General features: G+C 45.0%; 3 protein-coding genes across 14 annotated transcripts in view; 1 reads left to right on the top strand and 2 right to left on the bottom strand.

Annotated features, from left to right (window-relative positions):
- Positions 1-6,581: 6,581 nt before the first annotated feature.
- Positions 6,582-142,756, bottom strand: CLSTN1 (calsyntenin 1). Of its 4 annotated transcripts, XM_030222495.1 has the most exons (19): positions 142,349-142,756; positions 130,640-130,762; positions 119,809-119,838; positions 117,995-118,190; positions 108,316-108,524; positions 79,897-80,046; positions 79,594-79,779; positions 55,153-55,401; positions 44,540-44,661; positions 25,849-26,011; positions 21,575-21,625; positions 18,979-19,136; positions 17,652-17,800; positions 16,162-16,388; positions 15,137-15,307; positions 14,794-14,939; positions 13,385-13,520; positions 12,360-12,544; positions 6,582-8,699 (listed from the first exon to the last, which is right to left on the bottom strand). In XM_030222495.1, exons 1-19 carry the CDS (start codon positions 142,440-142,442, stop codon positions 8,499-8,501), a joined length of 2,946 nt encoding a protein of 981 aa, XP_030078355.1. In that variant the 5' UTR covers positions 142,443-142,756; the 3' UTR covers positions 6,582-8,498. The 4 variants fall into 4 exon arrangements, with proteins under 4 accessions (XP_030078355.1, XP_030078357.1, XP_030078356.1 ...); XM_030222497.1 differs by lacking the exon at positions 21,575-21,625; XM_030222496.1 differs by lacking the exon at positions 119,809-119,838.
- Positions 142,757-142,892: 136 nt separating this feature from the next.
- Positions 142,893-175,592, top strand: CTNNBIP1 (catenin beta interacting protein 1). 9 transcript variants are annotated; one of them, XM_030222275.1, is made up of 7 exons: positions 142,893-143,036; positions 146,196-146,294; positions 149,214-149,395; positions 161,720-161,816; positions 161,910-162,029; positions 162,712-162,802; positions 175,221-175,592. In XM_030222275.1, the coding sequence occupies exons 5-7, from the start codon at positions 161,934-161,936 to the stop codon at positions 175,277-175,279; spliced, it is 246 nt and encodes an 81-aa protein (XP_030078135.1). In that variant the 5' UTR covers positions 142,893-143,036; positions 146,196-146,294; positions 149,214-149,395; positions 161,720-161,816; positions 161,910-161,933; the 3' UTR covers positions 175,280-175,592. The 9 variants fall into 9 exon arrangements, with proteins under 9 accessions (XP_030078135.1, XP_030078130.1, XP_030078136.1 ...); XM_030222270.1 differs by lacking the exon at positions 161,720-161,816 and having other exon boundaries at positions 149,339-149,395; XM_030222276.1 differs by lacking the exon at positions 161,720-161,816 and having other exon boundaries at positions 149,214-149,294.
- A 32,802-nt stretch (positions 175,593-208,394) lies between these two features.
- The window catches only part of LZIC (leucine zipper and CTNNBIP1 domain containing), a 4,362-nt gene continuing 929 nt past the window's right edge, over positions 208,395-211,827 (bottom strand). The window contains 7 exon segments of the mRNA XM_030186222.1: positions 208,395-208,910; positions 209,398-209,479; positions 209,845-209,868; positions 209,870-209,941; positions 210,078-210,176; positions 210,277-210,387; positions 210,390-210,414. Coding sequence (XP_030042082.1) covers positions 208,831-208,910; positions 209,398-209,479; positions 209,845-209,868; positions 209,870-209,941; positions 210,078-210,176; positions 210,277-210,387; positions 210,390-210,414 — 493 coding nt within the window. The 3' untranslated portion in view covers positions 208,395-208,830.

The raw sequence follows: 211,827 nt of genomic DNA, 5'->3' as shown, positions 1-211,827 counted from the left end.
TGCCAGTCCATTTGCTTTGCTCCATTAGTGAATACTGTTTAATTCTCCCTTGATCCAGAAGTGCTCAGCTTGAGTCCATAAGACACTGTGCTTTTTTCTTTGCATCATCATTTTGAAACTCCCGCCCACTCTCACGCTGAATTGTCATTTGAAATTTCAAGCAGGCTTTTTTTTTCCCCAAATCAGGGCTGTTACCACTAGTGTTTATACCACAGGTTGTTCCTTTTCCTCTTATTCTTTCCCTGTATTTTTCTATTCTCCTTTTGCTATTTTTCTTAGTTTTGTGTGTTACTGAATGATAGTTGATTATTTATCAATTATGTTGTAGTTCTTTTTCTGTTAAAATTACTGTTTTAGACTGTAAACCACCTGGATCTACTAGTTAGTGAAGGCGGTATAGCAAATCTTAAACTATAAACTATCCAGCCAGGACAGACCCTCCAAAGGATGCTCCAGCTCCTGATCCACCAACAGTGGGCCACGGTCCCCTTCCTTGAAGAGACTCAGAATCCATAAAATCTTCAGGAGCATCAGAAGGAATCTTCTCCTCCTCCCAAGAAACCCTCTGTCTCTTGGAAGCAGTAGTTTCCCAGGGAGTACTTGGTGCTATTTCCTGCTGTAGCTCTACAAGGCTAAAATAAAGCCGGGGGGGGGGGGAACTGCACCCCAACAGAACTCTCCTTGACCTGCGGGAGCTCAAGCCGCAGAAGGCTGGAGGGCTGCAGATGATGTAGGTTCCAAAATGATGGTGGTTCCCACTTTAATCAGGACCATTGGCATCAGAACTGGCTCTTTGATCACACTGACCAACTCCTCAGGATCCAGTGGCTGTGAAGAGTTCTGCTCCAAAGGGACAGTAAAGCTGGCTGCCTTTGAACCCCCACAAAATTTACAGCTGCTGGTAATACTGAGGCCCTGCTACTCACATGCAGAGCACCTCCAAAGCTGAATGCTGTTCATGGCTCCCTGTAAGTGCAAAAAACTGACACCCCAGAAAAAAAACAAGGCTCCCCACTGATGCCTGAAAGTGTAGATCTGCAAGGAGCCAGCCGGAGAGGGCAACTAGGCTAGTCAAGTCCGTCTTGTCTTTGGTTTCACTTTTTGTTTTTTTGGCCCAGTGGCTGTTCCCCACAACACCAGAGGCTGCCCTCCCATGAGGGAGCCAAGGCAGAGAGCAGAAACTCAACTTCCTACTGGAGAAAGAGCGGTGGATGGGGGGACTTGGCAACTCGACTATAGAACTACTGGGGCACCAGAGAACCCACTCGGACCTCAGCCACAGCAAAAAAATGGTAAAAGTAGCATATAAACCTTGATCTTTTAAAAATAAACTAACTAGAAGAGCAATATCTGAAGTCTACCAGAAAGAAGGATCCAACACCCCCCTCCCCCAATTGAGAGTGAAAGGTTCACCATGACCACCATTTGCTGGCAACTGAGAAATACTGATTTTGACAATGTACAGGATATTTATTGGCTCACACAAGAATCAGGTCAGTCTCCACTTGCTGGTAGGTGTGTAAACAATCCATCAGTCTTCTCTGGGCTGATCTGGAGGGACATTAAGGAAAATGCAGTTAGTTACAAATACTGGACATTTTCTGTGACCATGGCACTAATGAAAGTTGATAGCCTAACTTGTTGTATGATCTTGTACATAATATTTGTTATAGATATGGTTTTATATTATGCAAAGAAAAAAACTTGTTCCATAGTGATGTTTTATGTCTTGGCACGTTAGGGTAGTCTGAACAGTACAGTACTTATTGCCCAGACCAGGAATACCTGAGGTGGCTTGCAGTAGTACAAGATATTACTTGGTGTCTGCTACCCATCCTCCTGGACTGTCATTGGCACAGCTGTGGATTTTAGTGATATTCACTAAATCCTACCCATTGGGATAACTGTTTCTAGTGTCTAGCAGCAGTGTACATACTATTACTTATTTGCCAAATCCACGATCAATTGGTGCCTGTTTATGAACATATGGCTCTTTTACTGACTGCACTAATATACAAGGTGACTGCTTCCTGTAAAACCTGCTCCTGCCAACATGTCCTACATAGTTTTAGCCTGCTTTCTGAAGGGAAGAAAAAGCTTATGAAGTGTCCATGTCTGTGTACAGCAATGTTCTTAGCCACATAAAATGTCTAGGATACATCAGGGGCTCAAGATGATCTTGGCAAGGTGGGGGGGCTCTTTTTTTTTTTTTTTTTTTAGAGAGGCATATATGCAAGTTTTTCAGAAAACAGTCTGCCTTAAGTTTTGTGTATGACTTCTTGTTTCCCCTGTGTGTTTAATAAGTATAATGAACAGAAGCAGTTTGTTAAGCAGAGAAGTTTTAATTATGATAAACAGTACTGCACTGTGTAGTAAAGGGAACAGGAGCTGTACAGCCTTGGTTTTGTAGCTGCACTTCTGAATTAAGAGAACAAGGACACTTTCTGGTTTACAGTAGGAACTCAGGATTATTTATACTGTTTAAAATGCCTTTGATAGTTTATAATTTTGGAAATGTTTACAGAATGTTGTATACAACAAATTAGGTGACAACCTTGTCTGCAGCGAGAGAAGAAATTAGGTCTTACCTGATAATTTTCTTTCCATTAGTTCTTCACACTATTCCAGGACAGGTGGGTAGTTATGTCCATCAAGCAATAGGTGGAGATAGAAAATCCAGAACTGAGCACTACTACCTAGCCATGTGCTAGCCGCCCAGTTCCTCAGTATTGTACATAAGCCAGCAGAAAACCAACCTAAATGCATGAAAAGCAACCAACCAACAAACAAGGCAAAAAAACCCAAAAACCAATGACAGAATCCAGAACAGTGAGCAGGGGCTGTCAGAAACAAAATAGGCCAAAAACACCGGGAGGGCTCCTGGAATAGTGTGAAGAACTAATGGAAAGAAAATGATCAGGTAAGACCTAATTTCTCCTTCCATTACGTTCTATCCCACTATTCCAGGACAAGTGGGATGTTCAAAAGCAATCCCTGCGAGGGAGGGCCATCGGTCCTGCTGCTCTTAAGACTGCCGCCCCAAAGGACACATCTGCCCGTGCAGCAACATCCACCCTATAATGCTTGCTGAAAGAATGCAACGACAACCACGTCGGCGTCCTGCAAATGTCTACCGACAAAGACGTCTCTGCCCATGTTGTCGCCACACGCCTAGTTGAGTGGGCCTTTAAACCCTAAGGCGAAGCCTTCCCTGCCAGGAGGGTAGGCGGCCAACACCACCTCCTTCAACCAGCGGGCAATGGACGCTTTGGAGACCATTAGGCCCAACTTCTGTTTACCGAACAAAACAATTTATCCGAGCGACAAAACTCATCAGTCGTCTCCAGATATCGGATAAGAACTCTTCGAACATCCAGAAGCCGCAAGGACGCATACCGGCTCCCCACGTCCTGCCGACGAAAGGGCAGCTCTACCGACTGATTAAGATGAAATTCCGAGACCACCATGGGCAGAAAAGATGGCACTGTTCGTAGAGACACCCCCCCTCCAAAAAACGGAGAAAGGGGTCCCTGCAAGAGAGCACCTGGAGCTCAGAAACGCGATGAGCCGAAGCGATAGCCACCAAAAATACCGCCTTCAGAGTAATCCTTCAGGGAAGCCTGACGAAGAGGCTCAAAGAGAGGACGCTGAAGTGCTCCAAGCACCAGATTGAGATCCCCAGTCAAGGCAGGGAGCCCGGAAGGGCAGTTGAAGACGACCCGCTCCTTTCAGAAAATGGACCACATCCAGTGAGCCACCAGCGAAGAATTGCGCAAGCACCCTCGGAAGCAGGCCAAGACCACCACCTGGACCTTCAAGGACCCCAGTGCTAAGCCCTTGTGCACCCCCTGCTGCAGAAAATCAAGGATGCTGCCCACCAAAGCGCTAAAGGGATCCAAACCCCTTTCTGCGCACCAATCTTCAAATATATGCCAGACGCAGGCATAGGCCGAAGAAGTAGACCACTTGCGAGCCTGAAGCAGGATAGTAATAAAGACTCTGAAATCAACACACCCAATTCATCTTTTTGAAAAAGTCGGAGCACCCGAGGGACATCCCTGTCTCCCGAGGGGTGCTCCCCCTCCTCTAAAGGCTCCAAGACCAAAGGGCCCCCCGATAAAGCGGACTCTGCGTCTGACCCCGGAGAAATGGGTGAACAACCCTGCAAAGGGTCGTCCAACAGGATAGGACGAAGTCTCTTGGAAGGAGGAGGGGCTGAGTCCGACTCCACACCCCTTGGGACCCCCAGAGTAGGCAGAGAAGCGCCCTCCTGCTTCAATAAAAATGCCTGGTGCATTAACAAGACAAATTCAGGGGAAAAAGGTAAGCCCCCTGCGGCGACTGCCCCTTTGCCACCGGCAGAGCATTTTCCCTGACCGCAGAGGACAAAATGGCCGAAGTTCCCGCCTCCGCCAGAGAGGAGTCGCCAACAGATCCCCCTGGGGACCCAGAGCGCTGATCCAGGCCCGTTATCCCCAGAGAAAGGCCACCAGGATCTCCTCCTCCACTCGGGGACACCGGTCTGCACACCATGCAGTGGCCTGAGGAGCGTCTACCCCCTAATGAGCAGCGCTTCACCACCTCAGCAGGGACCGACATGCCGCCGTGCCAAAAAACACCAATTCAGAGGCCCGACTCACAAGAGCGCACTGCAAGCCCGCTAACTTGCTTCCTTCTTCTTATTTATTTTTTTCACTTTTACTTTTGGTGCTAGTGTTTAATAGAAAAAAGGCTAACTGCGGGAACCGCACAACCGTTATCACAGCTCGCTAACAGATCCCCAAGTCGCCACCTGGATCCTGAAACAGGGTGTGCACCCCCCCCCCCCACCCCGAACTCTCCAACCTCTGCACCTCCCCAGCCAGAACCCATACCGCCGGACTGGAGCCATTCTGATACGGCCAGAAGAATCGTGGCTCTTTTTATTTGTTGTTGGTTGCTGCACAGACACTGTCACAAGAAAGGCTCAGGAGGGAAATAAAGGGAAGAAAGCCTCCAGGCGGGAGCAAGACAGGGACCCAGCACCACCAGGAATGTCTAAATTTCCTCAGGTGTGACTTAACTGGGAACCAGTCACCAACCGGACCAGGAGAAACCAACTGGAACACAGAGAGAAACGAAGTATGTTCATCCACCTGCTGGATAGAAGATACACTGAGGAACTGGGTGGTTAGCACATGGCTAGGTAGTACTACTCAGTTCTGGATTTTCTATCTCCACCTGCTGGTCGATGGACATAACTACCCACTTGTCCTGGAATAGTGGGATAGAATGTAATGGAAATTTATATTTTTTTTCCTGGGATTGTTCTTTTAATTGTGAAACAGAAATCAAGGTGGTGAGATTATTCGTGAAGCATTTTCTTACAGAATGAAAAAGCTTACATTTTTAGCTGTTTAAGATAAAATTACTGCTGTTGCCCATGTTAATAATCATTTAATCCACCACCACCTTAAAACGTGACAATAGTCCATCCCTGTATAGTGAAAGGGTGTTGGGATGGGATTTGATGCACTGCCTTTATGTGGTTACAATCACAACGGTTTTACATATTATATAAAGGTACTTATTTGTACCTGGGCAATGGAAGGTGAAGTGACTTGCCCAAGGTCACAAAGAGCTGCAGTGGAAGTCGAACACAGATCCCCTGGTTCTCAGGCCACTGCACTAACCATTAGGCTACTGTTCTACTGTGCAGGCCTATGTACATATAGATCCCCTTCCATTCCCAAGCTTTTAGTGACTGTTTTAATTCACTGCTCAGGTTGGTTAGGGTGTAAATAGTGTGGTGCTAAGGTCCTGTAAAATGGCTGAAGAACTCATTCAGGAGCTGATTTAACAGCTGCTATTATAAATGAAGACACAGTCAATTCCTTTTTTAGTATGTTTTAAATTATTTTGTAAATTACAGTTTTTTTGCAAAAATCTTTTGTACTTTGAGTTTTTTAAAGCAGGTTTCTAACAAAAGACAGTAGGTTAATTTTACATCCACAGAAGAGTTTGTTGTTTGTATATATCTATCTAGTCAATACCATCATGTGTGTCATATGAAAGTGTCTATTACATTTAATCTGTAAAGCCCAGTTCAGTATTAGATTAAGTTTTTCAACTTGAATGCTGTCTTTCTGTAGATCAATGGTTAAATAGAACTGAAAACAGCACTGTAGATGGCCATGTAACTTCTTTCAATGAACTGCTGCACTTTACCTTAGTTTTATTGAACTTATTGTACTAGATACTTTTATAGTTTATTATTTTGGCAGTAAAATTCATTCACATGGCTGTTGGATCTTTATCTCATTGGTTGCATACATAATCTGTGAGCTATAATTCCTAACTCTGAAAGCCTACTGGGATCATAATATATACTGCATATGATGCATCCATTGTATGTACAGAGCTGTGGGTATAGTATTTTCCTTCCCGAGTCTTGAAGCAAAATCTGGTTTTCCTAACTATACCTGGTGACACGACCAGCAGCTATTAGGTATGATGAAGGTGTAAGGTATAAGACATTCCAAGGTCTTTATTTCAGAGAGTCTGGGTAAGTAGCACATTTACCTCCAGAAATAATCTCACAGTTACAGAATCAGAATTTTATTGTAGTTTGTAAGATTATGCAACTGACCTATCACCAATATACAAATCTGAAACGCATTACCCACAGTGGCTACACAGCCATCAAACTTCACAATCTCTCAGGAAGAGTGTTTTAATGTGATCAGTTTTAATCTAAACATAGCAGCTAGTGAAAGTTAATGAAGGATTAACCTTCTACACACTGACAGCAACAGAGGACAACCATCACGGATAAGTTATATACTCCTAGTTTACGTAAAACTAGCAGTTATATTACCACATAAAGGTAGTTAAAATTTATTAAGAAATCTAAAATTTTACATTAAAATAACTAAGCAGAGTGTACACGTGTTTCTCTCCCCTCCCCCAATCTTTCAGGTATATGATCTACCTAGAAAGATAGCCTCCTACTCATTCCTATCCTGCTTCACCCATCAGGTGAGAGCCAGGAACACAGTGTACATACCCCATATTGCAGTATGGAACATTTCAAGCTCCAATAGCTTGTATCTAGATTATGGAAAGTCTAATTTATTTCATCCATCTAGGAAGAGTGTCAGCCACTGACTTGCTCCTGGATTCTTTATTAATTTTTTCAAGGTCACCTTTTTAACCACTTTCTGGCCCACAATTAGACATGTAAAATCTAAACTAGGAAGTGCCCAAACTCACCACACATTAACTAATACACAGCAGTCAGTCACCACTGTGGGGTATAATTCACTTTCCTTACTATCTAGAAAACCCTTTAATAATCAATCTCCCAGCTGGAAAGGGTTTCTTTCTTAATCCACTGGCCTAAAGCCAAGCATTCCTGGAACACATTATCAACTTGATTCACAAGATTCTTAATTTTATACAATTTACAACTATAATTTCACAGGCAGAAAAATAATATTACTAAAAATGTAACCAAACCATCTAATACACCAATAGCCCAGGGTAATGTACAAGGAACTAAAAAGATCATGCTGGAGTGTTTGCTACCAGCTAGGAATCCCAAAAGGTGATCATCATCCCCCACCCCCCAAATGCTCATTTACTGAGAGTAGTAGGGAGCTGAAGACAGGTTATGTCGTCTCAGTTTTGATTCTGACACAAAATATTAACCAGCATACAGCCCTAGCTTTGCATACTATGAAATAACTGGCAGTTCAAGCTATGGCAGATCGGCACCCCACACCATCCTACCCAACCCCAGGAAAATGACTGCCCTGCTACTCACCCTCCAAATGAAACATGAACCAAAGGCTAAGAGTAGCTAACTCTGGCTCCAGCAACAAAAGAAAAGCCTTCCCACCAAAGTAAGGGCATCTACTTCCTCTGCAATGGGGAAGGGGAGTACAGACCACTGTGTAAGCAAAAAGTGGCCACTCCACTTAGCTTAACTATTCCTGTGCCACACCAACCCAAAAGCTTGATTTCACTAGCACAAATGACATAATTACAAGGATTCTAACATATTTACAAATTTGTAAAAAGTATTCCATATATTGACCTCATTTCTGCCACTTGTCACATGCACTAACCTGGAGAAAGGAAAACAAAGCCGGAACTAACTTTAGTCAGGGTCTCCAAATGCCAACAGTGATAAGGAAAGGGGAATGAAACCAAACATTCACTGGCAAAGAAAAGGTCCAGAGATGTGTGTGCAAACTTTATCCATTGGAAGAGTCCCTTATGTGAGAAGATGATGAAAAAGTGCAGAGAGGGGCTGAGGGCAAAAAACACAGTCCTGGTCCCAGGGAATGCTACAGGCAAAAAAAAAAAAAAAAAAAAAGTCAACTACACAGAGTAGTAGGAACTAGCCAATACAACACAAATGTTTGTGTAAAGTGACTCAGATGCATTCCCGGGAAGAATGTAGTGTGGAACAGTGAAGTCTTCTAGAGACAATGGAATGGAGTGAGGTCTTGGAATCAATAGCTGAGGGTTGAGTCATCCCACTCCAGCTGCTGCTGTCTGTTAACATTCTGCTGGTCTTCTTCCTGTTCGCCTTCCTCCTCTTCACTGCTTTCTGACTCTGCACTGGTGATGTCATCTTCTTCTTCTTCTCCCTCCTCACTTTCCTCTTCTTCTTCTTCCTCTTCCTCCTCACTGCTGTGCTGATCTTCATAGGTCTGTGGAATATTCAAACAGATATTAACCTCCAATTACTAATCTCCCTTCCACCATCATTATGGTGGTATACGCAACCATAATTTATAGAGCAATCCCGATTTCCCTATTTCTAATACATTTGATACAGAACTCGAGAAACAGAAGAAGTTGACAATGAATATAAAAAGAAAGCCACAAAACATTACAGATAGGCCAGACCTATAGCTCATCAGATTTGTACTGGCCGGGTCTAGATGTGCAACACAAGTGACCAAGGAAGGGAGGGAAGAAGGCTGTCAGGAGAGAGCAATGCCAAGTATACACTTTTTCTAAAGTGCTCTGCTGCTGACTAGGAAGTGTTACCTCCTGCTATTAACACATTCTACAAGGATAGGTCATCACAGACAAGGCTCAAAAGCAGTCCAGAAGAGCAACAGGCTCTTCTGTATGGCTGCTTTCTGGCTCCTGCAATCTGTCAACTCAATCTTGTGGGGTTTTCCTACTGGAAAATATATTGGGCTTGTATTTGCACCCCTCCAGGTATGGCAAGCCATGAGTGCTTTGCTAACACATTTTGCAGAACTTGATTTGGGTCCACCACTGACCCAATACCCCGGAAAGTGAACCTGGAAACCATCTCCATCATGATTTTCTGGATTATAAAGAGAAGTATGTGCTGTATGTAGCTGATAAGAGGGATCTTGTTCAACTCAAATCAACTCAGCTGAATGGCTGAGTTTGCCAATAGATACATTTTAGAAGCCTTACATGGCACTTACATACATGTGTAAATGGCAGTCTCAGAATGGCACTATTTACATGTGTAGATAGCCCAAGGTGCCCAGATTCATGTCTTAGGTATGGTTTGGGTGGCCCAACAAGTTCAATTAACTTTTATTTATCTCTTGGTTATCCAAAACCTCTAAGCGAGTAAACAATAAAACAAAATTATACTTGCAAAACAATATTATATACATTTAAAATTATACATTAAAACTGTCCAAGGCACGTACTCCCCATGGACAGCAATGTCACTAATATGCAGCAGAGTCAATTCTAGCCTCCCAGAGCTCAGAAAACTCTAGAAAAAAAAGCTGAGACTGTGCTGGCATTCCTGTATTCCACTGCATGACAATTCCCTTCAGTCATTTTTAATCATAGTCCATTAAGTTGTCTTGAGCGAATTTCCTCTGAAAACTGAGTAAAATGTAACCAATTTGATTTTCCAAATACCAGAAACTAAGCTACAGTTTAAATGCTGCTCAAAATACTAAAAGCTTTTGCCCTGACTCTCATAACAAGAGATAAGGAGTTGTAAAAAAATTGCCAGAGAAATACTTATTCCTGAGCCAGTAGAAAAGGCAGCTCTGAATCCTCTGTTCCTCTCTGGTACTGATAATACTGTCCTTAGAATGACATCAACTTCAAAGGTAGAGGTGGAGGGATTCCCTGACACTAACTCATTGCACTGATGTCACTTCCCCCTCTAGCTGGGAATGGTGCTGTTATGGGAAAAGTGCCTATAACATGTCTAGCTCTTTTTCCAAAGCTATGCTTTTTACCCAGAGGTGATATAAAAGAAAGAAAACCATTCTCTGAAAATTAAGAACTTTTATTCAGGCATCAATCAGAAAGAAATCACAATGTAAAATTACTGTTACAAGAATAAAGATATGCAATATTGCAGGAAGCACGTCTGGATCAATAAAAATCACGAATTCTTTAGCAGAGCTTACAGAACACACTAATCGTTGTCAGTCACTCCTAGCCAAACTAAAGAGAACATCAGTTTCTCCATCAAACTGATTGTTTACTTAGCTAACCCATACACTCACCAAGCCTCTTACTCTGAGATAATGACAAAGTTCAGGCTAGCAGCACAGGACAAACACTTCTCTGGATGCCTGGACATAGGGAAATCAGTCAGTGAGACTTTCTTCCCTCATCTACTCACCCACATAGAAAGCTCTCAGTAAACCCCCCCCCCCCCCAAAAAAAAAAAAAAACCAACAACAAAAAAACCCTCAAACTCTTTCCAGTTCTCACCTTTTATAATAAACTTAGATTACAGACCTCAATGGGAAGCTCCACCCCTGCTCTATATGTCCTAGAGCCTCTGATGATGTAGCAAGTAAACAGTCCAAGGAAAGTTCCAGGGAAAGTCCAGGGAGGAAAGTTTATTATGACATTTTGTCAATTTCCCATTGGTCACTTCCAATGGTTTCACTCTGCAGCCCCCTTTTCAGACCCTTCCTTTGGTCTATTTCATTACTATCATTACCTTATCTGGGGTGACATGATCTCCCTTCAAGGAGAATGTCAGCTTACCAGAACATCTCTAAACATGTCTGCTGAAATGCAAATATTGCTTACATAAATGTAAACGTGGCCCTGTTTTTTCTTGAACTGGTGAGCCTTCAGGGCTCCAACTCAAATAACATGACTTAAAAATAACATCCAAAGATGAATTAATAGGGAATCAGCCAAACCCTCTATCCTACGGCCTATTACTGTATAATCATCTCAGAGTAAAATGGTTCCCCTGTCTTCCATTTTAAAAATCCTATCATAGCATAAGTATCCCCAGTTATCCCATGAAATCTTTAATAAATTTTGTTCCTAACACTGCAGTGCATGGAGAGCATCAGACAAGTTTCCATGGGCAGACAGCCCCTCCCTTTCTTCATTGAAATAGTCTAGGTTTGAAAGGAGTCCATCAGTGCTATGGCAAAGACAGTGTGACACGAGTCTGAGCACCACAGTAAAAACGACTACAGAAGCCCTAGGAAGCAACATTAAATGGGTCATTCTACCAATTCAAACATTAAAGGAAAGTCAGGGATAGTCAGCTCTATTCCTCTTCCACTAACAGGTCATTCCAGAAAAAGAATATAAGGGGTAATAATATTCAGTCAGTGGTGGTCAGCATTTTTTAAATGCTGGCCATCGCTGGCTGAATTGTGCCTAGAATGGATGGACAGTCCTCACACAAACAGCAGCAATACACAGTACAGTCTCTCTCAGCACCAGCACACAAGCCTCACTCAAACAGCTGCAACACAAAGCACAGTGACAAACGGAGTGGACAAACAGAGGAACAAAGAGACAGAAGACAATCAGGTAGGGGGTTTGAATGGTAGGTGTGAGGGTTTGGGGGAAGTGAGGCTTTGGAGGGGGAAGGGGGGCAAGGATACAGAGCAAGGAATGTGTGTGGCTGCAGGGCTGGCAGATGTGGGAAAGGATTTGTGGAGGTGAGACACAGAGGTAGGAAATGTGAAGGTCCAAAGGTTCAGATAGGGGCAAAGCAACAAAGGTTACAGACAACTCAGCAACTCTCCACTTTTTTGACTAACAATTCCACCTCTCCGCTCTCCAACTCAGCAAAATCACAAATGGGTCCAAAGACAAGTTTGGTCTTGAGCTAGTCGCTTTTAAAGCAGGACTAATTCATGACATTTTCCTTTCCAGCACAAGGAAATTGTTTTCCTATCTGTTATTGCAAAACAAAAAGGAACATCACGTAACAAAGTCCATAGCACACCCCCAAAACGTTTTTCTTTCAGCAAATATCGAACTTTCTTTGATTATATGGTTTAAACATTTTTGTGTTAGAAACACGGACATCTGCCCCTTGTGCCACTTTTTGCACATTCTTTTCTTTTGAAAATGAGCCCCTTTACCTCCATTGGATTGACAGTGATAGTCAGGGCAGAGTCATCCCAGTCCATCTCATTTTCTTTTCCACTATCTTGGTCTCGCATAGTCCTCTGGTGTGCAGCTCGGATACGAAATACTCCCAGGATAATCATGAAAACCAGAAAACTGACACAAACCACGATAACAATGGTGGCAGCACTGGGAACAACTGGAGAAAAACCAAGAAGAAACAAGAAAACAGATAATGACAGATCCTCCCACAAATCAGTGCCAGATTACTGGTAGTACAATATGCCACTGGTTCAGGACATTTATATTCAAAGCACTCTAGATTTACACTAAAGGGAGAGGATTTTCCAACCATAAGTCTTTTTGGTTTTTTTTAATATAAGAGGAAGTATGTAATGGAATTTAGACTGTTGATGTCCTAAAGAGCAGGACATCCCTTGGAACACAGCCCGGGCATTTGAAGAAGTACTCATGCTATTGAACTCTAGCCGTTAGTGATAGGGTTGGGCCTTACCATGCTTGGATGCAAGACTGCACAGGCAAACAAGGGGGTGGGAATGACCAGTGTCATGAGCCAAGGAAAAGGGCACAAGTCTTTTATTGTATATAACCACAGCGTTTGCTTGAAGACAACACATCAATAGAAACATGAGTTCGCTGAAAGAGGGACTCAACACGGTCCCATGTCTTGGTCTATGGCTTCGGAAGTCCTTACAAAAATAAACTGTCACATACAAGAATATATCCCACCCCTTTGTTTGCCTACACTGACTTTTGTGGGACTGTTTGGTTTTCTCCTTTTTGCTGGATGCAAGACTGCGTACAGAATCAAAGCCTCACCTGATACCCTGGCCTGTGTACCCCTCCCCCCATACCCGTTCCAGTCCTAAATAATGTGGAAAATAAAGGGAAGGAAGTGAAAATATTTAAGAAAAGGAAGCATGAAAAAGGCAAAACATAGTAAGATACACAAATTATTCCTACATCATTTGACACAAACAAGAATGAAATAAAAATAGTCACAGCTAACCGCCTTTACCTGAGGATGGCTGGGGGTTAGCCAGGTTGTGTCCAGAGAGATCCACAAAGCTGCGGTGCATTGGATGTACAAACTGAGGCTGGGCAACAATGTGATTTGGATGCTCTGCCGGGCTGGCACTATGGATAATATTCACCTAAATAAAAAGAACATTATTAAGTTAGAGGTTGGTGAAGACCTCCCCAATTAGCTACTTCTGACATCACGTATAGTTCAAGGAAACCAATCAGAAGTTAGACACTGGATGCAGTAAATGTTTCACAATTTAATTCCTATCTACTAAGAGACTAGTACTATCCTTATTCTTGATTTGGGACTGACTGCAGCTAGAAAACCAAACTCCCTCAAATTACTGCATGTATCATGTTGTTTTTTTCTTACATTTATGAAATGCATTTCCAAACAAAAATACTTTCCCAGATGCTGCACCAGAAAGCTGTCCTGGGACAGTATGTGGTTTTAACATAACTCCTGCAATAAGAGTGTGTGGTAGCAGCACCTAAGAAAGCAAATAGAATGTTAGGTATTATAAGGAAAGGAAAACAAAAACGAGGATGTTATAATGCCTTTGTATCGCTCCATGGTACAACTGCACCTCAAATACTGTGTGCAATTCTGGTCACCGCATCTCAAGAAAGAAATAGTGGAATTAGAAAAGGTACAGAGAAGGGCAATGAAAATGATAAAGGGGATGGGACAACTTTCCTATGAGTAAAGGCTAAAGTGGCTTGGGCTCTTCAGCTTGCAGAAAAGACAGCTGAGGGGAGATATGATAGAGGTTTATAAAATAATGAGTGGAGTGGAACGGGTAGACATGAATCGCTTGTTTACTCTTTCCAAAATTACTAGGACTAGGGGGCATGCAATGAAGCTACAAAGTAATAAATTTAAAACAAATCGGAGAAAATATTTCTTCACTCAAAGTGTAATTAAACTCTGGAATTTGTTGCCAGAGAATGTGGTAAAAGCAGTTAACTTAGTGGGGTTTAAAAAACAACAGCTTCCTAAAAGAAAGGTCCATAAGCCAATATTAAGATAGACTTGGGGAAAATCCACTGCTCATTTCTAGCATAAGCAGCATAAAATGTTGCACTGTTCTGGGATCTTGCCAGGTCTTGTAACCTTGATAGGCCACTGTTGGACACAGGATGCTGGGTTTGATGGACCTTCAGTCTGTCCCAGTATAGCAACACTTATGTACTTATGTAAGAGTAATGTTGCTCAGTTTAGGACTAGAGCTGTCCTTTATCGCCACATGAAATGATCCTGGGGAACACTGTGCCATTAATCATTGCAACTCTTCTGTGCCTTCTTCCCAGCTTCTTTTACTGTTGGTTATATACTTGCTGAAACATATCATGGAATGCTTTTAGCAAATAATCCTGGATGGCAAAGTTTGGCAGTCTTACCTCCACCTTAAACTCATTACTGACATAGCGTCCATTCAGCTCTGAGCAGACTACTTTGAACTTTCTGTCAAACAGGGAGACTGTGTGCCAATTTCTGTATCGGATTAAGTGCAGAACCTCCTCATAGCTAGTCATGGTACCAACACCTGTGAAAAGGTTAAAGTCAGGAACAGCAGTAAAAAGGGGGCCTTACATTTATTTAAGAACAGCTCCTCTTTTCCTTGTCTTCACACTTCAATCTAACCCTCCCTACAAATGCATTCTGCTATGGTGAGGAGATGAAAGCTGGGGAGGTTATTTGAATACAAGGAAAGCTGATGTATGTGTGCTGAGACTTGCTTACCTGTAATGATCATGCCAAGGCTGGAGCTGCTCATCTCAATGCCTTTCTGCTGTAGCTGGGACATATCCACTTCCAGGCTCTCCTGCTCCTGGTTCAGCTCCTTTCCCACCACCTTGATTTCACACATGTCTAGATTATGCATAATTTCTTCAGACACCAGCGACTCTTGAACTGAATGAGGCAAAAAAAAAAAGTCAACTATTACACACGGCTGAAGGCAAAAAGCTCCTCACTCATCAACATTGGCAGAGCATCTAAGGCAGCATGGATTTGTATATCCTTTTTATTTTCATTTCTTAATGAATAAGGATCTGCATATTTGTCACATCCCATTTTAGTAAGTAAGTTGCAGGTCAAGGGAACGGGGATGGGATTTGACATACAACATTTCTGTGGTTACAATCAAAGCAGTTTACATATTATAAACAGGTACTTATTTTGTATATGGGGCAATGGAGGGTTAAGTGACTTGCTCAGAGTCACAATATACTTAAAGAATTTAAAACCCTCAAAATGCATTGCTTGAGTAATCTAGACACCAGCTATTATACATGCCTGTCACAGAAAAATAATACATGAAAATGTCTTGTGCAATTTTCTAATAGGAAGTGCCATGTTCTCTAAGGATTTTCTTCCACTCCTCACACAGGCAGTGCTATAAGGTTCATCTATTATAGGGGTGGGCAACCTTTATACACAGAGGGCTGCATGAATGTCAGTACTATCCCAGGCCGCAATATTACTTAATGTCAGAACCAGAAATGCAGAGAGTTCCACAGACCGTCCATAATAAATCAATAAATATGTAAATGATGGTAAACTGCTAGAGTGGCTATTCTGAAAATATTTGTGAAATGCACTGTTTAAAATTGTCAAAACTCTGGATATCAACACTTTCTGTGTACACTTTCCATGGTCTAGCAGGCCACATAAAATTCAATGGTGGGTCGCAGGTTGTCCACCTCTGATCTAGTGGGTTCAGACTCACTACAAATACCAGGCACAGGACAGAACAGCATATTTACCAGTTGGATCTTCTTCACCATCACCCTCTGATGCCACTTCTCGTGTGATGGTGCTTATAACATGGAGCTCAGGAAACAGAGTAACCCCTTCAGCACTTTCAAATTCTGAAGCAGCCCGAGCAAAATGGTCTATACCACTCAGACTGATCTTGGGTTCCTCTGGTTGTAAAACCATCACATAACCATCTACATCTGGAACAGTGAGGCAAGTTTCCTCATTGAAACATCTAGAGATATAACAAAACACAAAATCTATATTAATACAAGCATAAAGACTCACATCCCACAACTGCAATAATAGCAAATCATTTGGACCCCCCCCCCCCCCCCAAAAAAAAAAATCTATTCAATATTAACCATCTATTTAACAATACTCCACCACATTCGAGCAAACTTGTTTTGTTTTTCCTTTAAAAAAAAGAAAACACAAAAGACAATAGTAGGCTGCATTAAAGACTCTTGCTTGCACTGAGGGCTGGGGGAAAGGGTGCTGCTCAGAACTCCAGCTAAGGAGCAAGGAGTCCTCCGTTTGGAGCACTGAAAGCTATCCACCAAACCTTCTGAAACCACTATCTACATTCTCTATCTCATCCCTTTCTCTCTCCATACATTCCTAACAACAAGCCCCTTGAAAGCTCTCCTCACATTATTCCTGGCTGCCCTCTGGATGCAAATACCAGTAGCCCTTTTTTTTGTTTGTTTGTTTTTGATGGGCCTATAGATGGGGCGGTATTAGGGTCAGATGAGCCCAGTGTTTACTTTCACTATGTAACCCAATCAGCTATTCTGGATCAAAGTGAAAACAGGTAGGAACACAATGGGGTAGGGGTGGGGGTCAATAAAAGGTAGAGTGATGACATTTCCAGCTATCCCTATGCGCCTCCTTCCTCTTAGCTGTGAGCAGGTAAAACTGTATTTTTTAAAATTATTATTTACATCAACATGGGCCCCAATTTCCAATCTGTAGCAATATAAAAAAAAAAATCAGTTGTTTACAGAACAGCTGATCATGGTCAGAAGGAGGCATAAAATATGGTTGACATGGAGAATGAACACAGTCCAAAACATGTGGGGCCAAAAGAAAGATTCCCTGGGAGTTGGTTAGCTCACCATTGAGCTATACAATTGAAGTACTTAACTACAGGTAAATAAGATACCTCCATAACCATTAGCCCACATTCCACAGTAAGAAAAGTTGGATTTAAAAATCATGTTCTTCACGAAATGATATATATATATATATATATATATATTGTAAATAAAGAGCTAGTAACCTTTCCTCAAAATATAATACTGGCGCCTTAATACCCTTCATTTAAAGTTTGCCAAGATAAGAAAAACTATCATCATACCCTAGATCTAAAAAAAGGAACATCCATGAATTGTTAGTGGATCTACAATGAATGTTCAGGGTTAAAGTTACATTACACAACTGGAAGAGCAGTCATATTTTCCCCCTCCCCAAACACACACACAGACGCCTGGCATACTTGACAGTTGTGGTTATCTTAAGCTTCCTGATGCCCGGTGTTGGGAACTGGCGTGAGTTGAGGTACGAAATGTGCTGCACAGCCTTCTCAAATTGGTCAATGTCATTTCCTTCTAAGGCCAGCTGAGACTGGCTGGGATTGAAGTGTATCTGAAATGGTTCCAAAGACAGAAATCAGTCAAATGAGAGCCGTTTTTCTGCAAAAAAAAAAAAAAAAAAACTACCCACAACTAGAGGCACTGCTCCTGCTGTAAGGTTTGCTTTGACAACTCACTTTACTATGCACAGTCACTTAGAAGCAAGATGAATTAAACAGTTTAAATGTTTCCATTTTGTATTCTGAACAATACTGAACTTGAGTATGCAAAAAGTAAAATTTGGACAGATCACAAGGATGCGCACCACTCTCAGGTAACCAAATTCAAGGCTTCTTCTAGTGCAGTCAGAGAATTCAAAAGTTACATACCTGTAGCAAGTGTTCTCTGATAATGGTAGGACTTAAACTCCAAGCACAGTACCACACGCTATCTGCAAATTTAATGTGGCACGTATAAGGGTAAATGCTGGGAACACTCCTCAATGGTTGCCGTGTTAAATCGCATGGTCAAGTCCCCTGTTAAGCTGCGGTAACTGCAAATTTTACTACAGCTTAGTAAAAGGCCCCTAGGTGCCTGTGTGTCTTTATAAAATATCTGTAGCATCGAAGCTGCTGACATTGCAGCTAAAATGCAGCTATATATATTTATACCTGCGCATAGGTGTAGATTTTGTAATCTATTTCGTGACTCTACTGTGCTGTGTCCAAATGTCTTTCCCAAACACATCTACACATGGGTTATATAAAAAGTATGTGCTGTCTTGTGAGGTAACTTTAAAAAGCCAATCTGCACACAAATTACCCCCAGAAAAGACATTTCATAGCACTTACGCAGTTTTATCTAACGTTGTATACAAGATTACAATAAATAGCACACAGCAAAATGAGGCAGGAAGACAGCTAAAGCACAAGCAGGGAGAAAGATCCATGCCAACTATTTTTAACATGTGTCCATAAACTAGCAGGGAATGGTGGGAAAATATTTGGTAGTACCTGTCCTTAGAAGCCAACAAGAAAATATCCTGGAATGGCATAAGTTGCATGGTGGCTCCGAGCTCTAGGAATCCAATGTTTAGTATTGGCCCTTGTACTGTAGATGTAGTGTCAGGTCATGAATTTGGTAATATATTCACAACTAAAATCTTGAATACTATTCTACTGGTAGTAGGCAGCTAGGGAGAAAGAATGTGTAAAGTCTCTAAAGGGGATACCAGAGGCCTATGACTTTTACCTTCATGCCCTTGCCAATGCCATCAGCCATCTGTAAGTCAAGCCCCTCCTTGCAGGTATAGAGACAGTCTATCACCTTTTTGTTGTCCAATTTACCAGAACGAATCATCAATCCAGCAAGACTGCCTCTGAAATACTGGACCATACGGAGTTCGCCTCCTTTGAAAAAAACATGAAAACAAAAGACTCATCAGTATATCTATAGATTTTCTCTCTGCTAAGTGTGTTTGATTCCTGGAAGTTATAACTTACATGCAAGTTAGTGTTTATCCAGCCCTGGCATTAGCTATGCAGTTATATCCAGGCATGATGGAGCAATGAAATTATTACCATTATCATGCAGATGGCCTGCTGAGCAGCTGATCTCTGACCATCCTGAGCTGTGTAGGTGGGATGAAAGGTAACTTGCACATGCACTGAAAGACTCATTACAGGATTTTTGTTTTTTTAAGAACAGCTGTTGCTTAAATCAATCAATTAGGACCACTATCAGATAAACTCTCATATGTACTTTGAATATGTTAATATCTGGCTGAGCAGCTTTGTGGTACGTCTGCAATTTTAATCTTTTAAATAAATATAGATCTCATGTTATTGTGTAACTCACTAAATATCTCTTGACCATTTATCATTAATTATTTCATATATTATCCTTAATGCAGGCTCAACAGTTCATTATGTTAACTAATAATCATCAAGTCTCTACTTACATATTTTTAACTTTTAGATTCTATGTAGCAGAGTGCACTGCCTGTACTGAAATTAAACACGGTAGGTCAGCTACTTATAGTGATGTGTTGGGAAAGAGGGGAAATTTATTTCAGCCAGTACTATGGAGCTGGTGTGAGCCCCTTTATAAAGGAGCAACAGCATATCTCTAGTTTATTTGGGGGGGGGGGGGGGGTTAATTATGAAATATATTTATAATTCATACACTCTCAAAAGTGTTTGTCAGGACACTTACCAGGAAATAAAGACAAAACAGTAATCAGATTAGTGTGTATTGTTGCTATAGTTAATACACTCATTCCTTCAGATCACCTAACATACTAATATAGAACAATTATGTTCTTACCCAATAATTTTATTTCCTTTAGTCATACCAAACTAGTTCAGACAAATGGGCTAAATAAAAGTAGCTTCAAGCAATTCTACCCTAAGGGTATCATGCAGCCAGGAATGTTCAGTGTTTTGAATAGCCAAGCAATGGTGTGCAGAAGGTGTCCACTGAAGAACAGTGAAAACTGAAAAGACTAGGAGACTGCCAGGTCTGAGCCTTAATACGTAGAGAGGCAGATGCTCAACTGACACACAGATAATTCACAGATGAGCAAACGCAGGCGCTAGAGGCTGTTAGCGCCATACTAGTGCCTGCATTTGCTACCACCCCAATATCAGAGCCCCCGAGTGCGTGAAACAACATGCTCGCGGGCTCTGAATGCAACTAGCATGCAAATGCATGTTAAACCTATTCATCCCCAATGATCAGCGACCAGTGCTCCAAACATTGGCTTGCTGGCTGCAGCAAACCCTACGCCAGCTCGGGACTGGCGTTAGGGTTCGCAGACCATTGGAGAGGAATGGTGAGCCCTGTCCAGCATGCACTTGCATGCTAGCTAGCCCCCATTCCCCCCCAATGCAGCAGCCCCGGCAGGAACCCAGACCCAACCCACCAGCGACAGGAGGCTGGAGCACAGGCGGACCTCCAGTCCCCCCAACACAGGTTCAGGGGGGCTGGAGATCCAGTGGGTCTCCAGACCCCCCTAACCCCCCCCCCCCCCAGCATCCCACCAATATCCCTGGTGGCCCAGTGGGCCGTGGGTAAATTCCCCCCCCCCAACTGGTAGTCTAGCGGCCCTTCCCCACACCCCCCACCTGCAGTTGGGGAAGGGAGGTTGCCTCCCTCCTCTTTCATCGGTGCCGCTTGCAAAATGGCAACGCGCAGCTCAGCGCGGGTGGGGCTTCACACCATATAAGGGAGCACCTCGTAGTATAAAAGAGCTAATGCAGCCAGAACCCCTGCTCTACCAACACCAATAGAAAACTGGGTCAGGGCTGCTAGACAAGCACCAAGGAGGAACTGCACAATCTGACTACCATCCGCTTGGAGATCGAGTTGAACATTCCTGGCTGCATGATACCCTTAAGGGGCCAATTGCTCTGAACTACTTTTATTCTCAGTTTCCATCAGCTGTTAAATGGAAATATAACCCATTCTTCTGGCCTAGTCTGAAATGGATGAAAAGGAAGTAATTGTTTCACTATGTAACTGAACTCCTGCTCTTGCTGTTCAGGTCTGGAGCGTGAAGCGACAGCATTAGAGCAGAAAAACAGAAGCAAAATAGTGCTCATGTATTAAACACACGACTCCCATTTCTTCCTTTAATCTTACTACGGTCTAACATGGGAGTGTGTATGTACATGTGTCCAGGTTCAAAGAAAATACAAACAAGAGGTGAATGACACAGGCCCAGGAAGCAAAGACTATGGCATCACAGGTGAACAGAACACAAGGCTGCATTTCATGCAAAAATGTAGGATGAATGCCTTTAGCAATCTCAAAATAAAAAAAGAAAAGTAGGGAAAACCCGTGCAACCTGTAGAGGTCTCGGTCACAAGATCAGTGTCATTCTCATTTCCTGTATACTCTGTGGAAAAGCAAGAGGGAACAAACATGGAGAGGGGCCCAGTAATTAAGTAAGTATCATTGTACAAATATCAACAAAACAAATCAGGCGCAGAAGAAAGCAGTACATTCAGACTTCATTGATTACTCTTGCTCTATTGTAATGAAGTCTGCAACCATCAAAAACCAACACGTATCTTTTATTTACTGTCTATGTGTTGAACTGAACCCTTGTGGCAAGTGACCAAGCAAACAAACAAGGAGCAAAAGATGAACCAACTGGGCATAAAGAGGCCTGCACAATTTAGGTAAGATGGTGAACCTTGGTATCTTGCTCCCAGCTCTATTACTGTGAGGGTCTGGAAAACAGAAGTGCCATCTTTTTGGAATACTACAGGAGCAAAGTGAGACCACAGCTCTACAGGGAAAGGCTTTACATGTCTTTGCAACTCCATAACAGGAATAAGAACATTAATCAGAAGATTTGGTATACAAGTATAACAGACTAAGCACAAGTGCAATCTATTTATTTGCTGCATTTGTACCCCACATTTTCCCACTTATTTGCAGGCTCAATGTGGCTTACACTATGCTGCAAAAGGTATAATCATAAACAGAGTAAGAGGTATGGTCTAATTTAACATATTACTGGGTAAGAAATTAGATAGATAGGTCAGTCCTAACACAAAATAAAACAGGTAAGATATAATGACCAATAGTGATAATGTGATTAACATAATCAAATTAGAAGGGATCAATATTAGTTGGTTTAGATGTAGAATGGAATCAAATCATTAAGGAGGATTTTTATTGTAAGTCTCTTCGAACAGCTGTGTCTTCAATAACTTCCGGAAGGTTGTCAAGTCATGCATTGTTTTTATAGCATTCGGTAGCTTATTCCATGATTTTGTGCAGAGGTATGTGAAGGTAGATGCGTGTAGTGATTTGTATTTGAGTCCTCTACAATTGGGGTAGTAGAGGTTTAAGAAGGTATGTGATGAACTTTTGATGTTTCGTGCAGGTAAGTCAATTAGGTCTGACATGTATGATGGAGCTTCTCCATGGATGATTTTATGGGTTAAGGTGCAAACCTTGAATGCAATTCGATCTTTTGGTGAAAGCCAATGTAATTTTTCTCTGAGGGGTTTGGCGCTCTTATACTTCACCTTTTCAAATATGAGTCTAGCTGCGGTATTTTGGGCAGTCTGGAGTTTCTTAATGTTTTTTTTATTTGCATCCTGCGAAAATGGAGTTACAGGAATCCAGGTGGCTCAGTACTAGCGATTGCACTAGTTTGCGGAATACTTCCCTTGGGGAAAAAAGGTTTCACTCTTTTCAGCTTCCACATAGCAACAAACATTTTCTTTGTCACATTCTTCGCATGGCAATCAAGGGTGAGATTTCGATCAATAGTAACACCCAGAAGTTTTAAGTTATTCACAATAGGGAGAGTGTGGCATGGTTTAATAATATTGGCATAATTAGTCTTGTTAAACTGTGATGATAAGATAAGACATTGAGTCTTTTCTGCATTGAGTTTAAGTAGGAAAGCATCAGCCCATGAGTTAATGATTTGGAAGATGGTATTAATTTTACCTGTAATTTCTGATACGTTGCTCTTGAATGGAATGTATATTGTGATGTCGTTGGCGTAAATATATGGGTTTAGGTCTTGATTGGATAGTGATTTGGCTAGTGGTAACATCATTAAATTAAAGAGAATTGGTGAAAGCGGCGAGCCCTGAGGCACTCCACATCCAAGTCTCCATGGTGAGGAAATGGTCGACTTAGATATCACTTGATAAGATCTTACAGTTAGGAATGTGTAGAACCAGTTCAATACGTTTCCACCCAGTCCAAAGTATTCAAGGATGTTTAATAGAACACCATGGTTAACCATGTCAAACGCACTAGACATGTCGAATTGGAGGAGTAGAACATTATTGCCAGCTGCGATAATTTGTTTGAATTTAGTTAGGAGTGTTATAAGAACTGTTTCAGTGCTGTGATTAGCACGAAATCCAGAAATCCGGATTGGGACTCACGTAATACTGAGAATTTACTCAAGTAATCATTAAGTTGTTTAGTTACTAAGCTTTCCATTAATTTGACTACAAGAGGGATGGATGCAACTGGGTGATAGTTAGTTATGTCATTTAATTTTTTCTTCTGGTCTTTGGGGATTGGAGTAAGTAATATATTACTTTTGTCAGCAGGAAAGGATCCAAGTTGGAACATATGGTTTAAATAGGAGGTGAGATCGATTAAAAAACATTGACGAGCAGATTTTATTAAATGACTAGGGCAAGCATCTAGTTTACAATGGGATTTGGTAAATCTATTGATCATTTGGGTGACTGTATCCTCAGTTAGGGAGCTGAAATTTGTCCATATTCAGTCAGCTGGATATTCGTCAGTAATTGGGTCTAAGTAATCAATAAATGTTTCGTAATTAGGAGAGTTAGTTGATAAGGTGGATCTTAATTTGATGATTTTTTGATTAAAATAAGTGGCTAGATCATTTGCTGATGGAGTATCAGAATTAGTTGAGGTGACCGGTGTAACATCTAGTAGGTTATGAACAGATTGGAATAACTTGTGTAAATCTTTGTAATGTGGTCCAATTTTGGATTTATAGAATGACCTTTTAGTCTGTCTGATGGTGTATTTGTATTTCCTTAACATTAGTTTCCACACAGTGAACGTTTGTTCATTTTTCATTTTATTCCATGCACGTTCGAGTCTTCTTGTTTGAGTTTTTAATTTTTTCAGCTCATCGTTGAACCAAGGAAGTGAGTTATGTCTTTGTGATGTTTTTATTTGTAATGGTGCTATTGCTTCAAGTATGTATTTGCATCTGTTATCCCAATGTAGAAGGTATTGGTTGGAATCAGTTTGAGTAGTCCAGTCATTTGCATAGAACTTCTGCCAAAAAAATATCGGATCGATTTGACCCCTTGTGGTGAAAGTTTGTCGCTCCTGCTTCTGGATCAGATTTTTTATCCGCCAATGCATAGATATATTTAATTTAAAGTGATCTGACCATGGTACTTCACACTAATTTGTATCTGTTATTGTAAAGGCCTTTAACATGGGTTGCTTGAGTATTAGTCCAATTGAATTCCCATACTTTGAAGAATTCCCTGCAATCCACAGAATCCACAGCTTTACAGTGATTGTATCACACTTTGTTTCATATTCTTCCACGAGGCAACAGCAAACATATGCAAAATGAAGTAACCACATCCTGCTAAACTCTGTTAACAGTGGTCTGTAAGTGGTCGTCAGCCATTGAGGTTCCAGTGTTTTCCAAATGTTAAGGAAGTCAATAAAATTAACACCTTACCTCTTTTCCGCCAAAATAAATAATCCTAATCAAAAAGCTTAAAAAACAAAAATCCCCTAAAAAACATCACAGAAACACTATAAAAATTTTATCAGGACATGAAGACCTTTGAAAAATTCTCCCTTCCCACAGATCAACCTTGACAATGCCCCTCTTGGTCAGTCCCACAGAGAACCAGTGATCTTCTCAACCTTAGGCTCTCTTTAAGCCAAGTACTGTAATCCAACATAACCTTAAAACATTGCCAAGGGAAACAGTTGGATTAATAACATTTCATGGGCTACCACATTAGAATTACTAGTAGCAGTTGTTGTAATGTTTATATTAGTTTCATATAATCAATAAAACATACTGAACTTAAAAAAAAAACATTACCAGTACCTGATAAACTATTTATTTATGAGTTATGTCCAAGAACAATGAACAGTAGGATCCACATAAAGTAATCAGAGAGTAAGCAACTTAAGACTATAAATACTGGGAAGACAGGTCCTGAATTCCAATCTGTGTTTTACTTGGAACTAACCAATGAAATCACAATGCAATTTTCTAACAATATATTTTAAACTATTGCTTTAATTGACTGGTAAGACACTTAAGTGTCAGCATTCTGGAACCAAGTCAGATAGCTCTACATGCCATGGATGCTTCTATTCTTTTCTTTGCATATTACACTAAACAAATTTCAGACCATCACAAATTCTAGAGACTATGGCACCATCAACCATCATCACAATGCTAAAGAGATGTACACCAGAAACATATCACTAGAGCTATTATAAGCAATGATGGAGACAACAGAAATAAAAATTCCATGTGTACTACAGTAACTAGAGTATTTCAGTCACTCAGTGCCCAAGGAGGGAAAGTGTGTAAGATGAGTGATAACAGCTGCTTACCTTGCCAACAAGCTCCAACTACGAGCTGAGTCTCAATCTGTGTTAGATGCAGTGGGTAATCCTCTGTTACAGTGGAGGGATCATAAGAAACACCATCCACGTAGAGAGCCACTGTGGGAAACTCAACATTCAACACATAATGATGCCATTCTTTGTCACATACCTAAAAAACAAACAACAAAAAAAAATCAAAATTTTTAAAGTTCTCAGCTTTTCCTTATTTCCAAGTTTCATTTAAGCCACACAACAAATAAGACATATTTAAAAGCCAAACATAAATAAACCTTAAGAGATTTCTTGGAGATTTTACTGACTGCAGTCAACAGTCATATATACAACTATCACCAGGACCGGTCCAAGAGCTACCAGACACCTTAGGAGAACCTTCAGTCATGTGTCACCCTCCTCTGGGCAGCTCAAGGCCCCCTTCCTTCCCAGGATCTCCCCTTCCATTTCTTAATTTCTCCATAGTTCAGCGAATCACTTTGCCTTCTTACCCTACCCCCACTGTGGCCTTGGAAGCTTCTACTTTAGAAGTCCAAGACATCAGACATAGGTTCTCCCTCTTGTAACAGAAGAAAGTGCAACTTCCAGGACATGTGCTGAACAAATCTTAGGAAGGAAATATCCTCATAAGGAGATTAATTTTGAGCAAAATGGTAGGAAAAAATCCCTGTAGAGAATCTGTCATCCTTTGATGATGGACTGCCCTAAAATATAACGAGCATCTGGAAATTCCTCCAAGTCGTTTTGAGAATTCTTTCACTTTGAGAAGGAGGAAGTAATGATCTACCTGTCATGTAATGGTTACGTGGAGGGGCATAATCGAACGGGGGGCCCAAGTTTTCCTGAGGACGTCCTTGCAGGATGTCCCAGCGAAGGGGCAGGGAAACCCGTATTATCAAAACAAGATGGGCAGCCATCTTTCGTTTCGATAGTACGGTCGGGGACGCCCAAATCTCAACATTTAGAGATGGTCGTCCTTAGAAATGGTTGTCCCCGTTTTCGGCGATAATGGAAAGCGAGGACGCCCATCTCAGAAACGACCAAATCCAAGCCCTTTGGTCGTGGAAGGAGCCAGCATTCATAGTGCACTGGTCCCCCTGACGTGCCAGGACACCAACCAGACACCCACTGCAGTGGATTTCATAAATTGCTCCCAGGTGCATAGCTCCATTACCTTGGGTGCTGAGCCCCCCAAAACCCACTCCCCACAACTGTACAACACTACCATAGCCCTAAGAGGTGAAGGGGGGCAACTACATGTGGTTACAGTGGGTTTTGAAGGGCTTACACATTTACCACCACAAGTGTAACAGGTAGGGGGGGATGGGCCTGGGTCTGCCTACCTAAAGTGCACTGCACCCACTAAAACTGCTCCAGGGACCTGCATACTGCTGTCAGGGAGCTGGGTATGACATTTGAGGCTGGCAAAAAATATTTTTAAAGTTCTCTTTTTTAGGGTGGGAGGGTACTAAACCACTAAACTAAACCACTGGGGGAGTAACGGGAGGTCATCCCCAATTTCCTCCAGTGGTCATCTGGTCAGTTCGGGCACCTTTTTGAGGCTTGGTTGCAAGAAAAAATGGACCAAATAAAGTTGGCCAAGTGCTCGTCAGGGACGCCCTTCTTTTTTCCATTATCGGCCAAGGACGCCCATGTGTTAAGCACGCTCCAGTCCCGCCTTCGCTATGCTTCCGACACGCCCCCGCGACGGAAAGCAGTTGAGGGCGCCCAAAATCGGCTTTCGATTATGCCAATTTGGGCGACCCTGGGAGAAGGACGCCCATCTCCCGATATGTGTCGAAAGATGGGCACCCTTCTCTTTCAAAAATTAGCCCAATTGGCAACTAAGGAAATCCTTTCAGACTCACAGGTACATTCTTTCACAGTACTTGCATTCTGCCTAATTATGGTGGTTTTTTTTTTCTTTTAGCCCATGTAGCTATCTTTTCTATGGTAGCCCTCGGATGAGAAGGAGGTAGCAGAAATTCTTCATTGGTTATGACAACTTCCACTAGTAGAAATTCCAGAAGCAGCTAATGGGATGTTTTGAGTGTGTGGGATGGAGACTGTATTGCTCTAGGTATCTCTGGGGGCTTTGTAAGAGGTTCTACAGTCAGTTTGTGAATTGATATTATGACAAAACAGGGGACTTATTTCTGACTTCTTATGTGAATGTATAACATATTTGTTTCCTAGTGCATTTCCCTTGTTTGGCCAGCAGATAGGAAGTGTCTTTTTTTTTGTAAAGCTGTTACAGAAGTGACCGTTTTTTCCTGTCTGAGCTGTGAGGTAATTTTTAGTCTCAGTATGGCAGCACAGAGGTAAATATCTATCTCCTGAGACCCTGTTCAAAGCTTGTAAGCAGTTAATTTCCTGAAACTTCCCAGGCGCTATCCAGGTAATGACAAAGTGTTTACATAGTTTTAATATTGATCCTTATTCAGTTACCTGTTATTTTTCCATCTGTTTTATATGGTTCACTGTTCCAATTCTGTGACAATTAACTTTGTTAGTTTATTGGCTCTGTTGTCCTGGACTAAGAATCCTGGTGGCTTGTGTGTTGGGTCTGTGGGTGCTTTCTAGGAACTGTGGGACCCTGAGAGTGTGACCCCCAGTAACCTAGAAATCATTGGGGAATAACGAGAGTGGGAGACTTACCCAGAAGCAAGAAGGACCCCGTCAATGGCGTGGAGGGTGCTACAGCACATAACCAGATGCAGGTGGGCCTGAGCAGTGCTGATGGCAGACCCTCCAGGTGGACAGAGGGTTAACCCCAGGCAGATGCTAGGTGTTTCATGACAGGTACCAACTACTAAGACTCAGTATGATTAAATTATACCAAGTGATATTAATTTACATGTGGAGAACACAGGATATTTTGCTGACCTTAGGGGACTGTGCTGTAACTCAATAAGTGAACCAGCACATGTGAGGAGGGGAGGGGACACACAATTGATTTATTTTTGGCACAGATTTAATGTTTCAAGAGCAGAGATTAAGGGTACTATGCAGCTCTGTGCAATTTAGACTTCAGATGGAAACTGAAAGAGGAGCAACATGCAGATAAAAAGTACTATTATCCTTCTGCCAGGCTTGGGGGGGCGGGGGGAATCAGTAGTTTCCTTTCGGTCCTTGGAGATTGTTCAGTTCATTTGGAACTGGTTCCCTTCCCCCCCCCCTTTCCATGGAAATTCACCCTAATTCTTAGTCTCACTATTTCACCTATACAATATATGATTAATAGTCTTTCATCAGATTTCATCTACTATTTTGAAAGACTTTCAGTAATATAAAATCAGATTGGTGAAAACCTTTTTACAAAGTTGAAAACTAGTAATTATTTTGTGAAGTGAGACAGGCTCCAGATGTGCTGCTGACAAGTTGATCTAGTCCTGAGTTTGCCCCATTGCATGCATGGACTTGCATTTAGGATTTCTCCATTATAACCTTTGCTTCTCTTAGGGATTACAAATCCAGTCATGCAGTGGGATAAACTCAGGACTGGATTAAGTTGTCAGGCATATTTGAAGCCAGTTGGCAACTTTAGTGCAGTTTGCTTTGTTAAAAAGAACTTTCAAGCTAGCTGTGATTATCTCCACAAAACATGCAGGGGCAGGGTTTGATTGGGTTCAAGGATTGCGGAGACAGGGACAAATTGTTTCCCCATGTCATTCTCTATTGTTGTTGAATAATCATTTATCTGCCCTGATCAGGCTCCTGTGTAGGATGTCTCAAGGGTCACATTTGCCTCCATTAAGGTTTAAGGCATTTCTGTATGCAAGTGACATACAAATGTAAATGCAAGCAACATACAAATGCAAGAATCAGCCAGTTTAAATGAGGGTTTTTTGGCACTGGCAGGCAAATATTTTTTTAAAAATTGAAACTATGGATTGTAGTGAGGGGAGAGTTGGATGACATAGGTACCTGAGTGGTCCTACAATGGGGATGGTTTCCTGTGGCGACTAAAGTGAGAGATTTGGGCTGTTGGCTGAAGATGGTCAGGAGAAAAGCAGGTATCACATATGATATATGTTCAATGTATCGGAAATCGAAGATTACGAGGAAGTTATGGCTGCTGTTGGAGAGAGAGATGTTTTGTGTAGTGGTTCAGATCTCAATGCTTCCAGTTTTAGACTACTGCAATGGTATGTATATAGGCTCCCTCCCCCATGCATCTGGTTTGACGCTTGCCAAGTGGCTCAAAATGCGGAAACTCCAGCCATCTGTCTGAAACCTCATCAGATGTAGGATAAACCATTAAGAGTTGATCTGGCTGGGAAAAATAGTGCAAACTATTATAAAGAAAAAAAATGACGGAACACATAGACAAACATGGTTTAATGGGACAGAGTCAGCAAGGCTTTAGCCAAGGGAAATCTTGCCTCACCAGTTAGCTTCATTTCTTTGAAGGTGTGAATAAACATGTGGATAAAGGTGAGCTGGTTGATGTAGTGTAGCTAGACTTTCAGAAATCTTTTGATAAAGTTCCTCATGAGAGACTCCTGAGAAAATTAAAGAGTCATGGGATAGGAGGCAATGTTCTGGTGTGGATTAGGAACTGGTTATTGGACAGAAAACAGAAGGTAAAGTTAAATGGTCATTTCTCTCAATGGAGGAGGGTCAATAATGGAGTGTCGCAGGGATCTGTACTGGGACTGGTGTTATTTAACATTTATAAATGATATAGAAATCGGAACGAGTAAGGTGATTAAATTCAAGGTTGTTAAAACACATGCGGACTGTGAAATATTGCAGGAAGTCCTTAGGAAAGACTGGGCATCCAAATAGCAGATTTAATTTAATGTGGACAAATGCAATGTGCACATTGGAAAGAATAATCTGAATCATAGTTACTTGATGCTAGGGTCCACCCTAGAGTCAGCAACCAAGAAAAAGATCTAGGTGCCGTAGATAATACGCTAAAATCTTCTGCTCAATGTGTGATGGCAGCCAAAAAAGCAAACAGGATGCTAAGAATTATTAGGAAAGGGATGGTAAATAAGACTGAAAATACCATAATGCCTCTATCGCTCCATGGTGTGACCTCACCTTAAGTACTGCGTTCAGTGTTAGTCGTCATATCTCAAAAAAAGATATAGCAGAATTAGAAAGGGTCAAAGAGCAACCAAAATGATAAAGGGGATGAAACTCCTCTAGTATGAGGAAAGGCTAAAGAGGGTAGGGCTCTTCAGCTTGGAAAAGAGACGGATGAAGGGAGATACGATCGAGGTCTACAAAATTCTGAGTGGAGTGGTGTAAAACGAGTAGAAGTAAATCGATTTGAAACGAGTAAAAAATCGATTTACTTCTACTCATTTTACAAAGACAAGGGGACACTCAAGGAAGTTACATGGAAATACTTTTAAAACAAATAGGAGGAAATATTTTTTTCACTCAACGAATAGTTAAGCTCTGGAACTCTTTGCAGGAGGATGTGGTAACTGCAGTTAGCTTATCTGGGTTTTAAAAAGGTTTGGACAAGTTCCTGGAGGAAAAGTCTATAGTCTGCTATTGAGACAGACATGGAGAAGTAACTGCTTGTCCTGGGATTGGTAGCATGGAGTGTTGCCATGATTTGGGTTCCAGTCAAGTACAAGTTACATGGCTTGGCCACTGCTGGAAACAGGATACTGGGCTAGATGGACCACTGGTCTGACCCCGTATAGCTACTCTTTTCAAAAAGTACAAAGACCAGGGGACACTTGATGAAAATGCATAGAAATACTTTTAAAACAAATAGGAATAAATATTTTTTCACTCAAGGGTCCTTTTACTAAGCCGTGGTAAAAAGTAGCTTGTGGTAGGGTAGGTGCATGTTTCTGGCGCACGCTGGGCTTCTATTTTTTATTTTACTTCGGCTAGAGAAAAAAGGCATTTTTTAATGGGGCAGTAAATGGCTATGCACTAAAATTAGAAGTAGCACGCGGCTATTTACTGCCTGAGTCCTTAACGCCACCCATTGACCTAGCAGTAAGGGCTCACGCGCTACTTGTGCTGTAATCAGGCAGCACATGCCAATATGGTCATGCTGTTGATTACCACTGGGAACGCCAGGACGTGGTAAAAAATAGAAAATTATTTTCTACCATGGAAAACAGCATGCGCTAATTTCGAAACTACTGCAGGGCGCCCACACTACCCTTGCGGTAGTGCCGATTTGGTGCATGCTACCACTGCTTAGTAAAAGGGTCCCTCAAAGAACAGTTAAGTTCTGGAACTTGTTGCTGGAGGATGTGGTAATGGCAGTTAGCGTTATCTGGGTTTAAAAAAAGGTTTCTCAAGTTCCTGGAGGAAAAGTCCATAGTCTGTTATTGAGATGGACATGGGGGAAGCCACTGCTTGCCCTGGGACTGGTAGCATGGAATGGTACTACTAACTGGGTTTCTGCCAGTTACTTGTGACCTGGATTTGCCACTGCTGGAAGCAGGATACTGAGCTAAATGGACCACTGGTCTGATCCAGTATAACTATTCTTATGTTCTTATGTGAATGAGATCTACTCAGCGACAGCACATGGACACCGACAGAGTTCTGAGTCAAATAATTTCCCAATTAGAATCATAAAGGTTTTTCTGTAGGACCCTACTGCACTGTCTAATTAACTACTGTAGTAATAATGTGGATATGGTAGCATCAACTGGCTACGTTCTGGACCTAGCTCAAAAACAGCTTACTGGGTAAGACTGGCAATAGTGCCGGCATCTTTCTCCCAAGTGGCAAAGTGCATCCCGAATCTGAAAATAAAGGCCCTCCAACTCGGCCTCCAAACAAAATTCATAAGACAGGGAACTAAAATCTTTAAACTGGTCCCCATACATCAATTGCCAAACTGTTCTCATTCTCCCATTGCAGGTGCAAAAAAATGCTGTAGGACAAGTTTGGGTTTTTGTCCAAAGGGGAATCAGGAGACAAAATCTTTTCCAGAATATCCTACACACTTGGTGTCATACTTTCACTGAATGCACTATGGCAGGGGGTTCTCAACCCAGTCTTCGGGACACACATAGCCAGTCAGGTTTTCAGGATATCCACAATGAATATGAATGACAGATTTGCATACAATGGGGGCAGTGCATGCCAATTTCTCATGCATATTCATTATGGACATCCTGAAAATCTGACTGGCTGGGTTTGTCCTGAGAACCCCTGAGCTACAGTAAAGTGAAGATACTTACCTGTAGCAGGTATTCTCAAGAGGACAGCAGGCTTCAATATTCTCACAAGTGGGTAGACGATCTGCGTCGCCTGGGGTTCGGCACATTAGGCAGCATAGAAAAAAATTTGAGAGCCTTCTAGGGCGTGTGCCGCATCTCACTGCGCATGCACGAAGCGCCTTCCCGCCCAAAGCGCATCTGCGTCTCCTAAATTTAATACAATAGCATAAGTGTGAAACAAAATACGAAGAAACAACTCCAAGGGAAGGTGGGCGGGATTGTGAAAATGTGAAGCCTGCTGTCCTTGGAGAATACCAGCTAAAGGTAAGTATCTTCGCTTTCTCCAAGGACAAGCAGGCTTACATTCTCACAAGTGGGGAATCCCTAGCATCCAGGCTCACCCAAAACAACAAACAGTGGCCAATTGGGCCTCACAACAGCGAGGACTGAACGCAGATTAACCTGAAACTATACACAAACTAGCTGAGAGTGCAGCCTGGAACAGAATAAAATGGGCCTAGGAGGTTGAAATTTGATTCTAGACCCCAAACAGATTCTGCAACACTGACTGCCCAAACTGACTGTCGGATCAGGTATCCTGCTCAAGGAAGTAATGAGATGTGAATGTGTGGACTGAAGACCATGTTGCAGCTTTGCAAATCTCTTCAATGGAGGCTGACTTTAAGTGGGCCACTGATGCAGCTATGGCTCTAATATTATGAGCCTTTAAAGTCAGCCCAGCTTGGGCATAAGTGAAGGAAATGCAATCTGCTAGCCAACTGCAAATAGTGCATTTACCGATGGCAACTCCAATCCTGTAGGATCAAAAGAAACAAACAGCTGGGCGGACTGTCTGAAGGGCTTTGTCTGCTCCATGTAAACGGCCAATGCTCTCGCCAGGGTGGGCATGAGGACGGGGAAAGAATGTTGGCAAGACATTCGACTGGTTTAGATGGAACTCTGACACCACTTTTAGCAGGAACTTAGGGTGCGTGCGGAGGACTACTCTGTTGTGGTGAAACTTAGTATAAGGTGCATCCACTACTAAGGCCTGAAGCTCACTGACCCTACGAACTGAATTAACAGCCACCAAGAAAACGACCTTCCAGGTCAAGTACTTCAGATGGCAGGAACTCAGTGGCTCAAAAGGAGCTTTCATCAGTTGGGTAAGAACAACGTTGAGATCCCATGACACAGGTGGAGGTTTGACAGGGGGGCTTTGACAAAAGCAAACCTCATGAAGCGAACAACTAAAGGCTGTCCAGAGATAGGCTTACCTTCTACATCCTGATGATAGGCACTAATTGCACTAAGGTGAACCCTTACGGAGTTGGTCTTGACACCAGACTCAGATAAGTGTAGAAGGTATTCAAGAAAAATCTATGTAGGACAAGAAAGGGGATCTATGGCCTTGCTGTCACACCAGATGGCAAACCTCCTCCATTTAAAAGAATAACACCTCTTAGTGGAGTCTTTCCTGGAAGCAAGCAATACCCAGGAGACACCCTCCGAAAGACCCAAGGAAACGAATTCTAGGCTCTCAACATCCAGACCATGAGAGGCAGAGACTGGAGGTTGGGATGTAGAAGCGACCCCTCGATCTGAATGATGATGGTCGGAAAATACTCCAATCTCCATGGCTCTTCAGAGGACCATTCCAGAAGAAGACGGAACCAAATCTGGTGCAGCCAGTAGGGCGCAATCAGAATCATGGTTCCATAGTCTTGCTTGAGTTTCAATTAAGCCTTTCCCACTAGAGGTATGGGAGGATAGACATATAGAAGGCCTGTCCCTCAATGAAAAAGGAAGGCATTAGTCTATCAAGGGCCTGAAGTCTGGAACAGAACTGAGGGACCTTGAGATTGGATTGTCAAAAAGATCCACTGAGGAGGTGCCATATGCTCGGAAGATCTTTTCGGCTACGCCCATGTTGACAAACCACTCATGAGGTTGCATTATCATGCTCAGTCTGTTAGCCAGGTCGTTGTTTACGCCTGCCAGATAAGCAACTTGGAGGAGCATGCCGTGACGGCGCGCCCAAAGCCACATCTGAACAGCTTCCCGACACAGAGGTCGAGATCCGGTGCCCCTGATTGACTGCTTGAATTAGGATAATTTGATGGAACAGTTGATCTTTGAAAGCCCTTAGTGTTCCAGATCGCTCGGAGCTCCAGGAGATTGATCTGAAGATTCACTTCCTGGAGGGACCAAGCTCCTTAGGTGTGAAGCCCATCTACATGAGCTCCCCACCCCAGGAGGGATGTACCCTTCTCAGCACTTTTTGCAGCCAAGGAATTTGGAATGGTAGTCCCAAGATCAGATTGGACCTAATCATCCACCACTGAAGAGAGCATACAAGCTCCGGGGACACTCGGATGACACCATCCAAACTCCCCGTGGCTTGATACCATTGAGAAGCTAGGGTCCATTGAGCAGATCGCATGTGAAGACGCGCCATAGGTATAACATATACTGTGGAAGCCATGTGGGCCAACAATCTCAACATCTGCCAAGCTGTGACCTGCTGCAATGCCCTTGGACGCAAAGGAGAGAAGGTTGTCCACACGCATCTCCGGGAGGTAGGATCGGACATTCTTTGTATTGAGCAAGACTCCTATGAATTCCAATTGTTGAATTGGATGGAGATGGGACTTGGGGTAGTTTATCACGAACCCTAGTAGTTCCAGCACTCGAATAGTCATCTGCATTGACTCCCGAGCACCTTCCTCCAAGGTGCTCTTCACCAGCCAATTGTTGAGAAAAGGGAACACATGCACCCAGTTTGAGTAGCAATACTGTAACTACCGCTAGACATTTTGTAAAAACCCTGGGAGCCGATGCAAGGCCAAAAGGAACACACGGTACTGAAAATTGAAGATACTTCCTGTAAGCTGTAAGTATCGGGATGTGTGTAGATCCATCCTTCAAGTCCAGAGAGCATAGCCAATTGTTTTCCTGAATCATGGGAAGAAGGGTGCCTAGGGAAATCATCCTGAATTTTTCCTTAACCAGGAATTTGTTCAGGGCCCTTAGGTCTAGGATGGGACGCATCCCCCATTTCTTTTTGTGCACAAGGAAGTACCTGGAATAGAATCCCTGCTTTCTTCCCCTGATGGAACGGGTTCAACCACACGGGCCTTTAGAAGGGCGGAAAGTTTTTCTACAAGTACCTGCGTACGCTGAGAGCTGAATGAATGAGCTCTCAGTGGGCAATTTTGAGTTTTGGATAACAAACTGAGGGTGTATCCTAGCCGGACTATTTGAAGAACCCACTGGTCAGAGGTTAAGAGAGGCCACCTTTGGTGAAAAAATTGCAACCTCCCTCCAACCGGCAAGTTGTCCGGCATGGACACTTTGATAGCTAGAGCCAGTCAAAAGCTCATCCCTTGCTTTTGCTGGGGAGCAGCAGAGGCCTTGGGCGCATACTGTTGACGAGAACAAGCGCACTAGGGCTGAGCCTGCGCAAGCTATTAAGCAGCAGGACCGTACCTATGCTTAGAGTAGGAATAGAGAGAACTCCACGACCTACCAAAATACCTCCTGGATTAGGAGGTGGCTGCAGAAGACATCCAGTGGGAGAGAGAAGACATAGCCTCAGTGTGCTTTTTGATCTGGTGAGTGACCTCTTTTTACCGTCTCTCTGAAAAGGCTATCCCTCCAGCAAGAGAGACTTTGAAAAAAAGATTGCGTTGGAGGCAAAAACACATAGTAAAAATTATTTTTAAGTATATTAAAACCAAGAAGCCGGCAAAAGAATTGATTGGACCGCTAGATGACAGAGGGGTAAGAGGAACGATCAGGGAAGACAAAGCCATAGCAGAGAGATTAAATGAATCCTTTGCTTCGGTCTTCACCAAGAAAGATTTCAGAGAGATACGGTGCCAGAAATGGTATTCAAAGTTGACGGGTTGAAAAAAACTGAATGAAATCTCTATAAACCTGGTGGATGTAATGGGGCAATTTGACAAATTGAAGAGTAGCAAGCATTTCTTGGACCGGATGGTATCCATCCCAGAGTACTGATAGAATTGAAAAATGAACTTGTGAAACTATTGTTAGTAATATGTAATTTATCTTTAAAATCGAGCATGGTACCGGAAGATTACAGGGTGGCCAATGTAACGCTGATTTTTAAAAAAGGTACTAGAGGAGTTCCGGGAAATTATAGACCGGTGAGCCTGACGTTGGTGCCAGGCAAAATCGTAGAGACTATTATAAAGAACAAAATTACAGAGTATATTCAAAAACATGGATTAATGAGACAAAGTCAACATGCATTTAGTGAAGGGATATTCTGCCTCATCAATCTATTACATTTCTTTGAACAAACATGTAGATAAAGGTGAGCTGGTTGGCATTGTGTATCTGGACTTTCAAAAGGCATTTGACAAAGTACTTCATGAAAGACTCCAGAGGAAACTGGAGAATCATGGGATAGGAGGTAGTGTCCTATTGTGGATTAAAAACTGGTTAAAAGATAGAAAACAGAGAGTAGGGTTAAACGGTCAATATTCTCAATGGAGAAGAGTAGTTAGTGGGGTTCCCCAGGGGTCTGTGCTGGGACCACTACTTTTTAACATACTTATAAATGACCCAGAGATGGGAGTAACTACTGAGGTAATTAAATTTGCTGATGACACAAAGTTATTCAAAGTTGTTAAATAAGGAGAGGATTCTGAAAAATTACAAGAGGACCTTACAAGACTGGGCGTCTAAATGGCAGATGACGTTTAATCTGAGCAAATGCATCTTGCAAAGTGATGCACGTGGGAAAGAGGAACCCGAATTATAGCTACATAATGCAAGGTTCCATGTTAGGAGTCACCAGTGCGTTTTTTCTAGCAAAAAAGATGCCGGTACTCAAATGCTAGGTCACCCTTCAGGGGTGGGGTGATCACTGAAGGACCCACTCCACAATAGGCAGGCCTTCTGCAACCAGTCACAGAATCTATGACAAGGCAGAATTGGCATGCAGGGCCTAAGCTCTTTCATTAAAACTTGGGGTCCATGGGTCAATTTTAGCAGACAATGAAAAAGGTGCCGGTACTCAGTACCCCCAAGTACCCCCTCAAAAAAAGCCCTGGGAATCACCGACCAAGAAAAGGATCTAGGTGTAGTTGTTGATGATATGTTGAAACCTTCTGCTCAGTGTGCTACGACGGCTAAGAAAGCAAATAGAAAGTTAGGTATTATTAGGAAAGGAATGGAAAACAAAAATGAGGACGTTATAATGCCTTTGTATCGCTCCATGATGCGACCGCACCTCAAATATTGTGTTCAATTCTGGTCACTGCATCTTAAAAAAGATATAGTGAAGTTAGAAAAGGTGCAGAGAAGGGGACGAAAAAGATAAAGGAGATGGGATTGCTTCCCTATGAGGAAAGGCTAAAGCAGCTAGGGCTCTTCAGCTTGGAGGAAAGACGGCTGAAAGGAGATATGATAAAGGTCTATAAAATAATGAGTGGAGATGGGAAGGGTAGACATGAAGCATCTGTTTACACTTTCCAGAAATACTAGGACTAGGGGGCATTCGATGAAGCTACAAAGTAATAAATTTAAAATGAATCTGAGAAACTTTGTCTTCACTCAATGTGTAATTAAACTCTGGAATTCGTTGCCAGAGAATGTGGTAAAGGCGGTTAGCTTAGTGGGGTTTAAAAAATGTTTGGACGACTTCCTAAAGGAAAAGTCCATAGGCTATTATTAAAATGGACTTGGGGAAACTCCACTGCTTATTTCTGGGATAAGCAGCATAAAATATTTTGTACTTTTTTGGGATCTTGCCAGGTATTTGTGACCTGGATTGGCCACTTTTGGAAACAGGACGCTGGGCGTGGTGGACTTTTGGTCTGTCCCAGTAAGGCAATACTTATGTACTTATGTAGGTCAGAAACACATTGCTATACCCTGAGCAGAGATTCTGGATGCTATGTCAAAAGTGTTGTAAGTGCCCCTGGCCAAGAACCTACGACACGCCTTCTGCTGCTTGACCAGCTGGTGAAAAGGCTCAGCCTGCTCCAGAGGGAGTGTGTCAACCAAGTCAGACAGCTGCCTCACTGAGTTCCGCAAGTAGATGCTCGTGAAGAGCTGGTAAGACTGAGTACGGGCGATGAGCATAGCGGACTGATACATCTTTCTCCCAAAAAAGAGTGCAGGGTACTAGCTTCTCTACTTGGAGGAGTCGAGACATAATCCCTAGAACTCCTGGCCTTTTTGAGAGCAGCATCCACCACCATGGAGTCGTGGGGTAACTGAGACCTCACCAATCCAGGCTCCCTGTGGATCTGAAATTGGGTATCAATTTTCTTAGGGACCACAGGGACAGACAGAGAGGACGCCCAGTTCCGTACGAGAACTTCCTTGAGAACCTTATGGAGAGGAGCTGTCACTGCCTCCTTAAGTGGAAAGGTGTAGTCCAGGACCTCGAGCATCTTGGCCCTGGGCTCATCCTCCACTTCTACAGGGAATGGAATGGTCTCTGCCATTTCCCATACAAAAGAGGTGAAGGAGAGATTCTCAGGTGGAGGGGAAGGCTCAGAAGGGATCCCACAGGACTCACCGCAGGAAAATTAACTGGGATCCTCCTCTAATTCCCACGAACGCTTCTCCTCGGTATCGAACAGCACTTCCCTCAGGGATGTCCGAGACCGGGCCCGCCTTGAAGTGGAGGACCCACGTCTTCGAGAACGGTGTTGAGGAGCTGGCTCCTACCTCGATTCCGGCGAGGCTTCCTCCACTGACATCGAAGGATAACTGGCCTGGGTGGCAATCGACACCGGAGCCTGCACCACGGACTGGGGGGCCATGTGAGGCGTATCGCTGCATCAATCCCTCCAAAAGCTCTGGGAGCAAGGCCTGGATACATTCATTGAGAGTCGCCATCTGTAAAGACTGAGGGGCTGGTGTGGGCTCAGGTTGCCGAATTGTCTGGGGTGTGGGAGCAGGATCTCGGCAGTTGGGAGAAAGACGCATCTCTTGAATGGAGGGGGAGCGGGCCTCCCAGCGTCAACACTTCTCAGGTGCAGAGTCCCTCGGCGTCCTGGAGCTCTCGGCACCGTGCGTCAAAGGAGATCGGTGTCAGTGCTTCTTGGCCTTCGCCCGATGCACTTCATCTAAACTCCTCGGTGCTGATGAGGAGGACATCGAATCCTCACGGTGCCTCATTGTCGGGCCCGACAATGGCCGGTCCCGGGGGTCCTGCATAGAAGGAGGCCTCGAGGCAGGTGGAGACCTGCTCGACGCTTTGCTGCTCCCAGTGTCTCGGGGTCTCCCAGCAGCCATCCCTACCTCGACTCCTGATGCCAATGCTTCCTTTGATATTGACACCGACCAAGCTCCAAAAAATTTTTCATGTTGAGCTTCTTGGGAAATTTGTGTCCTTTTCTTCATACGAAGGCAAAGGGCACAATTTGCCAGGCTATGGTCGCAACACTTGAAGCCACCGGGAGTCTTCGATGACAAGGAAGAAATATCCAGTGTACCTGAATGTAACTCACCTTGAGCTACTACTGAAAAAGGTGTGAGCAAAAATCTAAATAAATAAATAAATGGAAGGGAAAATGGCTCTGGTAAAATCAAAGGTTGTGATTGTGCTTGGAAAAGAGGGAAAAGCACAAAAATAGTATTATCGCCTGAGCAGGCCTAAAAGTGGGCATGCAACAAAAAAAAAAAAAAAAGAAAACAAACAGGAACAAAAAAACTAAGAAAATAAGGAAAAGTCTCTTTAAAAAAAAAAAAAAAAACAGCACAGTAAAGGTTCTTTCCGGGCGTGTGAGGAGCAACATACCAGACAGTTGCTTCCTCTCACGGAAAAGAAGAAACTGAGGCGATGCAGATGCGCTGCAGGTGGGAAGGCGCTCCGCACATGCGCAGTGGGACGAGGCACGCGCCCCAAAAGGCTCTCAAATTTTTTCTATTCTGGCTAACGTGCTGAATCCCAGGCGATGCAGATCATCTACCCACTTGTGAGAATGTAAGCCTGTTTGTCCTCTGAGAAAAGTATTCTTCAAAATATTTCAACTCCCAATGTTCCCTGAGGGGGTCTCTAATAGCAAAGGCAGGGAGTATGCCTCCACCTGTGCCTCCTCAATTTATAACCAGCTTCTTGCTGAGTCCCCACAATTCCACTGAACTACACTGATAAGTCTAGGGGCCAAACAGTAAAATTCTAAATTGGACAGGCTCATATCTCCATCATCTTTGGATCAATATAGGGCTCCTGCAACACCATATAAAACTAGACAACTTACCATTCAACATTCTAAAAACTGACCGCAGGATTGCACAAGGGAGATACTGAAGCATCTAAAGCAACTTAGGCAAGATATTCATCTTCACCACCAACTAATTTCCACCTCCCCTCCCGGTGCCCCTGCCCAGTAAATGAAATCCTGTGCTGGCAGGGATCCCCAAGCCTTGCTAGCCAAAGACCTGCTCCCCTCCAAATGAGCTTACTTCTTGGGCGGCAGCCAGCACTGTCCCTAAGCCGCTGCTGTCAACCGCAGGCCCCTCCACTGTGTGCTCATCTGGCAGGGAGCAGGTCTTCAACTGGAAGGGCTTGGGGTCGACCTCAAAAACAGAAGAACACCGCAACCTGCACCTTCAGGGAAGCAAGAGCCAAGCCTTAATCAAAACTGAGCTGCAGAAAATCCAAAATCTCTGCCAGCGACGCATGAAAGGGAGAAACGTCACGGTCTGAACACCACGCCTCGAAAATTCGCCAATATCTGACATAGTTCAGCAATGTAGACCAACACCTCAACCTAACCATAGTAGAAATCACCTAAAAAGAGTAACGTCTCTTCATCAAACGAGCTTGTTCAAGAGCCAGGTCGTAATACAAAGTCGAGCCGGGTCTGGATGAGGAATCAGACCCAGTACCAGAAGGTCGCCCCGAACCGGAAGACAAAGAGGAGGAGCGGACAGAAGACGCTTGAGGTCCGCGAAACACGATCTGCGAGGCCAATCCAGAGCCACGAGAATCACTGGACCCCCGTGCATTTTGATCTTCTGAATGGGGCGCACCGAGAGGCCATGGAGGAAATGAATAGAGAAGACTGGGAGGCCACTCCTGAATAAGAGCATCAATCCCTTTTTTCCGCCTTAGGATCTCTCCTGCGACTGAAGAAGCAAGGAACTTTTGTGTTGTGGCTTGTGGCGAAGAGATCCATTATGGAAAGCCCTCATTGGTCCACGATCAGCTAAACACCTGAGGACTAAGTGACTATTCCCCCTGGGTCAAGGGTGTGATGGCTGAGAAAATCCGCCTGTACGTTCTCCGCTCCTGCCACATGGGATGCTGAAATGGCGGCCAGATGAGTTTCCACCCACGCCATGAGCTTCGCCACTTCCAGCTGCAACAGGTGACGTCTCGCTCCCCTACTGGAGATTGACATGAGCCACAGCCGTGGCGCTGTCTGACAGGACGCGAACTGCTGTGCCTACCAACAGGGGGCAAAACACCTCCAAAGCCAGCCGAATCGTTCTGCTTGCCAACAAGTTGATCAACAGGGACTGTTCCCAAGAAGACCAAAGGACCTGAGCAAACCTCCCCAAGCAGTGGGCTCCCCAGCCTTTGAGGCTGGCATCCGTTACCAGCACTATCCACTGGGGAGTATCCAGCGGCATCCCCTTGGTGAGACTGCCTGCCCGCAGCCACCAAATGAGACTGCTGCACTCCCGGGACAGCAGCGGCAACCTCACCAGAAGGGAGTCTGTCTGGGGAGACAACCTGGACAGGAGAGAAAGCTGGAGAGGCCTCATGTGCACCCTGGCCCATGGCACTACCTCTATCATCACAGCCATGGAGCCCAGCACTTGCAGAGTGCAGGGGACGTGCTTGCGCAACGGCACATGGCACTACCTCTATAATCGCAGCCATGGAGCCCAGCACTTGCAGATAGTCTCGAGTGCACCGCCAAAGAAGAGATGTTGAAACTGCTCTTGAGGAGAGCGTCCAACCAGCGATCCTGGACATCTCGGAAAGCCGTGTCGCCATCTACTGGCACCGTCGCTTGATGACCTCAGAGACAACCGCATCAACTACTGGCACTTTGAGCAGGGACCTGTCAGCATCTGGGACTGGGTAAAGGTGGACCGTGGATCTGGTTGGGTGAAAGGGAGAGTCAGGCACATCCCACTGAGCCTGAATGATATCTCAAATGTCCTAATGCAAAGGGAAGGTCCTCCCAGAGGATCTACCTTTAACCAGTAGGTCCACCTTATGGACCTCTGGCACCAAGGGCTGTTCATCTTCAAAGGGCTGTTCATCTTCTATTCTTTAAAAGATATGTTTACCTCTTTGGAGTTATTTCTTCATATTCCATATAGCTTGTAAAATTCCCTTTTAAATTCTCATAACTTATGTGGTTATTTTGATAAAAACTTTATTTACCACAGAATGAAATATATATCCTATTTTCACCCTGAAATTAGCATACATGTTTTGGGTTTCATGTTCAGTTCAATTAGGATATATACTATATTTTTAATGTGATATGTATGATTCATATTTTAATTCATATTATAAATAATAGAAGTTATTTTATATTTGATGTTTTATATGTTCATTATTTATATTTCTAGATCTCGAGATTCCTGAGGAAGGCTTTAATAGCCGAAACACAGATCTGTGTTAAGTTGATCTACAGACTTATGGTCTCTTTTACTAAACTGCTCTAGTGATTCCCGAAGCGGCAAATGTGCCGCAGCCAATTCATTTTGAATGGACTACCTTGCACTTGCTGCACAGGAATCATTAGCATGGTTTAGTAAGAGGCCCTTAGTTTTATGTTATACATACTTGTTTTTATGGTATATTAAACGTCTGGACCTATTAACTTACTAGTTCATTGTCATCGATTTTATACTGCATTAAATTTTTAAGTTGGAATTGAATTGATGGTCTTCCCTTTCTTCCGTGTGATGTATTTTTACTCGTAAGGGAACGTTTGCTCCTTTTTCCTATATACCTCTGAAGTACACCAAGTCATGCCAGTAAAAAACCAAGTTACTTCACTTCCCAATAAGCTCTCACTCACTTCACAAGGTAAGTCTCTAATGTCCTATTCCACCCCCCCCCCCAAGAAAAAAATGTACTAATTTAGCTTGACAACTTCCAATTGTACTTAATTGCATTACGTTCTCTATACAAAGCTCAGATTAAGTCCCTTTCAAAGTTGCTGTGTTTAAAGTAGAGAAAATATCTAAATCTGAGAATGTACTGTCAGTACTTCATTATGCCACCTTCCTTTAAATAAGGGGCATGGAATGTTGTTACAGGATCTTCTCAGCCCACAGCTTAACTCATACAAGAAACAGGAAAAAAATTACTATTTTTTTTTTTGAAGTAGGATAAGAACAAGAAAACAAATTAAAACAAAGGAAAATTTATTTGGCAACAGGGTTTCCTTTCCCTAGCTCCACTTTTGTTTTCCTCATCTCTCTCTCTCATCTTGGCGCACAAAATCTGTAAGAATAGAGAAGGAAGCTCTGATAATATGCATAATTGCCCAGAAGATCCCACTTACCTGGTCTAATTTCCAGTGGAATTCAGCTGGCTTATATATTCTTTCTTCCGAAGGATCTTGGCGGAAGAGGAAAATCAGTCGGCAGTTGTGTATATAGAGAGAATAATGGTGACGGTTCATATCTGCAAACAATCCAGAATTGTTAACACCTTACAGGAATCTCTCTGCAGAACAGAGGATTAACTGGAAAAAAAAATGAAACTATGTAGCACAGATGGGCTAGCTAGGGTAAATTTTGCTGAGTGATGAAAACCCTTCAGAAATGTTGAAAAGCAAAGCTGCTTACCTGTAATAAGTGCTTTCCATAGACAGCAGTTTTAATCAGCACACAAGTGGGTGATGTCACTGCACATGTGCTAGAACAGAACAGCTCTCTCAAGAGTTCATCTTATGAACACCAGAAAGCAGCTCTTTGGCACAATGCAAGTACTACAACAAGTGTTAGCAATAAATCTGAGAGTCTGAGATCATACTCCACATACCCTGGCTTATGATTAAGGTTCATTCCTGTTATGGTATGCACAAAACTAACTCATTTGGAGAAATTCTGAGCATGAGTATATCTTCCCAGAAGCAGCAGCCTATTCAGTGAGTTCCGCAGTTCAACTCTCACAGATGTAGGCGGAATTGTGTGTTTGATTAATACTACTGTCTATAAAAAAATACCTGTTACAGGTAAGCAACTTTACTTTCTCCATTAATAAGCAGGACTGAATCAGGTTTGGGTGACTGCCAAGCTCAGGGTTTCTCTAGTTTGTAGTAAAGTCTTTCACCAGTGAGTAGCAACCTTGTCAGATAAAGGCATGAATGCTGAATCAATTAAAAGCACAAACTGATCAGTACCTCTTGATTGAAAGGACTGTCTCTGATTGAAGACAGGTCCAGACAGGAGTGTCACAAGAAGGTATTAAGTGATGATTAAGTAGCTGCTCTACATATGCTTTTGAATGAAGCAGATTTTAAGAACATTATAGTAGCAGCAGTAATTCTGATGAAGCTTGATTATACTGATTAGAGGGATACCAGTCTGCTCATAATGGAAACGCATACAGTTTGCTAGCCAATTACCTAGTGTATGTTTTGAAGCGAGTGAACCAATCTATTAGGGTCAAAAGGATACATGTATAGGCTTTCTAATAGATTCTATTCTTTAAAAGATATGCTAGAGTCCATTTGCAGTCCCAAAAGTGTGGAACATACTATTTCCTCATTCACATGAAAATGTGTGACCACTTTAGGCACAAATTTATGGTGATAATGAAACCAAGTATATGGTTAACACATGACTAATGCTTGAAGTTCACTGATTCTTCTAGCTGAAGTAACCACTGCCAGGTTAGATTTTGAGAGAGGAAAATTTCATCAGCTCAAATTTTATAAGAGATTTGAGAACATTCAGGTCCCATGGAAAAGGATGCTTCTGCATTTGAGACGACATGAAGGAGCCTTTTCATGGATCTGAAAACAACAGGATACCAGAGATCTGTCAAGCCACGATAAGCAAGAAACACACTGAAGTGTACTAGAGAACAAGGAGCCTGCTGCCTTTGGAGTACACCTGCGTCAAGTATCTGCGCTTTCTCCAAGGACAAGCAGGCTTATAATTCTGACGTGGGGAATCCCTAACATCCAAGCTCACCAAAAACAACAAACACTGGTCAACTGAGCCTCGCAATGGCAAGGACATAACACAGATTAGCCTGAAACTATATACAATCTAAATAAGAATGCAGCCTGGAACAGAATAAATGGGCCTAGGAGGGTGTTGAATTCTAGACTCCAAACAGATTCTGCAACACTGTCTGCCCAAACCTCAGGTATCCTGCTCTAGACAAATTTCTTCAATAGATACTGACCGCAAGTGGGCTACCGACACAGCCATGGCTTTGTCACTGTGAGCCACGACATGACCCTTTAGGGCCAGCCCAGCCTGGGCATAAATGAAGGAAATGTAATCTGCCAGCCAGTTGGATATGGGGCGTTTCCCAATGGAGACTCTCATCCTGTTGGGATCAAAAGAAACAAAAAAGGCACAAAAACGCTCTCTAGGACCGAGCAATGTGAAGAGACAGTTAAAAAAAAAAAAAAACGTCATCTCCTCACCGTGGTAGAAAAAGAACTGGGGAGACCACGTTCTCGTGTCGGGCGGGAAGACACTTGTGCATGAGCGGTGGAGTGTGTTTCGCACTCCACAAAACTCTCATTAGACTTTTGTAAATTCTGGACAGGGCGACGCGGGTCAGCGTCACCCACTTTTGAGAATTATAAGCCTGCTTGTTCTCAAAGAATTGGGCATATGCGGCTGGCTATGTGCAATATCCAGCACATAACTGCATAAAGTGAACCACACAAAGATAGGACTGTGTTTTATGTGGTATTTTTTATGCAGTTAAGCATTGAACAACCCCCCACCCCTGGATCACCCACAAATAGGCGCTAACTGTGGATATTAAGTGTCATTAACTGGTTAAGTGCTGCTGAATATACCCATGGTTAGCCATGGATGAGCGATTTAAACAGCCAAGAGCCTCTCCTGGCCATTTATACCGCCTTGAAAAACAACCCTTTACTGTTTTAAATATTAGAGCCCTGTTTACAAAGGCATACTAGTGTTTTTAGCATGCACTAACCATGTGGATGCCCATAGGGATATTATGGGCATCTACACAGTTAGTGCATACTAATTTTTAGCTTGCGCATTAAAAACACTAGTGCACCTTTGAAAACAGGGCTGTTTAATTTAATTATAAACAGCTGGTTTATAATTAAACCAGCTCTTAAGGTAAAATTATGTATAATCATACCTGATAATTTTCTTTCCATTAATCATAGCTGATCAATCCATAGACTGGTGGGTTGTGTCCATCTACCAGCAGGTGGAGATAGAGAGCAAACTTTTGCCTCCCTATATGTGGTCATGTGCTGCCGGAAACTCCTCAGTATGTCGATATCAAAGCTCCATCCGCAGGACTCAGCACTTAGAGAATTACACCCACGAAGGGACACTCTGCCCAGCTCACCACCGCCGAAACGGGGGAGGGGAATTAACCCAGCTCATCCCCACACAAGTGGGGGAGGGGAATCCGTCCAGCTCATCCCCGCGGAGCGGGGGAGGGACACCACACCCGCCGATGCGGGGGGATCTGGCTTATCCTGCAACCGCAACCGCGGGAGGAGCTGACTGACCCTAACACCGCCGAAGCGGGAGGGGTACAAAGCTGCCCTACAGCCGCACGAAGCGGGAGGGAGTGCCGGCAGAATTTATGTCTCAATCCAGCCCCGTAAAACGGAGGGGAGAGGAATGCAGCAGCTCACTGTAACACAAACTCGTCTCAACTCTTGAAGAATCCAAGTGAAAGAAGAACTTGAACACGAAGTCCTCCTGAAGTAACTGAAGGCTAAACTTGAACCTAAAATTCAACCAGAATATAAACAGTACAGATATCTGGGAGGGGCTATGGATTGATCAGCTATGATTAATGGAAAGAAAATTATCAGGTATGATTATACATAATTTTACCTTCCATATCATCAAGCTGATCAATCCATAGACTGGTGGGATGTACCGAAGCAGTACTCACCCAGGGCGGGACATAGAAATCCCTGACCTCAACACTGAAGCTCCAAACCGGGCCTCCGCCCGTGCAGCCACAGTCAAACGGTAATGCTTGGAGAATGTATGAGCCGAAGCCCCGTTGCCGCCTTGCATATCTCTTCCAAGGAGACGGATCCGGCCTCTGCCATCGAGGCCGCCTGAGCTCTCGTGGAGTGAGCCTTCAGCTGGATAGGCGGCACCTTCCCCGCGGCCACATAAGCCGCTGCAATGGCTTCCTTGACCCATCTTGCCACTGTAGGCTTAGCAGCCTGCAGACCCTTACGAGGACCTGCAAACAGGACAAACAGATGATCCGATTTCTGGAAATCATTGGTCACTTCCAAGTATCTGATGATGACTCGTCTCACATCCAGATATTCAAGAGCGGAGTACTCCTCTGGGTAGTCCTCCCTACGAAAGGAAGGGAGACAGAGCTGCTGATTCACATGGAAGCGAGAAACAATCTTGGGCAGGAAGGAAGGCACTGTGCGAATAGTCACTCCTGCCTCAGTGCAGAAAAGGCTCTCGACATGAGAGCGCCTGGAGCTCGGAAACTCTTCTGGCTGAAGTGATAGCCACCAAAAAGACTGCTTTCAACGTCAGGTCTTTCAGAGATGCCCTCGACAAGGGTTCAAAAGGCGGCTTCTGCAATGCTCTTATCACCAGGTTGAGATTCCACGCAGGCACCACTGAGTGCAGAGGAGGGCGCAGGTGATTAACTCCCTTGAGAAAGCGCACCACATCTGGCTGCGAAGCCAGGGAAGCACCCTTCAGGCGGCCCCTGAAGCAAGCCAGAGCCGCTACCTGGACTTTAAGGGAACTGAGCGACAGGCCTTTCTCCAGACCTTCTTGCAGGAACGCCAACACTGAAGAAATTGGAGCAGTGAAGGGAGAAAGTGAGCCTGCTTCACACCATGCTGCAAAGATACGCCAAACCCTGGCGTAAGCAGTAGAAGTAGAGCGCTTCCTCGCTCTCAGCATAGTGGCGATGACCTTGTCTGAGAAGCCCTTCTTCCTCAGACGCTGCCGCTCAATAGCCAGGCCGTAAGACCAAAGGGAGAGGGATCCTCCATCACCACGGGACCCTGATGTAACAGGCCCTGCTCCACTGACAGCCGCAGAGGATCGTCGACTGAGAGCCTGATCAAGTCCGCATACCAGGGACGTCTGGGCCAATCCGGACCCACCAGGATTACCCTGCCGGGATGCTTTGCCACCCGGTCTAGCACCCTGCCCAACATGGGCCAGGGCGGGAACACATAGAGGAGCTCTTGTGTCGGCCACTGTTGGAGAAGAGCATCTACTCCCAGGGATCGAGGGTCCCGTCCTCTGCTGAAAAAGCGCGGCCCTTGGCAATTGGCCGATGACGCCATCAGATCTAGGCTCGGCTGGCCCCAGCGCTTCGTGATGTCCAAGAACGCCTGAGCAGATAGTTGCCACTCTCCGGGCTCCAAGGTATGGCGACTGAGAAAGTCCGCCTTGACATTCATGACTCCGGCAATGTGGGCCGCTGAAAGCTGCTCCAGGTTCGCTTCCGCCCACTGGCAAAGACTCATAGCCTCCTTGGCTAGAGGGGCGCTCTTGGTACCTCCCTGGCGGTTGATATAGGCCACAGCCGTGGCATTGTCCGACAGGACCCGTACAGGCTACAACACCAGTACCGGGATGAACTCCAATAACACCAACCGAATGGCTCTGAGTTCCAGGAGGTTGATAGACCACTTGCCTCTGCAGGAGACTAGAGCCCCTGCGCTGTCCTTCCCAAGCAGTGGGCTCCCCAGCCCATCAAAGAGGCGTCTGTCGTGACGACAATCCACTCCGGGGTCACCAGAGGCAATCCTGCAGACAACTTGACTGTCTGCGTCCACCAGCTCAGCGCCTTGCGCACTGCTGGGTCCACGGAAAGGCGCACAGCATAATCCTCCGACATCGGAGTCCAGCGCAGCAGCTTAGATAGCTGTAGTGGTCTCATATGAGCCCTGGCCCAGGGCACTACTTCCATCGTGGCCGTCATAGAGCCCAACAGCTGCACGTAGTCCCAAGCCCGAATAGGAGAGGCTACTAGGAACTAGTCCACCTGAGCCTGAAGCTTGACAATCCGATTGTCTGGCAGGAACACTCTGCCCACTTGGGTGTCGAATCGAACTCCCAGATACTCCAGGGACTGAGTCGGGCGCAGCTGGCTCTTCTTCCAGTTGATGATCCATCCCAGGGAGCTCACCAGAGCAACCACCCGGTCCATAGCTTTGCCGCACTCTGCATAAGAGGGGGCTCGGATCAACCAGTCGTCCAGATAAGGATGGACTTGTACTCCTTCCTTTAGCAGGAAGGCCGCTATGACCCCCATTACTTTGGAAAAGGTCCGCGGAGCAGTAGCCAACCCGAAAGGGAGGGCTCTGAACTGGAAGTGTCGTCTCAGGACTGTAAAACGCAGAAAGCGTTGGAGAGGAGGCCAGATGGGAATATGCAGGTACGCTTCCTTGATGTCCAAGGAAGCCAAGAACTCTCCTGCCTTCACTGCCGCTATAACAGAGCGGAGAGTCTCCATGCGAAAGTGCCTCACTTTCCAGGCCCGATTGACCCCTTTGAGGTCGAGGATAGGCCGACAGAACCTCCTTTCTTTGGAACCACAAAGTAAATGGAGTAACGTCCCTTGCCAATCTGATTTTTTTGGCACCGGAACGACCGCACCCAGGCGGATCAGGTTGTCCAAGGTCTGCTGCACTGCCACAGCTTGACCGGAGACTTGCAGGGAGAGAGTACAAACCCGTCTCTTAAGGGTTGGCAGAACTCTAACTTGTAGCCGTCTCTGATGACTTCCAGCACCCACGCGTCTGAAGTTATAGTGGTCCACTCGCCCAGAAACGAGGACAGCCGTCCTCCAATCTGCACTGGGGCGTGGACCAAGGCCCCGTCATTGGGTACGAAACCCTGGGGGAGGACCGGAGGGAGCACCTCCGGGACGGCGGTCTCTGCGAAAGGAATGCTGCTTGGGGGAGAAATTCCTCTTGAAGGAAGAGGGGGCAGAGGAACCCGACTTGCCCGGGCGGTACCGACGGGCTTCCAGCAACCGTCCTCTGGAGGTACCGGGACGAGTACTAGTCCGAGCCCTGACCTCTGGTAATTTCTTGCCCTTAGACGTGCCGAGATCGGTCACGATTTTGTCCAGCTCGACCCCAAAGAGCAGCTTGCCTTTAAAAGGCAATCTAGCCAGGCGGGATTTAGAGGCGTGGTCAGCAGACCAATGTTTCAGCCAAAGCCACCGCCGCGCAGAGACTGTCTGAGCCATGCCCTTAGCTGAGGCTCTCAAGACATCATACAGCAAGTCTGCCAAATAGGCTAAGCCCGATTCCAGGGCCGGCCAATCAGCCCTCAAGGAAAGATCCGAGGGGGAAGCCCGCTGCACCATAGTCAGGCACGCCCTGGCCACATAGGAGCCGCAAACTGAGGCCTGCAAACTTAACGCAGCTGTCTCAAAGGACGACCTTAAGGCCGCCTCCAATCTTCTGTCTTGGGCGTCCTTTAGGGCCGTGCCACCTTCCACCGGCAACGCCGTTTTCTTAGTCACCGCAGTGATTAAAGAATCCACGGTAGGCCACAGATAGGCCTCACGTTCACTCACAGCCAAAGGATATAGGCGGGACATAGCCCTAGCCACTTTAAGGCTCGTTTCCGGGACATCCCATTGAGCCGCAATTAAGGTGTGCATGGCATCATGCACGTGGAAGGATCTAGGCGGGCGCTACGTCCCCAGCATAATGGCAGAGCCAACAGGGGCTGAGGGAGAGACGTCCTCCGGAGAGGAAATCTACAAAGTGTCCATGGCCTGTAACAACAGGTTGGGCAAATCCTCTGGGCTAAAAAGCCGCGCTGCAGAGGGGTCATCCGCTCCATCCGAGTGGGGATCTATCTCCTCCAAGGAATCCGCAAAGGACCGTTGGGAGACCTCAGACACGCTGCCCTCATCTACATCGGAGGAGACAAAGTCCTCCAAGGCCTGGAAATCAACCCGAGGGCGTTTACCTCTGGGAACCTCAACCTCTTTATCAGAAGAGGGAGCAGGGGCAGCGTTTTGCATGAGGAAAGCCTGATGCAGCAGCAAAACAAACTCGGGGGAGAAACCCCCCAGACAGTGCACTTCCGCAGCCTGGGCAACAGCCCTAGACGCACTCTCAACCGGCGCTCGCAATAGCGGGGGAGAGACATGCTGCGCATCCAAAATGGCGTCCGGTGCGAAACTCCGCGAAGGAGCCGCGCGGGAAGAACGGCGCTTAACTTTAGCCGCTTTGTGCCGTCGCCCAAATTAAGGGCGTTCATGGCATTAATGTCTCCAACCTCAAGGGCGGCCCACGAAGAAGCCGTCCGAGCCGCGTGGCCGGCCAAGATGGCGGAGGCGAGGAGCAGGGGATGGGCGTTTATGGCGGGAAAAAACCGCCACGCCGGAGGAACGACCGGGACATTCATCGGTCACTAAACTGTCACCCATCAAGGGCGAATCAGGTTGTAAAACCCCCGCATCCCCTCTAGAAGCGCTCCAGCGATCCGGGGAGCGACCCTTTGCGCCCTCGCCCTCCGACGCCATATGCCACGAGGAGAAGAATCGGGGAACCCCCTGCCCGCTATAAAAAGGTAAAATTACCTGCTTGCCGCTCCGAGCTGTAACGAACTGGTGTCCCAGTGAGTAGCTGCAATGAACGTTTAAAGAAACGTCGAATTAAACGCCTTTAAAGACGTTTAAAAAATTTTTTTTTTTTTTTAAACGGAGCCAGCGGGAGGGGGGAGAAAAGGAGGGACCTGGCACCACCAGGTTTGCACTTGCTCAAAAGAGCCCTCAACCCCAGGCCTCAACAAAACCTAAGGATTAGGCTTGGAGGCCTAGCCAGAGCTGCTGCTGTGTGTGACCACCACCTGCTGAGATAGAGAACATACTGGGGAGTTTCCGGCAGCACATGACCACATATAGGGAGGCAAAAGTTTGCTCTCTATCTCCACCTGCTGGTAGATGGACACAACCCACCAGTCTATGGATTGATCAGCTTGATGATATGGAAATGCATGTTAATATTTTCTATCTTGAGCTTTTATTTCTATGTTATTCGTTTTGAAAGATCATCCTACTCAGCTGCTTCCATTAGTAGAGAAAATAAGATTATAGTGAACAACAGTTTGTATTTCTCAGCCAAAAAATAGTAAGAGAAAGAGCCGAAGTTATATGGGAAGATGTAGGTAAAAAAATAAAATAAAATAAAGGGAGGGGGAAGAAGGAAGAAAGAGAGGATGCAAACAAAGGATCAAAGTATCAAAACCTTACAGGGGCCCAGAGAAGCAACAGGGAAAAAAAATGTTTGGCTCAACTGCTTATTTCAAGAAAATTCTAATTTGGTTAGATTCTGACACAAGTATTTTCTAGATTTGTTTAACCACAATATTACATCCCAATGAAATTCTGAAGTGATTTTAATTTCTTCTGTACCACCATAAACAATTACTCAGCGACAGCCTACCTAAGAAAACCTTTTCGGTAAGAAAAGTTTTGAAAATTGGGAACTCTGTGCCTTTGTTTAATGCATTGTTTGAGGGATTACCATTGTTTTTCCTATTATCCGACAATGGGTTGGTCCACTTTAGGTGAGATAATCGAGACTACTGTAACCTCCAATTTTTCTACCCTCTAGCAGCACTCTGCTATCCCTCAGCCTTCACTGCCATCCATGTGCTCTACTACTACGCTCTCCCCCTAACTCCCAGCAAACCCCCTGTTCTGTCTATCCCCAAGGTCTCTTCCCCCCTCCCAAGCAAACCCCCATCTTACTTTTCTCTGACCCAATCCCCATGAACACACACTCCATCCACGTTTTGCCAGCCCTCCTCCCTTCCCTTGGTGCACACAGCCCTCCATCCAACTATTTCTAGCCCTCCATCCCATGACACATACAACCCCAACCACTTTTCTCCAGCTCACCCCCACACCCCAGCACTGAGAACCCCATGCACCTTTCTGCACCCTCTACCCCCTTCCCATGGCACACACACACTTCATCCACCATCACTCTGTCCACCTTTTAACCAAATCCCCCCCACACACACACGCACACACTAGTGTGCTCCTCTGCTGTAATGGATCCAGCTGTTCCTTTGAGCCACCCAGGCCTCCATACATGGCTTAAAGGAACCAATGGGGTTCAAGGCTGCAGAGAAGATAGAAATAGACCAAATTGCGGCTGTGCAGCTCCTCCTCTTGCTGTGATGGAGTGGGGTGTGTGAAGGGAGGCAGCTGGAAACAGAGCATCTGTACCATGCAGCAGTACAACAGGAGACTGCGCAGAAATCTGCAGGGAAAGGCAATCTGCAGGAGGTTGGAAATCCTGCAAATTCTGCATAGACACAGAATTGACCCAGGAGTAATACACCTGTGCTGCACAAGCCATGCAAAGAACCTTAGTTTGATTCTTCAGCTAGACTTTTGCTCCCTGGGGTCCTGCAGAGGCAACCTTCACAGCCCTTGCAGGGAGAGTCATGGATTCTTACCCCAGTCACTGTACAGTGGTATCACCTACAGATCAGCCTTGGAACCCAGAATTGCATAGTTCTGAAAGCAGCATTGGTGTCTGGTGCCTGGCCACAGGCCAAAGACTGTCAGCACAATGACCAGACCAAGTGACTTGAAAAGACTATAAAAATAGGAGAAAGAGTAGGGAGGAGGGGGGGGGGGGGAAGTATAACAATTGATGCTGGTCTGTTTAATACTTATATGTGATGTTCCATTGTACTGTAGTTTTATATTTTATGGTATCTGTTATACCATGTTTATCTCCTCATCAATAAAAATGTTGAAACATAAAAAATAGGGGAAATAACTTAGATAGTTGTAAACGAAGGCTCTTGGTTCCACAGACCAACAGAGGCTGGTTCTGACTGAGTTGGAGGTCAAATGGGGGCAGAAGAAAACTTATAAAAACCCAAATATGAAAACAAAAGGAATAAAAGACCTCGGTTAGTAAAAATCAGACTGACATACTTGTTTTATCTGCATTGCAGAAGATTGTCTCTTTATCCTTGCTGCCAGGGCCGTGCCGCACCCACACAGAAACGACAAATGGTTTCTCCAAATTAGTCATCACCACACCACCTGGAATTTTCACGGCCTGAGTGCCGTTGAACTCAAAAACCTGGTCACCGTCATGGCCATTATCAGTAGGAAGACCAGAAGTCCAATTAGCAGTGGTACTTGGAAGGGGAAGCAGATCCACGGTATCTAAGGAAGCACCTACAACACAATGGAAGCACAGAGAAAAAAAAAGAAACAAAACATGAAATCAAAATGTCATAACCTTCAACCGTAACATGATTTTTGAAAAGATCATTTTTTAAAATCTTCAGTTTCAAGCTATTGCTTAAGTTCACTGCACTTTAAAATGTTCTTACAAGAAATCACAAACATTTATCCATCTCCTATGATATTTTGTTATCTTAACAAGATAATATATCTTTCCTCATTCTATATTACTGGTAATGAGAAATACCTTCTTTCAAGCCAGTGTTTCTAAATTGGGACTCCTTTAGTGCATACCTCTCGTCAGCCGTATGCTGGGTGCAATATCAGTCTCTCAGATTTAACTTACATTTCATCAAAGATCTTTCTGGAGCTCATATGGTGTAATATACATGTTTAAAATAACTTTCAAAATGTGTTGCACAAGACACATAACACCATAGAAACATAGAAAAATGTAGGCAGATAAAGACCATATGGTCTATCCAGTCTGACTATCCATGCCATCTACTCTATCATTCCCTCAGAGATCCTAAGTACTTGTCCCAAGTTCTCTTGAATTCAGATACTGTTTTCGTCTCCACCACTTCCACTGGAAGGCTGTTCCACGAATTCACCATTCTTTCCATGAAGTATTTCCTCAGGTTACTTCTGAGTTCATCTCCTTTCACAAGACTTGCCTCCTGCGCATTTATGCCATGTAAGTATTTAAACACCTCTATCATATCTCCCCTCTCCTGCCTTTCTTCTAAAGTAGATAGAGAATCCACAAAGCGTGGAGAACTCAAAGAAGACCCACGGATACTTTGTAAAACAAACAGAAAAGTGGGCACAAAACCAGGAGTCCCAGACACTGGATCACAGTAAAGCTAAAACCAAATTTTATTAATTAGTATATTTGACTCGACACAACCGTTGTGTTTCGGCCAAAAGGCCTGCATCAGGAGTCTACAAATAAAAACAGTAAAAATAGACATTTAACATAACATAAAAATGAATTGATATATAAATCTGAATAAGACATGTATATAAAACAACATAAAAACATTATAATAATATGTAGAATATTAATAAAAATGCAAATACAAATGCAAAATATATATCAAATGATCAGAACAACAGCAAAATCATAATAATAATAATACATGTGTAACAATTAAGAATGTTGATATGTATGAGAGAATAAATAAAACGAATAAACCAAATAAAACAAAACAAAATGAAAAATATGTCAGTGGGGAAATAATTCTTAAAACATTATGCAACAGTATAAAACAGAAGAAAAAGGAAAAAACAAAAAAGAAGAAAAAAAAGGAAAAAATGAATAAATAGGAAAAAAATAAGGAAAAAAGGAAAACCGTGCTGGTTTTGTTTCTTTACTGCAAGTGTGCTGTTAATTACTATCAGCTGTTTCCTTGAAACATTTACCATCATATACCAATCACCATCCGCTATCAATTACCATCAGTTGTTCCCTTGGACCATTGCGATTACACGTCATCGATTACGTATCTCAACCGTTTTTCCCGCTATTTTCTCCTCTCCTTTGCAGGGATATGCTAATAGAAAAGTCGCTCCCAACTTCTTAGTCTCCTCTCTCATAATTAAGAATGCCTTCCGTCTCTCTTGAGTAGATTTTGTTACATATGGATATAACCAAACTCGTTTACCACAAAATTGAGAAGAGGAATTTCTAAAGTATAGTCTCATTATCGAGTTCAGGTGCTGCTCAAAGACAAAGTATATAATAAGAGTAGCTCATTCTTGAATATCCATAAAGGAACTCTCCAAAATAACAGAAATATTATGTAAATTATTTCCTTCCATCTGAAATTGAACTTGGGATTTAGATGAAAATTGATCTTCCAAAGTCTGATTTTCCAAGGCTGACCAACCACTGCCTTTCTTGGGGCATCCGGCAAATAAAGCAAAAATACCTACCTCCAGTAGGTATTCTCCGAAGATAGCACGCCTTATATTCTCACAAGTGGGTAATTAAGCACCGTGTTGTCCAGTCCGGGCTTTATAACAAGCCTTAAGAGATTTGTGGAGCATGAGACACGCTCTACTGCTCATGTGCGGGTGCCTTCCTGCCCACCACAAGGTTGCAGTTATCCCAGTTAAATACTACAGCAATAAAAATTAGACAACTCCTAGGGGAGGTGGGAGGGTTTGTGAGAATATAAGGTCTTTTGTCCTTGGAGAACACATGCTACAGATAAGTATCTTCGCTTTCTCTGAGGACAAACAGGTCATTAATACTCACAAGTATGGTTTCCCTAACACTCAGGCTCACCAAAAACAACAAACTTTGGTCAACTGGGCCTCACAACGGCTAGGACATAACTCAGATTAGCCTGAAACTATATACAACTGAATGAGAGTGCAGCCTAGAACAGAATTTATTTTATTTTTTTTATTGCATTTGTATCCCACATTTTCCCACCTCTTTGCGGGCTCAGTGTGGCTTACAATATATTGTGAATGATGGAAATACAATTTGTTACAGTACTGTTATGGTTACATAGTGAGGAGTTATGTGAAGACAAAGTCAAAATCAAAATATCATTTGGGAAAATAGAACAGTGGAATGTATCAATGGGGAAATGATAGGGTGATAGAATGTAATTTTGGAAATAGAACAGTGGAATGTATCAATGGACAAAATATCATTTGTGGATAGAACAATGCAGTGTATCGATGGGGAAATGATAGGGCGATAGAACAATAGCAAGAGAGCATTAGGGTATAGCAATTTTATCTGAGGGTAGAGTTTTAAGTGTGGTGAAAGTACGGGGAAGAGAATTCAGAAGAGAGTGTATTAATGCATTTCTATTAGTATGTATGGAATTCATGTGTTCTGATCCTTGCAATAGATTTTTTTCGAAGAGATGAGTCTTCAGTAGTTTGCGGAAGTCGGTTAGTTCGTAGGTCGTTTTCAGGTTGCGTGGTAGTGCATTCCAGAAGTGCGTGCTCATATAAGGGAAGGTTGATGCATGCAGTGCTTTGTATTTTATGCCTTTGCACTTCGGGAAGTGGAGATTGAGGAAAGTTCGGGATGATCTTTTAGCGTTTCTGGGTGGTAGGTCTATTAAGTCAGACATGTATGCTGGGGCTTCACAGTGAATGATTTTGTGAACCAAGGTGCATACTTTAAAGGTGATGCGTTCCTTGAGTGGGAGCCAGTGTAGTTTCTCACGTAAGGGTTTTGCACTTTCGTATTTTGGCTTTCCGAAGATGAGTCTGGCTGCTGTGTTCTGGGCAGTCTGAAGTTTCCTCAGAATAAAATGGGGCGGGGGGAGTTTGATTCTAGACCCTAAACAGATTCTGCAACACTGTCTGCCCAAACCGACTATCTCGTTCAGTATCCTGCTCAAGGCAGTAATGGGATGTGAATATGTGGACTAAAGACCACTCAGCTGCAAATTTCTTCAATGGAGGCTGACCGCAAGTAGGCTACCAGTGCAGCCATGGCTCTGTCACTGTGAGCCTTGACATGACCCTCCAGTGTCAGCTCAGCCTGGGCATAAGTGAAAGAAATGCAATCTGCCAGCCAATTAGAGATTGTGCATTTCCCAATGGCGGCACCCATCCTGTTGGGATCAAAAGAAACAAAAGGTTGGACGGACTGTCTGTGGGGCCTTGTCCACTCCATGAAGTAGGCCAATGCTTGCTTGCAGTCCAAGGTGTGTAGGGTGCTCTCGCCAGGATGGGCATGAGGTCGGGGAAAGAATGTTGGCAAAACAATCGACTGGTTAAAATGGATCTCCGACACAACCTTTGGCAGAAACTTAAGGTCCATGTAGAGGATTACTCTGTTGTAATGAAACTTAGTATCAGGTGCATCCACTACTAGAGCTTGGAGCTCACTGACCCTACAAGCTGAAGTAACAGCCACCAAGAAATGACCTTCCAAGGTCAAGTATTTCAGATGGCAGGAATTCAGTGGCTCAAAAGGAGCTCTCATCAGCTGGGTGAAAATGACACAGGAGGTCCCATGACATAGGCAGAGGTCTGACAAAAGTAAACCTCTCATGAAGCGAGTAACTAGAGGCTGTCCAGAGACGGGCTTACCCTCTACAAGTTGATGATAAGCACTACCCTGTTTTCCCGAAAATAAGACAGTGTCTTATATTAATTTTTGCTCCCAAAGATGCGCTAGGTCTTATTTTCAGGGGATGTCTTATTTTCGGGGAAACACGGTAACATGATTGGATTATTGCAGTTCTTTATTCCAAGGCTTACCTCAATATCAGCTGCAGAGGTTACAAGCTGTTCAAAAAACCGTACTACAGTAAAACTGCAGCTTCTTAGAGAAAATGGCCACTGCAACTTTTAGCAGTAGCTTCCTAGAATTTCAGCAGCAGGAACAAGAAGTCAGCATTAAGTAAATTAAGGGGAAGCCTTGATACAGCTTGGTGAAACATGAGTCGGCACAACAATCCCCCTACAACGAAAAAGAAGGAGACTGAGCAATACAGTGCACAGAATCTCCATTTACCTACTGTAAGATAAGTACAGCTTTCTAAATAAGCTTAGTCCTTAGGGTTCCTAAAACCCCCTTCTCCCCATGTACCTTCTGTTGGGACACTCACCCAGTTTTAAAGATGTCAGGAGGCTGCCGAACGTCTGTGGGGAAGGGCAGCGGCGGCTTGACTTCAGCCTTTCCCTTCAATGTCCCGCCCTAGCGGAAACAGGAAATACCTCATCAGAGGAAGGCGGGACACTGACGGGAGAGACTGGACTCGAGCTGCCGCAGCGACTTAAAATAACAGCTGAGCTTTAAACGCAGGGCGGCGTGTCCGGAACGGAAGGTAATATGTCGGGGAGTTGAGGGCGGGCTCAGCGGGGGGGGGGGGGGGGGGGGGGGGGGGGCGGGAGGCGGAAGATACAATTTGGAGCTAGGTCTTACTTTCGGGGGAGGCCTTATATTTAGCAATTCAGCAAAACCTCTACTAGGTCTTATTTTCAGGGAAACAGGGTAATTGAACTGAAGTGAACCCTTACGGAGTTAGTCTTAAAACCAGACTTGGAAAGATGCAGAAGGTATTCAAGCAGGGACATTGTAGGACAGTAAACAGGATCTAGGGCCTTGCCCAGACATCAACAGCAAACCTCCTCCATTTGAAGAACAACATCTCTTAGTGGAAACTTTCCTGGAAGCCAGCAAGACCCGGAAGACACCCTCTAACCGACTGAGAGAAGCAAATTCTAGGCTCTCAACATCCAGGCCATGAGGGCCAGAGACTGAAGGTTGGGATGTAGAAGAGATACCTCGTTCTGGGTGATGAGGGTCAGAAAACACTGCAATATCCACCGTTCTTCGGAGGATAACTCCAGAAGAAGAGGCCAGAAAGGCGCAATTAAGATCATGGTCCTGTGGTCTTGCTTGAGTTTCAGAAAAGTCTTCCCCACAAAAGGAATGAGAGGATACGAGTACAGCAGATCTGTACCCAATACAGGAGGAAGACATCTGATGCTAGTCTGCCGTAGGCCTGAAGACTGGAGCAGATCTGAGGGACTCTGTGATTTAGCTGAGTGGCAGATCCACCGAGGGAGTGTCCATACTCAGAAGATCTCGTGGGCAATGCCCATATTGAGAGACAACTCGTGTGGTTGCATGACCCTGCTCAGTCTGTCAGCCAGATTGCTGTTTTTGTCCACCAGATAAGTGGCCCGAAGGAACATGCTGTGTTGGCGAGCCCAGCACCACATCCGGATGGCCTCCTGACACAGAGGAAGTGATCCGGTGCCCCCCTGCTTGTTGGTGTAATACACCACAACCTGGCTGTCTGTTTGAATGAGCACAATTTGGCTGGACAGCCGAACTCTGAAAGCCTTTAGAGCGTTCCAGATCGCCCAGAGCGCCAGAAGATTGACCTGAAGACCTGTTTTCTGGAGGGACCATGCTCCTTGAGTGTGCAGCTCATCCACACGAGCTCCCCAACTGAGGAGAGATGCATACACCATCAGCACTTTTTGAGGCTGAGGAATTTGGAACGGAAGTCCCAGGGTCAAATTGGATTGAACAGTCCGCCAAAGCAGAGAGTGAACAAGGTCTGAGAAACTCAGATGACATCCTCCAGCTCTTCCATAGCCTGGTACCACTGGGAGGCTAGGGTCTATTGGGCTGATCTCATGTGAAGGCGTGTTACAGGCGTCACAAACTGTGGCGGCCATATGGCCTAACAACCTCAACATCTGCAAAGCCGTGACCAGCTGAGAGGTTCAAACCTGAGAGGCCAGAGCGACTAGAGTGTCCGCCCTTGGATCTGGGAGGAAAACTCAAACCTTCTGTGTATTGAGCAGGGCTCCAATGAATTCCAATTGCTATGCAGGGTGAAGATGGGACTTGGGATAGTTTATAACAAACCCTAGGAGCTCCAGCACCCAAGTAGTCTTCCACATGGACTCCCGAACATTGTCCTCTAATGTGCTCTTTACCAGTCAATCGTCGAAGTAAGGGAACACATGGACTCTCAGTCTGTATAGTGACCCTGTGATTACCGCTAGACATTTGATAAAGACCCTGGGAGCTGACGAAAGGCCAAAAGGTAACACGCGGTACTGGTAGTAACGTGTTCCCAGCCGAAATCGAAGATACTTCCGGTGGGCTGGAAGTTATCAGGATATGAGTATATGCATCCTTCAAATCCAGAGAACATAGCCAATCGTTTTCCTGAATCATGGGAAGAAGGATGCCCAGGGAAAACATCCTGAACTTTTTTTTTGACCAGGAATTTGTTAGGTCTAGAATTGGACACATCACCCCTGTCTTCTTTTGTACGAGAAGTACCTGGAATAGAATCCCTGCCCTTCTTTCCCTGGTGGAACTGATTCGACCGCATGTGCCTGTAGAAGGGCAGAGAGTTCCTCTGCAAGTACCTGCTTGTGCTGAGCGCTGAAGTAATGAGATCTCGGTGGGCAATTTTGAGGTTTTCGAAGGTAATTTATATTTCAACGGTTTTTATTGATGACAAGTCAAGAAATACAAAGTCACCTAAACATAGTGATGTAAGTACAATAATGCAGCATTCACAATAGTAACACAACAGATATACATTACTGCTTATAGTCATCAAACTTTTAACATTTTTACCCCCCCCCCCCCCCCTTCCTACTGTGCTTTATATTAGGTTCAATACTTTTTCTTTGATGAAACCACAGTTACCACACAACCTTTAACTTCAAGGTTTGGGGTCCTTTAAAGGGCAACTGATTGTCTACAGCACTGGGCTGTTATTTCAAGTCGATTGCTTTTTTGAGTCTTTTGGTACATCTTTCTTACATGTACAGTCATATTCCTAATGTAATGACAACAATGTTCAGGTAAGGACAATCTACCCCCATTTTGTGTACATTGTTTTATTTTATTCCTTTTTTTATTAATTCTTCTTTCTTTGTATTATTACTAAAATACTTAAATAGAAGAAGGCTGTCTATAGCATTGACATTTGTAATAGACCAATGTTCACATTTAAGGCCAATGATGGGTTCATATTGTTTCATAACTATGCTTTCATTATAATGCTCCTTTTGGCAGCCCATCGCAATCTCTCCCCCCCCCCCCCATCATACCCCTTGAGCATTACCCCCCCCCCCCTTCCCCTCCATTCATTCCACATTCATCCCAACTCATTCAATACATGGCTTCTAACTTTAGGAGCTATAACATTTAAATATGCTTTCCATGTTTTAATAAACCTTTGCCTCCGTTTTGGCGTATATCGAGCACCTTTTGCCTCCCAGAGCATAAGCGCGTGTAGTTTATTCCTCCAATACCAGTATGAGGGCGGTATGTCCATCAGCCAATGATTCAATATGCATTTTTTCCCCAGAATGCAGGATTTACTTAGGAATATCTTCTCTTCCCTCGTCCCTGTTGCCCACACCAATACTGAGCTAAACATTATCCGTTCAAATGTGAGTTGTACCCTATATCCCAAAGTCCCTGAAACAAACCGAGCGAGAGCCGCCCAGAACCTCCAAATGGGTCGGCACTGCCACATCCCATGTGCCAAGGAGGGCATGCCCTCTCCGCACTTTTGGCATCTATCTGCCCCCTCCACCCCTGCATGCCATGCTTGCTTGCCCGAGAAATATGCCCTATGTATTGATCGAAAGTGGCACTCCTGTAACTCCGCACTATGTACTACCCCTGTTAACCCTTTAAGCGCAGCCACCACCTTCCCTTCTGCTATTGTGCCCCCCATCTCTTGCTCCCATCTCCTCACTACTTCACCTATATTCCTTTTAGGTTTGAATTCTCCCAGTGCTTTATGAAACCAAGATATGGAAGTTTGCCCCACTGCATCCCCTCTTAGGAATTCCCGAACTTTCCCCCCAAACTCCAATGCGAGTGCAGACCGGGGCAATCCCCTATGATAATGTGCCAACTGTAAGTATGCCAGCCTGGTCATCGGACCTCCCGCACATTCCTTTCGAATTCTTCATAAGACAGCAATGATCCATCCGTCTGAAGAAAATTCTCTAACAGTGTCACCCCCTGTCTCTCCAGGTCCCTAAATACTCGGTTTTCTCTTCCCGCTGGGAACTCTGCGTTGCCAGTTATGGATAATAGCACACTAGTCTCCGGATCTTGTCCCCAGTGGCCCAGCAACACCCTCCAAATTTGTCTCAAAGGCCGCAGCAACACACTATTTTTCACCAGTGGTGGCAGCCCCTTCCCCCCCAAGTGTAACAAACAGTTCAGGGACCATGGTCTAAAATATGCTTGCTCCCACTTCAAATCGGTATATGTGGATGTGCCCAAGACCCAGTCTTTCACATGCCTTATCAAACAAGCATGATTATAGTCCTTCATATCAGGCATGCCCAACCCGCCTCCAACCTGTGTCCCATATACATGTCGCCACCTCATTTTTGGTTTTTTCCCCGCCCAGCAAAATCGTGCTACGTGCCTCTGCAAAATCCTCAGATCTTTAGTCAACAGTTTAATTGGCAAAATCTGTATCATATATAGCCATTTTGGGAATATAATCATTCAATACAGATGTATCCTGCCCATCAACGACAGCGGTAAAGACATCCATTTTTCCAGTTGTGTCTTGGTTTCTCTAATCAAGCCTGGGACATTGGCTTTATATAGTTGTGTTGGGTCCATTGGCATACTGATCCCCAAATATTTGAATGCCGTGTTTGCCTGGCGTAACTTTGTCTGATTCCATATCTCTTGTCCTATTCCCTCAGGTGCTAAGGCCTCCGACTTCTCTAGGTTCAACTTGAACCCCGAGAAGTCTCCATATTCCTGAAGGCTCTCCATCAACCTTTCCAGTGATCTCCGGGGCTCCGCAAGCAACACCAGTAAATCATCTGCAAAGGCTGCAGTTTTGAATTCCTGATCTTGAATTCGTACTCCTTTGATATCTACATTGTTTCCTATCTCTCGTAGTAGTGGGTCCAGAGTCAACACGAATAGAAGTGGCGAAAGCGGGCAGCCCTGCCTTGTTCCCCTACCTATATTAAACCATTCTGAACACAGCCCATTCACATTGACTCTCGCCCGGGGATCTTTATATAACGTCTCTATTGCCTGCACAAAGAACCCCTTTATGCCATAAGCCTCTAACGTCGTAAACATGAAGCCCCAGTCCACTCTGTCAAAGGCCTTTTCGGCATCGAAGCTAATTAACATGGCCTGCGTGCCCTCACTCTTCACTCTCTCCAATGTCCCAATTATCCTTCTCAGATTTTTAACTACTTTCCGGCCTTTCACAAAGCCCACTTGTGATTCCTCCAGCATATCCGGCAAAAACCGAGCCAGTCGATTCGCCAATATCTTTGCTATAAATTTTGTTTCTGCGTTCAGCAGGGATATAGGCCTGTATGACTCTGGTAGGTGTGCTTGTTTGCCCGGTTTCAAAATGACTGTTATATTAGCCTGATTCAAGTGGTTGGGCGTTTGTCTACGCGCAATCACCAAATTAAATACCTCTGAAATTATTTGTCCAATTTCCGGTCGGAGTATTTTGTAAAATTCATTACAGAGCCCATCAGGGCCCGGTGCCTTACCAAGTGGGCTTTGCTTTAAAACCCAATCTACTTCATCTTCTGTTATTGCATCATTCAAAATCTTTAGATCTTCAGCATGCACCTTTGGCACATCAATACTCCCAAGATATGCTGCACTGGGTTTCACTATCTCGGCTTGTGGTTTATATAACTCTTCATAAAATTGCTTAAAAGATCTCTGCTATTTCGTTATCTTTATGTTTCAATTCTTTTTGCCTATTTACCAAAGAGATCACTTTCCTGGAGCCCACTTGCTTATTTATTAAGTTTGCCAAGAATTTCCCCCCCTTATTAGCAAATTTATACAGTTGATATTTATAATATATTGCTGATTTCTGGGCCTGTTGTTGCAATAACTCATTAAGGGTCTGCTGCGCCTCTAACAACCGGGCCCGCATTTCTATCGTCTGAGTATGTCCATATTGTCTCCTCAGTGACACCACCTTTTGTTCCCATCTTAGCACCTCCCGCCTTCGCGCCCTCTTCCGGAAGCTGTTATAGGCTATTATTTCCCCTCGGAGGACCGCTTTAGCGGCCTCCCAGAAGAGGACTGGATCTTCCCTATGTACTTCATTCTCTTTCTGATATTGTTCCCACCTTTGCAGTAGTTGCGATTGAAATTTACTATCCTTGTACAGGTAAGCAGGAAATCGCCATGAGAAGGTTCCCTGTGATTCTCTTTCCAGCCTCAAGTCTACTGAGACCCAAGCATGGTCAGAAACCACTATTGGCCCAATCCTAGTCCCCATAACTTGTGTTAACAGCTCCCGCGCGATCATTATGTAGTCAATGCGTGACAGCGTGGAGTGAGCCCTGGACAAGTGTGTGTAATCTCGTTCTAACGGATTTAGGGTTCTCCATACATCCACTATCTCCAGGGCCTCCTCCAGCATCCCCAAGCCCCTCTGGCTCCTTGACAGCTCTCGTCCAGTCGGATTAGATCTGTCTAATCTTGGCTCTCGCACCTCGTTAAAATCTCCCCCCATTATGATAGGACCCTCTCCCATGTCCTGCACTCTACGCAACAGCTGCCTGTAAAATGATTTCTCAAAGTTATTAGGCGCGTATATGTTACATAGCAATAATGGCTGTCTCTCTATTTCTAGAGCCACCAGGACATACCGCCCTCTCTCGTCCTTGACTAGTTTCTTAACTTTCACATGTAATCCCTTGCGTATCAGGATTATCACTCCACCTTTCCCATCTACTGCTGGGGCCTCCATGATTTCACCCACCCACCAACGCTTCAATTTTTCATGCTCTTCCCGCGTTAAGTGTGTTTCTTGTAAGAAGGCTATTGTTGTTTTCTGGTCATTTAAAACTTTTAAGATTTTTTGTCTCTTTATTGGGGAATGTATACCCCCAACATTCCATGTTACCACCCTTATTTCTGACACCTCTCAGTAATAGTTTGACCTTTCACTTTCCGCTTCCAACTTTTAATCACTCGAGAGATGTCCCAGCCTCCACCTCCCGAGCTTTCCTCCCAGTATTCCTTCTCATTCTCTCCATTCCTGCCACTCCTCATCCGTCCCCAACATTCATGCATCCCATTCATCCACACTCGTCCCATCCTTCTTCCCCCCCCTTGTCCATTCTCCTTGTACCTACCCAACCCTCCCTCCCCCTCTCCTCCCACCCCCACCCCTTCTTTAACCCCTCTTACATACTTTACCCCAAACATGCCTTTAGGCATTACTACTTCCGTGTCCCCAGGATTAGGACACTCTCCTACTGTGCTAAGGGCTCCGGCCCTTTGAATGTCCTTATCACATATTCAAATGTTTCATTAACTGAAAACTCATATGAATCTCAACTTCAAACCAGCACCAACATGTGCGATATCTATCTTGTAACCTTCTTCAGCCTTCTCTTAGTGTGAGTTCAACACCAGCTCCGTCTGGCTTTGTTGGATCTAATTCTCTCAGCCATTGCTGTCTCCTTGTTCTCCTCTCCCTGCTCTTATTGTCTGGTCAACATATTCTTCAGCCTCCCGCACTTTGTCAAAGTACACCACTTGTCCATTGTTTATCAGCTTCAGTCGTGCTGGGTACAGGAGGCTAAATCTGTATTTGAGACCAAACAGCTTAGTACAGATGGGCCCGAACTCTCTTCTTGCTGAAGAAACCTTCATTGAGTAGTCCTGGAAACAAAGCACTTTCTTGCCTTGATACTGCAGCTGTTTCCCGGCTCGTAGGCTTTGTAAAATCTCTGTTTTGTGTGCATAATTCAAAACCTTTAGTATGGCTACCCGTGGCCTGTCTATATTTTCTCTCCGGGGCCCCAATCTGTGTGCTCTCTCAATTTTCAAGTTACCAACGAGGTCTTGCTTCTCCAGCGCTTCTGGCAGCCATTTTTCAAGGAACGTGCTTAGATTCCGTTCAGGTACACTTTCCGGCAATCCAACCAGCCTTAGGTTGTTCCGTCTCGAGCGGTTTTCTAGATCCTCCAGCCGCGCTTCCATTTCTTCCAGTCTGCCAATAATTTTCGGGCGCTCCTCCACCACCTTCCGGATCTCCTCCTCCGCTTGCCCCAGTCGCTGCTGCGCCTCGTGGAGCTCCGTGACCAACGTGGCCTGCCTCTCCTCCATCCCATCCAGCTTGTCCAGGATCTGCTGTAGTTTCTGTCCTACTGTTTGCTCCACCGCCGCCTTCACTTCTTCTGTGATTTCGGCGGCCCACAGTGAGCTGGGCGAGGGTGAGTCAGGGGCTCCTGTCTCCGCCATTTTGTTGTCCCCTGGGCGTATTCGCTCTTTGGGCTCTTTCCGTCCCGTTTTCGCCGCCATCGCCGCCGTTTCGGTCAGATTTCTTTACTGGATGTGTTTATTTCTATAGCTGATCGTCTTGCTGTGGTTAAGGACGCTGTTTGCGAGTGCAGGGTAATTAGTGTCCCGGAGCAGCTTCACCTTCCGCCTCGCTACTCCATTCCCCAACCGGAAGTCTTCGAAGGTAATTTAGTGTGCATCAGAGATGGACTATTTGGAGAATCCACCAGTTGGAGGTTATAAGGGGCCACCTTTCATAGAAAAACTTCAGCCTTCCCCCAACCGTCAAGTCATCCAGCACGGATACTGCAGTGGCTATACTCTGCTGGAGCCAGTCAAAAGCTTGCCCCTTGCTTAGACTTGGGAGCAACAGGGGCCTTTAGCCACATGCTGTTGACGAGAACGAGTGTGCTGGGGTTGAGCCTGAGCAAGCTGGCGAGAGGAAGTGGCGTACCTATGTCTCTGTGAGTAGTAGGCACCCCTCTGCAACTTGCCAAAAGCCCTCCTAGCTGAGGAAGTCGATGCAGGAGGCGCCCAGTGGGAGAGTGAAAAGGGATGGTATTAGTAAGCTTTTTGATTTGGTCAGTGACCTCCTCAACCTTCTCTCCAAAAAGGTTATCCTTCCAGCATGGGGCATCCGCCAACCTCTGCTGAACAGACTGTTCCAAGTCAAAAACATGCAGCCATGACAGTCTGCGCATTGCTTTGAGCAGAGATCCTGGAAGCCACATCGAAGGTGTCATAAGTGCCCCTGGCCAAGACTTTCAACACACTTTCTGCTGCTTGGCCAGCTGGCACACTGACTCCCTGCTCTGGTGGGAGACAGTCCGCTAAGTCTATCAGCTTGTGCACCCAGTCCTGCAAGTACACGCTCTTAAACAGTTGGTAAGACTGTATACAGGACATGAGCACTGAGGCCTGGAACATCTTTCTCCCAAAAGAGTCCAAGATCCTAGCTTCTCTGCCTGGGGGCGCTGAGGCATAGTCTCTAGAACTCCTGGCTCTCTTGAGAGCGGATTCCACCTCCATGGAATTGTGAGGCAACTGAGGCCTATTAAACCCAGGTGTGCTGTGGATCCTGGTTGTTGATCTTCGGAAGGACAGGGACCGACAGAGGGGACTCCCAGTTCCTATCGGACTTCCTTGAGTACCTTGTGAAGAGGGACAGTCACTGCCTCCCTAGGAGAGGACTCATAGTCCAGGACCTCGAGCATCTTAGCCCAGGGCTCATCCTCCACTTCCAAAGGAAATGGAATAGTATCAGTCATTTCCTTCACAAAAGAGGGAAAAGAAAGGCTCTCCAGAGACTTTCTCCTTTTAAGAGAGGGGAGGGATTAGAGAGGATACTCATCCTCCAAAAAGTACCTTGGATCCTCCCTCTGACTCCCATGAGCATTCCTCATCGGTATCAGTCAGAAACTCCTCATGGGAGGGTTGAGACCGAGCCTGCCTTGACATTGAGAAGCCATGTCCTTGAGAGGGATGTTGAGGAGTCTGTTCTTGCCTCGACTCCAGTGAAGCTTCCTCCACCAACGTCGAAGGGGTACCAGCTTGGGTGGCAGCCAACACCAGGGCCACATGCTGAACTGAAAGCCACACCGTAGACTGAGGGCCAAGCGGGGCTGCAATGGGCTTTATAGTGAGCACAAACACCCCCAATACTGATGCACACCGATCCAGAATGTCATCCAGCTCAGGGATCAAGGCCCAGATATGCTCATCGAGGGTAGACACAAGGAAAGGCTGGGGCACCGGCTCCTGGCTGCCTGTAACGGTGAATCGGCACCTCCTGGATAGAGGGAGAACAATCTTACCGGTGCTGACGCTTCTCGGGTGCCAAATCCTTCACCACCCAGGAGCTTCCTGCATCATGTGTCGAGGACGACCAATGTCAATGCTTCTTGGCCTTCCCCTGAAGCTTGTTGAGACTCCTTGGTGCCGACGAGGACAACATCGAATTCTTACGTTGCCTCAGGGTTGGGCCCTGGGGGCCCTGTCCAGTAGTCGTGTCGAGAGAGGCGGAGACCCACTTGATGCACCACTGCTCCCAGTGTCAATGGGTCTCGAAGCAGCCATATGGACCGACAATTCAGATGCAGTCTTCAATGTTAATTTTTATGCTGACGTCGAGGACTCAGATCTGGCTCCAAAAATCCCTCTCGCATGGCGACCTGGGTCCGTTTCTTCATCCAAAGACAAAAGGACACAGTTGGCAGGGCTATGGTTGGGCCCTAAGCACTGAATACACCAAGGAATGGCATCTTAGCCAGAGATTGTCTGATTGCACCGGGACCAGCACTTGAAGCCACTGGGAACTTTAGTGGACAAGGAAGGAAAAATATACGAAGCAAAATCAAAAGACACAATGATGCCTGAAAAAAAGGCAAGGCACCACAGAAAAATTCAGGAGAAAGACCTGACCGGAGAGTAGGCCTAAACACGGCCTAAGGCAAGGAAAATACAGGAAACTTAAAAATCAGCAAAAAATAACTAAAAATGTACTGGAAGAGGAGAAAAGCCTGACAAGGTATAGCGAAAAGGCACCAAAAAGAAGCTCTTCCAAACTGGATGAGAAGAGAAACTCCTTCACACACACAGACCAGGTTGTAAAGGCATAAAACTGCATAAACCATCCAGGCAGAATTATAAGTAGTATTTCTCTGAGCCTTCAATTCTAGTCCAGTTTGAGGATCCTGCCAGACAGAGCCCTCTATAGCCACACAACACTTGCAGCGGCCGCAACTATGGAACGCAATACCAAAAGCCGTTAAAACAACACAGGACCACCTGAACTTCCGGAAATTACTAAAAACTAACTTGTTCAAAAAGGCATACCCTAACGATCTAACTTAAATGCCTTAACCCAGCAACACAACAAAACCAAAGCTCATACTGGACATAACTTAACTCTTCCTTCTTATGATTCCCCAATGTGTCTGTCACACATGAACTTTACTTTGCCACAACCTCAATTTGTATTTGTTAAAACCGGTATTGGCGATTGCCTCTACAGTACTATGTAAGCCACATTGAGCCTGCAAATAGGTGGGAAAATGTGGGATACAAATGTAACAAATAATAATAATAATATGAGATCCTGTTGTAGTCTACACCTCTAGTGGGCCCTCAGGGTTCTTCTCCTAGAACCAGAGAAGAAAGCCAAGGCACAGACCACTCCTCACCAGTGAACAACAGCCTAGTGAGGGTCTGGTAAGGGACCCAACCACTTTAGTAATTCTCATTTTTAAAGTAGGAGTATGTAAACCCAAGCCTCTGAAGTAGTCTGGAGGGATGCTAGGAAATACTTTTCTAACCTCTAACCTCTCTGTCATCTTTAAGATACTACTTTAGTTCTGAAAAATGTAACTTTTCTGGCCAACGGCAGTGCATTCTAATCACTCAATGCTGATAAGCAGCGTATTTGCTTTTCTTGACCAGTATCCTTGTGTGTGCCTAGAATGGGAAAATTAGGTTCTTACCTTGGTAATTTTCTTTCCTTTAGTCATAGCAGATGAAGCCATTACGTATGGGTTATGTCCATCAACCAGCAGGGGAGATAGAGAGCACTCAAACTTTCACAGTGCCCTCTTGGCCAGCTAGCTCCACTGCCTCTTCAGTATTTGAAGCTTCCAAAGCAGTATGGCAAACCGCAATGGGAATAACATGAACTTCCTCACAGCGAACGATGGCCCCTTAACAAGGGCATAAACTCAAACAAGGAGGGAATGAACTCATCCTCCTGGAGGGAGTAAACTCATCCTCCACTTTGTATAAACGGAGGGAATACTTGCATCCTCCTGGAGGGAATCACACATCCTCCCAACACACTGGAGGGAATGAACTCATCCACCTATTTATAGAACTAGAGGGGAACACACGCGCCTCCTGGAGGGAATGAACACATCCTCCTAAATTTAAACTGAACATGAATCCTGAAGATTGTTTTCCAACTTTCTCCCAAGGAAGGAACTTCAGGAAATTAGAACAGAACCTGAAAAACAGATTCACAGCATACAGACAATCATACAGGGAGGGCTCATGGCTTCATCTGCTATGACTAAAGGAAAGAAAATTACCAAGGTAAGAACCTAATTTTCCCTTCCTTGTCATCAAGCAGATGAAGCCATTACGTATGGGATGTAACAAAGCAATCCCTAGATAGGGTGGGAAAAAGCCACACCACGCGCTAGCACTTGTGCACCAAAACGCGCATCCCTCCTGGCAGCCACATCCAGCCTGTAATGTCAGGCAAAGGAGAGCTTAGAAGCCCATGTTGCTGCACTGCATATCTCTTGAAGAGAGAGTGCTCCAGTTTCAGCCCAAGAGGAAGAAATCGCTCTAGTAGAATGTGCCTTAAAGGCTACAGGCGGAACCCTGCCGGCCAGCAGATAAGCTGAAAAGATAGTTTCTTTGAGCCAGCGGGCAATAGTGGCTTTAGACGCTGGAGACCCTCTGCGAGAACCGGATAGCAAAACAAACAGATGATCAGAAGTCCTGAAAGAGTTAGTAACTCGCAGATACTGCAGCAGAGTCCTGCGCACATCCAAAAGGTGCAGCTGCCCAAAAGATTCTGGAAACTCTTCCTCTGAAAAAGAGGGCAAGAAAATAGGCTGGTTTAAGTGAAAGGCTGAAACCACCTTAGGCATAAAGGAAGGCACGGTCCGAACCGCGACTCCAGACTCTGAAAATTGCAGAAATGGGTCTCTACAGGACAGCGCCTGGAGCTCTGACACCCGTCTCGCCGAGGTAATGGCCACCAGAAAAACGGCCTTCAGTGTCAAGTCTTTCTCCGATGCTCGCCAAAGCAGCTCAAAAGGAGATGCCTGCAGGGTTTTCAAAACTAGCCCCAGGCTCCAAGCTGGACAGGGTGCTCGCACTGGAGGTCGGAGCCGAAGCACCCCTCTAGGAAACCGTGCCACATCTGGGTGAGCAGCCAAAGACAAGCCTTCCACCTTACCACGAAGGGAGGCCAACGCTGCCACCTGCACCCGCAGGGAATTATAGACCAAGCCTTTTTGTACACCTTCCTGCAAAAAGTCCAGAATCGGCGAGACAGGAGCCCGCATTGGAACAATGGCTCTGGAAGCACACCAAGACTCAAACCGGCACCAAATCCTGGCATAAGCCACGGAAGTGGACCGCTTGCGGGCTTGCAGGAGAGTGGAAATAACTTTATTGGAATAACCTTTATCCCTCAATTGCGCCCTCTCAATAGCCATGCCGTAAGACCAAAGCGGCCGGCGTCCTCCATGGCTACCGGTCCCTGAGTCAACAGGTTCGGTACCAGAGGTAACGGCAGAGGAGCCTCCAGGAGCATCTGTCAGAGGTCTGCATACCAAGGTCTCCTTGGCCAATCCGGGGTGATGAGGACCACTTCTCCTGGGTGCAGCCGAATCCGCAAGAGCAGGCGCCCTAGCAAGGGCCATGGGGGAAACACATAAAGTAGACCCGGAGGCCAGGGTTGAGCCAAGGCATCCAACCCCGCCGAGCGAGGATCTCTCCGTCTGCTGAAGAAGCACGGGACTTTGGTATTGGCACTTGTTGCCATTAGATCCATCACGGGCTTGCCCCATTTGGCACAGATCTGCAGGAATACTTCGTCTGCCAGATTCCATTCTGCTGGATCGATCTGATGCCTGCTCAGAGAATCAGCCTGCACATTGCTCTGACCTGCAATATGAGCTGCCGACAGACACTGAAGATGCAGCTCGGCCCAGTGGCAAATCAGTTCGGCCTGCGCGGCTAGTGCTCTGCACCTTGTTCCGCCTTGTCGATTTATATAGGCCACCGTTGTCGTGTTGTCCGACATCACTCTGACAGCCAATCCTTCCAGGGTCACTTGAAAGGCCAGAAGCGCCTGAAACACCGCTTTCAACTCTAGGCGGTTGATGGACCACTCCGACTCCTCGGGTGTCCATAGACCCTGGGCATGCTTCCCCTTGCAGTGTGCGCCCCAGCCCTTCGGGCTGGCATCTGTTACCACTAGGCACCAAACGGGGAGCGTCAGCGGCATTCCTCGCCGCAGCATGCTGTCCGAGAGCCACCACTCCATGCTGAGACGGGCCGCAGGGAGCCAAGTAAGTCTGCATTGGTAATCCTGAGAAATAGGAGACCATCTCCGGAGAAGGGAATACTGTAGAGGTCTCAGGCCACCCTGCTAAGGGAGAGAGAATACTGAAGAGGCAGTGGAGCTAGCTGGCCAAGAGGGCACTGTGAAAGTTTGAGTGCTCTCTATCTCCCCTGCTGGTTGATGGACATAACCCATACGTAATGGCTTCATCTACTTGATGACAAGGAACCAGTGTTTAAAGACAGATGTGGAGCCTGTTTGAATACATCCACTTGGAAATTATGCTCTACTCAGTATCACCCACATCGTGGGACCAATTTATGTAACATGGAGAAAAGATGATCTTCAGAAATATCCAAATGGCAGATGATATTTAATGTCAGCAAGTGCAAAGTGATGCATACAAGAAAGAGTAACCCAAACTATATGATGCAAGGTTCCATATAAGAAGTCACCAGCCAGGAAAAGGATCTAGGTGTCATTGTTGATATGCTGAAACCCTCTGCTCAGTGTGCAGCAGAAGCTAAGAAAGCAAATAGAATGCTAGGAAGTATTAGGACAGGAATGGAAAACAAAAATGAAAATATTATAATACCTTTGTATTACTCCATAGTGCAACTGGACCTCGAATACTGTGTGCAATTCTGTTCACCACATCTCAAGATATAGCAGTATTAGAAAAGGTACTGAGAAGGGCAATAAAAACAATAAAGGGGATGGGACAACCTCCCTATGAGGAAAGGCTAGGACTCTTCAGTTTGGAGAAGAGACGGCTGAGGGGAGATATGATAGAGGTCTATAAAGTGTGGAGGAGAGACGAATATTATTTTTCCCCTTGAGGGACAACTTGTGTCTAACCACACGCATCCAGTATTGCCTTATAATATTTGCCTTTATATCATGCTTATTCATTATCATGTAACCCAAATCCTTTATATCATGCTTTTTCACTATCCTTTGTATCATCCTTTATACGATACTTTATCATGATCATGTTACCCAAAATCCTTCCGTAATACTAAATGTATATTCTATTATATATTTCCAATATTCATGATGTATTGTAAACCACATTGAGCCTGCAAAGAGGTGGGAAAATGTGGGATACAAATGCAATAAATAAATAAATAACCAATATGTCATGATCTGCATATTACACCTCCTACTCAATTTGCTCTTTAAAGACCTGTCACCATGTGGGGTCTTCTTTTGACATGCCTAGCTATTTTCAGTGCTATCAACGGCAATTCACCTGACATTACTGAGCTCTTCATTATTCCTGTGGTTTTCCAACTCATTCAGGAAACCCAGGGTCAGAAAACAGCCTATTGCCAAGGCTAGTTACTTATTACAGTGTACAGACACTTGTTACCATGATACTACTCTGTCCAATATCCGTGAGTGCCCCACCAGGACTACCTCCAGTCGATCTTCATTCAAACCTCTTAGAATCTTCAGAATTGGGCTTCTTATTTATAACTGAAACCTAGCTTGCTGAGGCTGAAAGTCCACTCCTACCTCACCTAATGCCTCCTGGCTATGATATCCTATACCCTCCAAAAAAAGGGGGGGGCATGGTCTTGCTCTCATTTATAAAAGTTTTTTTTTCATATTTCACTTATCACCTCACGTGCGTCCCCTAAACAAGAATGCATGCTGTGCAAAATTGATGATGACTCAAATGTCATAGGTTATAGTGGCCTACTTCTCATATTAACCGAGATGATGTCATCCATACTGTCTCAATATTCTAGAACCATCATCCTAGGTAATCTAAACTTACATTTAGAGAATGACACCAATACCAGTGTTTGCATTTTTGGAAATGAGTGAGCTCACTCTGCTTACCAATGGTGCAACCCATAACCATGGCCATACCCTTGACTTTTCTCACCTCCTATCCCATCAGTTTAATTAGTTCTTTTAAATGGCAAGCTATACCCTGGTCTGATCATTATCAATTAGATTTTACCATTGGCATTTGCCTTATCATGTCCATCCAAGTTTAAACCCTGTAAACTGATATCTAGAAGAGGGAGAATAAATGAGTCCAGCTTTTGGATTGAACCAAAACATTGTCAGTTAAATCTCTCTGGGACACCAATGTAAATATGATCCTTAACAAACTTGCTCCTATCACCACCAAAACAGTCAACGCAGTCAGAAATTCCCTGTGGTACTTGGATAAACTATAATTGGAATGTTTTGGTTTTTTTTTTAATTTCTTTATTAAATTTTAAATAAATTGTGAACAGTAGTGACCACACGGTCCAAATATTTCTTACATAACACTATGCATTCTATATAGTACATATCAACCAATTCACATCACCTCTCGTCTTACCCTTCTACCCTCTCCATCCTATCCCCCCTCCCACTTATTCCTCCCTCCCCTGGTGGCAGCCATAGAAAAGCTCTTTTGCGTTCATATGGTTCCCAGATTTTCTGGAACCCTTGAATCAGCCCTTTTCTCAACGCAGTCAGTTTAGACATCTGATATATATAGTCCACTTTATATCCTACTCTTTGCATAGTATAATTGGAATATTGACACTTAGAAAAACAATGGAGAAAAAGCAGTACAACCACCGATAAAGAAAACTGGAAGCATGCATTTCGTCTACAAATCAAAGGTAGCCAACACCTAACAAAACTACTATAGCAGTCTAGTAGGCCAAGATTCATTAGACAATAAAAAACTGTTAATTTTAGTAAGAAGATTAACAGCTACCGCGGCTGCTGACAAGTCACCACAAGTCACTCTGTCTGCTCAAGACTTAGTTGACTACTTTGTCAATATGATCACTCAAATCAGGTCCAATATATCCAAGACCAAGCCAGCTGTGAAAAGGACATCAAACTTGTATCTGAGTTTAGGTACTGCCAGGAGACTAAGTTAGATCATAACTGGGTCTCTTTTCAACCACTGCCATAGGATGAAGTAAAATCGCTGCTGCTGAAACGTTCATGTTCTAACTGTATCCTGCTGTCCCACATCTCTTTTCTCATCGTTTCCAACAAAGGTTATTCAATGGCTGACAGTCAAACTTAATGAGCTCTAGAGACAGGCTCTCTTTCTCCAGACATGGGCAAAATTGTTCTTACACCCTTGTGGAAGGGCTCTGAACTTGATACAATCTTGGCTGCAATTACCGCCTAGTAGCAAGTATACCTCTCATCACAAAAATGCAATTTTCCTCATACTTGGAAAGAATCTCACTCCTAAACCAATCACAATTTGGCTTCAGATCTGCAGATAGTACTGAATCCTTACTGCTCACCCTAATCACATACGACGGAACAACAACTTTGCAACGGTGACCAGGTTATTCTTCTCCAGTTCAATGTATCAGCAGCTTTCAATGCAGTCGATCATACAATGTTGTTTGAATGGTTTGATCAAATAGGCATCTCAGGATCTGTTTTTAAATGGTTCAGTGAATTCCTGGCAAATAGAAGCTATTTGGTCAAAAAAATCAACTTCTGTCCTATTACTGGTTCCCAGAATGTGGGGTCTCGCAAGGATCCCCGCTTTCCCCAATTCTATTTAACTTCGTTATGTTCTCTCTGGGTTCAATATACCTAGGTCTAGGTGAACTATTACTGTCTTATGCAGACAACATTCTGCTTCTCCTACCAATACTCCAGCCCAATCACAACCTTACCCAATCAGTAACAGCTGGATGAACACTATCCAGAATTGGGCCCTGAAAAACAAATTAAAACTGAAATCGCAAAAGACAAAGATCTTATGGTTCCAGAATCCGTGAGTCCAGGTCCCAACCTCAATAACAGTATGCAATGACAAGGCATTTGTAGTAGAATCCAAAGCTAGAGTGCCCAGTGTATTTCTCGATTCCTCCTTAACACTCTCCTCCCGAATCAATCAGCTATAAAAGAAAACTCTGTTTAAAATGAGGCAGTTCCAACTAGTGAGGTTATTTTTTGACCAGAAAGCTTTTACACTGCTGGTCTAAATGCTGATCTTGCCACATCTAGACTACTGTAACATCCTTTGGCATTAAGTCTCGATATCTAAAGAAACTGCAGATAATACAGAATACCGCAGCAAGACTGATTTTCAAATTAAATAGACACAACAGTGTCTCATTACACCTGGCTAAACTGCATTGGCTCCCTATAACTGAAAGAATCAGGTTCAAAGCAGCCTGTATAGTTTCCAAATTTATACGGCATCAGATCCTGCCTGATGATTAATGTATCATCACTATTCCTGGCACATCAGAGAGACTAAAAGACCAGCTATTCTTAGCCTCTCGAACTTACAAGGGGACTGGACATCAGAAGACTTTCAAATTGCTCTTCCCTGTGGCCAGAACTTCCCTATGGAACTCCGTGCCCATCACTATTAGAACAGATAACTACTTTAGGAAGAAGTTAAAGACCTTCGTTTTCTCAAAAACTGCTCTTTGAATGACCATCACCGAACTGTACCCTTACGCCCTTGAAGGTGTAAGGGTACAGTGCGGCGATGGTCATTATTATTCCTGTCTTGATTATGATTCTGTTTTTCTCATGGTCTATTTGCCAGCTTCCTCATGCATTTTACTAATTCATGTAATCTAACTGTTGTAAAGCACACTGAACCCTGGGAAAGGGGATTTTAGCGGTATATAAGACCTAATTTGAATTGAAGGGGTAGATGTGAATCACTTGTTTACTCTTTCCAAAAATACATGGACTAGTGGGCAAGCAATGAAGCTACTAAGTAGTAAAATTAAAACAAATCAGATAAAACATTTCTTCACTCAACATGTAATTAAACTCTGGAATTCATTGCCAGAAAATGTGGTAAAAATTGTTTAGCTTAACAGGGTTTATAATTTCCTAAAAGAAAAGTCCATATGCCAGTGCTTCCCAAACCTGGTCCTGGAGGCACCCCGGCTAGTCAGGTTTTCAGAATACCCACAATGAATATTCATGAGAAAGATTTGCATTCACTGCCCCCACTGCATGCAAATCTCTCATGAATATTCATTATGGAAATACTGAAAACCTGACTGGCTGGGTTGCCTCCAGGACCAGGTTTGGGAAGCAGTGCCATAAGCCATTATTACGATGGGAAAATCCACTGCTTATTTCTAGGATGAACAGCATAAAATCTGATTTATTCTTTTGGGATCTCACCAGGTACTTGTGACCTGGTTGGTCACTATTGGAAACAGGATACAGCTTGATGGACCTTCGGTCTGTCCCGGTATGACAATGCTTGTGTCCTTATCTAGATAACTTTAGACAGATAATTAACTTCTGGCTGATATCAACCCAAGGACAGAAAAAATGCTACAGAAATACTCACCACAAAGCCTGTGCATGGACTTTTCTGAGTAGGTATCTCTGTCACATCCCTTCCCAATGTGATTGGTCTCTAGCTCAACTTTTGCCTGTATAGATGTTATTGGTTCATCACAAGTGTCCAGATGCATATTAGGAAATAAAGTCAGAGAGCCCGTACCAGGTTCATACTCGATTCTTTTACTCCAGCCTGAAATAATGTGACAAATAAAGCAAACCTTAGAAATCAAACATTTGCAGTGCTGAAGAATAGCAAAGGCATGGCAGGCTTCTAGATGAGGGGAAGAGGTGTGCAATAATTAAGTACCTTGCCAGCGAGGCTTGCATGTAGGCTTAATATAGATTTTAACCAGAACATCTTCAGTTGCCCTCTTCTTTCCACAGTCATAGGCAGTGACTGCAAGCTTATACTGCCGATCATTCCCATAGACCAGCTTTTCTGTGTTCTTAATATAACCTGGTGAAAGAGGATATGGAAATTCTATTTAGGTCACAACTTAAGAACATTGTTTATGTAACAAAGACAATGACAAAAGTGTGAAGAAGGGACATCCACCTGTCTTCCACTGAAAAAAATAAATCTCATTATCACATATGGGTGGTAATTTTATACTCTTTTGTGCAGTTTAAGATACAAGATTAAATCGAAGTAAAGGTGAAATTTGATACCTGTTAATTTCCACAAGCTCCCATAGGTCCCAATCCATCAGTACCTCAAAGCACCGTGTTTCAAAACTCACCAGACAACAGCTAAAGTTGAGCGTTTCTTTGCAAGAAGATGCAATGATATCAGCATATTAACATTTCAGCCTCTCAAGAGCCAGGCCGTAAGACCAAAGCATGAGGGAACTTCCATCCGAAGGGGACCCTGACAAAGGAGTTCATGACTCAGAGGAAGTCGGCATCTCTCATCCCCTTTCTCCTTTCCATTTGTGGGCTGACCAATATGCAAGGAATTTGGACAAAGACAGCATTTATTTAGTGGTGAATGATTAAGTCGATGTGCTTTATGTGACAGACTTGGATGAAAGCATGTGATGAACTTTTTATCAAGATTTATCCTATGGAATTTCATGATTTTAGTGCTCCGCATTTGGGGAGGAAAGGTGGGGGCATGGCAGTTCTGTTTAGTGAAAAGTTAGCTGTTGCAAGCTGAAATAAAAAAAATCTACCTTGTTTGAACCTGTACCTACCTGTTGGTTGATATAACACATCACAACCTGTTTGAATGAGAATAATTTGATTCTGCAGCCAATCTCTGAAAGCTTTAGAGAGTTCTATATGGTCCAAAGCTCTAGGAGACTGATCTGACGGAGTCTCTCTTGAGCAGACCACTGACCCTGGGTGTGGAATCCATCTATATGAGATTCTCAGCCCAGGTTGCATGCATCTATTGTCGGAATCTTGCGAGGCTGCGGAATTTTGAATGGAAGTCCCTTAGTCAAACTGAAGCCAATCAGCCACCAAGATAGACACTTCTTGAGGGAAGCAATAGCAGTAATGACATCTGTTAGGTTCCCCCAGACCTGGGAACATTGGGAAGCTAGGGTCGATTAGGCTGACCTCAAGTTGAGGCATACCACTGGGGTAACAGGCAGGGTTGAGGCCATGTGGCCTAGAAGTCTCAACACTTGCTTGCTGAAACCTGTTGGCTCTGGCAAACCTCAAGCATCAAGTCAGAGCTTTTATATGCTGGACAGGCAGGAAGGATTTGCCCCAAGCCGTGTCTAGCAGAGCTCCTATGAACTCCAGCCTCTGGGATGGGTCAATTTGGGACCTGGGGTAATTAATGATGAGTCCTAGTAGCTCCAGCAACCAAATGGTTTTGGCCACCGATTCTTGTGTCCCTTTCCTTTGATGTGCTCTTGCCCAGTCAACCATCTAGGTAGGAAAACGAATTGCATCCCATCAGCATAACGATGCTAGGCAGTTTGTGAAAACTCTGAGGGCTGAGGCAAGGCCAAAATACTGTGCGCAGTGCTGGTAATGATGTTTCCCTACTCAAAATCTCAGATACATCTCAGTCATAGGAAGTATCTGCATGTGGGTATAGGCATCCTTTAAATGCAGAGCACAGCCAATCTTATGCCTGAATCATGGAGCAGGGTACACAGGGAAACCATCCCAAATTTTGTCAGATTATTTGTTCAGGGCCCTTAAGTTTAGGATGGGACGGAATCAACCCCACCCCACCCTCACCCCATTTGCTTTGTGACCAGAAAGTACCTGAAATAAAATCCCTTCCCTTTTTTTCCCCTGGTGGAATGGGTTTGACTGTTTGGCTGTAAAAAGGAGGAGTGTCCCTGTCAAAGTAAATTTGTGGTGCTGAAAGTTTAACTTGGATTTATTTAGCAGAATTGTGTCCAACTGTAAGGAGTAGCCTGTCTGGACTGTTTTGAGAACCCATTGTTCTGAGGTTAAAAGGGGCCACCTTGCTTGGAAAAAACTGAGACTCGCTCCTATCAGTAGGTCATCCAAGGAATCTACTTTTACTGCAGCTATGCTATCCTGGAGCCAGTCAGAAGTTCATCCCCCGTTTTGACTGGGGAGTCAGTTGGGACTTCTGAGTCCTCTGCTTCCATGAACAAAAGCAAGAGCTCTGTGCATTTTGAAGAGGTTGTGGAACCTATGCCTTTCAGAGTAGTAGGTCCTCTGTTGCCCTCTGCCAGAGTACCTCCTGGATCAAGAGACTGAGCCAACAGTGGGCCAGGATAGTGACTTGAGTTCAAACCACTTCTTGATGAAGTCAGTAACCTTCTCCACCTTGTCAAGAAAAAGGTTGTCTTCCTGGCCTGGAGTATGCCAGCTTCTCCTGAACTACAGGTTTCAGGTCTGAGGCACAAAGTCAGGAGAGATTACGTATCCTGGTATGCATGGTGAAGGCTCTAGATGCTGTATCAAAAGCATCATATAGATTGCCTAGAGCATGTGCTTTCCACTCTACTACTTCTACTTATCATTTCTATAGCGCTACTCACTCTCCTGATGCTTGGCTACCAGCTGGAAGAGTTCTGCAGCCTTTCTGGGGACAGGGTGTCTGCAAGCTCCACCACACTGCATATAAAATTCTGCAAGTGCATGATCATCAGTGAGGTTCTAGCGGCTCAGCTTTGACTTTTTCAATGCTTCTCTAGTTCTGGAGAACTGGAAAAGAGCAGAAAATGTCTCTCTCCACAAATGACATAAGGAGGAAGTTGGGAATTACAGGCCAGTTAGTCTGATCTTTCTGGTAAGTAAATTAATGGAAACTCTTCTTAAAACAAAGAATAGTGACATTTCCGGAATCCAATGGATTGCAGGACCTGAGGCAGCATGATGTCACTAGAGGCAGGTTTTGTCAAACAAATCTAATTTCTTTGACTAGGTTACCAAAGAGTTGAAACAAGGGAGAGCACTAGATGTTGTGTACTAGACTTTAGCAAACCCTTTGACATGGTTCCGCACAGAGGACATATAAAGAGAGCCCATTTATTATTTATTTAAAAAAATTATACACCACTTAATCAACTAAGTGGTTTACAAAGGAACATACACAATATTATATAAAAACATAACATACAATCATTTATATACAAAAATCACAGATCAATTCATGATATATCAAAGGAAATAATATTCCAGAAACTCAATAAAATGCAGCCACAAACAACTGTGTCGAAGCTTCTTAAACTTCATCAAATTCCTAGAAAGCCGCAAGTGTCCTGTAAGAGTGTTCCATAGTTGTGTACCGCATCTCAAAAAAAGATATAAAGGAATTAGAAAAGGTGCAGAGAAGGGCGATGAAAATGATAAAGGGAATGGAACAACTTCCCAATGAGGAAAGGCTGAAAAGGTTAGGGCTCTTCAGCTTGGAGAAAAGGCGGCTGAGGGGTGATATGATAGAAGTCTACAAGATAATGAGCGGATTAGAGTGAACAGATGTGAAGCGTTTGTTTACACTTTCAAACAACAACAAAACCAGGGGACACAAGATGAATCTAGACTGCCCCAATTTGACTGCCCCTATTTGACTGACTATACATTTGTCCTTTAGATTGTAAGCTCCTTGAGCAGGGACTGTCCTTCTATGTTAAATTGTACAGCGCTGCGTAACCCTAGTAGCGCTTTAGAAATGTCAAGTAGTAGTAGTAGTAAGCTAGAATATGGTAGATTTAAAACAAATAGGAGAAAGTTTTTCTTTACTCAGCGTGTAGTTAGACTCTGGAACTCGTTGCCGGAGAATGTAGTGAAAGCAGCTGGCCTTATGGAATTTAAAAGGGGTTTGGACAGATTCCTGACAGAAAAGTCCATTGAACATTATTAATTTTTTTTTTGAGGGGGGGGGGAGGGGGGATTGCCGGGTTCTTGAAGCCTGGATTGGCCGCTGTCGGAGACAGGATGCTGGGCTTGATGGGCCCTTGGTCTTTTCCCAGTATGGCGCTACTTATGTACCTGCAACAGTAAAGGAACAAGTTCTAGTGTCCACGTATGGTGTCTTCATCACTGGATCTAAGGACAGCCGCATCAAATTTTCTGATCTTCTTTATCTGTGCAACAGATGTAACTGAAAAAACACAGTCTGTACTACCTTAGAGACATGCACACTCATAATCAGTCCACTATCTAAATAAACTAATAACCTCATTTCTTTTTGCACAGGAATATATTTGTCCTCTAAATTTAAACAATCAGGCCACATATCTTGCTCACTTCTTCCCCCAGTCATCACTTCTGTGTTAGCAATATTTAAAACCAAACCATTCATAATCATCCAAGTCCTCACGTGTTCCGTATAGAAACTCAACTGGTCATCCAAACTATGACCCCAAGTGTTTACAGGAAAAAAAAACTGATCAGAATAAAAACGGTAAAATAAAATCCACCCAAGGATTCAAACACTGTACCTAACTGTGGCAAAAAGATGTTAAATAAAGATGCCGATAAAGCTGAACCTAGATGCTGGAACCAGGAAGGGGGGGAGAGGTAGGAAAGGAGACAGATGCTGGAACCGGGAAAGGGGGGGGGGAGGGAGGAAAGGAGACAGATGCTGGAACCAGGGAGGGAGGATGAAGGAAAGGGGTCAGATGCTGGAACTGGAAAGGCGGGAGGGGACAGATGCTGGAACCAGGAAGGGGGGGGGGGGGGGGGAAGAGGTGCTGGACTCAGGGATAGAGAGATGGAGATGCTGCTCTATAGGACCTGGGGGTGGACGGACAGGAAGACGTACTGGACCCAGGGAGTTGGAGAGATGCTGGATCATTGGGGGGGGGGGGGGGAGTAGAATTGAGGGGGGGAGAAGAGAGAGAGACTGACTGGAGGAGAGGAAGGGAGGGAGAAGACACTGGACCCAGGAGGGAGACAGGGGGAAAGACACTGGACAAGAGGGAAATACAGTGGGCTGGAGGGGGGGAAGAGAGATACTAACCCCAATGTAGGGGGTGTGGGAGGAAGGGAAAAGAGAGGAGGGACAGGGTGATAGAAGAGATATTGGGCATGGAAGGCATATAGGGACATGGACACAGAAGAACAATGCTGGACAGAAAGGAAACAGGGACAATGTTGGACACAAGGGGTGGGGGATGCTTTCACAGGGGAAGCGATATGGACAGGATAGAAATGCAGGACAGGTAAAGATAGGGATTCAGAGAAGAGATGCTGAAAATTGGAGAGGATAAGGTCACAGAGGGCAGATGCTGAACGTGGAGGTGGAGGGACAGGAATACAGAGGGGAAATGCTGGATGGGACAAATGGGGACACAGAGGGAAGATGAATGGTGGACATGGAGAGAGAAGAAAAAAGCGAAATGCACAAGAGACCCTGCAAAGGGGAAAAATGCAGAAAAGCTACGAAGAAAAGCATTAACATCTTATCTATGCTATTTGACAATTCTATTGCACTATTAGGTGTTTCATTAGTATTATGCTGACATCGTATTATATCTGTTATCATGTCTATTATGGTATTGTTTGTATTATACTGACATATTTCCACGGTTACCTAACTTATTGTATTTATGTTTATATTTGGTCAAGTTTCATATTAAATTGGACCTGCTGTACACCACCTTGGCTGAATCTGTGCATAAAGGTGGTTAATAAATCCCAATAAAGAAATAAAAAGAAGGAAAAAAAAAGACACCAGGACCAAAGCAAATAGAAAAATAAAGATAGAAAAAAAGTATTCTGAATTTATTAACAGGAATATGTCAGTTTTTGGAAATCCACATCTCTGGTATTTTGCATTTCAGTTGCAATTTCTCTATTATTGTTGTGTGCAGAGTCTGACTTCCTGAGGTTTCCAGTTCAGTCTCTTGCCTTCATACCTCTGCTACTGATGTGTGGTCCCTTGTTTCATATTTGTTGAGGGTCTATCTGGGTTTCATGTGTGTGACTGAGGGAGTGATTCCCAAACATTTTACTATGGTGAATCCCCTAAAATATTTGTTCATACACTAAGGAACCCTCAGTTTATGCAAACATATATGTTCATACAAACAGATTCTACAATCTAATTTCTTGAGGAACCCCTGAAGAGAGTTTAGGAATCACTTGACTAAGATGTGGTATTCTGCTAGCATGCAGTGCCTGTGTAGAGATCTTATAGCAGTTGTGTTTGTTTTGCGCTTTTTCAACCTCGATCCAGGACAAAATCTCAGCCTGCTTGTCTGACATTGCTGCTTGGATGTCTCAACGCCATCTAAAGCTCAACATGACCAAAACTGAACTTCCCATTTTTTCCCCCTAAACCCACCTCCCCTGTTCCCCCTTTCTCTATCTCTGTTAATGGCACTCACATCCTCCCTGTCTCCTCGGCTCGTAACCTTGGAGTCATCTTTGATTCCTCTCTCTCCTTCTCTGCCTATATTCAACAGATCGCCAAAACCTGTCGCTTCTTTATCTACAATATTAGCAAAGTTCGCCCCTTCCTTTCTGAATACGCTGCCAGAACCATTATCCACACCCTTGTCGCCTCTCGCTTGGACTATTGCAATTTACTTCTCACTGGTCTTCCGCTCAGCCATTTCTCTCTTCTCCAATCTGTCCAAAATTCTGCGGCACGACTTGTTTTCCGCCAGAATCGTTATACCCATACTAGCCAGCTCCTCAAGTCACTTCACTGGCTCCCTGTCCGCTTCCACATTCAGTTTAAACTTCTCGTACTGACCTTTAAATGAATCCACTCTGCAGCCCCCCATTACCTCTCCGCTCTTATCTCTCCCAACATTCCTCCCCGTGAACTCCGCTCGCTTGACAAATCTCTCTTGTCTTCCTCCTTCTCCTCCACTGCTAACTCCAGGCTTCGCTCCTTTTCTCTCGTGGCACCTTATGCCTGGAATAGACTTCCTGGACCTATACGTCTAGCTCCATCTCTACCTGTTTTCAAATCTATGCTGAAAACCCACCTTTTCACTGCTGCTTTTAGCTCCTAGCCACAATTGCCCTCCCCTCTTCCTCCCTTCTCACCCATTACTTCCCTCACCCGTAACCAGTGGTGTGCTGGTAAATTTTTAACAACAGGCTCTCTCCCCGGTCCACCTCGGCGCTGTTTTTCGAAGCGTTTCCCCAGCATCTAAGCTTCAATCAGCTGATTTTGACTAGAACGGCAAGAGTCCAGGCTGCCAGAGACGATGAGTTTGCAGACCAACTTGTCACAGTTCGCATAAGCGGGAGGCATGACTGCAAAACCGCAAGGCGGACCTGGAACCACCGCCCATGCGCACCTCGCAGCACTCAGAGAGTTTGTCACCCCAAGATCTATCTGCATCTGGGGAAGGCTAGGACTTAGCAGGGACGACTCCCTCGATCAACCTAAAAGAATGGCTGCAGGAGATTCGCTCCGACCTGAAAGCCGTTCACTCTGAGCTGGCCTCATTAGGGGCAGACAAGAGGAGAGATCCGGGTCCTGGGTAATAGGCTGGAGGAAGTGGAAAGCCAAGCTGAGGAGTAGATGGAGGAGATGGGATCATTGGATCATAGGCTGTCGGATGTACACTTGGGCTACCAGCAATTAGCTGATAAAACTGAAGATCTGGAGAATAGGAGCCAGAGACACAATCTAAATTTAGGGGGCTCCCAGAAACCCCTGCGTATATTCACTGTGAATCAGTGGTAAAACGGGTGACTTAACGCTATTCTGACAGAAGCAGGAACCCCCTTGGATGCCACTGAGATCTTTATTGAACAATCGCACAGGGCTTTGGGCCCCACCCAGAATAACTTGTCTAAATACATTATTGCCTGCTTCCAGGATTTCAAACTCAAGGAGCGAGTGTTACATGCAGCCCGGCAGCTTAACAACTTTCAATGGGATTCATACCATATAGAGATCTATCAAGACTTGGCAGCGGCCACCCTAAAGCGGCGTGCGGAACTTAAATCGGTTACAGCAAGGCTCCGCGAGTTGGGACTGCGATACCGCTGGGCACATCCTTTTGCATTGGTGTTTTATAAAGATGGCCGCCGGCACCAGGTTAGATCACTATTGGAAGCCAGGGAGATCCTTCCTGCAGAGGACCAGCCAGCGACATTGGAGACACCCGGAAAAGCGAAAGCATCTGCTTCATCAGATGCGCACCCTAAGTGGCAACGGGTGGCGAAGGGACATAAGTGCCTGCAATGCCAACAATCAGCGGGACGACTTCCATGACTGTGGTAACTGCATAGATGTATACACCAGGATAAGACTTGAACTGAAATACTGATATTGGTTATGAGACATGAGGACACAGGTCGGACTAGTAAGGTAAAAAAAAAAAAGGAGAAATTAGATCTTACCTGCTAATTTGCTTTCCTTTAGTCCCTCCGGACCGGACCAGGATTGGACTGTTGGGTTGTGCCCGCCTACCAGCAGGTGGAGACTGAGAAAAAACTCTGACTCTAGAGAGCCAATAGGAGCCCTGGCCATGTGACCTTAGCCTCAGTATTTGAATAACAAAGCAGGAAAGAAAGAAAGAACTTCTGTGCCGTATGGAATCCTAGCAGCCACAAATTCCTCGGCAAAACCGAGTACTAGAGCTCACCAGCAACTCTCACCAGAGAAGTGGTATGGCCCATTTGTATTAGAGCTCGCCAGCAACTCTCACCAGAGAAGTGGCATGGCCCATTCATATTAGAGCTCACCAGCAACTCTCACCAGAGAAGTGGCATGGCCCATTCATATTAGAGCTCACCAGCAACTCTCACCAGAGAAGTGGCATGGCCCATTCATATTAGAGCTCACCAGTAACTCTCACCAGAGAAGTGGTATGACTCACTTAAGGTTTCATATATATTCCATCAACTGAGCTCACCAGCAACTCTCACCAAAGAAGTGGTATGACCCACTTAAGGTTTCATATATATTCCATCAACTGAGCTCACCAGCAACTCTCACCAAAGAAGTGGTATGACCCATTAAGGTTTTATATATATATATTCCAGCAACTGAGCTCACCAGCAACTCTCGGCAGAGAAGTGGTATGACATATTTAAGGCTTTATATATATTCCAGCAACTGAACTCACCAGCAACTCTCACCAGAGAAGTGGTATGACATATTTAAGGCTTTATATATATTCCAGCAACTGAACTCACCTGCAACTCTCACCAGAGAAGTGGTATGACCCATTAAGGTTTTATATATATTCCAGCAACCGAGCTCACCAGCAACCACCAGAGAAGTGGTATGGACCACGCAAAGTCTTTTTTTGTTTTGTTTTTGTTTTTTAAACATTCCACGTGTGGTAAAGGAACGAATACACTTCCAAACTTAATAAAAGAATCTAAAGAGTTGATAGAATATGGGAGGGGCCTGGTCCGGTCTGGAGGGACTAAAGGAAAGCAAATTAGCAGGTAAGATCTAATTTCTCCTTCCTTAGCATCCCTCCGGACCGGACCAGGATTGAACTGTTGGAAGTACCAAAGCAGTAATCTTATGGGAGGGACAGACATTGAGAATGTGGTAGAGTCCCTGAAGACACCCAAACTAGGATGAATACGAAGCCAAAGCTTGACGATCCAAGAACCGCCAATAAACTAAATAGAATGACTACAAAGCAAAAAAGCTGAAGCTGAAAAGTCCAAGCGACGCTGAACATTGTCCCCTACCAAGTGGCCGCTATATATTGTCCCCTACCGCACTATCAGTGCAGCGCAAAGGACAGAGAGACTCGAGAAAAAACGACTGAAAGAAGGATGACAAAGGTAGAAGCAGAGCCACCTGGCAACAAAAAACTGCAATGAATCTACCTCAGCTGAGAAAGTGGAAACCGAAATCCTGAAGTACAATACTCCAGATATTGTAGACTATTGCTGACCTAGCAACAGATTGAAAGTATGTAAAGCCTGTCAGTGAAAAAGTACCTGATCACTAGAAGCTAAATAGGTAAAAACAAGAATGCAGTTAAATACTATGCAGAAGAAGAAGGTACCTAAATCCTTGCTGCAAACTAGACTGAAGGTCCAAATAAACTGACAGCCGCTGCAGTTACCCAACATGAAAAAAAAACATATCTCAGAGCGCAATTCAACTGAGAGAGAAAGAATCATCTGTAGCTGTTGCCTCTGCAAGCCAATCACCTGAGACTCTTGTCGTAGACCCCAATTAGTGAAAACGGGAATAAATCAACAGTAGACACTTGTTAGTACCTTTCATCTGTTAGAAACATATAGAAGTCCATAAAACACTACACAGTTCCAGGAACAACATGTATAGAATGTTTGTACATTTAGGAATCTAGCCAGGTGCTCATGGTCTGGATTGGCCGTGGACAGAAAGGTGGGCTCAATAGGACCTTTGAGCTTTTCCCAGTGTGGAATTACATATGTACTTATGTAGTAGAACTATAAATATACATATATATTTTCACAGATGCAGCCATCAAAAAACTGGTCACTGTGTATATGCTCCCGGCATACCTGCAGGAAGAATGCTCAATCTCAACCACCAGACCACTAGTGAGAATACAGAGGCCAACTGAGCGGAGGGATTCCATCAGAGATAAATATCTGGATACGAGAGGGCATCTATCTCTGCCGCTGACAAGTCTTTTTAGCAAGAGAGTAAGCGAGGCACATGGAAGGTCAGAGCGAAAAGAAATAGTTGTAGAACTGGGACCTCCCCTTAAGGTACTATCCACTGAGAACTCTTTTTTTTTTTTTTTTTTTCAATGGTCACGAAATTGACAGAGTGAAAAGCTGCCCAAAAAAGACTACCGAGACTCCAAAGCGAATGAAGAAAAAATTCATTCTTGGGAGCTAGAAAGTAAAATTTTACTCTGCCAAATAGAACAAGGTAATGGCTGAAGGCCCAAGAACATCCAGAGAAAACAGAAAGTGGGACGCTTGTAGAGAAGACAAAAACAGTCAGCGCCAACTTGACTAAACAAAGAGAGAAAAAATAGAAACATGCTATGAAATCTAATGAGATCACACGAGAGCTCAAAAGAGAGCTCAAATGAGAGACCTGGCTACATGCACCCCATAACTTAGGGTGTGCCCGAAATGCACCACCCGTTGCTTGACCTGACAACTCTGCCAATAAGACTGTCTGTAATGAACCAGACATCTATGGAAAGGATGAAACGACGAGACGTAGTTTCATGAGCGCCGCTGATAATACGACCATAACTTAAGAAAAATGTGCGCGGAGCCGACACGAGACCGAAGAGCAGGGCAAGAAAACTGGTAATGAGGACCTTATCATCCTCGTATCACGGACATTACTCCTCCTATACTGAGATGTACTAAGATGTACCGACCCACATCCATAAGAAATGAATGTGGTACTTGCAACCTGGATTGACCACAACTGAGAACAGGATGCTGGGCTTAATAGACTTCTAGACTTTCCCCGTATGACCATACTCATATACTAATAGCAAAAATGCACAGGAAGTGAAAGAATCCCCTTCCAATTGAAAGGAAGGTCTGGAATGAGGACATATAGAATGAAAATGAAAGGATCACCATATGTTGAGCGTGGACTGAGACACACTGGCCTTTAATTTTACCTCCTTCCTCACTGAGATGTACAGAGATGAACAGATGCACACTCACAAGATATGAATGTGGTATTTGCAATCTGGATTGACCCCATCTGAAAACAGGATGGGGACTCTTGGCCTTTCCCATTATGGCAACACTTATGCCCTTATGGCAAAAAATGCACAGAAAATGAGTGAATCTCCTTCCAAGAGAAAAAAAACTCTGGAGAGAGGAAGAATAAAATGAAAATGAAAAAGAATAGACTTGGAAAATACCTATTACGGAAAAGGTGGTGAATTTGTGCCACAGGAGACAAGACTGTACCTGACGTTCAAGAAAGCTTGAAACAAGACCCTAAAATCTGTAAGGAAGAGAAAGGGATAGCAGATGTTATGGATGGTCATACTGGACAAAACCAGAATGTTTACCATGTGCCCAGGCTGAATAGATAGAGGAAACAAAAATACAAGTAGATGGCTTGAGGACTTCCCACTATCCTTAAGTGGGAGAAAATGCAAATTGACCTGATAACTTTACTCCCTAAGTGGACATATATCTTGTAAGTCCTAGAAGAAAACTAAGATAACACATGAGAAACTCCAAGACAGTTGGAAAGTAGAGAAGACGTGAATAAAACATGCCTTCTAAAGCATCTGAGAAAACTGGGTGCTCGGTAGACAGGACTGAGTCTCCTAGAATATGAGAACCATCTGAACCATGTAGCCTATGCAGCTGTCATCTGCTATGCCAAAGAGAACGCATAGCCATGAAAGAAAATTGCTGAAAGGAAGTAAGACCTTATGTCTAGAATTGCAAAGTACGTAACAATTGAGTATCAGACAATGTATTTCATTGCACATGGCATCTGAACCATATAGCCTAGGCTCTAGAGAACGTTTGTTAAGATCTTAAAACACTGTATAAGAACATAGCCACGGAGGAAAATTTCCTGAAAGGAATTAAGATCTTATGTCCAGCATTGTAAAGTACCAAACAATGGCACCTGAACCAGATAGCCTATGCCATAGAAAATGTTTGTTAAGTTCTTAAAACACTGTATAACATCATAGCCATAAAGGGAAATGCTTGAAAGGAACTAAGATATTATGGCCAGATTTGTAAAGTACTAATTAATTGACTATTAGACAATGTAGTCCTATTCACCAGGAAATGAGAAAGACACAGAGTGACACACACTGGACCCCATAAAAACTGCGCTAGACAATAGCAAAGACCTTTCCTCCAAACATCACACACAAGGGAAAGGAATAGGAAATTGGTTATTTTGGAGCTGAGATATAATTTAATTCGCCCCATTGTCTAAAACAGAGAATTCCCGACTCAGCTGCACTTTGAATCGGAGTATTGCCAACAACAAAGAAATCGCCAACTGAGCTGCACTTTAATTCACAACATTGCTAGCAACCAAAAAGTCCCCGACAGAGAAAAAACAGAGGGAAAAACAAAATGAGCGCCATTCGCATCGTAACATTTCGGTTTTTTTTGTTTTTTTTTTAATAGCTTGAAAAATACATGTAAAAATTAATTGCGGGGAAAATATACTACCAATTGCCCCAACTACCGGTGAAACAATATCTCCTTTCCATTGCACAAACAGCCAAACACAGTAAAAGCAGAAAAACGCTGCTGCGTCAAGGGAAATTGCAGCTGCAAGCAAAACAATGGCGGCCAAGCGCGCCAAAATGAGAAGAATAAAGTTCGGGGGAGAAAACCACTGACCAGACCGACGAAGAAGCAGAAAATACGTGCCGCTGAAAAACAGATAACCTCCGATGCCGCACAAAACATGGTTTAGCCTCTGGCCCGACAGGAACCGTCAATACAGCTCCCAAGCTATACAGACCTGTCCAAGAGCGAGCACGCGCTTAACAGTTCGCGCCTCTCTCTCTTTTTTTTTTTTTTACAACTACCGCCGCTAACAACGCCGGATAGCAGAGGAAAAATAATGAAGATAACAAAAAACCGCCGATTAAAGTCACAGACGCTGACTTTTCACTTTTTTTATTTTTTTTTTTAAATAGCTCCGCCAGAAAAGAAAATAAAGACTCTTCAAACAGAATAAGACAGAAGAGCTACCTGCTCGTTATAAGACTGGGGAAAGCAAAAACTACTTCCTTTAAATTCCTTTCATTTGAATTAATTTTTTTAATTTTCTTTTACTTGATTTAATTCTTTAAAAACAGCTGCCTATTAAAAGTGGCTGCCTCTCCCAAAGACGGTACACCTTTCCAAAGAAAGGGACGGCCCTTCCCTGCTAAGCCAGGGAGATGGGGAGGAAGGGGGGTGGACTCGAGACACCCGAGTTTAACACCCCAGAGGCTGTCAAAGAAAGAAAAGAAACCCTGTCAAGCCTCTAATTACGATTCCAGGCACAGAAAAAGTATTATAAATATATCTGTAATATCTTATAGAGAAAAAGAGAGAGAGAGACTAATGGGCTCATTTCCTACCTGCTGAGAGACTGAGAAAATACTGAGGCTAAGGTCACATGGCCAGGGCTCCTATTGGCTCTCTAGAGTCAGAGTTTTTTCTCAGTCTCCACCTGCTGGTAGGCGGGCACAACCCAACAGTCCAATCCTGGTCCGGTCCGGAGGGATGCTAAGGAAGTTGAGTTTAAAAGTTAACCGTTAGCTTGTTTGAGTGCTGGGGAATATTGGAGGATATGCTTTATCTACAATGGTGAGGAAATATATAAGCGGGGTGCGGGAGGGTGGGTCACGTCTCTCTAACAGATACTTCTTCTAGTATGAGGGAAGATCTCAATATGGTATGGGGGGATGGGAGGGGGGGAGGGGGCCTCACTAGGTGTGGGGGGTTTGGTTTGGAGGTTGAAGGTAAAATTATGTATCATACCTGATAATTTTCTTTCCATTAATCATAGCTGATCAATCCATAGACTGGTGGGTTGTGTCCATCTACCAGCAGGTGGAGATAGAGAGCAAACTTTTGCCTCCCTATATGTGGTCATGTGCTGCCGGAAACTCCTCAGTATGTCGATATCAAAGCTCCATCCGCAGGACTCAGCACTTAGAGAATTACACCCACAAAGGGACACTCTGCCCAGCTCACCACCGCCGAAACGGGGGAGGGGAATTAACCCAGCTCATCCCCACACAAGTGGGGGAGGGGAATCCGTCCAGCTCATCCCCGCGGAGCGGGGGAGGGACACCACACCCGCCGATGCGGGGGGATCTGGCTTATCCTGCAACCGCAACCGCGGGAGGAGGTGACTGACCCTAACACCGCTGAAGCGGGAGGGGTACAAAGCTGCCCTACAGCCGCACGAAGCGGGAGGGAGTGCCGGCAGAATTTAAGTCTCAATCCAGCCCCGTAAAACGGAGGGGAGAGGAATGCAGCAGCTCACTGTAACACAAACTCGTCTCAACTCTTGAAGAATCCAAGTGAAAAAACTGGAACACGAAGTCCTCCTGAAGGAACTGAAGACTAAACTTGAACCTAAAATTCAACCAGAATATAAACAGTACAGATATCTGGGAGGGGCTATGGATTGATCAGCTATGATTAATGGAAAGAAAATTATCAGGTATGATACATAATTTTACCTTCCATATCATCATGCTGATCAATCCATAGACTGGTGGGATGTACCGAAGCAGTACTCACCCAGGGCGGGACATAGAAATCCCTGACCGCAACACTGAAGCTCCAAACCGGGCCTCCGCCCGAGCAGCCACAGTCAAGCGGTAATGCCTGGAGAAGGTATGGGCCGATGCCCAAGTTGCCGCCTTGCATATCTCTGCCAAGGAGACGGACCCGGCCTCTGCCATCGAGGCCGCCTGAGCTCTAGTGGAGTGAGCCTTCAGCTGGATAGGCGGCACCTTCCCCGCGGCCACATAAGCCGCTGCAATGGCTTCCTTGACCCATCTTGCCACTGTAGGCTTAGCAGCCTGCAGACCCTTACGAGGACCTGCAAACAGGACAAACAGATGATCCGATTTCCGGAAATCATTGGTCACTTCCAAGTATCTGATGATAACTCGTCTCAAACATCCAGATATTTGAGAGCAGAGAATTCCTCTGGGTAGTCCTCCCTACGAAAGGAAGGGAGACAGAGCTGCTGATTCACATGGAAGCGAGAAACAATCTTGGGCAGGAAGGAAGGCACTGTGCGAATAGTCACTCCTGCCTCAGTGTACTGCAGAAAAGGCTCTCGACATGAGAGTGCCTGGAGCTCGGAAACTCTTCTGGCTGAAGTGATAGCCACCAAAAAGACTGCTTTCAACGTCAGGTCTTTCAGAGATGCCCTCGACAAGGGTTCAAAAGGCGGCTTCTGCAAGGCTCTTAGTACCAGGTTGAGATTCCACGCAGGCACCACTGAGTGCAGAGGAGGGCGCAGGTGATTAACTCCCTTGAGGAAACGCACCACATCTGGCTGCGAAGCCAGGGAAGCACCCTTCAGGCGGCCCCTGAAGCAAGCCAGGGCCGTTACCTGGACTTTCAGGGAACTGAGCGACAGGCCTTTCTCCAGACCTTCTTGCAGGAACGCCAGCACTGAAGAAATTGGAGCAGTAAATGGAGAAAGTGAACCTGCTTCACACCACGCTGCAAAGGTACGCCAAACCCTGGCGTAAGCAGTAGAAGTAGAGCGCTACCTCGCTCTCAGCAGAGTGGCGATGACCTTGTCTGAGAAGCCCTTCTTCCTCAGACTCTGCCGCTCAATAGCCAGGCCGTAAGACCAAAGGGGGAGGAATCCTCCATCACCACGGGACCCTGATGTAACAGGCCCTGCTCCACTGGCAGTCGCAGAGGTTCGTCCACTGAGAGCCTGATCAAGTCCGCATACCAGGGACGTCTGGGCCAATCCGGACCCACCAGGATTATCCGGCCCGGATGCTTTGCCACCCGGTCTAGCACCCTGCCCAACATGGGCCAGGGCGGGAACACATAGAGAATCTCTTGTGTCGGCCACTGTTGGAGAAGAGCATCTCTCCCAGGGATCGAGGGTCCCGTCCTCTGCTAAAAAAGCGCGGCAGTTGGCAATTGGCCGATGACGCCATCAGATCTAGGCTCGGCTGGCCCCAGCGCTTCGTGATGTCCAAGAACGCCTGAGCAGATAGCTGCCACTCTCCGGGCTCCAAGGTATGGCGACTGAGAAAGTCCGCCTTGACATTCATGACCCCGGCAATGTGGGCCGCTGACAGCTGTTCCAGGTTCGCTTCCGCCCACTGGCAAAGACTCATAGCCTCCTTGGCTAGAGGGGCGCTCTTGGTACCTCCCTGGCGGTTGACATAGCCCACAGCCGTGGCATTGTCCGACAGGACCCGTACTGGCTTCAACGCCAGTACCGGGATGAACTCCAAAAGCGCCAACCGAATGGCTCTGAGTTCCAGGAGGTTGATAGACCACTTTGCCTCTGCAGGAGACCAGAGCCCCTGCGCTGTCCTTCCCAAGCAGTGGGCTCCCCAGCCCGACAAAGAGGCGTCCGTCGTGACGACAATCCACTCCGGGGTCACCAGAGGCATTCCTGCAGACAACTTGTCTGTCTGCGTCCACCAGCTCAGCGCCTTGCACACTGCTGGGTCCAAGGGAAGGCGCACAGCATAATCCTCCGACATCGGAGTCCAGCGCTGCAGCAGAGAGTGTTGTAGTGGTCTCATATGAGCCCTGGCCCAGGGCACTACTTCCATCGTGGCCGTCATAGCCCAACAGCTGCACATAGTCCCAAGCCCGAAGAGGAGAGGCTACTAGGAACTGGTCCATCTGAGCTTGAAGCTTGACAATCCGATTGTCTGGCAGGAACACTCTGCCCACTTGGGTGTCGAATCGAACTCCCAGATACTCCAGGGACTGAGTTGGGCGCAGCTGGCTTTTCTCCCAGTTGATGATCCACCCCAGGGAGCTCAAAAGAGCAACCACCCGGTTCACAGCTTTGCCGCACTCTGCATAAGAGGGGGCTCGGATCAACCAGTCGTCCAGATAAGGATGGACTTGTACTCCTTCCTTCCTCAGGAAGGCCGCGATGACCACCATTACTTTGGAGAAGGTCCGCGGAGCAGTAGCCAACCCGAACGGGAGGGCTCTGAACTGGAAGTGTCGGCCCAGTACTGCAAAACGCAGAAAGCGTTGATGAGGAGGCCAGATGGGAATATGCAAGTCCGCTTCCTTGATGTCCAAGGATGCCAGGAACTCTCCTGCCTTCACTGCCGCTATAACAGAGCGGAGGGTCTCCATGCGAAAGTGCCTGATTGACCCCTTTGAGGTCGAGGATAGGCCGTACAGAACCTCCTTTCTTTGGTACCACAAAGTAAATGGAGTAACGTCCCTTGCCAAGCTGATTTTCTGGCACCGGAACGACCGCACCCAGGCGGATCAGATTGTCCAAGGTCTGCTGCACTGCCACAGCTTTGACCGGAGACTTGCAGGGAGAGAGTACAAACCCGTCTCTTAAGGGGTCGGCAGAACTCTAGCTTGTAGCCGTCTCTGATGACTTCCAGCACCCAAGCGTCTGAAGTTATTGTGGTCCACTCGTCCCGAACCGAGGACAGCCGTCCTCCAATCTGCACTGGGGCGTGGACCAAGGCCCCGTCATTGGGTACAAGACCCTAGGGGAGGACCGGAGGGAGCACCTCCGGGACGGCGGTCTCTGCGAAAGGAATGCTGCTTGGGGGAGAAGTTCCTCTTGAAGGAAGAGGGGGCAGAGGAGCCCGACCTGCCCGGGCGGTACCGACGGGCTTCCTGAAACCGTCCTCTGGAGGTACCGGGACGAGTACCAGCCCGAGCCCTGACCTCTGGTAACTTCTTGCCCTTAGACGTGCCGAGATCGGTCACGATTTTGTCCAGCTCGACCCCAAAGAGCAGCTTGCCTTTAAAAGGCAATCTAGCCAGGCGGGATTTAGAGGCGTGGTCAGCAGACCAATGTTTCAGCCAAAGCCACCGCCGCGCAGAGATTGTCTGAGCCATGCCTTTAGCTGAGGCCCTCAAGACATCATACAGCAAGTCTGCCAAATAGGCTAAGCCCGATTCCAGGGCCGGCCAATCAGCCCTCAAGGAATGATCCGAGGGGGAAGCCCGCTGCACCATAGTCAGGCACGCCCTGGCCACATAGGAGCCGCAAACTGAGGCCTGCAAACTTAAAGCAGCCGCCTCAAAGGACGACCTTAAGGCCGCCTCCAATCTTCTGTCTTGGGCATCCTTTAGGGCCGTGCCACCTTCCACCGGCAACGCCGTTTTCTTAGTCACCGCAGTGATTAAAGAATCCACGGTAGGCCACAGATAGGCCTCACGTTCACTTTCAGGCAAAGGATAGAGGCGGGACATAGCCCTAGCCACTTTAAGGCTCGCTTCCGGGACATCCCATTGAGCCGAAATTAAGGTGTGCATGGCATCATGCACGTGGAAGGTTCTATGCGGGCGCTTCGTCCCCAGGATAATGGCAGAGCCAACAGGGGCTGAGGGAGAGACGTCCTCCGGAGAGGAAATCTTCAAAATGCCCATGGCCTGCATTAACAGGTTGGGCAAATCCTCTGAGCTAAAGAGCCGCGCTGCAGAGGGGTCATCCGCTCCATCCGAGCGGGGATGTGTCTCCTCCAAGGAATCCGCAAAGGACCGTTGGGAGAACTCAGATACGCTGCCCTCATCTACATCGGAGGAGACAAAGTCCTCCAAGGCCTGGGAATCAACCCGAGGGCGTTTACCTCCGGGGCCTCAACCTCTTTACCAGACGAGGGAGCAGGGGCAGCGTTTTGCATAAGGGAGGCCTGATGCAGCAGCAAAACAAACTCGGGGGAGAAACCCCCCAGACTGTGCACTTCCGCAGCCTGGGCTACAGCCCTAGACGCACCCTCAACCGGCGCTCGCAAGAGCGGGGGAGAGACATGCTGCGCATCCAAGATGGCGTCCGGCGCGACACTCCGCGAAGCAGCCGCGCGGGAAAAACGGCGCTTAACTTTAGCCGCTTTTGTGCCGTCGCCCAAATTAAGGGCGTTCATGGCATCAATGTCTCCCACCTCAAGGGCGGCCCAAGAAGAAGCCGTCCGAGCCGCGTGGCCGGCCAATATGGTGGAGGCGAGCCGCGGGGGATGGGCGTTTATGGCGGGAAAAACCGCCACACCGAAGGAAGGACCGGGACACTCATCGGTCACGAAACTGTCACCCAACAAGGGCGATCAGACTTTAAAACCCCCGCATCCCCTCTAGAAGTGCACACGCGATCCGGGGAGCGACTCTTTGCGCCCTCGCCCTCCGACGCCATAGGCCACGTGGAGACCAATCGGGGAACCCCCTGCCCGCTATAAAAGGTAAAAATTACCTGCTTTCCGCTCCGAGCTGTAACGACCTGGTGTCCCAGTGAGTAGCTGCAATAAACGTTTAAATAAACGTCGAAATAAACGCCTTTAAGGACGTTCAAAATTTTTTATTTTTTCAACGGAGCCAGCGGGAGGGGGGAGAAAAGGAGGGACCTGGCGCCACCAGGTTTGCACTTGCTCAAGAAGAGCCCTCAACCCCAGGCACTCAACAAAACCTAAAAATTAGGCTTGGAGGCCTAGCCAGAGCTGCTGCTGTGTGTGACCACCACCTGCTGAGATAGAGAACATACTGAGGAGTTTCCGGCAGCACATGACCACATATAGGGAGGCAAAAGTTTGCTCTCTATCTCCACCTGCTGGTAGATGGACACAACCCACCAGTCTATGGATTGATCAGCATGATGATATGGAATGATGGTTGGGAGTGGAGCGAGAAGGGTGTGAATGGAGGAGCTGTTGATGGCTGGAATGGGGGTATGAAGCTGTTTGGATGTCAGATATAAAATTAATGCTCCTGAATGTGCCTATAAGTACATAAGTATTGCCATACTGAGAAAGACCAAACCCATCGAGCCCAGCATCCTATTTCCAACAGATACCCGGGCAAGATCCCAAAAATGTACAAAACATTTTATACTGCTCATCCCAGAAACAGTGGATTTTCCCCAAGTCCATTTAATAATGGTCTATGGACTTTTCCTTTAAGAAGCCGTCCAAACCTTTTTTTAAATTCCGCTAAGCTAACTGCCTTTACCACATTCTCTGGCAATGAATTCCAGAGTTTAATTACATGTTGAGTGAAGAAATATTTTCTTCGATTCGTTTTAAATTTACTACATTATAGCTTCATTGCATGCCCCCCAGTCCTAGTATTTTTGGAAAGCGTGAACAGACGTTTCACATCTACCCGTTCAACTCCACAGCTTCTATTTCAGGAGCTGGTTCGTTTGAAGGTGGACATTGCCCTGATTCAGGAGACGCATCTAAAGCCATCTCTTTCCATCTCTCCTTAATTTTATCCCTCCTTACCCTTTCTCCCAAATTACACTATCCTATCCTGTCTACCCTCTTTTATCCTAGTCAAAAATTATCTAGCTCAACTTATCATACACTACTAAGCCCAACTTTACATTGTTTACTACTGTTTTATTAAAATTCTACTAACTTTGTATTTCAAATTACTATGTAAGCCGCATTGAGCCTGCATTATGTGGGAAAGCACGGGGTACAAATGTAATAATAATAATAATAATTACCCACTTCTGTATTTTGTATCTAACCGAGAGGGGGGCAAGACAAAGGGGGTTCTGATAGCGTTTAATGATTCCCACCCTTGGCGCATTGAAAAAACTATTCGAGATAAGGGGGGTCGTTTTCTATTATTAGTTTTTTCAGTCGGGACTCAGAAATATACTATAGTTAATGTATATGGGCCTAATGCGGACCACAAGGAATTTTTCCACCAATTGGATCAGTTATTACTGACACATGGGGAGGGGTCAGTGTTAGTTGGGGGGGGACTTTAACCTTACCTTCAACCCCCGGCTAGATAACTCGACTCTGGCAATACAATACGCTCAGCAGAGCCACTCACTGCTTCATGCATTTCTAGCTAGGTGTCAACTGAAAGATCTCTGGCGGCACGCTAACCCTGTACAGAGAGAATACACGTATTTCTCCTCAGTTCATCGATCTTACTCTCGTATTGATTTTTGGTTAGGTGATGCTTCAATTCTTCCATGTATTCAGGATCACCGGATAGTGCCCTGTACATGGTCAGACCATAGCCCGGTCGTTCTATGTTTTTGTTCTCGGGATCCGTCGAAAGTTACCGCACACTGGCGCCTAGATGGTGCCTTGCTCTCTGATGTGACTAATGTTCAACAACTTGAGCGTCTGATTAAAAAATATATTCAACTAAATGATAATGGGGAGGTCTCATCTGTGGTGTTATGGGAGGGGTTCAAAGCGGTCATGCGAGGGCACCTTATTGCCTTAAATGCTCATGTGCGAAAAGAGCATCAGCAGGTGGAGGATTCTTTGCGGAAACGTTTGGCCGGGGTGGAAAAACTCATAATTGCGCAACACTCTTGCTTTCCCCCTCAACCTTTATTAGATCAAGCACATAAACTTCGTCAGGAGATACATGAGTTGCAACTGGCCAATATCTCGGAGCAGCTGCAAAGGGTCTGACAGACGCATTTTGAATTTGGGAATAAGGCAAGTAGACTTTTGGCCCATAAGTTAAAAAAGCAGGCGAGTCGAGCCCATATTTCACAATTGAGGGATGGCAATGGAGTGGTGACCTCGGATCAAGTGGAGCTACAGCTAATGTTTCAATAGTTCTATGCAAAACGTTACACCTCTGATATTGATCCATTGGAAGATGATATATCTGCTTTTCTAGACCAGATCCGCTTACCGAGGTTGATGGAAAGGGCCCAGCAAAGGATATTTAGATCTATAGAATTAGATGAGATCCTAGAAGCAATCCAGGCCTTGGCCCCCACCAAGTCTCCGGGGCCGGATGGCTTCACAAATAAGTGTTATAAGATTTTTGGTAAGCTTTTGGCCCCTCTCCTTTTGAGGGTGTTTAACTCATTACAGGAGGCACAAACACTCCCAGAGACTTGGAATTTGTCTCTTATTACAGTTTTACCTAAACCGGGTAAAGAACCGCAACTATGTAGCTCCTACAGGCCAATTTCTTTGCTAGGGGTGGACTATAAAATCTTCACTAAGATTCTGGTCTCTCATTTATAACATTACCTTCCACTTCTAGTGCAGGAGGATCAGGCAGGGTTTGTTCACAGGCGTCAAACTTTTGATAACATTCGTCGGGTGCTTCACCTTATTTACTGTACTTATTCCGTGAAAGTTCCCATGTACTTACTCTCATTAGACGCCGAGAAGGCATTCGATAGGGTGCACTGGCCCTTCTTGTTTGCGGTTGCGGAGAGAATGGGAATATCGGGCTGTTTTCTTTTTTGGTTACATCTTTTATATTAGGGGCCCACTGCTTTGGTGAGAGTAAATGGTAGCCATACCTCTCAGTTTCTCTTATTCCGGGAAACAAGACAGGGTTGCGCTTTGTCTCCTCTCCACTTCGCAATGGTGATTGAGCCTCTAGCCATCTATATTCGCATGCACCCAGATATCAAAGGGCTGCGACAGGGGACCATTGAATCACGAATCCTTTTGTTTGAAGGCAACATATTACTTACCTTAACCGAACCCAGTACTTCTTTTCCAGTCTTGTCTTCGATATTGCAAGATTATGGTAGGGTGTCAGGCTTTAAGATAAATATGGACAAGTCTGAAGCCTTGAACATCACAGTCCCAGACGATCAGGTTACGAGGTTGAGATCCAGCTTTCCTTTCCGCTGGGCACCTCGATTTATTAGATAGGGGGTCAACTTGACTAAGCGCCTAGAGGATCTTTATGAGGCAAATTTCCCTGCTAAAGTGCGAAAGCTATTCTTAGAATTGGAAAGGTGGGAGGGATTGACGATCTCTTGGCTAGGACGCATAAATACGGTTAAAATGATTTTGCTCCCTAAATTGCTATACTTGTTTATGGCACTGCCAATCTCTCTATCCGATAAATTCTTTCAAGGCTTGCATAGGAGAGTGTTCTCTTTCATTTGGAAAAAGAGACCCCCCCACGGGTGCGTCGAGTGGTAACGTGCCAACCACAAGCTCATGGGGGAATGGGAGTCCCCTCGTTCTTTCTTTACTATCAGGCAGCTCACCTTAGAATTTTGGCTGATTGGCTTCAGGGGGAGAGAAATATTTGGACAGTGCTGGAGCAAACTTGGTTTGACCTATACCCACTGAGGGCTATCCCCTGGTTACCCGAGAGATTATTAAAAGGGGTGGTTAAAATAGCCCCGCCACTTCTTCAGTGGCCTCTTAAGACCTGGTACGCGATTAGATGGCACTTCTTTCCAGGGCGCACACCCTTGCTGCATATGCCTATACGATTTGCACCAGGTTTTTTCCCTGGGGTATCCAATCCCTGTTATGGCAACTGGGAACAATTAGGTCTATGTGAGCTTGGGCAAGTGTGGGAGAGGGGGACTCTTAGCATTTGGAGCACTACAAGAAGAATATGGGATACCTTCATCCAATGCATTTCAATACCACCAATTGCGAGACTTTAGCCTTAAGCAAGCAAAGGGGGCTTTAAGTCTAACGGAAACGCAATTGGAGCAGGCGATGGCCGATGGGGGGGGGGGGGGGAGAGGGGGGATATCGAGAATCTATAAGGCACTGCTCCAGCAGACTAAACCTGTTACTTCTTATTTACAGAAGTGGGAAAAGGCATTGGGGATCTCTTATGAATACACAGAGTGAGAAAGGGTATTCAAATCCTTGCTTAAAGTATCGGTGTCTAACTCCCTGGTAGAGAACGGACAAAAGATACTTTATTGCTGGTACTATACTCCCAAAAGATTAGTTAGAATGTTCAAGGTGGGATCAGCCTTATGCTGGTGCCAGTGTGGGGAGGAGGGAGATATGTATCACATCTGGTGGTCTTGCCCTTCTGCACAAGAAATCTGGACCAAAGTTTTGAAATGTGTGTTTAGTTTGACTGAGATCAGTTATCCCAAGAAAATGGAACACTGTCTCTTGCATGTTAAACCGCAGGGCGTGAACGTGAACACTCACCGATTGGTTACGCAAGTGTTTGTGGCTAGTAAATTAGTATTGGCGGCAGCATGGAAACAACAGTCTTTACCTGACATATCTGTGATATTATGCAAGCTGGATTATATCCATCTGATGTCTAAACTCACAGCGTTACGTACAGGTAGTATACTAGCCTATCACCGCATTTGGGACCCATATGTTCTAAGGTCATCTCACCCCGAACCTGCTCCGCAAAAATCCTAGATGGAGCTGGGGGTGGGAAGGGGTGGACGGGCATGTTGCGATAAAAGAAATGTCAGTTATCTGTTGGTATCTTTTATGCTTATTATTGTGAACCTAAGTTATGATTGGTTAAGATGTTGTATTATTCCACTGCATTATATTTCAATAAAATTACAAAAAAAAAAACCAAAAACATAGCATCAGACATGGTGTTACAAAATGTTGCTGAATCTGTTGTGAGTTGAGGTGGTTATCTTTATAGCAGACATGTGTGTGATCAGGTTTAAATTAAGAGATACTGCTAGATACTCTTAACACTAAACCTCATACAAACCTATGGAAATAATTTGGCTGTATTTGTGTTTGAAATAACAGTTTAAAATCTGTAAATATCATCCATGAAGGAACGTGAAGGCATTACTTGTCAATAAGAGTAGCCAGCAGCCCTTCCTTGGGCTTCACTCCCTTTTCCATCATTTCAAAATTTATACATTGAATGCACTGTGAGAAAAACCTCTCACTGACCGTCAATTTCACTTATTGGGGTGGTACATGTCACTTTTCTGGATGGGCCACCCTTGTCACCTCTGCACTCTAGCCCAGTATATTCCTTCCCTCCACTACTCCTATGTTCATCAGTTTCCTTACCCCCCTTCTGCTCCATGCCTTCCAACTAAATTGTGCAGCTAAGGAGCTCTCAGACAGTTGGAGCAACCTGAGGTTCATGAAGAACCTGTTGACCTTGTAGTTCCCAGTCTCATAAGCCAGCAAAATCAACAAGCTCTCTGAGAGTCAGCGGAGAGGTGGAAGATATGCATGTGAGAGAGAGAGAGAGATGAGCTACAGGCATGCAGGCAAGTGGGAGAGGCAAGAAAAAAAGGAGGCCAATTGGCTGCAGGCCTCTATAGAAGGGCAGGCATCATCTACTGACACTTTTTTAAAATCCAGTTTAATTCAGTTGCCTAATAGACCTGTATATATTTACTGAAGTTTGCACTGTTTAATTTTGTTACTTTATTCTTTGGCATTTGATATCTTTTATTAAATTTAGATATTAAGATTTGTATTATCTGCAACTCTATTCTGTCATGGCTTACTGAACATAAGCTAGTCATTAAGCCAGATAAGACTACTACTTGTTGGATCACTGGTTCTTTTCCAATTCCTTCGATTCCTCTGACCCTTTTCAATCGATCAGCTTAATCAGTCAATTCTTTTCGTTACCTGGGTGTCATATTAAACTCACAACGATTGTTCACCCAATATCTCTGTTCTGTCCTCAAATCAGATTCCTGCTCTCTTTGCAGACTCCATTCCATTTGTTCATATTTTGACTTTCCCTCTTTACACACTCTGGTTCATGCCTTTGTCATTTCTAAACTCAATTACAGTAACTCTATGCTTTCTGAACTCCCACACTCTCAGCTAAAAAGACTAAGAACACTTCAGAATTCGGCTGCCTGCTTCCTCTGTAGGGCCAAGCATTCTAATTATGTCACCCCTTTGTTTCTACAACATCACTGGCTGCCTTTCCCCTATCAATATTACTTTAAAATTATCTGCTTGGTTCATAAATCACATCACATTGGTCTACCTTCCTATCTTTCATTCTTGATTATCCCTTACACTCTTACAAGATCTTTACGTTAACTGGATTCTCGCCATTTAGTTCTCCCATCCCCAAAATCTGCACATCTAGAATCTATTCGACACTCTGCCTTTTACTTGGACCAAAACTGTGGAATGATTTATCCTCTTCTACTCGTTCAGAACCCTCTTTGAAAACATATAAGGCTTTGCTAAAAACACACTTTTTCTCTAGTACATTTGGTACTACTTCTCAGTAGGGTTTTATTTCTTGACCAGGATATCTGATATAATATCTAGTATCTAGTCCTGTTTGCCTTCTTTTGCATATGTTATCTTTTCTATTTTTAATGGAATTCTGTTTCTTTTCCTATTTTCTATATTTATTTTAATAGTATTATTTGTATTCTAGTTTTTGTAAACTGCCCTGACCTGTTTACTCAGATAGGGTGTTATAACAAATTTTAATACTATTTTACTGCTCTCTCTTTCTGAATGTTGTCAATTAAGGACTCAGGCCCTGCCCTATCCCCACTCACTGCCTATATCTGACATGGGTATTTCTAGATTGTCTTCTTGATTGACTGTTTCTGGTTCTTATTTTAATTAATTTGTGGCTAAGGAATATTTGTTTTCCCAAATAAAAGATTTTACATTTTATAACAGAGAAACTTGTTTTACAAATGCTTGGCCATGCTTCCAGTTTTTCTCAAGTTCTCTTTGTTCATTTTATATAGGAAGACATCAGCATATTGATGTTCTTTGCCTCCATCTACTGGTAGGGGAGCATAACCCATGCCCCTGGATTGTCTGGCTAGGCTAAAGAGAAATAATTTATATCTGATGGCACTCTGCTGTAAGGCTGGGTGGTGCATTTGTTGTTGAGAGATAATTAATAGATGTTGAGAAGATACTACATTTTAATTATGATACTACATTTTAATTATGATGCCCGTCTTCAAGTCTTTGCTTAAAGCCCACCTCTTCAATGCTGCGTTCGGCACCTAACCCTTACCGTTCAGTGAATCCAGACTGCCCCAATTTGACTGCCCCTATCAGACCGACCGTTCACTTGTCTATTAGATTGTAAGATCTTTAAGCAGGGACTGTCTCTCTTTGTTAAATTGTACAGCGCTGCATAACCCTAGTAGCGCTCTAGAAATGTTAAGTAGTAGTAGTAAATCACAAAGAGGCAATGTTTATTGATCTGTTATATTTAAAATTTAAGATTTTTAGAAACATGTATATGACTAGAAAATTTTAGATAGAAAATAAAATTACATTTTGCACAGTAACAAAGCAAAAGGGCATCTATCAAGACTATCCAAACATTTAATACAATTTTTTCCCTGTTGTCTATCAACCTGGTTAAATAAGCACAAATCCCCACTGCTCACATCTGTAACAGTCCTATTCCTCTCCCCACCCCCCGACACATATACTGCCAAGCCTTCACATCAGAATATACTTTAATTTCTGTATTATCCCTGGAAATTCTGAATCTGCATTGTTTACTGATACATATTCCCAATTCTTTCATAGTACAATAAAGGAGTTTATGCTAGTTAAAAAAACGTTCTTTAATCTCTTCCCATCTTGTTTACTGTAAAGAATTAAAGATGATTTTAATTAAGGTAAATCTAGGAACCAAAATATAAATGGGAGGTACCAGCTAGTCCCACAAGCAGTTATCCCAGCATAAATAACATGTGCCCAAAATGCTGTATCCTCTTGGTGATCTGCAAATCTTATGCATTTTAATGCTTATTTATTTGCACCCACTAACAGCACGGATACTGCTTCTACATTTCCAATCATCTTGTTCATAGCCACAATTCTCTTCAGTCAGCCACCAATAATTTTTGTACCAAATTTTCTACTTCAAATAATTAGTTATACGTATATCAAATTGTAAGTTTGTACAACACTACACAAGACAAAGTATGTGGTTTACACAGTCCCTTGCCTTTAAGCATGGTTAAATGATTTAGTCAAGAACACAGATTTAGTGAAGCAGTAATCTGAAATCTCACCGTCGTTGTCTATGGTGAAGGGTACATCTGGTGTTACAATTTCATAGCTGCAGATTTGGCTGAACTGAGGAGAGCAGTCTGCATCCACTGCGTCCACTTTCAAAATGCTGTCATATTTCTTTCCTTCACTGACTGTGGCTTTGTAAGACTTTTCCTTAAACACAGGTGCATACTCATTCACATCATTCACTTGAATGTGTACTGTTGCTCTGCAAGCAGAACCAAACACCCAACCTTTAGTACAATATAAGAGCAGAAACAGAATTTAGATATACACTATATCCACTTGATGCTTTTATGGCACTATATTACAAAAGGCCACACAGTGATTCAACACGTCTAGGAAATGTGATTATTAATGGTTTGAAATTTATCTTAACAAGAAACCACATGTATTTATTTATTTATTCATTCATTCATTCCTTTCAAATCTGCCTAAGCACTAAGGGAAAATTAGGTTCTTACCATGATAATTTTCTTTCCTTTAGTCATAGCAGATGAAGCCATTACGTATGGGTTGTGTCCATCAACCAGCAGGGGGAGATAGAGAGCACTCAACTTTTCACAGTGCCTCATGGCCAGCTAGCTCCACTGCCTCTTCAGTATTTGAAGCTTCCAAAGCAGTATGGCAAACCGCAATGGGAATAACATGAACTTCCTCACAGCGAACGATGGCCCCTTAACAAGGGCATAAACTCAAACAAGGAGGGAATGAACTCATCCTCCTGGAGGGAGTAAACTCGTCCTCCACTTTGTATAAACGGAGGGAATACTTGCATCCTCCTGGAGGGAATAAACTCATCCTCCCAAAACATGAACTGGAGGGAATGAACTCATCCTCCTATAACTGTAACAAGAATCCTGAAGACTGTTTTCCGACTCCCCAAGGAAGGAATATAACTTCAGGAAACAAGAACAGCACCTAAAATCAGAATCACTGCAATATAGACAATCATACAGGGAGGGCTCATGGCTTCATCTGCTATGACTAAAGGAAAGAAAATTATCATGTTAAGAACCTAATTTTCCCTTCCTTGTCATCAAGCAGATGAAGCCATTACGTATGGGATGTAACAAAGCAATCCCTAAATAGGGTGGGAACAAGCCACACCACGCGCTAGCACCTGTGCTCCAAAACGCGCATCCCTCCTGGCAGCCACATCCAGCCTGTAATGTCGGGCGAAAGAGAGCTTAGAAGCCCATGTTGCAGCACTGCCAATCTCATGGAGAGATAGTGCTCCAGTTTCCGCCCAGGAAGAGGAAATCGCTCTTGTGGAATGTGCTTTAAAGGCTTCAGGCGGAGCCCGGCCAGACAGCAGATACGCTGAAAAGATAGCTTCTTTGAGCCAAAGGGCAATAGTGGCTTTAGATGCTGAAGACCCTCTGCGAGGACCTGCAAACAGCACAAAAAGATGATCAGAGGTCCTGAAAGAATTTGTAATTCCCAGATACTGCAACAGAGTCCTGCACACATCCAAAAGGTGCAACTGCCCAAATGAATCTGGAAACTCCTCCTCAACAAACGAGGGAAGAAAAACAGGCTGCTTTAGGTGAAACGCTGAAACCATCTTAGGCATGAAGGAAGGCACGGTCCGAACCGTGACCCCTGACTCTGAGAATTGCAGAAAAGGGTCTCTACAGGACAGCGCCGGGAGCTCTGACACCCGTCTCGCCGAGGTAATGGCCACTAAAAAGACGGCCTTCAGTGTCAAATCTTTCTCTGAAGCACGCCGAAGCGGTTCAAAGGGAGCCCCCTGAAGGGCCTTCAATACTAACCCCAGGTTCCAAGCTGGACAAGGTGCCCGCACGGGAGGATGGAGCCGAAGCACCCCTCTAAGATACCGTGCCACATCTGGATGAGCAGCTAAGGACACGCCTTCAACCTTGCCACGCAGGGAGGCCAATGCTGCCACTTGCACCCGCAGGGAATTATAGGCCAAGCCTTTGTGTACACCATCCTGCAAAAAAGTCCAGAATCGGCGAGACAGGAGCCCGCAACAGAGAAAGAACTCTTGAAACACACCAGATTTCAAACTGGCGCCAAATCCTGGCATAAGCCACGAAAGTGGAGCGCTTCCGAGCCTGCAGGAGAGTGGAAATTACCGTATTTGAGTAGCCTTTATCTCTCAATTGCGCCCTCTCAATCGCCATGCCATAAGACCAAAGCGGCAGGCGTCCTCCATGGCCACCGGACCCTGTGACAACAGGTGCGGAACCAGAGGTAACGGAAAGGGAGCCTCCAACTGCATCTGTTGAAGGTCCGCATACCAAGGTCGCCTGGGCCAATCCGGGGCGATGAGCACCACTTCTCCTGGATGCAGCCAAATCCGCAGGAGCACTCGCCCTATCAAGGGCCACGGAGGGAAGACATACAGCAAGCCCAGGGGCCAGGGTTGAGCCAAGGCATCCAACCCTGCAGAGCGAGGATCCCTCCGTCTGTTGAAGAAGCACGGGACTTTGGCATTGGAACTGGTCGCCATAAGATCCATCACTGGCTTGCCCCATTTGGCACATATCTGCAGGAATACATCGTCTGCTAGTTCCCACTCTGCTGGATCGATCTGATCCCTGCTTAGATAGTCGGCTTGCACGTTGCTCTGACCTGCAATATGAGCTGCTGACAGGGACTGTAGATGCAGCTCGGCCCAGTGGCAAATTTGTTCAGCCTGCCGGCTAGAGCTCTGCACTGAGTGCCACCTTGTCGATTTATGTAGGCCACTGCTGTCGTGTTGTCCGACATCACTCGGACAGCCAATCCTTCCAGGGTCACTTGAAAGGCCAGAAGAGCTAGAAACACCGCTTTCAACTCCAGGCGGCTGATAGACCACTCCGACTCGTCGGGCGTCCACAGACCCTGGGCATGCTTCCCCTGGCAATGTGCGCCCCAGCCCTTCAGGCTGGCATCTGTCACCATTAGGCACCAATCGAGGAGCGCCAGCGGCATTCCACGCCGCAACATGCTGTTCGAGAGCCACCACTCCATACTGAGGCGGGCCGCAGGAAGCCAAGAAAGTCTGCACTGATAATCCTGAGATACTGGAGACCATCGTTGAAGTAGAGAATACTGTAGAGCTCTCAGGTGCGCTCTCACCCATGGCACCACTTCCAAGGTAGCCGTCATCGATCCCAACAGCTGGACAACGTCCCAAGCTCGTGGGCGGGGCATCCTCAGGAGCAGACGGACCTGATTTTGAAGCTTGCACCGCCTTTGTTCAGGAAGAAACACATAGCCCGAGGCTGTGTCGAACCTGGCCCCCAAATATTCTAGAGATTGCGAGGGGGTCAGGTAACATTTGGCCATATTGACAACCCAGCCCATAGAATGAAGGACTGAAACCACTCTGGCTGTAGCTAGATGACTCTCTTTTTCTGAGTCTGCTCTGATGAGCCAGTCGTCTAGGTATGGGTGAACCCAGATACCCTCTCGCCTGATAAAGGCAGCTACTACCACCATTACCTTGGAGAAGGTTCGGGGAGCTGTGGCGAGGCCAAAGGGCAAGGCCCGAAACTGGAAATTTTTTCCCAACACCGCAAACCGCAGAAACTTCTGGTGCGGGGGCCAAATTGGAATGTGCAAGTAAGCTTCTTTCAGGTCCAGAGACATGAGAAACTCTCCTGGCTGTACCGCCGCAATGACGGAGCACAGGGTTTCCATGTGAAAATGCCGCACTCTTAAGGGTCCGCCTTTTCATGGCACCACAAAGTAAATGGAGTAGCGGCCTAGGCTGTACCACCGCAATGACGGAGCGCAGGGTTTCCATGTGAAAATGCTGCACTCTTAAAGGCCCGCCTTTTCGTGGCACCACAAAGTAAATGGAGTAGCGGCCTAGACCTTGTTCGGCGGAAGGCCCTGGGGTCACAGCCCCTATCTGGCACAGACTGTGCAAAGTCTCCTCTACTGCTGCCGGTTTGGCGGCAGAACCGCACCGGGACTCCACAAACACGTCTCTCACCGGGGCATCGAATTCTATTCGGTATCCATCTCTGATCAGGTCCAAGACCCACTGATTTGTGGAGATTTTGGCCCACTCTTCGAAAAAGAGGGAAAGTCTTCCTCCGATGACAGGAAACGAGGAGGGAGCCGGCGCACCATCATTGAGAGGGTCGCCCCTGAACTCCAGGCCTTGAACCGGCTGATGCAGAATGTTTGTCCGAGCGAAAGGAGTTTCTCTGCTGAAAGCGGGCACCCGAAGTGAACCCAGCAGCATGGCCTGGGCGGTACCTTCTAGCTTCACGGAAGTGAGGTCTGTAAGAGGAGCGGACCACCTGACCCTTAGAGGAAGGCTTCGGCCTATCTTCAGGCAAGCGCTGAGGTTTGGAATCCCCCAGGCCTTTAACAATGTTTTCCAGCTCCTCACCAAACAGGAGAAGGCCTTGAAAGGGCAACTTCACCAACCTTTGCTTAGAGGCCATGTCCGCCGCCCAATGTCGTAGCCAAAGAGTGCGGCGAGCCGCCACTGCTACAGCCATTTGTTTAGCCGAAGCTCTGACCATATCATAAAGGGCGTCAGCCAAAAAGGACAAGGACGACTCCATCCGCGGAGCCACTTCAGATAAGGTCTCCGCTCCATCGCCGGGCTGTTCCACTGCCTGCTGTAACCAAGCCAGGCAGGCTCTAGCAGCATAACAACTGCATGCAGACGCCCGAACAGTGAGACCTGCCAAATCAAAGGGCCGCTTCAGAGCTGAATCAAGCCTGTGGTCTTGAATATCCTTCAGGGCAACACCTCCTTCAGCAGGGAGGGTAGTTCTCTTTGCCACAGCCGTGACCAGGGCATCCAACTTTAGGTATAATTGCCCCATAGCCCTGGCTACCTTCAAAGGTCCCTCAGGGTCAGCCCATTGAGCCGAAATAAGCTCTTGGATGGAGTCATGCAAAGGAAAGGCTCGAGCAGGCTTTCTGGTACTAGCCATCCTTGGATTAACAGAGGAGGCTGTGCCACTCCCAGAATCTTCAATCAAGAGGGCTTGTAAGCAGGGCTGTGGAGTCGGAGTCGGCAGCAATTTTGGGTACATTGAGTCGGAGTTGGAATTGGCAAAAATGTACCGACTCCGACTGCTCATACATTTGAATAAAGTACTTCTCTGCTGTGAATAAAGCTTAGTACCTAGTTGTTTCACTAGTGTGAAGTCCAGCTGAACTATTTTGCTGGAGAGCTTCCCTCTGCTCAGTCTCCCTTTGCATTTACTGACCTGCTGTAGAGCACCTCCTCTCTGACCCCATAGTGAACTTAAGCTCCAAGAGAAGATCATTCAGCACACACAGATAAGGCAGCAGAGAGACTCCACTCAACTTCCTCTCTCTCTGCAAGAAGAGCTTTATATTTTAGTGGAAGTGGCACACCATTCACAATGGCAAAAAGAATGTCAGGAAACATGACAAAGTCTGCTGTTCATGAACACTTTACAATATCAACAGATGGGAAACATTATGTATGTCAATGTATTATAGAAGATGATGATGGTGAAAAAGCATGTGATGCAAAAATTAGCAGTTTCAGTGGTTATGAAAAAAATGCACCTACAAGAGCATCAAATTTAAAAAGACACTTGCAGCGTTTCCATCCTAAAGTGTTAGAAGCTGTGAATGAGAAAGATAGCAATGAAAACATTCCATCTACTTCAGGGTCAATAAAAGATCAGAAATCTACTGGAGGTCAGACACAACTATCAAGATTTTTTTTACAGCTGACAAAGTTACTATAACAATGACACCAGAAAAATTCAAAAACCACATCGTTGAAATGGCAGTAAATAATAGTATACCACTATCTTTTTTTTTCACAACCAGCCTTTTTAGGCTTAAATGGAGAAATGGCTAAAAAGCTTGGAGTTTCTCTGGAACGAGAAAGTATAAGGAAACTTATACTTGAAGAGGCCAAATGTAAGAAGGAAGAACTAAGAAAAAGTCTGAAGGGACGTTCTGTCTTTATTAAAATGGATGTATGCACACGTCACAGAGTCAATTATTTTGCAATTAATGTTAGATTTGCTGATGAAAACAAAAAAACAATAACCCGGACATTAGGAGTAAAGGACACTCAGGCACATCATACCAGTGAGTATCTACAGAAGTTAGTGGAAGGTGTTTTAGAAGATTTTGAAATTAAAAAGGAACACATTCTATGTAATGTAACTGATAATGCTTCAAATATGTTAAGCACAATTGAAAAAATGAAGGAAGTTGATGAAGAAAGCAGCATACAAATATCAGAAGATGACAGTTCTGCAATTCAAGAAAGCTGTGAAAGTTTGGATGATATTGCTGAAGAAGCATCTAAGCTTATTACCATTCAACATATGCGTTGTGCTGTTCATACTCTGCAACTAGCAATAAGAGATGGATTGAAGGATCGTCATGCAGCTACACTAATTAGCAAGTTGAGGCAAGTAGCTATTGCAGCCAGGATCCCTAAAACAGATGCTATTCTGAAGAGACGTGCTGGAAAAGGAGCCATTTTGGATCAAGCAACACGCTGGGGAAGCACTTACTTGATGATTAAGCGTTTGCTTGAACTAAAAGGCTTTCTTGAAGAACTGGACAATGTAAATGTTTCATTAAAAGAAAACCAGTGGGCTCAAGTTACAGAATTAGAAAGGCTACTTTCTCACCCTTTTGCTGTTACCAAGAAGCTGCAATATGAAGATTTAACACCAGGTAAATTCTTCTTGGAATGGAAGGGCTTGATATATAACCTTAACAAAAGTGGGGGGTTAATTGCTGATGGCATTGTATCTTCAATGAGGAAAAGAGAGGAGCTCTTGCTGGATAATCAAATTCTCTTACCTGCTATTTATGTTGATCCAATGAGCCGAATTTTGTTGAGCAGTGACCAAATTGCTACAGGAAAACATGCACTCTATGACATAGCAGTTCGCATGAAAGGGTTGCTACCTGAAACTCATAAACCACTGGATGAAGCTAAAACTATAAATACTGGTGGTAATGGTAACTCAGGTTCATCCTCTTCAAATGAAGAGAATTTTCAAGCCTATTTGGACAAAATGGAAGCTTCAAAAGCAAAGCGATGTCGGTTAAGCATAGAAAAGCAACCTGTAAATGTCCATATAAAGAAATTCATGCAAGAGTTTTTTAAAGGATTAAAAGAAGTGGAAAAGTTTGACCGCTCATCAAAACTGACTATAGAAGAAGCCATCATTGTTTATCCAGAGATTGTCAGTGATGCAGCTAGAACCGTAACAGCAATGCCACCCACCTAAGTCAGTGTTGAAAGACTGTTTTCAGCACTGAAAATAATCAAATCAGATTTAAGGATTTCTATGAAGGAGGATCTGGCAGAATCAATTCTGTTTCTAAGAACAATATATTAGTTAATTTTGGATTATGTTTAACAGCTATTCTACAGCTATATATGCCAAGTTTAAATAATATATAAGTTGTTTTAGGTTTTCCAAATGTTTTTGGTTTATGTAGGTTAACTTTGATTTTGTTCTAATTTCCAAAGGATGTTCTAGAATTTCCAAAGGATGTGGTTGTTCCAGATTTTTATACTTGCTAATGCTATGATGACTTTATACTTGATAAAAAAAACAATAAACATAACCTTGTTTTTTTATGTGTGTTTTTTTTTTTAAACTTTAGGATATTTATAGTTTCTTTAATAAATAAAATAAAAAGTCACAATGACACAGATTTTAAACCCAAACATTAACATGCAGCCTTGCATGCTGCACTCTTTCAGTCAACATGCAAAAAAAAATACATATTAAAAACTGAGGAGTCGGAGGTACCATAAACTGAGGAGTTGGAGTCGAAGGATTTTTGTACCGACTCCACAGCCCTGCTTGTAAGGCATCTGAAATAAGCGCTGGCAGCTCCTCGCGGTGGAAAATCCTCAACGCAGACGGATCATCAAGCTCCTGTGGCAATTCTGCACCCGACTCTGGCTCCTCAGCCCAAGAAGTTCTGCCAGACCCCTCAGAATCCTCATAGCCCGACCGGGGGGGGGGGGGCGGCCCACACTCAGAAGGGGTATTAGCCCTTCTGCGTTTATCAGGAGGATAAGAAACAGGCAAAGCCAACTCCAAAAGGCCAGGATCCACCGGGGGGGGGGGGGGGGGGGGGCAGGCAGAGGGTCCGAAGATCCCTGTGGAAGAGCTCTTTTAAGCATGTACGCCCTATGCAGCATTAAAACAAAATCAGGGGAGAAAACCGCTCCCTGACCGCCCGGATCCTGCCCAGGACTATCAGCTCTATTATTAGCCTCACTCAGAGGACCCCCCCCCCCCCCCCCCCCCCGGATTCAGGGCTCTCCGTCGCAACGGAGGCCGCGCCATGTGGAAAATCCAAAATGGCGTCAGCTGCCAGCTCAGAGCGTAACAGATCACCGCTCGCCATGCTCGGGCCAGCTCTACCGTCTGTATAGCACGAATTACAGAGCCCCGCTGTTGATTTGCGCTTGCCACATTTAGAACAGCACTTTACAGTCTCCGCAGCCATCGCTGAAAACGGCGGTAAAATTAACAAATGGCGGTTCGCCCCAAAAACGTCCCGATCGCGGGCCCACCCCCGAGGAGTCTGAAAACACTCTTACCTCACTAGACCGAGTATCACAGCTCCGGTCCTGCAGAAGAATCTCAAGGAAAAAAAAAACCTCTTTTCCAAGATCGCTGCGCTAAAGCGCGACTTTAATTATTATTATTATTTTTTTTAACGCTGTGAGGAAAGCAGAGGCAAAAGAGGTAAATAAAAATACTCCGGAGGCTCAGATAAGTGGGAAAGGCGAACCAATGTGCCTGCATCCACTGAGTGGGAAAGGACAGGGAAAAGCAAGCTAATATGTCCACATCCACGGGGGCATGGGTAAGGCAGGGAAAGGGCTGACCTATGTGCCTTCAAAGTGAAGCTGCTATAGCCTCTAACACCCCGGCTAACAACTGGCTAGCCAGGAGCCACCCCCAGGCAGATTTTGATGGAGCTCGAAGAAGCTGCAGCCACCCTGCTTGGGGAGATAGAGAATACTGAAGAGGCAGTGGAGCTAGCTGGCAATGAGGTACTGTGAAAAGTTGAGTGCTCTCTATCTGCCCCTGCTGGTTGATGGACACAACCCATACGTAATGGCTTCATCTGCTTGATGACAAGGAAAGACAGCTTATTCAATTGTTCAATAATTATTTTCAACAATAAGTAAAATTGCAAAGGCAAAATTGAGCTTTGATTTACTAAAATTCAATACCTACATTTATGTTGATTCAATTTTTTTATATATCGCCACTTCTACAAAAAGATCGCAGCAGTTCACAATAAAATAAAATAGAAACAGAAAAGAACTCCGTAATCCATAGGACAGAACATTCATACTAGAAAAAACACACACACACAAGCAAATAGGCAAACTGAACAGGCGAGCATGACCAGGGCTCCTATTGGCTCTCTAGAGTTTTTTCTCAATCTCCACCTGCTGGTAGGCGAGCACAACCCATCAGTCCAATCCTGGTCCGGTCCAGAGGGACGCTTATTTTTCAAGTATCTTTGTAAGTCTATGTGCTTTGAAAATGAGCACCTTAATGTGATTTGGCCTGCATTGAATTGTCTTGTATAAGACCATTTGAAACTCAGAAGACAGTACCATACAAAACAGGAAAACTATCATTCAAAATAAGTATTTCTTCACCCATTTCAAGAAATATTTCCTTGGCCCTCCTATGAAATACTTACTTGTGGGATTTCTTCATATTAGCTCCATCTGGCCCTTTGCCACAGTCAAAAGCCTGGATGGTGAACGTATAATCCTTCTGGAGCTCACAGTCAAGTTTCTCTTTAGAGCGGACCAATCCCTCCCCAGTGGACTTATCTACTACCATGGCTTCAAACGGGACATTCTGCCCATGAATTTTAAATTCACAAATCTCACCTAAAGAAATCCAAAAGAAACAGGTTGGAAGCTGAAACAAAGAGACACATTTTTATGTCCTTAATAAGTATGTTATTAATTTTGGCAGCCAGGGCTTGTGAGGGTCTGTGGGCAAAGCAATAGCATTATGCTTTAATAGATGGGTGAGGTCTGGGAGCTTTAGTAAAACAAAGCACACATCTGCCTTTTGCATCCAGTCATGCAGGAATACAAATAGAAATGTAGCCAGGCATTTCACAGGAGTACTTCTTATAGTTCTAGGGTAAAAAAGGAAGATCTGAACAGAAAGCTATGACCACCACTATATATACACCAAGCTACCAGAAAGAGCTGGGTGGCTTATTTTAGTTTGACCAGAGTGAAAAGGTTAAAATGCAGTGTTACCATATGAAAGGTGATAAAACTTCAGGTATAAGGTTCAGCACCATTATTAAACACATTCTGTCAAAGATTTACTGAAGAAAACAAAGCAAAAACAAAACAAGAAAAGCAGAGTCTTCCTGTGTAATGTATCTGGCTAGAATTAAGGAACCAAAAACAAATTACTAAATGAGAAAAGGTAGAAATATCAACTTTTCAGGCATCCATTTCAACAGTTGGCAATATACAGCTTCCCAATGTCTAACAGGTCCTATGGAGCCTCTCTATACTATTCAACTTCTGTTCCTAAATAATCTAAACATACATAGGACTTTAATTTACCAAGGCTTCCCTCCAATTCTATGTCTATGGGAAGTAAACGTGACACTATAATTCAGTTCTGAATGTACCCCATTAACTAAGGCCCACTTTTACAAAGCCATGCTAGCTGCTGCCGGTGCGGTAATGCCAACACATCTCATTCACTTTGAAAGGGATAAGTTGGAATTGCCATGCGACAGCTGCTAGTGCGGCTTGATAAAAGGGAACCTAAGAGACAGAGCAGCTGATTTTCAAAGCATACAGATTAATTAACAAAGTTACATAAAGGTGTATTTTCAAAGCACTTAGATTTATAAGGTTCCATAGTAACCTATGGAACTTTGTAAGTGTATGTGCTTCGAAAATGAGCCTCATAATATACTTCAGCTTTACAAATTTCTGCTTTCACCGATGGCAAAGTTTAACAAATACAGGTTTGCAGCTCACTTACTGGAAAATGGGTTGGATGAGGGGTTTTGATGCAACAGAAATTGTCCAAAGAAATCAAATGCAAATTACAAACAATTCTAAATCGAATGCCAACTTATCTGTAAAAGCATACTGAGAGAACAAGGTGTAAAAACCAAGTCTATAAGATGGCTCATAAAAGCCATCACTGCCACAAACATCAAGTTCTCAAAGGTCCAAATGTTCTCAGACTCTTAACATGTGGTATATGCAAAAAATAAAAACAAACAAACAAACCCCCAAAACACCCAGTTCAAATGGATGCCTGATCCACAGATATTTCTAACCAAGGGTTTTGGTCACATAACAAATTTCATCAATATTTACTTGAAAATGTAAATAAACTGGGAGAATAAAATGGGATAAATAGAGCATGAAAGGATCTTCTGCTTAAGTGCCAATTCCCCATTTCATAACCAAAGTTAGTGGGTTAATAGTCAAAAAAGGGATAGAAAGAACCCTTTATCACCTTCTTTGGTGACTGTCACCTCAAAACTCTCTGAAGGGAGAAAAGATAAACCCAAGTCAGTTATACAGAAAAGACTGAAGATGAAGTAAATAAGGAAGGAAGGCAGAAAATCAGATTACACGGAACAGCGCTGGACAATTTCTTGCCAAATACCACAAGACCCCTGTCAAGCAGCTTTAAGATAATTCTATTACCAAGAAATTCTGTTTCTTGAACATATTTGCAAGTTGAAACATAGCCTAACTTGATAGAAACAGATTTCTGAGATTTGATCACGTCCATAACTTCTGCTGCTCTGCAAGACCCATCGTGCTTCCCTTCACAATTTAGAAACATAGGAACATAATGAAATGATGTCTTACCTGATAATATTTTTCCCTTAGTCAGCTGCACCGTTCTGAACAAGTGGGTGTTAACTTCTCCTACAAGCAGATGGAGGTAGAGAAAAAAAAAAAACTAATCCTTTCCAATGAATTGACCAGTAGAACCTTCTGGTGCTCAGTGGAAAACTCCAGCATGCATCCACCAAAGCTATAGCACACACCCATGGCCCCATCAACCCCTGCAGCTGCAAGGGTCATCAAGTGAGCATAACACAGAGTGTCATTCGTTACCTTGCATATGCAAGAACTGTTCCTGTGGTTGGGTTTTCTTTTTTTGGTCATATTACCTGTAAGAAAAGAACAGAGCACTCCATAAGCCCTGGGCCTTAGCCTTCCGCGAACAGGCTTCAGAACAGTGCAGTCGATTAAAGGAAAGAAAATTATCGGGCAAGACATAATTTCACCTTCCTTGTTGTCGGCTGCACCGTTCTGAACAAGTGGGATGCACCCAAGCAGAACTACTGGGTGGGGAAAGATAAAGCCCCCCTAAGGACAGCTCTGCCAAAGTCTGGGTGGGCCCTGGTGAGCACACATCCAATCGTGTCACAGCACCACCCTACAAATCTCCTCCAGAGCGACATTCCAGGCCTCTGCCCAGATCACCTGAGCCCTCGTCAAGTGGGCTCTCAAACCCAAAGACACCAGATGATTCCTACAAATATAGGCTGACTCTGTAGCCACCTTGATCTACCACACAATAGTGGCCTTGGAGGCGGACTAGCCCACTTGAGGGCCATGGGACAGGATGAAAAGATAATCAGAGAGGCGAAATTCATTTGTCTGCTCCAAGTAGGGCATCAATGTCTTCCAGACATCTAATTTGTATAGTCTCAGAGCCAAAGGATCGGAATCCTCCTCTGGAAAGGAGGGCAAACAGACCTACCGGTTCAAGTGGAACAGAGAAATCACCTTGGTAGAAAGAAGGGAATTATGTGGATCAACACAGAATCCTCCGAAAAGATGAGGTATAGGACCTGACAAGACAACACCAAGACTCTCCAAGCCAAAGGAAAACTGTAATGTCCTTGACTGAGGCACTCAAACAGGAACCCCAGAGAACACACAGACCACCAAATTTAGGTCCCAGGATGGAAAGGACAGGTGCACCAGAGATCACAAATGAGCAACCCCCCCCCCCCCTTCAGAATCCGGGCCACCTACCCATGAGCTGCTAGGGAAAGGCCCTAAACTCTGCCTTGAAAACTGGAAAGGGCAGCCACATGGTTCTTTAAGGAACTCAGTGCCAGGCCCTGATCCAGACCTTACCATCTGGAATCTGAGCCTTCCAGGGAGACAGCTCCTGCTTGGCACACTAATTCTCAAAAAATCTCCCAAACCTGCATACAAGCCAGTGACACGGAAGATATCTGGGATTTAAGCAAGGTAGAGACAATCATGGGCAGGCACAGACTGATCATTTGGGCAACCGGGGAGTGCCCAAGAGCCCAGGGACTGTCTTTTTTCTATGTTTGTGCAGCGCTGCATATGCCTTGTAGCGCTATAGAAATGCTAAATAGTAGTAGTAATAGTAGTAGTAGAGCACTTGGGGGTCCAGTACCTCCTCCCCACATGACCAACATCTCTCCCCCCTCTGTGCCCAGGTCTGGCATGCCTCCTCTCTTCACTCCCTCCTGTTGAGAGAAAGCAGCTCCGGCATCTCCCCTGTCTCTGAACCCCCCACCCCACGTTTACCACAAAAGTTCCTTTCTCTGTACAGGGTCCTGGCACAGGCCGTCTGCCACCAACGGGAACTTTCTCTATGCCGCAGTACAGCCCTTTCTGATGTAACTTCCTGCTTCTACAAGGGTGGGCAGCAGTACAGAGAAGGTTCCGGTCAGCAGCAGACAACCTATGCTGGGACCCTGTACTAAGAAAAACTTTTGAATGCGGGGTGGGGAGTGGAGAAGCAGGGGGAGTGTTGAACCTGGGAACGGAGAAGAGAGAGGAGAAAGGGGGAGATGTTGGCCTTGGGAGGGAGAGAGGCACAGATATTGGACCCGGTTGTGGGGAGGGAGCAGAGATGGTGCACCTGGGAGAAAGAATGAGAGGGAGATATGTTGCATTTGGAGGGGGGAAGGGAGAGATGTTGGATCTGGGGGATGAAGGGACAGATGTGGAACTTGGTTATGGGGGGCTCATGACTTATTGCCTATGGGCCCAGATCCCTGACAGTCCGCCCCTGACCATGGACAAAAACTCATATCGCTAAGCATCTCCTTCCAAGGGCCAAACCGCAAGCCAAAAAAAGATATAGGAATCAGTGAAACAGTAATTGCCTGGTTCAGATTCTATCAGATAGGCAACAGTCCATAGTGTTCGGCAGCACCTCATCACCACCATGGGCACTGACCTGTGGGGTACCATAAGGATCGATACTGTCACCTATTCTGTTTAATATCTACCTCAAGCCACTAGCCAAACTGATTCGGTCAATGGACACTCAGTTCATCTATGTGGATGATCATACCCACTGAAACTGACTTACCCACAGGCCTAATAACCTCTAACATCAATTCAAGAATGGGCTAAAAACAGCAAACTTTGCCTGAACACAAGTAAACTGAGCTTCTATGGGTCCCTAAAACAGATGGGCACATACCTGACATCAAAATCTCTTTTGGGAAATATAAACTTTCCCTCATATCGCAAGTCAGGAATCTTGGAATACAGCTCAATTCAACATTTACTCTGATCCCCCAAATCTAAGCAACCTTCAAAATCAGCTTCTATCACTTGCGACAACTATGCTGCCTGTCTCCTTACATTGAGAAGGCAAGCCTTATCTCAGTTGTGCATTCCATTATAACATCAAGACTGGGTTATGTAATGCATTCTACACTGGTCTGACTACAAAGGGTCTGAACAAGCTCCAACTGATTCAGAATGTTGCAGCTAGACTAGTAGAAGGCTGTAAGCGACATATCATCACACCGTTTTTGCAAAAACTTCACTGGCTACCAGTACAATGGAGAGCCAAATTTTAAAACTCTATGTTTGACCTTCAAGGCCCTTCAAGGAAATGGCCCAGAGTACTTGAACAGGATCTCCCTCTACACACCTCCAAGGTCACTAAGGTCCACCCAAAGTGTATCTCTAACCACATCCTCTACAGAAGGACATCACACAATGCAATACCCGCAAGTGAGCCTTCTCCAGAGTAGCCCCCACTCTAGAATGCACTCCCTGAAAAGCTTCACTTAACAGAAGACTATCTATATCTCAGGAAGCAGGTGAAAGCTTGGCTCCTCAACAAGGTCTTTAATGGAAGAAGTAAACGACACAGGTTGCACATACTATAGCAGGACATATTTACCCACTCCTAGATAACGCTCAAGCACTTTTCTGAACTCATTTGTAACTTTCTTTGAATTAGTTCCCTTATTTTTTTTCTCACTTAGATTTATTCTTTAAAAAAAAAAAAAAAAAAAAAGAGAGAGAATAATGCTAAACCAGGTAGGCCAAAACATTTTTTTCCACTCTGTGCTCAACCTTTTCTGGTCCGGTCCAGGGACCAGGTCCCCCGAGAGCAGCTATTAGACTCAACCTCATTGTGTGGCCACAGCCAGCAGAGTGGGGAACTAGGCTGGGGACCAGGAGCACCAGTCAGAACAACCTACCATCTACTAGAGGTAGAGAAAATGGGAAAATTAGGTTCTTACCTTGGTAATTTTCTTTCCTTTAGTCATAGCAGATGAAGCCATTACGTATGGGTTGTGTCCATCAACCAGCAGGGGGAGATACAGAGCACTCAACTTTTCACAGTGCCTCATGGCCAGCTAGCTCCACTGCCTCTTCAGTATTTGAAGCTTCCAAAGCAATATGGCAAACCGCAATGGGAATAACATGAACTTTCCTCACAGCGAATGATGGCCCCTTAACAAGGGCATAAACTCAAACAAGGAGGGAATGAACTCGTCCTCCACTTTGTATAAACGGAGGGAATACTTGCATCCTCCCAGAGGGAATAAACTCATCCTCCCAAAACATGAACTGGAGGGAATGAACTCATCCTCCTATAACTGTAACAAGAATCCTGAAGACTGTTTTCCGACTCCCCAAGGAAGGAATATAACTTCAGGAAACAAGAACAGCACCTAAAATCAGAATCACTGCAATACAGACAATCATACAGGGAGGGCTCATGGCTTCATCTGCTATGACTAAAGGAAAGAAAATTATCATGGTAAGAACCTAATTTTCCCTTCCTTGTCATCAAGCAGATGAAGCCATTACGTATGGGATGTAACAAAGCAATCCCTAAATAGGGTGGGAACAAGCCACACCACGCGCTAGCACCTGTGCTCCAAAACGCGCATCCCTCCTGGCAGCCACATCCAGCCTGTAATGTCGGGCGAAAGAGAGCTTAGAAGCCCATGTTGCAGCACTGCAAATCTCATGGAGAGATAGTGCTCCAGTTTCCGCCCAGGAAGAGGAAATCGCTCTTGTGGAATGTGCCTTAAAGGCTTCAGGCGGAGCCCGGCCAGACAGCAGATATGCTGAAAAGATAGCTTCTTTGAGCCAAAGGGCAATAGTGGCTTTAGATGCTGAAGACCCTCTGCGAGGACCTGCAAACAGCACAAAAAGATGATCAGAGGTCCTGAAAGAATTTGTAATTCGCAGATACTGCAAGAGTCCTGCGCACATCCAAAAGATGCAACTGCCCAAATGAATCTGGAAACTCTTCCTCAACAAACGAGGGAAGAAAAACAGGCTGGTTTAGGTGAAACGCTGAAACCACCTTAGGCATGAAGGAAGGCATGGTCCGAACCGTGACCCCTGACTCTGAGAATTGCAGAAAAGGGTCTCTACAGGACAGCGCCTGGAGCTGACACCCGTCTCGCCGAGGTAATGGCCACTAAAAAGACAGCCTTCAGTGTCAAATCTTTCTCTGAAGCACGCCGAAGCGGTTCCAAGGGGGCCCCCTGAAGGACCTTCAATACTAACCCCAGGTTCCAAACTGGACAAGGTGCCCGCACGGGAGGACGGAGCCGAAGCACCCCTCTAAGAAACCGTGCCACATCTGGATGAGCAGCTAAGGACACGCCTTCAACCTTGCCACGCAGGGAGGCCAATGCTGCCACTTGCACCCGCAGGGAATTATAGGCCAAGCCTTTGTGTACACCGTCCTGCAAAAAGTCAAGAATCGGCGAGACAGGAGCCCGCAACGGAGAAAGCGCTCTTGAAACACACCAGACTTCAAACTGGCACCAAATCCTGGCATAAGCCACGAAAGTGGAGCGCTTACGAGCCTGCAGGAGAGTGGAAATTACCTTGAGTAGCCTTTCTCTCTCAATTGCGCCCTCTCAATCGCCATGCCATAAGACCAAAGCAGCAGGTGTCCTCCATTGCCACCGGACCCTGTGACAACAGGTGCGGAACCAGAGGTAACGGAAAGGGAGCCTCCAACAGCATCTGTCGGAGGTCCACATACCAAGGCCTCCTGGGCCAATCCGGGGGCGATGAGCACCACTTCTCCTGGATGCAGCCAAATCCGCAGGAGCACTCGCCCTATCAAGGGCCACGGAGGGAAGACATACAGCAAGCCCAGGGGCCAGGGTTGAGCCAAGGCATCCAACCCGGCAGAGCGAGGATCCCTCCGTCTGCTGAAGAAACACGGGACTTTGGCATTGGAACTGGTCGCCATAAGATCCATCACTGGCTTGCCCCATTTGGCACATATCTGCAGGAATACATCGTCTGCTAGTTCCCACTCCGCTGGATAGATCTGATGCCTGCTTAGATAGTCGGCTTGCACGTTGCTCTGACCTGCAATGTGAGCTGCTGACAGGGACTGTAGATGCAGCTCGGCCCAGTGGCAAATTTGTTCGTCCTGCGCGGCGCGGTTAGAGCTTTGCACTGAGTGCCGCCTTGTCGATTTATGTAGGCCACTGCAGTCGTGTTGTCCGACCACTCGGACAGCCAATCCTTCCAGGGTCACTTGAAAGGCCAGAAGAGCCAGAAACACCGCTTTCAACTCCAGGCGGTTGATACACCACTCCGACTCGTCGGGCGTCCACAGACCCTGGGCATGCTTCCCCTGGCAATGTGCGCCCCAGCCCTTCAGGCTGGCATCTGTCACCACTAGGCACCAATCGAGGAGCGCCAGCGGCATTCCCCGCTGCAACATGCTGTCCGAGAGCCACCACTCCATACTGAGGCGGGCCGCAGGGAGCCAAGAAAGTCTGCACTGATAATCCTGAGATACTGGAGACCATCGTTGAAGTAGAGAATACTGTAGAGCTCTCAGGTGCGCTCTCGCCCATGGCATCACTTCCAAGGTGGCCTTCATCGATCCCAACAGCTGGACAATGTCCCAAGCTCGTGGGCGGGGCATCCTCAGGAGCAGACGGACCTGATTCTGAAGCTTGCACCGCCTTTGCTCGGGAAGAAACACATAGCCCGAGGCTGTGTCGAACCTGGCCCCCAAATATTCTAGAGATTGCGAGGGGGTCAGGAAGCTTTTGGCCATATTGACGACCCAGCCCATAGAATGAAGGACTGAAACCATTCTGGCTGTAGCTAGATGACTCTCTTTTCCTGAGTCTGCTCTGATGAGCCAGTCGTCTAGGTACGGGTGAACCCAGATACCTTCTCACCTGAGAAAGGCAGCTACTACCACCATTACCTTGGAGAAGGTTCGGGGAGCTGTGGCGAGGCCAAAAAGGCAAGGCCCGAAACTGGAAATTTTTTCCCAACACCGCAAACCGCAGAAACTTCTGGTGCGGGGGCCAAATTGGTATGGGCAAGTAAGCTTCTTTCAGGTCCAGAGACGTGAGAAACTCTCCTGGCTGTACCGCCGCAATGACGGAGCGCAGGGTTTCCATGTGAAAATGCCGCACTCCTAAGGACTTGTTTAGCTCTTTTAAGTCCAGGATCGGGCGACAAGACCCGCCTCTTCGTGGCACCACAAAGTAAATGGAGCAGCGGCCTAGATCTTGTTCGGCGGGAGGCACTGGGGTCACAGCCCCTATCTGGCACAGACAGTGCAAAGTCTCCTCTACCGCTGCCCGTTTGGCGGCAGAACCGCATCGGGACTCCACAAACACGTCTCTCACCGGGGCATCGAATTCTATTCGGTATCCGTGTCTGATCAGGTCCAAGACCCACTGATCTGTGGAGATTTTGGCCCACTCTTCGAAAAAGAGGGAAGTCTTCCTCCGATGACAGGAAACGAGGGGGGGGGGGCAGCGCACCATCGTTGAGATGGTCGCCCCTGAACTCCAGGCCTTGAACTGGCAGCTGCGGAACGTTTGTCCGAGCGAAAGGAGTTTCTCTGCTGAAAACGGACACGCGAAGTGAACCCAGCAGCATGCCCCGGGCGGTACCTTCTAGCTTCACGGAAGTGAGGTCTGTAAGAGGAGCGGACCGCCTGACCCTTAGAGGAAGGCTTCGGCCTATCTTCAGGCAAGTGCTGAGGTTTGGAATCCCCCAGGCCTTTAACAATGTTTTCCAGCTCCTCACCAAACAGGAGAAGGCCTTGAAAGGGCAACTTCAACAATCTTTGTGCTTAGAGGCCATGTCCACCGCCCAATGTCGTAGCCAAAGAGTGCGGCGAGCCACCACTGCTACAGCCATTTGTTTAGCCGAAGCTCTGACCATATCATAAAGGGCGTCAGCCAAAAAGGACAAGGCCGACTCCGTCCGCGGAGCCACTTCAGATAAGGTCTCCGCTCCATCACCGGGCTGTTCCACTGCCTGCTGTAACCAAGCCAGGCAGGCTCTAGCAGCATAACAACTGCATGCAGACGCCCGAACAGTGAGACCTGCCAAATCAAAGGACCGCTTCAGAGCTGAATCAAGCCTGCGGTCTTGAATATCCTTCAGGGCAACACCTCCTTCAACAGGGAGAGTAGTTCTCTTTGCCACAGCTGTGACCAGGGCATCCACTTTAGGCATTGCAAAGCGAGCCAAATGTTCCTCACTCAGAGGGTATATTTGCCCCATAGCCCTGGCAACCTTCAAAGGTCCCTCAGGGTCAGCCCATTGAGCCGAAATAAGCTCTTGGATGGAGTCATGCAAAGGAAAGGCTCGAGCAGGCTTTCTGTTACTAGCCATCCTTGGATTAACAGAGGAGGCTGTGCCACTCCCAGAATCTTCAATCAAGAGGGCTTGTAAGGCATCTGAAATAAGCGCTGGCAGCTCCTCGCGGTGGAAAATCCTCACCGCAGACAGATCATCAAGCTTCTGTGGCAATTCTGCACCCGACTCTGGCTCCTCAGCCCCGAAACGTTCTGCCAGACCCCTCAGAACTCAGAATCCTCATAGCCCGACCACGGGAGGGGGGGGGGGGGGGCCCACAATCAGAAGGGGAATTAGCCCTTCTGCGTTTATCAGGAGGATAAGAAACAGGCAAAGCCAACTCCAAAAGGCCAGGATCCACCGGGGGGGCAGGCACAGATTCCGAAGATCCCTGTGGAAGAGCTCTTTTTTAAGCATGTACGCCCTATGCAGCATTAAAACAAAATCAGGGGAGAAAACCGTTCCCTGACCGCCCGGATCCTGCCCAGGGCTATCAGTTCTATTATTAGCCTCACTCAGAGGAACCCCCCCCCCCCCCCCCCCCGGAATCAGGGCTCTCCGTCGCAACGGTGGCCGCGCCATGTGGAAAATCCAAAATGGCGTCCGCTGCCAGCTCAGAGAGCAACAGATCGCCGCTCGCCATGCTCGGGCCAGCTCTACCGTCTGTAGAGCACGAATTACAGAGCCCCGCTGCTGATTTGCGCTTGCCACATTTAGAACAGCACTTTACAGTCTCAGCAGCCATCGCCGAAAACAGCGGTAAAATTCAAAAATGGTGGTTCGCGCCAAAAACGTCCCGATCGCGGGCCCACCCCGGAGAAGTCGGAAAACACTCTTACCTCACTAGACCGAGTATCACAGCTCCGGTCCTGCAGAAGAATCTCAAGAAAAAAAAAACTCTTTTCCAAGATCACTGCGCTAAAGCACGACGCAACTTTAATTATTCATTTATTTATTTTAACGCTGTGAGGAAAGCAGAGGCAAAAGAGGTAAATAAAAACACTCGGAGGCTCAGATAAGTGGGAAAGGCAGGGAAAGGTGAACCAATGTGCCTGCATCCACTGAGTGGGAAAGCACAGGGAAAAGCAAGCTAATATGTCCACATCCACGGGGGCATGGGTAAGGCAGGGAAAGGGCTGACCTATGTGCCTTCAAAGTGAAGCTGCTATTGCCTCTAACACCCCGGCTAACAACTGGCAAGCCAGGAGCCACCCCCAGGCAGATTTTTGATGGAGCTCGAAGAAGCTGCAGCCACCCTGCATGGGGAGATAGAGAATACTGAAGTTGCAGTGGAGCTAGCTGGCCATGAGGCACTGTGAAAAGTTGAGTGCTCTCTATCTCCCCCTGCTGGTTGATGGACACAACCCATACGTAATGGCTTCATCTGCTTGATGACAAGGAAACTGAAGTTTCCACTGAGCACCAGCAGATTGTACCAGCAAGTTCACTGGAAAAGATCAGGTTTTTCTCTACCTCCATCTGCTGGTATGAGGTGATAACACCCATTTGTTCAGAACAGTGCAGCAAACAAGGAATTGCTGTTTCTGTATGATATGCAGCTCTATCCATATTTAAAACAATAAACAAACATTTTCCGTGAACTTGCTCATGTCTATGATTTAATTTCATGCAATTCAGATTCTGAAGTAGACGAAGTGGTGTGGTAGCCATGTTAGTCCACTTTTAAAAGGTAATAAATAGAAATAAAAACAAAAAAGAAAATGTGATACCTATTTTATTGTACTAACAACACATTTCTTGCTTAGCTTTCAAAGGCAATACCTTCTTCTTCAGGTCAGAAATGAGAAAATGATGGCAAATATCAGAATACATGAGCAAAACATAAAATCATTCCAATGACAGTTTCACAGTAAAAGGAAGGGATTGGTGGGGGGGGGGGGGTTGAGAAAGAGGGAGATATGGTTGGGTGATCAGAGGGTGAGAAAGGTTTTACTTTTCTGGATAGTTCTGAAGGTAAAATTATGTATAATCATACCTGATAATTTTCTTTCCATTAATCATAGCTGATCAATCCATAGACTGGTATGTTCTCTATCTCCACCTGCTGGTAGATGGACACAACCCACCAGTCTATGGATTGATCAGCTTGATGATATGGAAATGTCCTTTTAATATTATCATCATAGAGTAATGCAGTGCTCTGGTCTTACAAAATGATGTCACACAGAAGTGTCACCCTGGTTATCACTGTGGTGTTTTATGAGGTGTCTCTGTAAGTTGATTCTAGTCTTAAGCATCTACCCTGTCTCTTGACATAGCATCTATCTTCACACTTTTTACACTAAATTATATATATACTACATTTGAAGATAAGCATATGTAGGATCCCCTTATGCTGAATGTTTTCCCATGTGAGCGACTGTTGGGGCCTGTGATATGTGCTGTCAAAACACAAATAGTTTTCATACCTGCATAGCGTAGTGGTGCATCCTTATCCACTGCTATCAGAGGTGGATCTAGCAGGACCGTGTTGTCATTTTCTGTTACTATGCCATGATATGTAGTTTTAATATATGGCTTATGCTTGTTAACTACAAAAAGAGAACAAATAATCCACAAAAATAAGATAATTTCTGAGTACGGTAAAAAACTACAAAAGCTAGAGCATTATCTAATGGAGAAATATAGAAACAAGAAAAACAAGAGCAGATAAAGACAGACAATACAGCCTATCTAGTCTGCTCATCCATATCAACTAATAAACTCTACAATCCTTTCCTCTAGAGATCCTGTGCTTGTAACTGAATTTAAGACAGCATGGGACAGTCTTCATCAGCACCACTTCCACACATCCACCATCTTTCCATAAATAGATATTTCCTTAGATAACTACTGAGCCTATCCCCTTTTACCTTCATCCTATGCCCCCTTCGTTCCAGAACTTCCTTTCAATTGAAAAAGATGCGTATTCTGTGCATTTATGCCAACGAGGTATTTTAATGTGTATCATATCTCCCCTCTCCCACCTTTCTTCTACAGTATACATGTTGAAGTTAGTAAGTCTGTTCCCATAATGCTTTATGACAAAGACCACCATCTTAGTACCCACCCTCTGAACAGATTTCATCCTGTTTATTCTTTTTAAAGTTATATACGCCTTAACTGTACACAATTCTCCAAATGAAGTTTGACCAGAAACTTATACAGAGGCATTATCACTTCTTTTTCCTGCATGCAATTTATCTCCCTATGTACCCAGGCATCATTCTGACTTTGGCATTCTAATTATGCATTTATTTATCTAATATTAAAATAAATTATGCATTTATTCTCTGCTTTGCACTAGTACTATTATGTTGTACTTTTCATCAAGCATTGTAAGCCACATAGAGCCTGCCTTGGTGGGATTATGCGGGATATAAATGTTCACAATAAATAAATAAATAAAAGATTTTTATTCCACTAATCCTAGAGAAGGAGTAGCCTAGTGGCTAGTGGTTAGTGCAGTGGACTTTGATCCTGGGGAACTGGGTTCAGTTCAATTCCTACTGCAGCTCCTTGCGACTCTGAGCAAGTTACTTAACCCTCCATTGCCCCTGGTACAAAATAAGTACCTGAATATATGTATATCCCATTTCCTTTCCCTTCTCCTTAATTCAATCCAATATCCACATTTCCCACATCTAACCTAATTGGCTACGTTAAGATCATCAGATACAATTCCCACTTTTCCTTTACGTACAGAAGTACCGTATTTTCACATCTATACTCCGCAACCCTGCATATCGAGCAGAAAAGAAGGAACAATGTAAAAATTGCTTTGCATTGCCTGCACCTTTATTTCCCACAGGTTTCTTGGAAAAGAGGTGCTGTATGATGCTACTGATGAGGAGGAATATGAATTCAATGACAATGAAACAGAAGCATTTGTTGCAGATACTGAGGCATATTTTCAAAGCACTTAGCCTCCCAAAGTTCCATAGAAACCTATGGAACTTAGCCTCCCAAAGTGCTTTGAAAATACGCCTCCATGTCAACTAAACCAATGATGATACAGGCTTTGAAGGTTTTCCTTGTTTTAAATAAATAAATGCAAAGAGGCAAACCTTATGACAACCCTTCTGCAATATCATTCAAAAAATTTTTTTATAAAGAACTGGACCAAAAACTGACCCCTTAGGCACATCACTAGTAATGCTCTTATCCTCAGACACAACCTGCAGTTCTGACTCTCCTAGCTGAACCAGCCGCCACCAAGAAAACTGCCTTCAAAGGAAGATCCTTGATTGAAACTGAACTCAGAGGCACAAAAGGGGCTCCTTTGAGGATATTCAGCACTAGATTCAAATTTCAGAAGGGAAAAGATGGCCAAGGTGAGTGACTCCTTTCAAAAAACTGAACTAGGTCCTCCTCAGCAGCCAAGGCAAACCCCAGAACTCTACCCCGATAACAAGAGAGGGCTATCAGCTGAACCTTAAGCAAAGTCAATGCCAGCCCCTGAATGAATCTGTGCTACAAAAATCCAAGCACTTCTGGGCTCTGAGCCTTCCAACGTGAGAGAGAATGCTGTTCGCACCAGTCTTCAAAAACCTTAAATACACAGAGGTAAGCTAAGGAAAAGGACAACTTGCGGCTTTGAGCAAAATGATAATAATCATGGGCAAAAACCTTTTCCCCACTAAGCAATGTCTCTTAAGGGCCAAATCATAAGCTAGAAGGGATCCAGAATCCTCAATTTCCACCAGACCCTGTCGGGGCAGGCCTTGCCCCATGGAAAAGGGACAAGGAGCTTCTACCAGCAGGCAAACCAGATTCACATACCATGGTCTTCAACACCAATCCAACATCACCAGGAGACATGTTACTCTGCAAAAGTACCCGACCAATGAGAGGCCATAGCAGGAAGATATAAAGGAGCTCCTGCCTGGGCCACTGCTAGACTAGAGCATCTACGCCCATTGAGACCACCTCTTTCCTGCAGCTGAAAAAGAGAACGGCTAAGAAAATCTACCTGAACATTGTCTTTTCTGGCTATGTCAACTGCTGACAATGCCAGCAGGTTCACTTCCGCCCAGCAACAAAGGGCTGCTGCTTCCAGGCACAATGCTCGATTCCTAGTGCCTCCCTGCTTGTTGATATAGGCCACAGCTCTGACCGCTTTCCCCTGTAACAGTGGGAGAAACTCCATCAGAACAATCAAACTGTGGGGCAGATATAAGGCAGTTTTGGTGGGGGTTGTCTTTTTTTTTTTGAGAAGCAGTTTGCAGGAGGTAGTTTTAGGGAATGAAGGCGTTGGAATTCCCTACTCTTTCAAACCCCCCTCCTTTTAAACTGCATTGCCATGGTGGTCTCTGTTACATTTCACTCTAAACTGAAACACCTTCCTACCACAGAAATGCACAGGGCTATTTTTGGAGGCTTATTTCTCTAGAATCCACAATCCAATTTAGCCCATTTTTGAACTTGTCTTTTGACCAGTTTTTCCCCTCATGCCAAGTTTTATCATATTCCATTAATTTTTCAGAACATTTTGCCTAGACATACATTTTTTACCCCTTTTTTGTAATTTCTTAGAACTTCTATTGGGTGGGATAGAATAAGCAGCAGTCTAAGAAGGGGTCTATGCCTTTTCAGTAGGAAAGAAATATGTGGACTAGAGAGGCCTAAGGATCAAGATCTACCATTATCTCTGCATTTTCTAAACTAAGGGGCCCTTTCACAAAGCTGCAGCAAGTACCTGTGCTTACCATAGCAAAACATGGTAGCAAAACTGTAGACAGGACCAGCACACCAGGGAATACAATATCCTCTCAAATCAAGGATGTGTCTTCAGGAGCTACTGCCCAAGAGGGAAGGGTTAGGATGGCTGCTGTAATTGGTGATTCCATTATTAGGAATGTAGATAGTTGGGTAGCTGGTGGACGTGAGGATCACCTGGTCACTTGCCTGTCTACTGTGAAGGTGGCAGAACGCAAGCATCACCTAGATAGGATTTTAGATGGTGATGAGAGAGGCCAGCTGTCTTGGTACATGTGGGTACTAATGACATAGAACAATGTGGGAGAGAGGTTCTGGAAGCCAAATTTAGGCTCTTAGGTAGAAAGCTCAAATCCAGAAACTCTAGGGTAACATTTTCCGAAGTGCGACCTGTTCCAAGCGCAGGGCCTATGAGACAGGCAGAGCTCCAGAGTCCCAATGCATAGATGAGGCTATGCTGCAGGGAGAAGGGTTTTAGATTTATAAAGAACTGGGCAAATATTTTTTAACATCTAGGGAGGTGGTGGGTCGAGGACCAGTGATTAAAACATGGTGATGGTGCATATGTGCATATTTGCATTTTCGCACGAGTAATCCCATTAATTTGGCTGAATGCCGCCAGTCTGAGGTCTCTCTTCCCCCCTTCCTTTATTTTTTCCATTGTCATGCATTCTGTTTGACTTTACCCGCTGGCATTTATATCCCACATTTTCTCACCCGCGGGCAGGCCCAATGTGGCTTACAACAGTAAAGGGATGAAAAGGCATACATTAATTTGGCATAAACAACAAGTACATGGAAGTAGGAGTGATCAGTAAGTAATTACAGAGAAGGGGAAGGGGTAAGAAAGTGGAGGATGTCATTAAGATAGGGACAGTTCAACAGTTAGAGCTAAAAGAAAATCTTTCAGAAAATGGAAGAAAGAACAGACTGAAAATAATAAGAAACATCATAAGGAATGTCAAGTCAAATGCAAAGCGTGATAAGGATGGCAAAGAGGGACTCTGAAAAAAAGATTGTATTGTAGGCAAAAAAACACATAGTAAAAATTTTTTTTGGTATATTAAAAGCAAGAAGCCGAGATCATTTGGGGGGAGAAACCGGGATGAGAGAACTCTTCCTGAAGGCCCAACTGCCCAGATTAAGCGAGTCGGAGATCGAGTATCTAGACTCGCCACTGCAGCCAAAAGAATTGCAAGAGGCGATAAAGGGAGTAAAACCCTTCTCAGCACCTGGGATGGATGGGTACTCTGGAGAATTTTACAAGATCCTGCAGCATTCTCTGATACATCAAGCAGTTATCCGGGAGGGACAATTTCCTATGTATGAAAACACGGCATGTATTACTTTACTATTGAAGCCTAGGAAGGCCGCAGAGGAGCCGGAATCATACAGACCCATTTCCCTAATTAATGTCGATATCAAACTTTTAGCAAAGATCCTGGCAGGACGGCTCATGAAAAGCCTACCTAGTGTTATCGGTTCCGCGCAGGTGGGGTTTATTCCCAAGAGGCACTCAGTACTACATGTACGGAGAACTCTGTTAGCAATGGCCCATTGTAGATATCAAAAAATTCCAGGGATAATCGTAAGCTTAGACGCAGCTAAAGCATTTGATAGGGTTGGATGGGACTTCCTCTTTGCATATTGGATAGGTTTGGATGGGACTTCCTCTTTGCATATTGGATTGGGTGGGAATCCCAGACGGGATAGTGCGGGCCATATAGGCCCTATACACCAATATGCAGGCGCATGTAACAGCGAATGGCGGACTATCGCAGGGCTTTCCAATAGGCAGAGGAACGAGGCATGGCTGCCCTCTTTCCCCTCTGCTATTTAATCTAACACTAGAGCCTCTGCTTCGGCTCTTGAATTCTATGCCAGAGTTTAGAGTTGGGGGGGGCCAGAGGTAAAAGCCTTGGCATATGCAGACGACATCTTGTTGGTTTTGACGGTGCCGCAACAGTCACTGGAGGCAGCCTTGAGAGTGATTCAAGAATACGGCCTATTATCAGGGTTTACCCTCAACTATGACAAATCATGCGCCATGCCCCTAGGCGACAATATTAGAGCAACATTGAAGGGGGAATTCCCTATTCGGTGGGCAGATTCAAAGCTGAAATATCTAGGGGTGACTATACCGAATAATCAATCCTTTATACACAGGGCCAATATAAACCCGCTGCTAGAGATGACTAAATGCAAACTGTCCTTGTGGCGGGAGATGCCACTTACTGTATGGGGTCGAATTGCATTATTTAACATGATGATTGCCCCTAGGTGGCTGTATACATTTCAGCAGCTGCCTCTCTTCCTAAAGTCAAGAGATGAGAGACTGCTGAGAAGACTAATACAGGATTACTTATGGCAAAGGAAAAAACCCAGAATATCATATCAACGGATGGGTCTCCTGAACATCAGGTTTTTGACTGTTGCCTGCTCTATGAGGCACATCAACGACTGGTATCGAGGGACCTCGGAATTTTCCCTGACAGAGTTAGAGACCTCCAAATTCCCGGAGATACATTTTAGTCACCTATTACACACTGGGGTTGGTTTACCTGTAGACGCCTTTAAAATACACCCACTGTTACGGGCCCTCAGGGAAACTTGGCGCTGGATGTGCAGACATCATCATTTTTCAGCACGAGTGTCCCCGTGGTTATCCATCTGCAACAATCCGGCTTTCCCCCCGGGACAGGGAGGTAGTATATTCAGCAAATGGGTCAAGCAAGGAATAGTGTATTTGGCACATTTAGTAACAGAAGAAGGACAAATGCACTCCTAGGCAGAACTCCAACTTAGATATAAGATCCCGGCAGGGAATATTTTCGCACTAGTAAAAAAGCCCCGTTTCTGATGCAAATGAAATGGGGGCTAGCAAGGTTTTCTTCTGTGTGCATGTGGGAGTGTGTGTGTCCCTGCCCTCTCTCCCTTCCCCTGTGCTGTCTGTCCCCTCCCCCCTCGGAGTCGAGTCCTTCAGTGTTAAGTTTCTTGCTGTGCTGTGTTTCTGTTATAGAGATAGTGAGGGTTTCTGCCCTCTCTCCCCTCCCCCCTCTGAGTCCTTCACTGTTACAGAGAGAGCAATTTGATTTCGTGCTTTGCTGTGTTTTCCTTCACAGTTTGTAATACAGAGAGAGCGAGGGCGGGGCAGACACTCATGGGGAAACCGGATATCTCTCCCCCTTCACACTTCCGGCTGAAGGCTTCATTTAGAACGTTGGTGGTGCCTTTTATATATAGAGATACCTTCAATTAAAGCACTACATTGCCTCTCTGGAATGGACAAATTTAACAGAGGATGTTGTGGAAGTTCTCTCAGAGGATTTTACTCTGGGAGCTCAACTCACAGTGCCTCTGAAATTTCACCACCAACATTTAAAAGATACGACTGCGGAGCTGGGACTATGTTAGTCTGGCTCTGGAGTGGTCTCGGGACCTTGGGTGTGTAGTTTCGGCTGATGCTTGCAGGCTGTTTATAAAGTCCATATACAGGTGGCGCCTTTCCATACCACAGAGAGAGATTATACAGGTGGGTACTAAGAACGCATATATCCCCCCACAGTGCAAATCGAGCGGGATTTGCAACGAGCGGGGTCTGCCCTAAGTGCAAACATCAGCCACATTAGGGCACATGTTTTGGAGATGTAAATATGTAGAGCGCTTCTGGTGCAGGGTGTTGAGGGGGGTACACAGGATTTGGAACTGCACGCTCATCTGGGATCCTTTGTTATTATTCAATGATTTTAAATTCTCAACGGATCCCCCAGAGGGACTCAAAGCGTTTGCCAGGTTGGCGGTATATTTTGGCATTACAACTATATTACAGTTCTGGAGACTTAGTGAGGAACCCCCTATACAGGTGTGGCGAACTCAGCTGATAAAACAAATGCGAGTAGACAGGTGTGGAGTTACTGATATGGATAGCTTGCCAGGCCAACGGTTCCGGGCGCAATGGGAGCTCTTGTGGGCTACCCTCCCTCCCAGGAAGGGAGAAGCTATTTGTTAAATTTCTAAAATAATATTTAAAAAAAAATTTTGACTTTCATGCCCGACGGGAACAGCTGAGGTAACTGGGAAATATCAGTAAATCCCAGTTCCGAACCACATTACCATGCGATACAGCCTCACACGCTGGTCTTAGGGAAAATGAGATACATACAGGGGACCGCCAGTATTACACTAGCTGATTTGGAAGGTTTAGGCTCATGAGACATCTCAGGAACACACGGGTTAAAGAGTTGGGAGGGGGGAGGGACGAGAAGGGGTAGGGAGGGAGAGTTACACAGAACCCAGACAGGTACTGCTAAACGGAAACGCATGGATGATGACAATTTGATTCACTTATCCTGAATGGTGTTTGTTCAGTAGTCGAATGTTAACTGCTCATGAAACCTGTGTACAAACCATTTGTTGTCAACTACAAGTAAAACTATTAAGAGTGAAATATTGAGGGGAGGGGGGACGGGAGAAAAAGGTTGAAAAACAGATTGATGATAGACTTTGCCATGTTACTACTGTTTTGAATGTTCCGTCACTGACGTTGATGTTTTTGCTGTTCATAAGTTGTTTCACCTTGGTTTATCATCAATAAAAGAATGATGAAACATAAAAGCAAGAAGCCAGCAAAGAATCGGTTTGTCCGCTAGATGACCGAGGGGTAAAAGAGGCACTAAAGGAAAACAAAGTCAGAGCGGACAGATTAAATGCTTTGCTTCGGTCTTCACCAATTTGGAAGAGATACCGGTGCCAGAAACAGTATTCAAAGTTGATGAGTCAGAGAAACTGAATGAAATCTCTATAAACCTGGAGGAGGCAATGGCTCAATCTGACAAACTGAAGCGTAGCAAATCTCTTGGACCGGATGGTATTCATACCAGGGTACAGATAAAATTGAAAAAATGAACTAGTAGAACTATTGTTAGTAATATGTAATTTATCTTTACAATCAAACACGATACCAGAAGATTGGAGGGTGGTTAAAGTAACACCAATTTTTATAAAAGGTTCCAGAGGAGATCCGGGAAATTATAGACCAGTGAGACTGGTGATGGTGCCAGGAAAAATGGTAGAGACTATTATAAAGAACAAAATTACGGAGCATATTCAAACTCATGGATTAATGAGAAAAAGTCAATATGGATTTAGTGATGGGGAAACTTGCCTCACCAATCTATTACATTTCTTTGAAGGGGTGAACAAACATGTGGATAAAGACAAGCCAGTCAACATTATGTATCTGGATTTTCAAACGGTGTTTGACAAAGTACATCATGAAAGACTCCAGAGAAAATTGGAGAATCATGGGATAGGAGATAGTGCCCTATTGTGGATTAAAAACTGGTTAAAACATAGAAAAAGAACAGTAGGGTTAAATAGTCAGTATTCTCAAAGGAGAAGGGTATATAGTGGGGTTCCCCAGGGGTCTGTGCTGGGACCACTGCTTTTTAGCATATTTATAAATGATCTAGAGATGGGAGTAACTAGTGAGGTAATTAAATTTGCTGACAACACAAAGCGATTGAATTGAAAGAGAATTGTGAAAAATTACAAGAGGACCGTCTGGGCGTCAAAATGGCAGATGACATTTAATGTGAGCAAGTACAAAGTGATGCATGTGGGAAATAGGAACCCAAATTATAGCTACGTAATGCAAGGTTCTACATTAGGAGTCACTGACCAGGAAAGGGATATAGGTGTCATCGTTGATGATATGTTGAAACCCTCTGCTCGGTGTGAGGTGGCAGCTAAGAAAGCAAATAGAATGTTAGGTATTATTAAGAAAGGAATGGAGAACGAATATGAGGTTGTTATAATGCCTTTGTATTGCTCCATGATGCGACTGCACCTCGAATGTTGTGTTCAATTCTGGTCACCGCATCTCAAAAAAGATATAGTAGAATTAGAAAAGGTAAAGAGAAGGATAACGAAAATGATAAAGGGGATGGGACAAATTCCCTAACAGAAAGGCTAAAGCAGCTAGGGCTCTTCAGCTTGGAGAAAAGAAAGCTGAGGGGAGATATGGAGTGGAATGGGTAGACTTGAATCAATTGTTTATTCTTTCCAAAAATACTAGGACTGGGGGCCACGCAATTAAGCTACAAAAGTAGTAAATGAATGTGAGAAAATTTTTCTTCCCTCAACGTGTAATTTAAACTCTGGAATTCGTTGCCAGAGAATGTAGTAAAAGCAGTTAGCTTAGCGGTGTTTAAAAAAAAGGTTTGGCTGGCTTCCTAAAGGAAAACCCCATAGACCATTATTAAAATGAACTTCGGGAAAATCCACTGCTTATTTCTAGGATATAAAGCATAAAATGTATAGTACTTTTTTGGGAACTTGCCAGGTATTTGTGACCTGGATTAGCCACTTTTGCAAACAGGATGCTGGGCTTGATGGACCTTCGGTCTGTCCCAGTATGGCAATAATTATATACTGCGCGGTGTGCTGAAGCATCCGACAGTAATTTGGGGATATGCATGCGCTACCCTTACGCTAAAAAAACACATTTTTTAGCAGTGGGTGTGGATGTGTTATGCGTGTGTACATTACCACAAGCTAACTGATCAGCACAGGATTAACACCCCTACCGCCTACAGACTAGGTGGTAGGGGTTCACGTGCTAATGGGAAAATTAGAGTGTGCAGGGGGGAACCACAGAACTTCTGTTTGGCTGGAAGTTTTGCGGTCCCTCCTACTTCAACTTTAAGTGTTTTCAATGTAGGGTGTTTTTTCCCTTTCCTTTTGGTTGGTACTTCTGAATATTAGTGTATGGCTATTAACACAAAAAAATTGGAAAATGAGTCATTTTACCCCAACAGTAAAAATGGCCTTTCCGCATGGGAATGACCCACATAAGGGCACACTAAAAACACTTACTGCTCCTTGGCAAAAGGGCCCCTAAGTCTTTTTCCTGAGATGTTTAGCCAATCAATGGTACTAAGCTATGTAGACTACTGCAATGGAATTTATGCGGGATGCAAAGAACAAACATTAAAGAAACTTCAGACTGCTCAAAACACGGCAGCTAGGCTTATCTTCGGAAAAACGCGATTTGAAAGCACAAAACCCCTCCGCGAAAAACTACACTTGGCTCCCAATCAAAGAACGTATTGCTTTCAAAATCTGCACCCTGGTTCACAAAATTATCTACGGTGAAGCCCCTGGATACATGACAGACTTGATCAACCTACCAACTAGAAACACATCAGAATCAACACGGACGTACGTAAATCTGCACTACCCAAGCTGCAAAGGACTCAAATACAAATCAACTTACGTATCCAGCTTTTCTCCTACATAAGCACACAACTGTGGAACACTACCAAAAGCCTTGAAAACTACATACGACCACCTAAACTTCCGGAAAAAAAACCTAAGAACTAACCTGTTTAAAAAAGGCATACCCTACCAATCCAATATAAATGCCTGATCTCTGCAACACAACAAAACTAAAGTACGCAATGGACATAACACAACTCTTCCGTCGTACGATTTCCTAATGTGGCTGTACCACATGAACTTTATCTTACCACAACATCACTTTGTATTTGTTTACACCGGAATCTGCAAACGCCTCTCCGGTACTATGTAAGCCACAATGAGCCTACAAATAGGTGGGAAAATGTGGGATACAAATGTAACAAATAAATAAATTTCATTTTGTCTAAGAAAAAAAAATTCCCAAATGACTATAAACATCCAGACAAATAAAACACATACTCCTAGAAAAAATATAGCTGCTTATTTTTGATGAAGAAATTTTTAAAAACTTAGTTGATTAATCATCAGAACTCTGCCACCAGTATTCCTGATGTCATTCTGCATTTAAGAAATATCTCAGAATAAAGCATAAACATAACACTTTAAAAATCAAACATTTTTCTTCTACATTACACTTTGTGCTTTAAATTGTTAATGAATTAAGTCGTTTGTATACAAAAGACACTCTCTCTTTAAACAACAAAAGTGCAGCGAATACTGTACCTCAATGAGACAGGCAAAGAAAACCTTGCTTTCCTCCACTGAACCCATTAGCAGATCTGCAATGCGTATGGTTATCAGTTTGCAAGATCAATACTAAACCATTAAGCATTTTAAAAAAGAATGACAGACGAAAACCAAAACTCCAGAGTGTTTAAGACCACACACGAACAACGTGTCTGCTTGCTATCTCCACACCCATTAAGAGGTGATGTGGAACCAGCTCCGGATTTTTCGAAACCATGAAGGGATCCCTTTCTTTTTCCAGAAGGGAGTACCATAGCGGAGAAACACGCGAGAAAGAGGGCAGACAGAGACCATCGCACCTCCATGCACACGTCCCCGAGATGTAAGGTAAACCCCTCCCTCTTCATCCTCAATGCCGGTTCCCGTCTCGACCAGGCCACTGTATCATCACATATTAATCCCAGCATCCTTACCTCTGCCAGCCCGGATTCCGCAGAGCAGCCCAGATAGCAGTATCAACCTCCAGGTTAGGAGGATGGAGGCAGCGGGCTCTTTCCCCGGGCTCATTTCCCTCCTCCTCCTCAACAGGGCGACCAGTGGTAGGAGTTGAATAACAGTCACAGAGAGGAAAAAAAAAGAGATGGCGAAGATGCGGACGCCACACTCGCAGTCTATCGACCCCCCTCCGAGGCGTTCTTGTTTTTAGTAAGCCAGTTAAAATCCAACAAATGAACCTCTTCAGGATTGGCTCGAGGTGTCTGTTTTCTGGCGGACCCTTTTTTTTTTTTCTATAGTCCAGGAATCGTTAGGGGAGGCGGTGGTAGAAATAAGATGGCGGCGGGAACAGGACACTCTCTCTCTCTCTCCCACCTCTCAGACCTCCTTTCCGTCACAGCGCGCCGCCCGTTACCAGGGGGAGGAGCGCGCGAGGCTCGTGGACTAGCGTTGTCGTTACTAGGGGGAGGAGTTCTCACCGCTCAGAGCGCGCGAGATTTGGGGTCCGTCCGGCGTCGCCATTGCCAGAGGGAGGGGGTGGGGGAGAAGAGCGCGCGAGACTAGAGGTGTGGGATTGCTGCTTTGGCTTTTTGGAAAGAAAAGGTTTGACTGTTCAGCTGAGAACTCAAGTTTTCCTCAGTCTTGTATGGCGTGGGCGACAGGGCTGTAAGTGTTCTTCAGTTACCCATTCGGAGTATGTGCTATTTAATTTTTATTACTATGTGTATATTTTTATTTATTTATGAGATATCGTAATTAAGGGAACTGGAGGTTTGTAGTATATATAAAAAAAAGGCCTGTTATACTGTGACTGTTGAAATATTAAGGCTGAGAAGCGGAGGTTGATTCTTACTGTAACTACGTAAGACTACTCAATATTTTTTGTATTAAAATATGTATTTGTATTTAATTACATGTTTATATCCAAGCAGATTACAGTTTACATCAAGTAGGCCTTTCCCAGCCCCAGAGGGCGTATAATCAATCGATAGTAATGATACTGATAGCAGTTCTTAGAATGATAATTAATAGGCCCTAGGAAGGGGGGAGGGGTAGAAAAGGGCATCCTGCCCTTGAGCGTTGATATGAAGTCCAGTGAGTCACTCACTGATTTGGCCTGAATTAATGGTCAGGACCTAAACTGAGTGGAGTCATTAAAAAAAAAAAATCTAGCAGCTCCATAGTCCTGTGAAATAAGACTTAAAAGACCTAGGGCCCAGTTTACTAAGATATGCTAGCATTTTTAGTGCGCCCCTAAAATTAGTGCATACTGAATGCCGGAGACACCCATATATTCTTATGGGTGTCTTTAATGTTTAGCGTGCACTAAAAACACTAGTGTGCCCTTAGCGCTGCTTAGTAAACAGCCCTTAGGGGCCAATTCAAGAACAAAACAACAACTTCTGCATTAGACCTGACTCCCCCACCCACTACTTAAACTGACACATCCTTGGTGTCCAATGGTAACCCCCATTGAAATGACAAACCCCCTCGCTCTACACTTAAAAAAAAATTCATCTAGTTACACCCCCCCCGTTCCTTCCCTCCAAAAGTCCTGGTGCCCAGTGACACCCAGCCTGACTCTCTAAAAACTCCCTGGCATCTAGTGCTCCCCCTCTCCCAGATTCCTACTTACTCATAAGACATTAAGTATTGCCATACTGGGAAAGACCAAAGGTCCATCGAGCCCAGCATCCTGTTTCCAACAGTGGCCAATTCAGGTCACAAATACCCGGCAAGATCCCAAAAATGTACAAAACATTTTATACTGCTTATCCCAGAAATAGTGGATTTTCCCCAAGTCCATTTAATAATGGTCTATGGACTTTTTCTTTAGGAAGCCGTCCAAACCTTTTTTTAAACTCCACTAACCTAACCACCTTTACCACATTCTCTGGCAACGAATTCCAGAGTTTAATTACACGTTGAGTGAAGAAAAAGTTTCTCCAATTTTTTTAATTTACTACATTGTAGCTTCATCGCATGCCCTCTAGTCCTAGTATTTTTGGAAAGCGTGAACAGACGCTACACATCTACCCGTTCAACTCCTCTCATTATTTTATAGACCTCTATCATATCTCTCCTCAGCTGCCTTTTCTCCAAGCTGAAGAGCCCTAGCCGCTTTAGCCTTTCCTCATAGGGAAGTCCTCCTATACCCTTTATCATTTTCGTCGCCCTTCTCTGCACCTTTACTAATTCCACTATATCTTTTTTTAAATGCGGTGACCAGAATTGAACACAATATTCGAGGTGCGGTCGCACCATGGAGCGATAAAAAGGCATTATAACATCCTCATTTTTGTTTTCCATTCCGTTCCTAATACCTAACATTTTATTTGCTTTCTTAGCCGCAGCAGTACACTGAGCAGAAGGTTTCAACGTATCATCAACGACGACACCTAGATCCCTTCTTGGTCCGTGACTCCTAATGTGGAACCTTGCATGACGTAGCTATAATTCAGGTTCCTCTTTCCCACATGCATCACTTTGCACTTGCCCACATTAAACGTCATCTGCCATTTAGATGCCCAGTCTTGTAAGGTCCTCTTGTAATTTTTCACAATCCTCCTGCAATTTAACGACTTTGAATAACTTTGTGTCATCAGCAAATTTAATTACCTCACTAGTTACTCCCATCTCTAGGTCATTTATAAATATGTTAAAAAGCAGCGGTCCCAGCACAGAGCCCTGGGGAACCCCACTAACTACCCTTCTCCATTGAGAATACTGACCATTTAACCCTACTGTCTGTTTTCTATCTTTTAACCAATTTTTAATCCACAATAGAACACTACCTCCTATCCCATGACTCTCCAATTTTCTCTGGAGTCTTTAATATGGTACCTTGTCATCGCCATTTTCGAAAATGGCAGCACCCAGCCAGTGTGGTACATCTGGGGATGCACCAGGCGGAGGTCAGCCTGCCATATAAGGGCTTTTTTTCTCTAATTTGGTAGTTTCTACCCAGCTACCAAATAAGGGGGAAAAATTTTATATGGTAGACTGAAGTCGCAGTCCATCCCAGGATCCACCACATGGGGCTGAGTGCTGCTGTTTTCAAAGATGGCATTGCTCCTGCTCTTTCTGGTATGGGGTCTTTGACCTAAAAGAGCCTGAGGAAGAGGATACTAGACACCAGGAATTTTGGAAGGGCATTTTTTTTTTTAGAGTTGGGTCTGAGGAAGGGGAAGTCGGTTTCGTGGGGATGGGGGTGCCACTAAACTCCAGGGAAGTGTCTGCTAAGTCGGTGGGATGGTGCTGCTAAACACCAGGGAGTTTATTTAATTTTGGGCGGGGGGGGGGGTTAGTTCAGAGGGGAGGGAGATGAAGTCAGTGTAAACCGTGGGGGCACTATATGCCACCTCAGATCTGGCATTAGTTTCTTGCGTTGTGCCTCCACAGTAGACGTTGGGCACACAGCCCTGCATTGCTACAGGGTAGCTAATAGGTTGTTTAACATAGATTTTAATATGCTTTGCACTGATATCTACTACAGGAGTGAACGTCAATGTAGAAACCTTTTTATTTTGCATACAGTGGCCACTCATGAGCCTGTAAACTGCTTGTTAACTGTGTGCTGCAACCTGCGGTAGTTTTCTGTATCAACACCCTATATTTGTATATCCTAAGGAGGAGAGATGAGGTAAAACAAACATTCCAATTCTCAAAGGTGTAAACATGCAGTATTTTTTAGAGGAAAGAGTGATCTAGAACAAGAAATCGGAGGTAGATTCAGGAGCAGTATGAAGGAAGGATGGGATATATGTAAGGCTATTGAAGAAGTTCTGGCAGCTCTGCTGTCTGACATTTTCAATTAATCTTTAGAATTGGGAGTACTGAAGAAGGGTGAATATGGTCCCGTTCCACAACAGCAGAAGTAAGGAGGAGGTTGAGAACTAGAGGCTGATTACTCTGACCTTCGTGGTGAGTAAATTAATGGAAACACTTTAAAAAAAAAAAAAAAAAGAGTGCAACTTCTGGAATCTGATGGATTGTGGGATCTGAGGCAGCATGGTTTTACCACAGCGAGGTCTTGTCAGATAAGTCTGATTAATTTCTTTGATTGGGTAACCAGAGAATCAGATTGTGGGAGAGTGCTAGATGTGTCAAAGAATTTGCTGAATCTAAGTATACCACAATTCCCCATAGGCAACTTAGAAATAAACTGAGCACCCTAGGTATGGCCCTGAAGTGTTTGAGTCAGAAACTGGTTGAGTGGGAGGCAACACAGGATAGTGGCAAATTTAATTTACTTTGAGAATAAGGGTATTACCAGTGGTGTGCTCCAGGCTGGTCTTTGGTGTAGTGCTTTTACAAATCTGTGAGCTTTGAGTAAGGTTTGCTTGTTTGTGGATGATACAAAAATCTTCAATAGGTACTCCTGGGAGAATTCTACACCATGCAAAATTTATATAAAATTCTCCCTCCCCCCACGCAGAATTCTACACAGGAACCACTGTTGTCCTCCTGCTTCCCCTTCTTTCCCACCAGCACTCACACATACAGCTCTGCCCTCACCCCCATCTCTCCCCAGTACTCCTCAGCAAAGCGGAGGTGGAGAGCGGATGCATGTCCTTTGCTGCACTGGATATGACTGCTAAATTTGAACCATGTGGATGTGCAGCCCCACAAACCAAATACAGCAGTCGGATCCAGCAGCAGAGGACATGGCCCAATGGGCAGCTGCTCTCTTTCTCTTCCACGCGCTGAAGAGCGGGAAGAGAAAACTGTGGATTGAACATGCCAGGGAGTAACAGGAAGGAGATTACATTTAGAAAAGAATTCAAGTAGTTGGTGAGTTTGTTGATGGCTCTCTCATTCTCCCTGTCTCCTCAGCTCGAAACCTTGGGATGATCTTTGACTCTTCTCTCTCCTTCTCTGCTCATATCCAGCAGATCGCCAAGACCTGTCGTTTCTTTCTTTACAACATCCGTAAAATCCGCCCCTTTCTTTCCAAGCACTCTACCAAAACCCTCGTCCACACGCTTGTCACCTCTCGTTTAGACTACTGCAATCTGCTTCTTGCTGGCCTCCCACTTAGTCACCTCTCCCCTCTCCAATCGGTTCAAAACTGCTGCCCGTCTCGTCTTCCGCCAGGGTCGCTTTACTCATACTACCCCTCTCCTCAAGTCACACTTCACTGGCTCCCTATCCGTTTTCGCATCCTGTTCAAACTTCTTCTACTAACCTATAAATGTACTCACTCTGCTGCTCCCCAGTATCTCTCCACACTCGTCCTTTTCCCTACACCCCTTCCCGTGCACTCCGCTCCATGGATAAATCCTTCTTATCTGTTCCCTTCTCCACTACTGCCAACTCCAGACTTCGTGCCTTCTGTCTCGCCGCACCCTACGCCTGGAATAAACTTCATGAGCCCCTACGCCTTGCCCCATCCTTGGCCACCTTTAAATCTAGACTGAAAGCCCACCTCTTTAACATTGCTTTTGACTCGTAACCACTCGCCTCCACCTACCCTCCTCTCCTCCTTCCTGTACACATTAATTGATTTGATTACTTTATTTTTTGTCTATTAGATTGTAAGCTCTTTGAGCAGGGACTGTCTTTCTTCTATGTTTGTGCAGCGCTGCGTACGCCTTGTAGCGCTATAGAAATGCTAAATAGTAGTAGTAGGTGAGTTTTCCAGGGGAGAAGGGTTGAGTAGTAGGTGAGTTTTCCAGGGGAGAAGGGTTGAGTAGTAGGTGAGTTTTCCAGGGGAGAAGGGTTGAGCCTGAACAGGGAGGGGAGTATCAGACCTGGGGCACAAAGGAGAAGCTTTTATGCTGGGGGGGAATTCTAAGCTAAAAAAAATGCAGAATTTTGCAGAATTAAAAATAAAACAACAACCCTGTGCAGAATTCAGTCAAGAGTAAATAAGGTAGACACCCTGGATGATGTGGATAGTATAGGGAGGGAATTAGCGATGTTTGAAAGCTAACAACAAAAAAAAAAAAGGCAGGGACATGCATTTGGACTTCAGGAGCAATGTAGTATAGGGATGAAGTACTTCTGTGCACGAAAGAATGGGCCTTAGGAGTGATCATATCTGATGATCTTAAGGTAACCAAGCATGTAGAAAAGGTGATGGCAAAAGCCAGAAGGATGCTTGGGTGCATAGGAAAAAGAATGGCCAGCAGGAAAAGTGAGGTGATGGTTCCTCTGTATAGGTCCTGGTCAGACCTCATTTGGAGTGTTGTGAACTTTCAGAAAGATGGAATGGTTCAAAGGGCAGCTAATGAAATGGGCAGTTTTCTTCATCATCATGCATATGTAGACAGACTTAAAGATCTCAATTTGTATATTTTGGAAGAAATGTAGGAGAGGGGAAATAGACATTTAAATTCCTCTGTGGCATAAATGCACAAGATGCAAGCCTTTTTCAATTGAAAGGATGCTATAGGATGATGGGAAAGAGGAGGCTGGTTAAAGCTTGGGAGGCTGTTCCACACGTCCTTATATTACTCCTATCTGAAGTGGTGGAGACAAAGACTCTATCTGAATTTAAGAATGAATGAAACAAGCATAGATGGCTTCTAAGGGATTATAGAACTTTGTAGTTGGTATGGATTGGCAGACTTATGGTATTTATCTGCCATCATTTTATGAGGAAATGTTTCTTCACAGGGTGGTGGATTCATGGAATGGCCTTATGGGCAGGTGGTGGGGGAGGGGAAGTAACAACTCAAGAAAGCTTGAGATAAATACATAGATTTCTTTGTGGCAAAGAACTTTAGGAAAGCCAGAGATCAACTGGATCACACATGCACAAGGTTTTGGCATTATATTTACCTTGTATAACAGTATACATTGAAATAATGTTCATCATCTGTTATTGTTCTTTTGCAGACAGTGTTAAGCTGGAGAAGCAAACATCAGTTTTTCTCCAGATTTGGGAGTGGCTGTATCTGGAGCTTGCTTTACGTCTTGGTCAGTGAACCTGTCTTTTTCTGACACTCCCTATTCTTCCCTAGGCTCTGTGTATGATTCCTCTTTGTGATTTGCTCGTGACCTGGTATTTTCAGAAGCAGGTAAGCAATTTGTAAAGGATGGATATGATCATAGAGAGGAAAAGCTGCAACACTAGAAAAGTGTTTAATTGGGTGAGGGCAAAGTATTAGCTGTCGCTCATCACCATATATCCCCATACTATTAGCTATAGGGATAGTTGACACATTGTGGAACTAGAATTGGAGGGTGTATATGGAATCTTAAGCTGGGGAAGAGGCTTGCATGCACACTCTGCTTATAACTGTAGATGCATGAGTTGGGAGTGGATTGTGAGAAATGCATGTAAACTCTTGGGCTGGAGAGGGGAGAAAGTGCTGCATGCTCATTTGGGCCACAGATGTCCTGAAATCTAATTATAGGGGTTTTATCCTTTTGCTCATTTTTATGATTTAAAAAAAAAAATTAAACACTGACTTGTTTAGAAACGCAGGCATGGGAAGAGGAAGATACCCCCTGCCAGTTCTGGAGAGAACAGATAACATCCATTTCTGTGCTTTTAGCATCGCCAGAGTGTACCTTTCCTTTTCTCTCTTGGTGTAGATTTTCTCTATCTCATTCCAGTTTTTCATTGTTTGTTTACTCAGTGGCGTTGGTTGCATCATGGCTCTTGATATGAGAAATAAACCCTCTGGTACATCACCTGACAAATATATCTACTCCCTGAATATACTACTATCATGTTTTTATCATTTTCATGTTGCACAAAATCCTTCTGTACACTAATTGTATATCTTCTAATATATTTCCACCACTCATGATGTATTGTAAGCCACATTGAGCCTGCAAAGAGGTGGGAAAATGTGGGATACAAATGCAATAAATAAATACAGAAGCTGAAGTATAGCCCTGGTACCACCCCTTATCTCTCCCTTCTTTCTACTGGTAGCATCTTTGCCCTGAGTCCCCAAACCTGCAGCAGTGCCTTCCTTGGCGTCCCTCCAGACCGGCCCAGGATTGGACTGATGAGTTGTGTACTCCTTCCTTCAGATGGAAACTGAGAAATTCTGATTGTGGGAGCCAATAAGAGCCCTGGCCATGTGACCCTAAACTCGGTATTCTCAGCCTCCAGCAGGTGGAAGGAGGTGAGCCCTTATTCTCTATTTTTCTTTCCATCTCTTGTCTGTTTAAAAAAACAAACAAACACTTAGTCTTCTGTGCACCGAGTCTCTCTTGCTGTTTGGGGTGTTTATACTCGTGGGGTACCTGGCCCCCTCCCTCATTCCTGTGCTCCAGCTGGTCTTGGCTGCTCCTTTCAGCAGGGAAGAGCTTTACCCCTTAGGAGAAAGGGTGTTTCAGCTTAGGGAGAGGCAGCCACGTTGTATTTAAAAAAAAATGCAGCCCCTCGGCACGAATGAGCAAAGCAGCTTCATTGCTGCCTTGGGCAGCCGCGCTGGCAGTGTCTCCTGCGGATACCGCGATAGTGAGCTTCTTCGTAGAAAAAAAAATGAGGAACAAAGAGCTGCGATGGCTGAAAAGCTTAGGTGGTGGTCCATTTGTCAGCGATGGGGGGGGGGGGGGGGGTAGCGCATCTGGCGCCTTAAGTACTGCATGGTGGTGGACTCAGCAGCAGCTCCCTCCCTTTCATCCCCTGCAGTTGCATTTCCCTCAGCATTGTAGTTTCCACAGCAAAGCCCGTCAGCGCTTCTTCCTCGACAGGAAAAAACACTTTCCATATCATCAAGCTGATCAATCCATAGACTGGTGGGTTGTGTCCATCTACCAGCAGGTGGAGATAGAGAGCAAACTTTTGCCTCCCTATATGTGGTCATGTGCTGCCGGAAACTCCTCAGTATGTTCTCTATCTCAGCAGGTGGTGGTCACACATCAGCAGCAGCTCTGGCTAGGCCTCCAAGCCTAATTTTTAGGTTTTGTTGAGTGCCTGGGGTTGAGGGCTCTTTTGAGCAAGTGCAAACCTGGTGGTGCCAGGTCCCTCCTTTTCTCCCCCCTCCCGCTGGCTCCGTTAAAAAAAAAAAAAAAAAAAAAATTTTGAACGGCCTTAAAGGCGTTTATTTCGACGTTTATTTAAGCGTCTATTGCAGCTACTCACTGAGACACCAGGTCGTTACGACTCGGAGCGGACAGCAGGTAATTTTTACCTTTTTATAGCGGGCGGGGGTTCCCCGATTCTTCTCCTCGTGGCACATGGCGTCGGAGGGCGAGGGCGCAAAGGGTCGCTCCCCGGGTCGCTCGAGCGCTTCTAGAGGGGATGCGGGGGTCTTCAAGCCGGATTCGCCCTTGGTGGGTGACAGTTTCGCGACCGATGCATGTCCCGGTCCTTCCTCCGGCGTGGCGGTTTTTCCCGCCATAAACGCCCATCCCCCGCTCCTCGCCTCCGCCATCTTGGCCGGCCACGCGGCTCGGACGGCTTCTTCTTGGGCCGCCCTTGAGGTTGGAGACATTAATGCCATGAACGCCCTTAATTTGGGCGACGGCACAGAAGCGGCTAAAGTTAAGAGCCGTTCTTCCCGCGCGGCTCCTTCGCGGAGTTTCGCGCCGGACGCCATTATGGATGCGCAGCATGTCTCTCCCCCGCTGTTGCGAGCGCCGGTTGAGAGAGCGCCTAGGGCTGTTGCCCAGGCTGCGGAAGTGCACAGTCTGGGGGGTTTCTCCCCCGAGTTTGTTTTGCTGCTGCATCGGGCCTTCCTCATGCACAACGCTGCCCCCGCTCCCTCCTCTGGTAAAGAGGTTGAGGTTCCCAGAGGTAAACGCCCTCGGGTTGATTCCCAGGCCTTGGAGGAATTTGTCTCCTCCGATGTAGATGAGGGCAGCGTGTCTGGGGTCTCCCAACGGTCCTTTGCGGATTCCTTGGAGGAGACGGATCCCCGCTCGGATGGAGCGGATGACCCCTCTGCAGCGCGGCTTTTTCACCCGGAGGATTTGCCCAACCTGTTGTTACAGGCCATGGACACTTTGAAGATTTCCTCTCCGGAGGACGTCTCTCCCTCAGCCCCTGTTGGCTCTGCCATTATGCTGGGGACGAAGCGCCCGCCTAGAACCTTCCACGTGCATGATGCCATGCACACCTTAATTTCGGCTCAATGGGATGTCCCAGAAGCGAGCCTTAAAGTGGCTAGGGCTATGTCCCGCCTCTATCCTTTGGCTGTGAGTGAACGTGAGGCCTATCTGTGGCCTACCGTGGATTCTTTAATCACTGCGGTGACTAAGAAAACGGCATTGCCGGTGGAAGGTGGCACGGCCCTAAAGGACGCCCAAGACAGGAGATTGGAGGCGGCCTTAAGGTCGTCCTTTGAGGCGGCTGCTTTAAGTTTGCAGGCCTCAGTTTGCGGCTCCTATGTGGCCAGGGCGTGCCTGACTATGGTGCAGCGGGCTTTCCCCTCGGATCATTCCTTGAGGGATGATTGGCCAGCCCTGGAATCGGGCCTGGCCTATTTGGCAGACTTGCTGTATGATGTCTTGAGAGCCTCAGCTAAAGGCATGGCTCAGACTGTCTCTGCGCGGCGGTGGCTTTGGCTGAAACATTGGTCTGCTGACCACGCCTCAAAATCCCGCCTAGCTAGATTGCCTTTTAAAGGCAAGCTGCTCTTTGGGGTCGAGCTGGACAAAATCGTGACTGATCTCGGCACGTCTAAGGGCAAGAGGTTACCGGAGGTCAGGGCTCGGGCTAGTGCTCGTCCCGGTACCTCCAGAGGACGGTTTCAGGAAGCCCGTCGGTACCGCCCGGGCAGGTCGGGTGCTTCTGCCCCCTCTTCCTTTAAGAGGAAGTTCTCCCCCAAGCAGCATTCCTTTCGCAGAGACCGCCGTCCCGGAGGTGCTCCCTCCGGTCCTCCCCCAGGGTCTCGTACCCAATGACGGGGTATTGGTCCACGCCCCAGTGCAGATTGGAGGACGGCTGTCCTCGTTTCTGGGCGAGTGGACCACAATAACTTCAGACGCTTGGGTGCTGGAAGTCATCAGAGACGGCTACAAGCTAGAGTTCTGCCGACCCTTAAGAGACGGGTTTGTACTCTCTCCCTGCAAGTCTCCGGTCAAAGCTGTGGCAGTGCAGCAGACTTTGGACAATCTGATCCGCCTGGGTGCGGTCGTTCCGGTGCCAGAAAGTCAGCTTGGCAAGGGGCGTTACTCCATTTACTTTGTGGTACCAAAGAAAGGAGGTTCTGTCCGGCCTATCCTCGACCTCAAAGGGGTCAATCGGGCCTTGAAAGTGCGGCACTTTCGCATGGAGACTCTCCGCTCTGTTATAGCGGCAGTGAAGGCAGGGGAGTACCTGGCATCCTTGGACATCAAGGAAGCGTACCTGCATATTCCCATCTGGCCTCCTCATCAACGCTTTCTGCGTTTTGCAGTCCTGGGACGACACTTCCAGTTCAGAGCCCTCCCTTTCGGGTTGGCTACTGCTCCGCGGACCTTTTCCAAAGTAATGGTGGTCATCGCGGCCTTCCTACGAAAGGAAGGAGTACAAGTCCATCCTTATCTGGACGACTGGTTGATCCGAGCCCCCTCTTATGCAGAGTGCGGCAGAGCTGTGGACCGGGTAGTTGCTCTTTTGAGCTCCCTGGGATGGATCATCAACTGGGAGAAGAGCCAGCTGCGCCCGACTCAGTCCCTGGAGTATCTGGGAGTTCGATTCGACACCCAAGTGGGCAGAGTGTTCCTGCCAGACAATCGGATTGTCAAGCTTCAGGCTCAGGTGGACCAGTTCCTAGTAGCCTCTCCTCTTCGGGCTTGGGACTATGTGCAGCTGTTGGGCTCTATGACGGCCACGATGGAAGTAGTGCCCTGGGCCAGGGCTCATATGAGACCACTACAACACTCTCTGCTGCAGCGCTGGACTCCGATGTCGGAGGATTATGCGGTGCGTCTTCCCTTGGATCCAGCAGTGCGCAAGGCGCTGAGCTGGTGGATGCAGACAGACAAGTTGTCTGCGGGAATGCCTCTGGTGTCCCCAGAGTGGATTGTCGTCACGACGGACGCCTCGTTATCGGGCTGGGGAGCCCACTGCTTGGGAAGGACAGCGCAGGGGCTCTGGTCTCCTGCAGAGGCAAAGTGGTCTATCAACCTCCTGGAACTCAGGACCATTCGGTTGGCGCTTTTGGAGTTCATCCCGGTACTGGTGTTGAAGCCTGTACGGGTCCTGTCGGACAATGCCACGGCTGTGGCCTATGTCAACCGCCAGGGAGGTACCAAGAGCGCCCCTCTAGCCAAGGAAGCTATGAGTCTATGCCAGTGGGCGGAAGCGAACCTGGAACAGCTGTCAGCGGCCCACATTGCCGGAGTCATGAATGTCAAGGCGGACTTTCTCAGTCGCCATACCTTGGAGCCCGGAGAGTGGCAGCTATCTGCTCAGGCGTTCTTGGACATCACGAAGCGCTGGGGCCAGCCGAGCCTAGATCTGATGGCGTCATCGGCCAATTGCCAAGTGCCGCGCTTCTTCAGCAGAGGACGGGACCCTCGATCCCTGGGAGTAGATGCTCTTCTCCAACAATGGCCGACACAAGAGCTTCTCTATGTGTTCCCGCCCTGGCCCATGTTGGGCAGGGTACTAGACCGGGTGGCAAAGCATCCCGGCAGGATAATCCTGGTGGGTCCGGATTGGCCCAGGCGTCCCTGGTATGCGGACTTGATCAGGCTCTCAGTCGACGATCCTCTGCGGCTGCCAGTGGAGCAGGGCCTGTTACATCAGGGTCCCGTGGTGATGGAGGATCCCTCCCCCTTTGGTCTTACGGCCTGGCTATTGAGCGGCAGCGTCTGAGGAAGAAGGGCTTCTCAGACAAGGTCATCGCCACTATGCTGAGAGCGAGGAAACGCTCTACTTCTACTGCTTACGCCAGGGTTTGGCGTATCTTTGCAGCGTGGTGTGAAGCAGGCTCTCTTTCTCCTTTCACTGCTCCAATTTCTTCAGTGTTGGCGTTCCTGCAAGAAGGTCTGGACAAAGGCCTGTCGCTCAGTTCCCTTAAGGTCCAGGTAGCGGCTCTGGCTTGCTTCAGGGGCCGCCTGAAGGGTGTTTCCCTGGCTTCGCAGCCAGCTGTGGTGCGCTTTCTCAAGGGAGTTAATCACCTGCGCCCTCCTCTGCACTCAGTGGTGCCTGCGTGGAATCTCAACCTGGTGCTGAGAGCATTGCAGAAGCCGCCGTTTGAACCCTTGTCAAGGGCATCTCTGAAAGACCTGACGTTGAAAGCAGTCTTTTTGGTGGCTATCACTTCAGCCAGAAGAGTTTCCGAGCTCCAGGCGCTCTCATGTCGAGAGCCTTTTCTACAGTTCACTGAGGCAGGAGTGACTATTCGCACAGTGCCTTCCTTCCTGCCCAAGATTGTTTCTCGCTTCCATGTGAATCAGCAGCTATGTCTCCCTTCCTTTCGTAGGGAGGAGTACCCAGAGGAGTACTCTGCTCTTAAATATCTGGATGTGAGACGAGTCATCATCAGATACTTGGAAGTGACCAATGATTTCCGGAAATCGGATCATCTGTTTGTCCTGTATTCAGGTCCTCGTAGGGGTCTGCAGGCTGCTAAGCCTACAGTGGCAAGATGGGTCAAGGAAGCCATTGCAGCGGCTTATGTGGCCGCGGGGAAGGTGCCGCCTATCCAGCTGAAGGCTCACTCTACAAGAGCTCAGGCGGCCTCGATGGCAGAGGCCGGTTCCGTCTCCTTGGAAGAGATATGCAAGGCGGCAACTTGGGCTTCGGCCCATACATTCTCCAAGCATTACCGCTTGACTGTGGCTGCTCGGGCGGAGGCCCGGTTTGGAGCTTCAGTGTTGCGGTCAGGGATTTCTATGTCCCGCCCTGGGTGAGTACTGCTTCGGTACATCCCACCAGTCTATGGATTGATCAGCTTGATGATATGGAAGGTAAAATTATGTATAATCATACCTGATAATTTTCTTTCCATTAATCATAGCTGATCAATCCATAGCCCCTCCCAGATATCTGTATTGTTTTTATTCTGGTTGCATTTCAGGTTCAAGTTTAGTCTTCAGTTGCTTCAGAAAGACTTCGTGTTCAAGTTTTTTCACTTGGATTCTTCAAGAGTTAAGACGAGTTTGTGTTACAGTGAGCTGCTGCATTCCTCTCCCCTCCGTTTTACGGGGCTGGATTGAGACTTAAAATTCTGCCGGCACTCCCTCCCGCTTCGTGCGGCTGTAGGGCAGTTTTGTACCCCTCCCGCTTCGGCGGTGTTAGGGTCAGTCAGCTCCTCCCGCGGTTGCGGTTGCAGGATAAGCCAGATCCCCCCGCATCGGCGGGTGTGGTGTCCCTCCCCCGCTCCGCGGGGATGAGCTGGACGGATTCCCCTCCCCCACTTGTGTGGGGATGAGCTGGGTTAATTCCCCTCCCCCGTTTCGGCGGTGGTGAGCTGGGCAGAGTGTCCCTTCGTGGGTGTAATTCTCTAAGTGCTGAGTCCTGCGGATGGAGCTTTGATATCGACATACTGAGGAGTTTCCGGCAGCACATGACCACATATAGGGAGGCAAAAGTTTGCTCTCTATCTCCACCTGCTGGTAGATGGACACAACCCACCAGTCTATGGATTGATCAGCTATGATTAATGGAAAGAAAATTATCAGGTATGATTATACATAATTTTACCATTTTGTCCGGCTCTTTCTCCCTTACAGATCAGGACGGCCCTGCCTTTTCTATTCAAGCAGAGAACTCAGCAGTTGTTTTGCCTTTTAGCCCCTCAGGAGGGTGGTTTTCCCCCTGAATTTGTTTTGCAAATGTACCAAGCCTTCTTGTTAAAAAAATCAGGCGCTGGGGCTTTCCCTTCAGGGGGTGTCTTAACAAGGCATTTAGCTCATGCGAAGAGAGCTCGGGGGTCTTGGGATCTCCAGTAGGAACAGCTGTCTGATCCAGAATTGGATATGCCTTCCTTGGAGGAAGAATTGGAAGATCAGCAGAGAGGATCCTCTCTCAGCTCAACCAGGTACAGAATCCCTGCCCGTGAGAGAGGATACCTCCGTGGTGTGGATCTTCAGGAGCTAATCTCCTTAGTAGCTTCTACACCGTTTTGAGGATGAGCAGCCTGCGATTCCTGAGGTCCGTAAGGTGGACCTGCTAGTCAAGTACTTAAGTAATGCCACACTGGGAAAAGACCAAGGGTCAATCGAGCCCAGCATCCTGTCCACGACAGTGGCCAATCCAGGCCAAGGGCACCTGGCAAGCTTCCCAAGGGTATTAGGCATTTGGGGAAGACCTTTCCCATGCACCAGGATATCAGGACGTTATTCAAGTGCAGTGGGGCGCGTCGGAGTCTCCCTTTCGCATAGCCAGGTCCATAGTACGTCTTTATCCGGTTCCGGAAGAGGATAGGTCCCTTCTTAAGATTCCCGTTGTGGACACTGTGGTCTCGGCGGTCACTAAGCGTAATACGGTCCCTATCGATGGGGGGACAGCTCTTAGGGGTGTTCAGGATCGAAGGGTGGAGGCTCTTTTGAAGAGTAACTTGATGTTTCTTCCTTGGCGGTTCAGGCGGCTGTCTGTGGTTCCTTGGTAGTTATGGCCTGCTTCTGCTGGGCCAAACAAGTCTTGGACAAGGGAGTCAGACGGCTTGTTTTCCATAGATGAAAAGGTGGCCAAGATTGAAATAGGCTCGGCTTTTTTAGCAGATGCCCTGTACGATTTGTTGAGCCGCCTCTAAATCCATGGCCTTGGGCTAGCGGCTCACCATTCCCTTTGGTTGAGGTGTTGGTCGATGGATTCAGCCTCCAAGTTTAAGTTGAGTAAGTTTCCCTTTAAGGGTTCCTTCTTGTTTGGGGACGAGTTAGATAAATGAATTCATAGCCTAGGGGATACTAAAGTGCCTTGTCTTCCGGAAGATAGGCCTAGAGCGACTGGCCAAGGCTCGGTGATTTCCAGAAGACTAGGACATGATTCTTAGTCTAGGAGGGGGCTCCAATCCCAGAGGTCCCGGTTCTTCCAGAGATCTTGTCCTTTTGCAGATCCTGTCGTGGGGGACAAGACTCCAGTACCTCTTTCCAGTCCCCTACCCATTCTTCTCAATGAAGGTGTGCGGGACCCTCCTCTGGTTCTGTTGGGTCTTGGCTCTCACAGTTTCTTCAGAGGTGGGCCCAGATTACCTCCTATCAATGGATGTTAGAGGTTATTCGAGACTAGTATGCCTTAGAATTTGTGCAGCCCCTTGCAGACGCCTATTTGGAGTCCCCCTGCAGGTCTCGTCTCAAAGCGAGCGCATTGCGGGATACTTTCCTCGGGCTTTTAGACTTTCAGGCTATTTGTCCCATGCCATCCTCAGAGGTCAGACAGGGATGTTTTTCCATTTACTTTGTGGTCCCAAAGGAAGGTTCCTTTTGGCCCATTTTAGATCTCAAGGCGGTCAGTCGTGCTCTCAAAGTTTCCAGCTTCTGGATGGTCCGTTATTGTCACTGTCAGGGCGGGAGAATTTCTGACAGCGTTGGATCTAACGGAGGTGTATCTTTGCATTCCTGTCCGGCCCCATCATCAGTGGTTCCTTCGATATGCAGTGCTGGGGCATCTCTTTCAGTTTCGGGCACACCCATTTGGTTCACCAAAGTAATGGTGGGGGTGGTGGCCGCTCTCAGGAAGGAGGGCATTCTAGGTCATCCTTACCTGGACAACTGGTTGATATGGGCAAAGTCATATCAGGAAAGTGTGAGGGTCACGGCTCATGTAGTTCAGTTCCTGCAGTCCCTCGGCTGGGTGATCAGCTTCACCAAGAGCCGTCTGGTCCCCTCTCAGTCCCTGGAGTATTTGGGAGTGTTCTTCGATATGGCACAAGGTCAGATATTTCTTCACCCGAACAGAATTTTAAAGCTATGGTCCCAGATTCAGAACTTGTTGCACCAGCCCACTTCCTGTGCTTAGGATTATCTGCAGGTTCTGAGCACCATTAGATTGTAAGCTCTTTGAGCAGGGACTGTCTTTCTTCTATGTTTGTGCAGCGCTGCGTATGCCTTGTAGCGCTATAGAAATGCTAAATAGTAGTAGTAGTAGTAGTAGTAGTCAATAGAAGTAGTTCCTTGGGCCAGAGCCCACATGAAAACTCTTCAGTCTTCCCTCTTGTCCAGGTGGTCTCCACAGATGGACTCTCTGTGAAAGAAGCTGCCTCTACAGACCCAGGAGCGAGGCAGTCTGGTGGCTGCATATGAGCAGTCTGACCAAGGGGATGCTGCTGGATGCCCCACAGTGGATAGTAGTGACGACAGACGACAGTCTTCGAGGCTGGGGACCCCACTGCATGGGATAGTTTGCTCAGGGTCTTTGGTCTATCCGAGAGGCCTCCCTCTCGATCAGCTTGTTGGAAACCAGAGCGATTTGACTGGCACTGGAGGCTTTTTCTTCACTGGTGAGTGGGGCTGCTGTGCACATTCTCTTGGACAATACGACTTCGGTGGCTCATGTCAGTCGTCAAGGAGGGACCAGAAGTTGTCTCTTGCAGCAGGAGTCGGCATAGCTCATGAGCTGAGCAGAGTGTTATCTGTCTGCTGTTTCAGCATCTCATGTATTGGGGGTGGAGAATGTCCAGGTGGATTTTCTCAGCCGGCACACCCTCGATCTGGGGGAGTGGTCTCTCAGCCAGCAGGCGTTTCACTTGATAATGGGTCGCTGGGGAATTCCTCTCTTGGACCTGTTCACCACGATCTCAATGCAAAAGTGCCTCCCTTCAGTCGCAGAAAAGACGTCAAGGCAGAGGGCATAGATGCCATTCTTCAGCATTGGCTTCAAGGTCTTTTCTATGCATTCCCTCAGTGGCCTCTTCTGGGGTGACTCAGAGGAACGAAGCGCAAGGGGGTCCTGTGATCTTAGGGTCTCCAGATTGGCCTTGCAGGCCATGGTATGCAGATCTAATGCATCTTCAGCTGGCTCCTTTGCTTCAGCTCCCGGATCAGGTCGGTCTTCTGGTCCGGGGTCTGATCCTTCATCCAGACCCGGCTCGATTTTTGTCTTATGGCATGGCTCTTGAAAGAGCGCGCTTGTTGAAGAGGGGTTACTCTTCTCAGGTCATCTCCACCATGCTCCACTTGCATTGTCGGTCGACGTCCTTGAACTATATCAGAACTTTGCGAGTTTTTGAAGACTGGTGAACGGGGTCTCGCTCCTCTTGCTTTCATAGAGGAGATACTGGACTATTGATAAAGGATTGGCTCTGGCTTCCCTTAAAGTGCAGGTAGCAGCGTTATTCTGCTTTCGGGGAAAAGCTTGTCATTGGACGTGTTCCGTTTCTTGAAAGGGGTCGATCTCCTTCGCCCTCTGGTCAGGGACATTTTTCCAGGCTGGGACCTGAATTTAGTACTTTCCATCCTCACTAGGTCTCCCTTCGAACCTTTGTCGTCTTGTTCCATTAAGGGCTTATCTCTCAAGACTGTATTTCTGGTAGCCATTGCGTCGACTAGACGGGTGTCAGAGTTGCAGGCTTTTTCCTGTAGGTCTCTATTTCCTTGGAGTTCTCGAAAGAGAGAGTAATTTTATGTCCTGTGCCTTCGTTTCTTCCTAAAGTTGTCTTGCGTTTTCATTTCTCTCAGTTGGTGGTGTTGCTGGTATTGGGCTCCTCTGGTTCAGACGATCAGCGCAAATTACGGACTCGGGATGTTAAGAGGGTTCTCAAACATTATCTGAAAGTCACGGAAGACTTCAGGTGGTTGGACTGTCTGTTTCTGCCCTTTGGAGGTTCTCACAAGGGGTTAGTGGCTTAAGGAGATGATAGCTTCCGCTTACCTCTTTGTGGAGAAACAGGTCCCAGAAAGACAAAGGCCCATTCTACGAGGGATCAAGCAGCTTCTTGGGCGGAGAGGTTTCTGGCACCTCCCGTGGACATTTGTAAAGCTGTGACGTGGGCTTCCTTGCTTTCCTTTTCTAAGCACTACAGGCTAGATGTCCAATGTCAGGAAGTGGTTTTTGGGGCTAGGGTCCTCACGGCAGGGTTGCTGGGGTCTCTCCCTTAAGGGCACTGCTATGTTACTTCCCCTCAGTCCAATCCTGGGCCTGTCCAGAGGTACGCTAAGGAAGGAGAAATTAGACCTTACCTTCTAATTTGCTTTCCTTTAGTCCCTCCGGACCGGTCCAGGTCCCTCCCGTGATCTCAGCTCGGTATATTCTTGTTTGTTCTGAAAAGTACTTCTAATGGTGTTCTCTTGTTCGGTCAGAGGGTTCCGGGTCGGAGCTGCTTTGTGCGTTTCGCTTTGACGGTTGATGCAAAAAAAAAAAACACCAGAGAAAAATCCTTCCCAGGGTGGGTTGTGTTTGCATGTAAGAGAAGCAAAACTTTAAGCGTTCGTTTCAAGCACGGTATTTTCAGTGCTTGCGTGGCTGCTCAGATTCTCGGTGACAGAAGATGGGCCTTTTCTTTCCTACTTTGTTAGAGAAATACTGAGTCTAGGGTCACATGACCAGAACTCTTATTGGCTCCCAGAGTCAGAACTTCAGTCTCCACTTGCTGGAAGGAGTACATAACCCATCAGTCCAATCCTGGGCCAGTCCAGAGGGACTAAAGGAAAGCAAATTAGCAGGTGAGGTTAAATTTCTCCTTCACCCCCGCAGCTGCTGAGATGACCTTTGTTCTGATGCAGTCTGAGGGAACATTTGACTTGTGCCATCTACAGGATTCTCAGGAGCAGGAAAGGGGGATGAACCGTGAGGGTGCCCCTGGGAAGAGTCCGGAGGAGATGTACATCCAGCAGAAAGTGCGAGTTCTGCTCATGCTACGCAAAATGGGCTCAAATGTAAGACCAAAAAAAAGAGTGCATATGTCTAGTAGAAACATGAAAGCTCAGGCTTTGGGTGGGGTCATAGATACTATGGTTTAGGTAAGATGAAGTTATTAGTATTTATTTATTGGAATTTATTAACCACCTTTATGAAGAGATTCACCCAAGGTGGTGTACAGCCTGTACAGTTTAACATAAAACTTACAATTTTGTTAACAGTATAGCAATAGTAAAATAACACAAGAATAAACATACAATAAATGAGGTAAACTTGAAAACAATAAATTGAAACCTAATAATAGAACTACAATGAAACGGTATCAAAAATATAAGTATGCATTAGAACATTCAACTAACATAGCTATGATACTAAAAAATTTCTACAGTGTGGCTTACCACGTAGCTGAGGAACCAAGAGCAGGTATATTAGGACAAGAGATCATAGGTTATAACTTATAGTGTTGGAAAGCAAGGGTCACAGGATTGTAATTCAGGTACACTGAGGGCTTGGAGCAGGCGTGAGAAAGATCATTGCTGAGGAATGTTTGAGGGCAGGAGGAGAAGTGACAGACTGAGAGACTCTCTGAGGTCCGAGATCATAAGTGATGGCTCAGGACAGAGGTCACAAAGTAGTTTATTTGCTGCAAAGGTAGCTGCAAAGGTGTAATTTGTGTAATTGTTTTATTCATAACTGCAGCTGACCCCCAGTGAGGAGGCATTTCTGCGAACATATGCTGGAGTGGTGAACAGCCAGCTCAGCCAGCTCCCACAGCACTCCATTGATCAAGGTCTGTACTCAGGGCAGGTTTGGGAGGGCTTCTTGGAGGCTGTGTGTTACAGGGGATATGAGAGGCAGAATTCTAGGGACTGGGTACAGCAGTTGGGAACACATAGAATATACATGTTTGCTAATTAATGATGTGAGCTTAGCATGCCTTTCACACAATGTCTAGTGTTTAGAGCCAGATCAAGTATAGACTACTCCATTGCAGTTGCTGTAAGGAGGAGTAAGTGGTGGCTAGAGAATGACAGGGGATAAAATTTGTCCCCGTCCCTGCGAGCCCTGTCTGATCTCATCTGCACAAGCTTCGTTCTGATTTTATATTTAAATCATTTTATTAAAGTATAAAAAGAAACAATATTTTGTACAACTGTCATTTCCTTGTCATCAAGCAGATGCAGCCATTACAGATGGGTTGTGTCCATCAACCAGCAGAGAGAGAGAGAGCACACTTTTTTCAGTGCCTCATACCAGCTTGCTCCACTGCCTCTCTTCAGTATTCTCTATCTCCCCTAGCAGAGTGGCTGCAGCTTCTTCAAGCTGCATCTAAAATATGCCTGGAGGTTGCTCCTGTGCTTTTGCCAGTTGTTAGCAGGGGTGTTGGAGGCTATAGCAGCTTCACTTTCCCTGCCTTACCCATACCTCCGTGGATGTGGACACATTGCTTAGCTTTCCCTGTCCTTCCCCACCAACAGTGGATGCAGGCACATAGGTTCGCCCTTTCCCTGCCTTTCCCACTCACCTGAGCCTCCGGAGTTCTATTTACCTCTGCTTTCCTCACAGCGTTAAAAAAAAAAAAAAAAAAAAAAAAAGCGCTTAGACGCTGGAACAGAGGTTTTTCCTTGCCTTTTTCTGTGGGACTGGAGCTGTGATACTCGGTCCAGTGAGGTAAGAATGTTTTCTGACTCCTCCGGGGTGGGCCCGCAATCGGGGCAATTTTGAATTTTACCGCCGTTTTCGGCGATGGCTGCGGAGACAGTAAAGCGCTGTTCCAAGTGTGGCAAGCGCAGATCAGCAGCGGGGCTCTGTAAATCGTGCTGTACAGACGTTAGAGCCGGCCCGAGCATGGCAAGCGATGATTCTTCGCGCTCTGAGCTGAGATGGAGAGTCCTGAGCCCGGGGGGGAGGCCTCGGAGTGAGGCTGATATGGGAGCACTAGCCCCGGCAGAGATCCGGGTGCCCAGGGTGAGTTTTTCTCTCATGATTTTGTCTTATTAATGCATAAAGCATACATGCTTAAAAGAGCTCTCCCACAAAGCCCGGCATGGGCCTCTTCTAATGCCCCCCCGGTGGATTCTAGCCTGGGTATGCCCTCTGAGGCGTTATTCCCTGATAATTGGCAGAATATGAAGCGCAGAAGGGCTCATTCCCCTTCAGAGAGTGCTGCACCTCCATTTCCCCCCCCCCCCCCCCCCCCCCCCCCCCCCCCCCCCGTGGTCGGGCTGCGAGGATTCGGAGGACTCTGGCAGGCCTTCATGGTCTGAGGAACCAGAGTCTGGTGCAGAAGTGACTCAGGATCTGGACGATCCCTCCGCGGTGAGGATTTTCCACCATGATGAGCTGCCAGCGTTTATTTCTGATGCCCTGCAGGCTCTCTCTATTTAGGACCCTGCCAGTGGCACAACCTCCTCTGTGAATCCTAGGATGGCTAGTACCAAAAAGCCTGCTCGAACCTTTCCTTTGCATGACTCCATCCAAGAGCTTTCTTGCTGATGCCCTTTATGATATTGTCAGAGCTTCGGCTAAACACATGGCAGTAGCAGTGGCGGCTCGCCGTCTTCTTTGGCTACGGCATTGGGCGGCGGACATGGCCTCTAAGCAAAGGTTGGTGAAGTTGCCCTTTCAAGGCCTTCTCCTGTTTGGTGAGGAGTTGGAGAAAATTGTGAAGGGCCTGGGTGAGGCTAAACCCCAGCGCTTGCCCGAAGATAGGCCTCGGCCTTTCTCTAAGGGTCAGGCGGTCCACTCCTCTTACAGACCTCGCTTCCGTGAAGCTCGAAGGTACCGCCCGGGGCGTTCTGCTGGGTTCACTTCTTGTGTCCGTTTTCAGCAGAGGAACTCCTTTCGCTCGGACAAACGTTCCACAGCCACTGGCTCAAGGCCTGGAGTTCAGGGGCGACCCTCTCAATGATGGTGCGCTGGCCCTCTCCTCGAGTCCTGTCATCGGAGGACGTCTTTGCCGAGGAGTGGGCCAACATTTCCTCAGATCAGTGGGTCTTGGACCTGATCAGAGACGGTTACAGAATAGAATTCGACGCCCCTGTAAGAGACGTGTTTGTGGAGTCCCGATGCGGTTCTGCCGCCAAACGGGCGGCGGTAGAGGAGACTTTACAAGGTCTGATTCAGATAGGGGCCGTGTCCCCGGTACCTCCCGCCGATCACGGCTGCGGCTGCTACTCCATCTACTTTGTGGTGCCGCGAAAAGGAGGGTCTTTTCGCCCTATTCTGGACTTAAAAGAATTTAAAAAAAAAAGTCCCTGAGAGTGCGGCATTTTCACATGGAAACCCTGTGCTCCGTCATTGCGGTGGTACAGCCAGGAGAGTTTCTCACGTCTCTGGACCTGAAAGAAGCTTACTTGCACATTCCAATTTGGCCCCCGCACCAGAAGTTTCTGAGGTTTACGGTGAAGGGAAAGCATTTCCAGTTCCGGGCCTTGCCTTTTGGCCTCGCCATAGCTCCCCGCATCTTTTCGAAGGTTATGGTGGTAGTAGCTGCCTTTCTAAGGCGAGAGGGTATTCGGGTTCACCCGTACCTGGACAACTGGCTCATTCGAGCAAACTCTGCTTCAGAGAGTCAGCATGTAACAGCCAGAGTGGTCTCAGTACTTCAATCTCTGGGCTGGGTCGTCAATTTGGCCAAAAGTCACCTGACCCCCTCGCAGTCTCTAGAATATTTGGGGGCCAGGTTTGACACAGCCTCGGGGTATGTGCACCTACCCGAGCAAAGGCGGTGCAAGCTTCAGAATCAGGTTCGTCTGCTCCTGAGGATGCCCCGCCCGCGAGCTTGGGACATTGTCCAGCAGCTTGGATCGATGACTGCCACCATGGAACTGGTGCCCTGGGCGAGAGCGCACCTGAGACCTCTACAGTATGCTCTACTCCAAAGATGGTCTCCAGTATCTCAGGATTACCAATGCAGACTCTCTTGGCTCCCTGCGGCCCAACTCAGCATGGAGTGGTGGCTCTCAGACAGCATGCTGCAGCGAGGAATGCCACTGGCGCTCCCCGATTGGTGCCTAGTGGTGACAGATGCCAGTCTGAAAGGCTAGGGCGCACATTGCAAGGGGAAGCATGCCCAGGGTCTATGGACACCCGAGGAGTCGGAGTGGTCCATCAACCGCCTAGAGTTGAAAGCGGTGTTTCAGGCGCTTCTGGCCTTTCAAGTGACCCTGGAAGGATTGATGTCAGAGTGATGTCGGACAACACGACAGCAGTGGCCTACATAAATCGACAAGGCGGCACTCAGTGCAGAGCTCTAGCCGCGCAGGCCGAATTTGGCGCCAGTTTGAAGTCTGGTGTGCTTCCAGAGAGATCACACCCCTGCGGGCTCCTGTCTCGCCGATTCTGGACTTTTTGCAGAATGGTGTACAAAAAGGCTTGGCATATAATTCCCTGCGGTTGCAAGTGGTAGCGTTGGCCTCCCTGCGTGGCAAGGTTGAAGGCGTGTCTTTAGCTGCTCATCTGGATGTGGCACGGTTTCTTAGAGGGGTGCTTCGGCTCCAACCTCCCGTGCGTGCACCTTGTCCAGCTTGGAACCTGGGGCTAGTGCTGAAGGCCCTTCAGGGTGCTCCCTTTGAACCGCTTCGGCGTGCTTCAGAGAAAGATTTGACACTGAAGGCCGTCTTGTTAGTGGCCATTACTTCGGCGAGACGGGTGTCAGAGCTCCAGGCGCTGTCCTGTAGAGACCCTTTTCGGCAGTTTTCAGAGTTAGGGGTCACGGTTCGGACCGTGCCTTCCTTCTTGCCTAAGGTGGTTTCAGCGTTTCACCTAAACCAACCTATTTTCTTGCCCTCCTTTGTCGAGGAGGAATTTCCTCTTCTTGGGCTGAAACTGGAGCACTCTCTCTTCAAGAGATTTGTAGTGCAGCAACATGGGCTTCTAAGCTCTCTTTTGCCCGACATTACAGGCTGGATGTGGCTGCCAGGAGGGACGCACATTTTGGAGCGCAAGTGCTGGCGCGTGGTGTGGCTTGTTCCCACCCTATCTAGGGATTGCTTTGATACATCCCATCTGTAATGGCTGCATCTGCTTGATGACAAGGAAGGGAAAATTAGGTTCTTACCGTGATAATTTTCTTTCCTTTAGTCATAGCAGATGCAGCCATGATCCCTCCCTGTCTGATGCTATCTGCTGTAAATCTATTTCAGGTTCTGTTCGTGTTTCCTGGAGATTCCGTCCTTGGGAGAAAGTCGGAAAACAGTCTTCAGGATTCTTGTTCAGTTAAAGGAGGATGACTGAATTCCCTCCAGTTTCATGTTTTGGAGGATGAGTTTATTCCCTCCGGGAGGATGAGTTTATTCCCTCCAGTTATGTCTCAGTGGAGGATGAGTTCATGCTTTCCGGGAGGATGTTTCATTCCCTCCATTCTGAGTTAATGCCCTTTGTTGTAGGGCCATCGTTTGCTGTGAGGAAAGCTCATGTTATTGCCATTGCGGTTTGCCATACTGCTTTGGAAGCTTCAAATACTGAAGAGAGGCAGTGGAGCAAGCTGGTATGAGGCACTGAAAAAAGTGTGCTCTTTATCTCCCTCTGCTGGTTGATGGACACACCCTATCTGTAATGGCTGCATCTGCTATGACTAAAGGAAAGAAAATTATCATGGTAAGAACCTAATTTTCCCTTATAAATCACAAACAATACAGAACAAGGGTCAACAAAATCCATGTTTCCCCTCACAAATATCCTCTCCACTATTAGGAAAACTGAACAAGCCAAATTACTACAGAATGCTACATAGAAAATTCATGCTAACAGAATACCTCAGTCACACACACACACACACAAAACACAAATGCCAAATACATGATAGCTGACCAAAAATTATAATATATTCCTTAGCATACCTCTGGACTGGCCCAGAATGCAACTGATGGGTTGTGCACGCCTTCCAGCAGGTGGAGACTAAAACACTGACTAGAGAGCCAATAAGAGCCCTGGGCAACTATAACTCGACCCAGTATTATCAGTCTCCAGCAGGTGGAAGGTGGTGAGCCCTTTCAGTCTCTCTTCTTATCTTTTACTGTCTTCTTTATTTAAAATAAAAAGAGAGAAAGTTTAGTTGTTTTAGTGTTTGGCTCTTGGTGTGTCTGGAGGCTGAGATCCGTGGGGGTCTCACTCGGCCTCGGGGGGTGTTACACTTGGGTGGCCAGGTCCCTCCCCTACATGCTTTGGGATAGGCAGTCGCTATTTTGTTTAAAGTGAGCCGATTAAAAACAAATAAAAACAGGACTGGAGTCTCAGCTGAGCACTGTTAATTTCTAGGCGGCAGCAAGCAGGGTAGCTTTTCTTTGGCTCTGGTCTCTGCCGCCGTTATTTTTTTACTCGGCGCCATGGCTAGAAACTAAAGTGCTGCTCGGTCTGTCAGCAGCACAGCTTGGCCCTGTCAGGAGTTTAAGTATTGCACCGTGGTGGATCCTTTGATGGAAGCCTCTAGGGCAGTTTCGACACTGGCACCACATGAAGCTGCAGGAGCGGGTAGCAGTGCGGCTGTTCAGACGCCCGGAGCGGTGGGAAATGCTACCATTTTGCCTCAGCCGGTTTTGGAAGATAGAGCTGCTGTCCCCCAGCCTCCTAGCTTGGAGTAATCAGTTTTGCCTCATTCTATGCCCTTGGGTGACTTGGGGGGGGGGGGGGCAAGAACCCAAAAGCAGCGACAACTATTTCTTAAGCTTCGCCCTAGGGTATTACAGTTGGGAGGTCTTTTTTTGGTTAAATTCTCCTTGTAAATGTGTTCTGAAAGTTAATTCGGTTAAATATGTATTTTTTGACCCAACACATGTAACCTCCTTTCTAGACTCAAGGACTGTGGTGTCTCCATCCGTGCAACCTGTATTAATAACATCTACTCCGTAGCAAGTATAAAGGGTCTAGTTTCTCTTCTGTTTTTCTTACTTAAGTGAATAGTTTTCATGGAATTGTGCCTTGTCCCTCATACTATTAGTGGACTAGAGATCAGAAAGATTTATTTCCTTTTTATATAATGTAATATGATGAATATATTATTTTTTTTCCCTTTTTCTGTATCTTTTATTAAGAGTATTCTTGATTATTATGTGAAAATATAAATATAAAATAAAAAATACATTCCCATTGAACTAATGGAACCAGCTTTCCAAGCCTGATGTGTGTCCAGTGCCGAAGCGAGGGCGGCTGACACCCGGGGCAGTTTGCCGCTGTGCACCCCCCCCCCCCCTCGGGTGCAGCACAGCGCACCCCCCCCCCCCCCCCCACGAGCGCATTCTTACCAAAGGGGACAGGCAGGAGGGCCACTCCGCCCCGAGTGCACTTCACTGGGAGCTGCGTCGGCTCCGCTGGTTCCCTGCTGTCTCTGCCCCGGAACAGGAAGTAACCTGTTCTGGGGCAGAGAGAGCAGTGAACTAGCGGAGCCGACACCCCCCCCTCCCTTCCTACGCCACTGTGTGTGTCTACACATACACAAAAAATACCCATGTTAAAGTTCTTGGCGCTCTTGATTTTGTCCTGAAAGTTTGATTTGAGTAAGATACTAAATGCAAAAGTTATTAGGACAAGTTGGACCTCTCATCCCCATGTCCTCCCAGAATAAGAAAAATCCTAAGTAAACAAGCAGAAATTCTAAACAGTCTCAGTTCTATTCATGTGCAGATGTGCAAGTTAGCTTGGGTGGTATAGTAAGTGCAAATAAACTATAAACTATTCTTTGCCACACAATTCCCCCGCTAATCACTCTAAAACCTTCCAAAGTAGAAAGGTCACATTTCTGCCTGTGTGCTCCCTTCTTCCAAAATATAGTACCTCTATTTCTCCCTTTCTAGGGACACACTAAGCTGTCAAAATTCTAAAGTCTCATAAACCTTTCTTTGGATAGAACCAAACCTAAAAAGCAAACTAAAATGCAAAAACAGCAAAACAAAGAAAGTGATGAGGAAAAATTTCTGATCTGACTTCTAAAAATGTTGGCTGCTGACCAGGTTTTCTAAATATTTTTACATTCTTATTCATAATATTCCCCACCCTTTCTTTTTTTATTTTTATATGTATTTTACAATAAGTATACAAGATAAACATCTTGAAAAGAAACTTCCCCATAAAAAAAAGAAAAAGTATCAAGGAAAATGCAATTATAGCTTCTCATTAACCATAAGGTGAAGAAAAGGGAATATCCAGACCACAAAAGTAGAGGATCCAAGAGAGGAAAAACCAGAGATCAAATTATTTAGCAAAAACTAAAAAAAGAAAAGACTGAACAAGCAACCCAAAATGATCATTGTTAGCACCATATCAGTTCTCATTATAACATTAGGTCCCAGTTGAATAACATTAGCTCTGGTAACCAAAAAAACTTTGCGATTGAGCTGGTTCAAAGAAAATAAAAAGAAGCAAAACCCAGCATTATTATGCATTTACACTGAAATCTTAGGAAAACACTTAGCCCTAGAGAGATCACCTCCTGGCGCAGGGCCAGAAATTTTCCTTCTCTCTTGGGTTTTTCTACTAACATCTGGAAAAATCCGTAATTTAGAACCAAGAAATTCTTCTCTTGGGTTTTTCTACTAACATCTGGAAAAATCCGTAATTTTAGAACCAAGAAATTCTTCTAAATATCAAAAATAATGATACATGAAAGTCCTTGTCCTGAACAAATACAAAAGATACCTTATTAAAGTCAGTCTTTTAGTGACTAGTTCCCCTGAAGTTTCAAGGATAGTTGTTGCATCCAAGGAATCACAAGAGACTTCTCCAGGTCTTCCAGATCTTCCACCACGTTTAGACATAGAACGATAATAAATTCTTTCCAGTGGAAGCATAATAGAATCGATAAGTTTCAAAATTCCCCTCAGGTACCTTCAGGCGATAGTGAGAATTTGTGGAAAGTTAAGAAACTGGATATTCAAGTGGCTTGCAGTATTTTCCATGCTCTCAAGCTTCCTAGATCTTGCAAACTTATCCACAATCAATGCACTTTGCAAAGCCTTCAAGCTTTTCCCTTCTTAATCTATTTCTTCACTTTGGCAATAGTTTTGTTCAGTGATTCTTCAGTTTGTGTATTTGCTATGAACTGTGATGAAAATTGAGCAAAAAAGAGTACAGACCTTATGGATCAAATCCACATCCATTCAGATGTCCACCATAGATCTCATTTGACCAGACCAATAGAGGAACTGTTGGCAGCAGGGGAATGCTCCCAGATGAAGGTTGTACCACCAGTTTCTCTCAGCAACTCCCTTCAAAGAGCTACTGTGCTGCAAATCATGTTGGTAACAGTCCTCCTTCAGCTCCCAATATCTTTTCCCCGCCGTCGGAATCGGCACAAAGTTGCTCTCCCTCAGAAACTTCAGCTAAACCCTGCTGGGTCACTTGAATCTGATGGCAGACCAAGTGCATTGGAGCTCAGCAAAACCTTGCCGCCTAAGGAGGAGCTGGAACCTGTCGTTGCTCCTCCAGCCAAAGTCTGGGTCTCCAGGAAACCCCGAGTCAATGGCTGAGTGTCCAAAGTAGGTGTTGTCAGTGGAGGCAACTGCACCAGCTCCTTGTGACTCTGGGCAAGTAACTCAACCCTCCATTGCCCCTGGTACAAAATAAGTACCTGAATATATGTAAACCGCTTTGAATGTAGTTGCAAAAAAAAAAAACCTCAAAGGCGGTATATCAAGCCCCATTTCCCTTTCCTCTTCATATACTCAGAAAAAAAAAAAAATTTAAAATACGAGTTAAGGAAAATTTTCCATCTCATAGCAGCATATCAGTCTAGGTGCCATCTTGGACCTCTCCACCTTTCTTCCAGTTGTCATCTTGATCTCATGAAACAAAAATACAAACATTACGGAAGGTAGAGACTATTATAAAAGAACAAAATTACAGAGCATATTCAAAAGCATGGAATAATGAGACAAAGCCAACATGGATTTAGTGAAGGGAAATCTTACCTCACCAATGTACTACATTTTTTTGAAGGGGTGAACAAACGTGGAAAAAGGTGAGCCAGTTGATATTCCAAAAATACTAGGACTAGAGCGCATGTGATGAAGCTACAATGTAATAAATTTAAAATGAATCGGAGAAAATATTTCTTCACTCAAAGTGTAATTAAACTCTGGAATTCATTGCCAGAGAATGTGGTAAAAGCGGTTAGCTTAGCGGAGTTTAAAAAAGGTTTGGACGGCTTCCTAAAGAAAAAGTCCATAGACCATTATTAAATGGACTTTGGGAAAATCCACTATTTCTGGGATTAGTAGTATAGAATGTTTTGGACTTTTTGGGGATCTTGCCAGGTATTTGTGACCTGGATTGGCCACTGTTGGAAACAGGATGCTGGGCTTGATGGACCTTTGGTCTTTCACAGTATGGCAATACTTATGTACTTGTGTATCTGGATTTTCAAAAGGCATTTGACAAAGTACCTCATTAAAGACTCCAGAGGAAATTGGAGAGTCATGGGATAGGAGGTAGTATTCTATTATGGATTAAAAACTGGTTAAACGATAGAAAACAGAGAGTAGGGTTAAATGGTCAGTATTCTTAATGGAGAAGAGTAGCTTGTGGGATTCCTCAAGGGTCTGTGCTGGGACCGCTGCTTTTTAACATATTTATAAATGATCTAGAGATGGGAGTAACTAGTGAGGTAATTACATTTGCTGATGACACAAAGTTATTCAAAGTTGTTCACAAGAGGATTGTGAAAAATTACAAGAATACTTTACAAGACTGGGCATCCAAACAGCAGATGACGTTTAATGTGAGCAAGTGCAAGGTGATGCATGTGGGAAAGATGTATCTGAACTATAGCTACGTGATGCAAGGTTCCACATTAGGAGTCACCGACCAGGAAAGGGATCTAGGTGTCATCATTGATGATATGTTGAAACCCTCTGCTCAGTGTGTGGTGGTGGCTAAGAAAGCAAATAGAATGTTAGATATTATTAGGAAAGGAATGGAAAACATGGTCAATCACAACATTCTATTGAATCTTCTCGATAACCTAGGGATCTGTGGAAATGTTCATAGCTGGATTAAGGGCTTTCTCTCCTTTAGAACTTGCCAAGTAAGCACCAACTCAGATTTATCACCACCTTGGAAAGCTGTCTATGGAGTCCCTCAAGGCTCTCCTCTTTCACCCACACTCTTCAATATTATGATGATCCCACTGGCTAAAGCCTTAAGTAAGTTAGGACTTAACCCACATATCTATGCTGATGATATTACAATTTATATTCCCTTCAGGTATGATTTGCATGAGATCACTAATGAAATCAATCACTGTCTAAATACGATGTACTTTTGGGCAACTTCTTTCCAACTTAAACTGAATGCTGACAAAATGCACTGCCTTATACTATCATCTCAATACAACAAGTATAGGCCTTCAACCTTAACCTTCCAATCTTAGAAAGCCTCAAAATATTGGGAGTCACCCTTGACCGCAACCTTTCTCTTGAAAGCCAAATAAACTCCACCACAAAGAAAATGTTATTTTCGTTGTGGAAACTAAAATGAATAAAAACGAGAGATGTATTTTGTTACCTAATACAGTCCATCGTTTTATGCCACTTGGATTATTGTAACGGAGTTTACGCTGGATGTAAAGAGCAACTAATTAAGAAACTGCAGACGGCCCAAAACACAGCGGCCAGATTAATTTATGGCAAATCCAAATTTGAAAGTGCCAAACATTTCTGAGAGAAATTACATTGGCTTCCAGTCAAGGAACGAATCACCTTTAAAATCTACTCCCTAGTTCACAAAATTGTATTTGGTGAAGTCCCTGGCTACATGCTTAATCTAATCATACTACCTCCCAGGAATGCATTGAGATTATCCCCTTCATAACCCAAACTGCAACGGACTTAAGTACAAATCCACGTATGCTTCATCCTTCTCTTTCATCAGCTCGCAATTATGGAATTCTTTGAAAACCATCCACAACCATCTCAATTTCAGGAAATCACTTAAGACCATGCTATTTGGGAAAGCTTATCCCAAGGACTCAGCATGTGTCTCCTCTGCTTGATACACATCAATCTAGTGACAATTTTGGTCACATTCACCCTTCCCTCCTCTCTCCTGGTTTCCCTTTTCATCCCTTCCCCATCCTCCCCATTATTACTTACTAGTAAAAAAGGCCCATTTCTTACAGAAATTAAATGGGCGCTAGCAAGGTTTTCCTCGGAGTGTGTATGTTTGACAGAGTGTGTTTGATAGTGACTGTGTGTGAGAGCGAGAGAGTGAATGTGCGAATGTGTGTGTGAGTAACAGAGAGAGAGTGAGACTGTCTCCTCTGTCCCCTTCTCCTGCTCCAGCCACCCAGCGATTCTCCTCTCTGCCCTGCCCGTCTGTAGCCTTCCCTTCCAGTTCGTTCCCTCTGAGTCCTGCCTTCTGATGTCATTTCCTCTTTCTGCGAGGGCAGGACTCTAAGGGAACAAACTGGAAGGGAAGGCTACAGATGGGCAGGGCTTTCAAAGGAGCGACGGAGACTCGGTGGGTGCCTGGAGGGGGGGCAGGGGAGAGAGGAGAATCGCTGGGTGGCAATGACGGACAGGGCAGGCGCGTTTTTTTACAGACCGTTGATTGGTTCCTCGTTCTTGTGACGTTGCGGGACAGTGAGAGCCAATGAAACACTGAGTTACAGACTTACGAACCCTACACTGCCACGGAGTCAGCTTCAGAACTTTGGAGGTGCTTTTTATTATATAGGATATAGGTTTTCAGTTATATTAGCATATTATTACTGTATTGGCATCTGCCTCTGCGGTGCACTATAAGCCACATTGAGCCTGACGCTGTTGGGAAAATATGGGGTACAAATGAGATAATAAATAAAACAAAAATGAAGACCCAAATTTAAGAACTGAATTAATGAAAATTAGCTGAGTTTGAAGCCCTTAAAACTGGCAATTAAGAGGCTGCAGCACTTGGTTGTCAGGACAGATGTCAGCTGCCCTGTGCTTTATACCCATCCTTGTCAGAAAGGAATGAAAATTGTCTGCATCGCTAAGATAGAATGTGAAAAGGTTGGATTAGGAAATAAAAATGAAAGTCTTAGTAGCTGATGTAAGAAAAAAGCTAACTTATTTTAGGGTTCTTGTTCAAGTTTTGTGCATTGTCAATTTACATTGATTCTATAGGATCTATTTCCACTCTGTCCTCTCTGCACATAGATAAGGAAGTTTGGTTTCTGTCCGTTCGGTTTGTAGTTGTCATTAACCATTTTTTTTTTTGTTTGTACCCCACAGGTGCAGAAGATGGTGTGATGGCCTTTTCCAGATCTGAAACAGAAGATCGAAGGCAGTAATGGATATATATTTGTGGGAAGAAACCCCAAGAGCTTGAGAGAGGGGCAATGAGAGTCCTGAAGGAAGAACACCGAGTAGTAAAAAGTGGTTTCTGCCCAACCTTTAAAAGTCTTGTAGCACAGGCCTGTTCTCTGTCCCTTTCCCTCCTAGTTCTGCTCCTTCACAGCCTTCTATATGTATTTAGTGCACAGCTGAGCTGTGTTAACTACAGAAGAATCTAGTAATGTAGTCCTTGTGAAGGCATAGACTCTCAAACTGGCTGAAGAGAGCAAACATGTTTTTAATTGAACAATAACTTTATTTGGTATATTTTTACAAAAAAAAAATACCCCAGAACAAGTCTTATGGATGCAGATCCTAAAAGGACTTCTCATGTCTTGCTGTTTTCTGAGGTAAAGGTGTGAATTGAGGAGGTTCTGATTCCTGCACAGATGTAGAACTGGAACTGAAGTTTAGTCGCTTGTGCTGACAGACTTAATTGTGTAAAGCTATTGCCCCCCCCCCCCCCCCCCCCAATCCCTTTTGGTGCATTTTTTTAATATGACTTGAAAGAACCAAGTGTGCTTTTGCAATATTTATTACATATATGGGAAAAAAAGAGCTTGCTTGTATGATCCACTAAAGAAGTGTATTTTTTCTTTCTTATTGGCTGGTGTGGCTCCAGCAATATTCAGGGTAAATCTTGCTAGACTGCATTTTGGGCTCTGGCCCATACTGGGCTTCAGAGTTCCTTTGACAAGAGAAAGTAGCAATTTCTGGACATCCCAGTAACCTATTGATTTGACCCTCTTTCTAAATAGCAACCAGACAATCTTTATGTAGGAATCATTTTTCTTTTTTTCTTAACTTAAATATATACAGCAAGGACTTCTACAGGAAGTTGTTATGGTGCTGCATTTAATTTATTCTGATATTGTTTTTGGAAACATGAGCATCCTGGAGGGTATCTAGTAATTGGGAATGTAGTAAGTCCAGCACTCACCCTGTGTGACACCCCCAAATGCTGCTGATGTGCCCCTGCCCACTTTGCAAAGGAAGCCAATGGAAGGGGTGTGATTTTTGCACCCTGTGTGGCTGTACCACCCACACATAGCTTGCTGTGGCCCTGCTAGTTATTCTTTTGGTTCAAAAAACTGATTTTCCTCTCCCTTGGGTTTTTAATTTTCTTTTTAAACCTTTCAGCATCGGTCTAGGTGTAATACTTGAGAACAGCCTTGTTGCAATGAAGCACAGTGGTGATACTTTTTTGGCTAGTGTCCCCTCCTATAGTTTAGACTCTGCTAATATCTCTGTGAATCCCACATAGCCTGTATGTGCCTAAGTGATGCAGATCTGACCTAGCTGAGAATTGAAATTTGAGTCCCTTCAGAGGTTACTGTTATGTTGTGTGCCATAGTCGTGGGTCCTGGGGGTTTGATGTTTCTAGGGAAGCATCTGTGGACAGTTAATAAGGTATTTTGAATAAATCCAGCAACTTTACAGCAAAATGTCTTTAATCCTTGAACCATGAGAAATATTTGAGAGTTATAATTGAGATTTGTGCTTCCAGATTTTAAAGTGTAGCAGGTTCTAATATGATTTACCCAAAACTGTGTTTATATCCTTTTAAACATTTAAAGTTTAAAAAGCTGCTGTGGTATACAAGCTTGCAACCTGATATCCAAAAGCACTTCTCCAGCTAGCTATAGTTGCTGACCAGATAAGTGGTCTGTTTGTCTGAAATTTCAGCACCACAATTGAGATCACGGTGATAATTTTTACAGACACCTGCTATTAGCCAGCTAGTGCTGAGACAGTGTGTGGGCATTCTGTATAACTCAAGGGATAGTCTGTGATATTCATCTGCTATGTAGATAAAATTAGGACAGTTAAAAGGCTGCCCTAATTTAAACCAACTAGCTATCCAGCTGCATAATACTGCTATCCATATAGGTAGCGCTGGTCACCACTATATATTCAGTAAAGCTGCTTCTGTAGTTAGTGGGGCTGAATATATGTTGGCAGTTTAAATACTGTGGCCAGCATTTAAAACAAATATTGACCTGTTAGTTTCTAAAATGAAGATACTCTATCAAGAAGTATTTTGAGGGCTTGACAAACCAAGAAATGATATCCAATGTTAATGGGTCTCTTTCTTTTCTCAAATGTACAATCACTTAATAAAAAAATGGTATGCAAAACAAACACCTAAAGGTAATAAACTCCTTGGAATAATTTGCAAAACCAAACCCCGCCATAAGTCTTCATGGTTTGGTGCAATAAGGAGAAACATTTTCGTACCCAGTGACGGGTGAAAACTTCTAAGAAAATGGTTATTTTTATTTAACAGTGCTGTGTGTTTTTGTTTTGTTTTAATGTTCTCTCGTGTCCCAGGGAAGAGAGAGGACGACATATTGCAGCCACTGCTTATTGAATTAATGGTGTAAAAATCACATCTTCTAGCATACTACCCTGATAAGAAAGAGTGCTCACTTATGCATTAATATGGGGTATCTTGCCCTGTACTGAAAAGCAAGTCTGAATTTATAAAAAGTATAATGGTGTTACTCCAGATATTCATAGACCAGCAGTAGTCTCCAGTTTAATTATTTTTTTTTTAAATTTAGACAAATAAAATTTCTTTAAATATATTTGCCCCTTTGTTTATTTTTTCTACACATCACATTTGCTGCTGTGCATGGCTGCAAGAGGTTAGGAATCTTGCGTTTTGTGCAGAGAACTCCCACTTTAAAGTCTGCTCAAATATTCATATATGCACGAAAGCAGTAGCGCTTGGTAGTAAGATAGGCTTCACTAAAGTGTGGGACATTTCAGGTGAAACTAGCCAGATGCAGAGGGTGTGAATCATCTGTACCTACCAAATTTCTGTGCTTTATAAGAAACAAAAAGGTGTGAAGTATTTGGGGGTTTCTTTTCATTAAAATTGTCTCTTAAAGGGAGGACATGATGTTGTGGCCTAGTATGGATGACTGAGTTAGGTGCTCCTCCAGCCAAGTAAAGTTTTTGGATAGTTGAGTGCTCATTGAGAAGGCATAGTAGGAATCAAGTGAGGGTTGGGTAGAAGTATGCATCACGTAACCCTGCTACGGCAGCAAAGCACAAGTCATCTGATTTGTTGAAATGTTAAAAGGGAAACAGAGTGATCCAACAAGTGGTGGGAAGGATGACAGCTGGGAGTATGGTGCTCCACGGAGAGCAAGATTTGAGGATAGTGGGCATGGCATACCAATGCAAATGACCGATGAGGTGTTTTGTGGAGCTGATGTAGGAGTAATGCAGAAGGAGCTCTTGGTAAGTAACCGGGAGTACTTAACTAGGGAGTCGGGGAAGTGGAGGAGTTAGAAGAATTGAGGCAAGGCTAGAGTAAGCTTGTGAAATCTTATAAATACATGCTGGACAAAATTGAAGACTTAGAAAATAGGACCAGCAAGGCACAATGTGAAAGGGGGGGGTGCCTAAATTGTTGAAGTAGGAGGATTATGTGTATGTTGCCCAGAAAATCTGCTGGGCCAACCTTGAAAAGGGAGCAAGTCTTCCAGAGATAGTTGTACATTTGGACAAAGTGCAAAAAGCACTGGGAGCCCCTGCTTGAGCTTCCGAAGAGACTGTCATTTGCATTCAATACTACCAAATGAAGGAGAAGTGGATGGCAATAATGCAGGAAGTGTCAGTGCTGAATTGGGAAGAGCATAAGGTGGTATTAATTTCTGCAGAAAACACACATGGACAGCCAAGTATGAGCTGAAGATGGACAGCTCTTGGGTGGTTGGGCAAGAGCAAGGGGGGGAGTGACTAGAGTATGGTGAGGGTGCTAATGTGTGGGAGAAAGTAAGTGTCTGAATGTGATGGGGGTGGAAGTGTGGGGTTATATTAGCTTTCCAAAGAAGACAGTAGGGGGGGGGGGTGTTTTCATCTGTGTTCTGAGCCATGGTCGCAAAGGGGAGAGAGTGAATCAAAGAACATGGAAAGTTAGTGGGTTAAATAGCCCAAATGGAGGACTATTTTTCACAAATTATGCCAGCTGCATTTGGAGGTGATCATGCTGCAGGAAACAAACAATCTGTAAGAAGTGAGGGTACTGCACCAAACATCCTTTCCCCAAGATTACTGTAGCTGTAAGAGGCAGGTAAGGAAATCGGTGGCAGTAGCTATTCCAAGTCATAGGCTGGGATTAAGAGGAGAGTGGCAGTTAGATACCATTGCCACAGCAAGAAAGTGATGCTGGTGAACTTGTATGTCCCCCAACCAGCAGCAGGAATTCTTTGGAAAGGTGCAATGAGAACTGGAAGATTTTGTTCAGGGGGACAATTTCAATGTGATAGGGCCTTGGCTTGTCACTTGCGGAGAGATAGGAGCCAGGCCATAGGAACATTTTACAGAAATTATTGAAGGATCTGGAGCTGTAAGCGTGTCATGCCCAATTTCTTAGAATCATAATATGCCCCCCGCCTGTGTGGAGTGGGTAGGAGTAGTGAGTTTTGGAGGCTCGGTGAGTGTCTAGGAATAAAAGGATTGTACAGGATGTGAAGAAGACAAAAGGATAGCTGTAGCTTAATAGGAATTATGAGGTGGGGTTGGAGGTAGTTGGGGATGTGTTTAAGGCAGTTGTGAGAGGAACCTTTATTAAATGGGAGGGGGGGGGAGAACAAGGAAGAAGTGGTGGAGAGAATGGAAGGGTATGAACATTTAGCCTACTGGGAGTGGAAACATTTCTAGGGAGGAGGTGTGGTGGGAACTAGAGCAAGCCAGGAATAGAATTAAGGAATTGCAAAGGGAAGAGGTTAATTTTCAACTAATGTGACTGACAGGTTTTATGAGGGAGGAATAAGAAAGGGCAACTGTTAGTCCATAAGCTTCAAGAAAGAAGGTTGGCTTCCTAGATTAAACTATTAAGGATCAATTCCTTCAATATTACAAGACGCTTTCCCCGGAGTGGTGGGTAGTTATAGACATGTGCTAAAGCCCTCCATTGCCCAAGCCTCAATTGAAAATGGGTAAAAAATACTATATTGGTGGTATTACACACCAGAGAGGCTACATAAAAATCTACCCCCAGATCCCAACAGATTGTTGGAGGGTATGGAACCTTCCTACATATCTGGTGGGAGTGTCCAAAAGTGCAGACATACTGGACCCAGATAACCGAACTGGTGATAAAGGTGGAATATCCACGTCAGGCAGAAATATGCTTATTACACTCAAGGCCCCCGAGAAGCAAGTACGGCCACAAGTTGGCGATCCAAGGCCTGGAAAAAAAGTAGCAACGGCCACCATTAAGGAGGTGTTGGCTAGAGTTGATTACTTGCACCTGCTGTCGAGATTGACGGCCATGAGAAAAGGCCAGTTGCATATATATCAGAAAATTTGGCAGCCATGTGATAATGTAAAAAAGGATTTATTATAGCTCCATAAAGCTATGGGGGGAGGGGTGGGAAAGGTTACTGTGGGGAAAGTTCTGTTATGGATAAAAGGTACTGCATGTGGATATTGATCGATTTGAAATGTATCAGTAATATGTTTCCAGTTGATATTGGACAATGTTTTACAGAACTGTTATAATAAAATAAAAATAAACTTTAAAAATATATATTACAAGAAGCTATATGCAGCAGAGGGGAGTGTAGGAGGTAGGAAATAACACAGTATTCCTTAGCGTCCCTCCGGACCGGACCAGGATTGGACTGATGGGTTGTGCTCGCCTACCAGCAGGTGGAGACTGAGAAAAAACTCTGACTCTAGAGAGCCAATAGGAGCCCTGGCCATGTGACCTTAGCCTCAGTATTTTCTCAGTCTCCCAGCAGGTAGGAAGTGAGCCCATTAGTCTCTCTCCTTTTCTCTTTAGATATTACAGATATTTGTGATAATTCTTCTGTGCCTGGAATCTTATTTAGAGGCTTGACAGGGTTTCCTTTCTCTTCTTTCTTTGACAGCCTCAGGGGTGTTAAACTCGGGTGTCTCGAGTCCACCCCCCTTCCTCCCCATCTCCCTGGCTTAGCAGGGAAGGGCCGTCCCTTTCTCTGGAAAGGTGTACCGTCTTTGGGAGAGGCAGCCACTTTTAACAGGTAGCTGCTTTAAAAGAATTAAATCAAATAAAAGGAAATTCAAAGAAGCAGCCTTTCTTTCCCCAGACTTCTAACGAGCAGGCAGCTCCAGTGTTTTATTATGATTGAGGGGTTATAAAAAAAAAAACAAACAGAAGAAAATAATTCAGTATCTGTGACTTTAAACAGCGATTTTTCTCGTCAGATTTAATTTCCTCCATTTTCTTGCGTTTTGGCGGCGGCGGCAGTTTAAACAAATGAAAAAAAAAAAAGAAAGGTGCGAACCGCGTAAGCGCGGCCACCTGTTTTTTCCGATATGGCTTAAAAGTTCAAACAGCTGCTGTCGGTCAGCGTCGCGCAGTTCACGCAGCCGGAACGTGTAAATTTTGCTCTCCCTTCAAGGTTTCTTCGGGTCCGGTGCTGCCTCCAGTTTTTTCGGGGCCTTTTTCGCCGGCTGTTGTTTCTTCGCCGTTCCACTGGGCTCCGCTTGTTCGGAGGTGTCGGGCGCGCTGTCGACGATCGCCACAGGGCCAGTGGAGCGAACGGCGGCCATTTTGTTTCTCCCTCCATCTTATCAGTCGGGGATCTCTCTGCTGAAGGTAAGGCTGCAGTTCATAGAGCAGTTCGGCTCCAAGATGTGTACACTTTTGTATGTGCTGAACGGCGTATTCTAAAATGCTCTTCACATCAGCAGGCAATATTTGGTTGAAAGGGGGCTCCTTTCATATATGGATATATAACAAGCTTTTCTTCTTTTAAATTTCTATGTATCACGGGGCTGTTAACACTAGTTTTTTCTGGTGCTCAGTCATTTTTCATTGCCTGGTGGAAAATCTACATCTTATCATAATATCATAATTCATTTCAAGCATTTTCCTCAATAGCTGTAGTATTATACAGTGTTTTAAGAACTTTAGAAACTTTCTCTATAGGCATAGAGTAAATTTCTGTCTTTCTCATTCCCTGGTGAATAGGACTACATTGTCTAAGAGTCAATTGATTGGTACTTTGCAATTCTGACCATAATATTAGTTCCTTTCAAGCATTTTACTCCATGCGTATGATGTTATATAGTGTTTTAAGAACTTAACAGACACTCTCAGTGGCTGTAGTGTTATACAATGTTTTCTTTTTCCGACTTTAAGAAGCCTTCTCTAGAGGCATACAGTATATTGTTCAGATGCCATGGGGATATATCAGCTCTTTCATATTCTCTGAGGGACAGTCCTGTCCACCAAGCTCCCAGTCACTCAGCTGCCTTAGCAGGCATGCTTTATTCATGTCTTTTCCAACTGCCTTGAAGCCTCTCATTTTTCATTTTAGCTTTCTTCTGGTTTTTACAGGACATATGGTCACTTAGAGAATAAAGTCATCCTTTCACTTAAAGATAGTGGACGGTCCTCAAACCATCTACTCGTGTTTGTCTCTACTCTATCAGTTCAGCATTGGCAGATTATAAACATCCTGGTTTGGTCCAGTATGCCTATACATACCATCTGCTATCTCTTCCTCTTCCTTAGAGACCTGATGTTATATCAAGCTTTCTTGAATTCAGATACAGTCTTGTCTACACTGCCTTCACCAAGTGGCTGTGGCACAACTTCACTTTTTTCGTTACAGGTAATTTCCAAGTTTGTCCTTTTTCATTTTCATTCTATGCGCCTTCACTCCAGAGTGTTCTTTCAATTGGAAGGGGATTCACTCACTTCCTGTGTATTTATACCATAGGTACATAAGTATGGTTATGCTGGGTAAGGCCTAAAGTCCATCAAGTCCAGCATTCATATCTAATGGGCATAGGTACATAAGTTTTGCCATTCTGGGGAAGCTCAAATGTCCACCTTTCTACAGCCAGAACAGCATTAAAGAAAAGAAAAAAAAAAAAAACCTCTCACGAGAGTATCGAACAGAAATCTCTGCTCCAAAAGCAAGGCTTTGCAGTAATTCTGCAAACTAACGCATACAATATTTGCCATGGCTGTTCACCACTAGGAACACCGGGGAACCTGGGCCTAGGTTCGGTGTTTTAACCTGAAACAAGCTCAACATTCATATCTATTGGGTGTGAGTCTGGTACTACTACTACTACTTAACATTTCTAGAGCGCTACTAGGGTTACGCAGCACTGTACAAATTAACAAAGAAGGATGTTCCCTGCTCAAAGGAGCTTACAATCTACATCTCAGTGAGGGAGGACGCATGACCGTGGTACGTGGATTAGTGGTATGTGGATTAGGGAGATCCAAGAAATTACAGGCCGGTGAATCAGACGTTCATACTGGGACAATTTTTTTCTGTCCGGAGCGTACTACCATAGCTGGTGGACTCCTATATTCAGAACTTACCCAACTATGGAACGCCATAGAGATAGGGTTGGAGTTTGTAGCCCTATTTAACTGGTGTCCTTGGTCACCCTTCCTCTTCTCCTCAGGATCCAGAGAATGGCTAGTTTTTTGCTTATGCATTAACCGGTCATTTTCAGCAGTACTCTCTCTTCCGTTCTTTTATAGATCTAAGAGGATGTTCATTGCGCTCTTAGGGTCATTTCATTCTTACCTAGACGACTGCCTAATTGGAGAAAGTCTTATCAGCAGAGTTCTCAGGTCACGCACCGGGTGTTGCATTTCTTACAGTCTCTAGGTTGGGTGGTGATTGTAGCCAGGCCTCTCATTTGATCTCTCATTTGATCTCTCATCAGATATCTCTGATTTTCTCTTTGTTTAGTCAGGTTGGCGCACAGTCTTTTGTCTCCTCTGCAAACATCCCAGTTTATATTTTTCTTGGTGACCTTGGGCCTTCGGCCATTTCCTCGCTCTATTCTGCAGAATGCAATTTTACTTTCTAATGCCCAAGAAGGAATTTTCCTTCATCCTATTGCGAATCTCAGGGTCATCAATCGCACTATTTAAGTGTCATCTAGTTATCTCAAGAACCTTAGTTCTGTCATTGGGATGCTTCGTGCAGTACACTTTTTGGCAGAAGCTTGTTTGTATTTTTTTTCTGGGGGACCTCAGCAATTCGTTTTACCTTCGGGTGAATTTTGTTTTCCCTACTGACAAACAAGGCGGAGAGAGCTATGTTGGTCCTTGCCATGGCAATGGGTTATGTCATCCGCCAAGGAGGAGTTAAGAGTATACTCTTGAGTTTGTACTCATTTTTTCTTAGTTGTGTCACCCTGCATTTAGGTGAATGGACTCTCATTTTTTTCAGCCTTACTTCCTCACTGCGACACTTCAGGGCTATCTCTTTTTGCCTTCAGGCTCACGAACATTTCTTGCTTCTTCCGTTCAGCAACAGTCTTGACGGAGACAGGGACAGATGCCAACGTCCAGCAGGGGTTTTTCAGCCTTCTTTATGCGTTTCTTCCATCATCTCACTAGGTGTTTACGCAGAACCAAGGCACCCTTCTACATCCGGACCCCCAGTCACTCAAACTTATGGCGTGGTTACTGGGTCTGCAACATCTTTGATATTTTCGCAGGAAGTACTTCAAGTTTTAATTGCTTCCAGACAGAAATCTACATTAAAGTCCTATGAATCAAAGTGGCGACGGTTCACTCTGTGGTACTCCTCTCGCCACTTCATTCCACAAACAGTATCCATTTTGCATGTTTTGGAATATCTTCTGCATCTTGCAAAATCTTGTCTGTCTTACTCATCCATTAGAGTTCATTTGGCAGCTCTATCAGTGATGCATGATACTGTTGACAACCGCACGCTTATGCAGCATCCACTGTCAAAGCGGTTTCTTAAAGGAGTCCTGAACCTGTACCTCCCGCTTCGTCCACCAGCTAGGTGAACTAGGTGAACAGACTCTTAAAGTTCTGTTTTCTAGTAGCCATAACTTTTTCTATAAAGTTTTCCTCTTCAAGCAGTGTTTCCCAGTAGCCATTGCAGCAAGTAGATCTATGTGTGGAATACTTCTACGGTTGGTAACTTCTTTTCGGTTTGCTGTAGTTTAAAGTTTTCACCTTTCCCAATCGGTTTTTTCTTATTGGTTTTGTCCTTCTAGCCAGTAGGCGTAAAAGTTTTTCATTGTTTCTAACCCGCTATATCGCGAAGGATCAAGGAAATGAGAATGTCTATTTCTCTTCTCGCTGAGAGGGCAGTTCCACAGCGTATTACAACATATTCCACAACTTCAGAAGCGGGCTCTATTCTTACTATGGCGATTTTTGGTGCTCTCGGTGCACATTGGTAAGTTGGCAACTTAGTCCTAGTTTCATTTTATTTTGCTCATTGGGACACACTACATGTTGTCGCCAGGTGGCCTATGCAGCATGAACATTTCTCTGCAGTTTTCATAGGGTCCCTCCCTTCAGATTACTGCTTTGGTACTTCCCATCAGTCCAATCCTGGTCCGGTCCGGAGGGACGCTAAGGAAGGAGAAATTAGATCTTACCTACTAATTTGCTTTCCTTTAGTCCCTCCGGACCGGACCAGGCCCCTCCCATGTTCTCTCTACTCTTTAGCTTCTTTTATTAAGTAGGAAGTGTATTCAGTAGGAAGTGTATTCATTCCTTTACGATTCGTGGAACAATACTATATATATACAGAACTTTACGTGGTCTATACCACTTCTCTGGTGGTTGCTGGTGAGCTCAATTGCTGGAATCTATCTATAAAACCTTAAATACGCCATACCACTTCTCTGGTGAGAGTTGTGGCTGAGCTCAGTTGCTGGAATATCTATAAAACCTTAAATATGATTTACCACTTTTCTGGTGAGAGTTGCTGGTAAGCTCAGTTGATGGAATATATATAAAATCTTAAGTGGGCCATACCACTTCTCTGGTGAGTTGCTGGTGAGCTATAAGACAAGTGAGCCATACCACTTCTCTGGGGAGAGTTGCTGGTGAGCTATATTACATGTGAGCCATATCGCTTCTCTGGTGAGAGTTGCTGGTGAGCTATAGTACAAGTGAGCCATACCACTTCTCTAGTGAGAGTTGCTGGTGAGCTGTAATACATATCGGGCCATACCACTTCTCTGGTGAGAGTTGCTGGTGAGCTCTGATACTTGGCATTGCCGAGTGCTTTGTGGCTGCTAGGATTCCATACGGCACAGAAGGTCTTTCTTTCTTTCCTGCTTTGTTATTCAAATACTGAGGCTAAGGTCACATGGCCAGGGCTCCTATTGGCTCTCTAGAGTCAGAGTTTTTTCTCAGTCTCCACCTGCTGGTAGGCGAGCACAACCCATCAGTCCAATCCTGGTCCGGTCCGGAGGGACTAAAGGAAAGCAAATTAGCAGGTAAGATCTAATTTCTCCTTTAACAACAATGGATCTTCAAAGCTTTCACAGTGGGGGGGGGGGGGGGGGGGAGAGTGTGCTACATTCTCCTAAGGAGATATGGGGGGGGGGGGGGGGGAGAATGTGCTACATTCTCCTAAGGAGATATAGAAGGGCATAATCGAATGCCCATCTCCATGGGCATCTATGTCTGAGAACGGGTACGTGAAGGGGCGGGACAGACTGTATTTTCAAAAAAAAAAAATGGGCGCCCATCTTTTTTTTTTTTTCGCTAATATGGTTTGTTCCGGGCAAATGCATCAGATTTGAGCTGGGTGGCTTCATTTTTCAGCGATAATGGAAAACAAAGGCGCCCAGCTCAAAAATGAACAAATTCAAGGCATTTGGTCATGGGAGGGGCCAGGATTCGTAGTGCACTGGCCCCCCTCACATGCCAGGACACCAACCGGGCACCCTAGGGGGCACTTGTAACAATTAAAACAAAAAGTAAAATACCTCCCAAGTCCATAGCTCCCTTCCTTTGGGTGCTGAGCCCCTCAAATCCCCCCCAAAATCCACTGCCCACAACTCTACACCATTACCATAGCCCTTATGGCTGAAGGGGGGCACCTAGATGTGTGTACAGTGGGTTTTGGGGGTGGTTTGGAGGGCTCCCATTTACCCCCACAAGTATAACAGGTAGGGGGGGATGGGCCTGGGTCCACCTGGCTGACGTCCACTGCACCCACTAACAACTGCTCCAGGGACCTGCATACTGCTGTGATGGAGCTGGGTATGACATTTGAGGCTGGCATACAGGCTGAAAATTTTTTTTTTTTTTTGGTGGGAGGGGGTTAGTGACCACTGGGGGAGTCAGGGGTGGTCATCTGGTCATTTAGGGCACTTTTTTGGGACGTTCGTTAAAAAAAAGGGTCCAAAAAAAGTGACCTAAATTCGCACTAAAAACGCCTTTTTTCGATTATCGGCTGAGGGCACCCATCTCTCCTCAGCCAATAAACGCCCCAGTCACGCCTCCTACACGCCCCGTCAACTTTGCTCGTTTCCGCAACAGATTGCAGTTGAAGACGCCCAAAATCGGCTTTTGCTTATACCGATTTGGGCACCTTTGCAAGATGGGCGCCCATCTCCTGATTTGGGTCGAAATATGGGCGCCCATCACTTTCGAAAATAAGGCCGATAGTACTCTCCAGCCACCCAGCCCTGAACTACCTCAACCTGACCAAAAATTGTTCTCGTCCTGCAATATAACTGTATCCCCAGACCCTTACCTCAAACCACAGATAAAGCACTCAGAATTACGGAGTCTCTGCGCCCGCAGCACCACTTCTGAACATCTGACTGTGAGTATAATATCTGTATCTATTCACTAAAAGACACCCCTGATAAGAAAGTGTCCCAGGAGTGTTTTGATCTGCCACTGTTCACCCAAAGATACCGTCTCCCCACAGTGGAAGCAATTAACTGATAGGAGACAATCTAAAGAACCTCACCCTCCCCAATGAACACGATCTACTATCAGCCCAAATGGCGTTGATACCAAAATGAATACCGTCAAATCACTCCTAGTAATCTACTCCTTATCACTGATCCACCTAACATTAACCACCCCACTCGCAGAGAATAACATCATACCCATACTACACAATAATCAAAGACTGACCAGATACCCCACACCCCACCAAACTGATAATAACCAAAACAAAGGAAGAATACCTACATGCGGACAACACAGAAAGAAAGGTCATAACAACCACACGCCTACAAAGAAACAACAACTAATAAAAATTCACGCAACCCCAAACCTAGAAGCCCCATACCAAAAAATACAAGTGGGCTACATCAACGCCAGATCCGTTGTAAACAAAACAACAATAGTAACAGACTGGATCACGTCAGAAAACCTTGATCTAATTTTCATCAATGAAACCTGGATCAAAAAGACCCCATAATCCTTGACCTTTGCCCCCCTGGATACAAAATCACTCACTGGACCAGAGAGATGGAGGCATAGCACTAATCTACCGATCCCACTTTAGCACTGAAACTGGCCGAGTCCATAACATCCCAACTTGAAATTGCCTCAATCAGAATCCACAACAAATCCCTGCTTGATCACCTGAACTGTGTCCTGTTCTACAGACCACCAGGCAACTGGAACGAAAGCCAGTCAAACTTCACAGACTTCATCTCAAATTCTTGTGTCACCAACCCCAACATACTAAAATTAGGAGACATCAACCTCCACCTAGAAGACCCAAATTCTACCAAAGCACGTGAATGCAAAGAATTCCTCCACCTATGTGATCTCAAATGGCCACACATGCAAGCAACCCACGCCAAAGGGCACACGACCTCATCGCACACAAAATTGTCCACAGACCAGAACCTGATAATAACAGACATTAAATGGACAGAAGCACCTTGGACCGATCACCACAAACTAAACCTATCCCTAAACTGGTGGAAGAAGGGCTCATACCGTTCACAAGAACATACAACGTACAGCACAAGAGGCCAAATAGATCCAAAAACATTCTGGCAACAGATATACAATAACGAATGGACAGCACATACGGACTCCATACACTACCTCTCTGAATGGGACAAAAGATGCAGAAGCATACTAGACGAAATAGCATCCTTCCGAACAAGAACATCACGAAGACATAACTCAAAACCAGGAAGCTTGAACGAGCATGGACAAAAAACAAAAATGATCACATGCTCAACGCTTGGAAACAAATACAAAGAAAATACAAATATGCAATAAGACAGACCAAAAGGTCATACTATAAAACTAAAATAGGACCAGACTACAAAGACACGAAGAAACTATACCAACTTGTACACAAACTACGAGACACTACCTTGGTCACCACAACGGCAGACCAACTTGCCAAATACTTCATGATGAAGTTGAAAAAATTAAAGAAAATGTTTTAGTGGTAACGAAAGACAATACAAGTATTCGTCAAAAGATTGAACAAATCAAAAATTATAACCGACGATTGAATATGAGGATTTTGAACTTTCCAAAACTGATAGGAATCTCACCATTGGAACTATTTAAAAAAGTTCCTTGTAGAAAATTTAAAATTTTCTCCTCAAAATATTCCTCCAATAAATAAGATCTTTTTCCTTCCTACAAAGAAAAACCAAGATGGGATCCCTGGAGATATGGAACAAGAAAAATCTGAGGAATTGAAAGACATTTCATTAATTTTGGAAAATTCATTAACCGAGGTAACAAATAGAGCTACTCTTTTGATTTCCTTTGTATTCGAACAAGACTTTAATGCAATTTTAAAGTTCTATTTTAAGGATATTCAGCAAAAGTTTTGTGGTCAGAAATTATGGATCTTCCCAGATGTTACAAAAACAACACAAGAAGAAAGCAATTCCTAGAAATGAGAGAAGAAACGAGGTAATTGGGGGCAACCTTTTTACTAGCATACCCATGTAAATGTATTGTTAAATATCAGGGAATTAAGTACATGTTCTTTGTATCAAACCAATTGAGAGAATTCATAAGTCTGAAAAAGATTGTTGAGACATAATACCAGTATAGTAAGCATAAGGTGGTGGTTGTTAGGGCATTAAGCCTTTCCTTTTTATTTGTTTCATTTTAGATTCTCCTGAATCTGTTTAAGTCCTCCCCCCCCCCCCCCCCTCAATATTTTGGTTTAAGGAAGAGACATTGTGAGTTAACAAATACCTTAAGTTTTTTTTTTATTGTGAAATTATATTATGGAGTGGAGGAGTGGCCTAGTGGTTAGGGTGGTGGACTAGTGGTTAGGGTGGGGGAACTGAGTTCAATTCCCACTTCAGGCACAGGCAGCTCCTTGTGACTCTGGGAAAGTCACTTAACCCTCCATTGCCCCATGTAAGCCGCATTGAGCCTGCCATTGAGCGCGGGGTACAAATGTAACAATATATATATATTGAGTGGAGGAGTGGTCTAGTGGTTAGGGTGGTGGACTTTGGTCCTGGGGAACTGAGGAACTGAGTTCGATTCCCGGCACAGGCAGCTCCTTGTGACTCTGGGCAAGTCACTTAACCCTCCATTGCCTGCCGCATTGAGCCTGCCATGAGTGGGAAAGCGTGGGGTACAAATGTAACTAAAAAAAAAAATATATATATATATCATATATGTTTCACATATGTACCTTGTGTTGCTTGTAACAAGATTAATGCTTGTGAAACTGTAAAAATTGCATAAATAAATAAATAAAAATTGTAAAACAATGCAGAACACTACCGATATCGAAAATTTCATCAATGGTATGGACCCAACCTTAGGAGAATACCCAGGGGACCGAACCTGGTCAAACTTCGCTCTTCTCTTGGCCGAAACAATTACCCATGCGATCCACAGGTTCTCCAACACTCACTGCAAATTGGACACTTGCCCCAGCTACCTGATAAAATCTGCTCCCGACCGCTTCATAACAGACCTCACATCCCACCTAAACTTCATTCTCCAACAAGGTCTCTTCCCTAAGGACAAGGGTAACATCCTACTCACCCCTATACCAAAAGACACCAAGAAAAATACAAATTAACTCACCAATTACCGCCCAGTACTACTACTACTTATCATTTCTAAAGCGCTGCTAGATGTACGCAGCGCTGTACACTTGAACATGAAAAGACAGTAGCATCCATCCCACTAGCAGTCAAACTGATGGAAAGTATGGAAACCAAACAACTTACTGATTACATAAACAAATTCTCAATATTACATGAATCACAATCCAGATTTCGCCCCCTTCACAGCACTGAAACAGTACTAACTACCTTCCTGGCCAAATTCAAGCAGGAAATAGCAACAGGCAAAAGCATACTTCTCCAATTCGACATGGTAAACCATAATATACTATTAAGACTCCTAGACTACTTCGGGATTGGTGGAAACATACCCTGTTTCCACGAAAATAAGACATCCCCTGAAAATAAGACCTAGTAGAGGTTTTGCTGAATTGCTAAATATAAGGCCTCCCCCAAAAGTAAGACCTAGCTCCAAATTGTATCTTCCGCCCCCCCCCCCCCCCCACGGCTGAGCCCGCTCTCACCCCCCCCCCCCCCCCCCCCCGACATATTACCTTCCATTCCGTTCCGGACATGCCACCCTGTGTTTAAAACTCAGCTGTTATTTTAAGTCGCTGCGGCAGCTCGAGTCCAGCCTCTCCTGTCAGTGTCCCGCCTTCCTCTGATGAGGTATTTCCTTTTTCCGCGAGGGCGGGACATTGAAGGGAAAGGCTGAAGTCGAGTCGCCGCTGCCCTTCCCCACAGACATTCGGCAGCCTCCTGACATCTTTAAAACTGGGTGAGTGTCCCAACAGAAGGTACATGGGGGGAAGGGGGAGAAGGGGGTATTAGGAACCCTAAGGACTAAGCTTACTTAGAATGCTGTACTTATCTTACGGTAGGTAAATGGAGATTCTGTGCACTGTATTGCTCAGTCGTCTCCTTTTTCATTGTAGGGGGATTGTTGTGCTGACTCATGTTTCACCAAGCTGTATCAAGGCTTCCCCTTAATTTACTTAATGCTGACTTCTTGTCCTGCTGCTATGAAATTAAAAAGGCTGCTGAAATTCTAGGAAGCTACTGCTAAAAGTTGCAGTGGCTATTTTCTCTAAGAAGCTGCAATTTTACTGTAATACGGTATTTTGAACAGCTTGTAGCCTCTGCAGCTGATATTGAGGTAAGCCTTGGAGTAAAGAACTGCAATAATCCAATCATGTTACCGTGTTTCCCCGAAAATAAGACATCCCCTGAAAATAAGACCTAGCGCATCTTTGGGAACAAAAATTAATATAAGACACTGTCTTATTTTCGGTGAAACAGGGTATTTAGTTGGATCAAGGGTTTCTTAACCACCAGAACATACCAAGTGAAATTTAACTCAAAGATATCACCACCGTGGAAAGCAGATTACGGAGTACCTCAAGGATCACCACTATCACCAATCCTCTTCAACCTAATGATGACCCCACTAGCAAAGTCCCTATCCACCCAAGGTTTCAATCCATTCATCTATGCAGACGACGTTACAATATACATCCCTTTCAAACATGACCTGACAGAAATCACCAATGAAATCAAGCTCAGCTTGAATACCATTACCTCATGGGCAAATGCATTCCAACTAAACCTCAACACAGAAAAAACACATTGCCTCATCCTCTCATCCCAATACAACATGAACAAACCCACAAATTTAAATACCTCCGATCACACCCTCCCTATTTCAGCCTGAAAATCCTCGGGGTTACAACTGACCTTAACTTTACACTCGAGAGCCAAGTGAACTCTACAACCAAGAAAATGTTCCACTCAATGTGGAAACTGAAACGCGTGAAACCATTCTTCCCGAGGGAAACATTCTGCAACCTGATACAATCAATGGTACTAAGCCATGCTGACCACTGCAATGGAATCTATGCGGGATGTAAAGAGCAGCTCATAAAGAAACTTCAGACCGCTCAAAACACAGCAGTCAGACTTATAATTGGAAAAACACAATTCGAAAGCACCAAACCCCTCCAAGAAAAATTGCATTGGCTCCCAATCAAAGAACGTATTGCTTTCAAGATCTGCACCCTGGTCCATAAAATTATTTACGGCGAAGCCCCGGGATACATGACCGACCTCATAGACCTACCAATCAGAAACACAGTCGCATCAACACGTACATACTCAAATCTACACTACCCAAGCTGTAAAGGACTCAAATACAAATCAACTTATGCATGTAGCTTCTCCTACATATGCACACAACTGTGGAATGCATTACCAAAAGCTGTGAAAACAACATATGACCATCTCAACTTCCGGAAATTACTAAAGACCAATCTGTTCAAAAAGGCATACCCCACAGACCCAACTTAAGTGTCTGAACCCTGCAATACAATGCAACTAAAGCTCGTAATGAACACTATATAACTCTTCTTCTATAAGATTCCCAATATGTCTGTAACATATGAACCTTTCACGGTACTATGTAAGCCACATTAAGCCTACAAATAGGTGGGAAAATGTAGGATACAAATGCAGCAAATCTCTCTATATAAAAAGCAACACCAACGTTCTATGAAGCCTCCAGCCGGAAGTGTGAAGGGGGCGAGATATCCGGTTTCCCTATGAGTGTCTGCCCCGCCCTCTCTGTAACACAGTCAGTGAAGGAAAACAGCAGAGCACGAAATCAAATCGCTGGCTCTGTAACAGTGAAGGACTCAGAGGGGGGAGGGGAGAGAGGCCAGAGGGCAGGGACCCACACACTCCCACATGCACACAGAAGAAAACATTGCTAGCCCCCGTTTCATTTGCATCAGAAACGGGGCTTTTTTACTAGTAAATAAATAATACACCAATACAGATAGGGAAAGTTTTGAAAGTGATTCAAGCTCTCCTAGGGGAGCAGCAGGTTTACATGGCTTCATGGGGAAATTTCATTAAAAAAAAATTTGCAGGTCTGCTAGCTGGGGTGTTAGTAGCTCTCCAAGGACTAGCAGGATGGATATATAGTATGAGTGCATTCTATTTCGAGAAGATTTTGGAGGTGACCAAACATAATTGCATAGGACCAGGTCAGTTCTGCAGTTTGCCTTTGATTGTTTCAATTTTTGGCTTTTAATAAGTTTCCTTTATTTTCTGTGTATAAGTAGAATAATGCAGCCACACTTGGTTTTGTCTTCCTACACTCTCAAATGCAGAATAGCCCTCTCCAGCTTGATTTTTTTTCCCTGACCAATTAGATGGTCTGCCATCTTCCCACCTTGATGATGATATAGCATTATTCAGGCAGCCCTTTTTCATCCACCCTGCTGTTCAGAATGCCAGCCCTCTCTTTTGCACAGTTTGGGGGATAATTTTCTTCAAACATAACCCTCCGTTACCCCAGGTACAAATTACTGTAGATTGTGAGCCCACTTGAGATAGAAACTTACCTGCAAAAAAAAAAAATGGTATATGTAAACTGCTTTGATTGAATTACAGAAAGGTGGTATATCAAGTGTAGAATGAACATAACAAAATATGTCACAAACCTGAAGACCTTGCTCAGGTATTGGAGTGCTCTTTCAAATTTAAGTGTTCAACATTCTTCATTCCCTGCAGGCTCTCTCACAGTACCAGTGGGAACTAGCACCAACTCAACAGCTCCTAATGGTTCCTCTAAGGGGATAAAACCACAAGAGGAAAAAGGCTGTCACAGAGAAGCAAAGTTTAAGTGTACAGCAGACACTGTACTTCCTCAGACAATAGCTTAGTCTTCAAAGGCTGTCACAGTTACACCTCCATTAATGGCTACAGCTTGGTGTACAATCCCTACAAGGTGCTCCATTCCAGATGTGCACTCCAGACCTCACTCTAATAGATGCTTGTTTCACAGGATGGGGAGCCCACCTTCAACACATACAGACAAAGGTCAATAAAATTGCATATAAATCTTCTGGAGCTGCGTGCAATATACTATACAATCCTGTCCTTCAAACAAGAGAAAGAAGCAGCTGCCACTGAGGCCCAAGTAACAGTACTTGAAGCAGCCACAAAGTAAGATGGCGGGAAGAGTCAGCTTAGTCACATTAATCGCAGACGATTCTGTCCAGTGAACTGCTGCCTATGTGAAGGCTCATAACCCAGCACATGCTAGCTCACAGTCACTATCTTCTCAAAGTCATAAGATTTAGACAAAGTATGTCCCTCTACACCAGAGTCTAGCTTGTCTGAAAAAAGCAAGCCTAAGGCAAAGAACTAGGCTTTTAGTTTAGCAAATACAGGTAGGCATCAGTCTGATTTTAGTTTCTATAAAGTAAAGGGTCATGGATTTGATATACCATTTTTCTGTGATACAACCAAAACAGTTTATATTTAACTAGTAAAAAAGACCCGTTTCTCAAAGAAATAAAACAGGTGCTAGCAAGGTGATGACTTTCTGCGATTAATGTTTTAAATGGAAAATTACCCCTTCTCCTGACGCTCCTCCCTACTTCCCATACAGTTGCCTCTGATAGTTCCCTCAACGTTGCGTACTGTTGCCTGACGCTCCTCCCTTCTTCCCATACACTTCTGTCTGATAGGTCCCTCGACGTTGCGTACCGTTGCCTGGCAACTGTGCACCATTGCCTTCACTCACAGAAAATGACCCCTTCTCCTGATGCTCCTCCCTTCTTCCCATACACTTCCCTCTGATAGGTCCCTCGACGTCACGTACCATTGCCTGACGCTCCTCCCTTCTTCCCATACACTTCCCCCTGATAGGTCCCTTGATATCGCGTCTGTGCACCATTGCCTTCACTCACAGAAAATGACCCCTTCTCCTGATGCTCCTCCCTTCTTCCCATACAGTTCCCTCTGATAGGTCCCTTGACATCGCAAGTGTGCACCGTTGCCTTTACTCTCACTGTTCCTCCCTCAGTGGCGTACCAAGAGGGGGGGGCGGACCGCCCCGGGTGCACGCCGCTGGGGGGTGCCACGGCGTGCGCCTGCTCCTCCGAGTTCGCTAAACTTCATTCGTTCGCTGCAGCTCCCTCTGCCCCGGAACAGGTTACTTCCTGTTCCGGGGCAGAGGGAGCTGCAGCGAACAAACGAAGTTTAGCGAACTCAGAGGAGCAGGCACGCACCGCGGCACCCCCCCCTACTACTACTACTACTAATTTAGCATTTCTATAGCGCTACAAAGCATACGCAGCGCTGCACAAACATAGAAAAAAGACAGTCCCTGCTCAAAGAGCTTACAATCTAAGCGTGCACCCGGGGGGGGGGGGGGCGCTGCACCCGGGGAGGGGGGACACATCGGCGCTCCGCCCTGGGTGCCATCGAGTCCAGGAACGCCACTGTCCGCCCGCGACATCATCACGTTTTGATGCGAGGGCGGGGCAGAGAGAGATGTGACAGACTTACAAATGTTACGAAGTTACGAACCCTTCAATGAGGCCACGGAGTCAGCTTCAGAACGTTGGAGATGCGTTTTATTATAGTAGATTATATGCAGGTACTTTCACTGTCCCTACTGGGCTCACAATCTAAGTTTTCTACCTGGAGCAATGGAGGGTTAAGAAGTGACTTACCCAGGATCACAAGGAGCCACAGTGGAAACTGAATCCAGTCATAAGTACACAAGCATTGCCATACTGGGAAAGACCAAAGGTCCATCAAGCCCAGCATCCTGTTTCCAACAGTGGCCAATCCAGGTCACAAATACCTGGCAAGATCCCAAAAAAGTACAAAACATTTTATACTGCTTATCTCAGAAATAGTGGATTTTCCCCAAGTCCATTTAATAATGGTCTATGGACTTTTCCTTTAGGAAGCCGTCAAACAGGTTCTCAGCCTATTGTACTAACCGTTAAGCTACTCCTCCATTTCTAGATACATGGTTAAAAATGGTTAATATTATGGACAGATCATTAGAGACTTTAATTCACACTTTGCATCTTTGGAAAAAAAATGAGGCTGAGTTTAGGTCTATTCAGTGAATGAAGAGGGAAAGGACTGATTTCTAAAACGTTTGGGGGTCAATGGATCAAAGTGTATATTTTCAGGAAGATTAATCCTTAAAACAGGGGTGGGGTCTCAACCCAATCAGCAGGACTCATGCAGTCAGGTTTTCAAGATATCCACAATGTCTACAGAAACAGAAAAATGTGGGCAGATAAAGACCATATGGCCTATCCAGTCTGCCCCTCCATGCCATCTATTCTCCCTATCACTCCCTTAGAGATCCTATGTACATGACCCAAGCTCTCTTAAATTCAGACACAGTTTTCATCTCCACCACTTCCACCAGGAGGCTGTTCAAGAAATTCACCACCCTTTCTGTGAAGTAGTATTTCCTCAGGCTACCTTCTAGTGTACTCTTTCACCTTTATCTTATGCTCCCTTGTTCTAGAGCTTCCTTTCAATTGACATACCTCCTGGGCATTTATGGCGTGTAGGTATTTAAATGTCTATCATATCTCCCCTCCCACCTTTTTTCCAGAGAATACATATTGAGGTATTTAAGTCTTTCCCCATATCCTTTATGACAAAGACCACAGCCCAATTTAGTAGCCGCCCTCTGGGCCAACTCCAGCCTGTTTTTTGAAGGTACAGACTCCAGAATTGGACACAATATTCTTAAACTAGTAAAAAAGGCCCGTTTCTGTAGGAAATGAAACGGGCGCTAGCAAGGTTCCCCCCCTCCCCCGGTCTCGCCCTGTGTCCCCTCCGAGTTGCATGCGGTCCTCCCTCCCCTCTGTTTGTAGACAGGAGTGGACGTAACACAATGTAGTGCAGTGTAAGCAAGGAAGGGAATCTGGTTAATCTGTGTTTCCCCTGCCCCGTGCAGCCTCCCCTCCTCCTACCATGCCCCTGTTCTTCCCCTCCAAGTTGCAGGCCACCCTCCCCCCCTCAGAGTGAGTGTATGTTTGAAAGACTGTGTGTGTGTGTGTGTTTGTGTGTATAAGTGAGTGTTTAAAGCAGGGGGTGCATTCCCCTTTGCTCCTCTTCGTCCCCCTCCCCAGCCCACCCTCCCCCAAGCCCCCTTCCTCCGAGTTCCAAGCCTCCCTCCTCCCTCCCTGTTGTGTGCTCGCAGTGCATCCAGCAGCATTCAGGCATTGATTGTCTGCTCTGGTGCTGCTGCTGCTCCTCTCTCCTCTTTCTGTCCCCGTAGGAGCGCAGCTATTTTGAACTTTGTGTTCTGGCGCTCCAGAGCCAGTGTGAGAGGAGAGATGAGCGGCTGCAGAGCAGACAGGCAATGGCTGAAGGCTCCATGTGGGTTTTTTTTTTTTTGCAGATTACCGGCGATCCTCCAGGGGGGAGGGTAGAGATGGAAAGCGGCGACCTCGAGGCTGCGTTTCAGAGGGCAAGCGGTGAACTCGGGGGGGGGGGTGGATTTTGAAAGATGTGACCTTGCGGAGGGGGGGGGGGGGTGCAGAGGGGAAGCAGCGACCTCGCGGGCCAATGGAGAGGGGAAACGTGGAACTGGGGGGGGTGGAGAATGGAAGAGGCGAACTTGGGGGGGTGGAGAAGGGAAGCGGCGACCTCGAAGGCGAGTGTAGAGGGGAAGCGGCGACCTCGGCGGCGGCGGGTGGAGAGAGGAAGCTGCGTCCTTGGGGGGGGGGGTGGAGAGAGGAGGTGGCGTGTTACCTTACTGCTCCCTTCGTTCCCATACCGTTTCTTTCTTTTATCGTTGCTCCGTCGACATCATCACGTTCGATGCGAGGGCGTGACTGACAGAGATGGTCAGTGGAGAGCCTTCACCACCACGAATTTACGAACCCTTTACAGAAGTGGATGGAGCTTGAGTGGCTTCATTCGAATGTTGGGGTTGCGAATTATGTCCGGAAGGGGCGTGGCTGAGGGCAGGTGTATGACAGAGTGAGTGGTGCTGACAGGCTACCACACTACAGGGCTTCACTGTTTCCCTGCCACACTGTGACCTTCAGTGAGCTTCAGAATTGGACGTGAGAATTATTTATATAGATGAGGTCTCACCAGAGTCTTATACAGGGGCATCATCACCTCCTTTTTCCTACTGGCCATTCCTCTCCCTATGCATCCTTCTAGCTTTCACCATCACCCTTTATACCTGATTGGCCACCTTAAGAACACTGCAGATTCAAATGCACAATTCTTCATTGGCATAACAAAGTATAAAAGTGCAAACCGCCAGGACTGAAAAAATTCAAACATGTCCGCTGAGCTGACAGTGCACCACTGCCCCCTCAATCCTGGCAGTTTTCACCTCTATACTTTGTTATACCATATCTCAAAAAAGATATAGTGGAATTAGAAAAGGTTCAAAGAGCGACCAAAATGATAAAGGGGGTGGAGCTCTTCTTGTATGACAAAAGGCTAAAGAGGTTAGGGCTCTTCAGCTTGGAAAAGAGGCGGATGGGAGGATATGATTGAAGCCTACAAAATCCTGAGTGGTGTAGAATGAGTAGAAGTAAAGACTAGGGGACACTGAAGGAAGTTACATGGCAATACTTGTGGTTAGCATATCTGGGTTTAAAAAAGGTTCGGACAAGTTCCTGGAAGAAAAGTCCATAGTCTGCTATTGAGACAGACACAGGGAAGCAACTACTTGCCCTGGGATTGGTAGCATGGAATGTTCCATTGATTTGGCTTTCTGCCAGGTACTTGTGACCTGGCTTGGCCACTGTTGGAAACAGGATACTGGGCTAGATGAACCATTGGTCTGACCCAGTTTGGCTACTCTTCTGTTCTTATGACAAAGGCATTAAGTGCTGAACCTTGGCCAAGGCGGGTCATTTTCCAATAAACTTAATTTGTGGTTGAACTTGAGCTCTTCTCTGCTCTGGACTATCTCTGCTTTGTTTTGTTTGCTTGTGTTTGTGCAGAGAGTTTTGCTTCTATTTTTGTTGCACCTTAAGATCATCACATATGACCACACCCAAGTCCCGTTATGTATAAGATAGATGCACAGAATGGAGGTAGTGCATGCAAATTTATCATGCAGTCATTGTGGATATCCTGATAATCTGACTGGCTAGGTGTGTCCCAAGGACTGGGTTGAGAAGCACTGTCCTGGAATATATGGTAGGAAACTGGAATTAGATACTGAAGTCTCTTGAGTTGGTGGCGTCAACTAAATTGCAATGGTCTTCTAAATCAGTGATTCCCAAACCCCCCAGCCAGTCAGGTTTTCAGAATATCCACAACAAATATTCATAGGATCAATTGCATACAAATAATGCAGCAAATACAAAATCTCTCTCATGTATATTCATTGTGGATATACTGAAGACCTGACTGATTATGGTTCCCCCAAGTCAGGTTTGCGAATCACTGCTCTAAATCAAGGGCTTAGCCTTGGTAATGTCAACTTTTTGAAAAGAAGCAAGAGTGCTAAGTCTTGCGAGATAATGGAGGTGTACTAGATATGCTAACCAAAGGGTAAATGGTGAGTTCAAATTAAGGGCTATAAAAAGGTGGATTAAAGAGGCAACAAAATATTCTAGTGTGATTATAGGTGGGCAGAATATCATAGGAGAATTTATGTTCAATAATTTTTATTGTCAATGGGTGAGATTTTAGAGTGGCAAGGCATTTGCTAGATCCAAAGCAAGAAAAGTATTGTTTAAAAGTTAGAAGCCGAGGGAGTTGATTTTGCTGCCTGTTTTCAGAATAAAGTGCAGCTTGTCTGAGAACAAGGTTGAGAGGAGACAAAGTACAAATCAGAACATGTTGAGGTGAATGGACAGCTAGCACAGGATGGCCCTGCATTTATGGGCTGTTTATAGGAGGAGTTCACATTTATGTCTTTGGAAGAAATAACCAAACTGGTAAGAAAATATGCTAAGGACTTCTCTGTTTTGCATTGCTGCCAAGGAAGCCTCTATTTGGATCCTTTTATGGCCATCTAAATTTGTAAATCAGGTCTTGCATCCTTAGGCCATTTTATTGTAGCCCTGTTAGTGAAGGGGAGAGATTTAGCACTGTTTCTATGTGTGAATTATTACCTATAGCCAGTAGCCCTTTGTTAAGAAAGAAACAGAGAAAAATGTAGGCAGATAAAGACCATATGGCCTATCCAGTCTGCCCATCCATACCATCTATTCTCCCTGTCACTCCCTTAGAGATCTTAAGCACTTGGCCCAAGCTCTCTTGAATTCAGACACTGTTTTCATCTCCACCACCCTTTTCCGTGAAGAAGTATTTCCTCAGGTTACTTCCAAGTCTATCCCCTTTCACCTTTATCTTATGCCCTTGTGCCAGTGCTTCCTTTCAAGTGACTCACCTCCTGTGCATTTATGCCGCATATGTATTTAAATGTCTCTATCATATATCTCCCCTCTCCCACCTTTCGTCCGATGTATATGTATTGAGATCTTTAAGTCTGTCCCCATATGCTTTTATGACCAAGACCATTTTAGTAGCCACTCTCTGGACAGACTCCAGCCTGTTTTTTGAAGGTGCAGTCTCCAGAATTGTACACAATATTCTTAAATGAGGTCTCACCAGAGTCTTATACAGGGGTATCATTACCTCCTTTAACTTACTGGCCATCCCTATCCACCCAGGCATCCTTCTAGCTTTCACCATTGCCTTTTATAGCTGGTTGGCCATCTTAAGAATACAGCAAAATTCAAACGCATAATTCTTCACTGGCATAACAATGCATAATAGTACAAACTGCCAGGACTGAAAAAATAACACATGTCCGCTGCCAATGGCAGAATATGGCCCCATATTGTGCCGTTGTCAGCTCAATGGACGTGTGCCACTGCCACCTCAGTCATGGCAGTTTTCACCTCTATACTTTGTTATACCAATGAAGAATTGTGCGTTTGACCCCTGATGAAGGCATAAGTGCCGAAACTCAGTCAAGTTGGGTCATTTTCCAATACACTTTGTGTGTGGTTGAACTTGAGCTCTTCTCTGCTCTGGACTATCTCTGCTTTGTTTTGTTTACTTGTGGTGGTTGTGCAGACAGTTCTTCTTCTGTTTTTGTTGCACCTTAAGTTCATCACATATGATCACACCCAAGTCCCGCTCCTCTTTTGTGCACATAAGTTTTTCACCCCCTAAACTGTTACGTTCCCTTGGGTTTTTGCAGCCCAAATGCATGACCCTGCATTTTTTTAGAATTACATTTTAGCTGCCAAATTCCAGACCATTTCTCTAGCTTCACTAAGTCCTTCATCATGTTACCCACACCATCAGGGGTGTCTACCGTATTGCAGATGTTGGTATTATCCACAACAAGGCAAACTCTAGCAGACAGCCCTTCAACAATATTGCTTACCAAAATGTTAAAAAGAACTGGCCCAAGAACCAAATTCAATAGCGATACCCTAAAAAACCTACTGGCTAGTTGTGCCCCAAAGACTGGGTTGAAAACCCCTGCTAAAGAAGTATAGAACGCTACATTACCTTGAATACATGGAAGCAATCACAAAGAAAGTATAAATATGCTATTAAATGTGCTAAAAGAGACTATTACACACAAAAAATTAATATGATTGGCACTGATATTAAAAAACAATTTCAACTTACAAAAAATCTTTTAAACACAGATCCAGTGACTTTCACCTTCAAATCGTCCTTCGGTTAACCAGTTAGCGAAATACTTCAGTGACAAAATCATTAATCTTCGCAAGTCAATTTCTCAAGACAAACTCACTGCGAACAGTTTTCTTGATCAACTAGATCCTGGATTAGACGAAATACCAGTAGACCGATCTTGGACTAATTTTACCCTCATTACCACCGAGGAAGTCACAAAAACCATCTCTATACTCTCCAGGTCACAATGCCATCTTGACCCATGTCCAAATTACCTCTTGAGAGGTGCTCCAAAATGCTTTACCTTGGATCTCACCACTCACATAAACTTCCTGCTTCAACGAGGTTCCTTCTCCACCAAACATGGTAATATTTTATTAACACCTATACCAAAAAATCCAAAGAAACCAGCAAATGACATCACCAACTACCGTCCAATTGCCTCCATCCCTCTAATTACTAAACTGATGGAGAACAGAGTGACCACGCAACTCAATGAATACATTCAGAAATTTTCCATCCTTCCGCTCTGCCCACAGCACTGAAATGGTCCTCCTTACCCTAATAACCAAATTCAAACAAGAAATTGCTACCGGAAACAACATCCTCCTTTTGCAATTTGATCTCTCAAGCGCTTTTGACATGGTTGATCATAACATTCTTGCCAAGCTTTTGGACAAACTTGGAATTGGCGGCAATATTATCAATTGGCTAAAAGACTTAATCACCACTAGATCTTATCAAGTTAAAGGAACCACAAATATATCATCCCTATGGTCGTCAGAATGTGGGGTACCACAGGGATCCCCTCTTTCCCCGATACTCTTCAACCTCTTGATGGTCCCCTTGGCAAGGTTATTAGCCAGACATGGCCTTAATCCCTTTATATATACTGATGACGTCACCATTTTTATCCCCTTTAAATCAAATTTATCAGAAATTTCCGATAAAATCACTACTGGCATGTCCACCTTAACTTCCTGGGCTAATGCCTTCAAGATGAAATTAAATAAAGAAAAAACTCAATGCCTAGTCCTTTCTTCTCAATACTCCCCACTTCTCCAGACTACTCTCAATACCCCAGATGTTACTCTCTCCATCTCCAATAGCCTAAAGATCCTTGGAGTTACGATAGATAGCCACTTATCTTTCGATAACCACGCTAAGCTCACCACGAAAAGAAATGTTCAATAAGATGTGGATTCTAAAACGAGTGAAATCTTATCTTCCCTTGAACACCTTCCGGAACCTGGTTCAATCCACAGTCATTACCCATGTCGACTATTGCAACAGTGTTTTCCTTGGTTGTAAGACCCAAGTCCTGAAAAGTCTTCAGACTGCCCAGAACACAGCAGCCAGACTTATCTTTGCCAAGTCAAAATTTGAAAGCGCTTCACCCCTTCGACAGAAGCTTCACTGGCTCCCCATCAAAGACAGAATATACTTCAAGGTCCATACAATGATCCATAAGATCATATCAGGAGAATCCCCTAGCTATATGAACAACTTGATAGACCTTCCAATTAGAAACAGATCAATATCATCACGAATGTATCTCAATTTACACCTTCCCAACTGCAAGGTATCAAATACAAAACCTACTATGCATCCAGTTTCTCCTTTTTGGGAACTCAACTTTGGACTGCTCTACCAAGACCCATCTGTGCAATTAATAGCTATTTACCATTCAGGAAAATATTAAAGTCCCATTTTTTCAAGCAAGCACCCTAATGAACCAACTTAATGCTACCAGCCCACCCACTCTACTCCTGCTCTGACAATGACACTGACACCAATTACACCTATGACCTTATTTTCAAATCCCCTTATACTCAATCTCCTATCTTATCTTCTCCATCTTTTAACACCATATCCCTCCCAATCTCCCTCCCTTTTACCTATCATTACCTTTCATATCTACCACCCCTATTCCAATTCATATATTCTTGGGCACTGTTGCCATTATGTTTATCTCAGTTCACAAATTTCTTCTTACATGTCCTCTGTAATGCTTTTTACTATGTAAGCCGCACTAAACCTGCTGCATGTGGGAAAGTGCGGGGTACAAATGTAATAAATAAATAAATAAATACATTGCTGTGTGTAAGCTGTACTGTTTGACTTGGTATGGCAAACTCTGTCAATGTTCTGAATCTCCTTTGTAAGATGACTGAGCATACTAAATGGACAGCACCCCAATATGCCAACCTTTTTATGGCCGAGCTGGAAGAGACATTTCTGAATACATACCAGACCAAACCTCTAAAATACTACCGGTATATGGATGACATTTTTATGATTTGGACGGAGGGGGAAGAAACTCAAACAATTTTACTATTCCTTCAATACATACCATCCTACAATCAGATTCAAAATTGACTACTCCCCAGAAAAAGTCAATTTTTTGGACACCATGGTCTCAATCAGTGATGGCTGTATACAAACGTCTATATACAAGAAACCCACAGACAGATGCAGCTACCTCCACAACTCCAGCTTCCATCCTTCACATACAAAAAGATCCATTATTTACAGCCAAGCCACAAGATACCACCGTATCTGCTCTGACCCAGGGGATAGAGACAGACACCTTGAAATCCTGACTGCATCCTTCAAACAGAAAGGCTACAACCCCAAAATAATCTCCAAGAATATTGCGTCCTCCCTCAAAACACCCAGGGAAAATCTGCTACAGTACAAAGAAAAAAAAAAAAGCCACAGACAGAATCCCCCTTGTAGTGACATACAACCCAGAGCTGGAGAAACTGAGGAAAATCATAAGAGATCTACAGCCTCTACTGCAGGAGGATGAATTACTGAAAGAGATATTCCCATCCCCACCAGTGCTGGCCTTCCGACAGCCACCAAACTTAAAACACAAGCTAATCAGAAGTAAACTCCAAACACAGACCGAAAAGGAAGAGAAGGGCACATTTCCCTGTAATATATCCAGCTGTAAGCTATGCCAAAACATTTCACAGGACCCCACAGTCATTCACAAAGGAAAAATATTCAACATAAAGGAATCTTTCACATGCTCATCTTCCAATGTGGTATATATCATTCAGTGTAAAAAATGTACCGAAGGATGCTATATTGGAGAAACAGGCCAGATGCTTAAGACAAGATTTAATTTACATAGACATAACATGAAGAAAGCTGGTGCCAGTCAGGTTCCCACCCCTGTGGGCCAGCACTTTACAAGACCAGAACACTGCACCAGTGATTTCACAGTAAGAATACTGAAAGGTAACTTTAAAACAATACAGGAATGTAAGACCTTTGAAGTCAGAATGATTGAATATTTTGACACCCAACAGACAGGACTTAACAAGGATCTGGGTTTTCTAGCCCATTATAAAACCATAAAGTTGTATTTCTCTGTTTATCACCCTCCTCTCACCTATCCACACCCATCCTGTTAGACTATCAATGTAATGCTTGGATGTCCCCATGCATACCTCCTACCCACCCCCACCCTGCTAGATTGTCAATGAAATGCATGGATGTTTCACTTATATATACTATCAGCTACCACATTTGCTTATTTCCGATCTGACGAAGAAGGGCAACCTTCAAAAGCTAATCAAGAAATGTATTAAGTTATGTCCAATAAAAAAGGTATCATATTTTCTTTCCATGTTTTATTTTGATTTCTATTGATAACCTAAATGGAAAAACAAACTTGCAACCACATTCTACTTTCACATAGCTACTACTCCATCCAGTGCCTCTCTCATTACATAATTGCCCCTTAGCTTTACCGAAATGTAAGCAAGTTTTACACAGGCTCCACAGTAATTTTGCAATGTTTCACACTGCCGTGATATTTAAAAATAATATATATATATATATATTCTAGTTACTTCAGCAATGGTTCCATGAGGGACCATAGATTCAGGGTCCACCCTATTACCTCCCATCTCCCTTCTATAAAATCCCCTCCACTACCCCCAAAGGACAGTCCTTGTTCCCTACATAACTTCCAGATACAATGGCTTCCATTCAAATACTGGTACATTCAAATTTATTTTAAAAACTTGACTTCTACAAGGAAGACTGAAATGTGCAACATTTCATCATAGAGAAAATATTATTCCATCAAAACCCAAATAAAAATAAATACTGATCATAAGGAAGTCTGGATTACCTGGTGAATTTTCAAGCCTCTCCAGAAAACAGCCCACTTTATGTCCTAAAACCCAAGATTATTCAGTCATAACTGTGGTTTCCTTTCTAATAAAAATAAGCAATATGTTTATATAATTGTCGACTAGCATAGGCTCCCTCTCTGAAAAGTTAGCTGGATCCATCACCAACTGCACACAAAAAAAAAAAGTTCACTACCAGCATACATGAGAAGTTAAATACCTGATACCATTACTGAATCTCATTAGACAGAAATATGGTACGAGATCAATTTAATAAACAGTAACAGGATTTGCTTGTACAATGCATTTGGAAATGGGCAAAAGGCAGTTGTATTGACAGGAGAAGCAGGGGGACCCATTCAGAATTGGCTCCTGAAACATTTGGGAGTGAGGGTGCTGCTCCCCCTACCCATCAAAAACTACACTTATGCACTTGGATATTCAATAAAAACATATTTGCGTTCTTATTTAACCCCCTGCACTCACACAAAATTTGGCCAGATATTCTGGATTCTTGCATTACAACACTGCCCCAAAATAAAAGCCTATTGAGAACTAAAACAATATTCAAGTAATGCTATATATTAAAGTTACCCACGGATGACATGTTATTGCTGGGGGCTAGTCCTGGTTTTGAGGTACAACCAATGGTGAACACAAATCTACAAAATGATGTTTGCTTATTGAGAGACTCCTTATCTAAACAGATGCTTCCCCCTTCCCCCCAATTACGGAATGGTTAAAAGCAAGTTTAAGAGTGACACACTAGTGTTTTCCCTCTACCTTTGCTCACAGTTTTGGGCTGTTTGTGTATGGACAGAGCAGGGAGACATGTCGGAGAGTGTTCTCAGCAGACTCGTAGTGGGGAGGGGAGGCGTGGGGTATCTCTGGGAAGAGTACAGGTATGTCTCTGTGGGAATGTGTGGTGAGACAGTGTCTGGAAGGTGGGGCGTTTCAGGGGACAGGAGTTGTGTGCATATGTGCATAATGAGGTAAAATTCTTCTCTCCTCCTTTCCTTTTCCATGTTTCTCCTCTTCTTGCACTCCCCCCCCCCCCTTTCTCTCATCTTTTGCACAGTCTGGGCAGCTCCTCTGCGTCTTCCAGTGGCAAGCATGTCCTCTCTCCACCATAGTGCTGTTCGTTTTACAGCATGGACTGGCTCTGCCCATCTTCCAGTGGCAGAGCTTGGACTCTCCACCATCCTGCCACTCTTCTCTTGGCCTGGGTAGCTCTACTCCATCTGCTGCTGCTGGGGCTCGGGCTATCTGCCTTGGGCAGCTCTTCTACTCCTTGTTCCATTGGGTTTTTCCCTATCCTGTACCATCTGTTTCTTTGCACATCTGCAAATAGCGGGTCAGTTTCAGTCCATATCCGTCCATGATATGCTCTCACACTTTGCGAGAAACACCTAAAAAGGTTCTAGCATAGTCACAAAATGGAAAAGCTGTGCGCTCTGGTTAAACATAAGGTATCTTACCACAATAAAATATGGACACCCTTCCTTTCATATAGCCAACAGTAAGGAGTTTAGGATTGAGGTCCAGTTTGTTTGAGCACAATGAGTTTTTTTTGTTTTGTTTTTCTTTTTTAAGAAGAAAAGACCTTCTCTATATTCCATCCTTCTGGCCAGAGCCAGTACAGCAAGTGCACAACCAACAAATTTAAGGTCATTTATTATAATGTCTCTTATGTCTAGCAAGAATGTAATCATTTTCAACCTGTAGTGGGAACTGAGATCAAAAGATTTGATTCAGGAACAGCACAGTACTAGATTCTGAATTCATCTGTAGCTGAATTCACAGGTAAACGTTTTCAATTGGAACAACTTTTTCCTCACACCAGACAAAGGAATGAAGAGAGGGCATTCTCACAACCGGTCCAGAGGTGTCTTCCAGTCTTAAAAACAGGGTAGAGGCCCTGATCAATGCCAAACCTTGGGACTTGTACAAGTTCTAGTGCTCTCCCACCCCCCACCCCAATTCTTTTATGATCCTGCTGCCCCCAATGTGCTCAGTGTCAACAAAGATTGATTCAGGAATAGCTGCTCTGATGCGAACAGTGACACATAGTATGGGGGCAATGCAAAACAGAATTAATTTCCAATCTTGTGATGCCTCCATTTTCTTTTCTCAACTTCAAAACTCGCCAGAGCAAAGACTTTGTCTCCTGAACCTGTGGGGCACAAGAGGTAGGTTATAAAAAACTGACAATCAGCAATAGCCCAGTCACAGGCTACAGGGACTCAGGGAAAACAGTCAAAGCCATCACTACCCACAAATACCAAAGTCCAGATATTGTTTATAGGCTCGCAAAGATTTGGCACCTGTCAAAATATTCCTACCACACAAGGCCTTGTTGGTAGAACATCTGACTAGGTCTCTTCTGCTGTCTTTCACTGGACAGAGGATGGGAGGAGAGAATTATATGCCGGGTGAGAATAAATCCACCGCAATCTGCTGACCTGCCCAATTTCCTTTCAATTTTCTGAAAATGAGACACTTTAATTTACAAAATTAGTTTCCTCATGCTTGTTTACCTCAATCCCATCAGTTATTATGCTAGACCCTACAGTTCTCACCCAGTGTCCCAGCTTTCAGTCCACATCATAGCCTCCCCTTAAGAGCTATTATAAATGCATCAGATCTGTGCAGAAACTCACCCAGGTCTTCCGAGACTTTCTGGAATTGGCTGAGAGCTGCACCAGCATTTGTAGACAGGAAGATCTCATCATCAGGAGTCAGCTAAAACCCAGAAGAAATATATACCTGTGACATGAGGATTTAAGCATGCTTGTGCCAAGTATGGAGAAAACTCAGTGGCACACCTGTGACAGGAAAGGGATGGGGAGAAATCAACTGCGCAGAAGCCCCCATATATTCACCAGATTTGCTGACTTTGCATGATTCAAACTTCATAGTAAAACCAGCATATGCGGCAGGTGCAGGTAAGAAGTGTTTCACCTGTTCTCTTCCTGCTAGCAGGTGGAGGAAAAAGGAGGAAAAAGGAACACTGCACTGGTAGATTCAAGGAAAGGATTGTACCAGTATAAGGAGAGCAGCTTATGCAAGCTGGATTTGCCCCAGGCCTTGCCCTGATGACAAAATACCTTTTCTCCCAGCTTTCTGAGCGCTTGTGAGGATCTCCAACTTCTGCTGAGTGTAAAGGTTTTGTCTCAGTTTCCCCACCATCAGATCTCGGTCCATCTGCAAAAATCAGACAAGTACATCTCAAGCATGGAATGAATGTAACTAGTGACATAGCACCAAAGGTTTTGGGGGCGAGTAGAAATAAAGGAATAAATGTAAATGTGAGAAAGGAGGATCTGAGGTAGAGCCTTACCTCTGCTAGACGCATTCGTAGTTGTCCTGGCTGCTTCTTCGCAAACATGCGTATTACCTCAGGTGTTTTAAAGGCCTGACTGATGGCAGCCTGAATAGCCTGCAGGGAAGACAGTAAAAGCATCACATGTCACCACAAATGATCCCTTCAAGACATCTTTAGAATTATATCCACTTCTCCCCTTGTAGTCTCTCCTTACCAGCTGCATTGCATTGAGCTCATCCACCAGAGTCATGTTTCCAGACATGATCTTCTTCAAAGAGTCACTGAACTCGCTCAGCTGCTCCAAGGTTTCTCTTTTAGTTTCTTCTCATATTCATCTTCATCAAGGTCGTCTCTGAGGGTGAAGCACAATACTGTTAACGCAAAGCCATGTTACCTTATGGTGGAGTGTGATGAGTGAGGAGACCTATTGCACTGTACCCAGCAGGACTTAGTGCCACTTGGGAAGGAAGGACATCAGACAGTGCAATTAACTTGGGAGGACTCAATGCCATATGGGGAATGGTCAGTGAAGGTAGGGAGAGGGGAAGAGAAGCTGCATCCAGGACTCAAGGGCCAATACAGAAAACCTCCCATATGATTACTGTAGGGTTGACACGGTTTGTGAAAGGGTTTCAGCACAGGTGTTAACTTGTGCAGAAACCTTGATTGCAAATTGTATTAAAATGAAGGCAAATGCAGTGATTAGCCAATCCCAGGCATTGAAAAAAAAGAATCTGCATGCACAGCTAACACAGGATAATTTTCACCAGGCCTGGGGCAGCATAGAAGATTGAGAGGAGTGGGTATCTACCAGCACCCCCTCTCCCCCCCCCCAAACATGACCATCTTGTCCCAGATACCTTGCATTGGACCCTCCCTCGCTCTCTTCCCAACAAACTGACCCCCACCATACTCACAGTTCAAAACATTTTCCCCAAACCCATCCCTCTTTCCCCAAGTAGAAACAATTGTATCTCTGATATCTAGTGGCACTTTCCCCCATCTCCAACCCCACCTGCCATACCTTAACATGGGAGGCAGAAGCAATGCCCATTTGCTCTTGCCTCTGGCATCACCATCTTGAAAAACGGTGGCACTCTGCCTGCACATTCTGGGGATGGTTTGTGATTGAGTTTTTACTATACTTCCTTTTGCAATCCCATCAAGGCAGTTTAAAATAAAAATTTTAAAGGAGGCAATAATGCCATAAAATTGAACTATACAATAAATAGGGCAGAGAGAGTCAATAGCAGCAATAAAATGTAAAAGGTCACACCAATCAGACAACCTGTAGTTGGTGGAGCCAGGGAATCGATCCTGCCTCCCGTGGTTAAGGTATGGCGAGTAGGCTCAGGGGGATGGGAGGGTGCCGCTAGATACCAGAGATTTAATTTCTTTTACTTGGGGAAAGGAGGGTAGGGGAGCTACTAGACTACCAGAGAAATGTTTTTAACTGTGGGAAGGGGAGCCACTAGACCACTGGGAGGTGGGGGGGAGGAGAGAGGAGGTGTCGGTAGACACCCACTCTTTTCAACCAACCCTTACTTTATATTGCAGACTGGTCCTGCCTGGTGCATCCCTGATGTCATGCAAAGGCCAGAGCATCTCAATCATTGGTCATTAAAAAACCTCCACTTAAACTAATCAAAACAATATCAACATGCATACAAACACAGATACAAAGAGAGACATTTTGATATGACGACTAAGTCTGTTTGCAAAAAACAGTAAGAATACAAATCATAAAACAGTTATTAACAATATT

The sequence above is a fragment of the Microcaecilia unicolor genome, chromosome 13, assembly GCF_901765095.1.
Source record: "Microcaecilia unicolor chromosome 13, aMicUni1.1, whole genome shotgun sequence".
Taxonomy (NCBI): domain Eukaryota; kingdom Metazoa; phylum Chordata; class Amphibia; order Gymnophiona; family Siphonopidae; genus Microcaecilia; species Microcaecilia unicolor.
Note: the sequence above shows the minus strand (reverse complement) of the source record. Positions and strands in the feature narration are given on the sequence as shown.

Excerpts from the sequence above, each read along its gene's own strand:
- CTNNBIP1 (XM_030222274.1), top strand. The coding sequence starts at position 149,348 with ATGATTCCTCTTTGTGATTTGCTCGTGACCTGGTATTTTCAGAAGCAG. Across the intron at positions 162,030-162,711 it reads TACGCAAAATGGGCTCAAAT|CTGACCCCCAGTGAGGAGGC; the intron begins GTAAGACCAAAA and ends TCATAACTGCAG. Across the intron at positions 162,803-175,220 it reads ACAGCACTCCATTGATCAAG|GTGCAGAAGATGGTGTGATG; the intron begins GTCTGTACTCAG and ends TGTACCCCACAG.
- CLSTN1 (XM_030222495.1), bottom strand. The coding sequence starts at position 142,442 with ATGAGCCCGGGGAAAGAGCCCGCTGCCTCCATCCTCCTAACCTGGAGG. Across the intron at positions 26,012-44,539 it reads TCCACTGGAAATTAGACCAG|GTATGTGACAAAGAATGGCA; the intron begins GTAAGTGGGATC and ends TTTGTTTTTTAG. Across the intron at positions 13,521-14,793 it reads GTAATGAGTTTAAGGTGGAG|GTGAATATTATCCATAGTGC; the intron begins GTAAGACTGCCA and ends CTTTTTATTTAG.